This window comes from Nuphar pumila, chromosome 15 (assembly GCF_984573655.1).
Source record: "Nuphar pumila chromosome 15, dmNupPumi1.hap1.1, whole genome shotgun sequence".
NCBI lineage: Eukaryota > Viridiplantae > Streptophyta > Magnoliopsida > Nymphaeales > Nymphaeaceae > Nuphar > Nuphar pumila.
The window spans coordinates 25356546-25600775 of NC_143263.1; the positions used below are offsets into that span (position 1 = coordinate 25356546).

Below are 244230 nucleotides of genomic sequence, written 5' to 3' on the forward strand. Positions count from 1 at the left end.
TAACTTTTCAGGGCAATGTAGGCTTCTTGAATATCTGAAAGGAGCTCATGAAGGGCTTAGGTCCTTTGCGTAAGCTGAATCTACCACCATACATGTGTGCCGAGTGAGACTGCTAGGCCTTTTGAGAAAAATGTCAATTCTCTTCAATGCTCAATATGGATCCCCAAGACCTCCTTATATAGGTAGAGCTCGAGTTGAGTCATACTTATATGAAACCTCATCTAAAAAGTCAAAAGCTCATCTAGACTAAGACTCTTACTTAGCTAAGGACTTTTCATAAGAATAAACCCAATAAAAGACTTATAATTAGCCAAACTTAATTAATGCTAATTAACTTTTAGAACTAGAAGACATCTCATAGAACTCTCTAGCGTTATACACCCCCTAGGTGGAACCCACTCATTAATTGTCATGCCTTCTAGGCTTAAGATATGTCTGACTTCTCCTACTCTTGACTGAAACTTTGGATCTTTGACTTAACAAATATCGGCTACCACGTCATCAACCTGGGACCCACACTGTAACACCAATTTTATTTTTGGACTCTGTAATATTGTGTTATTTAATAAATACGAGCTTTTGCATGAGAATAGATGTTTAGTTTTGATGAGTATTGGTTCATCATGGAATTTGGATAGCTGGACTTGTATTGGTTTTATTTGGGAATGTTTTGTTCTAGGGCCTTATGTATTCTCTGACTTAGCTGAACATGATTTTGTCCCTGATCCCTTTTATCATATTTTGGTTTCCAAGCTTTGTTGTCATTCTTATGATATTTGTTGTTGCTAATAATGTTCACTTGATTTTTTTGGAAATCATTTTTCTTGAAGTTTCCCTCTTTACTCAATCTGGTCTTAATGATGATTTCTTTATAGAGATCCCTCTCGATCCTGATTTCAAATCATTCTGCTCTTTTTTAAAGCTCTTCAAAGTTGTTTGCTTGGAGGCTAAGCAAAGTTGTCGATAATGATTGTCAAAGCATTTCTTTTAGAGATTAGCTTGGACATCTTATTATACATGGTTCTTCATCAGTGGATAAACTCGGTTGTACTCTCATCATTCTTCTATTTTGTTTCACTGAGATGATTGATGGTTGGGAGTGCTTCTACGTTATATGTAAATTGATCTAGAAAGACGTTGATCAATTTCTTGAAGGTCTTTATCCTTTATAGATCCACAATTGAAAACCAAATATGTGCAGCACCATCTAATCTTCATCGGAATAGCCTAATCATCAATATATCATTTTTAAGCTAATTTGAGCACTCATTCACAAACATGGTCATGTGTGAATAGGGGTTCCCAATCCCATAAAAGTTGATGAACTTCTTAGGAGCTTCAGTTGGGTCTTCCTCCTCTTGGAGTAGAAAATCATGAGGGTCATATTTCTTATTTATGTCTTGGCTTTTGATTTATAGAGTTAGTTGTCTAACTCAATCCCTTACTTCAGCAATTTTTTATTTTGTGGATGTCTCCCCTTTTCATACTCTCTTTTCTTATGAATCTCTACTTTTTTGGCTCCTTATTCTACTAACTTATTATTCTTCTTAAAGACCTCTTTCCTTACATTTTCTTTTGCCTTGGGTATTTTCTTGGAGAAATGTTTCTCTTCTTATCTTTCAGGCCTTTCCTTGTGTTTAAGGATGATTTTTCTTCTAGGAATGTATTTTGGTTTAGATTATGAGGATGACCCTTCATACTTGGGCACTTTTCCCTTTCAAAATTATGGTTATTTTAAAATTCACAGCAGAAACATTATTTTGAAAATGGTTAAACATTCCGGTCGAGTTACAGTTAAGTATAAACATCTCTACCAAGCCATAAACAAATCTAAATCAATTATTCATGAGTCTAAATTTAAATGAAATAAACAAGTATAAAAGCCAAAGTCTCTCAGGGATCAATAATTGGTTCTCATGATACCTCTGCAGCTTATCGCAACTGCTCCTCAGCTCATTCTTTATCTGTAAATTATAAAAGTAGGGTATCAGACTCTCAATGGAGTCTCAGTAGGATACACATTAATGTTGCATGTATACACAACATTAAGCATACTTAAGCATGTATTCATAATATCATACAACACATAATAACATGTATTCAACTGAATCTCAACAACAGTTAATTTCAAGAAACACATTATCATAACATGTCACCATTAAATATCATATCAACACAAGCATGCTTTTAATAGAAACAGTAAAATAAACATAACTATACAAATATAAAGTTATCATGATTATCTAATTAATTGTTTATCTTGCTTACACCCCTGTTGATACTCACAGACTCACATCATCGCTTCAGCTGAGACAACTCAAGTGTTTATTATGCTTTGTATTTTAATAACCCGAATGACTAACTGAAGTCGATAATAAAAAAAAAGGTGGTTAACAACTGAGAGAAAACCCCTTATGGCTCAACACAAAGAAGATCGATCATATAACTCTTTAGAGATAAGAACATACCACCTTTTAAATCCTATGACAAACGACTAAGTGAGACCGTTTTCCCATAAAACAACAACAATATCCTAAAAGCTTGTATCTTCTACCCTCTTTAAGATAAACTTGGAATGCTAGATTCTGCGAATTTTGGTACTCTTTTAAGGTACCAAGAACTATCAAGTGTGGGATTATCTTTATTAAAGACATAGGTCAATAACATTTTCATAACACAGTCAACACCTCATGAGTATTTACAACTGAGTGGTCCTATGTGCTTGCATGTCACACACGAACATGCCTTACAACACAAGAATATCATTTGATCACATCCCCATAATAGTGCACACACAAGGCATATTCACATAAGCATATGCAACACATAAATTTGGGCTCTCAAGCACTGACCAGTTCCTTAAATCGTGAGCTCACACCAGAGTAGTCAATCATGCATAATGCAATTTATGTATCATAACATAAAATAATAACAATTAATCATCATGATGCATGCATATAAACTATATCACAATATACGCTGCATATTATACTCATGTAAGCACATAAACAGTCCATGCATTCATTTAATTATATAAATATTATTCAGTAAGTGCATAATCATAACATGAAATATCATAAAAATCATTCAAAATATATACACTAGTCTTTGACAATTAGTATGTTCATTTGGTTCAGTTTTAAAACCATGACTTGTCCAATTAGTCTTCTTTCGAGACTCGAACACATGTACCAAAAGAGTTTCAACCTGAAATTGTAGGGATTGAATTTTATCAATCGGTATAAATTTTGTTTTGGTCAAATTACAATGATGAAAATTTTAAAATTTAACGATATATAGATGAAAGGATGTGTTATATAAATATAGTTTCAAACCTTGCCTCATTTGGAGTTCAGAGCAAAAAAAATTAATTATTTTATTGAAACTAGTTTTTCTGCTTCTTGACTAACATATTTGGTTCCTCCTTTCGAAGAAGCATTGAGTTATCATCTTACAGAACCAAAAAAATTCTATCAAAATTACTGTAAATAGATAAATATGTTTATAAAAATCTCTCACCACGATCAAGTCCAAACTCTATTAGAGTTATAAATTGAAATTTATGGACTGCAGCCTGTTCAGGTTCTTGGACAGGCATGGCTGCATAAACTTTTAGATTTTTGAGACAAATTTCATGATATTTAACTCACAGACTGTAATAAATTTATGCACCAAATATTTATTAGAACTTTTTTAATATGTAATCTAAATAATCATAGTACAGATTAAGATAAATAAAATCGATAATATGTTAGATCAGAAATCCTATTTCGACTTTTGGAGACCACAACTTCTCATCTGAAACTCAAATGGAGCCAAAATTTCTCCTAGAACTTCATCTATAAGTTTGGGACATCACTATAAAATTTGAGAATTTTTTGCCAAACCGTTTGAGGTGCAATAAAGTTCTTGAAAAGTGTCTGAGACCTTAAAAATCAAGAAGTGTGTTTTTTTATAGAAAATCATGTATATTTCATATTTTTTATAAAATAAATCATATAAACATAAATTTTGTTATCTGATTCATCATAATACAATTAATAATAATTTATACATGCATCAAGATTACTTCATACTGTAACCAAATTAATCGAATACATGGAATCAAATCTGAAACACACAAGAAATCTTTTATTTCAAAAATAAACTCTCGTACACCAAAATAAAAATAAAAAAATAGAAATAAATTATGAATCGAATATAAATTATACACATGTATATCATATCCAACATGATGAAAATAACATGGGTTGATCATGAATAAATCAAATACATATCACAAATAGAAGCATATAAATCATCTTTTTTCGAAAATGGCTTTCATAAATCCTAATCTATACGATCTACATAATTTTATTTATGATATTTAATTTAGCCATCATAAGATCATGAATATGATTCAAATTACTTAATATATGCATATCAATATAAATCATAACAGCAAATAATATTTAAATCTAATTTTCTAAAGAAAAATCTAAAAACTCCAAAATTGATTCTTCATAATTAGTTTTTTTTTATTTTATTTTATTAAATACCATAAATATCAATTTCAACATGTTGGTCACATCAAATACACATCCAACAAAATTTGGAATTATAAACCATACTTTTTATGAATTATGAACAAAAAATAGGGTTTTTCCAAAATCATTTTTGATAAAAATCTATTTGAAAACCCATAGCCTTCTGTAATCATGGGATATCGGTCCAAACATGTGTTTATGACTGATATCATCCATAATACAAGTTTGAAAATTAAATTTGGCATGCATACGCATGCAAGCCAATGAAATCCTACCTCAAATCATATAGATCAAAAAATCATCGGATGATCAATATTGCTTCAGAGCTTCATCACCTTTGTATAGGAGCTCTAATAGTTACCAAAAACTAGACATCCTCTATAGGATTCGTGGGTTAGGGAAAAAGAATAGCGAGAGAAGATGAAAGTTTGAGAGAAGAGAGAAATTGAGAGTTTTAAGAAATAAGGAATAGAGGGGCGTGTAGGGGTTTATATAACCCTCACCCTTTCTACTATTCCATAAAATAGAGCTCTCTCTCTCCCCCCAAACCATGTGGGTGGGGAGAGAGTCTCATAATATTTAAAACTCTTTAGTATTTTAACTTTCTAACATATTTAAAACTCCTCATTTTTTTAAAATCCAATTAGGACTCCTATTTTGACTTTTTTCTTAAACTATTAACCAATTAACAATTAATTAAATTCTTTAAGAGTTAGAGAGGTGAGGACATCCTACCATATTCTCACCTTCTTATTTATTTAATTAATTAATTAGTTAATTGTCACATTGACAAATGGGTTATAAGTGGAACCCACAAGGGTGGCATCACATAGGGTCTAATCCTACTTGGGATTGGATCCAAATGTTATTAAATCAAATCCAAGTGGGTTGGATCCAATTTTATTAATTTATTTAAAAGTCCAAACCCAAAGGCTAATCCAATTCCACAATAGATCCAATGACTAGGGTTTAGATCCATATCCAAAATCCATAAGTTAAATCTAAATCTATATTAGATCCAAGCATTGGAGTTTAGATCCATATTTGACATGTTTAAAATTTATTATTTAATATATCTGAGATCCAATTACATATTTAATTAAATATAAGAACACATTAATTGAACATAAAAATACTTATTTATTCAATTAAAAATAGATAAAAATCATATATGTTATTGTTCTTCCCACCGAACACCGCAAGGACAAAGCTTTGCACGTGGGGTAGACCATGAAAGCTACCAAGGACGACCACCCCATACTTTAAGGACCTCAAGTTGAACATGTTTTTAGTTGTGTTAAGGTTGTTTTGTCCCATCAGTCTCTCACTATATTCTCCGCATCTCTTTATGCAACTCTTTGTAGCCTTACCTTAATTCTAGAGATCCCAAAATCACCAGACTTTAAAATTTCACCTAGCCTGACCCATGAGGAATCTAAGACTAAGATTCAGACCGAAGGTTCTTTGGTATGTCTTTAGTCTACTACTGAAATTTTATCATTTATTGAGTTCCATTCAGATAACTTAATTTTTTAGTTTAACCGGTTGGTACCCAAACCTAGTCGATCTTGCACAGTCCTGAATTTTTCATAACTTCAAAAATTCAGATCTCCCTGCTCCAATGGCCTTTAACACTGATTTTTTGACCAAATCTTTCCTAAGGTGTTTAGAGTCAACCCCTAAATTTTCAAAATTTTATGTTGCACCTGTTGGGAGAACCAAATTTTCTTCTTAAGTCTGTCTGAACCAAAACCCCATTCTTGTCTCCTATTTTTGAACCCATATCTCTCGAACCTAGTGGAATTAGGACCTAATTTTTTTCATGGGATCTTCCTCTACCCATCCATTTGAGAGTTATGATTTTCTTTTCGAAACCTAATTTTCTTTTCAGAACATGTTGAGACTCAACAAAATCCATTTTTATGTTAAGTCGATTTGGGCATCTTAACCATAGTTTGAGCCTAAGTCTCCTACCCAAGTTTGACCATGTTCTATTGATCCCCCGTGTTATGGATTGCTTGCCTCAATGGATGGATGGTGAAAGCTTCTTGCTTACGTTTCACATGCTTCTCCCCGTAGAAGAAAGATTGAAAAGTAATGCCTTCGATTGGTCAAAAGAAGTTGAACTCACTTTTAAGGAGCTCAAGCAAGTGATGTGTGAGGCCTTGGCACTCACCTTATCCGAAGTCTCCAAAGTCTTTTTTGTGGTGTTTGAAGTGTGTGACATCAGAAAGAGAGCCGAGTCAATACTGAAAGGCCACCCAATGTCTTTTGTAAACCTCATCAACTATGACAAAACTTTGCCAAATAACGTGAATGAATTAATTGTCTATGAGTTAGCACTAAGGAAATCAGATTCTTGTGGGAGGCACTACATGAGCTTTCAAGGTCTCATGGATAGGCGTGCCTCAACCCCGCCCCAACTAAATTGGGTTTGAATTTTATTACAAATCTCAATACGAGGAGATCCCAAAAATATGTGTGGATTATGCTTTGTTCCGATGCAAAGATGGATTCTCTACCGGGAGTTCAAATCTCAATGAAAACACCAACTTAAGTGCAGCAGGCTTGATTAAGACAATTCCCGCGTCTTCATTAAGTCCAACAGAATTCACACTAGTGCATTTCCTTGGGAGAGGAGTTGTCATTAGTTTGAAGATCAGAGTAGCACAGTGAAAGTAGAAGATCCAACTTCTGGTGTTTGGACTTGATCCATACACTATTTTTTATTCAGGTGGAAGCCAACAACACATCCACCATCAGCGAAGTGAGCTTTATTCTCTAGAAATTCATAGTAGCAAATAACTCGCATGTTGGAAGGATATGCAGGTGTAGTGTAGTGCTAAAGGTTGGAAGACAGTCAACCAAATAAGAAAAAAGGGTGCTTCATCCTTTGTGTTTAACTACCTCCTCGAAAAACAACTCTCAGAATTTTGCCTAAGTTCCGAATGAAATTCTCAAGGGAGAGAGAATATGATGTGGTTTCAATTTTTACAGGCTGAGTTCCCAATCCAAGAGAAGCAGACCCAATCTTGAGTGATCTCGATCCAGCTCCTAGGAACCACAAGAAGCAAAGAGATTCCCTGATGGTCAATCCAAATCCGTTGTCCGAGCTCCAATTAAAGTCATGCCACCTCCTTCATGTTGCCACATCAACATGTGAAACCACCTTTGGATGCCTCCTCTCTGGGGAGCATTGATTGCAAGTGAGACTCACATTGAGCATCCCCTCTAGAAGACTCCAAAGAGGCTTGTGGTTCCCCACCATTTGATGCCACCCTAGAAGTCTTTAAAGCCTCTTCATGAAACTCGTGTGACCCCTTGGGGTCTCTCCTTAATGGACCTTGAAAATCCCAAGTGGGTCATCGAGTTGGACCCTCTTTATGTTGTTTGGGGAGGGTTTTTTTAAGTTTAGACTTAGGTAGTTTAATATGCTTTGTTAGATGTAGATTATTTTTATTAGCCTTGTTATTTGTAATTACTTTTATTAGAGTTTCTTTGGCTTATAAAAGAGACTCATTTCTCTATTTTAATATCATATATATGAAATTGAATCAAGTTGTCTAACTCTTTCTCTCAAGAAATTGCCCCCCTCCTAAGGGATGACTCTCTCTCTCTCTCTCTCTCTCTCTCTCTCTCTCTCTTCATAACACAGTCAACACCTCATGAGTTTTTTACAACTGAGTGGTCCTATGTGCTTGCATGTCACACACGAACATGCGATTATTGTACAACACAAGCCATTGTTTTTTATATTTTTTTTAAAAAGCCTTTTTGAGAATAATAATTTCTTACCTAATGCATGTTCACCAACCAATAAACTACCAATAACCTATCGAAATTGCTTTTATAGGGTCTAATAAAACTTATACAAAATGAAAACAAACTTGTACTTTATTCAATAATCAATTTCCCTCCAACAAAAATAACAAAAGAGAGAGAGCAAAATCATTGAAATTTTATGATTTAAAAGTCATACTTTTCATCGAAAAAACAAGGTCCAAGGGATGAATGGTATCAAATCGACTATCATGAAACCATATACAAGGGTCAAATATAATGAAAAATTATAATAATGAGATCCCAAGGTGGGTATGGGGACGTGATTGTGTGTTGGGGCCAGTAACACCTTATAAGTGTTCTACCTTTAAGAGGGCTTGGCGGTGCTGATTGATTTGGTTTTGGTGGGAGATATGGAGGGAGCACAATAATCGTCTTTTCAATGACAAGAGGTTAGATGTTATGCTGCTCGTGCTGTTTGATCTAGCGATGTTATCTCTTGGTTAGGATCCTCTCTTCTGGGTTCCTTTTATCAGGTTAGATGTAAATTCTTTGTATCCATGACAATTTCTCTTCGTTATTTCCGAATATTGTTAACAATATTTTTTATGTTCTCTCTCTCAAATAAAAGATTCACATGAATTTTCTTGCATAATTAACATAATACCATGCCATCAAATTTTAGGAGTGTTGTAAGTTTAGCAGATAAGATTTATTTGTTCAAATTTAGTTATTTATAGCTACCAATGAGGATCCTTGATTTTGACGATTAATCACAATTTAGAAGTTTACCAATTAATCATGATATTGCTAAAATTATTGCTTGCCAAGGTTGATCGATTTGCAATAATTAATCATGTTTTGCAGAGTAGGACAATCTTTGGGTATTTGTCAAGGATGAGTTTGGCTGCGATGTGTTTGCCTACACATGTTGCCAAAATCAAGCAATGAAAAAAAAGGAAATGACAAATAAAATCGACATGATATAGTTTACATGAAAGCAAATTGATTGAGCCATAGTCATATTTACACATTAAAATTTCATATACTTATCTATTTGTGCTAAAAATGCAACTGTGCTATTGAAAATAGGCAAATGATTGTTTTTTTATACATTTCATGCATAAATAATAGGAAAAATTTCAAATTCCCCCCAAAGTTTCAATGTAATTCATGCGCACACGAAACATTTCAGAGTTTGCAAATGCCAACCAAAAGCTTTTTATTGTTTAATCAAATTACCCCAATCATAAGCTAACGTTGGGTTGTTCTTGGGTTAAACTTAACTCATATTTTGAAGTGACCATTTTACCCTTATAACTGATGAAATAAAATTACTAGTTTACCTTGCGTAAGTTTGTCAACAAATGTATTTAGTAAAAAGTTTATTGACTATAATGATATTTTAATAAACAAGAAAGAAGACACTAACCATTACACCATGAAAATCATTGTTGATTATTTTCAAAAAAATGTATATGGAGCTTAAATCCCAATAAGCTAATCAATTACTGGGCCCACTAATGGCACAATAGGGTCCATTTGGTTCCTCCATAGCTGACCCGATAAATATTCAAACCCAAATTAAATGCATTTTCTTAAAAACTAGGCCTTCTCATATGTCAAAACATACATGTAACATGGTCATTTTAAAAAAAATATAATTGAATTAATTAGAGGTAATTAAATTAAGGGTCATTTGATTAAGTCAGGTAAAAACTTTTGTGGACATTTGCAAACTCCGAAATGTTTGGTGTGCGCACGAATTAGGTCGAAATGTTTGGGGTATTTGAAAAATTTTCAAAAAATTATAACTGAATTAATTAAAAATAATTAAATTGGAGGTCATTTGATTAACCCAGATAAAAACTTTGGTGCAATTCATGCGTGAAGACCATCTCGGGTCAAGACCCGAACCCGATTCCTAAGCGCCAAACCCAAACGCATCCGCAACACGCACACTCCTCCCTGTATAAAGGCCACTTCGCTCCCGTTAATCCAATCAGATTGGTCCGCCTTCTCTTCCTTTCCCGCCTTCCACCTTCCCTTTTCAACCTACCAACCGCCTTCCTCCTCGCCCTCCCCAAGGGCCTCTCCTCGCTGAGATCTCACCGACCTCACCTCTCCTTCCTTCACTCGAAGAAGATTTCTGCCCCCTTCCATGTCTCCCTGCATCTGTGCCCTGACTTTTTCCTCTCCAACCAATGCCTCAGAGTCTCCGCCGCGTGAACTCTCTCTTCCGATTCCTCTCCGCCGCCTTCGTCGTCCACTCGGCAGGATGAGAAATCGAAAACCCTAGCCTCCTCCGCTCCTACTTTCCATCAGGCGATCCAACGGTTGCAGGTCGGCGAACCCAAAACCACAGCGACATTTAATCGAATCTCGTTTCTTGGATGTTTTTTTTTTCTTTTTTCTCCCGTCTAGGGTTCTCGCTTCTCGGTTTGGTTATCATCTACGTCTTCGTTGATTTATGTGTTCAGGGTTTCTTCTGATCGCAATGCCGTGTAACTACGCTGCTTGCTTTGTTAATTGATTTTCTTTTGTTGTTTCTTGATGGAATTAGGATTACCGAGCGTCGATTGGGTGTGCTATAATGCAATGTAGCAACACAGAGGTAGTCGACCTCTTCGAGCTTCTTTGAAATTGTTGTTGTCTTCTGTGTCTTGCCGTGTTTTTTTTTCACGCTTGTGCTGAACTTTGGGTTGCTGATCAGGTGGGAGCAGGAACCATGAATCCGTTGACGTTTCTGAGGGTTCTTGGACTGTAACCGTGGAATGTTGCGTAAGTTTAGTTCTGACAACTTGAAATAATTCACTTATTTTTTTCGTTCACGGATAGGGATGTTGCTAGTTGGTTAGGCTTTACCTAAAATTGATCACAAACTATGTTAATACTTTGCACTTTCGTATTCATCTATCGTATGTTGAGCACATGATTATTACGAGAGTGATGTTGATACCTCCTGTCTAAGTGCCTGCAAATTTCCCTTTCAGTACTGGAGTTTTCTTTTATGACCTTCAATTCTACTGATACAGACTCTAAAACCTTTTTCTGTTTTTTTTCTGCAATACTGTGACTGTCGTTTTTCTTTGTCAGCAATGATATCTGTCATGAGAACACTGGGAATTTTGAGGTGGCATCATCTGCTTATATTACTCTTCATCTGAATTTAGTTCACCAGGTCCATCACTAGGTTGCATGTTACTGTTTCGATCCTCCTTGATAAATATCCTTTAATCAAACCGGGAAGGGGAGTGTGGGATGTGGATAGTTCGCGTAAATGATAGATCTGTCATGTTTCTTCTTCTGCTTGACATGCCTGCTTGCAATGATTTTGTACTGAGGGGTATTTAAGCCTTTTGTCACGAGTGGATTGTATGTTTATATTTATTGATCATTTCTTCATTTAATTGCATGCAAATATGCAATGAAGCGTGTTGCTTTCCTTCTCTGGCCACTCGTATGTTTTGCCTGCTTTGCCTTTTTACAGATGTCAAAGGGTGCGGTTGACATAAAACTTTGAAATTAATAAAATAACAGAGTTGGCTACATGTTTCCCTGTCCTACCCATTCCCAATAAGCAAGGGGGCATGATTGCTTGTTTGTTTGTTGAATCTTGCCTTTGTTCGTAGATAGACCATTTGCAAGATTTCAACGTGTTGTCTTTTGTTTCCTTTTGAATTTGGGATTTCCTATGCATCTTCTATACTTTTTGCCCATTTCCTGCTGCTTTGGTTGTTTTTATCGCCTCTTTTTTTTCACTTTTTCAAAATCTTGTTGATTTTATTGTTAAATCATATATAATCTACATAATGATGGTGTATAACAAACACATTTAAGCATTCTGCACTGGAGGGTGACCATGGTAGGTTGTATGCTGACCATGATGAGTTGTTTTGGACTAGGAATGACACTTTGATGTGATTTCGGTTTCATAGGATGGAACTGTTCCATGCTACGTGGTAAACATTGTTTCTGTTCTAAATTTCCAATATTCTCAAGTTGAAGAGCTTATCTTCAAATTGTGAGGGAGTTCAATGACTATTGTGTACAATAAATAGCGAGGATAATGATGCCATACCTGGCCAGTGGCCACTAACTATGAAACTTATTTTGGTTCTTTGCTAACCATCCAGTCTGGCTTAAAAACACTGTTATTTCTTCTTTCTGTATATTGCTGGCGCAGAAATGGATTTCTAAATATTGGCTACTAATGAAGGTACAAAACTAATGAGTAGAAATCCCTTTTCTCTTCAAAAATTTCTGATTTTTTGTAGATCAAATGTTATTGATGTGATCTATATGGTTTATTTAGTTTGAATCATGTGATTATGACAAGTAATTAGGCTTTTAAAGGTGCCCAAAAATCAATGGCCCACAATGTGTCAAAATTTCATAACTCAAAAGATCACATTTTTACATCATAAAAGCACGACTTGATCCTTAGCAAACAAACCATGCTGAACACATCTGTGTGGTTAGATTGAGTTGATACAACTTGCACCTATGATTTCTAGCTCATTAGTTTCGTACCTTCATTAGTAGCGAATATTTACCCTATATATATGAATGTATGTTGTACGTATGTATGTGCTATTATCTTTTTCGTATTTGTCTGGATGCTAACCTCAGGCATTTTGACCATCTGAGTAAAAAGATGTCACGACTGGGCCTGGATCTCAGGATCCAGACCCAATCTGTTTTAGTTTTATTTAAACACATGCTCATTAAAGGCATGTTGTAATTTTCACACTTTATGTAAAGGGTATTTTTGTACCCTAATTACACTGTACCTGTATATAGTTAATGAAGCAAAACCGCAGACCCTAATTTGGGTTTTCTGCCGCCACTGACGCCTCTCTCCCTCTCTACTCCTCTTCCTCTTGTGATTGACGGTCGAATACCATTTCCTAACATGGTATCAGAGCGAGAGATCCTTCCTTGAAGATCGTTCTCCTGTGAACATTCAGTCCAACCTCTTTGTCCTCTTCTAAGGTATTTTTCTCTCGGTTCATATCGTTTCTTCTTCTCCTGTTTGTTTCTTCTCTCACTATTCTTTCTTTCATACTGCTGCATCTGATTTCACCCATACAATAATCTTACCTAACCACGCAATATCAAAATTCATGTTTGCGTGATTTCAAAGATTGAAATCACGTCAAACTCGTTCTTCCCTTTCTTCATATTGACATCAGAATTGAATCTGACCTGAACACGATCTCTGTTCTGCCTTGATTGATTAATATCACTCTATCTACCTCTCCACTTTGGAATTTTCCATTTTCGAAAGAAAACACGTTATTTTCATATTAACGTGTTTTCTTACTGATTGATATTTATTTTTCTTTAGAGCAGTTTTTCTTTACTCCATATTCTGTTTTTCTGCCTCGGGTCTGCTGGTTATTATTATAAAAAAAAGGCAGTCGAGTTTTCTGAAATTCAATTATCTGTTCTAAGTTTTTATTTTGTTTGCTCTAAAGTGACTTCTCTTTTCGGTCTCTTAATCCTTCTCGTTTTTCGCTTCCCATTGACTATGGATTCATTTTCTTTTTCGCAATCTGTACTTTTAACTTTCTCAGTCAGCTTGTGTCTGAGAAACTGAACTATGCCAACTTTTTAACCTGGAAGAGACAAATCATCCCATTCATAAGGAGTCAGGATCTTTCTGGACATCTGGATGACTCTGTTCCTGTTCCTCCAGAGTTCATATCACAAGAAGGCAAGAATGAGGAGGGTGACACTTCAGTTACTTTTGTTAGAAATCCAGAGTATGTATCCTGGATGAAGCGAGATCAGGCTTTGGTTGCCTACATCACTTTCACTCTGTCACAGGAGGTGCTTGTGGAAATCCCAGATGACTACTCAGCTATGCAGTTATCGCATCGTCCTCTTCAGACATATTCTCAAGTTTCTCAGGCTAGAATTTTATTTTTAAAGAAAGAGTTTCAAATGCTAAGGAATGACTCCATGACGGTAATAAAGTACTTAAACAAAATGAAAACTATCATGGATTAGTTGGCCATCGTGGGTTGCGCGGTCAGTGACAAAGCTATGGTACAATAGACTTTGAGCGGGCTGGGACCCGATTATCACATGATGGTTACTTCTTTGCTGTGTATGCCAGACTTACCTACTTTTGAAGACCTTCGTGCTAAGCTCTTACAGTATGAGATGACCTTGAAGGGATTCTCCGAAGGTACTCACAACCCTATTGGAGCACACGATGTTCTTGCCAGAGGAGTTACTTATGGTCGAGGATGTGACAGGCATGAATCTCGAAAAATGGGAGGTCAAGAGAAGAATGGACAAGGTGCCCGTGGAATATTACCTACTCCCAGTGTGCATCCTAATCTGCAAAGGTAAAGGACAATACCTACCTGCTTTCTTTGCAACAAAAGGGGGCACATCAAAGCAAATTGCTGGTATAACTCGCAAAATAGAGGAAAACAATTGGAGACAAGAAAGAGAACAAATACATTGAAGAATACTGGAGAAGTCAAAGAGTTGTTATTATCTGCCTTGGTTGAATTGAACATCAAACAAAATGATCAAGGTACTTGGTATGTTGATTCTGATGCAACCACTCATGTCAGAAGGTGTGTCTTCATGCAACAACCACAGGCTTTGAGGTTCAGGGGGAGTGTCAGAAGGTGTGCAAGTTGAAGAAGGCTATTTATGGCCTGAAGCAGAGCCCTCGGGCATGGTTTCACAAATTATTTGAGGTAATGTCAGGTTTTGGATTTGTCAGGTCAACTTCAGACCATTCCTTGTTTATCAAATAAACTAGTGCTGGAATTGTTGTTATGGTGGTATATGTCGATGACATCATATTGACAGGGAGCAGTGCCCAAGATATTTCTGCAACAAAGGATCATCTTCAGAAACATTTTGTTACTAAAGATCTTGGTTCCCTCCGATATTTTTTGGGTATCGAGGTTGCAAGAAACAAAGAGGGCCTAGTTTTGTCACAAAGAAAATATGTGTTGGATTTATTAAAAAAGTCTGGAATGCTAGGAGCGAAGCCAGCTAACATTCCGATGGATCCCAAAACTCATATGTTCGATGAGAAGTCTGAATATGTGGATAGTGCTAGTTTTAGATCCTTGCTGGGTAAGTTGTTATATGTGACTGTTACTAGACCTGATATTTCATTAGCTGTGACTAAAATCAGTCACTTCATGGATAAACCTACCAAAGTTCACTGTGATGCAACTATGATGGTTCTCGGGTACTTAAAGTCATCTCCTGGTAAATGACTGTTGTTTAAACAAAATTCCTTCTTGGACGTTGTTGCTTACACTGACGCAGATTATGCAGGGTCTATTGAAGATATAAAGTCAACAACTGGATTCTGTGTTTTTGTGGGAGAAAATCTCATTGCCTAGAGGAGTAAGAAACAAATTGTTGTAGCCAGGTCGAGTGCTGAATCGGAATATTGAGCTATGGCTCAGACCGCAGCTGAGATTATGTGGGTAAAATCAGTTTTGACCGACCTTCAGGTGAAAGTATCCCTACCTATGTTGATGGTGTGTGATAATAGGGCCGCTACATATATTGCCAACAACCCAGTTTTTCATGAAATGACTAAACATATTGAAGTTGACTGTCACTACGTACGTGACTTGGTTCAGACTGGTTATATTTGCACAGATCATGTATCTTCCAAAGATCAAGTAGCTGATGTCTTCACCAAGGCTCTCGTGAGGCCTAGTTTCTCTCATTGTTGTGACAAGTTGAGCATCATTGATATCTATGCTTCAGCTTGAGGGGGAGTGTTGAGACGTGCTTATAAGGGTCTTGTGGGTTTTCGTATTAATTTCTATTTGGTATGGATATTTCTGTAATTTGGTGCTCATGGTTAATCTCTATTTAAGAAGAGATTAACCCTAATATCATAGGAAGATTGTTTCTTCCTCTCTCTCTGCTTTGCTAGAAACCCTAGCTGACTGCAACAATAGGAGCGCTATACAATTATGGCATAAATCGACAAACTTACTCTTACGTGACAAGACAATAATAAGGCATTTATTATGCCATCTACAACAATCTAAAATGTGACATTATGAGTGACAAGATACGGTGTGCAATTACTTATGATCCCTAAAACTCTCTCAATCCAACAGATGTGGGTTTTGTTCATAGTTTAATTTTGGTGAGCGAATTGAACTCGATGTTTCATCTATAAGAATTGCTTTGATAATAGCTAGTATGATAAGAAATCATGTATTTTTAATTTGCGAACTAATCGGGTTCACTTGTCTCCAACAAGTACTTTGATGAAAAATAGGTGGTCTACTCAGTGGTTGGGTAAAATGATAAACGTACCCCTAAATAAATTTTTTTGGCGATGTTTACTTTGTGGTTAATTTAACCACAACGAAGGTGAAAGAGTGAATGATATGATGTGTTGTTCTGCAAGAACTATGTTGGTGAAGTATGTTGTTAGAGATTAATCGAAAGAAATGAGAGAAATAGGAGCGCTATAAAATTGTGGCTTAACAAGACAAACATACCCCTACGTGACAAGACAAAAATAAGGCATTTGTTATGCCATCTACACCGAGATAAAATCTGACATTGTGAGTGACAAGATATGATGTGCAATCACTTGGGATCCCTGAAACTCTCCCAACAAAACACACGCTGGTTTTGTGCATACTTTAATTTTGGTGAGCGAACCGAACTGGGTGTTTCATCTACAACAACTGCATTGATGTTTGCTATTATGAAAAAAAAGCATGCAAGAAGAGTTAAATTAGATTACTACACCGTAAAGGGGTAAAAAGATAAAACTACCCCTTAAATAGGAAATAATGTTGATATGTACTTGGTGTGATGTTTGAGAATTGCGAAAGTAAGAACGTCATAGTACGATGTTCAACAAGTACTATCGAGATGCCTACTTCTAGAGGTTAACCCACCATAATCGGAGAAATGTGAGAGCTACAGAGACCCGAGGTAAAAAGACAAACGTACCCCAATATGATAACAATGCATTTCTAATGTCATCTTCCCGAAGATGGAATATGAAAGTGTGAGTGACAAGGTACGATGTCCAATCAGTTGTAATGCTTGAGACTCTTAAGTGTATAATTGATGTGGGTTTCATTATACTCTAGTTTTAATTAGCCAAATAAAGGGGTCACTTGTCTCCAACAAGTAGTATCATGAAAATTAGCACGACTGCTCATTGCTAGGGTAAAACAACAAAATTACCCCTAATATAGAAAAATTTCGTGTCGTTTAAATGGTGGAGTATTCAACCTCAACTATGAAAGTGTAAAAGATACGATCTGTTGTTCTAGCACAAGTAGGTTTGTCTAGGATGTTATTAGACATTGATCGAAAGAAATGTGAGAAGTATGAGGGCTGTACAATTTTTGGGTAAAAAGACATACTTACCCCTACATCAAAAGACAATAACAAGGCATCTATTGCGCTACCTGCAACAAGATAAAATGTGAAATTATGACTGACAAGATACACTGTGCAATTATATTTATGATCCTTATAACTCTCTCAATACAGCACGTGGGTTTTCTGAAACTTCAATTTTGGTGAGTGAACTCGACTGGGTATCTAGCATCCAACACCTGCTTTCATCATATCTAGTATTGAAAGAAACCTTGCAAAGAAAGATAAGTAGAACTACTATACAACAAAGGTGTTAAAAGACAAAATTGCGTCTTGAATAGCAAACAATGTCGATCTGTACATGGCGCCATGTTTAAGAAGTTTTAAAATATGATCGAAATAGTAATGCTGTACAATTTTTGGGTAAAAAGACATACTTACCCCTACATCACAAGACAATAACAAGGCATCTATTGCGCTACCTGCAACAAGATAAAATGTGAAATTATGACTGACAAGATACAATGTGCAATTATATTTATGATCCTTATAACTCTCTCAATATAGCACGTGGGTTTTCTGAAACTTCAGTTTTGGTTAGCGAACTGGACTGGGTATCTAGTATCCAACACCTGCGTTCATCATATCTAGTATTAAAACAAACCATGCAAAAAAAGATAAGTAGAACTACTACACAACAAAGGTGTTAACAGACAAAACTGCGTCTTGAATAGCAAACAATGTCGGTCTCTACATGGTGCCATGTTTAAGAAGTTTTAAAATATGATCGAAATAGTACGGTGTTCAACAATTACTATTGGGATGTCTACTACTAGAAGCGCGGTAAGAAGATAACCCTGCCCCTATATGATAACAATGCATTTTTAATGCCATTTCCAGTAGATAGAATATGAAAGTATGAGTTTTAAGATACGATGTTCAGTGATTAATGTAATGCTTGACACTCTTAACTGCATAATTTATGTTGGCTTCAACATAGTCAAGTTTTAATTAGCGAACTAAATGGGTCACTTGTCTCCAACGAGTAGTATAATAAGAAATAGCATGACTACTCAATGCTGGGGTAAAATGACAAAATTATGCCTAAAATAGAAAATTTTGGTGATGTTTACATGGTGTTGTATTCAACCACAACTGTGAAAGTGTAAATCATATGATGTATTGTTTTGCAGCAAGTACGTTGGTCAAGTTTTTTGTTAGAGATTGATCGAAAGAAATGAAAGAAATAGGAGAGCTATACAATTGTGGGGTAAAAAAATAAACTTACCCCTACGTAACAAAACAATAGCAAGGATTCATTATGCCGTCTACAACAAGATAAAATGTGAAATCATGATTGACAATATACGATATGCAACGATACCTATGATCCTTGAAACTCTCTTAGTAAAACACGTGTGGGTTTCGTGCAAATTTCAAATTTGGTGGGCTAACTGACCTGTGTGTTTCGTCTACAATAACAACTTTGATCCTAGCTAGTATGAAAAGTAACCATGCGAAAAGACACTAGATAAGGGTAAACCCACTAATAAGGGTACGATGTTCAACAACAAGTACTATTGTGATGCCCACTATTAAAGGTAAACCCAACGTGATTTGAAAAATCTGAGAGCTACATGGAAGCGGGGTAAAAAGATGAACCTACCCTTTTATGATAACAACAGGGCATTCTTAATGTCATCTTCTACAAGATAGAATGTCAACACACTCTAGTTTTAATTAGCGTACTAAACAGGTTTACTTGTCTCCAACAAGTACTTTGATGAAAAATAGGTCGTCTACTCAATGGTGGGGTAAAATGATAAACCTACCCCTAAATAAATTTTTTTGGAGATGTTTACTTGGCGGTGTATTTAACCACAACAATGGTGAAAGAGTGAAGGGTACAATGTGTAGTTCTGCAAGCTGTTATTAGAGATTGATAGAAGGAAATGAGAAAAATAGGAGCGCTATACAATTTTGTCATAAATCGACAAACTTACTCTTACGTGACAAGACAATAATAAGGCATTTATTATGCCCTCTACAATAATCTAAAATGTGACATTATGAGTGACAAGATACGATGTGCAGTTACTTATCATACCTGAAACTCTCTCAATCCAACAGATGTGGGTTTTGTTCATAGTTTAATTTTGGTGAGCGAATTGAACTCGGTGTTTCATCTATAACTATTGCTTTGATAATAGCTAGTATGATAAGAAACAATGTAGTTTTAATTTGCGAACTAAACGGGTAGGTCGTCTACTTCGTGGTGGGGTAAAATGATAAACGTACCCTTAAATAAATTTTTTTGGAGATGTTTACTTTATGGTGTATTTAACTACAACAAAGGTGAAAGAGTGAATGATATGATGTGTTGTTCTGCAAGTGCTACGTTGGTGAAGTATGTTGTTGGAGATTGATCGAAAGAAATGAGAGAAATAGGAGCGCTATAAAATTGTGGCTTAACAAGACAAACATACCCCTACGTGACAAGACAAAAATAAGGCATTTGTTATGCCATCTACAACGAGATAAAATCTGACATTGTGAGTGACAAGATATGATGTGCAATCACTTGGGATCCATGAACTCTCTCAACAAAACACACGCGGGTTTTGTGCATACTTTAATTTTGGTGAGCGAACCGAACTGGGTGTTTAATCTACAACAACTGCATTGATGTTCGCTATTATGAAAAAAAAACATGCAAGAAGAGTTAAATTAGACTACTACACCGTAAAGGGGTAAAAAGATAAAACTACCCCTTAAATAGGAAATGATGTTGATATGTACTTGGTGTGATGTTTGAGAATTGCGAAAGTAAGAATGACATAGTACGATGTTCAGCTACAAGTACTATCGAGATGCTTACTTTTAGAGTTTTACCCACCGTAATCGGAGAAATGTGAGAGCTGCAGAGAAGTGAGGTAAAAAGTTAAACGTACCCAAATATGATAGCAATGCATTTCTAATGTCATCTTCCCGAAGATGGAATGTAAAAGTGTGAGTGACAAGGTACGATGTCCAATCACTTGTAATGCTTGGGACTCTTAAGTGTATAATTGATGTGGGTTTCATCCTATGTCACATGGGTGCGGGTGCGAGTGCGGGTGCGGCGCAATTTCAAAAATTTTGGACACGGGGACTCGGCTATATATATGTATATATATAAGACTCGATCAAAGTTGTGCCCATCAGGGGACAGGTTATGAGTTGTGAAGCTTGATTCAGGGTTTTTTTCCTTACAGGAGAGGTTTTTTTTCCTTAAATTTTGTAGCCCAGAATTTAAAAAAAAAAAATTCAAAAAATTGACCGAAATGACCCTGGGTGCGTTGACCGCACCCAAGTTCGGGTTGACCGAGTTCGAGCCGCACCTGTGTCGTGTGTGTCAACACGGGTGCATCGACCTTGGAGCCGAGTCCGTGTGACATAGGTTTCATCATACTCTAGTTTTAATTGGCCAAATTAACTGCGCATTGCTAGGGTAAAACAACAAAATTACCCCTAATATAAAAAAATTTAGTGTCGTTTAAATGGAGGAGTATTCAACCTCAACTGTGAAAGTGTAAAAGATACGATCTGTTGTTCTGCCACAAGTAGGTTTGTCGAGGCTGTTATTAGACATTGATCGAAAGAAATGAGAGAAGTATGAGGGCAGTGCAATTTTTGGGTAAAAAGAGATACTTAGCCCTACGTCACAAGACAATAACAAGTCATCTATTGCGCCACCTACAACAGGATGAAATGTGAAATTATGACTGACAAGATACGATGCACAATTATATTTATGATCCTGATAACTCTCTCAATACAACACGTGGGTTTTTTGAAACTTCAATTTTGGTGAGCGAACTGGACTGGGTATCTAGTATCCAACACCTGCTTTCATCATATCTAGTATTAAAAGAAACCATGCAAAAAAAGATAAGTAGAACTACTACACAACAAAGGTGTTAAAAGACAAAACTGCGTCTTGAATAGCAAACAATGTCGATCTCTACATGGTGCCATGTTTAAGAAGTTTTAAAATATGATCGAAATAGTACAGTGTTCAACAATTACTATTGGGATGTCTACTACTAGAAGCGCAGTAAGAAGATAACCCTACCCCTGTATGATAACAATGCATTTTTAATGCCATCTTCCAGTATATAGAATATGAAAGTATGAGTTTTAAGCTACGATGTTCAGTAATTAATGTAATGCTTGACACTCTTAACTGCATAATTTATGTTGGCTTCAACATAGTCAAGTTTTCTTAGCGAACTAAATGGGTCACTTGTCTCCAACAAGTAGTATAATGAGAAATAGCATGACTACTCAATGTTGGGGTAAAATGACAAAATTATGCCTAAAATAGAAAATTTTGGTGATGTTTACATGGTGTCGTATTCAACCACAACTGTGAAAGTGTAAAGCATATGATGTATTCTTTTGCAACAAGTACGTTGGTCAAGTTTTTTGTTAGAGATTGATCGAAAGAAATATGTGAGCTATACAATTGTGGGGTAAAAAAACAAACTTACTCCTACGTAACAAAACCATATCAAGGATTCATTATGCCATCTCCCCCAAGATAAAATGTGAAATTACGATTGACAATATAAGATATGCAACGGTACCTATGATCCTTTAAACTCTGTCAGTAAAACACGTGTGGGTTTCATGCAAATTTTAAATTTGGTGGGCTAACTGACCTGTGTGTTTCGTCTACAATAACAACTTTGATGATAGCTAGTATGAAAAGAAACCATGCGAAAAGAGACTAGATAAGGGTAAACCCACTAATATGGGTACGATGTCCAGCAACAAGTACTATTTTGATGCTCACTATTAAAGGTAAACCCAACGTGATTTGAAAAATTTGAGAGCAACGTGGAAGTGGGCTAAAAAGATGAACCTACCCTTATTTGGTAACAACAGGGCATTCTTAATGCCATCTTCTACACGATAGAATGTCAACGTGTGGGTGACAAGCTACGATGTTCAATTAGTTGTATTGCTTGACACTCTGAATTGTAGGATTTATGTGGGTTTCAACACACTCTAGTTTTAATTAGCGAACTAAACAGGTTCACTTGTCTCCAACAAGTACTTTGATGAAAAATAGGTCGTCTACTCAATGGTGGGGTAAAATGGCAAACCAAACCCTAAATAAATTTTTTTGGAGATGTTTACCTGGTGGTATATTTAACCACAACAAGGGTGACAGAGTGTTGGGTACAATGTTTTGTTCTGCAACGAGTTTGTTTGTGAAGTCTGTTATTTGAGATTGATAGAAGGAAATGAGAAAAATAGCAGCGCTATACAATTGTGGCGTAAATCGACAAACTTACTCTTACGTGACCAGACAATAATAAGGCATTTATTATGCCATCTACAACAATCTAAAATGTGACATTATGAGTGACAAGATACAATGTGCAATTACTTATGATCACTAAAACTCTCTTAATCCAACAGATGTGGGTTTTGTTCATAGTTTAATTTTGGTGAGCGAATTGAACTCGGTGTTTCGTCTATTACAGTTTCTTTCATAATAGCTAGTATGATAAGAAACCATGTAGTTTTAATTTGCGAACTAAACGGGTTCACTTGTATCCAACAAGTACTTTGGTTTTGTGCATACTTTAATTTTGGTGAGCGAACTGAACTAGGTGTTTCATCTACAACAATTGCATTGATGTTCGCTATTATGAAAAGAAAACAAGCAAGAAGAGTTAAATTAGAGTACTACACCGTAAAGGGGTATAAAGATAAAACTACCCCTTAAATTGGAAATAATGTTGATATGTAGTTGGTGTGTTGTTTGAGAATTGCGAAAGTAAGAACGACATAGTACGATATTCAACAACGAGTACTATCGAGATCCCTACTTCTAGAGGTTAACCCACCGTAATCGGAGAAATGTGAGAGCTACAGAGAAGCGAGGTAACAAAACAAACGTACCCGAATATGATAACAATGCATTTCTAATGTCATCTTCCCGAAGATGGAATATGAAAGTGTGAGGAGTGACAAGGTACGATGTCCAATCAGTTGTAATGCTTCAGACTCTTAAGTGTATAATTGATTTGGGTTTCATCATACTCTAGTTTTAATTAGCCAAATAAAGGGGTCACTAGTCTCCAACATGTAGTATCATGAAAATTAGCACGACTGCTCATTGCGAGGGTAAAACAACAAAATTACCCCTAATATAGAAAAATTTAGTGTCGTTTAAATGGTGGTGTATTCAACCTCAACTGTGAAAGTGTAAAAGATACGATCTGTTGTTCTGCCACAAGTAGGTTTGTCTAGGCTGTTATTAGACATTGATCGAAAGAAATGTGAGAAGTATGAGGGCTGTACAATTTTTGGGTAAAAAGACATACTTACCCTTATGTTACAAAACAATAACAAGGCATCTATTGCGCCACCTGCTACAAGATAAAATTTGAAATTATGACCGACAAGATACGATGTGCAGTTATATTTATGATCGTTATAACTCTCTCAATACAACACGTAGGTTTTCTAAAACTTCAGTTTTGGTGAGCGAACTGGACTGGGTATCTAGTATCCAACACCTGCGTTCATCATATCTAGTATTAAAAGAAACCATGCAAAAAAAGATAAGTAGAACTACTACACTACAAAGGTGTTAAAAGACAAAACTGCGTCTTGAATAGCAAACAATGTAGATCTCTACATGGTGCCATGTTTAAGAAGTTTTAAAATATGATCGAAATAGTATGGTGTTCAACAATTACTATTGGGATGTCTACTACTAGAAGCGCGGTAAAAAGATAACCCTACCCCTATATGATAACAATGCATTTTTAATGCCATCTTCCAGTAGATAGAATATGAAAGTATGAATTTTAAGCTACGATGTTCAGTAATTAATGTAATGCTTGACACTCTTAACTGCATAATTTATGTTGGATTCAACATAGTCAAGTTTTACTTAGCGAACTAAATGGGTCACTTGTCTCCAACAAATAGTATAATGAGAAATAGCATGACTACTCAATGCTGGGGTAAAATGACAAAATTATGCCTAAAATAAAAAAATTTGGTGATGTTTACATGGTGTCGTATTCAAGCACAATTGTGAAAGTGCAAAGCATATGATGTATTGTTTTGCAACAAGTACGTTGGTCAAGTTTTTTGTTAGAGAATGATCGAAAGAAATAAAAGAAATAGGAGAGCTATACAATTGTGGGGTAAAAAAACAAACTTACCCCTGCGTAACAAAACAATAGCTAGGATTCATTATGCCATCTACAACAAGATAAAATGTGAAATGATGATTGACATTATACGATATGCAGCGATACTTATGATCCTTGAAACTCTGTCAGTAAAACACGTGTGGGTTTCGTGCAAATTTCAAATTTGGTGGGCTAACTGACCCGTGTGTTTCGTCTACAATAACAACTTTGATCATAGCTAGTATGAAAAGAATCCATGCGAAAAGTGACTAGATAAGGTTAAACCCACTAATATGGGTACGATGTCTAGCAACAAGTACTGTTTTGATGCCCACTATTAAAGGTAAACCCAACGTGATTTGAAAAATTGGACATTCTATCTTGTAGAAGATGGCATTAAGAATGCCCTGTTGTTATCATTTAAGGGTAGGTTCGTCTTTTTATCCCGCTTCCATGTAGCTCTCATATTATTCAAATCACGTTGGGGTTACCTTTAATAGTGGGCATCAAAACAATACTTGTTGTTGGACATCGTACCCATGCTAGTGGGTTTACCCTTATCTAGTCTTTTATCGCATGGTTTCTTTTCATACTAGCTATGATCAAAGTTGTTATTGTAGACGAAACACACAGGTCAGTTAGCCCACCAAATTTAAAATTTTCACGAAACCCACACGTGTTTTACTGACAGAGCTTCAAGGATCATAAGTATCGTTGCATATCGTATATTGTCAATCATCATTTCATATTTTATCTTGTTGTAGATGGCATAATGAATCCTAGCTATTGTTTTGTTACGTAGGGGTAAGTTTGTTTTTTTACCCCACAATTGTATAGCTTTCATATTTCTTTCATTTCTTTCTATCAATCTCTGACAAAAAACTTGACCAACGTACTTGTTGCAAAACAATACGTTATATGCTTTACACTTTCACAGTTGTAGTTGAATACGACACCATGTAAACATCACCATAATTTTCTATTTTAGGCGTAATTTTGTTATTTTACCCCAGCATTGAGTAGTCATGCTATTTCTCATTATACTACTTGTTGAAGACAAGTGAACCATTTAGTTCGCTAATTAAAACTTGACTATGTTGAAGGCAACGTAAATTATGTTGTTAAGAGTGTCAGGCATTACATTTATCACTGAACATCGTATCTTAAAACTCATACTTTCATATTCTATCTACTGGAAGATGGCATTAAAAATGCATTGTTATCATATAGGGGTAGGGTTATCTTCTTACCGTGCTTCAAGTAGTAGACATCCCAATAGTAATTGTTGAATCGATCACATTTTAAAACTTCTTAAACATGGCAACATGTACAAATAGACATAGTTTGCTAACATTTTGAGTGACAAGATACAGTGTGCCATTACTTATGATCCCTGAAACTCTCGGAATCCAACAGATGTGGGTTTTGTTCATAGTTTAATTTCGGTGGGCGAATTGAACTCGGTGTTTCGTCTATTACAATTGCTTTCATAATAGCTATTATGATAAGAAACCATGTAGTTTTAATTTGCGAACTAAACGGGTTCACTTGTATCCAACAAGTACTTTGATGAAAAATAGGTCGTCCACTCAGTGCTTGGCTAAAATGATAAACGTACCCGTAAAATTTTTTTTTTAGATGTTTACTTTGTGGTGTATTTAACCATGACAAAGGTGAAATAGTGAATTATATGATGTATTGTTCTGCAACAACTACGTTGATGAAGTATGTTGTTAGAAATTGATCGAAAGAAATGAGAGAAATAGGAGCGCTATAAAATTGTGGCTTAAAAAGACAAACATACCCCTATGTGACAAGACAAAAACAAGGCATTTGTTATGCCATCTACGACGAGATAAAATCTGACATTGTGGGTGACAAGATATTATGTGCAATCACTTGGGATCCGTGAAACTCTCTCAACAAAACACACGTGGGTTTTGTGCATAGTTTAATTTTGGTGAGCGAACTGAACTAGGTGTTTCATCTACAACAATTGCATTGATGTTCGCTATTATGAAAAGAAAACATGCAAGAAGAGTTAAATTAGAGTACTACACCGTGAAGGCGTAAAAAGATAAAACTACCCCTTAAATAGGAAATTATGTTGATATGTACTTGGTGTGATGTTTGAGAATTGCGAAAGTAAGAACGACATAGTACGATATTCAACAACAAGTACTATCGAGATGCCTACTTCTAGAGGTTAACCCACTGTAATCGGAGAAATGGGAGAGCTACAGAGAAGAGAGGTAACAAAACAAACGTACCCCAATATGATAACAATGCATTTCTAATGTCATCTTCCCGAAGATGGAATATGAAAGTGTGAGGAGTGACAAGGTACGATGTCCAATCAGTTGTAATGCTTCAGACTCTTAAGTGTATAATTGATTTGGGTTTCATCATACTCTAGTTTTAATTAGCCAAATAAAGGGGTCACTGGTCTCCAACATGTAGTATCATGAAAATTAGCACGACTGCTCATTGCGAGGGTAAAACAACAAAATTACCCCTAATATAGAAAAATTTAGTGTCGTTTAAATGGTGGTGTATTCAACCTCAACTGTGAAAGTGTAAAAGACACGATCTGTTGTTCTGCCACAAGTAGGTTTGTCTAGGCTGTTATTAGAAATTGATCGAAAGAAATGTGAGAAGTATGAGGGCTGTACAATTTTTGGGTAAAAAGACATACTTACCCCTACGTTACAAGACAATAACAAGGCATCTATTGCGCCACCTGTTACAATATAAAATGTGATTATGACTGACAAGATACGATGTGCAACTATATTTATGATCCTTATAACTCTCTCAATACTGCAGGTGGGTTTTCTGAAACTTCAGTTTTGGTGAGCATCTAGTATCCAACACCTGCGTTCATCATATCTAGTATTAAAAGAAACCATGTAGAAAAAGATAAGTAGAACTACTACACAACAAAGGTGTTAAAAGACAAAACTGCGTCTTGAATAGCAAACAATGTCGATCTGTACATGGTGCCATGTTTAAGAAGTTTTAAAATATGATCGAACTAGTACGGTGTTCAACAATTACTATTGGGATGTCTACTACTAGTAGCGCGGTAAGAAGATAACCCTACCCCTATATGATAACAATGCATTTTTAATGCCATCTTCCAGTAGATAGAATATGAAAGTATGAGTTTTATGCTACGATGTTCAATAATTAATGTAATGCTTGACACTCTTAACTGCATAATTTATGTTGGCTTGAACATAGTCAAGTTTTATTTAGCGAACTAAATGGGTCACTTGTCTCCAACAAGTAGTATAATGAGAAATAGCATGACTACTCAATGCTGGGGTAAAATGACAAAATTATGCCTAAAATAGAAAATTTTGGTGATGTTATATGGTGTCGTATTCAACTGCAACTGTGAAAGTGTAAAGCATATGATGTATTGTTTTGCAACAAGTACGTTGGTCAAGTTTTTTGTTAGAGATTGATCGAAAGAAATAGGACAACTATACAATTGTGGGGTAAAAAAACAAACTTACCCCTACGTAACAAAACAATAGCTAGAATTCATTATGCCATCTACCACAAGATAAAATGTGAAATGATGATTGACAATATACGATATGCAACGATACTTATGATCCTTGAAACTCTGTCAGTAAAACACGTGTGGGTTTCGTGCAAATTTCAAATTTGGTGGGCTAATTGTGGGGTAAAAAAACAAACTTACCCCTACGTAGTTCAGTAATTAATGTAATGCTTGACACTCTTAACTGCATAATTTATGTTGGCTTCAACATAGTCAAGTTTTATTTAGCGAACTAAATGGGTCACTTGTCTCCAACAAGTAGTATAATGAGAAATAGCATGACTACTCAATGCTGGGATAAAATGACAAAATTATGCCTAAAATAGAAAATTTTGGTGATGTTTACATGGTGTCGTATTCAACTGCAACTGTGAAAGTGTAAAGCATATGATGTATTGTTTTGCAACAAGTACGTTGGTCAAGTTTTTTGTTAGAGATTGATCGAAAGAAATAGGACAACTATACAATTGTGGGGTAAAAAAACAAACTTACCCCTACGTAACAAAACAATAGCTAGAATTCATTATGCCATCTACCACAAGATAAAATGTGAAATGATGATTGACAATATACGATATACAACGATACTTATGATCCTTGAAACTCTGTCAGTAAAACACCTGTGTGTTTCGTCTACAATAGCAACTTTGATCATAGCTAGTATGAAAAGAAACCATGCGTAAAGAGACTAGATAAGGGTAAACCCACTAATATGGGTACAATGTCCAACAACAAGTACTGTTTTGATGTCCACTATTAAAGTTAAACCCAACGTGATTTAAAAAATATGAGAGCTACATGTAAGCTGGATAAAAAGACGAACCTACCCTTATATGATAACAACAGGGCATTCTTAATGCCATCTTCTACAAGATAGAATATCAAAGTGTGGGTGACAAGCTACGATGTTCAATTAGTTATATTGCTTGACACTCTGAATTGTATGATTTATGCGGGTTTCAACACACTCTTGTTTTAATTAGCGAACTAAATAGGTTCACTTGTCTCCAACAAGTACTTTGACGAAAAATAGGTCGTCTACTCAATGGTGGGGTAAAATGATAAACCTACCCCTAAATAAATTTTTTTGAGATGTTTACTTGGTGGTGTATTTAACCACAACAAGGGTGAAAGAGTGAAGGGTACAATGTGTTGTTCTACAACGAGTTTGTTTGAGAAGTCTGTTATTAGAGATTGATAGAATGAAATGGAAAAAATAGGAGCGCTATACAATTGTTGCGTAAATCGACAAACTTACTCTTACGTGACGAGACAATAATAAGACATTTATTATGCCATCTACAACAATCTAAAATGTGACATTATGAGTGACAAGATACAATGTGCAATTACTTATGATCCCTGAAACTCTCTGAATCCAACAGATGTGGGTTTTGTTTATAGTTTAATTTTGGTGAGCGAATTGAACTCGGTGTTTCGTCTATTACAATTGCTTTCATAATAGCTAGTATGATAAGAAACCTTGTAGTTTTAATTTGCGAACTAAACGGATTCACTTGTATCCAACAAGTACTTTGATGAAAAATAGGTCGTCTACTCAATGGTTGTGTAAAATGATAAACATACCCATAAATAATTTTTTTTGGAGATTTTGACTTTGTGGTGTATTTAACCACGACAAAGGTGAAAGAGTGAATGATATGATGCGTTGTTCTGCAACAACTACATTGGTGAAGTTTGTTGTTAGAGATTGATCGAAAGAAATGAGAAAAATAGGAGCGCTATAAAATTGCGGCTTAAAAAGACAAACATACCCCTATGTGACAAGACAAAAACAAGGCATTTGTTATGCCATCTACAACGAGATAAAATCTGACATTGTGGTTGACACCATATGATGTGCAATCACTTGGGATCCGTGAAACTCTCTCAACAAAACACACGTCGGTTTTGTGCATACTTTAATTTTGGTGAGCGAACTGAACTAGGTGTTTCATCTACAACAATTGCATTGATGTTCGCTATTGTGAAAAGAAAACAATGCAAGAAGAGTTAAATTAGAGTACTACACCGTAAAGGGGTAAAAAGATAAAACTACCCCTTAAATAGGAAATAATGTTGATATGTACTTGGTGTGATGTTTGAGAATTGCGAAAGTAAGAACGACATAGTACGATATTCAGCAACAAGTACTATCGAGATGCCTACTTCTAGAGGTTAACCCACCGTAATCGGAGAAATGGGAGAGCTACAGAGAAGAGAGGTAACAAAACAAACATACCTCAATATGATAACAATGCATTTCTAATGTCATCTTCCCGAAGATGGAATATGAAAGTGTGAGTGACAAGGTACGATGTCCAATCAGTTCTAATGCTTGAGACTCTTAAGTGTATAATTGTTGTGGGTTTCATCATACTCTAGTTTTAATTAGCCAAATAAAGGGGCACTTGTCTCCAACATGTAGTATCATGAAAATTAGGACGACTGCTCATTGCTAGGGTAAAACAACAAAATTATCCCTAATATAGAAAAATTTAGTGTCGTTTAAATGGTGGTGTATTCAACCTCAACTGTGAAAGTGTAAAAGATATGATCTGTTGTTCTGCCACAAGTAGGTTTGTCTAGGCTGTTATTCGACATTGATCGAAAGAAATGTGAGAAGTATGAGGGCTGTACAATTTTTGGGTAAAAAGACATACTTACCGCTACGTTACAAGACAATAACTAGGCATAGATAAAATGTGAAATTATGACTGACAAGATACGATGTGCACATATATTTATGATCCTTATAACTCTCAATACAACACGTGGGTTTTCTGAAACTTCAGTTTTGGTGAGCGAACTTTTCTGGGTATCTAGTTTCCAACACCTGCGTTCATCATATCTAGTATTTAAACAAACCATGCTAAAAAAGATAAGTAGAACTACTACACAACAAAGGTGTTAAAAGACAAAACTGCGTCTTGAATAGCAAACAATGTCGATCTGTACATGGTGCCATGTTTAAGAAGTTTTAAAATATGATCGAACTAGTACGGTGTTCAACAATTACTATTGGGATGTCTACTACTAGTAGCGCGGTAAGAAGATAACCCTACCCCTATATGATAACAATGCATTTTTAATGCCATCTTCCAGTAGATAGAATATGAAAGTATGAGTTTTATGCTACGATGTTCAATAATTAATGTAATGCTTGACACTCTTAACTGCATAATTTATGTTGGCTTGAACATAGTAAGTTTTATTTAGCGAACTAAATGGGTCACTTGTCTCCAACAAGTAGTATAATGAGAAATAGCATGACTACTCATTGCTAGGGTAAAATGACAAAATTACGCCTAAAATAGAAAATTTTGGTGATGTTTACATGGTGTCGTATTCAACCACAACTGTGAAAGTACGTTGGTCATGTTTTTTGTTAGAGATTGATCGGAAGAAATGAAAGAAATAGGAGAGCTATACAATTGTGGGGTAAAAAAACAAACTTACCCCTACGTAACAAAACTATAGCTATGATTTATTATGCCATCTACAACAAGATAAAATGGGAAATGATGATTGACAATATACGATATGCAACGATACTTATGATCCTAGAAACTCTGTTAGTAAAACACGTGTGGGTTTCGTGCAAATTTCAAATTTGGTGGGCTAACTGACCTGTGTGTTTCGTCTACAATAACAACTTTGATCATAGCTAGTATGAAAAGAAACCATGCGAAAAGATACTAGATAAGGGTAAACCCACTAATATGGGTACGAAGTCCAGCAACAAGTACTATTTTGATGCCCACTATTAAAGGTAAACCCAACGTGATTTGAAAAATTTGAGAGGTACATGGAAGCGGGATGAAAAGATGAACCTACCCTTAAATGATAACAACACGGCATTCTTAATGCCATCTTCTACAAGATAGAATGTCAACGTGTGGGTGACAAGCTACGATGTTCAATTAGTTATATTGCTTGACATTCTTAATTGTATGATTTTTGTGGGTTTCAACACACTCTAGTTTTAATTAGCGAACTAAACATGTTCACTTGTCTCCAACAAGTACTTTGATGAAAAATAGGTCGTCTACTCTATGGTAGGGTGAAATGGTAAATCTACCCCTAAATAATTTTTTTTGGAGATGTTTACCTGGTGGTGTATTTAACCACAACAGGGGTGAAAGAGTGAAGGGTACAATGTGTTGTTCTGCAACGAGTTTGTTTGTGAAGTCTGTTATTTGAGATTGATCGAAGGAAATGAGAAAAATAGGAGCGCTATACAATTGTGGCGTAAATCGACAAACTTACTCTTACGTGACAAGACAATAATAAGGCATTTATTATGCCATCTACAACAATCTAAGATGTGACATTATGAGTGACAAGATACAATGTGCAATTACTTATGATCCCTGAAACTCTCTGAATCCAACAGATGTGGGTTTTGTTCATAGTTTAATTTTGGTGAGCGAATTGAACTCGGTGTTTTGTCTATTACAATTGCTTTCATAATAGCTAGGATGCTAAGAAACCTTGTAGTTTTTATTTGCGAACTAAACGGGTTCACTTGTATCCAACAAGTACTTTGATGAAAAATAGGTCGTCTACTCAGTGGTTGGGTAAAATGATAAACATACCCATAAATATTTTTTTTGAGATGTTTACTTTGTGGTGTATTTAACCACGTCAAAGATGAAAGACTGAATGATATGATGTGTTGTTCTGCAACAACTATGTTGGTGAAGTATGTTGTTAGAGATTGATCGAAAGAAATGAGAGAAATAGGAGTGCTATAAAATTGTGGCTTAAAAAGACAAACATACCCCTATGTGACAAGACAAAAACAAGGCATTTGTTATGCCATCTACAACGAGATAAAATCTGACATGGTGGGTGACAAGATATGATGTGCAATCACTTGGGATCCCTGAAAGTCTCTCAACAAAACAAACGTGGGTTTTGTGCATACTTTAATTTTGGTGAGCGAACTGAACTAGGTGTTTCATCTACAACAATTGCATTGATGTTCGCTATTCTGAAAAGAAAACATGCAAGAAGAGTTAAATTAGAGTACTACACTGTAAAGGAGTAAGAAGATAAAACTACCCCTTATATAGGAAATAATGTCGATATGTACTTGGTGTGATGTTTGAGAATTGCGAAAGTAAGAACGACATAGTACGATATTCAGCAACGAGTACTATCGAGATCCCTACTTCTAGAGGTTAACCCACCGTAATCGGAGAAATGTGAGAGCTTCAGAGAAGCGATGTAACAAAACAAACGTACCCCAATATGATAACAATGCATTTCTAATGTCATCTTCCCGAAGATGGAATATGAAAGTGTGAGGAGTGACAAGGTACGATGTCCAATCAGTTGTAATGCTTCAGACTCTTAAGTGTATAATTGATTTGGGTTTCATCATACTCTAGTTTTAATTAGCCAAATAAAGGGGTCACTAGTCTCCAACATGTAGTATCATGAAAATTAGCACGACTGCTCATTGCGAGGGTAAAACAACAAAATTACCCTTAATATAGAAAAATTTAGTGTGGTTTAAATGGTGGTGTATTCAACCTCAACTGTGAAAGTGTAAAAGATACGATCTGTTGTTCTGCCACAAGTAGGTTTGTCTAGGCTGTTATTAGACATTGATCGAAAGAAATGTGAGAAGGGTTGTACAATTTTTGGGTAAAAAGACATACTTACCCCTACGTTACAAGACAATAACAAGGCATCTATTGCGCCACCTGCTACATTATAAAATGTGAAATTTTGACTTTCAAGATACGATGTACAAATATATTTATGATCCTTATAACTCTCTCAATACTGCACGTGGGTTTTCTGAAACTTCAGTTTTCGTGAGCGAATTGGAATGGGTATCTAGTATCCAACACCTGCGTTCATCATATCTAGTATTAAATGAAACCATGCAAAAAAAGATAAGTAGAACTACTACACAACAAAGGTGTTAAAAGACAAAATTGCGTCTTGAATAGCAAACAATGTCGATCTGTACATGATGCCATGTTTAAGATGTTTTAAAATATGATCGAAATAGTACAGTGTTCAACAATTACAATTGGGATTTCTACTACTAGAAGCGCGGTAATAAGATAACCCTACCCCTATATGATAACAATGCATTTTTAATGCCATCTTCTAGTAGATAGAATATGAAAGTATGAGTTTTAAGCTACGATGTTCAGTAATTAATGTAATGCTTGACACTCTTAACTGCATAATTTATGTTGCCTTCAACATAGTCAAGTTTTATTTAGCGAACTAAATGGGTCACTTGTCTCCAACAAGTAGTATAATGAGAAATAACATGACTACTCAATGCTGGGGTAAAATGACAAAATTACGCCTAAAATAGAAAATTTTGGTGATGTTTACATGATGTCGTATTCAACCGCAACTGTGAAAGTGTAAAGCATATGATGTATTGTTTTGCAACAAGTACGTTGGTCAAGTTTTTTGTTAGAGATTGATCGAAAGAAATAGGAGAGCTATACAATTGTTGGGTAAAAAAACAAACTTACCCCTACCTAACAAAACAATATTTTGGATTCATTATGCCATCTACAACAAGATAAAATGTCTAATGATGATTGACAATATACGATATGCAACGATACTTATGATCCTTGAAACTCTGTCAGTAAAACACGTGTGGGGTTCGTGCAAATTTCGAATTTGGTGGGCTAACTGACCTGTGTGTTTCGTCTACAATAGCAACTTTGATCATAGGTAGTATGAAAAGAAACCATGCGAAAAGAGACTAGATAAGGGTAAACCCACTAATATGGGTACAATGTCCAGCAACAAGTACTATTTTGATGCCCACTATTAAAGGTAAACCCAACATGATTTGAAAAATTTGAGAGCTACTTGGAAGCGGGATAAAAAGACGAACCTACCCTTGTATGATAACAACAGGGCATTATTAATGCCATCTTGTACAAGATAGAATGTCAACGTGTGGGTGACAAGCTACGATGTCCAATTAGTTATATTGCTTGACACTCTGAATTGTTTGATTTATGTGGGTTTCAACACACTCTTGTTTTAATTAGCGAACTAAACACGTTCACTTGTCTCCAACAAGTACTTTGATGAAAAATAGGTCGTCTACTCAATGGTGGGGTAAAATGATAAACCTACCAACAACAACAACAACAACAACAACAACTACGCCTTCATCCCAAAACAATTGGGGTCAGCGATATGAACCAAAAAGAAATTCATTTTGGGTCTTCCACATGAATCCTTTTCCTCCAATCATTTCTATCCAACGCCATGTCCTCGGTGAGGTTCAAAGCATTCATATCTCTTCGTTCCGAATCTTATCTTTTATTGTAGATAAACCTACCACTAAATAATTTTTTTTGGAGATTTTTACTTGGTTGTGTATTTAACCACAACAAGGGTGAAAGAGTGAAGGGTACAATGTGTTGTTCTGCAACGAGTTTGTTTGTGAAGTCTGTTATTTGAGATTGATAGAAGGAAATGAGAAAAATAGGAGCGCTATACAATTGTGGCGTAAATCGACAAACTTACTCTGACGTGACTAGACAATAATAAGGCATTTATTATGCCATCTACAACAATCTAAAATGTGACATTATGAGTGACAAGATACAATGTGCAATTATTTATGATCCCTGAAACTCTTTGAATCCAACAGATGTGGGTTTTGTTCATAGTTTAATTTTGGTGAGCGAATTGAATTTGATGTTTTGTCTATTACAATTGCTTTCATAATAGCTAGGATGATAAGAAACCTTGTAGTTTTAATTTGCGAACTAAACGGGTTCACTTGTATCCAACAAGTACTTTGATGAAAAATAGGTTGGGTAAAATCTTAAACATACCCATAAATATTTTTTTTGGACATGTTTACTTTGTGGTGTATTTAACCACGACAAAGGTGAAAGAGTGAATGATATGATGTGTTGTTCTGCAACAACTACGTTGGTGAAGTATGTTGTTAGAGATTGATCGAAAGAAATGAGAGAAATAGGAGTGCTATAAAATTGTGGCTTAAAAAGACAAACATACCCCTATGTGACAAGACAAAAACAAGGCATTTGTTATGCCATCTACAACGAGATAAAATCTGACATTGTGGGTGACAAGATATGATGTGCAATCACTTGGGATCCCTGAAACTCTCTCAACAAAACACACGTTGGTTTTGTGCATACTTTAATTTTGGTGAGCGAACTGAACTAGGTGTTTCATCTACAACAATTGCATTGATGTTCGCTATTATGAAAAGAAAACAAGCAAGAAGAGTTAAATTAGAGTACTACACCGTAAAGGGGTATAAAGATAAAACTACCCCTTAAATTGGAAATAATGTTGATATGTACTTGGTGTGTTGTTTGAGAATTGCGAAAGTAAGAACGACATAGTAGGATATTCAACAACAAGTACTATCGAGATGCCTACTTCTAGAGGTTAAGCCACCATAATCGGAGAAATGGGAGAGCTACAAAGAAGCGAGGTAACAAAACAAACGTACCCCAATATGATAACAATGCATTTCTAATGTCATCTTCCCGAAGATGGAATATGAAAGTGCGAGTGACAAGGTACGATGTCCAATCAGTTGTAATGCTTGAGACTCTTAAGTGTATAATTGATGTGGGTTTCATCATACTCTAGTTTTAATTAGGCAAATAAAGGTGTCACGAGTTTCCAACAAGTAGTATCATGAAAATTAGCACGACTGCTCATTGCCAGGGTAAAACAACAAAATTACCCCTAATAGAAAAAATTAGGGTCGTTTAAATGGTGGTGTATTCAACCTCTACTGTGAAAGTGTAAAAGATACGATTTGTTGTTCTGCCACAAGTAGGTTTGTCTAGGTTGTCATTAGACATTGATCGAAACAAATGTGAGAAGTATGAGGGCTGTACAATTTTTGGGTAAAAAGACATACTTACCCCTACATTACAAGACAATAACAAGGCATCTATTGCGCCACCTGCTACAAGTTAAAATGTGAAATTTTGACTTTCTAGATACGATGTGCAACTATATTTATGATCCTTATAACTCTCTCAATACTGCACGTGGGTTTTCTGAAACTTCAATTTTGGTGAGTGAACTGTATTGGGTGTCTAGTATTCAACACCTGCGTTCATCATATCTAGTATTAAAAGAAACCATGCAGAAAAAGATAAGTAGACCTACTACACAACAACGGTGTTAAAAGACAAAACTGCGTCTTGAATAGCAAACAATGTCGATCTGTACATGGTGCCATGTTTAAGAAGTTTTAAAATATGATCGAACTAGTACGGTGTTCAACAATTACTATTGGGATGTCTACTACTAGTAGCGCGGTAAGAAGATGACCCTACCCCTATATGATAACAATGCATTTTTAATGCCATCTTCCAGTAGATAGAATATGAAAGTATGAGTTTTATGCTACGATGTTCAGTAATTAATGTAATGCTTGACACTCTTAACTGCATAATTTATGTTGGCTTGAACATAGTCAATTTTTATTTAGCGAACTAAATGGGTCACTTGTCTCCAACAAGTAGTATAATGAGAAATAGCATGACTACTCAATGCTGGGGTAAAACGACAAAATTATGCCTAAAATAGAAAATTTTGGTGATGTTTACATGGTGTCGTATTCAACTGCAACTGTGAAAGTGTAAAGCATATGATGTATTGTTTTGCAACAAGTACGTTGGTCGTGTTTTTTGTTAGAGATTGATCGAAAGAAATATGAGAGCTATACAATTGTGGGGTAAAAAAACAAACTTACCCCTACGTAACAAAACAATATCAAGAATTCATTATGCCATCTACCACAAGATAAAATGTGAAATTACGATTGACAAAATAAGATATGCAACGGTACTTATGATCCTTTAAACTCTGTCAGTAAAACACGTGTGGGTTTCATGAAAATTTTAAATTTGGTGGGCTAACTGACCTGTGTGTTTCATCTACAATAACAACTTTGATGACAGCTAGTATGAAAAGAAACCATGCGAAAAGAGACTAGATAAGGGTAAACCCACTAATATGGGTACGATGTCCAGCAACAAGTACTATTTTGATGCTCACTATTAAAGGTAAACCCAACGTGATTTGAAAAATATGAGAGCAACGTGGAAGCGGGCTAAAAAGACGAACCTACCCTTATTTGGTGACAACAGGGCATTCTTAATGCCATCTTCTACACGATAGAATGTCAACGTGTGGGTGACAAGCTACGATGTTCAATTAGTTATATTGCTTGACACTCTGAATTGTAGGATTTATGTGGGTTTCAACACACTCTAATTTTTATTAGCGAACTAAACAGGTTCACTTGTCTCCAACAAGTACTTTGATGAAAAATAGGTCGTCTACTCAATGGTGGGGTAAAATGGCAAACCTACCCCTAAATAAATTTTTTTGGAGATGTTTCCCTGGTGGTGTATTTAACCACAACAAGGGTGAAAGAGTGAAGGGTACAATGTGTTGTACTGCAACGAGTTTATTTGTGAAGTCTGTTATTTGAGATTGATAGAAAGAAATGAGAAAAATAGCAGCGCTATACAATTGTGGCGTAAATCGACAAACTTACTCTTACGTGTCGAGACAATAATAAGGCATTTATTATGCCATCTACAACAATCTAAAATGTGACATTATGAGTGGCAAGATACATTGTGCAATTACTTATGATCCCTAAAACTCTCTGAATCCAACAGATTTGGGTTTTGTTCATAGTTTAATTTTGGTGAGCGAATTGAACTCGGTGTTTCGTCTTTTACAGTTTCTTTCATAATAGCTAGTATGATAAGAAACCATGTAGTTTTAATTTGCGAACTAAACGGGTTCACTTGTATCCAACAAGTACTTTGATGAAAAATAGGTCGTCTACTCAGTGGTTGGGTAAAATGATAAACGTACCCCTAAATAAATTTTTTTGGAGATGTTTACTTTGTGGTGTATTTAACCATGACAAAGGTGAAAGAGTGAATGATATGATGTGTTGTTCTGCAACAACTACATTGGTGAAGTATGTTGTTAGAGATTGATCGAAAGAAATTAGAAAAATAGGAGCGCTATAAAATTGTGGCTTAAAAAGACAAACATACCCTTATGCGACAAGACAAAAACAAGGCATTTGTTATGCCATCTACAACGAGATAAAATCTGACATTGTGGGTGACAAGATATGATGTGCAAGCACTTCGGATCCCTGAAACTCTCTCAACAAAACACACGTGGGTTTTGTGCATACTTTAATTTTGGTGAGCCAACTGAACTTGGTGTTTCATCTACAACAATTGCATTGATGTTCGCTTTTCTGAAAAGAAAACATGCAAGAAGAGTTAAATTAAAGTACTATACCGTAAAGGGGTAAAAATATAAAACTACCCCTTAAATTGGAAATAATGTTCATATGTACTTGGTGTGATGTTTGAGAATTGCGAAAGTAAGAACGACATAGTACGATATTCAGCAACAAGTACCATCGAGATGCCTACTTCTAGAGGTTAACCCACCGTAATCGGAGAAATGGGAGCTCTACAGAGAAGCGAGGTAACAAAACAAACGTACCCCAATATGATAACAATGCATTTCTAATGTCATCTTCCCGAAGATGGAATATGAAAGTGTGAGTGACAAGGTACGCTGTCCAATCAGTTGTAATGCCTTAGACTCTTAAGTGTATAATTGATGTGGGTTTCATCATACTCTAGTTTGAATTAGCCAAATAAAGGGGTCAATAGTCTCCAACAAGTCGTATGATGAAAATTAGCACGACTGCTCATTGCTAGGGTAAAACAACAAAATTACCCCTAATATAGAAAAATTTAGTGTCGTTTAAATGGGGTGTATTCACCCTCAACTGTGAAAGTGTAAAAGATACGATCTGTTGTTCTGCCACAAGTAGGTTTGTCTAGGCTGTTATTAGACATTGATCGAAAGAAATGTGAGAAGTATGAGGGCTGTACAATTTTTGGGTAAAAAGACATACTTACCCATACGTTACAAGACAACAACAAGGCATCTATTGCGCCACCTGCTACAAGATAAAATGTGAAATTTTGACTTTCAAGATACGATGTGCAACTATATTTATGATCCTTATAGCTCTCTCGATACTGCAGGTGGGTTTTATGAAACCTCAGTTTTGGTGAGCGAACTGTACTGGGTATCTAGTATCCAACACCTGCGTTCATCATATCTAGTATTAAATGAAACCATGCAAAAAAAGATAAGTAGAACTACTACACTCCTAAGGTGTTAAAAGACAAAACTGCGTCTTGAATAGCAAACAATGTCGATCTGTATATGATGCCATGTTTAAGAAGTTTTAAAATATGATCGAAATAGTACAGTGTTCAACAATTACAATTGGAATTTCTACTACTAGAAGCACGGTAATAAGATAACCCTACCCCTATATGATAACAATGCATTTTTAATGCCATCTTCTAGTAGATATAATATGAAAGTATGAGTTTTAAGCTACGATGTTCAGTATTTAATGTAATGCTTGACACTCTTAACTGCATAATTTATGTTGGCTTCAACATAGTCAAGTTTTATTTAGCGAACTAAATGGGTCACTTGTCTCCAACAAGTAGTATAATGAGAAATAGCATGACTACTCAATGCTGGGGTAAAATGACAAAATTATGCCTAAAATAGAAAATTTTGGTGATGTTTACATGGTGTCGTATTCAACTGCAACTGTGAAAGTGTAAAGCATTTGATGTATTGTTTTGCAACAAGTACGTTGGTCAAGTTTTTTGTTAGAGATTGATCGAAAGAAATATGAGAGCTATACAATTGTGGGGTAAAAAAACAAACTTACCCCTACGTAACAATACAATATCAAGGATTCATTATGCCATCTACCACAAGATAATATGTGAAATTACGATTGACAATATAAGATATGCAACGGTACTTGTGATCCTTTAAACTCTATCAGTAAAACACGTGTGGGTTTCGTGCAAATTTCAAATTTGGTGGGCTAGCTGACCTGTGTGTTTCGTCCACAATAACAACTTTGATCATAGCTGGTATGAAAAGAAACCATGCGAAAAGAGACTAGATAAGGGTAAACCCACTAATATGGGTACGATGTCCAACAACAAGTACTATTTTGATGCTCACTATTAAAGGTACACCCAACGTGATTTGAAAAATATGAGAGCTACGAGGAAGCGGGATAAAAAGACGAACCTACCCTTATTTGGTAACAATAGGGCATTCCTAATGCCATCTTCTACACGATAGAATGTCAACGTGTGGGTGACAAGCTACGATGTTCAATTAGTTGTATTGCTTGACACTCTGAATTGTAGGATTTATGTGGTTTCAACACACTCTAGTTTTAATTAGCGAACTAAACAGGTTCACTTGTCTCCAACAAGTACTTTGATGAAAAATAGGTCGTCTACTCAATGGTGGGGTAAAATGGCAAACCAAACCCTAAATAAATTTTTTTGGAGATGTTTACCTGGTGGTATATTTAACCACAACAAGGGTGACAGAGTGTTGGGTACAATGTTTTGTTCTGCAACGAGTTTGTTTGTGAAGTCTGTTATTTGAGATTGATAGAAGGAAATGAGAAAAATAGCAGCGCTATACAATTGTGGCGTAAATCGACAAACTTACTCTTACGTGACCAGACAATAATAAGGCATTTATTATGCCATCTACAACAATCTAAAATGTGACATTATGAGTGACAAGATACAATGTGCAATTACTTATGATCACTAAAACTCTCTTAATCCAACAGATGTGGGTTTTGTTCATAGTTTAATTTTGGTGAGCGAATTGAACTCGGTGTTTCGTCTATTACAGTTTCTTTCATAATAGCTAGTATGATAAGAAACCATGTAGTTTTAATTTGCGAACTAAACGGGTTCAATTGTATCCAACAAGTACTTTGAAGAAAAATAGGTCGACTACTCAGTGGTTGGGTAAAATGATAAACGTACCCCTAAATAAATTTTTTTGGAGATGTTTACTTTGTGGTGTATTTAACCATGACAAAGGTGAAAGAGTGAATGATATGATGTGTTGTTCTGCAACAACTACATTGGTGAAGTATGTTAGATATTGATCGAAAGAAATGAGAAAAATAGGAGAACTATAAAATTGTGGCTTAAAAAGACAAACATACCCCTATGTGACAAGACAAAAACAAGGCATTTGTTATGCCATCTACAACGAGATAACATCTGACATTGTGGGTGACAAGATATGATGTGCAATCACTTGGGATCCCTGAAACTCTCTCAACAAAACACAAGTGGATGTTTTGCATACTTTAATTTTGGTGAGCGAACAGAACTAGGTGTTTCATCTACAACAATTCCATTGATGTTCGCTAGTCTGAAATGTAAACCTGCAAGAAGAGTTAAATTAGAGTACTACACCGTAAAGGGGTATAAAGATAAAACTACCCCTTAAATTGGAAATAATGTTGATATGTACTTGGTGTGTTGTTTGAGAATTGCGAAAGTAAGAACGACATAGTACGATATTCAGCTACAAGTACTACCGAGATGCCTACTTCTAGAGGTTAACCCACCGTAATCGGAGAAATGGGAGAGCTACAAAGAAGCGAGGTAACAAAACAAACGTACCCCAATATCATAACAATGCATTTCTAATGTCATCTTCCCGAAGATGGAATATGAAAGTGCGAGTGACAAGGTATGATGTCCAATCAGTTGTAATGTTTGAGACTCTTAAGTGTATAATTGATGTGGGTTTCATCATACTCTAGTTTTAATTAGCCAAATATAGGGGTCACTAGTCTCCAACAAGTAGTATCATGAAAATTAGCACGACTGCTCATTGCCAGGGTAAAACAACAAAATTACCCCTAATAGAAAAATTTAGTGTCGTTTAAATGGTGGTGTATTCAACCTCAATTGTGAAAGTGTAAAAGATACGATCTGTTGTTCTGCCACAAGTATGTTTGTCTAGGCTGTTTTTAGACATTGATCGAAAGAAATGTGAGAAGTATGAGGGGTGTACAATTTTTGGGTAAAAAGACATACTTACCCCTACGTTACAAGACAATAACAAGGCATCTATTGCGCCACCTGCTACAAGATAAAATGTGAAATTTTGACTTTCAAGATACGATGTGCAAATATATTTATGATCCTTATAACTCTCTCAATACAGCACGTGGGTTTTCTGAAACTTCAGTTTTGGTGAGCGAACTGGACTGGGTATCTAGTAGCCAACACCTTCGTTCATCATATCTAGTATTAAAAGAAACCATCCAAAAAAAGATAAGTAGAACTACTACACAACAAAGGTGTTAAAAGACAAAACTGCGTCTTGAATAGCAAACAATGTCGATCCGTACATGGTGCCATGTTTAAGAAGTTTTAAAATATGATGATAACCCTACCCCTATATGATAACAATGCATTTTTAATGCCATCTTCCAGTAGATAGAATATGAAAGTATGAGTTTTAAGCTACGATGTTATGTAATTAATGTAATGCTTGACACTCTTAACTGCATAATTTATGTTGGCTTCAACACAGTCAAGTTTTATTTAGCGAACTAAATGGGTGACTACTCAATGTTGGGGTAAAATGACAAAATTACACCTAAAATACAAAATTTTAGTGATGTTTACATGGTGTCATATTCAACCACAACTGTGAAAGTGTAAAGTATATAATGTATTGTTTTGCAACCAGTACGTTGGTCAAGTTTTTTGTTAGAGATTGATCGGAAGAAATGAAAGAAATATGAGAGCTATACAATTGTTGGGTAAAAAAACAAACTTGCCCCTACGTAACAAAACAATAGCTAGGATTCATTATGCCATCTACAACAAGATAAAATGTGAAATGATGATTGACAATATACGATATGCAACAATACTTATGATCCTTGAAACTCTGTCAGTAAAACACGTGTGGGTTTCGTGCAAATTTCAAATTTGGTGGCCTAACTGACCTGTGTGTTTCGTCTAAAATAACAACTTTGATCATAGCTAGTATGAAAAGAAACCATGCGGAAAGAGACTAGATACGGGTAAACCCACTAATATGGGTACAATGTCCAGCAACAAGTACTATTTTGATGCCCACTATTAAAGGTAAACCCAACATGATTTAAAAAATTTGAGAGCTACATGGAAGCGGGGTAAAAAGACGAACCTTCGCTTGTATGATAACAACAGGGCATTCTTAATGCCATCTTCTATAAGATAGAATGTCAACGTGTGGGTGACAAGCTACGGTGTCCAATTAGTTATATTGTTTGACACTCTGAATTGTTTGATTTATGTGGGTTTCAACACACTCTTGTTTTAATCAGCGAACTAAACAGGTTCACTTGTCTCCAACAAGTACTTTGATGAAAAATAGGTCGTCTACTCAATGGTGGGGTAAAATGATAAACCTACCCCTAAATAAATTTTTTTGGAGATGTTTACTTGGTGGTGTATTTAACCACAACAAGGGTGAAAGAGTGAAGGGTACAATGTGTTGTTCTACAACGAGTTTGTTTGAGAAGTCTGTTATTAGAGGTTGATAGAATGAATTGGAAAAAATAGGAGCGCTATACAATTGTTGCGTAAATCGACAAACTTACTCTTACGTGACGAGACAATAATAAGGCATTTATTATGCCATCTACAACAATCTAAAATGTGACATTATGAGTGACAAGATACAATGTGCAATTACGTATGATCCCTAAAACTCTCTGAATACAACAGATGTGGGTTTTGTTCGTAGTTTAATTTTGGTGAGCGAATTGAACTCGGTCTTTCGTCTATTACAATTGCTTTCATAATAGCTAGTATGATAAAAAACCATGTAGTTTTAATTTGCGAACTAAACGGATTCACTTGTATCCAACAAGTACTTTGATGAAAAATAGGTCGTCTACTCAGTGGTTGGGTAAAATGATAAACATACCCATAAATATTTTTTTTTGAGATGTTTACTTTGTGGTGTATTTAACCACGTCAAAGATGCAAGAGTGAATGATATGATGTGTTGTTCTGCAACAACTACGTTGGTGAAGTATGTTGTTAGAGATTGATCGAAACAAATGAGAGAAATAGGAGCGCTATAAAATTGTGGCTTAAAAAGACAAACATACCCCTATGTTAGAATCCAAAAACAAGGCATTTTTATGCCATCTACAACGAGATAAAATCTGACATTGTGGGTGACAAGATATGATGTGCAATCAGTTGGGATCCCTGAAACTCTCTCAACAAAACACGAGGATTTTGTGCATACTTTAATTTTGGTGAAGGAACTGAACTAGGTGTTTCATCTACAACAATTGCATTGATGTTCGCTATTATGAAAAGAAAACATGCAAGAGTTAAATTAGTGTACTACACCGTAAATGGGTAAAAAGATAAAACTACCCCTTAAATTAAAAATAATGTTGATATGTACTTGGTGTGATATTTGAGAATTGCGAAAGTAAGGACGATATAGTACAATATTCAGCAACGGGTACTATCGAGATGCCTACTTCTAGAGGTTAACCCACCGTAATCTGAGCAATGGTAGAGCTACAGATAAGCGAGATAACAAAACAAACGTACCTCAATATGATAACAATGCATTTCTAATGTCATCTTCCCGAAGATGGAATATGAAAGTGTGAGTGACAAGGTACCATGTCCAATTAGTTGTAATGCTTGAGTCTCTTAAGTGTATAATTGATGTGGGTTTCATCATACTCTAGTTTTAATTAGCCAAATAAAGGGGTTAGTTGTCTCCAACAAGTAGTATCATGAAAATTAGCACGACTGCTCATTACTAGGGTAAAACAACAATATTACCCCTAAAATAGAAAATTTAGTGTCGTTTAAATGGTGGTGTATTCAACCTCAACTGTGAAAGTGTAAAAGATACGATCTGTTGTTCTGCCACAAGTAGGTTTGTCTACGCTGTTATTAGACACTGATCGAAAGAAATGTGAGAAGTATGTGGGCTGTACAATTTTTGGGTAGGTTTGTCTAGGTGTGTCTAGGCTGTTATTAGACCCTACGTTACATGACAATAACAAGGCATCTATTGCGCCACCTGCTACAAGATAAAATGTGAAATTATGACTGACAATTTACGATGTGCAAATATATTTATGATCCTTATAACTATCTCAATACAACACGTGGGTTTTCTGAAACTTCAGTTTTGGTGAGCGAACTGGAGTGGGTATCTAGTATCCAACACCTGCGTTCATCATATCTAGTATTAAAAGAAACCATGCAAAAAAAGATAAGTAGAACTACTACACAACAAAGGTGTTAAAAGACAAAACTGCGTCTTGAATAGCAAACAATGTCGATCTGTACATGGTGCCGTGTTTAGAAAGTTTTAAAATATGATCGAAATAGTACGGTGTTCAACAATTACTATTGGGATGTCTACTACTTGAAGCCCGGTAAGAAGATAACCCTACCCCTATATGATAACAATGCATTTTTAATGCCGTCTTCCAGTTGATAGAATATGAAAGTATGAGTTTTAAGATACGATATTTAGTGATTAATGTAATGCTTGACACTCTTAACAACATAATTTATGTTTTCTTCAACATAGTTAAGTTTTAATTAGCGAACTAAATGGGTCACTGGTCTCCAACAAGTAGTATAATGAGAAATAGTATGTCTACTCAATGCTGGGGTAAAATGACAAAATTACGCCTAAGATAGAAAATTTTGGTGATGTTTACATGGTGTCGTATTCAACCAGAACTGTGAAAGTGTAAAGCATATGATGTATTGTTTTGCAACAAGTACGTTGGTCGTGTTTTTTGTTAGAGATTGATCGGAAGAAATGAAAGAAATAGGAGTGCTATACAATTGTGGGGTAAAAAACAAACTTACCCCTACGTAACAAAACAATAGCTAGGATTCATTATGCCGTCTACAACAAGATAAAATGGGAAATGATGATTGACAATATATGATATGCAATGATACTTATGAACCTAGAAACTCTATCAGTAAAACACGTGTGGGTTTCGTGCAAATCTCAAATTTGGTGGGCTAACAGACCTGTGTGTTTCGTCTACAATAACAACTTTGATCATAGCTAGTATGAAAAGAAACCATGCGAAAAGAGACTAGATAGGGGTAAACCCACTAATATGGGTACGATGTCCAGCAACAAGTACTATTTTGATGCCCACTATTAATGGTAAACCCAACGTGATTTGAAAAATTTGAGAGCTACATGGAAGCGGGATAGAAAGATGAACCTACCCTTATATGATAACAACAGGGCATTCTTAATGCCATCTTCTACAAGATAGAATGTCAACGTGTGGGTGACAAGCTACGATGTTCAATTAGTTATATTGCTTGACACTCTGAATTGTATGATTTATGTGGGTTTCAACACACTCTAGTTTTAATTAGCGAACTAAACGGGTTAACTTGTCTCCAACAAGTACTTTGATGAAAAATAAGTCGTCTACTCAATGGTGGGGTAAAATGGTATACCTACCCCTAAATAAATTTTTTTGGAGATGTTTACTTGGTGGTGTATTTAACCACAACAAGGGTGAAAGAGTGAAGGGTACAATGTGTTGTTCTGCAATGAGTTTGTTTGTGAAGTCTGTTATTTGAGATTGATAGAAGGAAATGAGAAAAATAGGAGCGCTATACAATTGTGGCGTAAATCGACAAACTTACTCTTACATGACCAGACAATAATAAGGCATTTATTATGCCATCTACAACAATCTAAAATGTGACATTATGAGTGACAAGATACAATGTGCAATTACTTATGATCCCTGAAACTCTCTGAATCCAACAGATGTGGGTTTTGTTCATAGTTTAATTTGGGAGAGCGAATTGAACTCAGTGTTTTGTCTATTACAATTGCTTTCATAATAGCTAGGATGCTAAGAGACCTTGTAGTTTTAATTTGCGAACTAAACGGGTTTGCTTGTATCCAACAAGTACTTTGATGAAAAATAGGTCGTCTACTCAGTGGTTGGGTAAAATGATAAACATACCCATAAATAAATTTTTTTGGAGATTTTTACTTTGTGGTGTATTTAACCACGACAAAGGTGAAAGAGTGAATGATATGATGTGTTGTTCTGCAACAACTACGTTGGTGAAGTATGTTGTTAGAGATTGATCGAAAGAAATGAGAGAAATAGGAGCACTATAAAATTGTGGCTTAAAAAGACAAACATACCCCTATGTGACAAGACAAAAACAAGGCATTTGTTATGCCATCTACAACGAGATAACATCTGACATTGTGGGTGACAAGATATGATGTGCAATCACTTGGGATCCCTGACACTCTCTTAACAAAACACAAGTGGATGTTTTGCATACTTTAATTTTGGTGAGCGAACAGAACTAGGTGTTTCATCTACAACAATTCCATTGATGTTCGCTAGTCTGAAATGTAAACCTGCAAGAAGAGTTAAATTAGAGTACTACACCGTAAAGGGGTATAAAGATAAAACTACCCCTTAAATTGGAAATAATGTTGATATGTACTTGGTGTGTTGTTTGAGAATTGCGAAAGTAAGAACGACATAGTACGATATTCAGCTACAAGTACTACCGAGATGCCTACTTCTAGAGGTTAACCCACCGTAATCGGAGAAATGGGAGAGCTTCAAAGAAGCGAGGTAACAAAACAAACGTACCCCAATATCATAACAATGAATTTCTAATGTCATCTTCCCGAAGATGGAATATGAAAGTGCGAGTGACAAGGTATGATGTCCAATCAGTTGTAATGTTTGAGACTCTTAAGTGTATAATTGATGTGGGTTTCATCATACTCTAGTTTTAATTAGCCAAATATAGGGGTCACTAGTCTCCAACAAGTAGTATCATGAAAATTAGCACGACTGCTCATTGCCAGTGTAAACCAACAAAATTACCCCTAATAGAAAAATTTAGTGTCGTTTAAATGGTGGTGTATTCAACCTCAATTGTGAAAGTGTAAAAGATACGATCTGTTGTTCTGCCACAAGTATGTTTGTCTAGGCTGTTTTTAGACATTGATCGAAAGAAATGTGAGAAGTATGAGGGGTGTACAATTTTTGGGTAAAAAGACATACTTACCCCTACGTTACAAGACAATAACAAGGCATCTATTGCGCCACCTGCTACAAGATAAAATGTGAAATTTTGACTTTCAAGATACGATGTGCAAATATATTTATGATCCTTATAACTCTCTCGATACTGCAGGTGGGTTTTCCGAAACTTCAGTTTTGGTGAGCGAACTGTACTGGGTATCTAATATCCAACACCTGCGTTCATCATATCTAGTATTAAAAGAAACCATGCAAAAAAAGATAAGTAGAACTACTACACAACAAAGGTGTTAAAAGACAAAACTGCGTCTTGAATAGCAAACAATGTCGATCTGTACATGGTGCCGTGTTTAGAAAGTTTTAAAATATGATCGAAATAGTACGGTGTTCAACAATTACTATTGGGATGTCTACTACTAGAAGCGCGGTAATAAGATAACCCTACCCCTATATGATAACAATGCATTTTTAATGCCATCTTCTAGTAGATAGAATATGAAAGTATGAGTTTTAAGCTACGATGTTCAGTAATTAATGTAATGCTTGACACTCTTAACCACATAATTTATGTGGGCTTTAACATAGTCAAGTTTTATTTAGCGAACTAAATGGGTCACTTGTCTCCAACAAGTAGTATAATGAGAAATAACATGACTACTCAATGCTGGGGTAAAATGACAAAATTACGCCTAAATAGAAAATTTTGGTGATGTTTACATGGTGTCGTATTCAACCGCAACTGTGAAAGTGTAAAGCATATGATGTATTGTTTTGCAACAAGTACGTTGGTCAAGTTTTTTGTTAGAGATTGATCGAAAGAAATATGAGAGCTATACAATTGTGGGTTTTGTTCATTATCAAGAATTCAATGAGAGCTATACAAGTAGTATAATGAGAAATAACAAACTTACCCCTACGTAACAAAACAATATCAAGAATTCATTATGCCATCTACCACAAGATAAAATGTGAAATTACGATTGACAAAATAAGATATGCAACGGTACTTATGATCCTTTAAACTCTGTCAGTAAAACACGTATTGGTTTCGTGAAAATTTTAAATTTGGTGGGCTAACTGACCTGTGTGTTTCATCTACAATAACAACTTTGATGATAGCTAGTATGAAAAGAAACCATGCGAAAAGAGACTAGATAAGGGTAAACCCACTAATATGGGTACGATGTCCAGCAACAAGTACTATTTTGATGCTAACTATTAAAGGTAAACCCAACGTGATTTGAAAAATATCAGAGCAAGGTGGAAGCGGGCTAAAAATACGAACCTACCCTTATTTGGTAACAACAGGGCATTCTTAATGCCATCTTCTACACGATAGAATGTCAACGTGTGGGTGACAAGCTACGATGTTCAATTAGTTGTATTGCTTGACACTCTGAATTGTAGGATTTATGTGGGTTTCAACACACTCTAGTTTTTATTAGCGAACTAAACAGGTTCACTTGTCTCCAACAAGTACTTTGATGAAAAATAGGTCGTCTACTCAATGGTGGGGTGAAATGGCAAACCTACCCCTAAATAATTTTTTTTGGAGATGTTTACCTGGTGGTGTATTTAACCACAACAAGGGTGAAAGAGTGAAGGGTACAATGTGTTGTTCTGCAACGAGTTTGTTTATGAAGTCTGTTATTTGAGATTGATAGAAGGAAATGAGAAAAATAGCAACGCTATACAATTGTGGCGTAAATCGACAAACTTACTCTTACGTGACCAGACAATAATAAGGCATTTATTATGCCATCTACAACAATCTAAAATGTGACATTATGAGTGACAAGATACAATGTGCAATTACTTATGATCCCTGAAACTCTCTGAATTCAACAGATGTGGGTTTTGTTCATACTTTAATTTTGGTGAGCGAATTGAACTCAATGTTTCGTCTATTACAATTGCTTTCACAATAGCTAGTATGATAAGAAACCTTGTAGATTTAATTTGCGAACTAAACGGTGTGTTGTTCTGCAACAACTACGTTGGTGAAGTATGTTGTTAGAGATTGATCGAAAGAAATGAGAGAAATAGGAGCGCTATAAAATTGTGGCTTAAAAAGACAAACATACCCCTTTGTGACAAGACAAAAACAAGGCATTTGTTATGCCATCTACAACGAGATAAAATCTGACATTGTGGGTGACAAGATATAATGTGCAATCACTTGGGATCCCTGAAACTCTCTCAACAAAACACACGTGGATGTTGTGCATACTTTAATTTTGGTGAGCGAACTGAACTAAGTGTTTCATCTACAACAATTGCATTGATGTTCACTATTCTGAAATGAAAACCTGCAAGAAGAGTTAAATTAGAGTACTACACCGTAAAGGGGTAAAAAGATAAAACTACCCCTTAAATAGGAAATAATGTTGATATGTACTTGGTGTGATGTTTGAGAATTGCGAAAGTAAGAACGAGATAGTACGATATTCAGCAACAAGTACTATCGAGATGCCTACTTCTAGAGGTTAACCCACCGTAATCGGAGAAATGGGAGAGGTACAGAGAAGCGAGATAACAAAACAAACGTACCCCAATATGATAACAATGCATTTCTAATGTCATCTTCCCGAAGATGGAATATGAAAGTGCAAGTGCCAAGGTACGATGTCCAATCAGTTGTAATGCTTGAGACTCTTAAGTGTATAATTGATGTGGGTTTCATCATACTCTAGTTTTAATTATCCAAATAAAGGTGTCACTAGTCTCCAACATGTAGTATCATAAAAATTAGCACGACTGCTCATTGCTAGGGTAAACCAACAAAATTACCCCTAATATAGAAAAATTTAGTGTCGTTTAAATGGTGGTGTATTCAACCTCAATTGTGAAAGTGTAAAAGATACGATCTTTTGTTCTGCCACAAGTAGGTTTGTCTAGGTTGTTATTAGACATTGATCGAAAGAAATGTGAGAAGTATGAAGGCTGTACAATTTTTGGGTAAAAAGACATACTTACCCCTACGTTACAAGACAATAACAAGGCATCTATTGCGCCACCTGCTACAAGATAAAATGTGAAATTTTGACTTTCAAGATACGATGTGCAAATATATTTATGATCCTTATAACTCTCTTGATACTACAGGTGGGTTTTCTGAAACTTCAGTTTTGGTGAGCGAACTGTACTGGGTATCTAGTATCCAACACCTACGTTCATCATATCTAGTATTAAATGAAACCATGCAAAAAAAGATAAGTAGAACTACTACACTCCAAAGGTGTTAAAAGACAAAACTGCGTCTTGAATAGCAAACAATGTCGATCTGTACATGATGCCATGTTTAAGAAGTTTTAAAATATGATCGCCCACCAATGCTGGGGTAAAATATCATGACTACTCAATGCTGGGGTAAAATGACAAAATTACGCCTAAAATAGAAAATTTTAGTGATGTTTACATGGTGTCGTATTCAACCACAACTGTGAAAGTGTAAAGCATATAATGTATTGCTTTGCAACAAGTACGTTGGTCAAGTTTTTTGTTAGAGAATGATCGAAAGAAATGAAAGAAATAGGAGAGCTATACAATTGTTGGGTAAAGAAACAAACTTACCCCTACGTAACAAAACAATAGCTACGATTCATTATGCCATCTACAACAAGATAAAATGTGAAATGATGATTGACAATATACGATATGCAACGATACTTCTGATCCTTGAAGCTCTGTCAGTAAAACACGTGTGGGTTTTGTGCAAATTTCAAATTTGGTGGGCTAACTGACCTGTGTGTTTCGTCTACAATAACAACTTTGATCATAGCTAGTATGAAAAGAAACCATGTGAAAAGAGACTAGATAAGTGTAAACCCACTAATATGGGTACGATGTCCAACAACAAGTACTGTTTTGATGCCCACTATTAAAGTTAAACCCAACGTGATTTAAAAAATATGAGAGCTACATGTAAGCGGGATAAAAAGACGAACCTACCCTTATATGATAACAAGAGGGCATTCTTAATGCCATCTTCTACAAGATAGAATATCAACGTGTGGGTGACAAGCTACGATGTTCAATTAGTTATATTGCTTCACACTCTGAATTGTATGATTTATGCGGGTTTCAACACAGTCTTGTTTTAATTAGCGAACTAAACAGGTTCACTTGTCTCCAACAAGTACTTTGATGAAAAATAGGTCGTCTACTCAATGGTGGGGTAAAATGATAAACCTACCCCTAAATAAATTTTTTGGCGATGTTTACTTGGTGGTGTATTTAACCACAACAAGGGTGAAAGAGTGAAGGGTACAATGTGTTGTTCTACAACGAGTTTGTTTGAGAAGTCCGTTATTAGAGATTGATAGAATGAAATGGAAAAAATAGGAGCGCTATACAATTGTTGCGTAAATCGACAAACTTACTCTTACGTGACGAGACAATAATAAGGCATTTATTATGCCATCTACAACAATCTAAAATGTGACATTATGAGTGACAAGATACAATGTGCAATTACTTATGATCCCTGAAACTCTCTGAATCCAACAGATGTGTGTTTTGTTTATAGTTTAATTTTGGTGAGCGAATTGAACTCGGTGTTTCGTCTATTACAATTGCTTTCATAATAGCTAGTATGATAAGAAACCTTGTAGTTTTAATTTGCGAACTAAACGTATTCACTTGTATCCAACAAGTACTTTGATGAAAAATAGGTCGTCTACTCAGTGGTTGGGTAAAATGATATACATACCCATAAATAAATTTTTTTGGAGATTTTGACTTTGTGGTGTATTTAACCACAACAAAGGTGAAAGAGTGAATGATATGATGTGTTGTTCTGCAACAACTACGTTGGTGAAGTATGTTGTTAGAGATTGATCGAAATAAATGAGAGAAATAGGAGCGTTATAAAATTGTGGCTTAAAAAGACAAACATACCCCTATGTGACAAGACAAAAACAAGGCATTTGTTATGCCATCTACAACGAGATAAAATCTGATATTGTGGGTTACAAGATATGATGTGCAATCACTTGGGATCCCTGAAACTCTCTCTACAAAACACACGTGGGTTTTGTGCATACCATGGTTACCAGTTGAGGAAGCGGAAGCGGGAAGCGATACGGGAAGCCGGAAGCGATACGGGAAGCGGGAGCGGGAAGTGAGGCACTTTCAAAATTTTAGGAAGCGGGGAAGCGTGGGACCACTTAGGCGTGATTCGGGAAGTGTCTCGGAAGCGACCTAGGAAGCGTCTCGGAAGCGACCTAGGAAGCGTCTCGGAAGCGAGGGGGAAGCGAAAAAAATAAAAATAAAAAATAAAAAATACAAAAAATTTGAAAAAAACAAGGGAAGCGAGGGGGAAGCGTGGGGCAAGCGAGGGGGAAGCGTGATGGGAAGCGCGCTTCCCATTAACGGGAAGCGCGTCCCTCATTAAAGGGAAACGCGTCCCCCATTAAAGGGAAACACGCTTCCCAAAAAAGGGGGACGCTTCCACCCACGCTTCGGAAGCGCGACGTTCTGCGCTTCCAAAGCGCGCTTCGGGGATTTAGCTAGGCGCTTCCGGTAACCCTGGTGCATACTTTAATTTTGGTGAGCGAACTGAACTATGTATTGTTAAATTATGTAAATCAAACTTGTATTTTCGTATATATATTATATATATATAAGGTAATACATATACATATATTATATATATGTATATGTATTTACCTATTATATATATAAAATATATATATATTTCTATCTTAGTCTTAGGGGTAGTTTAGGCATTTTACACATTCATTTTCGTGAATATGTTTTGTATTTTTCCTTTTCTTTTTTTATTTTCTTTTTTCTTTTAATAAATGTCTTGTACCTACCTTGGGAGGGGCCCAAAACACTAGTCGTTGGACCCCTCCATCGGTCACATTTGTGACCGTTGGAGGGGCTCCAACGACTATGTGGAGCCCCTTCCAAGCCCTCTTAATGTCCTATAAATATGGGCACTCCCTCTTGTATTCTCTGAAGGGTGTTGGGGATTATTGCCCAACCTTTTATTGTTTATGAATCTTATGAGTGCATTTGCACATTTGTGATTTTGTGTTTTGTGCTTTTGTGCACAAGTGTTCCCAGTGTTCTTGGTGTGTGTATGTTCACACATTTGTTCTCAAAGATATCGTTGTATCGATTATAGTATCTTATTGGAGATACTTTTACAGGTGTTTCATCTACAACAATTGCATTGATGTTCGCTATTCTGAAATGAAAACCTGCAAGAAGAGTTAAATTAAAGTACTACACCGTAAAGGGGTAAAAAGATAAAACTACCCCTTAAATAGGAAATAATGTTGATATGTACTTGGTGTGATGTTTGAGAATTGCGAAAGTAAGAACGACATAGTACGATATGCAACAACAAGTACTATCGAGATGCCTACTTCTAGAGGTTAACCCACCGTAATCAGAGAAATGTGAGAGCTACAACGAAGCGAGGTAACAAAACAAATGTACCCCCATATGATAACAATGCATTTCTAATGTCATCTTCCCGAAGATGGAATATGAAAGTGTGAGTGACAAGGTACGATGTCCAATCAGTTGTAATACTTGAGACTCTTAAGTGTATAATTGATGTGGGTTTCATCATACTCTAGTTTTAATTAGCCAAATAAAAGGGTCACTAGTCTTCAACATGTAGTATCATGAAAATTAGCACGACTGCTCATTGCTAGGGTAAAACAACAAAATTACCCCTAATATAGAAAAATTTAGTGTCGTTTAAATGATGGTGTATTCAACCTCAACTGTGAAAGTGTAAAAGATACGATCTGTTGTTCTGCCACAAGTAGGTTTGTCTAGGTTGTTATTAGATATTGATCGAAAGAAATGTGAGAAGTATGAGGGCTGTACAATTTTTGGGTAAAAAGACATACTTACCCCTACATTACAAGACAATAACAAGGCATCTATTGCGCCACCTGCTACAAGATAAAATGTGAAATTTTGACTTTCAAGATACGATGTGCAAATATATTTATGATCCTTATAACTCTCTCAATACTGCACGTGGGTTTTCTGAAACTTCAGTTTTGGTGAGCGACCTAGACTGGGTATCTAGTATCCAACGCCAGCGTTCATCATATCTAGAATTAAATGAAACCATGCAAAAAAAGATAAGTAGAACTACTACACAACAAAGGTGATAAAAGACAAAATTGCGTCTTGAATAGCAAACAATGTCGATCTGTACATGGTGCCATGTTTAAGAAGTTTTAAAATATGATCGAAATAGTACGGTGTTGAACAATTACTAGTGGGATTTCTACTACTAGAAGCGCGGTAATAAGATAACCCTACCCCTATATGATAACAATGCATTTTTAATGCCATCTTCTAGTAGATAGAATATGAAAGTATGAGTTTTAAGCTACGATGTTCAGTAATTAATGTAATGCTTGACACTCTTAACTGCATAATTTATGTTGGCTTCAACATAGTCAAGTTTTATTTAGCGAACTAAATGGGTCACTTGTCTCCAACAAGTAGTATAATGAGAAATAACATGACTACTCAATGCTGGGGTAAAATGACAAAATTACGCCTAAAATAGAAAATTTTGGTGATGTTTACATGGTGTCGTATTCAACCGCAACTGTGAAAGTGTAAAGCATATGATGTATTGTTTTGCAACAAGTACGTTGGTCAAGTTTTTTGTTAGAGATTGATCGAAAGAAATATGAGAGCTATACAATTGTGGGGTAAAAAAACAAACTTACCTCTACGTAACAAAACAATAGCAAGGATTCATTATGCCATCTACCACAAGATAAAATGTGAAATTACGATTGACAATATATGATATGCAACAGTGCTTATGATCCTTTAAACTCTGTCAGTAACACACGTGTGGGTTTCGTGCAAATTTCAAATTTGGTGGGCTAGCTGACCTGTGTGTTTCGTCCACAATAACAACTTTGATCATAGCTAGTATGAAAAGAAACCATGCGAAAAGAGACTAGATAAGGGTAAACCCACTAATATGGGTACGATGTCGAGCAACAAGTACTATTTTGATGCTCACTATTAAAGGTAAACCCAACGTGATTTGAAAAATATGAGAGCTACGTGGAAGCAGGATAAAAAGACAAACCTACCCTTATTTGATAACAACAGGGCATTCTTAATGCCATCTTCTACAAGATAGCATGTCAACGTGTGGGTGACAAGCTACGATGTTCAATTAGTTATATTGCTTGACACTCTGAATTGTATGATTTATGTGGGTTTCAACACACTCTAGTTTTAATTAGCGAACTAAACAGGTTCACTTGTCTCCAACAAGTACTTTGATGAAAAATAGGTCGTCTACTCAATTGTGGGTTAAAATGGCAAATCTACCCCTAAATAAATTTTTTTGGAGATGTTTACCTGGTGGTGTATTTAACCACAACAAGGGTGAAAGTGTGTAGGGTACAATATGTTGTTGTGCAACGAGTTTGTTTGTGAAGTCTGTTATTTGAGATTGATAGAAGGAAATGAGAAAAATAGGAGCGCTATACAATTGTTGCATAAATCGACAAACTTACTCTTACGTTACGAGACAATAATAAGGCATTTATTATGCCATCTACAACAATCTAAAATGTGACATGAGTGACAAGATACAATGTGCAATTACTTATGATCCCTGAAACTCTCTGAATCCAACAGATGTGGGTTTTGTTCATAGTTTAATTTTTGTGAGCGAATTGAACTCGGTGTTTTGTCTATTACAGTTGCTTTCATAATAGCTAGTATGATAAGAAACCATGTAGTTTTAATTTGCGAACTAAACGGGTTCACTTGTGTCCCACAAGTACTTTGATGAAAAACGTACCCCTACATAAATTTTTTAGGAGATGTTTACTTTGTGGTGTATTTAACCATGACAAAGGTGAAAGACTGAATGATATGATGTGTTGTTCTGCAACAACTACATTGCTGAAGTATGTTGTTAGAAATTGATCGAAAGAAATGAGAGAAATAGGAGTGCTATAAAATTGTGGCTTAATAAGACAAACATACCCCTATGTGACAAGACAAAAACAAGGCATTTGTTATGCCATCTACAACGAGATAAAATTTGACATTGTGGGTGACAAGATATGATGTGCAATCACTTGGGATCCCTGAAACTCTCTCAACAAAACACACGTGGGTTTTGTGCATACTTTAATTTTGGTGAGCGAACTGAACTAGGTGTTTCATCTACAACAATTGCATTGATGTTCGCTATTATGAAAAGAAAACATGCAAGAAGAGTTAAATTAGAGTACTGCACCGTAAAGGGGTAAAAAGATAAAACTACCCCTTAAATAGCAAATAATGTTGATATGTACTTGGTGTGATGTTTGAGAATTGCGAAAGTAAGAACGACATAGTACGATATGCAGCAACAAGTACTATCGAGATGCCTACTTCTAGAGGTTAACCCACCGCAATCGGAGAAATGGGAGAGCTACAGAGAAGCGAGGTAACAAAACAAACGTACCCCAATATGATAACAATGCATTTCTAATGTCATCTTCCCGAAGATGGAATATGAAAGTGTGAGTGACAAGGTACGATGTCCAATCAGTTGTAATGCTTGAGACTCTTAAGTGTATAATTGATGTGGGTTTCATCATACTCTAGTTTTAATTAGCCAAATAAAGGGGTCACTAGTCTCCAACATGTAGTATCATGAAAATTAGCACGACTGCTCATTGCTAGGGTAAAACAACGAAATTACCCCTAATATAGAAAAATTTAGTGTCGCTTAAATGGTGGTGTATTCAACCTCAATTGTGAAAGTGTAAAAGATACGATCTGTTGTTCTACCACAAGTCGGTTTGTCTAGGCTGTTATTAGACACTGATAGAAAGAAATGTGAGAAGTATGAGGGTTGTACAATTTTTGGGTAAAAAGACATACTTTCCCCTACGTTACATGACAATAACAAGGTATCTATTGCGCCACCTGCTACAAGATAAATGTGAAATTATGACTGACAAGATACTATGTGCAAATATATTTGTGATCCTTATAACTCTCTAGATACAGCACGTGGGTTTTCTGAAACTTCAGTTTTGGTGAGCGAACTACACAACAAAGGTGTTAAAAGACAAAATTGCGTCTTGAATAGCAAGCAATGGCGATCTGTACATGGTGCCATGTTTAAGAAGTTTTCAAATATGATCGAAATAGTACGGTGTTCAACAATTGCTATTGGGATGTCTACTACTTGAAGCACGGTAAGAAGATAACCCTACCCCTATATGATAACAATGCATTTTTAATGCCACCTTCCAGTAGATAGAATATGAATGTATGAGTTTTAAGATACGATATTCAGTGATTAATGTAATGCTTGACACTCTTGACAACATAATTTATGTTGGCTTCAACATAGTCAAGTTTTAATTAGCGAACTAAATGGGTCACTTGTCTCCAACAAGTAGTATAATGAGAAATAGCATGACTACTCAATGTTGGGGTAAAATAACAAAATTACGCCTAAAATAAAAAATTTTGGTGATGTTTACATGGTGTCGTATTCAACCCCAATTGTGAAAGTGTAAAGCATATGATGTATTGTTTTGCAACAAGTACGTTGGTCAAGTTTTTTGTTAGAGATTGATCGAAAGAAATGAAAGAAATCGGAGAGCTATACAATTTTGGGGTAAAAAAACAAACTTACCCTACATAACAAAGTAATAGCTAGGATTCATTATGCCATCTACAACAAGATAAAATGTGAAATGATGATTGACAATATACGATATGCAACGATACTTATGATCCTTGAAACTCTGTCAGTAAAACACGTGTGGGTTTCGTGCGAATTTCAAATTTGGTTGGCTAACTGACCTGTGTGTTTCGTCTACAATAACAACTTTGATCATAGCTAGTATGAAAAGAAACCATACGAAAAGAGACTAGATATGGGTAAACCCACTAATATGGGTACGATGTCAAACAACAAGTACCGTTTTGATGCCCACTATTAAAGGTAAACCCAACGTGATTTGAAAAATATGAGAGCTACATGGATGTGGGATAAAAAGACGAACCTACCCTTATATGATAACAACAGGGCATTCTTAATGCCATCTTCTATAAGAGAGAATGTCAACGTGTGGGTGACAAGCTACGATGTTCAATTAGTTATATTGCTTGACACTTTGAATTGTATGATTTATGTGGGTTTCAACACACTCTAGTTTTAATTAGCGAACTAAACAGGTTCACTTGTCTCCAACAAGTACTTTGATGAAAAATAGGTCGTCTACTCAATGGTGGGGTAAAATGGTAAACCTACCCCTAAATAAATTTTTTTGGAGATGTTTACTTGGTGGTGTATTTAACCACAACAAGGGTGAAAGAGTGAACCGTACAATGTGTTGTTCTGTAACGAGTTTGTAACATCCACAAATTTCACACTAAAACTTAAAGAATAATGTGGATTTGGGCCTGGGATCCGTTATTGGATCCAAAAAGAAAAATGTGCATATTTGAGTATTTTAGTAATACTATATAAATAAATAAGTAATAATAATATTTTTTTTAAAAAACCATTGTTGGACTCAAGTGGATCCAACTCCTGGATCCACTGCTATTCACGCGACCCGTATCCAAACTGCAATCGGATCCGGCATCGCAGGTCGTGGGTCGGACCCGGATCCGACCCACACCCTGTTAAATTAAAAGAGGGGTTAATAGGGGGGCAACCCGATATGGGTTGCCCGATAAAAAAATTTTGAGAGGGGAAAACCCTCTCCCCTGTGATATCGGGTGTTAGGGTTCAGCCGAACCCTAACACATAAGGAGATGGGAGGTGGGGGAGCACACCGCAGCCGCCGGGAGGAGGAGGAGCTCCTTCCTTTTCGGGAGGCCACCCACCTACAAAGGAGGGACCCCGAACCCTCTTCCTCTCTCTCTCGCCATCCCCTTTCTCTCTCTTCTCTCTCTTCTCTCTCTAACCCTCGGATTCCCCTCCCCCGAGCTCGGGCCTGCTGTTTGAAGCCGTGTCAGGAGATGCAACCGATCTCTCTGGTGGCGGTGCTGTCCAGGCCAACCGACCCCTCTCGTAGCTGCCGCAACAACTTCACCGGAAAATGGTAGGGTTCCTGTAAAATTTTTGTTCAGGTCGAGCATAGATCGGGTGGGATGTGGGTTGTCCGAAACCCAGACTGTCGAGTTGTAAATGGGGAAAAATCTCCTGTTGGGGGTTGTCTGTCAATCCCAAACCGAAAACTCCAAATCAACGATTTGGGGTTTCGGATGCTTCTTTTCTTTTTTTGAATCATGATCTAATTCCTGTCCCAAAAAAAAAAATGGGGTTTGTCATTTATGGGTTATACATGTGTATGTCTCTTTGGGATTTCATGATTTAATTTGATCTAATGAAATTTGTGATTGAGTTGTATACACGTTCATCTGAAATTTCTTATTTATGTATATATATACCTGTAAATATATATACATTCATGTAAATGTTAGGATTTAGCATCGTATATAATCTTTGGGACTGCATGACTTGGCTGAGACTATATTCTCTTGAATTTAGTATTTATTTTGTGCAAATCTTTTGGACTGATTATGAAATTGTCTTTACCCAACTCGTGAGAGGCTGATCTAACTCGTGAGAGGATGATCTATGATTTACCTGCGGTTTTGGGTTGTAGGGACTGGGTGCCCACTAAAGAACTAAAACGGTAGATTGTGTACCTTGTGTATTGAAGTGGTGGTTAGTCGCATATTAAGCTCTTGCACTGTGGTGCTTTATGTTTTGGAAAATTTGCTGTAACAGAATTGAGGCATTATAGTAGACTGACACAGAGTCTGTGCACACATATGACCATGCTTGAGGGTTGTAAAGGTCTGGACTTTTGTTTTGCATATGATTAATCAATGTGAATGCATGTTTAACTCCTATGTTTTTAGTTGAATTACTTATGATAAACCAAGGTGCTGCCAATATTTGAGTCTTGTATCTGTCTAGTGATAACGATTGTTACCTAATTAATCAAAGTTGGTTGTATGTATTCCAGAGGGTGCAAAGACTAATCAGCTGTCTGTTATAATGGTCTCCCATGTTATATGAAGCTGCATGATTAATCAACTGCTAGATGCCTAGTTAGCTGCATGATATGATCATATTTGGTTCATATGAAACAACATATTAAACTGTTGCTCCATGTCGATTTAGTTGCATATTAGGTTGAGATTCAATCTAGTATTTAATTTCGTATTCACTTTATGTTTAAATGCTTAGTTAGTTGCATATTAAACTGCATAGTAACTTGTAAATTTAAATAGACGATTAGTTGTATATTAGGCTGCATGTAAATTTGGTGTTCACTCCATAGTAACTAGCAATTTAAATTGATGTTTAGCTGCATATTAAACTGCCTAATTTATGTGGGTCAACTACATATTCCTTCAAAGGGTTCCAATGATTCATTATGTGTACATCATCTAGAAGATTCAAATGGCCATTAAGATGTTTATTTTCCAATGTTCATAGGCTTGTTAAATTGTATATTTGCTGAAGTACTATTGCCTAACACTACATAATTGCTGAAAGTATCAAATGCCAAATAAGCTGTATATCTTGTGGAATGTTCGAATGAGAGGATGTTGGGAGAAATACATATATTACCAAATCTTTAGGACTATACTGCACGTTCAATAAAGTACACCAACTGTGTTTTTGCTTGTTGTCAGAGCTTTTATTACATGCCACCCTTCATAATACATGGAGGAGTTGTAGCAATTTGCTATTAAGGAATAAATAAATGATAATAAGAATGATAAATGAGGTTTTGATAACCGAACATATGGGTCAGGTTGTTGTGGACATATGGAGGTCTAGCTAGGGTATTGAGGGTCTTGAATAGGCCGTCGAAGTTATGATGTGAATCCACATGAAAATGAAAGTAAAATATTGTTGCTTGATTGGTTTAAAGGCACCAGAGCGCTTTGAGTGGGTTATGCAATCAATACGACAAAGGATGGGAACTGTCTATACACCTTGGTAAAATGACTAAGGTTGGGAATTCTACTGTTAGGATAGTAGAAGGAAGTTGGGGAAATGCCCTGTACTTCGGGAAATAAATTAAATGAAAAGCTTAACCCACTCAGTTTCGGGCTTACCTTGGAGAGGGTAGGTGGTACAAAACTCCGGGGACGTGTTTATCTGTTCGAGCTAAAGTGACTCGTTGGTTCCCAGTCCTCGGAGTTGGGGGACCCAGACTACCAATTGGTCCTAGGTGGTAGTTTTATGTACTTCTGCAAAAGTTAGGGATGCATCCTGTTTTGGTTTTGGCCTTTGGGAGTTTCTCTCGGTCACTGGCCGCTCCCTTGGGATTTCAGTCACAGTTAGAATGTTCGGGTTAATAAAACAACCTTGAATAATATACCCCCGAACGTTCTCTTCTGTGATGGTTGCCTTGGCCCGTGTGTACCCGCGGGATAAGAAAAGATAAACATTAACTAGAACAGTTAGGTATCACTGTGTTGGAGTCATTAAAGAGACAACTGTTTACTTTTTCATCATGCTTTATATTCGGTGCTTATGATAAAACAACATCCTAAACTGTGCATATATTAGTTAATTGAATTCATATTATGGATGTTATATAGATGTTATTCATGTGAGTGTAAGTTCTGCTTTAATTGCTTAATACCTTGTTTAATTGTTGTAGTTGAGTAAAATGCTTTTTGTGCTTAAGTATAACTGTTACATAATCTACCTTTCTATTCAGATATATGTCTATTATTGCTATTGCATCGAATTCCCTATGTGTTTATGTTTAGACTGAAATTCCAACACAACACCCACATCACACCTGACACATGATCTACTTGCAAGAATAATTACAGTTTTCCTACCTAGACGTGGTAGTCTAATTCCTATAATTTTTATCATTTTCAGGCTCAAAGTAGTCCAGGGGCGAAGCAGGATGAGGCGCTGACCATGACTGGATTTATTTGTTCCCTGGCGGTCCTAATTGCTTTTTGATTGAAATTTTTGTTTTAAGACTGATGATGTGATAAACTCTATTTGAATTCTATTATTATTGAAATAAAAAAATAATTGGCGTGGTTTGCTTTTACCTTCCTGTATCGTTTTGAAATGCTTAACCCTAGAATCATTTGTTGGTTTAAAAAGAAAAAAAAAATCCTGGAAAAATCTGGGTTAAAATTTTGGGGCGTTAAAGAGTTTGTTTGTGAAGTCTGTTATTTGAGATTGATAGAAGGAAATGAGAAAAATAGGAGCGCAATACAATTGTTGCGTAAATCGACAAACTTACTCTTACGTGACGAGACAATAATAAGGCATTTATTATGCCATTTACAACAATCTAAAATGTGACATTATGAGTGACAAGATACAATGTGCAATTACTTATGATCCCTGAAACTCTCTGAATCCAACAGATGTGGGTTTTGTTCATAGTTTAATTTTGGTGAGCGAATTGAACTCGGTGTTTCGTTTATTACAGTTTCTTTCATAATAGCTAGTATGGTAAGAAACCATGTAGTTTTAATTTGCGAACTAAACGGGTTCACTTGTATCCAACAAGTACTTTGATGAAAAATAGGTCGTCTACTCAGTGGTTGGGTAAAATGATAAACGTACCCCTAAATAAATTTTTTTGGAGATGTTGACTTTGTTGTGTATTTAACCACGACAAAGGTGAAAGAGTGAGTGATATGATGTGTTGTTCTGCAACACCTACGTTGGTGAAGTATGTTGTTAGAGATTGATCGCAAGAAATGAGAGAAATAGGATCGCTATAAAATTGTGGCTTAAAAAGACAAACATACCCCTATGTGACAAGTCAAAAACAAGGCATTTGTTATGCCATCTAGAACGAGATAAAATCTGACATTGTGGGTGACAATATATGATGTGCAATCACTTGGGATCCCTCAAACTCTCTCAACAAAACACACGTGCATTTTGTGCATACTTTAATTTTGGTGAGCGAACTGAACTAGGTGTTTTATCTACAACAATTGCATTGATGTTCGCAATTATGAAAAGAAAACATGCAAGAAGAGTTAAATTAGAGTACTACACCGTAAAGGGGTAAAAAGATAAAACTACGCCTTAAATAGGAAATAATGTTGATATGTACTTGGTGTGATGTTTGAGAATTGCGAAAGTAAGAACGACTGTACGATATTCAGCAACAAGTACTATCGAGATGCCTACTTCTAGAGGTTAACCCACCGTAATCGGAGAAATGGGAGAGCTACAGAGAAGCGAGGTAACAAAACAAACGTACCCCAATATGATAACAATGCAATTCTAATGTCATCTTCTCGAAGATGGAATATGAAAGTGTGAGTGACAGGCTACGATGTCCAATCAATTGTAATGCTTGAGACTCTTTAGTGTATAATTGTTGTGGGTTTCATCATACTCTAGTTTTAATTAGCCAAATAAAGGGGTCACTTGTCTCAAACCAGTAGTATCATGAAAATTAGCACGATTGCTCATTGCTAGGGTAAAACAACAAAATTACCCCTAATATAGAAAAATTTAGTGTCGTTTAAATGGTGGTGTATTCAACCTCAATTGTGGAAGTGTAAAAGATACGATCTGTTGTTCTGCAACAAGTAGGTTTGTCTAGTTTGTTATTAGACATTGATCGAAAGAAATGTGAGAAGTATGAGGGCTGTACAATTTTTGGGTAAAAAGACAATAACAAGGCATCTATCGCGCCACCTGCTACAAGATAAAATGTGAAATTATGACTTACAAGATACGATGTGCAATTATATTTATGATCCTTATAACTCTCTCAATACAGCACGTGGGTTTTCTGAAACTTCAGTTTTTGTGAGCGAACTGGACTGGGTATCTAGTATCCAACACCTACGTTCATCATATCTAGTATTAAAAGAAACCATGCAAAAAAGATAAGTAGAACTACTACACAACAAAGGTGTTAAAAGACAAAACTGCGTCTTGAATAGCAAACAATGGCGATCTGTACATGGTGCCATGTTTAATAAGTTTTAAAATATGATCGAAATAGTACGGTGTTCAACAATTATTATTGGGATGTCTACTACTAGAAGCGCGGTAAGAAGATAACCCTACCCTTATATGATAACAATGCATTTTTAATGCCATCTTCCAGTAGATAGAATATGAAAGTATGAGTTTTAAGCTACGATGTTCAGTAATTAATGTAATGCTTGACACTCTCAACTGCATAATTTATGTTGGCTTCAACATAGTCAAGTTTTATTTAGCGAACTAAATGGGTCACTTGTCTCCAACAAGTAGTATAATGAGAAATAACATGACTACTCAATGCTGGGGTAAAATGACAAAATTACGCCTAAAGTAGAAAATTTTAGTGATGTTTACATGGTGTCGTATTCAACCACAACTGTGAAAGTGTAAAGCATATGATGTATTGTTTTGCAATAAGTATGTTGGTCAAGTTTTTTGTTAGGGATTGATCGAAAGAAATGAAAGAAATAGGAGGTCTATACAATTGTGGGGTAAATTTTAGTGATGTTTACATGGTGTCCATATCTTTGATGTTCAATTCTTATTCCTTTCGCCATATTGGGGCATTTTTTTAAAAATTACATTTACACTTCAAAAAATTTCCTTGCCATCAAATTCCTATTCTTTTTCAGGATGAGGGACAATCCCAACATCATCCGTGAGAGAAATGATAGTACCTATGAGGGTTTTTCAAAATCGTAAAATTCTTAAAAATTTCTGCAAAATCTTCGTTATGATCACCAAAAGTTCAAAATTTTTGGTCCAATCTTTTTCAAAACCAACTAGTGTGTTGATCCTCCTTTTCAAAATCGGTTTCAAACCATTGTTTTCAAAGAATCAACCCTTAATGTTATCTCTCTTCGAAATCAACCCTCGTGTTGATTCTTCTTCAAAAGATCAGCTCTCGTGTTGATCATTCTTCAAAACCATCCTCACGGTTGATCGCCTTTTCCAAAAATGATTTTCTCGTGAACATTCTCATCTCACTTTAAAGATCACACGTGCAGGCAGGATCAAACAAACTCTTTTCCTCAATTTTTTTATCAATTTTTTTTATTCGTCAATCTTTATCAGTCTTATGAATTTTATTTACCTTTATCAATTTTATCAATTTTATTGATTCTTCATTAAATTTATCAATTTTTCTCGTCAATTCTTTTGTCAACTACCCTTTCAGGTTAAGGGATAAACCTGATGCCTCTTTTCCATGAGGTATTCCTTTCTCCTTTTCCCACTCAGGTTAAGGGATAAAAACTGAATCTTCCCGCTCAGGTTAAGGGATAAACCTGAACCTCGTCCTACGAGGTCCTTCTTCCTTCAGGATAAGAGATAATCCTGAAGTCTTCCATCGTCTTCCAAGTATCCTCAGTTTTTCCACCAAATTTTACCAGATCTGTGTCAATCTTTGTCAATTCTTTATTAATTCTTATTCTTTATCAATTTTATTAATTTTATTGATTCTTCATCAATTTTTTTTATCAATTCTTTTGATTTTTTATCAACCTTTTATCAATTTTGTCAAATTTGTCAATCCTATTCTTTTCCCATTCAGGATAACGGATAATCCTGAGACCACTCATAGGAGCAACAAATGCTACCAGTGAGAATTCTTTTACAAGACAATTTCTCATCAATTTCCTTGATTTTAATCTACATTTTTGTCAAATCTTTCATCAATTTTTATCTCTTTTCATCAATTCCTCTCAAATTTTATTCTTTCCCGTTCAGGATAAGGGGTTAATCCTGAAAATCAGACCACATACAATTAACTATGATGGTCTTCTTTATTGCGAGTCAAATAATTCAGTCCTCGAACTGGTCATTCTCAGAACTCTCAATCCTAGATCCGGTCCTCGCACTAGCAAGTTTCGACTCAGACTCTTTTCTTTTAAAAAAAAAAAACAACTCTCAGGTTGGTCCATCTTTTTAAGTATTCGAGTTCCGACTCAGACTCTTTTCCTTTTCAAAAACCCAACTCTTAGGTTGGTTCATCTTTCTTTTTAAATGTCCGAGTTTCGACTCAGACTTTTTCAAAAAATCCAATTGCCAGGTTGGACCTTCTTCCAAAATCCAGCCCTTCGGCTGAGCCCTTCCAAATTTCAAGCTTCAGGTTTATTCTCTTCAAAATTCCTTCTTTCCCCTTCGGGTTAAGGGATAAACCTGATGCCTCCTTCTAACGAAGTATTTCTTTCCTTCCTTCCCCGTTCAGGATAAGGGGTTAATCCTGAAAATCAGGCCACATACAGTTAACTATGATGGTCTATTTCAACCCACGAGTTGAACCCTCCCTTTTTAAATTATGATCTTTTCAAGAGTTCATAGGTTGAACCCCTATCAAACCACTGTGGCTCACCGGTTAAATCCCTTCTTGAACCAAAATTCCTTCTCAACCTCATTCGATCTTTAGGTTGAACTCCTACTGATCCGCGATCTTTAAGTTAAACTCTTACTGATCCGCAGTCCTTAGGTTGAACCCCTTTAGGACCATTCCTTCAGTCGATCTTTAGGTTGAACCCCTACTGATCCGCGATCTTTAGGTTGAACTCATACGGATTCGCAGTCCTTAGGTTGAACCCCTTCATGACCATTGCGGTTCTCAAGTTGAGTTCCTATTTGAACCAAGAATTCCTACTGATCTATGTTCTTTTACGGTTCTTAGGTTGAATTCCTATTGAACCAAATTCATTCTTCAAAAAAAAATTTAGTCTGCAGGATAAATTCTTACTGGTCAAAAATTCTTTTACAATTCTTAGGTCGAATTCCTATTAAATTAACTTCATTTTTCAAAAATTCAGTCTATAGGATGAATCCCTACAGATCCAATATTCTTTGCGGCTCTTAGGTTGAGTCCCTATTGAGCCAATGTTATTCTTAATAAAACCAATGTTTTCTTCCAAAATTCAACTAAAGGTCGTATCAAAATCTATATTGAGTGGTTATTTCACAAAAGATTCTCGAAAACTTTGCCGATTTGCTAAAAATGTGTTGATTCCAATATTTTACTGCACAAAAGAATCACCTTAGATTACCTATAGTATTCTTTTCAAAAGGGTGAAGCTTTTTGCGAAAAAGAGTAAAATTCAAATCTTCTCTCTCTTGATCAACCAAGAGGATGTAAGAAATATCTTTGGTATGATTAGCGAAAGAAATATTCAATGATGTTGAAAAGCCGAAAGCGAATCGATATTGATCATAGCTACGACGCATGTTTAAAGACGACTTTCTGATAATCAGGCGGTGGAAATATCCTGGATGATAAAAAGAATCCACTCAATCCATATCTCCTCATTCATTTAAGCTACAATCAAATATCCGCAAAGGGGATCTCTCAATTGTCGTCAAGTTGAAGGCGAATATGCGAGCTAGACCCCCGGGGCCAAAGAAGATTCGGATCATCTCCGAGATGAAGGAGTTTGTGACGGATCCTTCCAGGGAACGTTTAGATCACCGTCAAGATGAAGGCGACTGCGCTGAGCCTCCCGACAAACCCTAAAAGATATTTGATTGCTTCTATCATCAAGAGATCTTTTGACCAATGAGCCAATATCACCAGTATAATTCCTGAGAAAAAGAAGGATTGAAGCATCTCCAAGATAAAGGAGCTTGTGACGTACCCTTCCCCGAAGAAAAAAAAGAAAAGCCAGGACATCTCCAAAATGAAGGATGATGTAATAAACTTCTACCCAAAACCCAAGAAAGCTTCATGTCTCAAAAAGAGTGCCAGAAAGATCATTATGGGAAAAACCTTAGGATATCAAACTGCCAAAATTGCCAGAAATCATCTTTTCTTATGCGAAATCCTTTTATCAATGTCTTTTCACTACTTGTTTTTATGAAATTAATAGTATTTCTTATCTATTCATATCAAGGAAATGGATAGCTTCCTTGAAGAAATTCAACAGCTTTAAAATTTGAATCTGACTCTAGAATCCGGGGAGTTAACCTCGTTGGAGGAAATACTCTAGGTAAGAGAGGGAATATCTTTTCGCACATACGTGCACACTTTCAAGCATCTGAATCAACTACAATTTCATCTTATTGGCAAAATTTTCTGGTTATCCAAAAATGAAATAAACGCTCAATGTCCATTTTTGATGCAACCTACTGTTGTTTATATTTTTTTAAGGAGAGTTGCCTCGTTCTGGTGAGGTATTTCTCCCAAATCTCATCATGGTTTTCCCCATCAAGGAATCCATGATTTGTATATCCATTCAAATAAGAATTATACCTGAACCTCGTCTCACGAGGTATTTTTCAAAAATGTCCCATCATGGTTTTTCAAATATCTTCGTCCCATCCAGGTTAAGGGCTAAACCTGTGTCTTTTCAAAAATTCTTATCTTTGTCTCAGCCATGAGACTTCTTCAAAATCTCTCCTTTTTACGATTTTGGGATATTCCTCCCAAAGTCCCATCACAATTTCCTCATTTTCTTCTGTCAAAATTATTCTTGAGGATTTGGTTTCCTCCGAAAACCTTTCAGGATAAGGTATCAAACCTGAGAATAATGTTTAATGTAATGCTTGACACTCTTAACTGCATAATTTATGTTGGCTTCAACATAGTCAAGTTTTAATTAGCGAACTAAATGGGTCACTTGTCTCCAAGAAGTAGTATAATGAGAAATAGCATGACTACTCAATACTGGGGTAAAATGACAAAATTACGCCTAAAATAGAAAATTTTGGTGATGTTTACATGGTGTCGTATTCAACCACAACTGTGAAAGAGTAAAGCATATGATGTATTGTTTTGCAACAAGTACATTGGTCAAGTTTTTTGTTAGAGATTGATCGAAAGAAATGAAAGAAATAGGAGAGCTATACAATTGTGCGGTAAAAAAACAAACTTACCCCTACGTAACAAAACAATAGCTAGGATTCATTATGCCATCTACAACAAGATAAAATGTGAAATGATGATTGACAATATACGATATGCAACGATACTTATGATCTTTGAAACTCTGTCAGTAAAACACGTGTGGGTTTCGTGCAAATTTCAAATTTGGTGGGTTAACTAACCTGTGTGTTTCGTCTACAATAACAACTTTGATCATAGCTAGTATGAAAAGAAACGATGCGAAAAGAGACTAGATAAGGGTAAACCCACTAATATGGGTACGATGTTCAACAACAAGTACTATTTTGATGCTCACTATTAAAGGTAAACCCAACGTGATTTAAAAAATATGAGAGCTACATGGATGCGGGATAAAAAGACGAACCTACCCTTATATGATAACAACAGGGCATTCTTAATGCCATCTTCTACAAGATAGAATGTCCACGTTTGGGTGACAAAATACGATGTTCAATGAGTTATAATGCTTGACACTCTGAATTGTATGATTTATGTGGGTTTCAACACACTCTAGTTTTAATTATCGAACTAAACAGGTTCACTTGTCTCCAACGAGTACTTTGATGAAAAATAGGTCGTCTACTCAATGGTGGGGTAAAATGATAAACCTACCCCTAAATAAATTTTTTTGGAGATGTCTACTTGGTGGTGTATTTAACCACAACAAGGGTGAAAGCGTGAAGGGTACAATGTGTAGTTCTGCAACGAGTTTGTTTGTGAATTCTGTTATTAGAGATTGATAGAAGGAAATGAGAAAAATAGGAGCGCTATACAATTGTGGAGTAAATCGACAAACTTACTGTTACGTGACGAGACAATAATAAGGCATTTATTATGCCATCTACAACAATCTAAAATGTGACATTATGAGTGACAAGATACAATGTGCAATTACTTATGATCCCTAAAAGTCTCTCAATCCATCAGATGTGGTTTTTGTTCATAATTTAATTTTGGTGTGCGAATTGAACTCGGTGTTTCGTCTATTACAATTGCTTTGATAATAGCTGGTATGATAAGAAACCATGTAGTTTTAATTTGCGAACTAAACGGGTTCACTTGTCTCCAACAAGTACTTTGATGAAAAATAGGTGCTCTACTCAGTGGTGGGGTAAAATGATAAACGTACCCCTAAATAAATTTTTTTGGAGATGTTTACTTTGTGGTGTATTTAACCACAACATAGGTGAAAGAGTGAATGATATGATGTGTTGTTCTGCAACAACTACGTTGGTGAAGTATGTTCTTAGAGATTGATCGAAAGAAATGGGAGAAATGGGAGTGCTATAAAATTGTGGCTTAAAAAGACAAACATGCCCCTACGTGGCAAGACAAAAATAAGGCATTTGTTATGCCATCTACAACAAGATGAAATCTGACATTGTGGGTGACAAGATATGATGTGCAATTACTTGGGATCCCTGAAACTCTCTTAACAAAACACACGTGGGTTTTGTGCATACTTTAATTTTGGTGAGCGAACTGAACTGGGTGTTTCATCTACAACAACTGCATTTATGTTCGCTATTATTAAAAGAAAACATGCAAGAAGAGTTAAATTAGAGTACTACTATGTACCTGGTGTGATTTTTGAGAATTACGAAAGTAAGAACGACATAGTACATTGTTCAGCAACAAGTACTATCGAGATGCCTACTTCTAGTTTTGGAAATGTGTACTTGGTGTATTTAACCACAATAAGGGTGAATGTGTGAAGGATACATTGTGTAGTTCTTTGTTATTAGAAATTGATCGAAGTTAATTAGAGAAATAGTAGTGTTATACAATTGTGGCGTAAAAAAACAAACTTTCTCCTACGTGACAAGACAATAATAAGGTATTTATTCTGCCATCTATAACAGGATAAATTGTGACAATGTGGGTGTGGGTTTTGTGGATGCTTTAATTTTGGTGAGCGAACTGAAGTGGGTGTTTCATCTACAACAATTGCTTTTATCGTAGCTATTATGAAAAGAAAGCATGAATGAAGGGATAAATTAGAGTACTACACTATAAAGGGTTAAAAAGACAAAAGTGGCCCTTGAATAGGAAATATTGTCGATATGTTCTTGGTGTCGTGCTTAAGAAGTGTGAAAGTAAGAATGACCTAGTACGATGTTCAACAAGTACTATTCAGATGCCTACTTCTAGAGGTTAACCCACCGTAATCGAAGAAATGGGAGAGCTACATAGAAGCTGTGTATGGAGACAAACCCCAATATGATAACACTGCATTTTTTATGCCATCTTCTCGAAGATGGAATTTGAAACTGTTAGTGACAATATACGTTGTCCAATAAGTTATAATGCTTAAGACTCCTAACTGTATATTTTTTGTGGATTTCATTATACTCTAGTTTTAATTAGCGAACTAAATGGGTCACTTGTCTCCAACCAGTTGTATGATGAAAAAGTGCACAACTACTCATTGCTTGTTAAAACAACAAAATTACCCCTAAAATAGAAAAATTTGGTGACGTTTAAATGGTGTTGTATTCAATCTCAACTGCGAAAGTGTAAAAGATACGATCTGTTGTTTTGCCACAAGTACGTTTGTCTAGGCTGTTATTAAACATTGAACTATCGTGGTATAAAACTCATGAGTCATACTATGAAACTTTAGGAGAAGGTGATTGAGTATCGGTTGAGGAAGGTTGTCATGGTATTGGAGAATCAATTTGGTTTTATGCCTGAAAGATCAACTATGGAAGCTATACATCTTCTTAGACAACTTATTGAGAGATATAGAGAGAAGAAAGATTTGCATATGGTTTTTATTGATTTGGAGAAGGCATATGATAGAGTACCTAGGGATGTTCTTTGGTGGACAATGATGAAGAAAAGTGTTTCTCTTAAGTACATTAGTATAATTAAAGATATGTTCGAAGGAGTAGTAACCAATGTCCACACTTGTGGAAGGGCGACAACCAATTTTCCTATAACAGTTGGGTTACATCAAGGATCTGCTTCGAGCCCTTTCCTATTTGCTATAGTGATGGATGAGCTTACGAGATCAATTCAAGAAAATGTGTCGTGGTGTATGTTGTTTGCTGATGATATTGTTTTGATTGATGAGTCTAGAGTTGGGGTTAATGCTAAGTTAGAATTATAGAGACAGACATTGGAAGCAAGAGGTTTTAAGTTAAGTAAGAGTAAGACAGAATATATGGAATGTCGATTTAGTAAGCAACGAAGTAGTGATGGGAGTGTAGTGAAGCTTGGTGAGAAAGAAATACCGGTGGATGATTGTTTCAAATATTTGGGATCTATCATTCAAAAGTATGGATAAATCGATGGAGATATAATTCATAGGATAAAGGTTGGGTGGATGAAATGGAAAAGTGCAACTGGAGTGTTGTGCGATCGTAGAATGCCTAAAATGGAGCGACGATGATAATCATGAAAACAAATAATCTAAAAAAAAAAAGAGAACGGCACACGAACAAGAAACCCAGATTCGAAGGAGAAATCGGTATATAAACAAAAAGCCATGAATCAACAGGAAAATGAAAATCAAATGGATTACATAAAGGTATTGAATCTCATAACATAAATAGAACAAAAAATAAACAAATTATGAAACGGAGAGGTGTTGGAATCCGGGGATTCCTACTGATATTGGACATTGGAAGATCGAGGTTGCTACAAGCAGCACGATGCTACCAAGAGTGCTCCACTGGGATCATGAACAAAAAATTTAACAAGATATGAATTGCTAAAATGGTTAGTAATTCCAGACCTCAAGTTACATGAATATATAAAAGCATAACCGAATGCGATGCTAATAAAAAAAAAAACTGACACTATAAACTGCAAAAGGGCATTGAGTCTGAAAGTGATGGGAGATTTACTATGACAGATAATCAGATGGAAACATAAGCAGATATACGAAATAACAATGGGATTCCACTCACCTTACAGATGCTAACACGCTTTTATTGCACTACATGTTAAAAGGAAGATCCGGTCAGGTGTACGTATTTTAATTGACATCACTAATTTCATCTGGCAAAACATGTATACACCAAACATTATATCCGCCGATACATCCTTATCAAGGTGCCTCAACATCGTATTACCGAAAGGCATACAATTGATCAAAAGAAAAGATGGGGAATTATTAGTACAAAATGAAGTATTGGGGACAAAGTAGGTGTTTATCCCATGGTGAGGCATGAACTCAAATCGTAATAACCTTCAGGAAGAGCAAACTTACGTTATGCCTAATTGTAAACCTACACTATGGTAGGAGCTTGAGAAACACAAGAGCGTAAGTTTATGTTATGATGAAACATAAACCTACGCTGCAATGATTTAGATGCTATGGTAACCCATCTCAGGTCAAAAATTAATGGAAAACTGAAATAAAAGGGGAAACATAATCATATAAATAATTTGAACAAAGAGCACAATCATGACAGAACGTCTTTCTCAAAAAGCATGAATCTAACAACATCAGAATGGACGTTGCATTAACTGGTGGAAATTACCATTCCAGATTCCATTTATTAGCCTATCGTGAATTGATCTTCACAAGGGCTCAGTTTATACCAGGGATCAATGTCCAACTCTTGAGGTTTTTGTCTAAAGGATAATGCGATGGAGAGAAACAAATGAAACGTTGATGCTGAATCGGGAAAATGGATGAAAAATGACTAAAATGGAGCGATGATGATAATCATGAAAACAAATAATCTAAAAAAAAAAAGAGAACGTCACACGAACAGGAAACCTAGATTCAAAGGAGAAATCAGTATATAAATAAAAAGCCATGAATCAACAGGAAAATGAAAATCAAATGGATTACATAAAGGTATTGAATCTCATAACATAAATAGAACGAAAAATAAACAAATTATGAAACAGAGAGGTGTTGGAATCCTAGGATTCCTACTAATATTGCACATTGGAAGATCGAGGTTGCTACAAGCAACACGATGCTACCAAGCTATGTCACACGGACTCGGCTAGGAAGGCGCCGCACCCGAGTCGACACGCCCCGACACGGGTGCGAACACGGGTGCGGCTTCGGACTCGGCCTGGACTCGGTCAACGCCGAGTCGGACTCGGTCAACGAGTCGAGTCCGTCCACTTTTTGGACTCGGTCAACTTTGACCGAGTCCAAAATTGTCCATTTTTATGGCAAAAAAATTTATCTTTTTATAGATTTTTTAAAAAAATATATATATAGCATGAAAAAAGCTAATTATCATTTAATTCTCTCTCTCATAAGCCCCATAAAAAAATTATTCTTAAATATTATCATTTAATTCTCTCTCTCGATCTTAAAAGCTAATAAATTCTTATCCACGAGTACCAACACTTTTCATCCACCGAGTTCTCTCTCTTATAAAAGCTAATAAATTCTCATCCACGAGTACCAACACTTTTCATCCATCGAGATCATTTAATTCTCTCTCTTTTTCAAATCTAGCTTTGAAAAATTAAAAGCTTTTAATGCTTTTAATTAATGTTATAATTTTAGCAAAAGATGTTTAATGCATTTACCAGAGCATGCTTTTAGTTAATGCTTTTAATTAATACCTTGATGATGTTTTATTCCCATGGTAGCTAAGACTCAGCCGAGTCAATGATAAACTCAGCCAAGTTTGGTTCTAACCCAGTTATACTACTATTTTAACTCGGTTAGTTCAGGATCTAAGACAACTCGAAAGAGTCACGAGCCGAGTGTCCAAAATTTATATAGATATATGCACACACAGGATATATATATATATATTTTAAATATTTATATATATAGCCGAGTCCCCGTGTCCAAAATTTTTAAAATTGTGCCGCACCCGCACCCGCACCCATGTGACATGGCTACCAAGAGTGCTCTAATGGGATCATGAACAAAAAATTTAACAAGATCAGAAACAACAGAAAACAAGAAAAAGGGAAATAAAGAAGAAGAAAGAAAAGAAAAAAAAAAGATAAAGGGGAAAACAATGAAAGATAAACTTTACTTGTCAAATGAAGTGGAATGAAAAGGAAATAATCAGAGAAGAGAGCCAATGCTTACCGTGAACTGATCCAGATTGAGAGGTGAAAGGGGAATTCCTCTTGGATACTGCTATATTTGTATTCACCCGTGTCCCTCCTGAGTGACGATTGATCTTTTCTGCTTGTGGGAAAGACAGGGAAATAAGAGGAAGCTTCGGGGTTCTATTGAAATAAGGAGCCTTCCCTTCGTTCTGCGATGGAGACCTTCTATTGCTGAAGGAGAGGAGGGGATTCAGAGGATAGGAGAAGCCGATGCGTGAAGAAGCGAGTTGCTGAGGTGAAGAGGCGATGCTGATAGCTTCCTCGGCGTGCCCCTTTTGAAGAGGAAGAGGAAGAATCTGGAAGGGAGGAAGTTTGTTGGAGATGAACGAGAGAGGTAGAAGAGAGCTCGTGATCGGGAGAGGGAGAGCTCGATCGAGGGAGAGAAAAGTGAACGGCTTTCGTAACAGAAAGCCGTTGCTGTTTTTTACAAAATCGGTTGAAATTTTTAAAGTTTTTTCAAAAAGCTGGTTATTTTTATGAGTTTTTTTTTTCAGAAAAGGGAGTAGAACCCTAAAAATGCGAAGGAAATACAAAGGATGGGGTCTAAACGAGGTTTTTGCAAAAAAAAATATTTTTGAGATATGAGGATTTTCAAAATAAGGTTTTTGCGAAAAATACATGATTTATTTAAGAAAATGAACTTCAAAATGGATCTGGATCCAGGTTTTTTATAAAATATTGGGTTTGGATCTCGTATTGAGATTGGATCCAAATAAAGCATCCGAGAAAATCCAGAGAATTGATTTTTTTGATTTTTTAAACAATAAGAGATCCAGGATCAGAATTGGATCCAGATATCCGATTTGGATCCAAGATTGGGTCAGATAGGGAAATTGAATCTGGATTCCAGCGAATCCGAGAAATGAATGGAAATTTTGATTAAAAATTGACCCGATTATTCAGAAGTTATGTAATCATTTTTTTAGTTACTTTTATATGTTAATCTCATTTGTTTTAGAATAATCTCATATATTTTAACTTTTGTAGGTTAATCTCATATATTTTCCAGTTATTTCAGTTATATAATAAGTTTCTTAGTTTATTTTAACTTTTTTTGGTTAATCTCATATATTTTTCAATTATATAATCAGTTTTTAGTTACTTTTATATGTTAATCTCATATTTTTTAGTATTTATTTGAGATTTTCTATTTCTTATTGGTTGTTATTTCAACAATAAAGCATTCTTTTATTTATTTGTATTTTTAGATATTTTTTATAATTTTTTAAAAGTTTTAAAAAAAAAATTGAGGCTTACGCTTTACGCCTCGCCTCAGTTTTTGGCGGAGCGCCTCGCTACGCCTCATCGCTTTTCACAACACTGGTTTTAGTTGTTCTATGCATTGTAAAAATCAAATGTGATTTTATTGTTCTTAATTGCACTGTTCTATGTTACCACGGGTTGTGGTCCCGTGAAGAGCTTCACACGTGGATTTGCGAACTTGTATTATTAATTCTGTACATAAAATTTCAAATTAAAGAAGATGAATTAATAACAAGATAAAATAAATTAAAGAACAGTGTAATATACGTTTCTTTGATGTCTCTTCTATAATATGAGAATCTTGGACAATGCGGTTTTGGAGAATCTTGATAATACTAAAACTCTGTGTGCATTGTTGTGCCCCTGAACCCAATATTGAGGTTCTTCACCTGGCAATGGTTTTAGGTAGAACTGACCTTCGAGGGAACGTGGCGTAGGAACCACGACTGCAGGGCGTAAGTGCATCCTTCTACCAGAATGGTCTCCCCAAGAGCAAATCGAGCCAAGCCTCTGTAAAGAAAGGCTAATGCGGCCATGGAGAATGAATGTAACGCCCCGAAATTTAACCCAAATTCTTATGGATTTTTTTTTTTCAAGCGGAAACAACTAATAATTCTAGGGTTAAGCATTTCAGAACGATACAGGAAGGTAAAAGCAAACCACACCATTTATTTCCACTTCAATAATAATAAAATCCAACATCAGAGTTTTCACATTTAGTCTCAAAACAAAAATCTCAATCTGAAAGTAAGCAGAACCGCCAGGGAACAGATGGATCAAGTCTCGGTCAGCGCCTCATCCCGCATCGCTCATAGAACTACTCTTCTCCTGAAAATAATAGAAATTATAGGAATTAGACTACCACGTCTAAGTAGGAAAACTGTAATTATTCTTGCAAGTAGATCATGTGTCAGGTGTGATGTGGGTGTTGTGTTGGAATTTCAGTCTAAACATAAACACATAGGGAATTCGATGCAATAGCAATAATAGACATATATCTGAATAGAAAGGTAGATTATATAACAGTTTATACTTAAGCACAAAAAGCATTTTACTCAACTACAACAATTAAACAAGGTATTAAGCAATTAAAGCAGAACTTACACTAACATGAATAACATCTATATAACATCCATAATATGAATTCAATTAACTAATATATGCACAGTTTAGGATGTTGTTTTATCATAAGCACCGAATATACAGCATGATGAAAAAGTAAACAGTTGTCTCTTTAATGACTCCAACACAGTGATACCTAACTGTTCTAATTAATGTTTATCTTTTCTTATCCCGCGGGTACACACGGGCCAAGGCAACCATCACAGAAGAGAATGTCCGGGGGTATATTATTCAGGGTTGTATTATTTACCCGAACATTCTAACTGTGACTGAAATCCCAAGGGAGCGGCCAGTGACCGAGAGAAACTCCCAAAGGCCAAAACCAAAACAGGATGCATCCCTAACTTCTGCAGAAGAACATGGAACTACCACCTAGGACACAATTGGTAGTCCGGGTCCCCCGACTCTGAGGACTGGGACCAACGAGTCGCTTTACGCTCGAAACAAAACACGTCCCCAGAGTTTTGTACCACCTACCCTCTCCAAGGTAAGCCTTAAACTGAGTGGGTTACTCTTTTTATTTAAATTTATTTTCCGAAGCACAGGGCATTTCCCCAACTTCCTTCTACTACCATGGCAGTAGAATTCCCATCCTTAGTTTATTTACCCGGGTATAAAACCATCACCATCCTTTGTTATATTTATTGCATAACCCACCCAAAGTGCTCTGGTGCCTCTAAACCAGTCAAGCACGGATGTTAAAATTTATGTGGTTGTTAACCCTTTTTAACTTGAGTACCAAGGTAAAGCCTTCAAGTACCTGGCTTGGTGATTCACATGCCAGCCTTAAACCATAACAACCACACATAAATGAAAATCTATTCTTATTTATCAATCACTAACATGGTTTTCTTAAACTAAAAGAGTGGTTACAGCTCTCTTTGACTGGAATCGTCATTAACTTAGCTCGGCCCTTTATAAGGATCCATGGTGATAAAATTTACTAAAACAATAATTGGCACATTCACAAACCCACTATTGATAGTTCCTTTATAGGAACGTGAGATTTCTATGCATACTATTTACAACATGTAAAAGGGGAAATAGGCATCTCCTAAAGATCTCGAACTAATTACAATGGTCGAAACTAACATATGCAGTGTCTATAGCCAATATACCAAAACAATTCCTTTCGATATACATCACAAGACATGCCGCAAAGAATAGAGTCTGTAACTTATTCTACCTATTTCAGTTATACAACACATGAATTCAAAAATTAAAATCCAACATGAATCACTCAGCCATTCTACTATATCCCACAGATTAACTAAGTGAAGTACAGTACAGTGTGTTACACCGAAAATAAAGGAAAGAACCAAAAATTTATTTAGCCGCATGAACTAAACACCCCTATTCTTTTTTTTTGTTTTTTTGTTCAACCCTCATGCAGCATATACATCAAACAGTGGTTTCAGCCATTCTACTGCATTTTACAGGATTATTAAGTATTAAACATGTTGTATTATGCAGAACCAACAAAACAAAAGAACAACTACTGGACATATACAAGACTCAAACATGGGCAGCACCTGGTTTTATCATAAGTAATTCAAACTAAAAACACAGGCTTTAAAGATGCATTTACATTGATTAATCATATGAAAACAAATGTCCAGACCCTTATGGTATTCAAGCATGGTCATACGTGTACAGACTGTGTGCCAGTCTACCCGAATGCATCATTTCTGTTACTGAAATTTTTCCAGAACATAGTAAAAACCTAAAACTTCCTACCTGTTAATCCCGTTACACATAACCAAAAGAACTTGTAACAATTTAATAGAATACAAATGAACATTCAAATTTATCATACCAAGGGCGTGGCTAACCTCTTTATGTATATTTTCTTTTGTGAGAAAAAAAAAACAAAACTTAATTTCTCTTACCCAACTACAAACTGAATCATACTAAGGGAATAATTTACAACTTTTCCCTATTATAACCCATTCTGCCCCATTTCGACAGGTTACACATATTCAGACCATAATTTAGTTCAAAGAATAATCATGTAACAAGGATTTCCAGAATTTTTTTCTTTTTACTTTTCAGCATAATCGAAATTACATCATACAAATAAAAAAAAAACTATTTGCATAACACTGAATACAGGTTTCATAACAATGTAAAGATCTGAGAAGATAAACCCCAGATTCCCAGTTTAGATTTGGGCTTTTATTTATTTATTTATTTATTTATATATATTTTTTTTCAACAATCGAGATCTCCCAATTTAGTTGATTTGGGGTTAATCGGACCACCCTTCATACTTGATCCCAAACTCCCAAGAAACAATCAGGGAGATCTACTCACGGACATTGCGTTTGTAGAAATCCCCAACTGTCCCCACGCCACTCGTGATTTGGGGATGTTCTTTTCCCCACTCACTCACACCCCGAGCACGCGAGCTACCTACACAGAAAAAAAACAGTAACCTACCATTATCCGGCGAGGTTGTTGCGGCATCCACGAGAGGGTCGGTCGGCCTGGACAGCACCACCACCGGCGAGGTTGGCTCCTCACTGCAAGGCCTCGAGCTGCGGCTTGGGATGGAGGGAGCTTCGAGGTTTAGAAAGGTAGAAAAGGGTGAGGGACAGCGAGAGAGGCAGAAGGAAGAGGTCGGGGTCCCCCTTTGTAGGTGGGTGCCCCCCCCCCCCCGAAAAGGAAGGGAAGCACACCCTCCCGGCGGCTGCGGGGTGCTTCCCCACCTCCCATCATCTTAGGTGTTAGGGTTCGGCTGAACCCTAACACTCGTTATCGCAGGGGAGAGGGTTTCCCCTCAAAAGCCTTTTATCGGGCAACCCATATCGGGTTGCCCCCCTTTATTAACCCCTCTTTAATTTTTTTAACAGGGGGGGTGGATCGGGTCCGGGTCCGAACCACGACCCGAAATGCTGGACCCAAATTTGATTTGGGTCCGGGTCGCTTAAACAGCAGTGGACCCAAAGGGTGGATCCACTTGGGTCTGAACCGAGTATTTGAAGTATTTAATTTCTTTAAATATTTAATTATATAATATTACTAAAATATTCTAATATCCGAAATTTTCTTTTGGGTCCAATAACGGATCCTAGGCCCAAATCCACATAATTCTTAAGTTTTTAGTGTAAAATTTGTGGTTCTTACATCCTTTCCTCCTAAAAAAAAAATCGTCCTCGAAATTTACCTGTCGGTGTTTACTCGAACAGCTCGGGGTATTTTTCTCTCATATTAGCCTCTGGTTCCCACGTGCTTTCATCGATGCCATGGTGTTGCCATCTCACCTTGACGAGAGGAATGGTCTTTGATCTCAAGATTCGCTCACTTCGTTCCAATATCTCCACTGGTTTTTCTTCCATTGTTAGGTCTTCCCTTATATCTACGTCCTCATACTGGATGACATGTGACGGATCTTGAAGATATTTTCTTAACATAGATACATAGAATACGTTATGTATCTGAGCATACCGAGGAGGTAGGGCTATACGATAGGCCGTTTCTCCAATCCGTTCCAAAATCTCAAAAGGTCCGACATATCTGGGACTCAATTTTCCTTTCTTACCAAAACGAAACACACTTTTGGTGGGTGATACCTTTACAAAGACTCGATCCCCCACATCAAAAGTGAGCTCCCTGCGCCTTTGATCTGCATAACTCTTTTGTCGACTCTGGGCTGTGAGCAGTCTATCTCTTATCATTTTGATCTGTTGGGTATAATGTTGTAACACGATTGGTGATTCTACCGACCGTTCACCAATTTCATCCCAATACACAGGTGATTTACATGGTCTTCCATACAGAGCTTCGAAAGGAGCCATGCCGATACTCGCATGGTAACTGTTATTGTAAGCATATTCGGCTAAAATAACATGCTTGTCCCACTCCCCCTTCCAATCCAGCATACATGCTCGCAGCATATCTTCTAGTGTCTGGATAGTCCTCTCTGATTGTCCGTCAGTCTGGGGATGAAAAGCAGTACTCAGCTTCAGTTTTGTACCTAAGGCCTGTTGCAACTGACCCCAAAATCGCGAAGTAAATCGAGAATCTCGATCTGAGATAATAGAAACTAGTACTCCATGCAGTCGAACAACCTCTCTGATGTATAAGTCTGCTAAGCTCTCGAGGGATTGATTTATTCGTATGGGTAGAAAGTGAGCCGATTTGGTTAGTCGATCCACTATTACCCATATCGCGTCATGTTGTTTCCGTGTTTTGGGCAAACCCACCACGAAGTCTATGGTGATTTCTTCTCATTTCCACTGTGGAATCTCCATTTGCTCCATCATTCCACCAGGTTTCTGATGTTCTACCTTGACTTGCTGACAAGTCAAACACTTCGAGACATAACTTGCGACCTCACGCTTCATTCCATTCCACCAATACCCACGTTGTAAATCTTTAAACATTTTCGTGCCTCCTGGGTGTATGGTGTATTTGGACCTATGTGCTTCCCCCAATAGTTCTTCCTTCAACTTGGGATCACTAGGGACCCAAAGTCGCTTTTTTATCCAAATACTGCCATCTTCCTTGAGTGAGAAATGTGACTTCTCTTGTTGGGCTAGTGACTTCAATTTCTCATATTGGGAATCCTCTTTCTGACCTTCAATAATCTTTGTAAGGATCTCCGGATGAACAGATAAATTAGATAACTTGATACTTCCCACGACATCTGAAAACGGTTTCCAATCCATGAATTCCTTCACCAAATTCCACCCTTTTGTCAATAGACTGGACAAACTGCAACCAGCTTTGCGACTGAGAGAGTCAGCTACCACATTTGCCTTTCCTGGGTGATAGGAAATGGTAAAATCGTAATCCTTTATAAACTCCAACCATCGTCGTTGTCGCATGTTCAACTCTTTCTGGGAAAACTGGTACTTGAGACTTTTGTGAACAGTAAATACCTCGAATTGTTCCCCATACAGGTAATGTCGCCATATTTTCAACGCGAACACCACGGCTGCCAATTCGAGATCATGAGTTGGGTAGTTTCGTTCATGAGTCTTTAATTGGCGAGAGGCATAAGCTATTACCTTACCATTTTGCATTAAAACACATCCCAACCCAGTACCTGATGCGTCGGAGTAGACCACAAAACCACCATGACCTGAAGGTAAAGCCAACACTGGTGCAGTGGTAAGCTTCTTCTTTAAGATTTGGAAACTCTCCTCACACTTATCCGTCCATTCGAACTTGATTCCTTTCCTCAGGAGCTTGGTCATGGGCATAGCAATCCGTGAAAAGTCCTGAATGAATCTTCTATAATAGCCTGCTAATCCCAGAAAACTCCTGATATCACTGATATTCTTCGGTTGACCCCAATTTAATACAGCTTCAACCTTAGCCGGGTCTACAGCGACTCCGTCTCGCGATATGACATGACCCAAGAACATGACCTTCTCGAGCCAGAATTCGCACTTGGAGAATTTGGCGAACAACTGGTGTTCCTTGAGAGTCCCCAATACGATCCTCAAATGTTCACGATGTTGCTCTATGCTTTCTGAGTATATGAGTATATCATCAATAAAGACAATTACAAACGTATCCAAGTATGCTCTGAATACTCGATTCATCAAGTCCATGAATGCTGCGGGAGCATTTGTCAGTCCGAATGGCATAACTACGAACTCGTAGTGACCGTACCTTGTTCTAAAGGCTGTCTTAGGAATATCATCGTCCTTGATCCGAAGTTGGTGATAACCAGATCTAAGATCGATTTTTGAAAACACTTTAGCCTTTTGCAATTGGTCGAACAAGTCTTCAATACGAGGTAGGGGATACTTATTTTGACTGTTGCTTGATTCAACATCCGATAGTCTATACACAGCCTCATAGAACCATCTTTCTTTTTCACAAAAAGAACTGGTGCTCCCCATGGTGATACGCTCGGTCTAATGAAACCTTGCTCCATCAACTCCTGGAGTTGTTTCTTCAGCTCCCCCAACTCTACTGGGGCCATACGATAAGGCGCTTTCGAGATCGGTGTCGTCCCAGGCACCAACTCGATATGAAAATCCACCTCACGCGGTGGAGGTAGTCCAGGCAACTCATCCGGAAACACTTCCGGGAATTCACGAACCACTTCAAGTTCTTCTAATGGTGTGACTTTCGACTCGCAGGAGAATACATTTACTAGGAATGCTCGGCACCCCTGTCGCACATACTTCTGAACCTTTAATATCGATACAATTCGGCCCTTCACTGTAGGTCTAGAGAGTCGAAACTCAACCTTTGGCAATCCTGGTCGGGACGAAACCACTTTCCCTTGTCGACAGAGAACGTTGGCATAATGTTCATATAACCAATCCATCCCCAAAATGACATCATATTCAGTCATATCGAGCAAGATTAGGTCAGCAGGTAAGTTCTGTCCTTCAAGTACAATTATGACATCAGGGATGTAGTTTACACATATCGAATTATATCCTATCGGATTGTACACATATAATTCATGTTTCAGAGATTCAGTATGTGCACCAAGTAATTTTGCAAATTCTATGGATATGAACGAATGTGTGGCACCACAGTCAAATAGAACAAGTGCAGCACAGCCATTGACAAATACAGTACCTTGTACCAGATTTCCTTTCTCCAATTCTTCCGCAGTGGTGGCATATACTCGTCCCGGCACCCTCTTCTGTGCATTTTGCTGCGGTGTTTGCTGCGGCTGAGATGGTTGGTGTTGCTGTCCTCCCCTGGCATTACGTTTCTGCATATCCGCCATCTTCTTGTGGCACTGACGGGCATAGTGACCCATCTTTCCACAGTAAAGACATGCTCCTGTGTCTCTAGGGCAAGGTTGTCCATAGTGGGACCGGTTGCACTTCTGGCACACCCGATTTTGTCCTTGTTGTTGCGGAGAACGATTTCCACCGTTGTACTTTTGCTTCTTGTAAGGTGGCTGGTACTTCTTGCCACCGTGGTGCCGCGGCGAACCGGCTCCCCGTTTTCCCAGTGTGTCCTTTTGACTCTTCCTTGATCGCTCCCATTCTTCATTCAGCATAGTAGCCACTTCAATGGCTTGTGCGAGGGTGAACGGTAGATTTATCATCACTCGTGGTCGCAATCCGTCCTTGAGTCCGCGGACATACCTAGTTGCTCTGGCTTTATCATTCGCAAACAAATTTGGGCAATAACGCTCCAAGGTCCGAAATTTGGTAGTGTATTCCACCAAATTCATATTTCCTTGAGTAAGCTCCAAGAACTCCTGATGCTTCTGATCACGAGCGTACTGGGGGAAATATGTCTCGAGAAATGTTCGTTTGAAATCTTCCCATGGAATAGTATCCACTCCAGCAAAGTGGATGGTTCGGGTTATGTCCCACCATTTTTGTGCATCTTCCGTCAAGCGGTAGGTGCCGAAGTCCGTTTGCTTATCATCAGGAACAGACAGAACCCGAAAAGCTCGTTCTGTCTCGGCAATCCAACTCTCAGCTAATTCAGGATCAGCCTTGCCTGAGAAGGTAGGCGGGTTCAACTTCAAGAACTTCTCATAGGTGATTGTGTTCGTATTATGCCTTTCACTTATGGCTACGGCTAACTCCGCCTGATGGCGCATTTGAGTGTCCATGGTTTGAGCCAAGATTACCGAGAGTTTCCATCACGAAACCCCTTTGGTCCTGCCATTCGTTCGCCGTGCTCGAACTAGCTTGGGATCGACGATACATCTAATAATCATTTCAATACACACAGTTTTACTATCTTTGAATTGTAGTGTCCCTAAAATCATCACAAGTATATATCTAAACTTATATAAAAAACAATGCAATTATCAGGCCTAATAAAGTAAGAATGATAAAAATATACTCACAGAGCGATCTCAGGATGTGGCATGATCGTGATCCTTGATTTATTGTTCCCAGGCTCTGATACCATAACTGTAACGCCCCGAAATTTAACCCAAATTCTTAGGGTTTTTTTTTTTTCAAGCGGAAACAACTAATAATTCTCGGGTTAAGCATTTCAGAACGATACAGGAAGGTAAAAGCAAACCACACCATTTATTTCCACTTCAATAATAATAAAATCCAACATCAGAGTTTTCACATTTAGTCTCAAAACAAAAATCTCAATCTGAAAGTAAGCAGAACCGCCAGGGAACAGATGGATCAAGTCTCGGTCAGCGCCTCATCCCGCATCGCTCATAGAACTACTCTTCTCCTGAAAATAATATAAATTATAGGAATTAGACTACTACGTCTAAGTAGGAAAACTGTAATTATTCTTGCAAGTAGATCATGTGTCAGGTGTGATGTGGGTGTTGTGTTGGAATTTCAGTCTAAACATAAACACATAGGGAATTCGATGCAATAGCAATAATAGACATATATCTGAATAGAAAGGTAGATTATATAACAGTTTATCCTTAAGCACAAAAAGCATTTTACTCAACTACAACAATTAAACAAGGTATTAAGCAATTAAAGCAGAACTTACACTAACATGAATAACATCTATATAACATCCATAATATGAATTCAATTAACTAATATATGCACAGTTTAGGATGTTGTTTTATCATAAGCACCGAATATACAGCATGATGAAAAAGTAAACAGTTGTCTCTTTAATGACTCCAACACAGTGATACCTAACTGTTCTAATTAATGTTTATCTTTTCTTATCCCGCGGGTACACACGGGCCAAGGCAACCATCACAGAAGAGAATGTCCGGGGGTATATTATTCAGGGTTGTATTATTTACCCGAACATTCTAACTGTGACTGAAATCCCAAGGGAGCGGCCAGTGACCGAGAGAAACTCCCAAAGGCCAAAACCAAAACAGGATGCATCCCTAACTTCTGCAGAAGAACATGGAACTACCACCTAGGACACAATTGGTAGTCCGGGTCCCCCGACTCTGAGGACTGGGACCAACGAGTCGCTTTACGCTCGAAACAAAACACGTCCCCAGAGTTTTGTACCACCTACCCTCTCCAAGGTAAGCCTTAAACTGAGTGGGTTACTCTTTTTATTTAAATTTATTTTCCGAAGCACAGGGCATTTCCCCAACTTCCTTCTACTACCATGGCAGTAGAATTCCCATCCTTAGTTTATTTACCCGGGTATAAAACCATCACCATCCTTTGTTATATTTATTGCATAACCCACCCAAAGTGCTCTGGTGCCTCTAAACCAGTCAAGCACGGATGTTAAAATTTATGTGGTTGTTAACCCTTTTTAACTTGAGTACCAAGGTAAAGCCTTCAAGTACCTGGCTTGGTGATTCACATGCCAGCCTTAAACCATAACAACCACACATAAATGAAAATCTATTCTTATTTATCAATCACTAACATGGTTTTCTTAAACTAAAAGAGTGGTTACAGCTCTCTTTGACTGGAATCGTCATTAACTTAGCTCGGCCCTTTATAAGGATCCATGGTGATAAAATTTACTAAAACAATAATTGGCACATTCACAAACCCACTATTGATAGTTCCTTTATAGGAACGTGAGATTTCTATGCATACTATTTACAACATGTAAAAGGGGAAATAGGCATCTCCTAAAGATCTCGAACTAATTACAATGGTCGAAACTAACATATGCAGTGTCTATAGCCAATATACCAAAACAATTCCTTTCGATATACATCACAAGACATGCCGCAAAGAATAGAGTCTGTAACTTATTCTACCTATTTTAGTTATACAACACATGAATTCAAAAATTAAAATCCAACATGAATCACTCAGCCATTCTACTATATCCCACAGATTAACTAAGTGAAGTACAGTACAGTGTGTTACACCGAAAATAAAGGAAAGAACCAAAAATTTATTTAGCCGCATGAACTAAACACCCCTATTTTTTTTTTTTTTTTGTTCAACCCTCATGCAGCATATACATCAAACAGTGGTTTCAGCCATTCTACTGCATTTTACAGGATTATTAAGTATTAAACATGTTGTATTATGCAGAACCAACAAAACAAAAGAACAACTACTGGACTTGATTAATCATATGAAAACAAATGTCCAGACCCTTATGGTATTCAAGCATGTTCATACGTGTACAGACTGTGTGCCAGTCTACCCGAATGCATCATTTCTGTTACTGAAATTTTTCCAGAACATAGTAAAAACCTAAAACTTCCTACCTGTTAATCCCGTTACACATAACCAAAAGAACTTGTAACAATTTAATAGAATACAAATGAACATTCAAATTTATCATACCAAGGGCGTGGCTAACCTCTTTATGTATATTTTCTTTTGTGAGAAAAAAAAAACAAAACTTAATTTCTCTTACCCAACTACAAACTGAATCATACTAAGGGAATAATTTACAACTTTTCCCTATTATAACCCATTCTGCCCCATTTCGACAGGTTACACATATTCAGACCATAATTTAGTTCAAAGAATAATCATGTAACAAGGATTTCCAGAATTTTTTTCTTTTTACTTTTCAGCATAATCGAAATTACATCATACAAATAAAAAAAAACTATTTGCATAACACTGAATACAGGTTTCATAACAATGTAAAGATCTGAGAAGATAAACCCCAGATTCCCAGTTTAGATTTGGGCTTTTATTTATTTATTTATTTATATATATTTTTTTTCAACAATCGAGATCTCCCAATTTAGTTGATTTGGGGTTAATCGGACCACCCTTCATACTTGATCCCAAACTCCCAAGAAACAATCAGGGAGATCTACTCACGGACATTGCGTTTGTAGAAATCCCCAACTGTCCCCACGCCACTCGTGATTTGGGGATGTTCTTTTCCCCACTCACTCACACCCCGAGCACGCGAGCTACCTACACAGAAAAAAAACAGTAACCTACCAAATGATACTTGACATGCTTGGTGATATCCAAATGAAAACACAGAAAAAACGAACACAGTGATAAATATGGATAATGTATTATGTTATGAAAAATTCTGACAGAATAAACGCACCAATATGACATTTTACCTTGACCTATAGTTATCAGCAGTGGCACCATTCAGAGGGGAAACTCAATTTTTGAAATAGATATATGGATTGACTGCGACTGTTGCAAATCGATTGTCGACTTGAATCATTTCGAGACATCCCTCTCTTTAGCACTGTCATCAGTGCTCTTGGAATCCACACATGCAGTTGCTGTTTATCACGGCTTCCCTTAGGCAAGGCTATTTCATGATTGATGCCACTATCAGAATTTGTTCATTATGGATGCATTTGAATGGTTATGACAGAACACCATTTACGAGCTTTTGTCATGCACCAATTGTCGCTCATTGGAAGAATATCACCAGACCATTATAATGATCATCCCAAGGAATCGGTGTTGTTTTCCAGAAATCTAAGAGGGAAACTTGAAGAAATATGAGAAACCTCAATTTTCGCCCTTCAGGGAGTGATCTCCTGAGAGATATACTGTATGGAGTATAAAGTTTCATTTCCATCACAAATTGCTACTCATCTTAAATTATATGTGCTATCTACATCATAGGCTAAGTTGTAAACCCTGTGTTAGACATAAATCCATACATGGTAAAAAAAAAACAATCAAAATATGGTTCTGAAATCAATAACGTAAAACATCCCCTGATGCTTCAATCATGGATCAGGATAGCAGTAAACTTACAGTGGTAATAGGACATTAGTATGATCAGTGTTACCTAGCTCGTATGCCCTAGAGTTTAGACTCAAAGTCGTACCCTTGTCAAAAGTAACCTTAAATCCTAGAACACATTCTGGAACCTCTTCAAGGATAGCAGAATACAAACCGCAGGGTCTTTATTAGTAGTGGGTTGAATACATGCTATCAGGCCATCTCAACTGCAACTGATGCTTGCACAGTATAACAAAACATTCATGGGATATATTATTGGTTTGTCATGACAGTATCCATAAAGAGGTCGAACAAGTAGCCAATGAAACAGTGGTGAGTGAACCCAGTAAAAAAAAAAGTGAACGTTAAGGAGACTTATGACATTAACGTAAGGAAAAGGAGATGAATGGACAATGTGAGATGAAGGGGGAAAGAGGAACACCATGTGCACCCAATCAGGTAATGAACTGGGCACTGTCTGATTATGATCGAATATAAAGATTTTATCCCTCTTCGTTCATCAAACGCAATATAAGGATGATCCAGGAAATCGGGCCCATCCAATACCCTGGCCATTTGCTTCAAATGTTATTAACTGAGGAATCTGAAGAAAGGGTATGAATCTTTGTTGCCCAGATATTTGAAATTTGTCAGGAACAATATCGTGGGAAATATAAGTTTAACGAAACAATGAATCAAGGAATCCCAACAAAATCGAACATAGCAAAAAAAAAAAATTTGCAGAATCATAATGGGTGGATCAGCATACATATATACGACCATTGAGGTTCCACAATCAAAAGAAGGAAGGAATAGTAAAATAAAGCGAATGTTGGAATGACTGTGTTCCTTTGATTTAGCATGCAGGTGGGTCGGTACTGCTATATGCAGACCGGTCCCTACCTATTGTGCAGATAAAAAAAAAATAAATACAGAATAGCAAAGAAGGTCGAATCAGAAAATGCTGGAAAATGAAAAGAACAAAGTATTTGAAGAGAATAGGAGAGAGTAGGGTAGTTACTTTACCTGTTATTGCAAAATTTTGGGTGAAAGAGGAGCTCGGCTGCAAGGTTCCGTTCAAACCGAATAGAGAAGAAGGCCGGCCTGCTTCTTTCTGCTACAAAATTTTCTTTGCTCGATCAAGTGTGGGAAGAAGGAGAATGGTTGTCAATCCCGGATTCGACAGGGAAAACATCGATCGGATGGTGTCGAAACTGGATGTTGTTGATGGATTTGTAGAGAAATTCCGATGCCTTCCTGGAAGAAGAATCAATGGATGTTGGAGGAAATTGGCTTGTTGCTTCAAAGAAGACGGATGGGAAGGAGAACTCGATCACCGATGATGGTGGATTGTAATGGGTGTAGCTTAAAGAAGATGGGTTGTGATGGTTTTTGCAGAGAAACTCGGCCTTTGATCGATATTCACCAGGGAAGAAGTGGATGCTGATAAAGGAGATGGATGCCAGAGACAGGGAATGGATATTCGGAAGAAAAATGGATGATCCACCAAAGGAGATCGGGATATCTTCTTAAGGGGGGCGTGGAAGACTCGAGAGAGGAGGCCGTTAAGGATCGAAGGTTAAGGAGAGGGGAGGCTGTTGAAAGATCAACGGTGGTGCATTGAGAGAGAGCATGCGCGGGAAGAGTTTGTTGGATCTTTTGTGATATTTCCTAAAAGAGGCTCCCCTTAAAAAGAAATTTTTGGTAAAATAGTTGAAAATTGAGGTTTTCAGCAAGAAGCTTCTTAAAACCTTGAGAATCATTTGCTTTTCTTGTAATTTTTCCATTTTTTTTTTGGTTTTTTATATTATTTTTCATTTTTTTGTATTTTTAGAATAATCCTAAAGCTTTACGAGAAATTAAAGATTTAAAACTAATAATTTTTTTTTTGTGTTTTTGTAAAATATTTACGGAAGAGAATTTTTTTGAGAATTTTAAAGCCATTTTGAGAAAATTTCTTCAGAAATGGGTTTGGACCCGGTTTTTGAGGAAAATATGGATTTAAAGTCCTGGACTCGGATCCGAAATTAACTTTGAATATACCAATATGGAATTTAATTCAGAAAATCTGAAGAATGAGCTTTGAAACTGCTTTGATTTTCTCAGAGAACGGGGTTAGGGGCAAAAGGGTCATTTTACAAAACTTTGAAAAATTTGGGGTGTTCACACAACACAGCTGTTGTTTTGGTATACCAAGAAAGTGGTATCAGTGGATGTTGATTTCCAATGTTCTGATGGATGGTGTAGATTCTTGATATTGATGGAGGGCTAAGTATGAAATCCAGTATTAAAATACAAATTGTGTGCTAAGCTACAACTGAGGACCCACTTGACCTCAGAAAATTTTACCTGTTTGGAGTATCCACGGGTAACGGTAATAAAAAGAGGAACTTAAATTGTGTGTATTTAATAGGGACACGCATATGAAAAGAAAACTCAGATAAAAGATAATAATGTATTCATGCACGTGCATTGAAATCATGCGTGTTCTTGTTATGCATTAGATCATGCATATTTACTTGTTCTCTTGTGATATATGGGTGATTGCATGATATGTGCTTTCTAGTGCGTGATAACTATCTTTAATGCTTAATAGATATTCCGTATTGCTTAAATGATTATTTGAATTATGAATTTATTATCATTGAATCAATCTAAAATATTGTATAAATCTTATTTGTATTTTTTTTCCTTATTTGTTTTATTATAGGAATTTGTACACTGAATTCTTTTGATTCTGACACTCCTACTTTTGTGTTTTTATAGCCTCAGAGGCCTAGTGAGACGACTTGCTTTGCGAAGAGCTACGAGGGCTATGCGACTTCTTGATAGACTTTTCTTGGGACAATGTGACTCTTCTGTTTGCTTTATTTATATTTTATTTGTTTATGTTTCAGACTCTATATACTTTAATAAATAAAGTTGGTTTGTGTTGGAAGATAGGTATAAGATTCCTTGTGGTGGTGGTTGTGTTCAAACAATAAAAGGCCTCGGGTTTCTGTGATTGTTTCCGCACTTGAAAAAAAAATTGTCACTTTTTCTTGGGTATGAGTTGGGGTCGTTACAAGTTTGGTATCAGAGCACACCACAAAATCTTATATTTTACCATCTTTTATATACCAAAAAGAGACAGTAATTGAGCAGATACTTTTATAAAAGTATATGAATTTCTTATGTATATATTGTTTAATTCTTAATTTTTGCGATATGAATTGAGAAATTTTGATGTGCTTGTATAATTGTATTTATTGTAAGTGTACGGGATCAATCATAAGAGGGTAGGATCGATCAAGGTATAACTCTTTAAAAATTTTCATGTTTTAGATGTATCACCGCACTCGTGCGTTGACTTCTTCTGGTGTTCCCGTTGACTGACAGGAACAGAGAGACTTCATGCTGAACGCCTTCAACACTCTTACGGCGCCAGTGACGACTCACGTGTAGGCGTAGGTGACACATGTAGCTGTTTGTGTCCATCCAGCCGAGGTTGCTCTGAACCCCGGCACAGTCACTTACAAGAGGTTCTCGAAGTTGGATCCGCGAACTTTCGCAGGGAAGGCTGACCCAGAGGCAACTGTGCAATTACTTATGATCCCTGAAACTCTCTTAATACAACAAATGTGGGTTTTGTTCATAGTTTAATTTTGGTGAGCGAAGTGAACTCGGTGTTTCATCTATAACAATTGCCTTGATAATAGCTAGTATGAAAAGAAACCATGCAATATGGGATAAATTAGACTACTACACCATAAAGGGTTAAAAATACAAAACTACCCCTTAAATAGAAAATAATGCGATATTTACATGGTGTCGTGTTAAATTTGAAAGTAAGAACGACATAGTACGATGTTCAACAAGTACTATTGAGATGCCTACTTCTAGAGGTTAACCCGCCGTAATCGAAGAAATGAGAGAGCTACATAGAAGCTGCTGAAGAAGACAAACCTACCCCAATATGATAACAATGCATTTTTAATGCCATCTTCTCAAAGATGGAATATGAAACTGTTAGTGACAATATACGATGTCCAATCAGTTATAATGCTTAAGACTCTTAACTGTATAATTTTTGTGGGTTTCATCATACTCTAGTTTTAATTAGCGAATTAAATTGGTCACTTGTCTCCAATTGCACGACTACTCATTGCTAGGGTAAAACAACAAAATTACCCCTAAAATAGAAAATTTTGGTGACGTTTAAATGGTGTTGTATTCAACCTCAAATGTGAAAGTGTAGAAGATATGATCTGTTGTTTTGCCACGAGTACGTTTGTCTAGGCAGTTATTGGACATTAATCAAAAGAAATGAGAGAAGTATGAGCGCTATACAATTTATGTGTAAAAAGACAAACTTACCCCTACGTGACAAGGCAAAAACAAGGCATTTATTATTCCACCTGCAACAAGATAAAATGTGAAATTATGAGTGACAAGATACGATGTGCAATTATATTTATGATCTTTATGACTCTCAATGCAACACGTGGGTTTTGTGAAACTTCAATTGTGGTGAGTGAACTAGATTGGGTATCTAGTTTCCAACAACTGCTTTCATCATATCTAGTATTAAAAGAAACCATGCGAAAAAAGATAAATAGGACTACTACACAACAAAGGGGTAAAAAGGCAAAACTACGTCTTGAATAGGAAACGATGTCGATCTGTACATGGTGCCATGTTTAAGAAGTTTTAAAGTATGATTGACATAGTATGGTGTTCAACAATTACTATAGTGATGTCTACTACTAGAAGCGCAGTAAAAAGATAAACCTACCCCTATATGATAACAATGCATTTTTAATGCCATCTTCCAGAAGATGGATTATTAAAGTATGAGTTTCAAGATACGATGTTCATAAGTTATAATGATTGACACTCTTAATTGCATAATTTATGTTGGTTTTAACATACTCAAGTTTCAATTAGCGAACTATATGGGTCACTTGACTTCAACAAGTCGTATAATGAAAAATAGCACTACTCAATGCTAGCGTAAAATGACAAAATTACCCCTAAAATTAGAAAATTTTGGTGATGTTTACATGGTGTAATATTCAACCACAACTGTGAAAGTGTAAAGCATACGATGTATTGTTTTGCAACAAGTACGTTGGTCAAGGTTGTTATTAAATATTGATAGAAAGAAATAAAAGAAATAGTGAAATTATGATTAACAAGATACGATATGCAATGATACTTATGATCCTTGAAACTCTCTCAATAAAACACCTATGTGCCTTGTCTCCAATAACAACTATGATCCTATTTACTTTGAAGAGAAACCATGTGAAAAGTGATAAATAGGACTACTACGCAATGAAGGGGTAAAAAAACAAAACTACCCCTTGAATAGAAAATCATTTTGATGTGTACATGGTGTCATGTTTAAGAATTGTGAAAGTATGAATGACATAGTACGAAGTTCAACAAGTACTATTGTGATGCCAACTAATATAGAGGTAAACCCAACGTGATTAGAAAAATAGGAGTGCTACATCGAAGCAGGATAAAAAGACAAACCTATCCCTATATGATAACAACAGTGCGTTCTTAATGCCATCTTTTACAAGATGGAATGTCAACGTGTGGGTAACAGGATACAATGTTCAGTCAGTTATAATGCTTGACACTCTGAATTGTATGATTTATGTGGGTTTCAACAAACTCTAGTTTTAATTAGCGAACTAAAGGGGTTCACTTGTCTCCAACAAGTACTTTGATGAAAAATTGCTCGTGTACTTAGTGGTGCGGTGAAATGACAAAACTTGCCCTAAATAGAAACTTTTGGAGATGTTTATTTGGTGTATTTAACCACAACAAGGGTGAAATTGTGAAGGATACAATATGTTGTTCTGCAACAAGTATGTTGGTGAAGTATGCTATTAGAGATTGATCGAAGAAAATGAGGGAAATAGAAGCGTTGTACAATAGTTGCGTAAAAAGACAAACTTATAATAAGGCATTTATTATGCCATCTACAACAAGATAAAATGTGACATTACGAGTGATAAGATGCGATGTGCAATTACTTATGATCCTTGAAACTCTCTCAATACAACAAATGTGCGTTTTGTTCATAGTTTAATTTTGGGGAGCGAACTGAACTCGGTGTTTCGTCTGTAACAATTGCTTTGATAATAGATAGTATGAAAAGAAACCATGTAGTTTTAATTTGCGAACTAAACGGGTTCACTTGTCTCCAACAAGTACTTTGATGAAAAATAGCTCCTCTACTCAGTGGTGGGGTAAAATGATAAACCCACCCCTAAATAAAAATTTTTGGAGATGTTTACTTGGTGGTGTATTTAACCCTAGGAAGGGTGAAAGAGTAAAGGATATGACTTGCTTTGCAATAGGTACGTTGGTGAAGTATGTTGTTAAAGATTGGTCGAAAGAAATGAGAGAAATAGGACCGTTATAAAATTGTGGCATAAAAAGACAAACATACCCCTACGTGACAAGACAATAATAAGGCATTTATTATGCCATCTACAATGAGATAAAATGTGACATTGTGAGTGACAAGATACGATGTGCAATTACTTAGGATCCCTGAAACTCTCTCAACAAAACACACGTGGGTTTTGTGCATACTTTAATTTTGGTGAGCGAACTGAACATCGTGTTTCATCTACAACAACTGCTTTGATCATAGCTAGTATGAAAATAAACCATTCAATAAGGGATAAATTAGACTACTACACCTTAAAGGGCTAAAAAGACAAAACTACCCCTTGAATAGAAAATAATGTCGATATGTACATGGTGTTATGTTTAAGAAGTTTGAAAGTAAGAACGACATAGTACGACGTTCAACAACAAGTGCTATTGAGATGCCTACTTCTAGAGTTTAACCCACCGTAATCGAAAAAATGGGAGAGCTACACAGAAGCAGGGTAAAAAGACAATCATACCCCTATATGATAACAATGCATTTTTAATGCCATCTTTCCGGAGATGGAATATGAAAGTGTTGTAATGAAGTACTGTAAGTGATATCTCCAAGGGCAAACAAGGAAACACGCACATACACAAGTGGACACTAATGGGCAATATTACACCAAACCACAAAAGTGGCAAAACACACAAAAGAAGAGGAAAAATATACTCCACTCAAGAGAGGATTCAAAGAAGCATACATACAATAGGGGAAAACCCCTTTATTTATAGGCACAAGGAGAGGACCCTTGGAAGGGCTCCTAAGGGACGTTGGAGCCCTTCCAACGATCACAAATGTGACCGTTGGAGGCTCCAACGTCCCTTAAGCGGGGATTTTCCAAGGTAAAAGGAAAAAGGAAAAAGTTAAAAAGAAAGGAAAAACTAAAAGACTATTTTACCCCTAGTGGGTATTACAAAGGGAATGCATATATTTATATATGTAGATAGAGACATAGACATATATACGTAAAGTATATATATGTATGTGGCATAATCTCTATATATAAATATATATATATATAGCATATTTTAACACCCCCCTCAAACACACATGGAGATCACTGAGAGTTTGCTAAGAAGAAAGTAAAAACAAGGCGATGGCAATGCTTTGGTGAAGAAGTCCGCCAATTGGTATTCGGTAGGAACATATGAAAGTTGAATGGTGCCCCGTAGGAACTCATCACGAACATAATTGCAGTCTATCTCTATGTGCTTTGTTCGTTCATGAAAGGTGTGGTTGCTGACAATGTAAATAGAACTCTTGTTGTCACAACACAGCTTCGAAGGAGTTGAGAATGAGACGCCCATATCTTTAAGCAAACTTCTTAACCATACAATCTCAGTGGTGGTAGTGGCCATCGCACGATACTTTGCTTCGGTAGAAGAGAGATACTTTTTGTTGCTCCTTACGCCTCCAGGAAATAAGTCTCTCCAAGAAACACACAATAACCTGTTGTGGAAATACGATCATCGGGGTTAACCCCCCCCCCAATTAGAGTCGGTATAAACAAGTAAAGTAAGAGGTGAAGAGGAAGGTAAGAATAATCATTTAGTTACGGTGCTTTTCAAATATCTGATAATCCTCATGACTGCGGCCATGTGAATGGTAGAAAGTGCAGTCTGAAATTAGCTTGTACTATGAACCGCATGAGAAATATCGGGCCTGGTGATAGATAAGTATGTTAGTGACCTAATTAACTGACGATAAGGAGTGGGATCTGCTAAAGGAGTGCCATCACTGGCTCTCATCTTGGCATTGATCACTTCTGGAGTCTCCACCTTCTTGTCATCTGTTAGCCCAAACCGAGTAATGATATCGGAGGTAAGCTTCATTTGAGAGAGGACATACCCCTTGAGGGAGTATGCAACTTCAATTCCTAAAAAGTACCTTAGAAAACCAAAGTCAGACATATCAAAATTTTCTTTTAAAACATTTTTAATAAATTTAATACCCTTTTTATCATTACCTGTGATGATCATGTCATCCACATATAGTAACAAAATTGTTATGTATTTATCAGATTTTTTAACAAACAAAGCAGTATCAGTATAACAAGAAGAAAAACCATTATCGAGAACTACTTTGCTAAAGAGATCATACCAAGCTTTTGATGCTTGTTTAAGACCATAGAGTGCTTTGTTTAACTTTAGGATATTTCCTTGTTCAATTTCAAGACCTGACGGAGGATCCATAAAGACTTCTTCACATAGATTTTCATTTAAAAAAGCATTTTTAACATCAAGTTGATATATCGGTCATTGTTTAATAGAAGCTAAGGCAATTAAGGTTCGCACACTAGTCATTCTAGCTACTGGGGCAAATGTTTCTTCATAATCAATCTCATATTCTTGGGCGTAACCTTTTGCAACCAACCGAGTATCTTTCTAGAGATCCATCGCATTTGGTTTTCACTTTATAAACCTATCTACTACCCAATTGGCTTTTTTCCAAAGGGTTGGCGAATAATGCTCCAAGTTTGGACTTTGTTAAGAGCCTCTAATTCAATTTTCATAGCTTCAATCCAATGAGGATGATCTTTAGCTTCTTTAAATGAGGCAGGCTCATGATAAGAGTGTATCAACATAAGACAAGTCCTATAGTTAGGTGAAAAAGATTCATAAGACAAATTTTTGTGGTAGCCTACTATTACGAGAGGATCTCCTAAGTTGATTGTCTTCAACTGGTTCTTCTAAAGAGAAATCTTGAGAATATCTTTCGAGGGCAGATTGATGTTCATTTCCTATCCGCCGGGTATATACATTAATATCATTAAGGTTCATATTTCGAGAATCATCATCGTGTTGTGGCATATCATTATGATGTAAAATGCCATCACAAGAATTATCGCAAATAATTGCATCTTGGGATTTAGTTCTAGGAGCTAAGTTAAATAAGAAGGAATAATCAATGTCTTCTTTAGATGTGTGAATATCAAAACCATTTTGATTTTCAAGAAAGTTTACATTTCGTGACATATAGAGTTTATTGTTTTGTATATCATAGCACCTATAACCTTTTTTATTTTCACCATAGCCAATGAACACACATTCAAGAGCTTTTGGTGATAATTTGTCTTGTCCTTGAACAAACACAAAGCATTTACATCCAAAGATCCTTAGTCTATTAAAATCTGGAGTAATTTTGAATAATGTTTCAAATGGTGATACATTTTTTAAAGAAGTTGAGGGCATATGATTTATAAGATATATTGCGGTAAGAAGAGTTTCGGCTCAAAAAAATTTAGGAACATTTTTAGAGATAAAAAGTGTTGTGGTTTCAATTAAATGTCCATGTTTTCTTTCCGCAAGACCATTTTGTTGTGGAGTCTTAGGACAAGATCGTTGATGTAGGATTTCATTTAATTTGAGGTAATTTTGAAATTCTGTAGACATGTACTTACCTCCTGAATCGGATCTAAGTATGGCTATAGTTTTTTGAAATTGATTTTGAATGAGAACATAGAATTCTTTAAAATTAGTGAAGACATCAGATTTGTTTTTAATAATATATACCCATGAATATCTAGTAAAGCCATCAATAAAAACAACGTAGTAAGAGTATCCTCCTTTGGACATAACAGGTGTCGGTCCCCATACATCGGAATGCACAAGTTCAAAAGGTCTTTTTGACACAAAATTATTGTGCGAATACTGAAGCGAATGAATTTTTCCAAGAATACAATCATTGCATGTAAATGTATTTGTATTACAAAATTTTTCCAAGGAAAGAAATACAACTTGGAGATACTAGGATGTCCAAGTCTCTTGTGTCAAGTCTCAATATCTTTAGATTGAACATGATTACAAAAAGATTTGGATGGCAAAGACAAAAAATTCATATAATAAAGATCCCCTCTTCTATGGCCTTGCCCAATCCGCTTCCCAAACCGGAGATCCTGCACATAGCAATGGGTAGGTGAAAAAGAGACATTACATTCAAAATCGATAATTTGATAAACGAAAAAAAGATTTAGGTTAAGTTTTGGAATAATTCTTATTTTGAGAACAAAAAATTCTTTGTTTTGATCATAAGTTTTCTCAAGATTTCCAATGCCTTCAACATCTAAAGATGTTCCATCGACGGTGGAAACATATGATTTGAATTTATTGAGACTTGGTTTTGACAAAAGTGATGCATTCGGAGTCATATGCAAGGAGGCACCCGAGTCAAGAATCCAAGAGGTCATGCCTAGAAAGGACGAGATGGCGGCACCGAAAGTGGAAGGTGTAGAGGACGATGCATGTGAGTTCATCTTTATGAATTGTTGTAGAGTTTCGGTAAGATGAGCGATGGACTCCTTTATGTCTCTATCCTTTGAATCTTCATTGGTGTTTGGAGGAATTTCCCCAACGGAAACCACCTTCTTCTTGAACTTGGGGCAATCCGGACGAATATGGCCCGATTCAATACAATTATGACAAATAATTTTTCTTCCTCCACCACCATTGTATTTTGAGAAATAGGGTTGTTTATATGGTCTTACATTGTTGTTGGGTCTAGACACGTCATGAATTTCATCATCTCTTTTCAAGGCCAAATGTGTCTCTTCTTGACATAAATCGGCCAAAATGTCACTCAAAGGAGTAGAAGCCCTATGAAGGAGGGATCCTCTTAGTTGCTCAAATTCGGGACGAAGCCCATGAATAAATTGGAAAAATCTTTCTTTTTCCATTTGCTCTTGCCTCATGGAATAGCACTACCTTCCTATTGTGGTTCAAGAAAAATAAGTTCATCCCATGAAGAAGATAGGACACTATAATAGTCCCTAATACTCATATCATCTTGCTCGGTTTCTCTAACTTTTTCTTGTAGGAAGAAATGTCTAGCAATGTCTCTTTGAGTGTACATGCCTTTCATAAATAACCAAGCTTCATTGGCCTTCTTGAACTTTGCTAGATTTGCACAAATTTTTAATTCAACATTATTTATAAACCATGCTAAAATTTTAACATGCTCACTTTCCCAATCTTCCATTTTTAAAGAAAAGTCAAGAATAGCTTTCTCTTTTTCTTCTTCATTCAATGCTTTTTCCTCGTTGCTTTCAAACTTGGTTAATTTCAATTGTGGTTCCGCAATGGTTCCACACACATAACCCCGAAGTTTTTTACCTTTGAGATTATTTTCCATAGCGGCCGCCCACATACGATAATTGGTCCCATCTAATTTAAATGAGAGGTCGATTTTGGCATCCTTGTTGGTCATTTATAGAAAAAGAGTTTGAAAGTAAGACATAGGAGAGATATTACTTGACAAGAGAAGACCCGATGAAGCTTTAACAACCAATGCTCTGATACCATGTAATGAAGTGCCGGAAGTGATTTCTCCAAGGGCAAACAAGGAAGCACGCACATACACAAGTGGCCACTAATGGGCAATATTACACCAAACCACAAAAGTGGCAAAACACACAAAAGAAGAGGAAAATATATTTCACTCAAGAGAGGCTTCAAAGAAGCATACATACAATGGGGGAAAACCCCTTTATTTATAGGCCCAAGGAGAGGACCCTTGGAGGGGCTCCTAAGGGATGTTGAAGCCCTTCCAACGATTACAAATGTGACCGTTGGAGGCTCCAACGTCCCTTAAGGGGGGCTTTTCCAAGGAAAAAGGAAAAAGGAAAAAGGGAAAAAGAACAAAGGAAAAAGAAAAAGAAAGGAAAAAATAAAAGAATGTACATGTGGCGTGAAATAGTAAAATGACTATTTTACCCCTAGTGGGTATTACAAAGGGAATACATATATTTATATATGTAGATAGACACAGACATATATGCGTAAAGTATATATGTGTATGTGTCATAATCTATATATATATATATATATATATATATATAAATATATTTATATAGCATATTTTAACAAATGTGAGTGACAAGATACAATGTCCAATCAATTATAATGCTTGAGACTCTTAATTGTGTAATTTATATTGGTTTCATCATACTCTAAGTTTAATTAGTGAACTAAACAGGTCACTTGTCTCCAACAAGTAGTATGATGAAAAATAGCACGACTACTCATTGCTAGAGTAAAGCAACAAAAATACCCATAAAATAGAAAAATTTGGTGACTTTTAAATGGTGTTGTATTCAACCTCAACTGTGAAAATGTAAAAGATACGATTTGTTGTTCTACCACAAGTACGTTTGTCTAGGTTGTTATTAGACATTGATCGAAAGCAATAAGAGAAGTATGAGAGCTATACAATTTTGGGGTAAAAAGACAAATTTACCCCTACGTGACAAAACAATAACAAGGCATTTATTACGCCACCTGCAACAAGATAAAATGTGAAATTATGACTGACAAGATTTGATGTGCAATTATATTTATGATCCTTATCACTCTCTCAATACAGCATGTGGGTTTTCTGAAACTTCAGTTTTGGTGAGCGAATTGGACTGGGTATCTAGTATCCAACACCTGCTTTCATCATATCTAGTATTAAAAGAAACCATGTGAAACTTCAATTTTGGTGAGCGAACTGGACTGATTGTCTAGTCTTTGACAACTGCTTTCATCATATCTATTATTAAAAGAAACCGTGCGAAAAAAGATAAATTGGACTACTACACAACAAAAGGTAAAAAGACAAAACTACGTCTTAAATAGGAAACAATGTCGATCTGTACATGGTGCCATGTTTAAGAAGTTTTAAAGTATGATTGACATAGTACGATGTTCAACAAGTACTATTGTGATATATACTCCTAAAAGCCTGGTAAAAGGATTAGCCTACCCCTATATGATAACTATGCATTTTCAATGCCATCTTCCAGAAGATGGAATATAAAAGTATGAGTTTCAAGATACGATGTTCAGTGAGTTATAATGCTTGACACTCTTAACTGCATAATTTATGTTGGTTTGAACGTACTCGAGTTTTAATTAGCGAACTAAATGGGTCACTTGTCTCCAACAAGTAGTATAATGATAAATAGCATGACTACTCAATGTTGGGGGAAATGACAAAATTACCCGTAAAATAGAAAATTTTGGTGACATTTACCCCTACGTAACAAGACAATATCAAGGATTCATTATCCCGTCTACAACAATATAAAATGTTAAATTATGATTGACGAGATACGATATGCAATGATACTTATGATCCTTGAAACTCTCTCAATAAAACACGTGGGTTTTGTGCAAATTTCAAATTTGGTGAATAGAAAATGATGTCCATGTTTACATGGTGTCATGTTTGAGAATTGTGAAAGTATGAATGACATAGTACGATGTTCAACAAGAAGTACTATTGTGATGCGTACTAATAGAGGTAAACCCAATGTGATTAGAAAAATAGGAGTGCTACATGGAAGCAAGATAAAAAGACAAACCTACCCATATATGATAACAGCAGGGCATTCTTAATGCCATCTTCTATAAGATGGAATGTCAACATGTGAGTGATAACAGCAGGGTGTATATATATAATTTTTAACAGTTTTTAGTTAACACCATGTATATATCTGTGCATTTATGTATTTATATATATAATGTAGATAAAATTGTACTTGATTAGGGTTAACTGAATCTACTTTTGGATAGAAATCGACCTCAGTGTGGTTGACTTCACCTAACACAAAGGAAGTTGTGTCCATGTGTCGCACCCACCTGGGTGCGAGTGCGACACGGGTGTGGTGCCCTATTAGAAGAGTCTGTGTTACATAGCTTGGTGGTGTATTTAACCACAACAAGGGTGAAAGTGTGAAGGATATGATGTGTTGTTCTGCAACAGGTACGTTGGTGAAGTATGTTGTTAGAGATTGATCGAAAGAAATGAGAGAAATAGGAGTACTATAAAATTGTGGCTTAAAAAGAGAAACATACCCCTATGTGACAAGACAAAAACAAGGCATTTGTTATGCCATCTACACCGAGATAAAATCTGACATTGTGGGTGACAAGATATGATGTGCATTTAAAATAAAAGGTGGCATTTTTAATATATATCAAAATTTAAAAGTTAACTCCGCCTGTGTATAATTGTTTAGTTATACACTGTCGATCCCAAGCCCGGATAAAGGAGGAGGGTTGCGGTAGGCCAGTGACAGCCAGCATAAAAACTTAGTCATACCCTATGAATATGAACCAATATGAGAATTTCGTTGGGGCATTCCCTACTGAGCGACGCGCTGTACTCTATAGGCCCGGAGGCAGTGATAAATGGGCAAGGGTTGCTAGGTCGTCGCCCAGAAGCGACGCGTCACACCGGCGCTCGGGTGTGGTGTCAAATAGGCAAGGGTTCCCTCACTTTGTTGGACGGGTGGGGGTAAAAAAGTTAGTCTAAGACCATAAAATTAGGTTAGCCACTTGGAACATAGGGTCTTTAACTGGTAAGTTGGTATAGTTAGTAGATGTTATGTGTAGGAGAAAGATTGATATTTTATGTCTACAAGAGACCAAATGGGTAGGTGAGAAAGCAAAAGTGATAGAACCTTGGGGATATAAGATTTGGTATACAGGAATAAATAGGAATAGGAATGGAGTAGGGATTGTTATGAGTTGTGAGTTTATAGATAATGTAGTTGAGGTCTGTAGGAAGGGTGATAGGATTTTACTTATTAAATTAGTATTAGGTACGGATATTATTAATATTATTAGTGTTTATGCACCTCAAGTAGGTTTAGATGATTCCATTAAGCGTCAATTTTGGGAAGATTTAGATAGAGTAGTACAAGGGATATCTTATGGAGAAAAGCTTTTTATCGGCGGTGACCTAAATGGACATGTAGGCATTAGTAGGAATGGATTTGAGAGTATCCATGGAGGCTATGGTATAGGAGAAAGGATTTTAGATTTTGGTTTGTCCTATGATATGATCTTAGCGAACACTTGGTTTAGGCAAAAGGGCCGAAACTTGGGATTTCCAAACTCTACCCATAGGAAAGAAAACTATAGGTTGTCGATGGGTTTTTAAGGTTAAAACTAAAAGCGACGGATCCCTGGAAAGGTATAAAGCTCGCTTAGTTGCAAAAGGGTATGGGCAAGAGTATGGAATTGATTATGAAGAAACTTTTGCTCCTGTAGCCCGAATGGTTACAGTTAGATGTCTTATTACTATTGCATTTATTAAAAATTGGAACATTTTTCAAATGGATGTGAAAAATGCTTTTTTAAATGGTGATCTTAATGAAGAAGTGTATATGGATGCCCCACCAGGCATGAAGATTCCTAAAGATAAAGTTCTTCGTCTTCGAAAGGCCCTCTATGGTTTGAAACAGGCTCCTAAAGCCTGGTATGACAGATTTATCAGTGTAATGTTGGAAAATGGTTTCTCCTCATGTTATACTGACACTGCTCTATTTACTTGAAAATTTGATGCAGGGATTGTCATATTATTACTCTATGTTGATGACATGTTAATTACAGGTGATGATGTTCAAGGAGTCAAGGGTATTAAGTTCGTCTTGACTTCAAAATTTGAGATGTCAGACTTGGGTTTTCTGACATATTTTCTTGGAATTGAGGTTGCTTATTCACAACGTGGTTATTTTCTATCTCAGTCTAAACTTGCTTGTGAGATTATTGACAGATCGGGGATTTCTGATGACAAAGTATGCGAAACTCCTGAAGTTGTGGGAGCAAAAATGAAGATTGACGATGGTGTTCCCTTAACCGATCCTACCCCTTACAGGCAGTTGGTAGGTTCTTTAATGTATCTTAGTATTACTCGACCTGATTTGTCACATGCTATACACATCGCCAGTCAGTTTCAGCACGCTCCCACAACCGTTCATATGAGTGTTGTTCTTCGCATCATCAGATACTTGAAGGGCACAATAAATAAGGGAGTATTTCTATCTTCTTCTTCTGATTTAAAATTACTTGCTTATACTGACTCAGATTGGGGAGGTGACCCTAGTAACCGTCACTCCACCACTGGTTTTTGTGTTTTCTTAGGTGAATCTTTGATTTCATGGCGATGTAAAAAGCAACAGAAGGTCTCTTTGTCATCCACTGAAGCCGAATATTGAGCCGTGGCATCCACTACCATGGAAATTGTATGGATTCGACGCCTTTTAGAAGATATGGGAGTGCCTATCAGAGAACCAACAAAGCAGTGCTGTGACAACAAAAGTGCAATCTATATTGCCAAAAACCATACCTTTCACGAGCGAACAAAGCATACAGAGATGGACTGCCATTATGTCAGGGAAGAATACTTGAAGAAGGTCATTGATTTACCATACGTGACGTCTGAGTATCAACTTGCAGACTTCTTCACAAAAGCTCTTTGTTCGCCTAGATTTCATTTCCTTCTTGACAAACTTGCGGTTATCACACCGTAAGTTTGAGGGGGGGTGTTAAAATGTATACTCAAAAACATTATTGTAACTATAAATATATATACTTATATACATAGAGATACGTATACATATATTATATGTATACGTATCTCTATATATAAGTATATATATTTATATATTTTTCCTTTTTTCACTTTTTTCTCTTTTACCCAAAAAGGGTATTTCTGTCTTTTTACATTTTGCGCATATTCCATTTGAAATATGTTGTATTTTTCCCTTTTATTTTTTGTAATTCTTTTTTCTTTTATTTTTTCCTTTTTGCATAATCAAAAAGGTGCATTGGGGGTCTCCCCAATAGAGTCGTTAGGGGGGCCCCAACGATCACAATTGTGACCATTGGGAGCTCCCCAACGACTCCTTTGGGGAGCCCCCTCTTGCACCTCTTCTCTCTTGTATAAATAGGGGTGTTCTCCCTTGTTGTAGTACAAGCTTGAGAGTCTCAAGCATTTGCTTCCATTTTATGAAAAACATGCATTATTGCATGTTTATTATTTATACGTTTTTTGCGTATTTTGTTCAAGTGTTGTGTGAGTGCTTTCGTGCACTTCTTCTCTAAAGTATTTATGCTTGTATGTGTATTGTCTCTTCGTAGACAATTTCACACATTAAGCTTCAATTTTGGGAAGATTTAGATAGAGTAGTACAAGGGATATCTTATGGAGAAAAGCTTTTCATCGGCGGTGACCTAAATGGACATGTAGGCATTAGTAGGAATGGATTTGAGAGTATCCATGGAGGCTATGGTATAGGAGAAAGAAACGAAAGTGGAGAAAGGATTTTAGATTTTAGATTTTGGTTTATCCTATGATATGATCTTAGCGAACACTTGGTTTAGGAAGAGGGAGTCTCACCTAGTAACATTTAAAAGTGGGGTTAATACGAGTCAGATAGATTTTTTCCTACTTAGAAAGAGAGATAGGGGTTGTTGCATTGATTGTAAGGTTATACCGGGAGAAAGTGTAGCTACACAACATCGAGTCTTAATTTTAGATCTTAGAATTAGACAATGCCGCAAAAGGGACAGACATAGGATAGATCATAGAATTAAGTGGTGGGCACTGAAAGGAGCTAAACAAGGAATGTTTGTAGAACAGGTAGTTAAGGAAGTTGATTGGTGTCTCGAGGAGGATTCAGAATCAATGTGGAATAAGATAACGGGTAGCATGAGAAAGGTGGCTAAGGAGGTATTGGGTGAGTCGAAAGGTGGTGCATCGCTAGGTAAGGATGTAATGAGATATTGCGGAAATATAAAGAGTGCATACAAGCACATACAACAATGAAAAAGAGACAATATCACAAGTCCACGAAGGGACAATGCAAGCACAAGCCTTTAAGAAGGCAACAATATACAAAGCCTCTTATTGAAAAGAGAGAGAAGCTCTTAAGAATGAAAAATATACAAGGGGATCACCCCTATTTATACAAAAGGGAGAGGAGAGAAGAGGAGGCAAAATGCCTCAAAAGGGGAGCCCAAAAGGGGGCTCCCATGGAGTCGTTGGGAGCCCCCAACGGTCACATTTGTGACCGTTGGGGGCTCCAACGACTCTATGTTGGAGCCCCTTTTTGTTATTTAAAAAATACAAAAATTAAATGGAAAAATTAAAAAAGAAAAATACATTTAAATGAAAGCTGAAAATAGTTGTTTTCTAAAACAACTATGTGAAATTACAAAACTACCCCTATCGGGTATTTTGTAATATACAGAATATATATGTAATGCCCCAAAAATTTTAACCCAAATTTAAGAGGATTTTTTTTTTTAACAGCGAAAACAAAAAATAATATAGGGTTAAGCAGTTCGAGACATTACGGTGGAGAGAAAACCCAACACATTTATTTCATTTCAATATCAATGAAAATCATTAGAGTTTTAAATGATATGAACAATTAAAATTACATTAAACCCAAGCGATCTCTGGAACAATAAATCCAAAATTCTCGATCCGATGCCTCATCCCGCAGTCGCTCATAAACCCATTTCTTTACCTGAAAAATAGTAAATTGATTGGAATTAGACTACCACGTCTAAGTAGGAAAACTGTAACTTTTCTTGCAGGTATATCATGTGTCAAGTATGTGATGTGAGTGTAAAGTGTGAATCTTTAGCATATACCAAAGTACGTAAACGGATTATGCAATAGCAATAACAGACATACACCTAAGTAAGTAAGCACGTTATACAACAACTATAATTAAGCAGGTAAAACTGTTGTGCAACAACAATAACAGTAACATGCACAACTTTCAAGTAATGGTTACAATATGAATTCAATTACTTCATATTCACACATTTCAGGAATTGCATTTCATCACAATTACGTCGTATCCACACATTTCAGGATTTGCATTTCATCACAATTATTTCATATCCACACACTTCAGGATTTCGTTTTATAAAAAAACGCAAAATATAAAGCATGCTGAAAGAATATGCAAATGTCTCTTTAATTACTCCACTCACTGTGATACCTAACTGTTCTAAATAGTGATTATTTTATCTTATCCCGCGGGTACACGCGGGCCGAGGCAACCATCACAGAAGAGAACGTTCGGGGGTATATTATTCAAGGTCATTTTATTAACCCGAACATTCTAACTGAGACTGAAATCCCAAGGGAGCGGTCAGTGACCGAGAGAACCTCCCAAAGGCCAAAACAAAAACAGGATGCATCCCTAACTTCTGCAGAAGAACAAGGACCTACCACCTAGGACATATTGGTAGTCCGGGTCCCCCCCCAACTCCAAGGACTGGGGACCATCGAGTCACTTTAGCTCGAAACAGTAAAACACATGTCCCCGGAGTTTTGTACCACCTACCCTCTCCAAGGTAAGCCCGAATCTGAGTGGGTTAATCTTTTCATTTAGTTATGTTCCCGAAGTATGGGGCATTTCCCCAACTTCCTTCTACTATCATAGCAGTAGAATTCCCAACCTTAGTCATTTTACCAAGGGGTATAAGCCAGTCCCAATCCTTTGTCATATTGATTTCATAACCCACCCAAAGTGCTCCGGTGCCTTTAAACCAGTCAAGCCCGAATGCCCCAGTGCCTTTAAACCAGTCGGGCAACAATATTATATTTAAGTTTCTTATCAGTATTATGATCATTGTTCTAATTGCTTCGGTACCTTTAAACTGTAAAGTACCAAGACCCCGGTACCTTTAAACCAGTCGGTCGCACAACCTTTATGATTAAGTTTTCATCATTCTTTTTGCCATAACACAAAGGCTAATAGCCCAAATACCCGTATCGGGTATTAAACCCATGTTGCCCATTAGGCAGGGTTTTCTCCAAGTGTCTGCCTCGCGGAAAGGCACATGTCCATATGTCATTAAGTGCATCATCATATGTTTGGAACCAATATAACTTCATTCCTCAACACAGTTAACATGCTGCATACAAGCAATTCAAATCATACATTTTCTGACAAAAAGCAGTTTAAGCACGTGGTATTTCATGTAGATCAGTCACCACACTAGAGAAAAACGCGACTTAAAGAACTCTATAAAGTCTAACCCACAACAGGGTACCACACATTGAACCGCACATGTTTACATGAGAAAAATTGAATTGGCTAGAGAATAGAGAACCGTACATTTAAAGGAGGCAAGCATATCATAGCATCTCCTTAGTAAGCACACAAAGAAACAACATACATCAAATTAATAAGATCTACACATAAACAATTTGGCATAATATAGAGTGCAGCATATAAGTAGGATATCTTTTTGTTTTTCTTCAGGCTAACATAAGAAAAATTAAGTCCATCAGTATCATCAAACATACTTGCTAGTTTGCCAGCAGCATGAATTTAAAAAAAAAAAAGAATCAACTTACCTTTGCATACACATGGATCAATGTAGCTCCTACACATGACGTGTATATAAAGAGACAAATTATGAAGGCCCAGCAAACCAAATCCTTTGCAACAATGATATTAATCAAGAAAGCCAACCAAGTGCTACACAACTGTGATTATTACACAAATACACAGTAGCATAGGAATTTCCTAACCTTGCATAGGAAAATGGGGTCCTACAATATCGTGCTATTATGTAAAACATGATTGTTCAATACAGAATGCAGATCAAACATAGACTAACTTCGAAATTTGTTTTAACAAATATCTATTTCTAATGCAAGATTTAAACTATTCTTAAAGAAAGTAACTGAAATCTGATAACAGCAGAAATATATGAATATCCTTGACTCCATGAATTGGAGTAGCTTCTTACACAGGAATATTATCGACCAACAAGAACAACCGTCAATAAAAAGGAAACTAAAGACCAATCAAGGAAGTATGCGTATTACAGATTCTTTATGCGTATATATGTATATATATATATATATATTTTAAAGCAAATCAGAAATTACCAGTCGACATTATGTTTCATGAAGCTAATCAAGAAAACCTGCCTGATATAGTATCATTATATGCTTTTCTTTTCTTTTCTAAAAAGAATAGGTAAGACAAAAACCAAAATCTGCAGTTAACATTTCCTGCTAGCTATCTGAGGAATCGAGAATCTGATATAAGTTTACATAAGGTAAAAAGAACAAGTGCAGGCTCAAGAAATGGGATTTATCAAGAAAACTCCCAACCTTCCAAGAATGATTATTTCTATCAGTTTTGAGCTTAAGGAATCTTTTAACTTCAAATAATCAGTGCAACCAATAACTCAAATCATAAGTAACCAACAACTAAATGAATTAAATTTTGGACCTCTGTCCACTATGTTCTGCAGGTTCAGGGACCACCACCGGGAGGTAAGCTACATTACAAGAATGCATATAGGCCATACTGTATCTAATATGTTCCAAACAGATTTATTTATTTTTATTTACTATTTATTTTTCTGGAAATCTAACTTGGGGCGTGAGACTTCATACCCATAACTAAGTTTAAAATGACAGTGTTGTGATAGACCTAAACTGCATATCATAATATCAGAAAAGGATAACGATTCATGATGATGATCATGGCGAAGGAGAAAACAATGATAGTGGACTATACCAAAACGGGTAAGTAATTTTATCAAGAACACAAAAAAAAGAACAAAGAGAATCTTTGCTTATTCAACGCAAGACAGACCCCAGACCCTACAAACCATAGTCAATCCTACTGTCGAAAATCCTAATTTAAGGATTTCCCGACACCTCCACCCTCAAATCCCCCTTTTTCAACATCAATCGAAAACCCCCAAATCATGGATTTGGGGTTTCGGTTTAGGGTTGACAGAAACCCCCAAATTTGGGGATTTTCCTTTTGGGTTCACACGCACACACCCGAGCACATTCCATAGCCAAAAAAAAATCACAGCACCCTACCTGTTTCGGCGAGAGGGAGGAGGCTGCCGCGATTGGGAAGGTCGTCGGTGTCGATTGCTCCACCATCGCGCGAGAAATCGAGAGAGGAGCGAGAGACCGAGGGTAGGGGAAGACAACCAGGCTGCTGCTGCGAGAGGCGAGTCCGCCGACCTCGATTTCTCCATTGCCGAGCAAGGGTTCAAAAGGACAAGGAGACAAAGACTGTGGGAGGAGAAAGAAGAGGAGAGTGGGAGGAAGACCGAGAGAGGAAGAGCGCAGGGCCTCCCCTCGCCCATGCGTTATTTTAAGGGTGCGGGAGGTGCGGATTAGGAAACCCTAGCAGAGGGGGGGGGGGAAGGAGAGTGGCGCAGGGGAAGTTTTAAAAGAAAACCCCTGGCCATGCGAGTTTTAACCCTAACGGGTTGGCAGATCCGGGTCCGGGTCCAAGACCCGAGATCCAACCGTGTGTTGGATCGGTGTGTCTCAAACGATATGGATCCTCAACAGCTTTGCAGAGTGGATCCGAAGGTCGGATCCAAATAGATCCAACTCGAATCCACGCATTATATTTATTTTATATTATATATATATATATATTATTTGTTTATCTTTTTGTACAATTATATATATATACTATTATACATATATATACATGTGATTCCTTTGGGGATCCTCATTTGACTTATCCGGATCCATTCATGGATCTGAATCTCTTTCTTAAGTGTTAAAGTATTATGTTTTTTATTTTTTTGAATGTAACCCCAAATAAAAATTTTATTTGGGTGCAATGATGTTGTTATGGATCTCCCATAAACTACTATGGAGTCAAGATCCATCTTGTGCATGAAACCCTTTATGAAATCCAGAGTTTTCTTCACACCATGGATCCAAATTAAGATACTTGGATCCAGACAAAGCTAGTATGGATCCACACATAATTTCGATTGGATTCTACCCTATTTACCTCTTCAATGTCCAGGATCCGAATGTGGATCCAACCATCACCAGTGCTACTTCAGATCCCTCTAATATGTTATAGGTCCGATATAGAAATTCTTATTATTAAGAATTTGATTTACACTTCGTTGATCCGCTTCATTCATCCTGGATCTGATATCAAATATGATCCCGATAATGAGGATCCATTACCAAAAATCCAATCCATTATTAAATATTCATTTTAAGGTTCGTGGTCCGATATCTAAAATCCGAATGGAATATCGGAGTTCTAAACAGGATATTTGGGATCCAATATTGAAGATCCAAATAGGTTATCCAAGATCCAATTACGAATAAATAATTAAAACAATAAAATATTCTTGTATCACCTTAATGACTTAAAATCTAAGTTTATTTATCTGATAAAAATCGCGGGTATTACAATATATATATATATATATATTAGACACATTTTAACAAAGGATATATCATGGTGGAACGAGGATGTCTAATTAGCTATTAAGGTTAAAAGAGAGTGTTATAGAAATCTAAGTAAGAGTCGTGATAATGATAATTTAGAGAAGTATATGATAGCAAAAAAGAAAGCTAAAAAAGTAGTTCGAAACGCGAGGGATAAGGTATATTAGGAGGTTTATAACAAGTTGGATACCAAAGAGGGCAAGAAGGATATTTATAGGCTTGCAAAGATGAGAGATAGAAAATCGAAGGATCTGGGTATGGTTAGATGTATCAAAGATGAAACGGAAAGGGTTTTAGTCAAAGATGAGGAGATTAAGGAGAGATGGAAAGATTATTTTGATAAGCTATTTAATGGAAGTCATGCTCAGGATCTTGGAGACTTCTCCATTCCTTTTCATGAGATGAATCGTGACTTTATGTGCAAGATTCAAAAGAAAGAAATTGCAGAGGCTTTGAAGAAAATGAAATCAAGAAAGGCAGTTGGCCCAGATGGTATACCTATCGAGGCTTAGAAGTGCTTGGGAGAGAAAGGTTTAGAATGGTTGACAAATCTTTTTAACAAGATTTGGCGGACAAATAAGATGCCTAATGAGTGGAGGAAGAGTACTTTGGTGCCTCTATATAAGAATAAGAGTGATATACAAGATTGCACAAACTATCGTGGTATAAAACTCATGAGTCATACTATGAAACTTTTGGAGAGGGTGATTGAGTCTAGGTTGAGGAAGGTTGTAATCATAGGATAAAGGTTGGGTGGATGAATTGGAAAAGTGCAACTGGAGTGTTGTGCGATCATAGAATGCCATTGCGGTTGAAGAGAAAGTTTTATAGGACGACTATTAGGCCCGCTTTACTTTATGGTACCGAATGTTGGGCTGCCAAGAGACATCATATTCAAAAAATGAGTGTAGTTGAGATGCATATGCTTAGATGGATGTGTGGAAATACAATAAAAGATAAGATTCGGAACGAGGAGATACATAAGAATGTAGGCGTTGCACCCATTGAAAATAAGATGAGAGAGAATCGTTTACGGTGGTTTGGACATATTCTGCGAAGGCCTAATGATGCTCCAGTTAGAAGGATAGAGAAATGGGAAAATATATTAGTTAAAAGAGGTCGGGGTAGGCCTAGGAAGACTTGGATGGAGATGATAGGAAAGGATATGAATGCTTTGAACCTCACCGAGGACATGGCATTGTATAGAAATGATTGGAGGAGAAGGATTCATGTGGAAGACCCAGAATGATTTTCTTTTTTGGTTCATATCGCCGACCCCAACTGTTTTGGGATGAAGGCGTAGTTGTTGTTGTTGTATCAAAATTTAAAAGTTCTGAAAATAATGAAGATGGTAGTCTTTTTTAAGATGTAATTGCTTGTTCAAAAGCAGAGAACCTGTTATCGTATCATTCAGATATTTGTCTTATACTACAATTTTGCTTTTATTGAACTTTTTCATCATGACAAGCAGTCTGTATTACAAGGGTTATTTTTTCTTATAATTTATTTTTTTCTAATCTTAAATCAGGAAGACTGTGTCCAGCCCATAGTTACCAGGAATCAAAATGGATACGTGAAGCGATGCATGAAGCGGAAGGGGGGAAGCAAGTGTTAAAAAAAGTAGTACGAAGCGGGACGCGATATATGGTTGTGAAGTGATTATGCAAACACATGAAAAATGAAAAGGAAACACAAAAACAATATAAATTATGGGCAAAAGCAAATAAAAAATGAGATGAACACAAATATAAAACCATATGAAACCAACACATAAGCTTGTTAGAAAAAAATTATTATCTTTTAATATGAGAAAACTTATAAAGTTAGGGAGAGGTGAATGAGAAGTGACAAGAAGTGAGAAATGTTAAGGAAGCCAAAGGGAATTGATTTCAGAAACGAGATGGAAGTGAGCTTCCCACCAAAGTTTCCCCCCTTCCGAAGCTTCTGGTAACTATGGTCCTCCCTTAAATAAGGACTCCTTGAGAGAGTGAATGAAAAAGAATTGAAATGTCTTGAATGAGCCGTTCCAGCTTTTCTTATTTATGTCATATCTTCTCTCTGACAATAGTACCAAGTGATATTCAAGTTTCTAATACTTGCAAATATTGATTTATTTATTTATTTGGACATGGTCAACTTTGTGCCCACAACAAATTGGGGCATATCTGCGTTGTACAGGGGTATGTCAATGTTTGGTGCATCCCTATCACATAGGTGGGGATGTAAATCTTAATGAGCATGTTTCCATCAAGACCAATAGAATGTATCAATCAAATATGAAATCAAAAGATCTATCAACTGTCAAACTTGTGTTCTCTTTTTCTCTTTTTTCACCCATAGTTGGTGGGGAGGCATTTCTCACCATTTTCAAAGCATGACTTCTTCAAGGGTCCATCAATCACAATGATAAAAAATATAAGATCTGGACTTTACCATGGACTTCATGATGCATGGCTTTTGTGTGTCAACACGAGGCATTCTGTCAAAGAGGAAAAATCTGGCTGCTGATGAGGGAGGGTGTCCCTTCCTCCATGGTATTGTAGGTCTAATGATATCGTGACATTTTACTTTTACAATTCCAGGTTTCCTAAATAAGTCTGAGAATAGTGGTCTTTTAAGGTATGAAATGTATAAAATTATGGACTGAACAGCAGGGGAAATGTTGCTTACTTTCCATTGACCTATGGAATTCTGTCACATGCATTACTTGATAAAAATAGGTGAACAGTAAAACAAGTTGGAAAAATATAAAAAGTGCTATTCAAACAAACATTATTTAACTTTTTCACTCCATTAGTATTGCTTTTGTTTATTTTCATAGTATATGCATTCAAAGACGTACACAAGTGAATTTAGTGTTTGAAGCTTTTGAGAGAATATGACTGTTAAAAGTGGCTTATATGATGTACTTTTTATTTGGTCTACTTTTCCTGTCATATGCATGATTTAGTAGTGTTTTCAGGTAAATATGGAGCTTGTGGGTGATGGATATGAGGGTGATGCTCCTGATGCTCTTGTCAGCGAATTTGTGCACATTTGAATTCATTGCTTGTATCTGAGGTTTTCTGATACCTATGTGAACTTTTTCATAAACAACATATATATGCCAAAGAAATAAACTGCTTTTTTTTTGTTGATTTCTAGAATTATAGATGTAGTTATGAAATATAAATGTTATGTAAAAGGAAATGCACTGCTTATATATTATTCATTTTCAGAATTATCGATGTAGCTTTGGAACATAAACATTAAATAAGAGCAGCATGCTTGCTTTAATTTTGGTTGCATGCTATTAGGAGTGGCATAGTGCAAAGTTTTACAACTACAATGTTTCTTTTGTGGTCAGGTTAACATGAGTTGTATTAAAAGTTTTCCCTTTATTGCTAGTCACTATAACATGTAATTTTTAGCATTGTTTAAAACCCAGTGACTCATCACTCGGCTCATCCATGATTGACTCATGACTCGGCCGGGTCAAGCCGGTGACTTGGCTGGGTCATGTTAACTTTATATTTTATATAAAATTTGTAATATATGTATATATTACATATATCTTATAGTATATTATTAATATATTGTATGTAATATGCATTATATGTTATTTTATAATATGTTTAATGTATACTTTTATTAATATATAATCATTTTTTATGTATAATATAAGTATATTATGTTTCATATAATATATGTAATTATATACAATATATATATATGACTCGGTTGGATCATGAGCACTAGCCGAGTCATGCTAAAACTTGGCTGACTCGGCTGAGTTATGTTGATTTCCGGGTCATTCACTGGTTTGACTAAGTAACCGAGTCAAACCCAGTCAGCCGAGTCACTGGGTTGATGGCAAGTTTTTAAACCTTGATTTTTAGTGCTTTTTGTACATAAGAGGATGTCCAATCCAATATAACACGATCCACAATGGGAACCAGGTATTCAGTTGCCCAACTGCTGGTTCTTATCCTCTCCTTTTCTCTAATACTCAGATCATTCACCCATCTTTGATGGTATCAGACTCTGTAATATTATTAACATCTTGATACATAACTTCAAGTTGTACTTGATTGTTGTCTTACTATAATGCTGTCCTTATTCTTATTGTCTCTGTTTTTTTCTTATATATATACGTGTATACATTTTCATTACCTTGTTCCAAGTTATTGTTTAATTAACCTGTCTAATAATGCACCTTGGAATTTCTGATCTCAAAACTTCTGACTATAGCTAAAATCATCTTATTGAAAGATCTCAAGGATACTGAAGTTTTGCAAAGTACTCTTATGTGCTTAAGCTAATAATGGGTGAAATGATGCAAGACATAGGGCACTGAAGAACCACGTTCACAATTTTGACAAATAAATGTGGAATCATCTCACTTGTTCTTGGAAAACATAGTTGGTACACCCTTTTTCAATAGGTTAGTTTTTTATTTTATTCATTTGTGCTTATGCAAAATGCAGAGATTTTGAAGTTTGACATAATAATGATAATAATAATAACCGGAAAAGGAAAAGGAAGCAGATCAGGTCATGCTGAACATTTATTTGTCAGCATGACCATTATGAAACATCAGCATGACCTGACCTATCCTCTCTTAAGCAACCCAAACCTATATACCTAAATGTAGTCCCACTACCTATACTCGCCTTAGTAAGGGAAAGCCCCACGACCACCCTGCTTTATATGGCCCAACTCTGAAAACTACAGACACACCTGTGCGCCAGTGGGAAAGCCCCACGACCAAAATTTTATGACTCAACATTGTGATTTTTATGCATCTACAACTCAATGGCTGACTTTAAAGATTTTGCTGTGAAATATTTATTGGATTACATCTCTGCAGGCTGATTTCAGTTTTTAGTTTTTGAGTTTGTCATATCTAAGATCAAAGCGTACCCTTTGTGAAGGCTTTACTTGTTTATTCTTTTCGTTTGAGATTTGACATGAAGTATCAGGTTGAGGTTGATGTTTTATATCTTGTTTGTGGTTGACCAAATAATGTTGTGTATAACAATTATTGGGAGGAAATAATATGGAGTGTGATTCAGTAGAATTTATGCTTACTATTTAATGTAGAATCACCAATATGCAAGATTTCTTTTTTAGTTTTTAATTTCATACTTCCAATTTGTTTTGTTTTAATTGTTCTTGGTGCTTTAAAATTGGAAAGAAAAAATCTACTAATGACGTCAATTACTATCGGTTAGTGTCTTCTTTGTGGTTCACCAGATGATGCAGTGTATATTGTAAGGTTAGCCTTCTATTTTTTCATTTTTGCAAGGGTCGCTTCTTCATTTGGATTACAAGGTTAGGCTTGTTTAAGTTCTTGGATGCTTGTATTGATGGTATGTATATCCATGTATATGTGTGTGAATGTGTATTGATGGTATGTATATCTATCAACGAACCCATAACAATGACATTTCCAAACCAATCATGAAAGGAAAGGAATATCTACCAAAATAAAGTGTTACTAACAAGGCCACATTATCACTTCGCCACTGTAAAATTCTATAAATATAATGGACACGCATGAGTACGATAATAAAAAGATTCAAGTGACAATGGATCTAAAATTAGATATGCTGTCATGCTACCACTCTCAACATGTCTCCTAACGATGCAGTCCACTAGCATAAAGCACCATCACTAGACACAGGAAGCATCAGTTGAATCAAAGCACCAAGTTTACAACATTTCTCAAGTCTACAGGAAATATGACAATACTATTAACTGTTCTTTCTAGAAAGCATACAGCAACCAAGGACTCATGGATTAAAGAGATGATTCCCACACAACATTTCCATCCAAGGGGCTTGTAATTTGAATAATGGTCTCTCTCCAACTGGATAGGAACCTTATTTGTCGCTCCTCTTTGATGGTCATGAGCTGAAGTGTGGGGACTTAACCACACAAGATTACACTCATTGCATTCGTTGTGGCAGCTTGCTGGTGTTGAAACCAGTCTACTATCATCTTCCATCCAGTCACAGTCACCTTGCAGCCACGATTAAACATGTGCAACGTGATACAATACATAAAAGATACATCAAATATGAGTAGCCAATGTAGACATTGGAAATTAAGTTAGCCTCCATCATATTAACTTATCTCATACTATAGCAAATATAGCTGCTTTCATTTCTAATAACATTAGGGAGGCATCGATCTTAACATTTAGCAGAGCATGTAAATTGAAATTGCTCTTGGCTTACTGGTAAACTTCAATTGAAATTGTTAGATGTCATCCATATCTAAAAAGCATGCAGAACTCAATGGGAACTCGGAGAACAAAATTTAAATCAGCCTGTAGAGATCCAATAAATATTTCACAGCAAAATCTTTAAAAGCAGTCCTTGAGTTGAACATGCATAAAAATCCCCGTGCGCCAGTGGGGTTTGATCGGGTTTTCAACTCAATGCCTTCATAAACCCCGGTTGCCACACGGGCAGCTCTTGCGATATGTGACGAACTTTATTTGTCACCAGTGTGCCAAGTCGCACATGCTAAGAGAAAAATGCCTGTGACAGGTGGTATATAATGCTTTGATATATGTTTCATCTAACATGCTTGTTCACGTTTTGGTAGCCCAAATTTATGGCATTTCGATAATGGTTGAGGCCTTATCAACAGCAATCTCTATGAAACATGCTCTCTTTTTCTGAATGAAAATTTGTCATTTCCCTCAAAAAAACAAGTCTAAGCAGCATGCACACACAGACACACACATACACTTGCATGCACACACACACACACACTGCCTATAAGGAACTGCGCCAATTGTGTTCCCTATTGGGGGTGTTTTTCAATAAGATTCATAAAGATATTCACGCTGTCAAGACTAGGACGAAGAATATCATCCATCTCTAACATGTATAGGATTTGGCAGGACAATGGCATATGCTTACAACATTAACGAAACGACCCCATCTCACTTCAACAAGTAATGGCAGAGAAGTCGATATTAAGGTAGAGATCCAAATCCAGCCAATCCAGATGACCCAACCTCTTGGAGCATTCTAACGATAATGATGAGGTGCCTTCTAAAGATGACAAAGAAAAAAACCTAATTCATCAAAGGCAAGCTTATCAACCAGCTGAGGATAGATTCAAGAATCATTCAGCGCATCTAGTAACCTTTTCTATTATCAAATCCTATCCTACAAAAAGGGAAGATTGTGAAAAGGAAAAGGAAAAGGAATAATTCAATAAGAAAGATTTATATGGAATATCAACTAAGGAAACTAGATGTGTATATAATTGTACAAGGCAGGCTAGGTGAATAAGATAATAACCTAGTACTTGTTTCCATCGCAGATATAGGCATAGTAGCTGAACCATGTTAATACATGTTCGATTCCTTCACTCCTTTCTCTATTGTTTTAGTTGATGGTATGAGAGCCTCAATCATAAGGAATAACTCGTCATGTCTACCACATCGTCTTCAGCTGTGATGCCAAAGTTCTCATATCATGCAACTCTCAATGTTGCAAACTTTATTTTCATTAAATTATCTCATGTGAATTATTTGTTATGTTGTACCCAAGTTCTTCGTCTCATTGAGAAACATGACCTACATGATTTCATCAATGGGGAGACGCAAATGCCTAAGCAATTCATAATATCTATTGATGGTCTTCAGGTTAAAAATCCTTATTACACTGGATGATGAAAATCTGACAAGTTACTCTATGGATGGATCACAAGGACCTTATCAGAAGTCGTTGGATTTTCCATAGGACTTGACATTGCAGTCTAAGTTTGGGCCACATTGAAGAAGCTTTTGCTCTAGATTCTCAAGAGTGTGAGTGCATTTTATTACAAAAATTGCAAATCCATCACAACAATGGTAGATTGGATTTGATATATTCTAGGGTATACACTCTGAGTAGGTCTCTCTCTAAGATCATCCCAAACTTCTTTAGCAGATGTAGCATAAATTACGCTATTGGCAAAGTCTCTTGAAATAGGATTTAAAATCCAGGAAAGAATCATATGATTGCATCGTATCCACAATAGAGACTCAGATGATTAAGAATCTGGTTTAGGTATTGTACCATCTATGAAGCCGATTTTGTTCTTCGCACTCAACGCCATTGTCATTGCCGTGCTCCAAGTGGGGTAATTGTCTTCGTCGAGTAGTTGTGTGACCATGATTGAACTTGGACTATCCGAATGATGTAGATAGTATGGGCTCGCTGGATCCGAGTTGAAAGACATCATGGAGCTACCTGTAGAAGTGTTACTTGTAGCACTATTGGTTCCATTGTGTTCCGCCATCAATGATCACGATAGAAACCTGTAACCGAGTCTTCTCAATGAGCAATCAAACTGGGCTTTGATACCATGTGAAATAACCAACGAGGTTATCATATGTAGAGATGACAAGAGAGTTGCGATGAAAAAGTTCATTCTTTGTATTCTCAACACTCAATATATACACTCTGAAGATTACAAGATAAGCAACTCAGAAAAGGAAAGTTATAAAGACCAAAAATACAACAATTGAAAAGATTCGTCTAAGATATTCGATTGAGGATGATAGAGCCTTCCAGAAATAACTGCGATCCTGAAATCACGATGACAGTTGTGATCCATCCAAATTTTATGAGTAGCGATTTACACGGTGAGTGGAGGAGAGATGATCACGATTTGTTCTCATGTAACGATTTACTCTTTACACCACCTCCTTATATAACGATTTACACATTTTCCCTGTACGATTTACACTTTACATCACCTCCTCATGTAACAATTTACTCTTTACACCTTATGCGCTTAAATCTTAACACGACATCATATACATCATACATCAACCTGTGGTCATCAACGACGGCGACCCCACTCTGGCGAACAATTTCCCGCAGCTGAACATAGGGCACGATAGATCTGCTGGCCTGAGCCAGTCATACATCCAGGTTGCGCCTGCTGAAAGTAGGCGAACAATGTTATGCTGCTCGTGCTGTTTTGTCTAGCGATGTTATCTCTTGGTTAGGATCCTCTCTTCTGGGTTCCTTTTATCAGGTTAGATGTAAATTCTTTGTATCCATGACAATTTCTCTTCGTTATTTCCGAATATTGTTAACAATATTTTTTATGTTCTCTCTCTCAAATAAAAGATTCACATGAATTTTCTTGCATAATTAACATAATACCATGCCATCAAATTTTAGGAGTGTTGTAAGTTTAGCAGATAAGATTTATTTGTTCAAATTTAGTTATTTATAGCTACCAATGAGGATCCTTGATTTTGACGATTAATCACAATTTAGAAGTTTACCAATTAATCATGATATTGCTAAAATTATTGCTTGCCAAGGTTGATCGATTTGCAATAATTAATCATGTTTTGCAGAGTAGGACAATCTTTGGGTATTTGTCAAGGATGAGTTTGGTTGCTATGTGTTTGCCTACACATGTTGCCAAAATCAAGCAATGAAAAAAAAGGAAATGACAAATAAAATCAACATGATATAGTTTACATGAAAGCAAATTGATTGAACCATAGTCATATTTACACATTAAAATTTCATATACTTATCTATTTGTGCTAAAAATGCAACTGTGCTATTGAAAATAGGCAAATGATTGTTTTTTTATACATTTCATGCATAAATAATAGGAAAAATTTCAAATTCCCCCCAAAGTTTCAATGTAATTCATGCGCACACGAAACATTTCAGAGTTTGCAAATGCCAACCAAAAGCTTTTTATTGTTTAATCAAATTACCCCAATCATAAGCTAACGTTGGGTTGTTCTTGGGTTAAACTTAACTCATATTTTGAAGTGACCATTTTACCCTTATAACTGATGAAATAAAATTACTAGTTTACCTTGCGTAAGTTTGTCAACAAATGTATTTAGTAAAAAGTTTATTGACTATAATGATATTTTAATAAACAAGAAAGAAGACACTAACCATTACACCATGAAAATCATTGTTGATTATTTTAAAAAAAATGTATATGGAGCTTAAATCCCAATAAGCTAATCAATTACTGGGCCCACTAATGGCACAATAGGGTCCATTTGGTTCCTCCATAGCTGACCCGATAAATATTCAAACCCAAATTAAATGCATTTTCTTAAAAACTAGGCCTTCTCATATGTCAAAACATACATGTAACATGGTCATTTTAAAAAAAATATAATTGAATTAATTAGAGGTAATTAAATTAAGGGTCATTTGATTAAGTCAGGTAAAAACTTTTGTGGACATTTGCAAACTCCGAAATGTTTGGTGTGCGCACGAATTAGGTCGAAATGTTTGGGGGTATTTGAAAATTTTTCAAAAAATTATAACTGAATTAATTAAAAATAATTAAATTGGAGGTCATTTGATTAACCCAGATAAAAACTTTGGTGCAATTCATGCGTGAAGACCATCTCGGGTCAAGACCCGAACCCGATTCCTAAGCGCCAAACCCAAACGCATCCGCAACACGCACACTCCTCCCTGTATAAAGGCCACTTCGCTCCCGTTAATCCAATCAGATTGGTCCGCCTTCTCTTCCTTTCCCGCCTTCCACCTTCCCTTTTCAACCTACCAACCGCCTTCCTCCTCGCCCTCCCCAAGGGCCTCTCCTCGCTGAGATCTCACCGACCTCACCTCTCCTTCCTTCACTCGAAGAAGATTTCTGCCCCCTTCCATGTCTCCCTGCATCTGTGCCCTGACTTTTTCCTCTCCAACCAATGCCTCAGAGTCTCCGCCGCGTGAACTCTCTCTTCCGATTCCTCTCCGCCGCCTTCGTCGTCCACTCGGCAGGATGAGAAATCGAAAACCCTAGCCTCCTCCGCTCCTACTTTCCATCAGGCGATCCAACGGTTGCAGGTCGGCGAACCCAAAACCACAGCGACATTTAATCGAATCTCGTTTCTTGGATGTTTTTTTTTTCTTTTTTCTCCCGTCTAGGGTTCTCGCTTCTCGGTTTGGTTATCATCTACGTCTTCGTTGATTTATGTGTTCAGGGTTTCTTCTGATCGCAATGCCGTGTAACTACGCTGTTTGCTTTGTTAATTGATTTTCTTTTGTTGTTTCTTGATGGAATTAGGATTACCGAGCGTCGATTGGGTGTGCTATAATGCAATGTAGCAACACAGAGGTAGTCGACCTCTTCGAGGTTCTTTGAAATTGTTGTTGTCTTCTGTGTCTTGCCGTGTTTTTTTTTCACGCTTGTGCTGAACTTTGGGTTGCTGATCAGGTGGGAGCAGGAACCATGAATCCGTTGACGTTTCTGAGGGTTCTTGGACTGTAACCGTGGAATGTTGCGTAAGTTTAGTTCTGACGACTTGAAATCATTCACTTATTTTTTTCGTTCACGGATAGGGATGTTGCTAGTTGGTTAGGCTTTACCTGAAATTGATCACAAACTATGTTAATACTTTGCACTTTCGTATTCATCTATCGTATGTTGAGCACATGATTATTACGAGAGTGATGTTGATACCTCCTGTCTAAGTGCCTGCAAATTTCCCTTTCAGTACTGGAGTTTTCTTTTATGACCTTCAATTCTACTGATACAGACTCTAAAACCTTTTTCTGTTTTTTTTCTGCAATACTGTGACTGTCGTTTTTCTTTGTCAGCAATGATATCTGTCATGAGAACACTGGGAATTTTGAGGTGGCATCATCTGCTTATATTACTCTTCATCTGAATTTAGTTCACCAGGTCCATCACTAGGTTGCATGTTACTGTTTCGATCCTCCTTGATAAATATCCTTTAATCAAACCGGGAAGGGGAGTGTGGGATGTGGATAGTTCGCGTAAATGATAGATCTGTCATGTTTCTTCTTCTGCTTGACATGCCTGCTTGCAATGATTTTGTACTGAGGGGTATTTAAGCCTTTTGTCACGAGTGGATTGTATGTTTATATTTATTGATCATTTCTTCATTTAATTGCATGCAAATATGCAATGAAGCGTGTTGCTTTCCTTCTCTGGCCACTCGTATGTTTTGCCTGCTTTGCCTTTTTACAGATGTCAAAGGGTGCGGTTGACATAAAACTTTGAAATTAATAAAATAACAGAGTTGGCTACATGTTTCCCTGTCCTACCCATTCCCAATAAGCAAGGGGGCATGATTGCTTGTTTGTTTGTTGAATCTTGCCTTTGTCCGTAGATAGACCATTTGCAAGATTTCAACGTGTTGTCTTTTGTTTCCTTTTGAATTTGGGATTTCCTATGCATCTTCTATACTTTTTGCCCATTTCCTGCTGCTTTGGTTGTTTTTATCGCCTCTTTTTTTTCACTTTTTCAAAATCTTGTTGATTTTATTGTTAAATCATATATAATCTACATAATGATGGTGTATAACAAACACATTTAAGCATTCTGCACTGGAGGGTGACCATGGTAGGTTGTATGCTGACCATGATGAGTTGTTTTGGACTAGGAATGACACTTTGATGTGATTTCAGTTTCATAGGATGGAACTGTTCCATGCTACGTGGTAAACATTGTTTCTGTTCTAAATTTCCAATATTCTCAAGTTGAAGAGCTTATCTTCAAATTGTGAGGGAGTTCAATGACTATTGTGTACAATAAATAGCCAGGATAATGATGCCATACCTGGCCAGTGGCCACTAACTATGAAACTTATTTTGGTTCTTTGCTAACCATCCAGTCTGGCTTAAAAACACTGTTATTTCTTCTTTCTGTATATTGCTGGCGCAGAAATGGATTTCTAAATATTGGCTACTAATGAAGGTACAAAACTAATGAGTAGAAATCCCTTTTCTCTTCAAAAATTTCTGATTTTTTGTAGATCAAATGTTATTGATGTGATCTATATGGTTTATTTAGTTTGAATCATGTGATTATGACAAGTAATTAGGCTTTTAAAGGTGCCCAAAAATCAATGGCCCACAATGTGTCAAAATTTCATAACTCAAAAGATCACATTTTTACATCATAAAAGCACGACTTGATCCTTAGCAAACAAACCATGCTGAACACATCTGTGTGGTTAGATTGAGTTGATACAACTTGCACCTATGATTTCTAGCTCATTAGTTTCGTACCTTCATTAGTAGCGAATATTTACCCTATATATATGAATGTATGTTGTACGTATGTATGTGCTATTATCTTTTTCGTATTTGTCTGGATGCTAACCTCAGGCATTTTGACCATCTGAGTAAAAAGATGTCACGACTGGGCCTGGATCTCAGGATCCAGACCCAATCTGTTTTAGTTTTATATAAACACATGCTCATTAATGGCATGTTGTAATTTTCACACTTTATGTAAAGGGTATTTTTGTACCCTAATTACATTGTACCTGTATATAGTTAATGAAGCAAAACCGCAGACCCTAATTTGGGTTTTCTGCCGCCACCGACGCCTCTCTCCCTCTCTACTCCTCTTCCTCTTGTGATTGACGGTCGAATACCATTTCCTAACATGGTATCAGAGCGAGAGATCCTTCCTTGAAGATCGTTCTCCTGTGAACATTCAGTCCAACCTCTTTGTCCTCTTCTAAGGTATTTTTCTCTCGGTTCATATCGTTTCTTCTTCTCCTGTTTGTTTCTTCTCTCACTATTCTTTCTTTCATACTGCTGCATCTGATTTCACCCATACAATAATCTTACCTAACCACGCAATATCAAAATTCATGTTTGCGTGATTTCAAAGATTGAAATCACGTCAAACTTGTTCTTCCCTTTCTTCATATTGACATCAGAATTGAATCTGACCTGAACACGATCTCTGTTCTGCCTTGATTGATTAATATCACTCTATCTACCTCTCCACTTTGGAATTTTCCATTTTCGAAAGAAAACACGTTATTTTCATATTAACGTGTTTTCTTACTGATTGATATTTATTTTTCTTTAGAGCAGTTTTTCTTTACTCCATATTCTGTTTTTCTGCCTCGGGTCTGCAGGTTATTATTATAAAAAAAAGGCAGTCGAGTTTTCTGAAATTCAATTACATTGATGTTCGCTATTATGAAAAGAAAACATGCAAGAAGAGTTAAATTAGAGTACTACAGCGTAAACGGGTAAAAATATAAAACTACCCCTTAAATAGGAAATAATGTTGATATGTACTTGGTGTGATGTTTGAGAATTGCGAAAGTAAGAACGACATAGTACGATATTCAGCAACAAGTACTATCGAGATGCCTACTTCTAGAGGTTAACCCACCGTAATCGGAGAAATGGGAGAGCTACAGAGAAGAGAGGTAACAAAACAAACGTACCCCAATATGATAACAATGCATTTCTAATGTCATCTTCCCGAAGATGGAATATGAAAGTGTGAGTGACAAGGTACGATGTCCAATCAGTTGTAATGCTTGAGACTCTTAAGTGTATAATTGCTGTGGGTTTCATCATACTCTAGTTTTAATTAGCCAAATAAAGGGGCACTTGTCTCCAACATGTAGTATTATGAAAATTAGGACGACTGCTCATTGCTAGGGTAAAACAACAAAATTACCCCTAATATAGAAAAATTTAGTGTCGTTTAAATGGTGGTGTATTCAACCTCAACTGTGAAAGTGTAAAAGATACGATCTGTTGTTCTGCCACAAGTAGGTTTGTCTAGGCTGTTATTCGACATTGATCGAAAGAAATGTGAGAAGTATGAGGGCTGTACAATTTTTGGGTAAAAAGACATACTTACCCCTACGTTACAAGACAATAACTAGGCATCTATTGCGCCACTTGCTACAAGATAAAATGTGAAATTATGACTGACAAGATACGATGTGCAAATATATTTATGATCCTTATAACTCTCTCAATACAACACGTGGGTTTTCTGAAACTTCAGTTTTGGTGAGCGAACTGGACTGGGTATCTAGTTTCCAACACCTGCGTTCATCATATCTAGTATTAAAACAAACCATGCTAAAAAAGATAAGTAGAACTACTACACAACAAAGGTGTTAAAAGACAAAACTGCGTCTTGAATAGCAAACAATGTCGATCTCTACATGGTGCCATGTTTAAGAAGTTTTAAAATATGATCGAAATAGTACGGTGTTCAACAATTACTATTGAGATGTCTACTACTAGTAGCGCGGTAAGAACATAACCCTACCCCTATATGATAACAATGCATTTTTAATGCCATCTTCCAGTAGATAGAATATGAAAGTATGAGTTTTATGCTACGATGTTCAGTAATTAATGTAATGCTTGACACTCTTAACTGCATAATTTATGTTGGCTTGAACATAGTCAAGTTTTATTTAGCGAACTAAATGGGTCACTTGTCTCCAACAAGTAGTATAATGAGAAATAGCATGACTACTCAATGCTAGGGTATAATGACAAAATTACGCCTAAAATAGAAAATTTTGATGATGTTTACATGGTGTCGTATTCAACCACAACTGTGAAAGTGTAAAGCATATGATGTATTGTTTTGCAACAAGTACGTTGGTCATGTTTTTTGTTAGAGATTGATCGGAAGAAATGAAAGAAATAGGAGAGCTATACAATTGTGGGGTAAAAAAACAAACTTACCCCTACGTAACAAAACAATAGCTAGGATTCATTATGCCATCTACAATAAGATAAAATGGGAAATGATGATTGACAATATACGATATGCAACGATACTTATGATCCTAGAAACTCTGTTAGTAAAACACGTGTGGGTTTCGTGCAAATTTGAAATTTGGTGGGCTAACTGACCTGTGTGTTTCGTCTACAATAACAACTTTGATCATAGCTAGTATGAAAAGAAACCATGCGAAAAGAGACTAGATAAGTGTAAACCCACTAATATGGGTACGATGTCCAGCAACAAGTACTATTTTGATGCCCACTATTAAAGGTAAACCCAACGTGATTTGAAAAATTTGAGAGCTACATGGAAGCGGGATAAAAAGATGAACCTACCCTTATATGATAACAACACGACATTCTTAATGCCATCTTCTACAAGATAGAATGTCAACGTGTGGGTGACAAGCTGCGATGTTCAATTAGTTATATTGCTTGACATTCTGAATTGCATGATTTATGTGGGTTTCAACACACTCTAGTTTTAATTAGTGAACTAAACACGTTCACTTTTCTCCAACAAGTACTTTGATGAAAAATAGGTCGTCTACTCTATGGTGGGGTGAAATGGTAAATCTACCCATGAATAAAAATTTTTGGAGATGTTTACCTGGTGGTGTATTTAACCACAACAAGGGTGAAAGAGTGAAGGGTACAATGTGTTGTTCTGCAACGAGTTTGTTTGTGAAGTCTGTTATTTGAGATTGATAGAAGGAAATGAGAAAAATAGGAGCGCTATACAATTGTGGCGTAAATTGACAAACTTACTCTTACGTGACGAGACAATAATAAGGCATTTATTATGCCATCTACAACAATCTAAGATGTGACATTATGAGTGACAAGATACAACGTGCAATTACTTATGATCCCTGAAACTCTCTGAATCCAACAGATGTGGGTTTTGTTCATAGTTTAATTTTGGTGAGCGAATTGAACTAGGTGTTTTGTCTATTACAATTGCTTTCATAATAGCTAGGATGCTAAGAAACCTTGTAGTTTTAATTTGCGAACTAAACGGGTTCACTTGTATCCAACAAGTACTTTGATGAAAAATAGGTCGTCTACTCAGTGGTTGGGTAAAATGATAAACGTACCCCTAAATAAATTTTTTTGGAGATGTTTACTTTTTGGTGTATTTAACCATGACAAAGGTGAAAGAGTGAATGATATGATGTGTTGTTCTGCAACAACTACATTGGTGAAGTATGTTGTTTGAGATTGATCGAAAGAAATGAGAAAAATAGGAGCGCTATAAAATTGTGGCTTAAAAAGATAAACATACCCCTACGTGACAAGACAAAAACAAGGCATTTGTTATGCCATCTACAACGAGCTAATATCTGACATTGTGGGTGACAAGATATGCTGTTCAATCACTTGGGATCCGTGAAACTCTCTCAACAAAACACACGTCGGTTTTTTGCATACTTTAATTTTGGTGAGTGAACTGAACTAGGTGTTTCATCTACAACAATTGCATTGATGTTCGCAATTCTGAAAAGAAAACATGCAAGAAGAGTTAAATTAGAGTACTACACCGTAAACGTCTAAAAAGATAAAACTACCCCTTAAATTGGAAATAATGTTGATATGTACTTGGTGTGATGTTTGAGAATTTGAAAGTAAGAACGACATAGTACGATATTCAGCAACAAGTACTATCGAGATGCCTACTTCTAGAGGTTAACCCACCGTAATCGGAGAAATGGGAGAGCTACAAAGAAGCGAGGTAACAAAACAAACGTACCCCAATATGATAACCATGCATTTCTAATGTCATCTTCCCGAAGATGGAATATGAAAGTGTGAGTGACAAGGTACGATGTCCAATCAGTTGTAATGCTTGAGACTCTTAACTGTATAATTGATGTGGGTTTCATCATACTCTAGTTTTAGTTAGCCAAATAAAGGGGTCTCTAGTCTCCAACAAGTAGTATCCTGAAAATTAGCACGACTGCTCATTGCCAGGGTAAAACAACAAACTTACCCCTTATAGAAAAAATTTAGTGTCGTTTAAATGGTGGTGTATTCAACCTCGACTGTGAAAGTGTAAAAGATACGATCTGTTGTTCTGCCACAAGTAGGTTTGTCTAGGTTGTTATTAGACATTGATCGAAAGAAATGTGAGAAGTGTGAGGGCTGTACAATTTTTGGGTAAAAAGACATACTTACCCCTACATTACAAGACAATAACAAGGCATCTATTGTGTCACCTGCTACAAGATAAAATGTGAAATTTTGACTTTCAAGATACGATATGCAACTATATTTATGATCCTTATAACTCTCTCAATACTGCACGTGGGTTTTCTGAAACTTCAGTTTTGGTGAGCGAACTGTATTGGGTGTCTAGAATCCAACACCTGCGTTCATCATATCTAGTATTAAAAGAAACCATGCAGAAAAAGATAAGTAGAACTACTACACAACAAAGGTGTTAAAAGACAAAACTGCGTCTTGAATAGCAAACAATGTTGATCTGTACATGGTGCCATGTTTAAGAAGTTTTAAAATATGATCGAAATTGTATGGTGTTCAACAATTACTATTGGGATGTCTACTACTAGAAGCGCAGTAAGAAGATAACCCTACCCCTATATGATAACAATGCATTTTTAATGCCATCTTCGAGTAGATAGAATATGAAAGTATGAGTTTTAAGCTACGATGTTCAGTAATTAATATAATGCTTGACACTCTTAAGTGCATAATTTATGTTGCCTTCAACATAGTCAAGCCTTATTTAGCGAACTAAATGGGTCACTTGTCTCCAACAAGTAGTATAATGAGAAATAACATGACTACTCAATGCTGGGGTAAAATGACAAAATTATGCCTAAAATAGAAAATTTTGGTGATGTTTACATGGTGTTGTATTCAACTGCAACTGTGAAAGTGTAAAACATATGATGTATTGTTTTGCAACAAGTACGTTGGTCAAGTTTTTTATTAGAGATTGATCGAAAGAAATATGAGAGCTATACAATTGTGGGGTAAAAAAACAAACTTACCCCTACTTAACAAAACAATATCAAGAATTCATTATGCCATCTACCACAAGATAAAATGTGAAATTACGATTGACAAAATAAGATATGCAACGGTACTTATGATCCTTTAAACTCTGTCAGTAAAACACATGTGGGTTTCGTAAAAATTTTAAATTTGGTGGGCTAACTGACCTGTGTGTTTCGTCTACAATAACAACTTTGATGATAGCTAGTATGATAAGAAACCATGCGAAAAGAGACTAGATATGGGTAAACCCACTAATATGGGTACGATGTCCAGCAACAAGTACTATTTTGATGCTCACTATTAAAGGTAAACCCAACGTGATTTGAAAAATATGAGAGCAATGTGGAAGCAGGCTAAAAAGACGAACCTACCCTTATTTGGTAACAACAGGGCATTCTTAATGCCATCTTCTACACGATAGAATGTCAACGTGTGGGTGACAAGCTACGATGTTCAATTAGTTGTATTGCTTGACACTCTAAATTGTAGGATTTATGTGGGTTTCAACACACTCTAGTTTTTATTAGCAAACTAAACAGGTTCACTTGTCTCCAACAAGTACTTTGATGAAAAATAGGTCGTCTACTCAATGGTGGGGTAAAATGGCAAACCTACCCCTAAATTAATTTTTTTGGAGATGTTTCCCTGGTGGTGTATTTAACCACAACATGGGTGAAAGAGTGAAGGGTACAATGTGTTGTACTGCAACGAGTTTGTTTGTGAAGTCTGTTATTTGAGATTGATAGAAGGAAATGAGAAAAATAGCAGCGCTATACAATTGTGGCGTAAATCGACAAACTTACTCTTACGTGTCGAGACAATAATAAGGCATTTATTATGCCATCTACAACAATCTAAAATGTGACATTATGAGTGGCAAGATACAATGTGCAATTACTTATGATCCCTAAAACTCTCTGAATCCAACAGATGTGGGTTTTGTTCGTAGTTTAATTTTGGCGAGCGAATTGAACTCGGTGTTTCGTCTATTACGGTTTCTTTCATAATAGCTAGTATGATAAGAAACCATGTAGTTTTAATTTGCGAACTAAACGGGTTCACTTGTATCCAACAAGTACTTTGATGAAAAATAGGTCGTCTACTCAGTGGTTGGGTAAAATGATAAACGTACCCCTAAATAAAATTTTTTGGAGATGTTTACTTTGTGGTGTATTTAACCATGACAAAGGTGAAAGAGTGAATGATATGATGTGTTGTTCTGCAACAACTACATTGGTGAAGTATGTTGTTAGAGATTGATCTATAGAAATGAGAAAAATAGGAGCGCTATAAAATTGTGGCTTAAAAAGACAAACATACCCCTATGTGACAAGACAAAAACAAAGCATTTGTTATGCCATCTACAACGAGATAAAATTTGACATTGTGGGTGACAAGATATGATGTGCAATCACTTGGGATCCCTGAAACTCTCTCAACAAAACACACGTGGGTGTTGGGCATACTTTAATTTTGGTGAGCGAATTGAACTAGGTGTTTCATCTACAACAATTGCATTGATGTTCGCTATTATGAAAACAAAACATGCAAGAAGAGTTAAATTAGAGTACTACACCGTAAAGGGGTAAAAAGATAAAACTACCCCTTAAATTGGAAATAATATTGATATGTACTTGGTGTGATGTTTGAGAATTGCGAAAGTAAGAACGACATAGTACGATATTCAACAACAAGTACTATCGAGATGCCTACTTCTAGAGGTTAACCCACCGTAATCGGAGAAATGGGAGAGCTACAGAGAAGCGAGGTAACAAAACAAACGTACCCCAATATGATAACAATGCATTTCTAATATCATCTTCCCGAAGATGGAATATGAAAGTGTGAGTGACAAGGTACGCTGTCCTATCAGTTGTAATGCTTGAGACTCTTAAGTGTATAATTGATGTGGGTTTCATCATACTCTAGTTTTAATTAGCCAAATAAAGGGGTCACTAGTCTCCAACATGTAGTATCATGAAAATTAGCACGACAGCTCTTTACTAGGGTAAAACAACAAAATTACCCTTAATATAGAAAAATTTAGTGTCGTTTAAATGGTGGTGTATTCAACCTCAACTGTGAAAGTGTTAAAGATACGATCTGTTGTTCTGCCACAAGTAGGTTTGTCTAGGCTGTTATTAGACATTGATCGAAAGAAATGTGAGAAGCATGTGGGCTGTACAATTTTTGGGTAAAAAGACATAATTACCCCTACGTTACAAGACAATAACAAGGCATCTATTGCGCCACTTGCTACAAGATAAAATGTGAAATTTTGACTTTCAAGATACGATGTACAACTATATTTATGATCATTATAACTCTCTCAATACTGCAGGTGGGTTTTCTGAAACTTCAGTTTTGGTGAGCGAACTGTACTGGGTATCTAGTATCCAACACCTGCGTTCATCATCTCTAGTATTAAAAGAAACCATGCAGAAAAAGATAAGTAGAACTACTACACAACAAAGGTGTTAAAAGACAAAATTGCGTCTTGAATAGCAAACAATGTTGATCTGTACATGGTGCCATGTTTAAGAATTTTTAAAATATGATCGAAATAGTACGGTGTTCAACAATTACTATTGGGATGTCTACTACTAGAAGCGCGGTAAGAAGATAACCCTACCCCTATATGATAACAATGCATTTTTAATGCCATCTTCTTGTAGATAGAATATGAAAGTATGAGTTTTAAGCTACGATGTTCAATAATTAATGTAATGCTTGACACTCTTAACTGCATAATTTATTTTGGCTTCAACATAGTCAAGTTTTATTTAGCGAACTAAATGGGTCACTTGTCTCCAACAAGTCGTATAATGAGAAATAGCATGACTACTCAATGCTGGGGTAAAATGACAAAATTATGCCTAAAATAGAAAATTTTGGTGATGTTTACATGGTGTCGTATTCAACCGCAACTGTGAAAGTGTAAAGCATATGATGTATTGTTTTGCAACAAGTACGTTGGTCAAGTTTTTTGTTAGAGATTGATCGAAAGAAATATGAGAGCTATACAATTGTGGGGTAAAAAAACAAACTTACCCCTACGTAAAAAAACAATATCAAGGATTCATTATGCCATCTACCACAAGATAAAATGTGAAATTACGATTCACAATATAAGATATGCAACGGTACTTAGAATCCTTTAAACTCTGTCAGTAAAACACGTGTGGGTTTCGTGCAAATTTCTAATTTGGTGGGCTAATTGACCTGTGTGTTTCGTCTACAATAAGAACTTTGATCATAGCTGGTATGAAAAGAAACCATGCGAAAAGAGACTAGATATGGGTAAATCCACTAATATGGGTACGATGTCCAGCAACAAGTACTATTTTGATGCTCACTATTAAAGGTAAACCCAACGTGATTTGAAAAATTTGAGAGCTACGAGGAAGCGGGATAAAAAGACTAACCTACCCTTATTTGGTAACAATAGGGCATTCTTAATGCCATCTTCTACACGATAGAATGTCAACGTGTGGGTGACAAGCTACGATGTTCAATTCGTTGTATTGCTTGACAATCTGAATTGTAGGATTTATGTGGGTTTCAACACACTCTAGTTTTTATTAGCGAACTAAACAGGTTCACTTGTCTCCAACAAGTACTTTGATGAAAAATGGGTCGTCTACTCAATGGTGGGGTAAAATGGCAAACCTACCCCTAAATAAATTTTTTTGTAGATGTTTACTTGGTGGTGTATTTAACCACAACAAGGGTGAAAGAGTGATTTGTACAATGTGTTGTTTTGCAACGAGTTTGTTTGTGAAGTCTGTTATTTGAGATTGATAGAAGGAAATGATAAAAATAGCAGCGCTATACAATTGTGGCGTAAATCGACAAACTTACTCTTACGTGTCGAGACAATAATAAGGCATTTATTATGCCATCTACAACAATCTAAAATGTGACATTTTGAGTGACAAGATACAATGTGGAATTACTTATGATCTCTAAAACTCTCTGAATCCAACAGATGTGGGTTTTGTTCATAGTTTAATTTTGGTGAGCGAATTGAACTCGGAGTTTCGTCTATTACAGTTTTTTGATAATAGCTAGTATGATAAGAAACCATGTAGTTTTAATTTGCGAACTAAACGGGTTCACTTGTATCCAACAAGTACTTTGATGAAAAATAGGTCGTCTACTCAGTGGTTGGGTAAAATGATAAACGTACCCCTAAATAATTTTTTTTGGAGATGTTTACTTTGTGGTGTATTTAACCATGACAAAGGTGAAAGAGTGAATGATATGATGTGTTGTTCTGCAACAACTACATTGGTGAAGTATGTTGTTAGAGATTGATCGAAAGAAATGAGAAAAATAGGAGCACTATAAAATTGTTGCTTAAAAAGACAAACAAACCCCTATGTGACAAGACAAAAACAAGGCATTTGTTATGCCATCTACAACGAGATAAAATCTGACATTGTGGGTGACAAGATATGATGTGCAATCACTTGGGATCCCTGAAACTCTCTCAACAAAACACACGTGGGTTTTGTGCATACTTTAATTTTGGTGAGCGAACTGAACTAGGTGTTTCATCTACAACAATTGCATTGGTGTTCGCTATTATGAAAACAAAACATGCAAGAAGAGTTAAATTAGAGTACTACACCGTAAAGGGGTAAAAAGATAAAACTACCCCTTAAATTGGAAATAATATTGATATGTACTTGGTGTGATGTTTGAGAATTGCGAAAGTAAGAACGACATAGTACGATATTCAACAACAAGTACTATCGAGATGCCTACTTCTAGAGGTTAACCCACCGTAATCGGAGAAATGGGAGAGCTACAGAGAAGCGAGGTAACAAAACAAACGTACCCCAATATGATAACAATGCATTTCTAATATCATCTTCCCGAAGATGGAATATGAAAGTGTGAGTGACAAGGTACGCTGTCCTATCAGTTGTAATGCTTGAGACTCTTAAGTGTATAATTGATGTGGGTTTCATCATACTCTAGTTTGAATTAGACAAATAAAGGGGTCACTAGTCTCCAACATGTAGTATCATGAAAATTAGCACGACAGCTCTTTACTAGGGTAAAACAACAAAATTACCCTTAATATAGAAAAATTTAGTGTCGTTTAAATGGTGGTGTATTCACCCTCAACTGTGAAAGTGTAAAAGATACGATCTGTTGTTCTGCCACAAGTAGGTTTGTCTAGGCTGTTATTAGACATTGATCGAAAGAAATGTGAGAAGTATGAGGGCTGTACAATTTTTGGGTAAAAAGACATACTTACCCCTACGTTACAAGACAACAACAAGGCATCTATTGCGCCACCTGCTACAAGATAAAATGTGAAATTTTGACTTTCAAGATACGATGTGCAACTATATTTATGATCCTTATAACTCTCTCAATACTGCAGGTGGGTTTTCTGAAACTTCAGTTTTGGTGAACGAACTGTACTGGGTATCTAGTATCCAACACCTGCGTTCATCATATCTAGTAATAAAAGAAACCATGCTGAAAAAGATAAGTAGAACTACTACACAACAAAGGTGTTAAAAGACAAAACTTCGTCTTGAATAGCAAACAATGTCGATCTGTACATGGTGCCATGTTTAAGAAGTTTTAAAATATTATCGAAATAGTACGGTATTCAATAATTACGAGTGGGATGTCTACTACTAGAAGCGCGGTAAGAAGATAACCCTACCCCTATATGATAACAATGCATTTTTAATGCCATCTTCTAGTAGATAGAATATGAAGGTATGAGTTTTAAGCTACGATGTTCAGTAATTAATGTAATGCTTGACACTCTTTACTGCATAATTTATGTTGGCTTCAACATAGTCAAGTTTTATTTAGCGAACTAAATGGGTCACTTGTCTCCAACAAGTAGTATAATAAGAAATAACATGACTACTCAATGCTGGGGTAAAATGACAAAATTATGCCTAAAATAGAAAATTTTGGTGATGTTTACATGGTGTCGTATTCAACTGCAACTGTGAAAGTGTAAAGCATATGATGTATTGTTTTGCAACAAGTACGTTGGTCACGTTTTTTGTTAGAGATTGATCGAAAGAAATATGAGAGCTATACAATTGTGGGGTAAAAAAACAAACTTACCCCTACGTAACCAAACAATATCAAGGATTCATTATGCCATCTACCACAAGATAAAATGTGAAATTACGATTGACAATATGAGATATGCAACGGTACTTGTGATCCTTTAAACTCTGTCAGTAAAACACGTGTGGTTTTCGTGCAAATTTCAAATTTGGTGGGCTAATTGACCTGTGTGTTTCGTCTACAACAACAACTTTGATCATAGCTAGTATGAAAAGAAACCATGCGAAAAGAGACTAGATAAGGGTAAACCCACTAATATGGGTACAATGTCCCGCAACAAGTACTATTTTGATGCTGACTATTAAAGGTAAACCCGACGTGATTTGAAAAATATGAGAGCTACGAGGAAGCGGGATAAAAAGACGAACCTACACTTATTTGGTAACAATAGGGCATTCCTAATGCCATCTTCTACACGAAAGAATGTCAACGTGTGGGTGACAAGCTACGATGTTCAATTAGTTGTATTGCTTGACACTCTGAATTGTAGGATTTATGTGGGTTTCAACACACTCTAGTTTTAATTAGCGAACTAAACAGGTTCACTTGTCTCCAACAAGTACTTTGATGAAAAATAGGTCGTCTACTCAATGGTGGGGTAAAATGGCAAACCAACCCCTAAATAATTTTTTTTTGAGATGTTTACCTGGTGGTGTATTTAACCACTACAAGGGTGAAAGAGTGAAGGGTACAATGTTTTGTTCTGCAACGAGTTTGTTTGTGAAGTCTGTTATTTGAGATTGATAGAAGGAAATGAGAAAAATAGGAGCGCTATACAATTGTAGCGTAAATCGGCAAACTTTTGCTCCTGTAGCTCGTATGGTCACTATTCGATGTCTTATAACCGTTGCCTCTATCAACAAATGGAACATCTATCAAATGGATGTGAAAAATGCCTTTTTAAATGGCGATTTAAGCGAAGAAGTCTACATGGATGCTCCTCCTGGAATGGAGACTCCTAAGGGAAAGGTGCTTCGTCTTCAGAAAGCACTATATGGCCTAAAACAAGCTCCCAAGGCTTGGTATGATAGATTTAACTCTGTTATGATTGAGAATGGTTTTTCCTCTTGTTTTACTGACACTGCTCTATTTGTTAGAAAATCCAATGCAGGGATTGTAATTTTACTTCTGTATGTTGATGACATGCTCATCACCGGGAGTGATTCTAACGGGGTTAAAAGTATAAAATCTATCTTAAAAGATAAATTTGAAATGTCTGACTTGGGTTTTTTAACTTATTTTTTGGGAATTGAAGTGGCATACTCTCTTGGAGGATACTTCTTATCTCAAACTAGCTTGCTTCTGAGATCATTGACAGGTCAGGTATTACAGATGAGAAGCTTTGTGAAACTCCTGCGATTGTAGGAGCAAAGATGAAAATTGATGATGGAGTTCCCCTGTTGGATCCTACACCCTACAGACAGCTTGTAGGATCTCTGATGTATCTGAGTATTACCAGACCAGATATATCCCATGCAGTCCATACTGCAAGTCAGTTTCAGCATGTGCCTACATCCGTTCACATGAGTGCCATCTTATGGGTCGTAAGATACATAAAGGGTACTCTAAATAAGGGAGTTTTTCTGTCCTCTTCCTCTAACTTAAAATTGATTGCTTATACTGACTCAGATTGGGGAGGTGACCCAAATAACCGTCACTCCACCACTGGTTTTTATGTGTTCTTAGGAGACTCACTAATTTCATGGAGATGCAAGAAGCAACAAAAGGTGTCGCTCTCCTCAACTGAAGCTGAATATCGTGCCATGGCCACTACTACCATGGAGATTGTTTGGATTCACCAACTGCTAGAAGACATGGGGATCAAAATTGAAGGACCCACCAAGCTATGCTGCGACAACAAAAGTGCAATCTACATTGCAAAGAACCACACCTTTCATGAGCGGACAAAACACATCGAAATGGACTGTCACTATGTTCGTGAAGCATATCTCCGAGGAGTTATCGACCTTCCTTATGTCACGTCCGAATATCAGTTGGCAGATTTCTTTACTAAAGCCTTGTGCGCTCCGCGGTTCAACTTCCTTCTTGGCAAACTATCGGTCATCTTGCCCTAAGTTTGAGGGGGGGTGTTAAATTATGTAATCAAACTTGTAATTTCGTATATATATTTTATATATATAAGGTAATACATATACATATATATAATATATGTATATGTATTTACCAATTATATATATAAAATATATATAGTCATAGTAAGGGTAGTTTAGGAATTTTACACATATTCTTTTTCAAGAATATGTTTTTTTGTATTTTCTTTTTTCTTTTTCTTTTTGTATTTTTGTTTTTTGCATTTAATGCATTGTACATGCATTGGGAGGGGCCCAACCCACTAGTCGTTGGACCCCTCCAACAGTCACATTTGTGACCGTTGGAGGGGCTCCAACGACTATGTGGAGCCCCTCCCAAGGCCTCCTCCAAGCCCTATTTATATGGGCAGCTCCTCTTGTATTTCTTAAAAGGGATTTGGGATTATAGCCCAACCTCTTTAGTGTTTATGAAACTTATGGGTGCAAGTGCATATTTGTGATTCGGTGTGTTGTGTTTGTTGTGCACAAGTGTTCTTGGGTGTGTATGTTCACACATTTATTCTTAAGGTTGTTGTGTTATCGACTAAAGTATCTTGTTGAAGATACTTTTACAGTGCAATCACTTGGGATCCCTGAAACTCTCTTAACAAAAAACACGTGGGTTTTGTGCATACTTTAATTTTGGTGAGCGAATTGAACTATGTGTTTCATCTACAACAATTGCGTTGATGTTCGCTATTATGAAAAGAAAACATGCAAGAAGTGTTAAAATATACACTGCGTATGGATCTGGATCCAGATCCATACGCATGACATGTTAAATGAAACACATGTCAAATTAGCTTCATTAATATCATCTTTGTAATATCTCTGATATTACAAGGATCATTGTAAACCTGTATAGTTTATATATCCTAGGGTTTGCAGGTCGAGCCCCAGTTGGTATGCCGCCCCAGCCGATTGTGCATCTCTCTCTCTCTCTCTCTACTTTCCTGTGCATAAGCTGAACCATTCATACGAAATATGATATGGTATCAGAGCTCAGGGGTTGCAGAATCCTATTAGAGGCCGTGTTCAGCGAGATCTGAAGAAACAGGTTTATTTGGCTCCTCTTCCTTTTCTATTCTCCTTCACGGTAACAGGTTTGTCTCTTAACTCGTCTCTTATTCTCCTCTTTGAGTAATCCAATCTTTTTCTGCAACTCGTCCCTTATTCTCGATTCTTAACATGATATCCCATCGTTTGCTACTCATAAACAGGTTCGTTTGCAATTTTTTTATTATTCTTGTTCAACGACTGGCAGTCATCAACGACTGCAGCCATCAACGACTGCAGCCATCGACGACTGTCAGTCATCAGTCTTTGTTTTCCACTCTTAACGTCTGTCAGTGTTTATTCATTCTTTGGTTCTAGAATTTTTTTATGCACAATTTATAATCTCGATTGTCAGTCATCACTTGATTTCTTTTATTGCCTCTTTTTTTGGTGTCCCCTGTGCAACGCTTATAGTCAGATTGTAACAGTTTACAATCTCGATTCTGAATCTGCAAAAAAAAAAACGCTTGGGTTATTTTTAGATATTCGTAGCACAGGTACATGTCTTGTTGAAGTTCTCCTGATTAATTAAGTGATCTCAAACCTCTTTTTTTCTATCCATTCGTTTTGTTTGCTTATTTCTTGTCCCATTGATATGGATTACTCATCGTCATCCGGTCCCTCTGCAGATTTCTTGAGTCAGCTCGTTACAGAAAAACTTACTCATTCTAATTTTTTGACTTGGAAGAGGCAAATCCTCCCTTTTATACGGAGTCAGGATCTCGATGAACATCTGGATGGTTTAGTTCCTATACCACCACGACTTATTTTGCAGGAAACCAAGGATGAGAAGGGTGACACAATTACCATTTCTATTAAGAATCCAGAGTATACAGCTTGGAGGAAGCGAGATCAGTCTTTGGTTGCTTATATTACGTCAACACTCTCTCAAGAAGTGTTTGTTACTCTTTCAGATGATTGCACTGCGGCGGATCTGTGGAGTAAGCTGTCTCAGACATATTCTCAGATATCAGAAGCCAGAGTCATGTACTTAAAAAATGAATTTCAAAGTTTGAAGAAAGGCTCCATGACAGTCATGGAATACATAGGCCTCTTGAAGAGTATTACTGATCAATTAGCGGTTATTGGAAGTGCTATTGCAGATAAACATAAAGTTCAACAACTTCTCAATGGATTGGGTCCTGATTTTGACATGTTTACCACAACTTTATCATGCCTTCCTCACTTGCCCACTTTTGACGACCTTCAAGCGAAACTTCTCCAGCATGAGATGATTATGAAACAACGGGCAGAAGGAAATGAATCAGCTCGTCCTCATTCAGTTTTGGCCATGGACACTTCTGTAGGTTTTGGAAGAGGGAATGGAGGGCACCAAGGAGGCAGAGGTCGCTGACGTTTTGGGCACGGAGGACGTGGTATCTTGCCTACACCTAATATTTCAGGGGTTTTTAATACAGGGAATCAGAGAAGAATGTCAACTTGTTTCTTATGTAACAAAAGAGGACATGTAAAAGCTGATTGTTGGTTCAATCTACAGAATAGAGGTAAAATAAACAAAATTGAGAATAAATCAGCTACTACTGTGGACACAAAAGTGCCATCCTCTTCCACAGATGTGCAACAACTTTTGTTGTCAGCATTGTCACAGATGACGATCAAGCAAAATGAACAAGGCGAATGGTATGTTGATTCCGGTGCCGCCACACATGTTACGGGTAATGCAGGTAAGTTATCTCACTTATTGTCTTATTTTGAAAAAGGTAGTATAGTTACGGGAGATGGAACTTATCACTCCATTAGTCATACTGGCAATGCACATATCCCTATGTTCAAGTCCTCACTTCACTTGTCAAATGTCCTTCTTGCTCCTAGTATTAAAAAGAACATTGTTTCTGTAGCTAAACTTGTTGACGATATGAATTCTTCCGTCGAATTTACTCCCTCTTCTGTTTATGTTAAGGATTTACGAACGAAGGAGACGTTCGCTAAGGGAGAGCGACAAGGAAATATGTACGTCTTCAAGGAGATTCCTTCAGTGTCTTCGCCTTCGTCTTCAGTCCCAGTCCTCCAGTTGAAGTCGTCCAAGCATTCTTCAGTGTCTTCGCCTTCAGAGTCTTTGTTTTCCCCTTCATTGGAAGTTTTTAATTCATCTCATTGTAATAAGCCAGATATTTGGCATAGTCGTTTGGGACATTGTAGTCGGGGTTTCGTTGAAAATCTTGTATCTGATGGTCTCCTTCCAGAGTCTAGTTTATGTCCATTTTTTGATAATAATAATAAATGTTCTTCATGCGAACTGTGCAAAAGCCATGTTCTCCCTTTTCATATTATAAATAAAAGAGCTTCAAAGCCATTTGAGATTATTTGTTCCGATGTTTGGGGACCCACACCTATTCCTTCTCTTTCTGGCAGTCGTTACTATGTTATCTTTATTGATTCTTATTCCCGTTATACTTGGATATATTTCTTAAAACACAAGCATGAAGTTTTCCAAATATTTCGGGAATTCCATTCGATGGTCAAAACAAAGTTTGCTTGTGATATTGTGCATTTACAATGTGATGGTGGAGGAGAATATTCATCGAACGCGTTTATTGCCTTTCTTCGGGATAAAGGAATAAGTCGACAGGTTTCTTGTCCTCATACTCCTCAACAAAATGGGGTTGCGGAGAGGAAACACAGGCATATTGTCGAGAACGCGATGAGCATGTTACATGATAGCAATGTGCCCGTTAGTCTCTGGACAGAAGTTTTTCACACATCTGTTCATATCATAAATCGTCTTCCTATGGCAATTTTGGATCGAAAATCTCCCTATTATACTTTATTTGGGCAACATCCCACTTACGATGAGCTGCGTGTTTTTGGTTGTGTATGTTATGTACATATTGATTCATCTCTGCGAAATAAGTTTCAGGATAAGGCTGTCAAGTGCAGATTTGTTGGGTATGCAGATGAATACAAAGGTTATCGATGCTATGACCCTACTACAAAACGTATCAGGACCTCCAGAAATGTTGTCTTTGACGAACGAAATTTTGAGGTCAATGACTCTGCAACGTTGCCATCTCGAGAATTAGAAGTATATGATCCATGGATAAGCGCAGATCTTTTTGCTAATACAGGAGAAACATGTCAGACAAATTGTCCTTCCTTCGGCTTGAGTAGGGAGATACATGACCCACAGATGCATGTTGAATTATCACCACTTGAGTCTCCAGTTGAGCCACCCCCAGTAGAACGCTTCTCTGGACAGATATACACTAGACGGGACAAAAATACAGAGCCGAGGAATGTGGGCAGCATCGCCACTGATCCAGCTCAAAGGCCGTCACACATTAAGCATCCTATTCAACGATGGGTGAGTTATGAGACCTTCTCCCTTGATTTCCAGTTGTTTATGTCTCAGCTCACAAAACAGGATGAACCCACTTGTTTTAATCAAGCTCTTCAATCTCGTCATTGGACTGAAGCTATGAATGAAGAAATGGAAGCTCTTCATGACTGTCAGACTTGGGAAATAGTCCCTCGGCCAGAAGGAAAGAATGTAGTTGGCTCAAAATGGGTTTATAAAACAAAGTATAAGCCTGACGGAAGCATTGACAGATATAAGGCACGACTTGTTGCTCGAGGATTCACACAACAATATGGTGAAGACTACGATCAAACCTTTAGTCCGGTAGTCAAAATGGGTACTATTCGTGTCATCATATCCCTAGCAGTCGATCGAGGTTGGAGCTTTAGCCAGATGGATGTTAAAAATGCATTTTTGCATGGAACTTTAAAGGAAGAAGTGTATATGGAACAACCTCCTGGTTATGCCGAGAAGGATCCTACTGCCTGGGTGTGCAAACTAAGGAAATCTCTGTATGGGTTGAAACAGGCGTCCCGTTCCTGGTTTGAAAGTTTCTCTATGCAAATTCAGAGTTATGGTTTTAGAAGATGCTCTCTGGATCACTCACTCTTTATTTACCAAAAGGCAGACATTGTTATACTTCTTCTTATATATGTTGATGACATTGTGATCACTGGGAGTTCAGATAATCATGTGTAAGACGTGAAGCAGTTTTTAATGAAAACTTTCAAGATGAAAGATTTAGGGGAGTTGAGGTACTTTCTTGGTGTGGAAGTTGACAGACAACAAGACACATTGACACTCATGCAACAAAAATACACTCTTGACCTTCTGGAAAGAGCCAGGATGACGAATTGTAAACCAGTCAGTACTCCTAGTGTATTACATCAAAGGCTGAGCTCTGAAGATGGTCATCCTTGTGTCAACCCTACAACGTATAGAAGTCTCGTGGGGATGTTACAATACTTGACCTTTACCAGACCTGATATAGTTTATGCTGTAAATCAGGTATCCCAGTTTATGCATGCTCCAACGGAGGGTCATATGGAAGCTGTGAAGCGCATTCTACGCTATTTAAAAGGAACTATAGGAGACGGACTTGTTTATCGCAAGAACGATAATCTGCATAGAGGACATGAAATCATCACTTATACAGACGTAGATTTGGCAGAAGATCCAGATGAGCGACGATCTGTCTCTGGATATTGTGTATATATTGGACACAATTTAGTGTCCTGGAGCAGCAGAAAACAAAAGGCAGTGACACGATCGAGTACAGAGGCTGAATACAGATCGATGGCTGCAGGGACGACAGAAGTCTCATGGCTTAGACACTTATTGAGTGATCTTGGGGAGACAATTATTCGATCATTTCTTCTATGTGACAATCAAAGCGCAATCAACATTGCATGTAATCCTATTCAGCATAGCAGAACGAAGCACATTGAGATTGATCAACATTTTATACGGCAAAAAGTTGAGATGAAGGAGATAGAACTACGTCATGTTCGAACAGAAGATCAAGTGGCAGACCTGTTTACCAAGGGGTTAATTGGATGTCAATTTTGGCTATTGAAGAGCAAGTTGTACATGCTACAAAATCACGTACAACTTGAGGGAGGGTGTTAAAATATACATTGCGTATGGATCTGGATCCAGATCCATACGCATGACATGTTAAATGAAACACATGTCAAATTAGCTTCATTAATGGCATCTTTGTAATAACTCTGATATTACAAGGATCATTGTAAACCTGTATAGTTTATATATCCTAGGGTTTGGACGTCGAGCCCCAGTTGGTATGCCGCCCCAGCTGATTGTGCATCTCTCTCTTTCTCTCTCTCTCTCTCTCTACTTTCCTGTGCATAAGCTGAACCATTCATACGAAATCTGATAAGAGTTAAATTAGAGTACTACACCGTAAAGGGGTATAAAGATAAAACTACCCCTTAAATTGGAAATAATGTTGATATGTACTTGGTGTGTTGTTTGAGAATTGCAAAAGTAAGAACGACATAGTACGATATTCAACAACAAGTACTATCGAGATGCCTACTTCTAGAGGTTAACCCACCGTAATCGGAGAAATGGGAGAGCTACAAAGAAGCGAGGTAACAAAACAAACGTACCCCAATATGATAACAATGCATTTCTAATGTCATCTTCCCGAAGATGGAATATGAAAGTGCGAGTGACAAGGTACGATGTCCAATCAGTTGTAATGCTTGAGACTCTTAAGTGTATAATTGATGTGGGTTTCATCATACTCTAGTTTTAATTAGGCAAATAAAGGTGTCCCTAGTTTCCAACAAGTAGTATCATGAAAATTAGCACGACTGCTCATTGCCAGGGTAAAACAACAAAATTACCCCTAATAGAAAAATTTAGGGTCGTTTAAATGGTGGTGTATTTAACCTCAACTGTGAAAGTGTAAAAGATACGATCTGTTGTTCTGCCACAAGTAGGTTTTTCTAGGCTGTTAGTCGACATTGATCGAAAGAAATGTGAGAAGTATGAGGGCTGTACAATTTTTGGGTAAAAAGACATACTTACCCCTACGTTACAAGACAATAACAAGGCATCTATTGCGCCACCTGCTACAAGATAAAATGTGAAATTATGACTTACAAGATACGATGTGCAAATATATTTATGATCCTTATAACTCTCTCAATACAGCACGTGGGTTTTCTGAAACTTCAGGTTTGGTGAGCGAACTGGACTGGGTATCTAGTTTCCAACACCTGCGTTTAACATATCTAGTATTAAAAGAAACCATGCTAAAAAAGATAAGTAGAACTACTACACAACAAAGGTGTTAAAAGACAAAACTGCGTCTTGAATAGCAAACAATGTCGATCTCTACATGGTGTCATATTTTTCAGAAGTTTTAAAATATGATCAAAATAGTACGGTGTTCAACAATTACTATTGGGATGTCTACTACTTGAAGCTCGGTAAGAAGATAACCCTACCCCTATATGATAACAATGCATTTTTAATGTCGTCTTCATGAAAGTATGAACTTTATGCTACGATGTTCAGTAATTAATGTAATGCTTGACACTCTTAACTGCATAATTTATGTTGGCTTCAACATAGTCAAGTTTTATTTAGCGAACTAAATGGGTGACTGGTCTCCAACAAGTAGTATAATGAGAAATAGCATGTCTACTCAATGCTGGGGTAAAATGACAAAATTACGCCTAAAATAGAAAATTTTAGTGATGTTGACATGGTGTCGTATTCAACCACAACTGTGAAAGTGTAAAGCATATGATGTATTGTTTTGCAACAAGTACGTTGGTCATGTTTTTTGTTAGAGATTGATCGGAAGAAATGAAAGAAATAGGAGAGCTATACAATTGTGGGGTAAAAAAACAAACTTACCCCTACGTAACAAAACAATAGCTAGGATTCATTCTGCCATCTACAATAAGATAAAATGGGAACTGATGATTGACAATATACGATATGCAACGATACTTATGATCCTAGAAACTCTGTTAGTAAAACACGTGTGGGTTTCGTGCAAATTTGAAATTTGGTGGGCTAACTGACCTGTGTGTTTCGTCTACAATAACAACTTTGATCATAGCTAGTATGAAAAGAAACCATGCGAAAAGAGACTAGATAAGTGTAAACCCACTAATATGGGTACGATGTCCAGCAACAAGTACTATTTTGATGCCCACTATTAAAGGTAAACACAACGTGATTTAAAAAATTTGAGAGCTACATGGAAGCGGGATAAAAAGATGAACCTACCCTTATATGATAACAACCGGGCATTCTTAATGTCATCTTCTACAAGATAGAATGTCAACGTGTGGGTGACAAGCTACGATGTTCAATTAGTTATATTGCTTGACACTTTGAATTGTATGATTTATGTGGGTTTCAACACACTCTAGTTTTAATTAGCGAACTAAACAGGTTCACTTGTCTCCAACAAGTACTTTGATGAAAAATAGGTCGTCTACTCAATGGTGGGGTAAAATGGTAAACCTACCCCTAAATAAATTTTTTTGGAGATGTTTACTTGGTGGTGTATTTAACCACAACAAGGGTGAAAGAGTGAAGGGTACAATGTGTTGTTCTTCAACGAGTTTGTTTATGAAGTCTGTTATTTGAGATTGATAGAAGGAAATGAGAAAAATAGGAGCGCTATACAATTGTGGCGTAAATCGACAAACTTACTCTTACGTGACCAGACAATAATAAGGCATTTATTATGCCATCTACAACAATCTAAAATGTGACATTATGAGTGACAAGATACAATGTGCAATTACTTATGATCCCTGAAACTCTCTGAATCCAACAGATGTGGGTTTTGTTCATAGTTTAATTTTGGTGAGAGAATTGAACTCTGTGTTTCGTCTATTACAATTACTTTCATAATAGCTAGTATGTTAAGAAACCATGTAGTTTTAATTTGCGAACTAAACGGGTTCACTTGTATCCAATAAGTACTTTGATGAAAAATAGGTCATCTACTCAGTGGTTGGGTAAAATGATAAACGTACCCCTAAATAAATTTTTTTGGAGATGTTTACTTTGTGGTGTATTTAACCACGACAAAGGTTAAAGGGTGAATGATTTGATGTGTTGTTCTGCAACAACTACGTTGGTGAAGTATGTTGTTAGAGATTGATCGAAAGAAATGAGAGAAATAGGACCACTATAAAATCGTGGCTTACAAAGACAAACATACCTCTATGTGACAAGACAAAAACAAGGCATTTGTTATGCCATCTACAACAAGATAAAATATGACATTGTGGGTGACAAGATATGATGTGCAATCACTTGGAATCTGTGAAACTCTCTCAACAAAACACACGTGGGTTTTGTGCATACTTTAATTTTTGTGAGCGAACTGAACTAGGTGTTTCATCTACAACAATTGCATTGATGTTCACTATTATGAAAAGGAAACATGCTAGAAGAGTTAAATTAGAGTACTGCATCGTAAAGGGGTAAAAAGATAAAACTACCCCTTAAATAGGAAATAATGTTGATATGTACTTGGTGTGATGTTTGAGAATTGCGAAAGTAAGAACGACATAGTACGATATTCAACAAGTACTATCGAGATGCCTACTTCTAGAAGTTAACCCACCGTAATCGGAGAAATGGGAGAGCTACAGAGAAGAGAGGTAACAAAGCAAACGTACCCCAATATGATAACAATGCATTTCTAATGTCATCTTCCCGAAGATGGAATATGAAAGTGTGAGTGACAAGGTACGATGACCAATCAGTTGTAATGCTTGAGACTCATAAGTGTATAATTGATGTGGGTTTCATCATACTCTAGTTTTAATTAGCGAAATAAAGGGGCACTTGTCTCCAACATGTAGTATCATGAAAATTAGGACGACTGCTCATTGCTAGGGTAAAACAACAAAATTATCCCTAATTTAGAAAAATTTATTGTCGTTTAAATGGTGGTGTATTCAACCTCAACTGTGAAAGTGTAAAAGATACGATCTGTTGTTCTGCCACAAGTAGGTTTGTCTAGGCTGTTATTAGACATTGATCGAAAGAAATGTGAGAAGTATGAAGGCTGTACAATTTTTGGGTAAAAAGACATACTTACCCCTATGTTACAAGACAATAACAAGGCATCTATTGCGCCACCAGCTACAAGATAAAATGTGAATTTTTGACTTTCAAGATACGATGTGCAAATATATTTATGATCCTTATAACTCTCTCAATATTGCACGTGGGTTTTCTGAAACTTCAGTTTTGGTGAGCGAACTGGACTGAGTATCTAGTATCCAACACCTGAGTTCATCATATCTAGTATTTAATGAAACCATGCAAAAAAAGATAAGTAGAACTACTACACAACAAAGGTGTTAAAAGACAAAACTGCGTCTTGAATAGCAAACAATGTCGATCTGTACATGGTGCCATGTTTAAGAATTTTTAAAATATGATCGAAATAGTACGGTGTTCAACAATTACTATTGGGATTTCTACTACTAGAAGAGCGGTAATAAGATAACCCTACCCGTATATGATAACAATGCATTTTTAATGCCATCTTCTAGTAAATAGAATATGAAAGTATGAGTTTTAAGCTACGATGTTCAGTAATTAATGTAATGCCTGACACTCTTAACTGTATAATTTATGTTGGCTTCAACATAGTCAAGTTTTATTTAGCGAACTAAATGGGTCACTTGTCTCCAACAAGTAGTATAATGAGAAATAACATGACTACTCAATGCTGGGGTAAAATGACAGAATTACGCCTAAATAGAAAATTTTGGTGATGTTTACATGGTGTCGTATTGAACCGCAACTGTGAAAGTGTAAAGCATATGATGTATTGTTTTGCAACAAGTACGTTGGTCAAGTTTTTTGTTAGAGATTGATCAAAAGAAATATGAGAGCTATACAATTGTTGGGTAAAAAAACAAACTTACCTCTACGTAACAAAACAATAGCAAGGATTCATTATGCCATCTACCACAAGATAAAATGTGAAATTACTATTCACAATATATGATTTGCAACAATACTTATGATCCTTTAAATTCTGTCAGTAAAACACGTGTGGGTTTCGTGCAAATTTCAAATTTGGTGGGCTAGCTGACCTGTGTGTTTCGTCCACAATAACAACTTTGATCATAGCTAGTATGAAAAGAAACCATGCGAAAAGAGACTAGATAAGGGTAAAACCACTAATATGGGTAGGATGTCCAGCAACAAGAACTATTTTGATGCTCACTATTAAAGGTAAACCCAACGTGATTTGAAAAATATGAGCGGTACGTGGAAGCGGGATAAAAAGATGAACCTACCCTTATTTGATAACAACATGGCATTCTTAATACAATCTTCTACAAGATAGAATGTCAACGTGTGGGTGACAAGCACTGGCGGAGCCAGGGGTGGGCATGGGTGGGCGGTCGCCCACCCCAGAATTAAAATCCGGAATGTTTTTTTTCTTCTGACGATGTTAAAGAAAGAATATGCATCCATGTGTATTTTCTTTCGACGATGGTAGTGCTGATCTTTTCTCTTAATTTTTTTTACCTTATTGAATTGTGTAAAAACTGCAAAAGAGACGGGTTATTTGTTCGTGGGAGTTGGAGTTCTCTCTTGTGAATATTCAACAACGATCTGTGTGTTTTTCCCCCAGCTTCTTCTTTTGTAATTTGTTCTTTGTGAATCCGTGTAACCTACCTTTATGAGGAACCCGACTCCACTCATCCCTATATCATCCTCTGTGGTCATAACTCCCTCTGGGATCTCATTGGTACTAAGTTGTTTTGATCAATCTGGCCCTATCCATGGGTTCAACACTGTTGATTTAATAGAAACCAATCTTTTAATAGTGTTCTTTAACAAAAAAAAAACATGATTTTCAATTTGTTTTAACAGTGTTCTTTAACAAAAAAAACCATGTTTTTATTAATGGTTATTGATTTTTGAATCAGCAAAAAGTCTTGCACATAAGTCGGATTTTGTCTATTCAAATGCCGATCTTCACTAAATGGATGATGTAGATCACATACACAGGGTCCAATTTGATGAAAATAACTTGGATTGGTGAGGTCTTAATGACAGGAATGGCGATATGGATGACTGGAACCTAAATGTGGTTATGAGTGCCATGCAAAACACTATGTTTGCTTCACTAAATGAAGGAAAAGAGGGATTGAAAATGTCCTGGCCACGGGCAGGCTGATACCATGAAGGCCCTCAGAATGATGAAACCAGATGGTACCATTAATTTGATGGCCATCACCTTCTCCGGCTAGGGAGGCCGCTTTTAGAAGAGCATGTCAAATCTACCATGCACAACTAAAATTTCTTCTGACAATGGGTGGGCGAAAAATTTCTGGCTCCGCCACTGGTCCGAATAAATGGATCGTCCTTAAAGACCATAGCATTGTCCCCGAGACCCCCAAAGTCTGCCCACCCAACTAAAAACTTCTGGCTCCGCCACTGGTGACAAGCTATGATGTTCAATTAGTTATATTGCTTGACACTTTGAATTGTATGATTTATGTGGGTTTCAACACACTCTAGTTTTAATTAGCGAACTAAACAGGTTCACTTGTCTCCAACAAGTACTTTGATGAAAAATAGGTCGTCTACTCAATGGTGGGGTAAAATGGTAAACCTACCCCTAAATAAATTTTTTTGGAGATGTTTACCTGGTGGTGTATTTAACCACAACAAGGGTGAAAGAGTGAAGGGTACAATGTGTTGTTCTGCAACGAGTTTGTTTGTGAAGTCTGTTATTTGAGATTGATAGAAGGAAATGAGAAAAATAGGAGCGCTATACAATTGTAGCGTAAATCGACAAACTTACTCTTACGTGACGAGACAATAATAAGGCATTTATTATGCCATCTACAACAATCTAAGATGTGACATTATGAGTGACAAGATACAATGTGCAATTACTTATGATCCCTGAAACTCTCTGAATCCAACAGATGTGGGTTTTGTTCATAGTTTAATTTTGGTGAGCGAATTGAACTCGGTGTTTTGTCTATTACAATTGCTTTCATAATAGCTAGGATGCTAAGAAACCTTGTAGTTTTAATTTGCGAACTAAACGGGGTCACTTGTATCCAACAGGTACTTTGATGAAAAATAGGTTGGGTAAAATGGTAAACGTACCCCTAAATAAATTTTTTTGGAGATGTTTACTTTGTGGTGTATATAACCATGACAAAGGTGAAAGAGTGAATGATATGATGTGTTTTTCTGCAACAACTACATTGGTGAAGTATGTTGTTAGAGATTGATCGAAAGAAATGAGAAAAATAGGAGCGCTATAAAGTTGTGGCTTAAAAAGACAAACATACTCCTATGTGACAAAACAAAAACAAGGCATTTGTTATGCCATCTACAACGAGATAAAATCTGACATTGTGGGTGACAAGATATGATGTGCAATCACTTGGGATCCCTGAAACTCTCAACAAAACACACGTGGATGTTGTGCATACTTTAATTTTGGTGAGTAAACTGAACTAGGTGTTTCATCTACAACAATTGCATTGATGTTCGCTATTCTGAAATGAAAACCTGCAAGAAGAGTTAAATTAGAGTACTACACCGTAAATGGGTAAAAAGATAAAACTACCCCTTAAATAGGAAATAATGTTGATATGTACTTGGTGTGATGTTTGAGAATTGCGAAAGTAAGAACGAGATAGTACGATATTCAGCAACAAGTACTATCGAGATGCCTACTTCTAGAGGTTAACCCACCGTAATCGGAGAAATGGGAGAGCTACAGAGAAGCGAGATAACAAAACAAACGTACCCCAATATGATAACAATGCATTTCTAATGTCATCTTCCCGAGGATGGAATATGAAAGTGCGAGTGCCAAGGTACGATGTCCAATCAGTTGTAATGCTTGAGACTCTTAAGTGTATAATTGATGTGGGTTTCATCATACTCTAGTTTTAATTAGCCAAATAAAGGTGTCACTAGTCTCCAACATGTAGTATCATGAAAATTTGCACGACTGCTCATTGCTAGGGTAAACCAACAAAATTACCCCTAATATAGAAAAATTTAGTGTCGTTTAAATGGTGGTGTATTCAACCTCAACTGTGAAAGTGTAAAAGATACGATCTGTTGTTCTGCCACAAGTAGGTTTGTCTAGGCTGTTATTAGACATTGATCGAAAGAAATGTGAGAAGTATGAAGGCTGTACAATTTTGGGGTAAAAAGACATACTTACCCCTACGTTACAAGACAATAACAAGGCATCTATTGCGCCACCTGCTACAAGATAAAATGTGAAATTTTGACTTTCAAGATACGATGTGCAAATATATTTATGATCCTTATAACTCTCTCAATATTGCACGTGGGTTTTCTGGAACTTCAGTTTTGGTGAGCGAACTGGACTGGGTATCTAGTATCCAACACCTGAGTTCATCATATCTAGTATTAAATGAAACCATGCAAAAAAAGATAAGTAGAACTACTACATAACAAAGGTGTTAAAAGACAAAACTGCGTCTTGAATAGCAAACAATGTCGATCTGTACATAATGCCATGCTTAAGAAGTTTTAAAATATGATCGAAATAGTACGGTGTTCAACAATTACTATTGGGATTTCTACTACTAGAAGAGCGGTAATAAGATAACCCTACCCCTATATGATAACAATGCATTTTTAATGCCATCTTCTAGTAGATAGAATATGAAAGTATGAGTTTTAAGCTACGATGTTCAGTAATTAATGTAATGCTTGACACTCTTAACTGCATAATTTATGTTGGCTTCAACTTAGTCAAGTTTTATTTAGCGAACTAAATGGGTCACTTGTCTCCAACAAGTAGTATAATGAGAAATAACATGACTACTCAATGCTGGGGTAAAATGACAAAATTACGCCTAAATAGAAAATTTTGGTGATGTTTACATGGTGTCGTATTCAACCGCAACTGTGAAAGTGTAAAGCATATGATGTATTGTTTTGCAACAAGTACGTTGGTCAAGTTTTTTGTTAGAGATTGATCAAAAGAAATATGAGAGCTATACAATTGTTCGGTAAAAAAACAAACTTACCTCTACGTAACAAAACAATAGCAAGGATTCATTATGCCATCTACCACAAGATAAAATGTGAAATTACGATTCACAATATATGATATGCAACGGTACTTATGATCCTTTAAACTCTGTCAGTAAAACACGTGTGGGTTTCGTGCAAATTTCAAATTTGGTGGGCTATCTGACCTGTGTGTTTCGTCCACAATAACAACTTTGATCATAGCTAGTATGAAAAGAAACCATGCGAAAAGAGACTAGATAAGGGTAAAACCACTAATATGGGTAGGATGTCCAGCAACAAGAACTATTTTGATGCTCACTATTAAAGGTAAACCCAACGTGATTTGAAAAATATGAGCGCTAGGTGGAAGCGGGATAAAAAGATGAACCTACCCTTATTTGATAACAACATGGCATTCTTAATGCCATCTTCTACAAGATAGAATGTCAATGTGTGGGTGACAAGCTAAGATGTTCAATTAGTTATATTCCTTGACACTTTGAATTGTATGATTTATGTGGGTTTCAACACACTCTAGTTTTAATTAGCGAACTAAACAGGTTCACTTGTCTCCAACAAGTACTTTGATGAAAAATTGGTCGTCTACTCAATGGTGGGGTAAAATGGTAAACCTACCCCTAAATAAATTTTTTTGGAGATGTTTACCTGGTGGTGTATTTAACCACAACAAGGGTGAAAGAGTGAAGGGTACAATGTGTTGTTCTGCAACGAGTTTGTTTGTGAAGTCTGTTATTTGAGATTGATAGAAGGAAATGAGAAAAATAGGAGCGCTATACAATTGTGGCGTAAATCGACAAACTTACTCTTACGTGACGAGACAATAATAAGGCATTTATTATGCCATCTACAACAATCTAAGATGTTACATTATGAGTGACAAGATACAATGTGCAATTACTTATGATCCCTGAAACTCTCTGAATCCAACGGATGTGGGTTTTGTTCGTAGTTTAATTTTGCTGAGCGAATTGAACTCGGTGTTTTGTCTATTACAATTGCTTTCATAATAGCTAGGATGCTAAGAAACCTTGTAGTTTTAATTTGCGAACTAAACGGGGTCACTTGTATCCAACAAGTACTTTGATGAAAAATAGGTTGGGTAAAATGGTAAACTTACCCCTAAATAAATTTTTTTGGAGATGTTTACTTTGTGCTGTATTTAACCATGACAAAGGTGAAAGAGTGGATGCTATGATGTGTTGTTCTGCAACAACTATATTGGTGAAGTATGTTTTTAGAGATTGATCGAAAGAAATGAGAAAAATAGGAGCGCTATAAAATTGTGGCTTAAAAAGACAAACATACTCCTATGTGACAAGACAAAAACAAGGCATTTGTTATGCCATCTACAACGAGATAAAATCTGACATTGTGGGTGACAAGATATGATGTGCAATCACTTGGGATCCCTGAAACTCTCTCAACAAAACACACGTGGATGTTGTGCATACTTTAATTTTGGTGAGTGAACTGAACTAGGTGTTTCATCTACAACAATTGCATTGATGTTCGCTATTCTGAAATGAAAACCTGCAAGAAGAGTTAAATTAGAGTACTACACCGTAAAGGGGTAAAAAGATAAAACTACCCCTTAAATAGGAAATAATGTTGATATGTACTTGGTGTAATGTTTGAGAATTGCGAAAGTAAGAACGAGATAGTACGATATTCAACAACAAGTACTATCGAGATGCCTACTTCTAGAGGTTAACCCACCGTAATCGGAGAAATGGGAGAGCTACAGAGAAGCGAGATAACAAAACAAACGTACCCCAATATGATAACAATGCATTTCTAATGTCATCTTCCCGAAGATGGAATATGAAAGTTGGAGTGACAAGGTACGATGTCCAATCAGTTGTAATGCTTGAGACTCTTAAGTGTATAATTGATGTGGGTTTCATCATACTGTAGTTTTACTTAGCCAAATAAAGGTGTTACCAGTCTCCAACATGTAGTATCATGAAAATTAGCACGACTGCTCATTGCTAGGGTAAACCAACAAAATTACCCCTAATATAGAAAAATTTAGTGTCGTTTAAATGGTGGTGTATTCAACCTCAACTGTGAAAGTGTAAAAGATACGATCTGTTGTTCTGCCACAAGTAGGTTTGGCTAGGCTGTTATTAGACATTGATCGAAAGAAATGTGAGAAGTATGAGGGCTGTACAATTTTTGGGTAAAAAGACATACTTACCCCTACGTTACAAGACAATAACAAGGCATCTATTGCGCCACCAGCTACAAGATAAAATGTGAAATTTTGACTTTCAAGATACGATGTGCAAATATATTTATGATCCTTATAACTCTCTCAATATTGCACGTGGGTTTTCTGAAACTTCAGTTTTGGTGAGCGAACTGGACTGAGTATCTAGTATCCAACACCTGAGTTCATCATATCTAGTATTTAATGAAACCATGCAAAAAAAGATAAGTAGAACTACTACACAACAAAGGTGTTAAAAGACAAAACTGCGTCTTGAATAGCAAACAATGTCGATCTGTACATGGTGCCATGTTTAAGAAGTTTTAAAATATGATCGAAATAGTACGGTGTTCAACAATTACTATTGGGATTTCTACTACTAGAAGAGCGGTAATAAGATAACCCTACCCCTATATGATAACAATGCATTTTTAATGCCATCTTCTAGTAGATAGAATATGAAAGTATTTGTTTTAAGCTACGATGTTCAATAATTAATGTAATGCTTGACACTCTTAACTGCATAATTTATGTTGGCTTCAACATAGTCAAGTTTTATTTAGCGAACTAAATGGGTCACTTGTCTCGAACAAGTAGTATAATGAGAAATAACATGACTACTCAATGTTGAGGTAAAATGACAAAATTACGCCTAAATAGAAAATTTTGGTGATTTTTACATGGTGTCGTATTCAACCACAACTGTGAAAGTGTAAAGCATATGATGTATTGTTTTGCAACAAGTACGTTGGTCAAGTTTTTTGTTAGAGATTGATCAAAAGAAATATGAGAGCTATACAATTGTGGGGTAAAAAAACAAACTTACCTCTACGTAACAAAACAATAGCAAGGATTCATTATGCCATCTACCACAAGATAAAATGTGAAATTACGATTCACAATATATGATATGCCACGGTATTTATGATCTTTTAAACTCTGTCAGTAAAACACGTGTGGGTTTCGTGCAAATTTCAAATTTGGTGGGCTAGCTGACCTGAGTGTTTCGTCCACAATAACAACTTTGATCATAGCTAGTATGAAAAGAAACCATGCGAAAAGAGACTAGATAAGGGTAAAACCACTAATATGGGTAGGATGTCCAGCAACAAGAACTTTTTTGATGCTCACTATTAAAGGTAAACCCAACGTGATTTGAAAAATATGAGCGCTACGTGGAAGCGGGATAAAAAGATGAACCTACCCTTATTTGATAACAATATGGCATTCTTAATGCCATCTTCTACAAGGTAGAATGTCAACGTGTGGGTGACAAGCTACGATGTTCAATTAGTTATATTGCTTGACACTTTGAATTGTATGATTTATGTGGGTTTCAACACACTCTAGTTTTAATTAGCGAACTAAACAGGTTCACTTGTCTCCAACAAGTACTTTGATGAAAAATTGGTCGTCTACTCAATGGTGGGGTAAAATGGTAAACCTACCCCTAAATAAATTTTTTTGGAGATGTTTACCTGGTGGTGTATTTAACCACAACAAGGGTGAAAGAGTGAAGGGTACAATTTGTTGTTCTGCAACGAGTTTGTTTGTGAAGTCTGTTATTTGAGATTGATAGAAGGAAATGAGAAAATAGGAGCGCTATACAATTGTAGCGTAAATCGACAAACTTACTCTTACGTGACGAGACAATAATAAGGCATTTATTATGCCATCTACAACAATCTAAGCTGTGACATTATGAGTGACAAGATACAATGTGCAATTACTTATGATCCCTGAAACTCTCTGAATCCAACAGATGTGGGTTTTGTTCATAGTTTAATTTTAGTGAGCGAATTGAACTCGGTGTTTTGTCTATTACAATTGCTTTCATAATAGCTAGGATGCTAAGAAACCTTGTAGTTTTAATTTGCGAACTAAACGGGGTCACTTGTATCCAACAGGTACTTTGATGAAAAATAGGTTGGGTAAAATGGTAAACGTACCCCTAAATAAATTTTTTTGGAGATGTTTACTTTGTGGTGTATATAACCATGACAAAGGTGAAAGAGTGAATGATATGATGTGTTTTTCTGCAACAACTACATTGGTGAAGTATGTTGTTAGAGATTGATCGAAAGAAATGAGAAAAATAGGAGCGCTATAAAGTTGTGGCTTAAAAAGACAAACATACTCCTATGTGACAAAACAAAAACAAGGCATTTGTTATGCCATCTACAACGAGATAAAATCTGACATTGTGGGTGACAAGATATGATGTGCAATCACTTGGGATCCCTGAAACTCTCTCAACAAAACACACGTGGATGTTGTGCATACTTTAATTTTGGTGAGTGAACTGAACTAGGTGTTTCATCTACAACAATTGCATTGATGTTCGCTATTCTGAAATGAAAACCTGCAAGAAGAGTTAAATTAGAGTACTACACCGTAAATGGGTAAAAAGATAAAACTACCCCTTAAATAGGAAATAATGTTGATATGTACTTGGTGTGATGTTTGAGAATTGCGAAAGTAAGAACGAGATAGTACGATATTCAGCAACAAGTACTATCGAGATGCCTACTTCTAGAGGTTAACCCACCGTAATCGGAGAAATGGGAGAGCTACAGAGAAGCGAGATAACAAAACAAACGTACCCCAATATGATAACAATGCATTTCTAATGTCATCTTCCCGAGGATGGAATATGAAAGTGCGAGTGCCAAGGTACGATGTCCAATCAGTTGTAATGCTTGAGACTCTTAAGTGTATAATTGATGTGGGTTTCATCATACTCTAGTTTTAATTAGCCAAATAAAGGTGTCACTAGTCTCCAACATGTAGTATCATGAAAATTTGCACGACTGCTCATTGCTAGGGTAAACCAACAAAATTACCCCTAATATAGAAAAATTTAGTGTCGTTTAAATGGTGGTGTATTCAACCTCAACTGTGAAAGTGTAAAAGATACGATCTGTTGTTCTGCCACAAGTAGGTTTGTCTAGGCTGTTATTAGACATTGATCGAAAGAAATGTGAGAAGTATGAAGGCTGTACAATTTTTGGGTAAAAAGACATACTTACCCCTACGTTACAAGACAATAACAAGGCATCTATTGCGCCACCTGCTACAAGATAAAATGTGAAATTTTGGCTTTCAAGATACGATGTGCAAATATATTTATGATCCTTATAACTCTCTCAATATTGCACGTGGGTTTTCTGGAACTTCAGTTTTGGTGAGCGAACTGGACTGGGTATCTAGTATCCAACACCTGAGTTCATCATATCTAGTATTAAATGAAACCATGCAAAAAAAGATAAGTAGAACTACTACACAACAAAGGTGTTAAAAGACAAAACTGCGTCTTGAATAGCAAACAATGTCGATCTGTACATGGTGCCATGCTTAAGAAGTTTTAAAATATGATCGAAATAGTACGGTGTTCAACAATTACTATTGGGATTTCTACTACTAGAAGAGCGGTAATAAGATAACCCTACCCCTATATGATAACAATGCATTTTTAATGCCATCTTCTAGTGGATAGAATATGAAAGTATGAGTTTTAAGCTACGATGTTCAGTAATTAATGTAATGCTTGACAGTCTTAACTGCATAATTTATGTTGGCTTCAACATAGTCAAGTTTTATTTAGCGAACTAAATGGGTCACTTGTCTCCAACAAGTAGTATAATGAGAAATAGCATGACTACTCAATGCTGGGGTAAAATGACAAAATTACGCCTAAATAGAAAATTTTGGTGATGTTTACATGGTGTCGTATTCAACCGCAACTGTGAAAGTGTAAAGCATATGATGTATTGTTTTGCAACAAGTACGTTGGTCAAGTTTTTTGTTAGAGATTGATCAAAAGAAATATGAGAGCTATACAATTGTGGGGTAAAAAAACAAACTTACCTCTACGTAACAAAACAATAGCAAGGATTCATTATGCCATCTACCACAAGATAAAATGTGAAATTACGATTCACAATATATGATATGCAACGGTACTTATGATCCTTTAAACTCTGTCAGTAAAACACGTGTGGGTTTCGTGCATATTTCAAATTTGGTGGGCTAGCTGACCTGTGTGTTTCGTCCACAATAACAACTTTGATCATAGCTAGTATGAAAAGAAACCTTGCGAAAAGAGACTAGATAAGGGTAAAACCACTAATATGGGTAGGATGTCCAGCAACAAGAACTATTTTGATGCTCTCTATTACAGGTAAACCCAACGTGATTTGAAAAATATGAGCGCTAGGTGGAAGCGGGATAAAAAGATGAACCTACCCTTATTTGATAACAACATGGCATTCTTAATGCCATCTTCTACAAGATAGAATGTCAACGTGTGGGTGACAAGCTAAGATGTTCAATTAGTTATATTCCTTGGCACTTTGAATTGTATGATTTATGTGGGTTTCAACACACTCTAGTTTTAATTAGCGAACTAAACAGGTTCACTTGTCTCCAACAAGTACTTTGATGAAAAATTGGTCGTCTACTCAATGGTGGGGTAAAATGGTAAACCTACCCCTAAATAAATTTTTTTGGAGATGTTTACCTGGTGGTGTATTTAACCACAACAAGGGTGAAAGAGTGAAGGGTACAATGTGTTGTTCTGCAACGAGTTTGTTTGTGAAGTCTGTTATTTGAGATTGATAGAAGGAAATGAGAAAAATAGGAGCGCTATACAATTGTGGCGTAAATCGACAAACTTACTCTTACGTGACGAGACAATAATAAGGCATTTATTATGCCATCTACAACAATCTAAGATGTTACATTATGAGTGACAAGATACAATGTGCAATTACTTATGATCCCTGAAACTCTCTGAATCCAACAGATGTGGGTTTTGTTCGTAGTTTAATTTTGCTGAGCGAATTGAACTCGGTGTTTTGTCTATTACAATTGCTTTCATAATAGCTAGGATGCTAAGAAACCTTGTAGTTTTAATTTGCGAACTAAACGGGGTCACTTGTATCCAACAAGTACTTTGATGAAAAATAGGTTGGGTAAAATGGTAAACTTACCCCTAAATAACTTTTTTTGGAGATGTTTACTTTGTGCTGTATTTAACCATGACAAAGGTGAAAGAGTGGATGCTATGATGTGTTGTTCTGCAACAACTATATTGGTGAAGTATGTTTTTAGAGATTGATCGAAAGAAATGAGAAAAATAGGAGCGCTATAAAATTGTGGCTTAAAAAGACAAACATACTCCTATGTGACAAGACAAAAACAAGGCATTTGTTATGCCATCTACAACGAGATAAAATCTGACATTGTGGGTGACAAGATATGATGTGCAATCACTTGGGATCCCTGAAACTCTCTCAACAAAACACACGTGGATGTTGTGCATACTTTAATTTTGGTGAGTGAACTGAACTAGGTGTTTCATCTACAACAACTGCATTGATGTTCGCTATTCTGAAATGAAAACCTGCAAGAAGAGTTAAATTAGAGTACTACACCGTAAAGGGGTAAAAAGATAAAACTACCCCTTAAATAGGAAATAATGTTGATATGTACTTGGTGTAATGTTTGAGAATTGCGAAAGTAAGAACGAGATAGTACGATATTCAACAACAAGTACTATCGAGATGCCTACTTCTAGAGGTTAACCCACCGTAATCGGAGAAATGGGAGAGCTACAGAGAAGCGAGATAACAAAACAAACGTACCCCAATATGATAACAATGCATTTCTAATGTCATCTTCCCGAAGATGGAATATGAAAGTTGGAGTGACAAGGTACGATGTCCAATCAATTGTAATGCTTGAGACTCTTAAGTGTATAATTGATGTGGGTTTCATCATACTGTAGTTTTAGCCAAATAAAGGTGTTACCAGTCTCCAACATGTAGTATCATGAAAATTAGCACGACTGCTCATTGCTAGGGTAAACCAACAAAATTACCCCTAATATAGAAAAATTTAGTGTCGTTTAAATGGTGGTGTATTCAACCTCAACTGTGAAAGTGTAAAAGATACGATCTGTTGTTCTGCCACAAGTAGGTTTGTCTAGGTTGTTATTAGACATTGATCGAAAGAAATGTGAGAAGTATGAAGGCTGTACAATTTTTGGGTAAAAAGACATACTTACCCCTACGTTACAAGACAATAACAAGGCATCTATTGCGCCACCAGCTACAAGATAAAATGTGAAATTTTGACTTTCAAGATACGTTGTGCAAATATATTTATGATCCTTATAACTCTCTCAATATTGCACGTGGGTTTTCTGAAACTTCAGTTTTGGTGAGCGAACTGGACTAAGTATCTAGTATCCAACACCTGAGTTCATCATATCTAGTATTTAATGAAACCATGCAAAAAAAGATAAGTAGAACTACTACACAACAAAGGTGTTAAAAGACAAAACTGCGTCTTGAATAGCAAACAATGTCGATCTGTACATGGTGCCATGTTTAAGAAGTTTTAAAATATGATCGAAATAGTACGGTGTTCAACAATTACTATTGGGATTTCTACTACTAGAAGAGCGGTAATAAGATAACCCTACCCCTATATGATAACAATGCATTTTTAATGCCATCTTCTAGTAGATAGAATATGAAAGTATTTGTTTTAAGCTACGATGTTCAGTAATTAATGTAATGCTTGACACTCTTAACTGCATAATTTATGTTGGCTTCAACATAGTCAAGTTTTATTTAGCGAACTAAATGGGTCACTTGTCTCCAACAAGTAGTATAATGAGAAATAACATGACTACTCAATGCTGGGGTAAAATGACAAAATTACGCCTAAATAGAAAATTTTGGTGATGTTTACATGGTGTCGTATTCAACTACAACTGTGAAAGTGTAAAGCATATGATGTATTGTTTTGCAACAAGTACGTTGGTCAAGTTTTTTGTTAGAGATTGATCAAAAGAAATATGAGAGCTATACAATTGTGGGGTAAAAAAACAAACTTACCTCTACGTAACAAAACAATAGCAAGGATTCATTATGCCATCTACCAAAGATAAAATGTGAAATTACGATTCACAATATATGATATGCCACGGTATTTATGATCCTATAAACTCTGTCAGTAAAACACGTGTGGGTTTCGTGCAAATTTCAAATTTGGTGGGCTAGCTGACCTGAGTGTTTCGTCCACAATAACAACTTTGATCATAGCTAGTATGAAAAGAAACCATGCGAAAAAAGACTAGATAAGGGTAAAACCACTAATATGGGTAGATGTCCAGCAACAAGAACTTTTTTGATGCTCACTATTAAAGGTAAACCCAACGTGATTTGAAAAATATGAGCGCTACGTGGAAGCGGGATAAAAAGATGAACCTACCCTTATTTGATAACAACATGGCATTCTTAATGCCATCTTCTACAAGGTAGAATGTCAACGTGTGGGTGACAAGCTACGATGTTCAATTAGTTATATTGCTTGACACTTTGAATTGTATGATTTATGTGGGTTTCAACACACTCTAGTTTTAATTAGCGAACTAAACAGGTTCACTTGTCTCCAACAAGTACTTTGATGAAAAATTGGTCGTCTACTCAATGGTGGGGTAAAATGGTAAACCTACCCCTAAATAAATTTTTTTGGAGATGTTTACCTGGTGGTGTATTTAACCACAACAAGGGTGAAAGAGTGAAGGGTACAATTTGTTGTTCTGCAACGAGTTTGTTTGTGAAGTCTGTTATTTGAGATTGATAGAAGGAAATGAGAAAAATAGGAGCGCTATACAATTGTAGCGTAAATCGACAAACTTACTCTTACGTGACGAGACAATAATAAGGCATTTATTATGCCATCTACAACAATCTAAGCTGTGACATTATGAGTGACAAGATACAATGTGCAATTACTTATGATCCCTGAAACTCTCTGAATCCAACAGATGTGGGTTTTGTTCATAGTTTAATTTTAGTGAGCGAATTGAACTCAGTGTTTTGTCTATTACAATTGCTTTCATAATAGCTAGGATGCTAAGAAACCTTGTAGTTTTAATTTGCGAACTAAACGGGGTCACTTGTATCCAATAGGTACTTTGATGAAAAATAGGTTGGGTAAAATGGTAAACGTACCCCTAAATAAATTTTTTTGGAGATGTTTACTTTGTGGTGTATATAACCATGACAAAGGTGAAAGAGTGAATGATATGATGTGTTTTTCTGCAACAACTACATTGGTGAAGTATGTTAGAGATTGATCGAAAGAAATGAGAGAAATAGGAGCGCTATAAAATTGTGGCTTAAAAAGACAAACATACCCTTATGTTACAAGACAAAAACAAGGCATTTGTTATGCCTTCTACAACGAGATAAAATCTGACATTGTGGGTGACAAGATATGATGTGCAATCACTTGGGATCCCTGAAACTCTCTCAACAAAACACACGTGGATGTTGTGCATACTTTAATTTTGGTGAGCGAACTGAACTAGGTGTTTCATCTACAACAATTGATTGATGTTCGCAATTATGAAAAGAAAACATGCAAGAAGAGTTAAATTAGAGTACTACACCGTAAAGGGGTAAAAAGATAAAACTACCCCTTAAATAGGAAATAATGTTGATATGTACTTGGTGTGATGTTTGAGAATTGCGAAAGTAAGAACGAGATAGTACGATATTCAGCAACAAGTACTATCGAGATGCCTACTTCTAGAGGTTAACCCACCGTAATCGGAGAAATGGGAGAGCTACAGAGAAGCGAGATAACAAAACAAACGTACCCCAATATGATAACAATGCATTTCTAATGTCATCTTCCCGAAGATGGAATATGAAAGTTGGAGTGACAAGGTACGATGTCCAATCAGTTGTAATGCTTGAGACTCTTAAGTGTATAATTGATGTGGGTTTCATCATACTCTAGTTTTAGTTAGCCAAATAAAGGTGTCACTAGTCTCCAACATGTAGTATCATGAAAATTAGCACGACTGCTCATTGCTAGGGTAAACCAACAAAATTACCCCTAATATAGAAAAATTTAGTGTCGTTTAAATGGTGGTGTATTCAACCTCAACTGTGAAAGTGTAAAAGATACGATCTGTTGTTCTGCCACAAGTAGGTTTGTCTAGGCTGTTATTAGACATTGATCGAAAGAAATGTGAGAAGTATGAAGGCTGTACAATTTTTGGGTAAAAAGACATACTTACCCCTACGTTACAAGACAATAACAAGGCATCTATTGCGCCACCTGCTACAAGATAAAATGTGAAATTTTGACTTTCAAGATACGATGTGCAAATATATTTATGATCCTTATAACTCTCTCAATATTGCACGTGGGTTTTCTGGAACTTCAGTTTTGGTGAGCGAACTGGACTGGGTATCTAGTATCCAACACCTGAGTTCATCATATCTAGTATTAAATGAAACCATGCAAAAAAAGATAAGTAGAACTACTACACAACAAAGGTGTTAAACGACAAAACTGCGTCTTGAATAGCAAACAATGTCGATCTGTACATGGTGCCATGCTTAAGAAGTTTTAAAATATGATCGAAATAGTACGGTGTTCAACAATTACTATTGGGATTTCTAGTACTAGAAGAGCGGTAATAAGATAACCCTACCCCTATATGATAACAATGCATTTTTAATGCCATCTTCTAGTGGATAGAATATGAAAGTATGAGTTTTAAGCTACGATGTTCAGTAATTAATGTAATGCTTGACACTCTTAACTGCATAATTTATGTTGGCTTCAACATAGTCAAGTTTTATTTAGCGAACTAAATAGGTCACTTGTCTCCAACAAGTAGTATAATGAGAAATAACATGACTACTCAATGCTGGGGTAAAATGACAAAATTACGCCTAAATAGAAAATTTTGGTGATGTTTACATGGTGTCGTATTCAACCGCAACTGTGAAAGTGTAAAGCATATGATGTATTGTTTTGCAACAAGTACGTTGGTCAAGTTTTTTGTTAGAGATTGATCAAAAGAAATATGAGAGCTATACAATTGTGGGGTAAAAAAACAAACTTACCTCTACGTAACAAAACAATAGCAAGGATTCATTATGCCATCTACCACAAGATAAAATGTGAAATTACGATTCACAATATATGATATGCAACGGTACTTATGATCCTTTAAACTCTGTCAGTAAAACACGTGTGGGTTTCGTGCAAATTTCAAATTTGGTGGGCTAGCTGACCTGTGTGTTTCGTCCACAATAACAACTTTGATCATAGCTAGTATGAAAAGAAACCTTGCGAAAAGAGACTAGATAAGGGTAAAACCACTAATATGGGTAGGATGTCCAGCAACAAGAACTATTTTGATGCTCACTATTAAAGGTAAACCCAACGTGATTTGAAAAATATGAGCGCTAGGTGGAAGCGGGATAAAAAGATGAACCTACCCTTATTTGATAACAACATGGCATTCTTAATGCCATCTTCTACAAGATAGAATGTCAACGTGTGGGTGACAAGCTAAGATGTTCAATTAGTTATATTCCTTGACACTTTGAATTGTATGATTTATGTGGGTTTCAACACACTCTAGTTTTAATTAGCGAACTAAACAGGTTCACTTGTCTCCAACAAGTACTTTGATGAAAAATAGGTCTACTCAATGGTGGGGTAAAATGGTAAACCTACCCCTAAATAAATTTTTTTGGAGACGTTTACCTGGTGGTGTATTTAACCACAACAAGGGTGAAAGAGTGAAGGGTAAAATGTGTTGTTCTGCAACGAGTTTGTTTGTGAAGTCTGTTATTTGAGATTGATAGAAGGAAATGAGAAAAATAGGAGCGCTATACAATTGTAGCGTAAATCGACAAACTTACTCTTACGTGACGAGACCATAATAAGGCATTTATTATGCCATCTACAACAATCTAAGATGTGACATTATGAGTGACAAGATACAATGTGCAATTACTTATGATCCCTGAAACTCTTTGAATCCAACAGATGTGGGTTTTGTTCATAGTTTAATTTTGCTGTGCGAATTGAACTCGGTGTTTTGTCTATTACAATTGCTTTCATAATAGCTAGGATGCTAAGAAACCTTGTAGTTTTAATTTGCGAACTAAACGGGGTCACTTGTATCCAACAAGTACTTTGATGAAAAATAGGTTGGGTAAAATCTTAAACATACCCATAAAATTTTTTTTTGGAGATGTTTACTTTGTGCTGTATGTAACCACGACAAAGGTGAAAGAGTGAATGATATGATGTGTTGTTCTGCAACAACTACGTTATTGAAGTATGTTGTTAGAGATTGATCGAAAGAAATGAGAGAAATCGGGGTGCTATAAAATTGCGGCTTAAAAAGACAAACATACCCCTATGTGACAAGACAAAAACAAGGCATTTGTTATGCCATCTACAACGAGATAAAATCTGACATTGTGGGTGACAAGATATGATGTGCAATCACTTGGGATCCCTGAAACTCTCTCAACAAAACACACGTGGGTTTTGTGCATACTTTAATTTTGGTGAGCGAACTGAACTAGGTGTTTCATCTACAACAATTGCATTGATGTTCGCTATTATGAAAAGAAAACATGCAAGAAGAGTTAAATTAGAGTACTGCACCGTAAAGGGGTAAAAAGATAAAACTACCCCTTTAATAGGAAATAATGTTAATATGTACTTGGTGTGATGTTTGATAATTGCGAAAGTAAGAACGACATAGTACGATATGCAGCAACAAGTACTATCGAGATGCCTACTTCTAGAGGTTAACCCACCGTAATCGGAGAAATGGGAGAGCTACAAAGAAGCGAGGTAACAAAACAAACGTACCCCAATATGATAACAATGTATGTCTAATGTCATCTTCCCGAAGATGGAATATGAAAGTGTGAGTCACAAGGTACGATGTCCAATCAGTTGTAATGCTTGAGACTCTTAAGTGTATAATTGATGTGGGTTTCATCATACTCTAGTTTTAATTAGCCAAATAAAGGGGTCACTAGTCTCCAACAAGTAGTATCATGAAAATTAGCACGACTGCTCATTGCTAGGGTAAAACAACAAAATTACCCGTAATAGAAAAATTTAGTGTCGTTTAAATGGTGGTGTATTCAACCTCAATTGTGAAAGTGTAAAAGATACGATCTGTTGTTCTGCCACAAGTAGGTTTGTCTAGGCTGTTATTAGACATTGATCGAGACAAATGTGAGAAGTATGAGGGTTGTACAATTTTTGGATAAAAAGACATACTTACCCCTACATTACAAGACAATAACAAGGCATCTATTGCGCCACCTGCTACAAGATAAAATGTGAAATTTTGACTTTCAAGATACGATGTGCAAATATATTTATGATCCTTATAACTCTCTCAATACAACACGTGGGTTTTCTGAAACTTCAGTTTTGGTGAGCGAACTGTATTGGGTGTGTAGTATCCAACACCTGCGTTCATCATATCTAGTATTAAAAGAAACCATGCAGAAAAAGATAAGTAGAACTACTACACAACAAAGGTATTAAAAGACAAAACTGCGTCTTGAATAGCAAACAATGTTGATCTGTACATGGTGCCATGTTTAACAAGTTTTAAAATTTGATCGAAATAGTACGGTGTTCAACATTTACTATTGGGATGTCTACTACTAGAAGCGCAGTAAGAAGATAACCTTACCCCTATATGATAACAATGCATTTTTAATGCCATCTTCGAGTAGATAGAATATGAAAGTATGAGTTTTAAGCTACGATGTTCAGTAATTAATGTAATGCTTGACACTCTTAACTGCATAATTTATGTTGGCTTCAACATAGTCAAGTTTTATTTAGCGAACTAAATGGGTCACTTGTCTCCAACAAGTAGTATAATGAGAAATAGCATGACTACTCAATGCTGGGGTAAAATGACAAAATTATTCCTAAAATAGAAAATTTTGGTGATGTTTACATGGTGTCGTATTCAACTGCAACTGTGAAAGTGTAAAGCATATGATGTATTGTTTTGCAACAAGTACGTTGGTCAAGTTTTTTGTTAGAGATTGATCGAAAGAAATATGAGAGCTATACAATTGTGGGGTAAAAAAACAAATTACCTCTACGTAACAAAACAATAGCAAAGATTCATTATGCCATCTACCACAAGATAAAATGTGAAATTACGATTGACAATATATGATATGCAACGGTACTTATGATCCTAGAAACTCTGTCAGTAAAACACGTGTGGGTTTCGTGTAAATCTCAAATTTGGTGGGCTAACTAACCTGTGTGTTTCGTCTACAATAACAACTTTGATCATAGCTAGTATGAAAAGAAACCATGCGAAAAGAGACTAGATAGGGATAAACCCACTAATATGGGTACGATGTCCAGCAACAAGTACTATTTTGATGCCCACTATTAAAGGTAAACCGAACGTGATTTGAAAAATTTGAGAGCTACATGGAAGCGGGATAAAAAGATGAACCTACCCTTATATGATAACAACAGGGCATTCTTAATGCCATCTTCTACATGATAGAATGTCAGCATCTGGGTGACAAGCTACGATGTTCAATTAGTTATATTGCTTGACACTCTGAATTGTATGATTTATGTGGGTTTCAACACACTCTAGTTTTTATTAGCGAACTAAACAGGTTCACTTGTCTCCATCAAGTACTTTGATGAAAAATAGGTCGTCTACTCAATGGTGGGGTGAAATGGCAAACCTACCCCTAAATAAATTTTTTTGGAGATGTTTACCTGGTGGTGTATTTAACCACAACAAGGGTGAAAGAGTGAAGGGTACAATGTGTTGTTCTGCAACGAGTTTGTTTGTGAAGTCTGCTATTTGAGATTGATAGAAGGAAATGAGAAAAATAGCAACGCTATACAATTGTGGCGTAAATCGAAAAACTTACTCTTACGTGTCGAGACAATAATAAGGCATTTATTATGCCATCTACAACAATCTAAAATGTGACATTATGAGTGACAAGATACAATGTGCAATTACTTATGATCCCTAAAACTCTCTGAATCCAACATATGTGGGTTTTGTTCATAGTTTAATTTTGGTGAGCGAATTGAACTCGGTGTTTCGTCTATTACAGTTTCTTTCATAATTGCTAGTATGATAAGAAACCATGTAGTTTTAATTTGCGAACTAAACGGGTTCACTTGTATCCAACAAGTACCATGATGAAAAATAGGTCGTCTACTGAGTGGTTGGGTAAAATGATAAACGTACCCCTAAATAAATTTTTTTGGAGATGTTTACTTTGTGGTGTATTTAACCATGACAATGGTGAAAGAGTGAATGATATGATGTGTTGTTCTGCAACAACTACATTGGTGAAGTATGTGTTAGAGATTGATCGAAAGAAATGAGAAAAATAGGAGCGCTATAAAATTGTGGCTTAAAAAGACAAACATACCCCTATGTGACAAGACAAAAACAAGGCATTTGTTATGCCATCTACAACGAGATAAAATCTGACATTGTGGGTGACAAGATATGATGTGCAATCACTTGGGATCCCTGAAACTCTCTCAACAAAACACACGTTGGTTTTGTGCATACTTTAATTTTGGTGAGCGAACTGAACTAGGTGTTTCATCTACAACAATTGCATTGATGTTCGCTATTATGAAAAGAAAACATGCAAGAAGAGTTAAATTAGTGTACTACACCGTAAAGGGGTAAAAAGATAAAACTACCCCTTAAATTGGAAATAATGTTGATATATACTTGGTGTGATGTTTGAGAATTGCGAAAGTAAGAACGACATAGTACGATATTCTGCAACAAGTACTATCGAGATGCCTACTTGTAGAGGTTAACCCACCGTAATCGGAGAAATGGGAGAGCTACAAAGAAGCGAGGTAACAAAACAAATGTACCCCAGTATGATAACAATGCATTTCTAATGTCATCTTTCCGAAGATGGAATATGAAAGTGCGAGTGACAACGTACGATGTCCAATCAGTTGTAATGCTTGAGACTCTTAAGTGTATAATTGATGTGGGTTTCATCATACTCTAGTTTTAATTAGGCAAATATAGGTGTCACTAGTCTCCAACAAGTAGTATCCTGAAAATTAGCATGACTGCTCATTGCCAGGGGAAAACAACAAAATTACCCCTAATAGAAAAATTTAGTGTCGTTTAAATGGTGGTGTATTCAACCTCAACTGTGAAAGTGTAAAAGATACGATCTGTTGTTCTGCCACAAGTAGGTTTGTCTAGGCTGTTATTAGACATTGATCGAAAGAAATGTGAGAAGTGTGAGGGCTGTACAATTTTTGGCTAAAAAGATATACTTACCCCTACGTTACACGACAATAACAAGGCATCTATTGCGCCACCTGCTACAAGATAAAATGTGAAATTATGACTGACAAGATACGATGTGCAAATATATTTATGATCCTTATAACTCTCTCAATACAGCACGTGGGTTTTCTTAAACTTCAGTTTTGGTGAGCGAACTGGACTGGGTATCTAGTAGCCAACACCTTCGTTCGTCATATCTAGTATTAAAAGAAACCATGCAAAAAAAGATAAGTAGAACTACTACACAACAAAGGTGTTAAAAGACAAAACTGCGTCTTGAATAACAAACAATGTCGATCTGTACGTGGTGCCATGTTTAAGAAGTTTTAAAATATGATCGAAATAGTACGGTGTTCAACAATTACTATTGGTATGTCTACTACTAGAAGCACGGTAAGATGATAACCCTACCCCTATATGATAACTATGTATTTTTAATGCCATCTTCCAGTAGATAGAATATGAAAGTATGAGTTTCAAGCTACGATGTTCAGTAATTAATGTAATGCTTGGCAGTCTTAACTGCATAATTTATGTTGGCTTCAACATAGTCAAGTTTTATTTAGCGAACTAAATGGGTCACTTGTCTCCAACAAGTAGTATAATGAGAAATATCATGACTACTCAATGCTGGGGTAAAATGACAAAATTACGCCTAAAATGGAAAATTTTAGTGATGCTTACATGGTGTTGTATTCAACCACAACTGTGAAAGTGTAAAGCATATAATGTATTGCTTTGCAACAAGTACGTTGGTCAAGTTTTTTGTTAGAGATTAATCAAAAGAAATGAAAGAAATAGGAGAGCTATACAATTGTTGGGTAAAGAAACAAACTTACCTCTACGTCACAAAACAATAGCTACGATTCATTATGCGATCTACAACAAGATAAAATGTGAAATGATGATTGACAATATACGATATGCAACGATACTTCTGATCCTTGAAGCTCTGTCAGTAAAACACGTGTGGGTTTTGTGCCAATTTCAAATTTGGTGGGCTAACTGACCTGTGTGTTTCGTCTACAATAACAACTTTGATCATAGCTAGTATGAAAAGAAACCATGTGAAAAGAGACTAGATAAGTGTAAACCCACTAATATGGGTACGATGTCCAACAACAAGTACTGTTTTGATGCCCACTATTAAAGGTAAACCCAACATGATTTGAAAAATTTGAGAGCTACATGGAAGCGGGATAAAAAGATGAACCTACCCTTGTATGATAACAACAGGGCATTATTAATGCCATCTTCTACAAGATAGAATGTCAATGTGTGGGTGACAAGCTAAGATGTTCAATTAGTTATATTGCTTGACACTCTGAATTGTTTGATTTATGTGGGTTTCAACACACTCTAGTTTTAATTAGCGAACTAAACAGGTTCACTTGTCTCTAACAAGTACTTTGATGAAAAATAGGTCGTCTACTCAATGGTGGGGTAAAATGATAAACCTACCCCTAAACAAATGTTTTGGAGATGTTTACTTGGTGGTGTATTTAACCACAACAAGGGTGAAAGAGTGAAGGGTACAATGTGTTGTTCTACAACGAGTTTGTTTGAGAACTCTGTTATTAGAGATTGATAGAATGAAATGGAAAAAATAGGAGCGCTATACAATTGTTGCGTAAATCGACAAACTTACTCTTACGTGACGAGACAATAATAAGGCATTTATTATGCCATCTACAACAATCTAAAATGTGACATTATGAGTGACAAGATACAATGTGCAATTACTTATGATCCCTGAAACTCTCTGAATCCAACAGATGTGGGTTTTGTTTATAGTTTAATTTTGGTGAGCGAATTGAACTCGGTGTTTCGTCTATTACAATTGCTTTCATAATAGCTAGTATGATAAGAAACCTTGTAGTTTTAATTTGCGAACTAAACGGATTCACTTGTATCCAACAAGTACTTTGATGAAAAATAGGTCGTCTACTCAGTGGTTGGGTAAAATGATAAACATACCCATAAATAAATTTTTTTGGAGATTTTGACTTTGTGGTGTATTTAACCACGACAAAGGTGAAAGAGTGAATGATATGATGTGTTGTTCTGCAAGAACTACATTGGTAAAGTATGTTGTGTAAAAGTATCTTCAACAAGATACTTTAGCCGATGACGCAACAACCTTAAGAATAAATGTGTGAACATACACACCCAATAACACTTGTGCACAACAAACACAACACACCGAATCACAAATGTGCACTTGCACCCATAAGTTTCATAAACACTAAAGAGGTTGGGCTATAATCCCAAATCCCTTGAGAAATACAAGAGGAGCTGCCCATATATATAGGGCTTTGGAGGAGGCCTTGGGAGGGGCTCCACATAGTCGTTGGAGCCCCTTCCAACGGTCACAAATGTGACCGTTGGAGGGGTCCAACGACTAGTGGGTTGGGCCCCTCCCAATGCCTGTACAATGCATTAAATGCAAAAGCAAAAAATAAAGAAAGAAAAAGAAATAAGGAAAATACAAAAAAAAACATATTCTCGAAAAAGAATATGTGTAAAATTCCTAAACTACCCTTACTATGACTATATATATTTTATATATATAATTGGTAAATACATATACATATATTATATATATGTATATGTATTACCTTATATATATAAAATATATATACGAAATTACAAGTTTGATTACATAATTTAACACCCCCCCTCAAACTTAGGGCAAGATGACCGATAGTTTGCCAAGAAGGAAGTTGAACCGCAGAGCGCACAAGGCTTTAGTAAAGAAATCTGCCAACTGATATTCGGACGTGACATAAGGGAGATCGATAACTCCTCGGAGATATGCTTCACGAACATGGTGACAGTCCATTTCGATGTGTTTAGTCCGCTCATGAAAGGTGTCGTTCTTTGCAATGTAGATTACACTTTTGTTGTCGCAGCATAGCTTGGTGGGTCCTTCAATTTTGATCCCCATGTCTTCTAGCAGTTGGTGAATCCAAACAATCTCTATGGTAGTAGTGGCCATGGCACGATATTCAGCTTCAGTTGAGGAGAGCGACACCTTTTGTTGCTTTTTGCATCTCCATGAAATTAGTGAGTCTCCTAAGAACACACAAAAACCAGTGGTGGAGTGACGGTTATTTGGGTCACCTCCCCAATCTGAGTCAGTATAAGCAATCAATTTTAAGTTAGAGGAAGAGGACAGAAAAACTCCCTTATTTAGAGTACCCTTTATGTATCTTACGACCCGTAAGATGGCACTCATGTGAACGGATGTAGGCACATGCTGAAACTGACTTGCAGTATGGACTGCATGGGATATATCTGGTCTGGTAATACTCAGATACATCAGAGATCCTACAAGCTGTCTGTAGGGTGTAGGATCCAACAGGGGAACTCCATCATCAATTTTCATCTTTGCTCCTACAACCGCAGGAGTTTCACAAAGCTTCTCATCTGTAATACCTGACCTGTCAATGATCTCAGAAGCAAGCTTAGTTTGAGATAAGAAGTATCCTCTAAGAGAGTATGCCACTTCAATTCCCAAAAAATAAGTTAAAAAACCCAAGTCAGACATTTCAAATTTATCTTTTAAGATAGATTTTATATTTTTAACCCCGTTAGAATCACTCCCGGTGATGAGCATGTCATCAACATACAGAAGTAAAATTACAATCCCTGCATTGGATTTTCTAACAAATAGAGCAGTGTCAGTAAAACAAGAGGAAAAACCATTCTCAATCATAACAGAGTTAAATCTATCATACCAAGCCTTGGGAGCTTGTTTTAGGCCATATAGTGCTTTCTGAAGACGAAGCACCTTTCCCTTAGGAGTCTCCATTCCAGGAGGAGCATCCAGGTAGACTTCTTCGCTTAAATCGCCATTTAAAAAGGCATTTTTCACATCCATTTGATAGATGTTCCATTTGTTGATTGAGGCAACGGTTATAAGACATCGAACAGTGACCATACGAGCTACAGGAGCAAAAGTTTCTTCATAGTCAATACCATATTCTTGACTATATCTTTTTGCAACCAAGCGAGCTTTATACCTTTCAAGGGAGCCATCACTTTTAGTTTTTACTTTGAAAACCCATCTGCACCCTATTGTTTTCTTGCCTTTAGGAAGATTTTGGAATTCCGAGGTTTTGGCTCTTCTCAGAGCCTCAAGTTCATTGTCCATGGCATTAATCCATTCAGGGCATCTACGTGCTTCTTCAAAATTTCTAGGTTCTATATAAGAGTGGATGGCACTAAGGCAGACTCTATATCTTGGTGAGAAGGAGTCATAGGAAATGAACCTAGATGGAGGCCTTCTACTTCTCTCAGTTCTACGAGGGATCACTTCATTCTGAGAGGCACTGGGACTGGCATCATTATATCTGTCAAGAGCACTCGTAAATGTTTGCCTTTTCCTCAAAGATCCATGTTTACAACAAAACCATTTGAAATTGTCCATTCCGATGTATGGGGACCGGCTCCCGTAATGTCAAAAGGGGTTTTTTCATATTATGTGATCTTTGTGGATGACTATACTAGGTTTTGTTGGATCTATTTCCTTAAACATAAACATGAAGTTTTTTCAACCTTTAAAAGTTTTCACATGATGATTTCAAATCAATTCAATGGATGTTTAAAAATCTTTAGGTCTGACTCTGGAGGAGAATACCTCTCAAATGAATTTAAGAGTTATCTTGAAAATTTTGGAATTCTTCACCAAAAATCATGTCCGAAAACCCCTCAACAAAATGGGTTAGCCGAACGAAAGCACAGGCACATCATTGAAACCACTAGGACTTTGCTCATTTCTCAAAACATTCTAAAAAATCTTTGGGCTGAGGCAGCCCTTCCCTCTGTCTATCTCATAAACCGACTTCCATCGAAAAATTTAAACAAAATTTCTCCCTTTGAAAAACTGTATGATAAGGAACCTGATTATAGCAGGTTAAGGGTCTTTGGGTGTAAGTGTTTTGTTCTTACTGATAAGAATGACAAACTTTCTCCAAAAGCCATTCATTGTGCCTTTCTTGGCTATTCTGAAACCCAAAAGGGGTTTCGTTGTTATGATATCAAAAGTGATAAATTGTATGTTTCCAGAAACGTGAGTTTTTTGGAAAATGTTAGTGGATTTGAATGTTGTGACCCCCATAATGAAAATATGGATTATTCTTTTTTATTTGATTTATTGAATAAGGACGATGATACTAATGATAATGAGTCAGATCAAAGTAACCCAAATGAACTTGAAACCGAGGAAAACATCTCCTTGTCTCCTTCGTCACATCAACCTATTGAATTACCTAGAGACCCTATCACCTACTCTCATAGAGATCAAAACAACTTTACGAGTGCTCTTGACAGATATAATGATGCCAGTCCCAGTGCCTCTCAGAATGAAGTGATCCCTCGTAGAACTAAGAGAAGTAGAAGGCCTCCATCTAGGTTCATTTCCTATGACTCCTTCTCACCAAGATATAGAGTCTGCCTTAGTGCCATCCACTCTTATATAGAACCTAGAAATTTTGAAGAAGCACGTAGATGCCCTGAATGGATTAATGCCATGGACAATGAACTTGAGGCTCTGAGAAGAGCCAAAACCTGGGAATTCCAAAATCTTCCTAAAGGCAAGAAAACAATAGGGTGCAGATGGGTTTTCAAAGTAAAAACTAAAAGTGATGGCTCCCTTGAAAGGTATAAAGCTCGCTTGGTTGCAAAAGGATATAGTCAAGAATATGGTATTGACTATGAAGAAACTTTTGCTCCTGTAGCTCGTATGGTCACTATTCGATGTCTTATAACCGTTGCCTCTATCAACAAGTGGAACATCTATCAAATGGATGTTAAAAATGCTTTTTTAAATGATGATTTAAACGAAGAAGTTTATATGGATGCTCCACCTGGAATGAAGACTCCTAAGGGAAAAGTGTTTCGTCTTCAAAAAGCACTTTATGGTCTAAAACAAGCCCCCAAGGCCTGGTATGATAGGTTTAACTCTGTAATGTTCGAAAATGGATTTGTTTCTTGCTTTACTGACACTGCTCTATTTGTTAGAAAATCCAATGCAGGGATTGTGATTTTATTATTGTATGTTGATGACATGCTCATCACTGAGAGTGATTCTAACGGGGTTAAGAGTATAAAATCTATCTTGAAAGATAAATTTGAAATGTCTGACTTGGGTTTTCTAACTTATTTTTTGGGGATTGAAGTAGCATACTCTCCTAGAGGATATTTCTTATCTCAAACTAAGCTTGCTTCTGAGATAATTGACAGGTCAGATATTACAGATGAGAAGCTTTGTGAAACTCCTGCAGTAGTAGGGGCAAAAATGAAATTTGATGATGGGGTTCCTCTTTCGGATCCTACACCCTACAGACAGCTTGTAGGATATTTGATGTATCTGAGTATTACCAGACCAGATATATCCCATGCAGTCCATACTGCAAGTCAGTTTCAGCATGCGCCTACATCAGTTCACATGAGTGCCATCTTGCGAGTCGTAAGATACATAAAGGGTACTCTAAATAAGGGAGTTTTTCTGTCCTCTTCATTTGATTTAAAAGTAATTGCTTATACTGACTCTGATTGGGGAGGTGACCCAAATAACCGTCACTCCACCACTGGTTTTTGTGTGTTCTTAAGAGACTCACTAATTTCGTGGAGATGCAAGAAGCAACAAAATGTGTCGCTCTGCTCAACTGAAGCTGAATATCGTGCTATGACAACTACTACCATGGAGATTGTTTGGATTCATCAACTGCTAGAAGATATGGGGATCACAATAGAAGGGCCCACCAAGCTGTGTTGCGACAACAAGAGTACAATATACATTGTGAAAAATCACACCTTTCATGAGCGGACTAAACACATCGAGATGGACTGTCACTATGTTCGTGAAGCATATTTCCAAGGAGTCATTGATCTTCCTTATGTCACGTCCGAATATCAGTTGGCAGATTTCTTTACTAAAGCCTTGTGCGCTCCGCGGTTCAACTTCCTTCTTGGCAAACTATCGGTCATCTTGCCCTAAGTTTGAGGGGGGGTGTTAAATTATGTAAATCAAACTTGTATTTTCGTATATATATTTTATATATATAAGGTAATACATATACATATATTATATATATGTATATGTATTTACCTATTATATATATAAAATATATATATATATATTTCTATCTTTAGTCTTGGGGGTAGTTTAGGCATTTTACACATATTCATTTTCGTGAATATGTTTTGTATTTTTCCTTTTCCTTTTTTATTTTCTTTTTTCTTTTAATAAATGTCTTGTACCTACCTTGGGAGGGGCCCAACACACTAGTCGTTGGACCCCTCCAACGGTCACATTTGTGACCGATGGAGGGGCTCCAACGACTATGTGGAGCCCCTTCCAAGGCCTCTTAATGTCCTATAAATATGGGCACTCCCTCTTGTATTCTCTGAAGGGTGTTGGGGATTATTGCCCAACGTTTTATTGTTTATGAATCTTATGAGTGCATTTGTACATTTGTGATTTCGTGTTTTGTGCTTTTGTGGTGTGTGTATGTTCACACATTTGTTCTCAAAGATATCGTTGTATCTATTATAATATCTTATTGAAGATACTTTTACAGGTGTTTCATCTACAACAATTGCATTGATGTTCGCTATTATGAAAATAAAACATGCAAGAAGAGTTAAATTAGAGTACTACACCGTAAAGGGGTAAAAAGATAAAACTACCCCTTAAATAGGAAATAATGCTGATATGTACTTGGTGTGATGTTTGAGAATTGCGAAAGTAAGAACGACATAGTACGATATTCAGCAACGAGTACTATCGAGATGCCTACTTCTAGAGGTTAACCCACCGTAATCGGAGAAATGGGAGAGCTACAGAGATGCGAGGTAACAAAACAAACGTACCCCAATATGATAACAATGCATTTCTAATGTCATCTTCCCGAAGATGGAATATGAAAGTGCGAGTGACAAGGTACGATGTCCAATCAGTTGTAATGCTTCTGACTCTTAAGTGTATAATTGATGTGGGTTTCATCGTACTCTAGTTTTAATTAGCCAAATAAAGGGGTCACTAGTCTCCAACATGTAGTATCATGAAAATTAGCACGACTGCTCTTTGCTAGGGTAAAACAACAAAATTACCCCTAATATAGAAAAATTTAGTGTCGTTTAAATGGTGGTGTATTCAACCTCAACTGTGAAAGTGTAAAAGATACGATCTGTTGTTCTGCCACAAGTAGGTTTGTCTAGGCTGTTATTAGACATTGATCGAAAGAAATGTGAGAAGTATGAGGGCTGTACAATTTTTGGGTAAAAAGACATACTTACCCCTACATTACAAGACAATAACAAGGCATCTATTGCGCCACCAGCTACAAGATAAAATGTGAAATTTTGACTTTCAAGATACGATGTGCAAATATATTTATGATCCTTATAACTCTCTCAATATTGCACGTGGGTTTTCTGAAACTTCAGTTTTGGTGAGCGAACTGGACTGAGTATCTAGTATCCAACACCTGAGTTCATCATATCTAGTATTTAATGAAACCATGCAAAAAAAGATAAGTAGAACTACTACACAACAAAGGTGTTAAAAGACAAAACTGCGTCTTGAATAGCAAACAATGTCGATCTGTACATGGTGCCATGTTTAAGAAGTTTTAAAATATGATCGAAATAGTACGGTGCTCAACAATTACTATTGGGATTTCTACTACTAGAAGCGCGGTAATGGGATAACCCTACCCTTATATGATAACAATGCATTTTTAATGCCATCTTCTAGTAGATAGAATATGAAAGTATGAGTTTTAAGCTACGATGTTCAGTAATTAATGTAATGGTTGACACTCTTAACTGCATAATTTATGTTGGCTTCAACATAGTCAAGTTTTATTTAGTGAACTAAATGGGTCACTTGTCTCCAACAAGTAGTATAATGAGAATAACATGACTACTCAATGCTGGGGTAAAATGACAAAATTACGCCTAAAATAGAAAATTTTGGTGATGTTTATATGGTGTCGTATTCAACCGCAACTGTGAAAGTGTAAAGCATATGATGTATTGTTTTGCAACAAGTACGTTGGTCAAGTTTTTTGTTAGAGATTGATCGAAAGAAATATGAGAGCTATACAATTGTGGGGTAAAAAAACAAATTACCTCTACGTAACAAAACAATAGCAAGGATTCATTATGCCATCTACCACAAGATAAAATGTGAAATTACGATTGACAATATATGATATGCAACGGTACTTATGATCCTAGAAACTCTGTCAGTAAAACACGTGTGGGTTTCGTGTAAATCTCAAATTTGGTGGGCTAACTAACCTGTGTGTTTCGTCTACAATAACAACTTTGATTATAGCTAGTATGAAAAGAAACCATGCGAAAAGAGACTAGATAGGGATAAACCCACTAATATGGGTACGATGTCCAGCAACAAGTACTATTTTGATGCCCACTATTAAAGGTAAACCGAACGTGATTTGAAAAATTTGAGAGCTACATGGAAGCGGGATAAAAAGATGAACCTACCCTTATATGATAACAACAGGGCATTCTTAATGCCATCTTCTACATGATAGAATGTCAGCATCTGGGTGACAAGCTACGATGTTCAATTAGTTATATTGCTTGACACTCTGAATTGTATGATTTATGTGGGTTTCAACACACTCTAGTTTTAATTAGCGAACTAAACAGGTTCACTTGTCTCCAACTAGTACTTTGATGAAAAATAGGTCGTCTACTCAATGGTGGGGTAAAATGGAAAACCTAACCCTAAATAATTTTTTTTGGAGATGACTTGGTGGTGTATTTAACCACAACAAGGGTGAAAGATTGAAGGGTACAATGTGCTGTTCTGCAACGAGTTTGTTTGTGAAGTCTGTTATTTGAGATTGATAGAAGGAAATGAGAAAAATAGGAGCGCTATACAATTGTGGCGTAAATCGACAAACTTACTCTTACGTGACGAGACAATAATAAGGCATTTATTATGCCATCTACAACAATCTAAAATGTGACATTATGAGTGACAAGATACAATGTGCAATTACTTATGATCCCTGAAACTCTCTGAATCCAACAGATGTGGGTTTTGTTCATAGTTTTATTTTGGTGAGCGAATTGAACTCGGTGTTTCGTCTACAGTTGCTTTCATAATAGCTAGGATGCTAAGAAATCTTGTAGTTTTAATTTGCGAACTAAACGGGTTCACTTGTATCCAACAAGTGCTTTTATGAAAAATAGGTCGTCTACTCAGTGCTTGGGTAAAATGATAAACATACCCATAAATATTTTTTTTGGAGATGTTTAATTTGTGGTGTATTTAACCACGACAAAGGTGAAAGAGTGAGTGATATGATGTGTTGTTCTGCAACAACTACGTTGGTGAAGTATGTTGTTAGAGATTGATCGAAAGAAATGAGAGAAATAGGAGTGCTATAAAATTGTGGCTTAAAAAGACAAACATATCCCTATGTGACAAGACAAAAACAATGCATTTGTTATTTCATCTACAACGAGATAAAATCTGACATTGTGGGTGACAAGATATGATGTGCAATCACTTGGGATCCCTGAAACTCTCTCAACAAAACACACGTGGGTTTTGTGCATACTTTAATTTTGGTGAGCGAACTGAACTAGGTGTTTCATCTACAACAATTGCATTGATGATCGCTATTATGAAAAGAAAACATGCAAGAAGAGTTAAATTAGAGTACTGCACCGTAAAGGGGTAAAAAGATAAAACTACCCCTTAAATAGGAAATAATGTTGATATGTACTTGGTGTGTTGTTTGCGAATTGCGAAAGTAAGAACGACATAGTACGATATGCCACAACAAGTACTATCGAGATGCCTACTTCTAGAGGTTAACCCACCGTAATCGGAGAAATGGGAGAGCTACAGAGATGCGAGGTAACAAAACAAACGTACCCCAATATGATAACAATGCATTTCTAATGTCATCTTCCCGAAGATGGAATATGAAAGTGCGAGTGACAAGGTACGATGTCCAATCAGTTGTAATGCTTCTGACTCTTAAGTGTATAATTGATGTGGGTTTCATCGTACTCTAGTTTTAATTAGCCAAATAAAGGGGTCACTAGTCTCCAACAAGTAGTATCATGAAAATTAGCACGACTGCTCATTGACAGGGTAAAACAACAAAATTACCCTTAATAGAAAAATTTAGTGTCGTTTAAATGGTGGTGTATTCAACCTCAACTGTGAAAGTGTAGAAGATACGATATGTTGTTCTGCCACAACTAGGTTTGTCTTGGCTGTTATTAGACACTGATCAAAAGAAATGAGAGAAGTATGAGGGCTGTACAATTTTTGGGTAAAAAGACATACTTACCCCTACGTTACATGACAATAACAAGGCATCTATTGCGCCACCTGCTACAAGATAAAATGTGAAATTATGACTGACCAGTTACGATGTGCAAATATATTTATGATCCTTATAACTCTCTCAATATTGCACGTGGGTTTTCTGAAACTTCAGTTTTGGTGAGCGAACTGGACTGGGTATTTAGTAGCCAACACCTGCGTTCATCATATCTCGTATTAAAAGAAACCATGCAAAAAAAGATAAGTAGAACTACTACACAACAAAGATGTTAAAAGACAAAACTGCGTCTTGAATAGCAAACAATGGCCATCTGTACATGGTGTCATGTTTAAGAAGTTTTAAAATATGATCGAAATAGTACGGTGTTCAACAATTATTATTGGGATGTCTACTACTTGAAGCACGGTAAGATAACCCTACCCCTATATGATAACAATGCATTTTTAATGCCATCTTCCAGTAGATAGAATATGAAAGTACGAGTTTTAAGATACGATATTCAGTGATTAATGTAATGCTTGACACTCTTAACAACATAATTTGTGTTGGCTTCAACATAGTCAAGTTTTAATTAGCGAACTAAATGGGTCACTTGTCTCCAACAAGTAGTATATTGAGAAATAACATGACTACTCAATGTTGAGGTAAAATAACAAAATGAGGCCTAAAATAGAAAATTTTAGTGATGTTTACATGGTGTCGTATTCAACCACAACTCTGAAAGTGTAAAGCATATGATGTATTGTTTTGCAACAAGTTCGTTGGTCATGTTTTTTGTTAGAGATTGATCGGAAGAAATGAAAGAAATAGGAGAGCTATACAATTGTGGGGTAAAAAACAAACTTACCCCTACGTAACAAAACAATAGCTAGGATTCATTATGCCATCTACAGCAAGATAAAATGGGAAATGATGATTGACAATATACGATATGCAACGATACTTATGATCCTAGAAACTCTGTCAGTAAAACACGTGTGGGTTTCGTGCAAATCTCAAATTTGGTGGGCTAACTAACCTGTGTGTTTCGTCTACAATAACAACTTTGATCATGGCTAGTATGAAAAGAAACCATGCGAAAAGAGACTAGATAGGGATAAACCCACTAATATGGGTACGATGTCCAGCAACAAGTACTATTTTGATGCCCACTATTAAAGGTAAACCGAACGTGATTTGAAAAATTTGAGAGCTACATGGAAGCGGGATAAAAAGATGAACCTACCCTTATATGATAACAACAGGGCATTCTTAATGCCATCTTCTACATGATAGAATGTCAACGTCTGGGTGACAAGCTACGATGTTCAATTAGTTATATTGCTTGACACTCTGAATTGTATGATTTATGTGGGTTTCAACACACTCTAGTTTTAATTAGCGAACTAAACAGGTTCACTTGTCTCCAACAAGTACTTTGATGAAAAATAGGTCGTCTACTCAATGGTGGGGTAAAATGGTAACCTACCCCTAAATAAATTTTTTTGGAGATGTTTACTTGGTGGTGTATTTAACCACAACAAGGGTGAAAGAGTGAAGGGTACAATGTGTTGTTCTGCAACGAGTTTGTTTGTGAAGTCTTTTATTTGAGATTGATAGAAGGAAATGAGAAAAATAGGAGCGCTATACAATTGTGGCGTAAATCGACAAACTTACTCTTACGTGACGAGACAATAATAAAGCATTTATTATGCCATCTACAACAATCTAAAATGTGACATTATGAGTGACAAGATACAATGTGCAATTACTTATGATCCCTGAAACTCTCTGTAATAATCGCAAATTTTATACAATTACCTAGAAAATTTGTGTATATACACATTTTTTTTTAAACATGATTTGGGCCTAGGATCCGTTACCCGAATCCAAAAAGAAAAAAATATGGGTGTAATAGCAAATAAACTGGTCGAATCCATCATTGGACCCAAGTGGATCCAACCCATGGATCCACTATTGTTCACACGACTCAGATCCACATTTTTTTATTCCCCGGATCCAAATCGCTTCCGGGTCCACCGTCGCGGGTCGCGGTTCGGACCCGGACCCGGCCCATACCTTGTAAAAAAAAAGATACAAGGGCTGCCCGATAAAAATAAAGGGGGAAACCCCCCGATAGGTCGCTGGTTAGGGTTCTTTTGAACCCTAACATTTGGAAATGGGAAGGGGGGGGGGAGGAAGCCGAAGCCGCCGGGCTTCCTTCCTTTTTGGAAGGTCACCCACCTACAAAGGGGGACCCGAACCTCTCTCTCTCTGTTCTATTCTCTCTCTCACTCTTTTCTACCTTTCTAAAACTCGAAGCTCTCTCCAATCCCAAGCCGCATGTCGAGGCCTTGCAGTGAGGAGCCAACCTCGCCGGTGGTGGTGCTGTCCAGGCCGACCGACCCCTCTAGTGGATGCCGCAACAACCTCGCCGGAAAATGGTAGGGTTTCTCTAAATTTTCTTCAGGTCGATCATGGATAGGGCGGGGTGTGGATTGTTCAAAACCCAAATGGGTCGACTTGCAAGGGGGAGAGAAAATCTCCAATGTTGGGGTTGTCTGTCACCCCAAACCGAAAACCCCAAATTTTTAATTTGGGGGTTTCAGATTTCTGTTTCTAGGGATCGAGCATGTAAGGGGGGGGGGGGTTCGGATTATTAAAAAAAAAAAACATATAATAAAATAGTTAAAAATAAAGAGGGAACTGTTTTCTTTTTTTCTTTTAACCGATTGGGTGTTTGTTGATGATTCATTCCTCATTCTCGGATTAGTGAACTAGTATGAAATTTAGATGTTAAATCTATATCCTTTTCAATCGAAAACCCTAGTTTGAATTGTGTTTTTCTTGACCTTGGTATTGAAAGCCCTAACTAAGAGTCTGTGTGTTTTTTTTTATCCTTTCAAGCCTGAAATGTGCATGACCGTTTCAAATTATGTCTGATGTTGTATGAATCATCACTAAAATTGTTTTGGGATACTTAAAAGATGAATATATCATACCTTCAAATAATCGTTTATTTATGTTTATCAATTCGGTGTTATGACCGTGTGCACCTGATATACTTAGGGGTGGTGATTGCCCCTACGATTTAACCTGTGAAAGAACTTAATAGATAGTTATTTTCGTTTTTTTTTGGGGTTCAGCTGAGTTATCTTGATCATACCATAGGTTCGGAATGAATGTCTAGTTGTTGTTTTATTTCTGTATAACACAACATGCTGTTTGATATTTAACAATACTGTAAAATGCAGTAGAATGGCTGAAACCATTGTTTGATGTATATGCTGTATGGTGGCTGAACTGAAACAAAAAAAAATATGTGTTTAGTTCATGCTGCTGAATGAATTCTGGTTCCTTCTTTTATTTTCTGTGTAACCCAGCGTGTTGTGCATCACTTAGTTAACTTGTGGGATACAGTAGAATGGTTGAGTGGTTCTTGTTGGATTTTAGAATTTCAATATGCTAGCTGAATAATACCTGGTTGTCACTTCTCTTGTGCACGAAATTTCTGTGTTTGTATTACTGTAATAGGCTGAATGGGTTTACAGTCTTTATGATTTTTGGCTTAGATTCCACATAAAACTGCAAGTTCTCTTACATTCCAACTTCCGCCTTAGAGTAGCAGTTGTACACCAATGATAGTTTTAAAGTCTTAAGACAATTCCTTGATCTCTCCATGTAGAAAATGAGTGAGACATATCAAAGAAATGTTATGTATTGACATTGTATATTGCCCGTGTTCAGAGTATGTGAATTTCTTTTCCTTGGAGCATTCTGAATTGAAAGGAAATAATCTAGTGGTAACCTAAATGGGCAAATGATTAAGTAAGTCATGGTTATCCCTTTCTACTAGGGGTTTGGTTGGGAAACCTTGCTCAATGGGCGATATGGGTTAGATACCTAATGAAGGTACGTGGTTTGATTCAATTATTTTGGTAAGAAAATTAAAGTATTAACTCTTGTGCTTGACTGGTTTAAAGGCACCGGAGCACCCTGAGTGAGTTTATGAAAACAACATGGAAAATGATGGGGTTGATTCATACACTGGGATAAAATGACTAAGGTTGGAAATCTACGACTGTGGTAGTAGCAGGTTTGGGGAAAAATGCTCCTACACCCTGAAAGGTTAACTAAATGAAAAGATTTACTCACTCAGATTCGGGCTTACCTTGGAGAGGGTAAGTGGTACAAAACTCCGGGGACATAATTTTAGTTTCGAGCTAAAGTGACTCGTTGGTCCCAGTCCTTGGAGTTGGGGGACCCGGACTACCAATATGTCCTAGGTGGTAGTTCCATGTTCTTCTGTAGAAGTTAAGGATGCATCCTGGTTTGGTTTTGGCCTTTGGGAGTTTCTCTCGGTCACTGGCCGCTCCCTTGGGATTTCAGTCACAGTTAGAAGGTTCGGGTTAATAAAACAACCTTGAATAATATACCCCCGAACGTTCTCTTCTGTGATGGTTGCCTTGGCCCGTGTGTACCCGCAGGATAAGAAAAGATAAACATTAACTAGAACAGTTAGGTATCGAATTCCCTATGTGTTTATGTTTAGACTGAAATTCCAACACAACACCCACATCACACCTGACACATGATCTACTTGCAAGAATAATTACAGTTTTCCTACTTAGACGTGGTAGTCTAATTCCTATAATTTTATCATTTTCAGGCTCAGCGTAGTTCAGGGGCGAAGCAGGATGAGGCGCTGACCATGGCTGGATTTATTTGTTCCCTCGCGGTCCTAATTGCTTTTTGATTGAAATTTTTCTTTTGAGACTGATGATGTGATAAACTCCCTTTGAATTCTATTATTATTGAAGAAAAAAAAAATATAAATGGCGTGGTTTGCTTTTACCTTCCTGTATCGTTCTGAAATGCTTAACCCTAGAATCATTTGTTGGTTTAAAAAAAAAAAATCCTGGAGAATCTGGGTTAAAATTTTGGGGCGTTACAGTTATGGTATCAGAGCTTGGGAACAATAAATCAAAGTTCACGGTCATGCCACATCCTGAGATCGCTCGATGAGTATATTTTATTTATTTTACTTTAGTAGTCATGATGATTGCATTGTTTCACCTATATAAGTATAAATATATACCTGTAATGATTTTTGAAACACTATAATGCAAAGATAGTAAAACTGTGTGTATTGAAATGGTTATTAGATGTACCGTCGATCCCAAGCTAGTTCGAGCACGGCAAATGAATGGCAGGACCAAAGGGGTTTCGTGATGGAAACTCTTGGTAATCTGGCTCAAACCATGGACACCCAAATGCGCCACCAGGCAGAGTTAGCTGCAGCCATAAGTGAAAGGCATAATACGAGCACAATCACGTATGAGAAATTTTTGAAGTTAAACCCGCCTACCTTCTCAGGTAAGGCCGATCCTGAACTAGCCGAGAGTTGGATTGCAGAGACAGAACGAGCTTTTCGTGTTCTGTCTGTTCCCGAGGATAAGCAAACGGACTTCGGCACTTACCGCTTGACGGAAGATGCACAGAAATAGTGGGACACAACCCGAACCATCCACTTTGCCGGAGAGGATACTATTCCATGGGAAGAATTCAAGCGGACATTTCTAGAGACATATTTCCCCCAGTACGCTCGTGATCAGAAGCATCAGGAGTTCTTGGAGCTTACTCAAGGAAATATGAATTTGGTGAAATACACTACCAAATTTCGGACCTTGGAGCGTTATTGCCCAAATCTGTTCGCGAATGATAAAGCCAGAGCAACTAGGTATGTGCGCGGACTCAAGGACGGATTGCGACCACGAGTGATGATAAATCTGCCATCCACCCTCGCACAAGCCATTGAAGTGGCTACTATGCTGAATGAAGAATGGGAGAGATCAAGGAAGACTCAAAAGGACACACCGGGGAAACGGGGAGCCGGTCCGCCGCAACACCACAGTGGCAAGAAGTACCAGCCACCTTATAAGAAGCAAAAGTACAATGGTGGAAATCGTCCTCCGCAGCAACAAGGACAAAATCGGGTGTGCCAGAAGTGCAACCGGTCCCACTACGGACAACCTTGCCCTAGAGACACAGGAGCATGTCTCTACTGTGGAAAGATGGGTCATTATGCCCGTCAGTGCCACAAGAAGATGGCGGATATGCAGAAACGTAATGCCGGGGGAGGACAACAACATCAATCATCTCAGCCGCAACAAACACCACAGCAAAATGCACAGAAGAGGGTGCCGGGACGAGTATATGCCACCACTGCGGAAGAGTTGGAGAAAGGAAATCTGGTACAAGGTACTGTATTTGTCAATGGTTGTGCTGCACTTGTTCTATTTGACTGTGGTGCTACACATTCGTTCATATCCGTAGAATTTGCAAAATTACTTGGTGCACATATTGAATCTCTGAAACATGAATTATATGTGTACAATCCGATAGGATATAATTCGATATGTGTAAACTACATCCCTGATGTCATAATTGTACTTGAAGGGCAGAACTTACCTGCTGACCTAATCTTGCTCGATATGACTGAATATGATGTCATTTTGGGGATGGATTGGTTATATGAAAATTATGCCAACGTTCGCTGTCGCCAAGGGAAAGTGGTTTTGTCCCGACCAGGATTGCCAAAGGTTGAGTTTCGGCTCTCGATACCTATAGTAAAGGGCCGAATTGTATCAGTATTAAAGGCCCAGAAGTATATGCGACAGGGGTGCCGAGCATTCCTAGTAAATGTATTCTCCTGCGAGTCGAACGTCACACCTTTAGAAGAACTTGAAGTGGTTCGTGAATTCCCAAAAGTGTTTCCGGATGAGTTGCCTGGACTACCTCCACAGCGTGAGGTGGATTTTCATATCGAGTTGGTGCCTGGGACGGCACCAATCTCGAAAGCACCTTATCGTATGGCTCCAGTAGAGTTGGAGGAGCTGAAGAAACAACTCCAAGAGTTGATGGAACAAGGTTTCATTAGACCAAGCGTGTCACCATGGGGAGCACCAGTTCTGTTTGTAAAGAAGAAAGATGGTTCTATGAGGTTGTGTATAGACTATCGGATGTTGAATCTAGCAACAGTCAAAAATAAGTATCCCCTACCTCGTATTGAAGACTTGTTCGACCAATTGCAAAAGGCTAAAGTGTTTTCAAAAATCGATCTTAGATCTGGTTATCACCAACTTCGGATCAAGGACGATGATATTCCCAAGACAGCCTTTAGAACAAGGTACGGTCACTACGAATTTGTAGTTATGCCATTCGGACTGACAAATGCTCCCGCAACATTCATGGACTTGATGAATCGAGTATTCAGAGCATACTTGGATACGTTTGTAATTGTCTTTATTGATGATATACTCATATACTCAGAAAGCATAGAACAACATCGTGAACATTTGAGGATCGTATTGGGGACTCTCAAGGAACACCAGTTGTTCGCCAAATTCTCCAAGTGCGAATTCTGGCTCGAGAAGGTCATGTTCTTGGGTCATGTCATATCTCGAGACGGAGTCGCTGTAGACCCGGCTAAGGTTGAAGCTGTATTAAATTGGGGTCAACCGAAGAATATCAGCGATATCAGGAGTTTTCTAGGATTAGCAGGCTATTATAGAAGATTCATTCAGGACTTTTCACAGATTGCTATGCCCATGACCAAGCTCCTGAGGAAAGGAATCAAGTTCGAATGGACAGATAAGTGCGAGGAGAGTTTCCAAATCTTAAAGAAGAAGCTTACCACCGCACCAGTGTTGGCTTTACCTTCAGGTCATGGTGGTTTTGTGGTCTACTCCGACGCATCAGGTACTGGGTTGGGATGTGTTTTAATGCAAAATGGTAAGGTGATAGCATATGCCTCTCGCCAATTAAAGATTCATGAACGAAACTACCCAACTCATGATCTCGAATTGGCAACTGTGGTGTTCGCGTTGAAAATATGGCGACATTACCTGTATGGGGAACAATTCGAGGTATTTACTGATCACAAAAGTCTCAAGTACCTGTTTCCCCAGAAAGAGTTGAACATGCGACAACGACGATGGTTGGAGTTAAAAAGGATTACGATTTCACCATTTCCTATCACCCAGGAAAGGCAAATGTGGTAGCTGACTCCCTCAGCCGCAAAGCCGGTTGCAGTTTGTCTAGTCTATTGACAAAAGAGTGGAATTTAGTGGAGGAATTCATGGATTGGAAACTGTTTTCAGATGTCGTGGGGAGTATCAAGTTATCTAATTTATCTGCTCATCCGGAGATCCTTACAAAGATTATTGAAGGTCAGAAAGAGGATCCCCAATATGAGAAATTGAAGTCCCTAGCCCAACAAGGGAAGTCACATTTCTCACTCAAGGAAGATGGCAGTATTTGGATGAAAAAGCGACTTTGGGTCCCTAGTGATCCCAAGTTGAAGGAAGAACTATTGGGGGAAGCACATAGGTCCAAATACACCATACACCCAGGAGGCACGAAAATGTTTAAAGATTTACAACGTGGGTATTGGTGGAATGGAATGAAGCGTGAGGTCGCAAGTTATGTCTCGAAGTGTTTGACTTGTCAGCAAGTCAAGGTAGAACATCAGAAACCTAGTGGAATGATGCAGCAAATGGAGATTCCACAGTGGAAATGGGAAGAAATCACCATGGACTTCGTGGTGGGTTTGCCCAAAACACGGAAACAACATGACGCTATATGGGTAATAGTGGATCGACTAACCAAATCGGCTCACTTTCTACCCATACGAATAAATCAATCCCTCGAGAGCTTAGCAGACTTATACATCAGAGAGGTTGTTCGACTGCATGGAGTACCAGTTTCTATTATATCAGATCGAGATCCTCGATTTACTTCTCGGTTTTGGGGTCAGTTGCAACAGGCCTTGGGTACGAAACTGAAGCTGAGTACCGCTTTTCATCCTCAGACTGACGGACAATCAGAGAGGACTATCCAGACACTAGAAGATATGCTGCGAGCATGTATGCTGGATTGGAAAGGTGAGTGGGACAAGCATGTTGTTTTAGCCGAATATGCCTACAATAATAGTTACCATGCGAGTATCGGCATGGCTCCTTTTGAAGCCCTGTATGGAAGACCATGTAGATCACCTGTGTATTGGGACGAAATTGGAGAACGGTCGATAGAATCACCAATCGTGTTACAACATTACACCCAACAGATAAAGATGATAAGAGATAGACTGCTCACAGCCCAGAGTCGACAAAAGAGTTATGCAGATCAAAGGCACAGGGAGCTCACTTTTGATGTGGGGGATCGAGTCTTTGTGAAGGTATCACCCACCAAAAGTGTGTTTCGTTTTGGTAAGAAAGGAAAATTGAGTCCCAGATATGTCGGACCTTTTGAGATTTTGGAACGGATTGGAAAAACGGCCTATCGTATAGCCCTACCTCCTCAGTATGCTCAGATACATAACGTATTCCATGTATCTATGTTAAGAAAATATCTTCAAGATCCGTCACATGTCATCCAATATGAGGACGTAGATATAAGGGAAGACCTAACAATGGAAGAAAAACCAGTGGAGATACTGGAACGTAGTGAGCGAGTCTTGAAATCAAAGACCATTCCTCTCGTTAAGGTGAGATGGCAACACCATGGCATCAATGAAAGCACGTGGGAACCAGAGGCTAATATGCGAGAAAAATACCCCAAGCTGTTCGAGTAAGCACCTACAGGTAAAATTTCGAGGTCCAAATTCTTTTTAGGAGGAAAGGATGTAATAATCGCAAATTTTATACAATTACCTAGAAAATTTGTGTATATACACATTTTTTTTAACATGATTTGGGCCTAGGATCTGTTACCCGAATCCAAAAAGAAAAAAATATGGGTGTAATAGCAAATAAACTGGTTGAATCCATCATTGGACCCAAGTGGATCCAACCCATGGATCCACTATTGTTCACACGACTCAGATCCACATTTTTTTATTCCCCGGATCCAAATCGCTACCGGGTCCACCGTCGCGGGTCGCGGTTCGGACCCGGACCCGGCCCACACCCTGTAAAAAAAAAGATACAAGGGCTGCCCGATAAAAATAAAGGGGGAAACCCCCCGATAGGTCGCTGGTTAGGGTTCTTTTGAACCCTAACATTTGGAAATGGGAAGGGGGGGGGGGGAGGAAGCCGAAGCCGCCGGGCTTCCTTCCTTTTTGGAAGGTCACCCACCTACAAAGGGGGACCCGAACCTCTCTCTCTCTCTGTTCTATTCTCTCTCTCACTCTTTTCTACCTTTCTAAAACTCGAAGCTCCCTCCAATCCCAAGCCGCAGCTCGAGGCCTTGCAGTGAGGAGCCAACCTCGCCGGTGGTGGTGCTGTCCAGGCCGACCGACCCCTCTAGTGGATGCCGCAACAACCTCGCCGGAAAATGGTAGGGTTTCTCTAAATTTTCTTCAGGTCGATCATGGATAGGGCGGGGTGTGGATTGTTCAAAACCCAAATGGGTCGACTTGCAAGGGGGAGAGAAAATCTCCAATGTTGGGGTTGTCTGTCACCCCAAACCGAAAACCCCAAATTTTTAATTTGGGGGTTTCGGATTTCTGTTTCTAGGGATCGAGCATGTAAGGGGGGGGTTCAGATTATTAAAAAAAAACATATAATAAAATAGATAAAAATAAAGAGGGAACTGTTTTCTTTTTTTCTTTTAACCGATTGGGTGTTTGTTGATTATTCATTCCTCATTCTCGAATTAGTGAACTAGTATGAAATTTAGATGTTAAATCTATATCCTTTTCAATCGAAAACCCTAGTTCGAATTGTGTTTTTCTTGACCTTGGTATTGAAAGCCCTAACTAAGAGTCTGTGTGTTTTTTTTTTATCCTTTCAAGCCTGAAATGTGCATGACCGTTTCAAATTATGTCTGATGTTGTATGAATCATCACTAAAATTGTTTTGGGATACTTAAAAGATGAATATATCATACCTTCAAATAATCGTTTATTTATGTTTATCAATTCGGTGTTATGACCGTGTGCACCTGATATACTTAGGGGTGGTGATTGCCCCTACGATTTAACCTGTGGAAGAACTTAATAGATAGTTACTTTCGTTTTTTTGGGGGGTTCAGCTGAGTTATCTTGATCATACCATAGGTTCGGAATGAATGTCTAGTTGTTTTTTATTTTTGTATAACACAACATGCTGTTTGATATTTAACAATACTGTAAAATGCAGTAGAATGGCTGAAACCATTGTTTGATGTATATGCTGTATGGTGGCTGAACTGAAACAAAAAAAAAAATATGTGTTTAGTTCATGCTGCTGAATGAATTCTGGTTCCTTCTTTTATTTTCTGTGTAACCCAGCGTGTTGTGCATCACTTAGTTAACTTGTGGGATACAGTAGAATGGCTGAGTGGTTCATGTTGGATTTTAGAATTTCAATATGCTAGCTGAATAATACCTAGTTGTCACTTCTCTTGTGCACGAAATTTCTGTGTTTGTATTACTGTAATAGGCTGAATGGGTTTACAGTCTTTATGATTTTTGGCTTAGATTCCACATAAAACTACAAGTTCTCTTACATTCCAACTTCCGCCTTAGAGTAGCAGTTGTACACCAATGATAGTTTTAAAGTCTTAAGACAGTTCCTTGATCTCTCCATGTAGAAAATGAGTGAGACATATCAAAGAAATGTTATGTATTGACATTGTATATTGCCCGTGTTTAGAGTATGTGAATTTCTTTTCCTTGGAGCATTCTGAATTGAAAGGAAATAATCTAGTGGTAACCTAAATGGGCAAATGATTAAGTAAGTCATGGTTATCCCTTTCTACTAGGGGTTTGGTTGGGAAACCTTGCTCAATGGGCGATATGGGTTAGATACCTAATGAAGGTATGTGGTTTGATTCAATTATTTTGGTAAGAAAATTAAAGTATTAACTCTTGTGTTTGACTGGTTTAAAGGCACCGGAGCACCCTGAGTGAGTTTATGAAAACAACATGGAAAATGATGGGGTTGATTCATACACTGGGATAAAATGACTAAGGTTGGAAATCTACGACTGTGGTAGTAGCAGGTTTGGGGAAAAATGCTCCTACACCCTGAAAGGTTAACTAAATGAAAAGATTTACTCACTCAGATTCGGGCTTACCTTGGAGAGGGTAAGTGGTACAAAACTCCGGGGACATAATTTTAGTTTCGAGCTAAAGTGACTCGTTGGTCCCAGTCCTTGGAGTTGGGGGACCCGGACTACCAATATGTCCTAGGTGGTAGTTCCATGTTCTTCTGTAGAAGTTAAGGATGCATCCTGGTTTGGTTTTGGCCTTTGGGAGTTTCTCTCGGTCACTGGCCGCTCCCTTGGGATTTCAGTCACAGTTAGAAGGTTCGGGTTAATAAAACAACCTTGAATAATATACCCCCGAACGTTCTCTTCTGTGATGGTTGCCTTGGCCCGTGTGTACCCGCGGGATAAGAAAAGATAAACATTAACTAGAACAGTTAGGTATCACGGTGTTGGAGTCATTAAAGAGACAACTGTTTACTTTTTCATCATGCTGTATATTCGGTGCTTATGATAAAACAACATCCTAAACTGTGCATATATTAGTTAATTGGATTCATATTATGGATGTTATATAGATGTTATTCATGTTAGCATAAGTTCTGTTTTAATTGCTTAATACCTTGTTTAATTGTTGTAGATGAGAAAAATACTTTTTCTGCTTAAGTATAAACTGTTACATAATCTCCCATTTATTCAGGTATATGTCTATTATTGCTATTGCATCGAATTCCCTATGTGTTTATGTTTAGACTGAAATTCCAACACAACACCCACATCACACCTGACACATGATCTACTTGCAAGAATAATTACAGTTTTCCTACTTAGACGTGGTAGTCTGATTCCTATAATTTTATCATTTTCAGGCTCAGAGTAGTTCAGGGGCGAAGCAGGATGAGGCGCTGACCATGGCTGGATTTATTTGTTCCCTGGCGGTCCTAATTGCTTTTTGATTGAAATTTTTGTTTTGAGAATGATGATGTGATAAACTCCCTTTGAATTCTATTATTATTGAAATATATATATATATATATATATATATATATATATATATATATATATATATATATATATATATGGCGTGGTTTGCTTTTACCTTCCTGTATCGTTCTGAAATGCTTAACCCTAAAATCATTTGTTGGTTTAAAAAAACAAAATCCTGGAAAATCTGGGTTAAAATTTTGGGGCGTTACACTCTCTGAATCCAACAGATGTGGGTTTTGTTCATAGTTTTATTTTGGTGAGCGAATTGAACTCGGTGTTTCGTCTATTACAGTTGCTTTCATAATAGCTAGTATGCTAAGAAACCATGTAGTTTTAATTTGCGAACTAAACGGGTTCACTTGTATCCAACAAGTACTTTGATGAAAAATAGGTCGTCTACTCAGTGGTTGGGTAAAATGATAAACGTACCCCTAAATAAATTTTTTTGGAGATGTTTACTTTGTGGTGTATTTAACCACGACAAAGGTGAAAGAGTGAATGATATGATGTGTTGTTCTACAACTACATTGGTGAAGTATGTTGTTAGAGATTGATCGAAAGAGATGAGAGAAATAGGAGCGCTATAAAATTGTGGCTTAAAAAGACAAACATACCCGTATGTGACAAGACAAAAACAAGGCATTTGTTATGCCATCTACAACGAGATAAGATCTGACATTGTGGGTGACAAGATATGATGTGCAATCACTTGGCATCCCTGAAACTCTCTCAACAAAACACACGTGGGTTTCGTGCATACTTTAATTTTTGTGAGCGAACTGAACTAGGTGTTTCATCTACAACAATTGCATTGATGTTCGCTATTATGAAAAGAAAACATGCAAGAAGAGTTAAATTAGAGTACTGCACCGTAAAGGGGTAAAAAGATAAAACTACCCCATAAATAGCAAATAATGTTGATATGTACTTGGTGTGATGTTTTAGAATTGCGAAAGTAAGAACGACATAGTTCGATATGCAGCAACAAGTACTATCGAGATGCCTACTTCTAGATGTTAACCCACCGTAATCGGAGAAATGGAAGAGCTACAGAGAAGCGATGTAACAAAACAAATGTACCCCAATATGATAACAATGCATTTCTAATGTCATCTTCCCGAAGATGGAATATGAAAGTATGAGTGACAAGGTACGATGTCCAATCAATTGTAATGCTTGAGACTCTTAAGTGTATAATTGATGTGGGTTTCATCATACTCTAGTTTTAATTAGTCAAATAAAGGGGTCACTTGTCTCCAACATGTAGTATCATGAAAATTAGCACGACTGCTCTTTGCTAGGGTAAAACAACGAAATTACCCCTAATATAGAAAAATTTAGTGTCGCTTAAATGGTGGTGTATTCAACCTCAAATGTGAAAGTGTAAAAGATACGATCTGTTGTTCTGCCACAAGTCGGTTATCTAGGCTGTTATTAGATACTGATCGAAAGAAATGTGAGAAGTATGACGGATGCTACATGACAATAACAAGGCATCTATTGCGCCACCTGCTACAAGATAAATGTGAAATTATGACTGACAAGATACGATGTGCAAATATATTTGTGACCCTTATAACTCTCTCAATACAGCACGTGGGTTTTCTGAAACTTCAGGTTTGGTGCGCGAACTCCACTGAGTATCTAGTATCCAACACCTGCGTTCATCATATCTAGTATTAAAAGAAACCTTGCAAAGAAAAAAAAGTAGAACTACTACACAACAAAGGTGTTAAAAGACAAAACTGTGTCTTGAATAGCAAACAATGGCGATCTGTACATGGTGCCATGTTTAAGAAGTTTTAAAATATGATCGAAATAGTACGGTGTTCAACAATTATTATTGGGATGTCTACTACTAGAAGCGCGGTAAGAAGATAACCCTACCCCTATATGATAACAATGCATTTTTAATGCCATCTTCCAGTAGATAGAATATGAAAGTATGAGTTTTAAGATACGATATTCAGTGATTAATGTAATGCTTGACACTCTTGACAACATAATTTATGTTGGCTTCAACATAGTCAAGTTTTAATTAGCGAACTAAATGGGTCACTTGTCTCCAACAAGTAGTATAATGAGAAATAGCATGACTACTCAATGTTGGGGTAAAATAACAAAATTACGCCTAAAATAGAAAATTTTGGTGATGTTATTCAACCCCAATTGTGAAAGTGTAAAGCATATGATGTATTGTTTTGCAACAAGTACGTTGGTTAAGTTTTTTGTTAGAGATTGATCGAAAAAAATGAAAAAAATCGGAGAGCTATACAATTGTGAGGTAAAAAAACAAACTTACCCCTACGTAACAAAGCAATAGCTAGGATTCATTATGCCATCTACAACAAGATAAAATGCGAAATGATGATTGACAATATACGATATGCAACGATACTTATGATCCTTGAAACTCTGTCAGTAAAACACGTGTGGGTTTCGTGCGAATTTCAAATTTGGTGGGCTAACTGACCTGTGTGTTTCGTCTACAATAACAACTTTGATCATAGCTAGTATGTAAAGAAACCATACGAAAATAGACTAGATATGGGTAAACCCACTAATATGGGTACGATGTCAAACAACAAGTACAGTTTTGATGCCCACTATTAAAGGTAAACCCAACGTGATTTGAAAAATATGAGAGCTACATGGAAGCGGGATAAAAAGATGAACCTACCCTTATATGATAACAACAGGGCATTCTTAATGCCATCTTCTATAAGCGGGAATGTCAACGTGTGGGTGACAAGCTACGATGTTCAATTAGTTATATTGCCTGACACTTTGAATTGTATGATTTATGTGGGTTTCAACACACTCTAGTTTTAATTAGCGAACTAAACAGGTTCACTTGTCTCCAACAAGTACTTTGATGAAAAATAGGTCGTCTACTCAATGGTGGGGTAAAATGGTAAACCTACCCCTAAATAAAATTTTTTGGAGGTGTTTACTTGGTGGTGTATTTAACCACAACAAGGGTGAAAGAGTGAACCGTACAATGTGTTGTTGTGCAACGAGTTTGTTTGTGAAGTCTGTTATTTGAGATTGATAGAAGGAAATGAGAAAAATAAGAGCGCTATACAATTGTGGCGTAAATCGACAAACTTACTCTTACGTGACGAGACAATAATAAGGCATTTATTATGCCATTTACAACAATCTAAAATGTGACATTATGAGTGACAAGATACATTGTGCAATTACTTATGATCCCTGAAACTCTCTGAATCCAACAAATGTGGGTTTTGTTCATAGTTTAATTTTGGTGAGCGAATTGAACTCGATGTTTTGTCTATTACAATTGCTTTCATAATAGCTAGGATGCTAAGAAACCTTGTAGTTTTAATTTGCGAACTAAACGGGTTCACTTGTATCCAACAAGTACTTTGATGAAAAATAGGTCGTCGTCTACTCAGTGGTTGGGTAAAATGATAAACGTACCCCTAAATAATTTTTTTTGGAGATGTTGACTTTGTGGTGTATTTAACCACGACAAAGGTGAAAGAGTGAATGATATGATGTGTTGTTCTGCAACAACTACGTTGGTGAAGTATGTTGTTAGAGATTGATCGAAAGATATGAGAGAAATAGGATCGCTATAAAATTGTGGCTTAAAATGGCAAACATACCCCTATGTGACAAGTCAAAACCAAGGCATTTGTTATGCCATCTACAACGAGATAAAATCTGACATTGTGGGTGACAAGATATGATGTGCAATCACTTGGGATCCCTCAAACTCTCTCAACAAAACACACGTGGATTTTGTGCATACTTTAATTTTGGTGAGCGAACTGAACTAGGTGTTTTATCTACAACAATTGCATTGATGTTCGCAATTATGAAAAGAAAACATGCAAGAAGAGTTAAATTAGAGTACTACACCGTAAAGGGGTAAAAAGATAAAACTACCCCTTAAATAGGAAATAATGTTGATATGTACTTGGTGTGATGTTTGAGAATTGCGAAAGTAAGAACGACTGTACGATATTCAGCAACAAGTACTATCGAGATGCCTACTTCTAGAGGTTAACCCACCGTAATCGGAGAAATGGGAGAGCTACAGAGAAGCGAGGTAACAAAACAAACGTACCCCAATATGATAACAATGCAATTCTAATGTCATCTTCTCGAAGATGGAATATGAAAGTGTGAGTGACAGGCTATGATGTCCAATCAATTGTAATGCTTGAGACTCTTTAGTGTATAATTGATGTGGGTTTCATCATACTCTAGTTTTAATTAGCCAAATAAAGGGGTCACTTGTCTCAAACAAGTAGTATCATGAAAATTAGCACGACTGCTCATTGCTAGGGTAAAACAACAAAATTACCCCTAATATAGAAAAATTTAGTGTCATTTAAATGGTGGTGTATTCAACCTCAATTGTGGAAGTGTAAAAGATACGATCTGTTGTTCTGCAACAAGTAGGTTTGTCGAGTTTGCTATTAGACATTGATCGAAAGAAATGTGAGAAGTATGAGGGCTGTACAATTTTTGGGTAAAAAGACAATAACAAGGCATCTATTGCGCCACCTGCTACAAGATAAAATGTGAAATTATGACTGACAAGATACGATGTGCAATTATATTTATGATCCTTATAACTCTCTCAATACAGCAGGTGGGTTTTCTGAAACTTCAATTTTTGTGAGCGAACTGGACTGGGTATCTAGTATCCAACACCTGCGTTCATCATATCTAGTATTAAAAGAAAGCATGCAAAAAAAGATAAGTAGAACTACTACACAACAAAGGTGTTAAAAGACAAAACTGCGTCTTGAATAGCAAACAATGGCGATCTGTACATGGTGCCATGTTTAAGAAGTTTTAAAATATGATCGAAATAGTACGGTGTTCAACAATTATTATTGGGATGTCTACTACTAGAAGCGCGGTAAGAAGATAACCCTACTCCTATATGATAACAATGCATTTTTAATGCCATCTTCCAGTAGATAGAATATGAAAGTATGAGTTTTAAGCTACGATGTTCAGTAATTAATGTAATGCTTGACACTCTCAACTGCATAATTTATGTTGGCTTCAACGTAGTCAAGTTTTATTTAGCGAACTAAATGGGTCACTTGTCTCCTACAAGTAGTATAATGAGAAATAGCATGACTACTCAATACTGGGGTAAAATGACAAAATTATGCCTAAAGTAGAAAATTTTAGTGATGTTTACATGGTGTCGTATTCAACCACAACTGTGAAAGTGTAAAGCATATGATGTATTGTTTTGCAACAAGTACGTTGGTCAAGTTTTTTGTTAGAGATTAATCGAAAGAAATGAAAGAAATAGGAGAGCTATACAATTGTGGGGTAAATTTTAGTGATGTTTACATGGTGTCCATATCTTTGATGTTCAATTCTTATTCTTTTCGCCATATTGGGGCATTTTTTTAAAAATTACATTTATACTTCAAAAAATTTCCTTGCCATCAAATTCCTATTCTTTTTCAGGATGAGGGACAATCCCAACATCATCCGTGAGAGAAATGATAGTACCTATGAGGGTTTTTCAAAATCCTAAAATATTTAAAAATTTCTGCAAAATCTTCGTCATGATCACCAAAAGTTCAAAATTTTTGGTCCAATCTTTTTCAAAACCAACTAGTGTGTTGATCCTCCTTTTCAAAATCGGTTTCAAACCATTGTTTTCAAAGAATCAACCCTCATGTTGATCTCTCTTCAAAATCAACCATCGTGTTGATTCTTCTTCAAAAGATCAGCTCTCGTGTTGATCATTCTTCAAAACCATCCTCACGGTTGATCCCCTTTTCCAAAAATGATTTTCTCGTGAACATTCTCATCTCACTTTAAAGATCCCACGTGCAGGCAGGATCAAACAAACTCTTTTCCTTAATTTTTTTATCAATTTTTTTTATTCGTCAATCTTTATCAGTCTTATCAATTTTATTTACCTTTATCAATTTTATCAATTTTATTGATTCTTCATTAAATTTATCAATTTTTCTCGTCAATTTTTTTGTCAACTACCCTTTCAGGTTAAGGGATAAACCTGATGCCTCTTTTCCATGAGGTATTCCTTTCTCCTTTTCCCACTCAGGTTAAGGGATAAAACCTGAATCTTTCCGCTCAGGTTAAGGGATAAACCTGAACCTCGTCCTACGAGGTCCTTCTTCCTTCAGGATAAGGGATAATCCTGAAGTCTTCCATCGTCTTCCAAGTATCCTCAGTTTTTCCACCAAATTTTACCAATTTTTACCAGATCTGTGTCAATCTTTGTCAATTCTTTATTAATTCTTATTCTTTATCAATTTTATTAATTTTATTAATTCTTCATCAATTTTTTTTATCAATTCTTTTGATTCTTTATCAACCTTTTATCAATTTGGTCAAATTTGTCAATCCTATTCTTTTCCCATTCAGGATAAGGGATAATCCTGAGACCACTCATAGGAGCAACAAATGCTACCTGTGTGAATTCTTTTACAAGACAATTTCTCATCAATTTCCTTGATTGTAATCTACATTTTTGTCAAATCTTTCATCAATTTCTATCTCTTTTCATCAATTCCTCTCAAATTTTATTCTTTCCCGTTCAGGATAAGGGGTTAATCCTGAAAATCAGACCACATACAATTAACTATGATGGTCTTCTTTATTGCGAGTCAAATAATTCAGTCTTCGAACTGGTCATTCTCAGAACTCTCAATCCTAGATCCGGTCCTCGCACTAGCAAGTTTCGACTCAGACTTTTTTCTTTTAAAAAAAAAAACCAACTCTCAGGTTGGTCCATCTTTTTAAGTATCCGAGTTCCGACTCAGACTCTTTTCCTTTTCAAAAACCCAACTCTTAGGTTGGTTCATCTTTCTTTTTAAATGTCCGAGTTCCGACTCAGACTTTTTCAAAAAACCCAATTACCAGGTTGGACCTTCTTCCAAAATCCAGCCCTTCGGCTGAGCCCTTCCAAATTTCAAGCTTCAGGTTTATTCTCTTCAAAATTCCTTCTTTCCCCTTCGGGTTAAGGGATAAACCTAATGCCTCCTTCTAACGAAGTATTTCTTTCCTTCCTTCCCCGTTCAGGATAAGGGGTTAATCCTGAAAATCAGGCCACATACAGTTAACTATGATGGTCTATTTCAACCCACGAGTTGAACCCTCCCTTTTTAAATTATGATCTTTTCAAGAGTTCATAGGTTGAACCCCTGTCAAACCACTGTGGCTCACCGGTTAAATCCCTTCTTGAACCAAAATTCCTTCTCAACCTCATTTGATCTTTAGGTTGAACTCCTACTGATCCGCGATCTTTAAGTTAAACTCTTACTGATCCGCAGTCCTTAGGTTGAACCCCTTTAGGACCATTCCTTGAGTCGATCTTTAGGTTGAACTCCTACGGATTCGCAGTCCTTAGGTTGAACCCCTTTAGGACCTTTCCTTCAGTCGATCTTTAGGTTGAACCCCTACTGATCCGCGAACTATAGGTTGAACCCCTACTGATCTGCGATCTTTAGGTTGAACTCCTACTGATCCGCAGTTCTTAGGTTGAACCCCTTTAGGACCCTTTCCTTCAATCAATCTTTAGGTTGAACCCCTACTGATCCGGGATCTTTAGGTTGAACTCCTACGGATCCGCAGTCCTTAGGTTGAACCCCTTTAGGACCCTTTCCTTCAGTCGATCTTTAGGTTAAACCCCCACTGATCCGCGATCTTTAGGTTGAACTCCTACTGATCCGTAGTCCTTAGGATTGAACCCCTTTAGGACCATTCCTTCAGTCGATCTTTAGGTTGAACCCCTACTGATCCGCGATCTTTAGTTTGAACTCCTACTGATCCGCAGTCCTTAGGTCGAACCCCTTTAGGACCATTCCTTCGGTCGATCTTTAGGTTGAACTCCTACTGATCAGTGATCTTTAGGTTGAACTCCTACTGATTCGCAGTCCTCATTATTGAACCCCTTTAGGACCAATTTTCCTTCAACAAGTCGATCTTTAGGTTGAATTCCTACTGATCAAGGCCCTTAGGTTGAACTCCTTTTGGACCAATTTTCTTTCAAAAAGTCGATCTTTAGGTCAAACTCCTTCTAAACCCATCTCATTTTTCAAAAAATCCATCTGTAGGTTAAATTTCTACTGATCTATATTCTTTTGAGGTTCTTAGGTTGAATTCCTATTGAACCAAATTCATTCTTCAAAAATCCAATCCGTAGGTTGAATTCCTACTGATCTATATTCTTTTGCGGTTCTTAGGTTGAATTCCTATTGAACCAAATTCATTCTTCAACATTTCAATCTGTAGGTTCTTAGGTTGAATTCCTATTGAACCAAATTCATTCTTAAAAAAAAAAATAATTTGTAGGTTGAATTCCTTCTGATCTATATTCTTTTGCGGTTCTTAGGTTGAATTCCTATTGAACCAAATTCATTCTTCAACATTTTAATATGTAGGTTCTTAGGTTGAATTCCTAGCGAACCAAATTCATTCTTAAAAAAAAAAATTTGTAGGTTGAATTCCTACTGATCTATATTCTTTTGCGGTTCTCAGGTTGAATTCCTATTTAACCAAATTCATTCTTCAACATTTCAATCTGTAGGATGAATCCCTACTGATCCAATATTCTTTTGTGGTTCTTAGGTTGAATTCCTATTGAACCAAATTCATTTTTTTCAAAAATTCAATCTGTAGGATTCCTACCGATCTATCTGTCTTTTACGGTTCTTAGGTTGAATTCCTATCGAACCAAGTTCATTTCTTCAAAAATCTAATTTGTAGGTTGAATTCCTACCGATCCATATTCTTTTACGGTTCTTAGGTTGAATTCCTATCGAACCAAATTCATTTTTCAAAAAGTAAATCTTTAGGTTGAATTCCTACTGATCTATATTCTTTGGCGGTGCTTAGGTTGAATTCCTATTAAACCAGAATTCATTTTTCAAAATTTCAATCTGTAGGTTGAATTCCTACCGATCAAATATTCTTTTGCGGTTCTCAAGTTGAGTTCCTATTTGAACCAACTTCATTTTCTCAAAAAAAAAAATCAATCTGTAGGTTGAATTCCTACTGATCTATGTTCTTTTGCGGTTCTTAGGTTGAATTCCTATTGAACCAAATTCATTCTTCAAAAAAAAATTTAGTCTGCAGGATAAATTCTTACTAGTCAAAAATTCTTTTACAATTCTTAGGTCGAATTCCTATTAAATTAACTTCATTTTTCAAAAATTCAGTCTGTAGGATGAATCCCTACGGATCCAATATTCTTTGTAGCTCTTAGGTTGAGTCCCTATTGAGGCAATGTTATTCTTAATAAAACCAATGTTTTCTTTCAAAATTCCGCTAAAGGTCGTATCAAAATCTATATTGAGTGGTTATTTCACAAAGGATTCTCGAAAACTTTGCCGATTTGCTAAAAATGTGTTGATTCCAATATTTTACTGCACAAAAGAATCACCTCAGATTACCTATAGTATTCTTTTCAAAAGGGTGAAGCTTTTTTGCGAAAAAGAGTAAAATTCAAATCTTCTCTCTCTTGATCAACCAAGAGGATGTAAGAAATATCTTTGGTATGATTAGCGAAAGAAATATTCAATGATGTTGAAAAGCCGGAAGCGAATCGATATTGATCATAGCCACGACGCATGTTTAAAGACGACTTTCTGACAATCAGGCGGTGGAAATATCCTGAGTGATAAAAAGAATCCACTCAATCCATATCTCCTCATTCATTTAAGCTACAATCAAATATCCGCAAAGAGGATCTCTCAATTGTCGTCAAGTTGAAGGCGAATATGCGAGCTAGACCCCCGGGGCCAAAGAAGATTCAGATCATCTCCGAGATGGAGTTTGTGACGGATCCTTCCAGGGAACGTTTAGATCACCGTCAAGATGAAGGCGACTGCGCTGAGCCTCCCGACAAACCCTAAAAGATATTTGATTGCTGCTATCATCAAGAGATCTTTTGACCAATGAGCCAATATCACCAGTATAATTCCTGAGAAAAAGAAGGATTGAAGCATCTCCAAGATAAAGGAGCTTGTGACGTACCCTTCCCCGAAGAAAAAAAGAAAAGCCAGGACATCTCCAAAATGAAGGATGATGTAATAAACTTCTACCCAAAACCCAAGAAAGCTCCATGTCTCAAAGAGTGCCAGAAAGATCATTATGGGAAAAACCTCAGGATATCAAACTGCCAAAATTGCCAGAAATCATCTTTTCTTATGCGAAATCCTTTTATCAATGTCTTTTCACTACTTCTTTTATGAAATTAAGAGTATTTCTTCTCTATTCATATCAAGGAAATTGATAGCTTCCTTGAATAAATTCAACAACTTTAAAATTTGAATCTGACTCTAGAATCCGGGGAGTTAACCTCGTTGGAGGAAATACTCTGGGTAAGAGAGGGAATATCTTTTCGCACATACGTGCACACTTTCAAGCATCTGAATCAACTACAATTTCATCTTATTGGCAAAATTTTCTGGTTATCCAAAAATAAAATAAACGCTCAATATCCATTTTTGATGCAACCTACTGTTGTTTATATTTTTTTAAGGAGAGTTGCCTCGTTCTGGTGAGGTATTTCTCCCAAATCCCATCATGGTTTTCCCCATCAAGGAATCCATGCTTTGTATATCCATTCAAATAAGAATTATACCTGAACCTCGTCTCACGAGGTATTTTTCAAAAATGTCCCATCATGGTTTTTCAAATATCTTCGTCCCATCCAGGTTAAGGGCTAAACCTGTGTCTTTTCAAAAATTCTTATCTTTGTCTCAACCATGAGACTTCTTCAAAATCTCTCCTTTTTATGATTTCGAGATATTCCTCCCAAAGTCCCATCACAATTTCCTCATTTTCTTCTGTCAAAATTATATTTGAGGATTTGGTTTCCTTCAAAAACCTTTCAGGATAAGGTATCAAAGCTGAGAATAATGTTTTACAAAAATAATTTTTCCACACCCAGTTCAGACCTTTTGACTGAGGCAGTTTTAAGAAAAATTTGACGTGTCTTCTTTGCCGCTAAGCTCGGCTTACAACCGGCTTAGCAGCAAAGAGGGGCATCTGTGAACACCCCAAATTTTCTTAAAAATTCAAAAATTTCCTTTTTCCTCCTAGGTCCCTTTCTTTGAATAAATCGGGTCAATTTTTAATCAACATTTTCATTCATTTCTCGGATTCACTGGAATCCAGATTCAATTTCTCTATCTGACCCAATTTCTGATCCAAATCGGATATCTGGATCCAATTCTGATCCCGGATCTCTTATTTTTCAAAAAAAAAAAATCAATTTCTTTGTATTTTCTCAGAGGTTTTCTCAATTCAGGGTTCAATCTCAATTCAAAATCCGAATTTCAATGTTTTCTCAAAATATCGGATCCAGACCCATTTATGAAACCCATTTCTGAAATTAAACCAAGTATTCTTTTACAAAACATCCTTTTCGTAAAAAAAAAAACTGGAATTTCAAAAATAAATATCCTCTCAAATCACATCTGGATCCTCTTATACTTTTAAAATTTCCCTTCAAAAGCGTAAAAAGAAAAAGTTTAAACCTCTTCTTGAAATCCTTATTATAAAACCCCCTGTTGAGAAAACTTTATAAAAGAAACCATCTTTTTGAAAATTCAGAAAATCAATGGAGCCGTTTTGAAACATTTCTAACGGCTTCCGGTTATAAAAGCACTCGCAGGGGTCGATCAAAACTCATCGTCTTCACCCCTCCACCTTTCTGGCTCTTCCCGATCTTTTCCTCCTTCTTTACGATTGCCTCTCCACCCGATTGACCATCTCTCCCCTTTTCTCTCAATACCCTTTCCTTCAGCAATAGAAGGTCTCATCGCAGTGGAAGAGAAGGTCCCTTGTCCATCCTTTAGAATTTCAGTAGAACACCGAAGGCTTCTCTCCTCTCGTAGGATTCCAGCAGAATCACGGTAAGGGACTCTCCTCTTCCTTCTTCGACTTTCTGCAAATGTTTTCATATAGTGTTATTCTGCCTCGGATCTTCTTTTTTTCTTTCTCCTATTTCTTTGTTTGTTTTGTTTTCCATTTTTTTCTTCTTCATTTCTTTTCTCTTTCTTTTAAAGCATCAAGGGTAAGATCGATCTGCATATAGCAGAATCGATCTACCTATTGCTACAACAATGGAACGTTTGATTCCAACATTAGTTTTACTTTTTTTTTTATTTTAAATACTTTGAAGTTTGGTCGGTTTGGCATTTCCTTATAGTCAGATCCCCTTTTCTGTTCTTATTTCAATTTTCTTTTGATTTCCAGTTTATTCTGGTCGTAGGTTTACACTCAATTTCTTGTTTTGACATCAGTCGATGATCGCTCTCTTTCTTTTTATTTTTTTATTTTTATATATCCTACGAATTATCGTCTTTCTTCCTGAATCATTTGCTGATTTCGGTGGTTATATGTATTTAAATTCCTGTCTGTGTTAATTTTTTTTTGTTCTTCAATTCCTCGCCTACTCCTTGATCGCTTTTGAGTGATTTCTCATTTTACTTTGTTATCTTTTTTATTTGCGATTACTTGTCCGTATCTGAATTCCCAATCTATACCATTATTTCTTCTTTTCATTATATCCACTCTGTTCGTGAGTCATGATGCCCTCCCCCCCCCCATCCTGTACCGGCGTTCAGATTGTGGGATCTTGTGCAATCGTTGTTTACAGATCTCAACAACCTGCACAACCCCCCTTTCTTTTTCTTAATTATCTTCTTCTTTTGATAAACAGTCCTCGATTGGTATATGTCTGAATCGGGATGTGTATCCATGAGAAAATCAGAGAGACAGTTGGGCAGTATTGTTCGGTACCATAGTGGATCTCCTGTTATGCATTAGCTGCTGGAATTTTCATAATCTTGAGTTGATCCCATCGTCAAGTCAAATCCTGGTAGAGTGACAAAATGGCTTCTGCCGATCGATCGTTGTGCATACACTCGAACCACCAGACATTCTAGATCATGTATGTCGAAGATCCTCGATTTCATCCTGCAACCCAAGCAATCCGTGTATTGATTTGCATGTGCTCCTGAAGATTTGAAGCTTGGCAACGGTGGTTGTGTTCCAATGAGCTTCTAAGAGTCGTGAAGAACCCACATATAAAGTCTACTGAAGGCCTTTCAGCCAATATTGTCATGGCCCAATGGTAGTGATGGCGTTAATGTTCTGAATTCTAAGCATTGTGATGCTAGAATTCTAGAAGATGATCTTGTCGATCAAGTGAATGCCCTGAACCTACAAGGCTGCAGGAGACCGCTGGAATTATTGGTTCTAGATAACCCCTTTCTCTATGAGGAGCAGGCATCAGATAACTACTGATTTGTTTCCTTCCCTATGGGATTCTGTTCCCAGAATCCTCTCTCTACCAACTACAGTTTTCCATTGTTTCCCTTGAGAGGTCATTAACCCTTCAATCTCCCTTTCCTTTTGATGTTTACCTGTATTGGACAGATTGCGAATTCCACTATGAATTGTCTTAAAGTTGTTTTGTTATTTCCATTTCATGTTACATAATGTTTTACATTAGCCTTTCAGTTTTTATGCCCAGTCCCATTTCCTTACTGTCTTGCACATCATACCTTACCCTGTTACTTTGCTGTATCGTTAACTCTTTGTCTCTTTGATGCACCTTCAGTGTCCCATTTTGCATGTATCAATAGGTTGCATCATCTTTATCTGAATGTTATTGCTCTCTTACCATAGTTTTCCTTTTTTTTATCTGTTAGCATTTACATCATCACATTAAAATATCGTTCAGCATAGCCAACCTTGATCACTGTTCATCTATGTATTTGTGGTTAGTTTAGCTCAAAAGCCTTTTGGTGATGATTTGATAATCTAGAATGAAATAAATCAGTTTTGGTCATAATGCTTTCGATCTTGCTATTTTCTGTTAAAACCATAACAACCACCCTGTATAATGCCACTGTGGTGGTTGGGTCAGGTGTTGGTAGAATATTTAGTAACTTTCATGGGCTCAATGGAGGGATACCCCTTTTCTCAGCAAGTAGTAAAGGGGATAAATCTGTGAAGATCCTCAAATCCTGATCCAAACTGGTAATATACTTTTTAGGGGTGTTGGTTCTCGTCAAACATCTGGAGATATACTCTTTGCTTCCTCAATGTTCAAGATAGTTTTCCATACTACCTGGCTCGTATGAAGTACATGACCTTGCTGGAACTCAAACATTTTCGTTCCAGGGAATTGAAACTATCCCTGATTATGCAGTATCTCACCCCTACCCCATCTCCTTCACACTTTGCAGCAACTGCCCTACTCCATCTGTGTACTATCACTATTACATCACTAATATATCCTCTGCACATTCCAGCCACCACCTCTTCACAGAATAAACTTCCATTCCACTGCATACAGCCCACGTGTACAACACATCACTTCCTGCTGTATCTGCTACTATGCTTCATTACATCTCGCATTGCCATACTTGTCTGCTGTATCTACATATTTACATTTGTTTGCTGCATACTTTCTTCAGAACTTCACAACACTCCACTATATAACATGCCCACTTTGTTGGATATCACTCTTACCAGCTGCCAATCACCAACACCTTTCATTTCACTGCCTTCGCCACCTGCACCTTCAGCTCCATCCTATTCCGCATCACACCATGACCACTTCCATTCACCCTCACTGCTGCAATACCCTTGCTATGTCACTCATAACACCTTTCACAGCATATAGGTATGCTTAGCCCCAACTTTCATCCTTTCTTACTTGCATTCCTCTCCCGTATGCTATTACAGTCATTACCTCATACTCACTCATCCCCTGCACTTACCTACTGTAGCATATGTAGTCATGCCAACACCACATCTTACACTTCCAGCTATCACCTGCATCTTCAGCATGTTGTCACATCACTATAACACTGGTACCCGACACCTGCATGTTATTCATTATCTTATAGTTCATATTGCATATAGGTTCAACCCTGCTTAGGCATTGAACATCATATCTCTATTGCATATGCATTGCTATTTGACCCAGCCTTAGCATAGACAGTTTCCTCTTCAGTGGTGTAGTCTTCAATACTTTTACATATGTGGTGTATTGTTCTGCAACAACTATGTTGGTGAAGTATGTTGTTAGAGATTGATCGAAAGAAATGAGAGAAATAGGAGTGCTATAAAATTGTGGCTTAAAAAGACAAACCTACCAATATGTGACAAGACAAAAACAAGGCATTTGTTATGCCATCTACAACGAGATAAAATCTGACACTGTGGGTGACAAGCTATGATGTGCAATCACTTGGGATCCCTGAAACTCTCTCAACAAAACACACGTGGGTTTTGTACATACTTTAATGTTGGTGAGCGAACTGAACTAGGTGTTTCATCTACAACAATTGCATTGATGTTCGCTATTATGAAAAGAAAACATGCAAGAAGAGTTAAATTAGAGTACTACACCGTAAAGGGGTAAAAAGATAAAACTACCCCTTAAATAGGAAATAATGTTGATATGTACTTGGTCTGATGTCTGAGAATTGCGAAAGTATGAACGACATAGTACGATGTTCAGCAACAAGTACTGTAACGACCCCAACTCCTACCTTTGAAAAATGCGGAAATTATTTATTTTTTTTTTCTAAGAGTTGCGGAAAACTTCCCAGAGACCTGGGGTCCCTACAGTTCCAATTTCAGTTGGATAACCACACACCACAAACGAAGTTGCAATTATCATCCATATCAACCAACTAAAACTCTTTTATTAATGAGTAATAAAATTTCAAAGACAAAGTTTTCTTCAACTGAAAGTAAAGTAACAATTGCAGAATTTAAAAGAATTGAAAGACAAAAGAAAGAGCCACAATATCCTCTACTGAAGCTGACAAGTCCAAGTATAACTCATCCATCCCCAGATGCATGTCCAACTTCACTGTTCACCATTTCCTGTGAAAAACCAACAAAGTAGGGTGTCAGAACCGAAATTCTGAGCACAGCTACTTCTAAAGAAACCAGATGAGAGGAAGAACATGGATAAGATTTCATGCAGTGATTTGAGGGAGTGCAGATATAAAATTTTCAACATCTAAATTTTCATAACTACCAATGATTTCATTTACTCACCAATCAATAACAGTAAACAGTGTCATATATCAACAACTAAATAACCAACCTTTCAGCATGATTTCACGAAGTAAAGCGTATGCTACCACCAAATGATGTCATGTTATCAAGAATGATTCAAACATGCATGATCTAATGCATAACAGAAAAATGCATGATTATGTGCAATGCATGATTTCTTCTGTTATCTTTCATTTAAGTTTCATCTTTCCATATGCATGCCCTATTAGATGCACACATCTTTAAGTTCCTCTTTTTAATTACCGTGGCTCGCGGATACACCAAACGGGTACAAACCCCGAGGTCAAGTAGGTTTCCAAGGTAGCTTAACACACAATTTGTATTTTATTACTGGGTTCCAACTTAGCCCTCGACCGATATCAGGAAACAACACCATCCATCGGAACATTAGACCTCCACATCTAATGTCGGGGACACAAGGGACACCCCACGCCCACAAGTGCCACTTCCTTGGTACCATAAACTCACAGCTGTGACTAACACACCACTCCCGGGTAAAGTGGCGGGTTCTCCCTAAAACCGTGGCTAGGAGAAGAACCTCAATATCGGGTTCAGGGGCAACAACGCACACAGAGTTTTTGTATCCTCACAGTCTCCCCAAGACCGGATAACTGAGATTCTCATACTCCAGATGAGATATCCCAGAATGTATATTACACTGTTCTTATTCATTATCTTTATTTAAAGTTCTTTCTTTAAGTTTGCCACACATATGCAAAAGTAAAGTGAAAACCCCGCATCCTCCCTTGCAGGGACCCATTCGGGACTCCAGCCCGTATAAACCACTAGAACAGTGTAGTAAAGTGCCAAACCATCTAATGTGGTTTCCGTGATGCAGTTAAAAACATATATAAAAGCAAACCCAACCGATGGCTCTCCAGGCCGATGATGGTCCAATTTGGCCATCGATGCATTGTATGCAAAAACCATAACTTGCAATGTATGCAATTACACCAACATAATTCCAAATGCACATTCATTTATACCATTTTAACAATGTACATGAGCTTTCGCAGTCATAAGCATGTGTAACCATTCATGTGTAAGTGCTTTCATGTAATCACTTAACACACATGCATTCATCCATAGTTTCATGAGGATATTTATGTATGCCAATAGACTTCGATCCCATATATGCACATGCACTTTAAACCAAATCATTCATGCATGATAATTAAACATGTCCCATAATGTGGATACATAAAACCTTTCATTCATAGCATGAGTTATTACCCACACACAAGCATATAAACCGGATTTAGAAATTTATATGTCAGGGCTGCACGCATTCACCTCATATATGCACCTCCACCAAACAAACTTTGCAATCATATTAATAGTACAAGACATTCAAGGGAAGCTATATCAAATATTCATAAGTAGGGAAAAGTAAACGATCTGGTGTAACCTAATACAAAAATCCAATAGTCAATGTTATTTTAATCACGTGAAGTCACTTCCTACTGTTTCAAGAAAGTTAGAGCTTGTGGAAGCAATTTATGATGGTGCAATAAAAATCAATATGGCAAAGGCAGGTCATACTGTTGCAATACAGCTAAACTATGTCAAATCAAAGGTTAACAGGGTACGCTAGTATGATAGGGTAGGAAAGTCAGAATTTCACCGAGTATACGATTTCTAGTAACTGTTCAACATACACTAAGGTATTCAATTGACATAAATTGTTCAGCACATACTAGTGTAGTCCAGTAACACTAACTGATATTCATTTTAACAACTATACTCCTAAAATCACTAAATTTTGAACCTAACACTACACCTGATTAAGTTACAGGTGACCATTGAGAAATTGAGAGTTCACAAACCATTGAGAAATTGCATAAATTAGGAGTACAAGTTCAATTGTGCAGATTCCATGTTTTTCATATTAAACCTATATTTGGCGTATATGTACATTAGAGCTCTTTGTGCTATGAAACTCGAATGTGAAACCTGCACCAAGCAACAAGGGACTAGTGTCGTTCATACTGTCTTGCACCAGCCTGGGGCATGACCAGGATTCCCCTTCTTTTTTTTTTTTTTTGAAGAAATCAAGTTACAGGCCAGCTCCCAGCTGACTGGGTCAGCTGGGCCTGCTATGGCCCGGTTCACAAGGTGCACAGCACAATTTTTTTCTTTAAAAATCATAGCTCGGTCATAGAATGAGTTTGGTCTTGTACTCGACTGAAAGAAACTTCTTGGATTCTTGAGTACTCCACAGAAACTGAATACATTCAATGTATTTTAACACCACAATTTCTCAGTTTATAATTAAGCTTAATCTATATTTACTGCTGCTAATAACTATGCTGCAGCACTGTAGTTTTTAACATGTATGCCAACTGCCAAAACAAATCTTAAGTAATTTATATTGATTCTACCAAGAACGATATCCATAAACAGAATTTACATGTATCATGCCTCAATTCCAAATCAAGAGTCTACTAAATACCCTAAAGTTTCAATTTACCATAACAGGTAGATTCTAAACTAACTGTCTTTAAATTTTTATATAAAAATGACAGTGAACATATCTACTGAACTTCAGCAGCATCACATAAGTAAGCAAAATAAATCTTTCTATAAGGGAAACAGCCTAACGTAGTCAATGTACTGAGCTAGTACAATTATTTCCAGAATCCTGTAATTTCATCTATTATTCTTCATCTCCCAGAAAATAGATTACAAAAGTTATATTTCACCGCACAAGACTTTAACTTAATTACACCAATCTCACTAATATCATGTATAAAATGACAGAAAATCAACAATGCAGATCGATTATCATAAGGATGGTCAACCAAAACAAAAAGATAAACCTTCATTCCCCATCCAATCGCTCAGGGTGACCAAAACAGGGAAAGCCCCTGTTTCACGATTTCAAGGTATATGTCCCCATCAGAAATCCATAAGCTCTCTTAGTAAAAAAATCCAAAGGCAAATACATTAACCGAGGTCTTAACCCCTTTAACATACATCAACCCCCCCCCCCCCCCCCTTCTACCAGGAAAACTAAAATCCCCAAATCAGAAACCCTTAACCGAAAATATTAAACCCCCAACAAATCAACTAGGGTTCCGAAATAGGGTTGACCGAACCCCAAATCCTCAGAATAACTCCGGCATTACTAGACCCTCCCCTCAAATCACTACCCGAAATCGAACTCAGGTTCGATCCTTCACCCAAGATCGCTAGAAGTACCGTACCTTTCTCCGATGACTTTTCTGGCGATCAGAGACAGTCGTGGCGGGAGCACCGGGCTGGCTGGAGTCGCCCCCACTGCTGTCGTGACAGGGATGCTCGAGGAGGGCTGATGGCTGCTGGTTGCTCGTCGGCGACCTTCTTTCTTCCGGCGTGTGCGCACCGAGCGAGTGAGAGAGACGGGGAAAGATGGGGGACTGAGTGGAGAGAGAGAGGCGAGGGATGGGAAACCCTAACTCCCCATCCTCCCTTTTATTAGCCCCCCTCAAGCCGTGATGGGGGGGAGGTCGGTTACGCCCTGCGTAACCCCACTCCTGCCCCCCTTCCTTTTCTGTTACAACGTATCGGGCAACCCTTATCGGGTTGCCCTTCTCTCTTAAAAGGGCTATCATAGAGTGGGGCTCGGGTCCCAACCCGGGACCCGCAACCCGGCCCCAAAACAATATGGATCCCAATGGATCCACTGTGGATCCCAATGGATCCACTGTGGATCCTCGGATAAACTTTTAAAAACTTAAAAATTTTATTTATTTTAAACCTCACTTTAAACATAAAAATTTTAATCCCCAAAATATGGATCCGCAAGTTGGATCCAAGTGGATCCAACTGTGGATCCTCGAATTTGCTTAATATATATACTTATATATAGGTATATTTCTAATTTATTACTAATTATTTTAGTATAACGCAAACATTTTAAGCGTAAATACCCCTTTATGGGTCCTAGATCCGAAATATGGATTTAGGCCCAATTTGAATTAATTTGAAATATTTTCAAATAAGAAATCTCGGGTTTTACATCTCTACCCCCTTAAAAGAATTTTGTCCGCGAAATTAGCACGTACCAAATAAAAGAGGATAGTGTTGACGCATATCCGCCTCAGGCTCCCAAGTGCATTCATCTAGCCCATGATGCTGCCAACGCACCTTTACGAATGGAATCGTCCTACTGCGCAGTACCCTTTCCTGGCGTTCCACAATCTCTATCGGCTTCTCGTCCGTTGTTAAGTCAGGTTGTACCTCGATCGCCTCATAGTGAATTTCGTGTGAGGGGTCAGGCACGTACTTTTTCAACATCGAGACATGAAAAACATCGTGAATCTGCGAAAACTGAGGAGGAAGGGCTACTCGATACGCAGTCTCTCCGACACGTCCAAGGACTTCGAAGGGTCCAACATACCTAGGACTCAACTTGCCTTTCTTCCCAAACCGGAAGATACTTTTCGTAGGCGAGATTCGAACAAACACGTGATCGCCTACCTCAAAACTGAGCTCTCTACGCCGCTGATCGGCATAACTCTTTTGCCTACTTTGAGCTGCAATCAACCTTTGCCGAATTAAACGTACCTGATCCGCATAGTGCTGGACGATTTCTGGAGACTCTACTGCTCTTACTCCAACCTCATCCCAACAAACCGGAGATCTACACGGTCGGCCATACAGTGCTTCATACGGGGCCATACCAATACTAGCATGAAAGCTATTGTTATAAGAAAACTCTGCAAGCTCCACATGTTTGTCCCAATCACCGGCCCAATCCAAAGCGCACGCTCTCAACATGTCCTCGAGCGTCTGAATCGTTCGCTCTGACTGCCCGTCTGTCTGCGGATGGAAAGCAGTACTAAACTTCAAGGTAGTGCCAAGGGCTTTCTGAAGCTGGCGCCAAAATCGAGATGTGAACCTCGGATCCCAATCTGACACTATCGAACGAGGCACTCCGTGAAGCCTAACAATCTCTTCTACGTAGAGATCGGCCAAACTCTCCAAGCTTTGACTGATCCTGATCGGAAGAAAATGAGCACTCTTTGTCAATCGATCCACAATCACCCATATGGCATCTCGTTGTCGTCGGGTCTTAGGCAGCCCTACGATGAAGTCCATTGAGATATCATCCCACTTCCATTCTGGAATCTCAAGAGGCTGCAAAAGTCCACCCGGTCTCTGGTGTTCAATCTTCACTTGTTGGCAAGTAAGACACCGAGATACGAACTCCGCGATGTCCCGTTTCATCCCATTCCACCAGTACGTCCTCTGAAGATCTTTGAACATCTTGGTGGAACCAGGGTGAACGGAATACTTTGACTTGTGAGCTTCACTCATCAGCTCTTCCCGTAACGCTTTTGGAACCCACCATCGGTCCCCGAACATAATGGTTCCGCCCTCCTCCCGGCGAAACTGCGCTTCTGGCTTCTGAGCACTTTCGCACAACTTTTCAAAGTCCGGATCTTCTGATTGGAGTTCCTCAATTCGATCTATGATCTCTGGTCGGGCCTGCATCCTGGCACAAAGGATGCGTTCGGAGTCGTCAGAAAAAGGTTGCCATTGTACGAACTCCTCGACTAGATTCCAACTGCGTCCAATTAAGCTAGCTGCTGTGATTGACGCCTTTCTACTAAGCGCATCAGCCACCGCATTCGCCTTACCCGGATGGTAAGCGATGGAGAAGTCGTAATCCTTTAGGAATTCCAACCACCTACGTTGCCTCAAATTCAGGTCCCTCTGGGTGAAGATATACTTGAGGCTCTTGTGGTCAGACATGACCTCAAACGTTTCTCCATAAAGGTAGTGGCGCCAAATCTTCAGCGCGTACACTATTGCCGCTAACTCCAAGTCGTGTGTGGGATAATTCTTCTCATGCACCTTTAGCTGTCGGGAAGCGTATGCTATGACCTTTCCATGTTGCATAAGGACACAACCCAGTCCGGTCCCTGACGCATCACTATATACCACAAAACCACCCGCCCCGGAAGGCAATGTCAACACCGGCGCCGTGGTCAACCGTTTTTTGAACTCTTGGAAACTGTCTTCGCAGCGAGAGGACCATTCGAACTTCACTCTTTTCTGCAACAACCGAGTCATCGGAGCCGCTATACGCGAGAAATCTTGAATAAATCGACGATAATAACCCGCCAATCCCAAGAAACTCCTAATGTCTGTCACCGTCTTCGGTTGTTCCCATGACAAAACGGCTTCCACCTTTGCTGGATCAACCTCTACACCTCTCTCGGATATCACGTGACCAAGAAACATCACCCTATCGATCCAAAACTCACACTTTGAGAATTTAGCATAAAGTTGATGTTCTCTCAGTGTCTGCAGCACAAGTCGCAAATGCTCTCGGTGATCTTCCACACTCTCCGAATATATCAGAATGTCATCTATGAACACGATGACAAAAGAATCCAGCCACAACCTAAAAACCCGGTTCATCAGATCCATAAATGCCGCAGGGGCATTTGTAAGTCCAAATGACATCACTAGAAATTCATAATGCCCATATCTGGACCTGAACGCTGTCTTAGGAATATCTTCGGTTTTAATCCTCAGCTGATGATATCCTGAACGAAGATCGATTTTCGAGAACACCTTGGCCCTTCTCAACTGATCAAACAAATCATCGATCCTAGGCAAAGGATATTTGTTCTTCACCGTCACTTGATTCAACATGCGGTAGTCAATACAAAGTCGCATTGAACCATCTTTCTTCTTAACAAAGAGGACCGGGGCACCCCAAGGGGATACACTCGGTCTAATAAATCCTTTGTCAAGAAGCTCCTGCAACTGCTTTTTCAGTTCCCTTAACTCAGCAGGTGCCATGCGATACGGAGCGCGTGAAACTGGTGCTGTACCAGGCACTAGCTCGATCGAGAACTCAATTTCTCGATGCGGGGGAAAACCCGGCAAATCCTCAGGAAAAACATCCGGGAATTCGCGGACAACATCTAACTGCTCCAATGATGGCGCCTTACTGTCTTGAGCAGAAACACTGGCCAAGAATACCATGCAACCCTTCTTGTGGTACTTGGAGACCTTCAAAGCTGACACGATCTTCACCCCATCGGTTGGTCTCGTCGAAGGGCACAACAATGCCGATAACTTGGGGTGCTCCAAGATTACCTTTCTGCCTCGACACTGGAGGGTCGCATTATGCTTGGACAACCAGTCCATGCCCAAGATGACATCATAGAATGTCATATCCATAATGACCAAATCGGCCGACAACTCATGGCCTTCTATCACCACGCCTATGGACGGAAAATACTTCCCGCAGGAAGAGGATGCACCCATAGGTGACATCACATCAAGAGCCCTTTCGAGGCTAGATGGAACCAAATCAAGCAACTTTGCAAACGAAGAGGAAATAAAGCTGTGTGTTGCACCCGAATCAAACATAACACGTGCAAAGTGTTCAGCGACTAAGAATATACCTTCGATCAGATCAGCCTGATCATCCTGGGAGGTTGCTGTCGCTGCGTAGACCCGTCCATTGGTCTTTCTCTGACCCTGCTGTTGTTGAGGCCTCTGCTGCTGTGGTTGTTGCGGTTGTCCACCCGGAACCGCAGGCTTGTTCGGACAGAAGGGGGCAATATGCCCTGGCTGTTGGCACTGGTAGCATACCCCCTTAAACGATGGGCAAAAACCTAATGGATGATTCTTGCCACATCTACGACATGCCGGTTGGGCCTTCCCCTGTTGCCTCCGCGGCTGAGGTCGGCCCTGTTGCGCGCCCTGCTGTCGCCCGTCCCAGGTCCGCTGCTTCTTCCCGTTCTGCACTCCCCCTCCTGCCGGAGGATTCTTCCTGGTCCCGCCTGAAGAACCTCCTCCGCTGCCACCCTTCTTCTGAAAACCACCTTTGGATCGTTCCCAATCCTCGGTCAGTACGGTGGCCGACTCGATCACCTCGGCCAGGGTAGAAGGACGACCCCCGAGCACACGAGTCCTTAACCCGTCTTTCAGTCCACGCACGAATCTAGCCGCCCTTGCCTTCTCATTCTTGAAGAGGTTTGGGCTATACTTCTCAAGACTCCGGAACTTAGTAGTGTATTCCACTAGACTCATGGTCCCCTGAGTCAGATCGAGGAACCTTTGTTGCATCTGCTCCTCGGCGTAAGGGGGAAAGTAGGCGTCCAGAAACTCCTCCCTGAACGTCTCCCAAGGAATCTCATCCCAATCAGCAAATTTCACCCTTCGCAGGGTGTCCCACCAGTTCATGGCATCGCCCTTTAAGCGGTACGTGCCAAAGGGTGTCTTTCTCTCCTCAGGGACAAGTAAGACGTCAAACACCCGCTCAATCTCCTCGACCCATCTCTCGGCAGCCTCCGGGTCTGCCTTTCTTGAAAAGGAAGGCGGGTCCAACTTCAGAAACCTCTCGAACGAAACGCCACCTGCATTGGGAACGATGTTGACCGGAGGGTCACGAGTCGCTGCCTGTGCAGCCTGTGCTGCTTGGGCCGTTTGTGCAGCTTGTGCCGCCATAGTCTCTGTCAGGGTATGGATGGTCTCCATCATGAAATCTCTTTCCTCCTGCCAGTTCGTGGGAGCAGCAGTAGAAGACGAAGCGCCTCTACGGGTATAGTGCGACATCTACAATGCACCACCTTTTCAAATTAGACTATTATGGACACTACCCCTTTAGGGTTGATCATGAACAGTATTCGTTCCCGAATCACATCAGATTTTTAATTCACACCAAAGAACATTAACTTTTAAGTAACATAATCACACAAGACTTATATAAAGTAAGCAAAAGTATTAAGCAACATACAAGTGAAGAAGACTGCTCTGGAGGACGAGTCACACTTGTCGATGCTTCAGGACAGGACTCATATACCAAAAATAAAAATTTAATACTCCAAGATGATAAAATTGCAAGTCTTTGTGGTGGCTCTGATACCAAACCTGTAACGACCCCAACTCCTACCTTTGAAAAATGCGGAAATTATTTATTTTTTTTTTCTAAGAGTTACGGAAAACTTCCCAGAGACCTGGGGTCCCTACAGTTCTAATTTCAGTTGGATAACCACACACCACAAACGAAGTTGCAATTATCATCCATATCAACCAACTAAAACTCTTTTATTAATGAGTAATAAAATTTCAAAGACAAAGTTTTCTTCAACTGAAAGTAAAGTAACAATTGCAGAATTTAAAAGAATTGAAAGACAAAAGAAAGAGCCACAATATCCTCTACTGAAGCTGACAAGTCCAAGTATAACTCATCCATCCCCAGATGCATGTCCAACTTCACTGTTCACCATTTCCTGTGAAAAACCAACAAAGTAGGGTGTCAGAACCGAAATTCTGAGCACAGCTACTTCTAAAGAAACCAGATGAGAGGAAGAACATGGATAAGATTTCATGCAGTGATTTGAGGGAGTGCAGATATAAAATTTTCAACATCTAAATTTTCATAACTACCAATGATTTCATTTACTCACCAATCAATAACAGTAAACAGTGTCATATATCAACAACTAAATAACCAACCTTTCAGCATGATTTCACGAAGTAAAGCATATGCTACCACCAAATGATGTCATGTTATCAAGAATGATTCAAACATGCATGATCTAATGCATAACAGAAAAATGCATGATTATGTGCAATGCATGATTTCTTCTGTTATCTTTCATTTAAGTTTCATCTTTCCATATGCATGCCCTATTAGATGCACACATCTTTAAGTTCCTCTTTTTAATTACCGTGGCTCGCGGATACACCAAACGGGTACAAACCCCGAGGTCAAGTAGGTTTCCAAGGTAGCTTAACACACAATTTGTATTTTATTACTGGGTTCCAACTTAGCCCTCGACCGATATCAGGAAACAACACCATCCATCGGAACATTAGACCTCCACATCTAATGTCGGGGACACAAGGGACACCCCACGCCCACAAGTGCCACTTCCTTGGTACCATAAACTCACAGCTGTGACTAACACACCACTCCCGGGTAAAGTGGCGGGTTCTCCCTAAAACCGTGGCTAGGAGAAGAACCTCAATATCGGGTTCAGGGGCAACAACGCACACAGAGTTTTTGTATCCTCACAGTCTCCCCAAGACCGGATAACTGAGATTCTCATACTCCAGATGAGATATCCCAGAATGTATATTACACTGTTCTTATTCATTATCTTTATTTAAAGTTCTTTCTTTAAGTTTGCCACACATATGCAAAAGTAAAGTGAAAACCCCGCATCCTCCCTTGCAGGGACCCATTCGGGACTCCAGCCCGTATAAACCACTAGAACAGTGTAGTAAAGTGCCAAACCATCTAATGTGGTTTCCGTGATGCAGTTAAAAACATAAATAAAAGCAAACCCAACCGATGGCTCTCCAGGCCGATGATGGTCCAATTTGGCCATCGATGCATTGTATGCAAAAACCATAACTTGCAATGTATGCAATTACACCAACATAATTCCAAATGCACATTCATTTATACCATTTTAACAATGTACATGAGCTTTCGCAGTCATAAGCATGTGTAACCATTCATGTGTAAGTGCTTTCATGTAATCACTTAACACACATGCATTCATCCATAGTTTCATGAGGATATTTATGTATGCCAATAGACTTCGATCCCATATATGCACATGCACTTTAAACCAAATCATTCATGCATGATAATTAAACATGTCCCATAATGTGGATACATAAAACCTTTCATTCATAGCATGAGTTATTACCCACACACAAGCATATAAACCGGATTTAGAAATTTATATGTCAGGGCTGCACGCATTCACCTCATATATGCACCTCCACCAAACAAACTTTGCAATCATATTAATAGTACAAGACATTCAAGGGAAGCTATATCAAATATTCATAAGTAGGGAAAAGTAAACGATCTGGTGTAACCTAATACAAAAATCCAATAGTCAATGTTATTTTAATCACGTGAAGTCACTTCCTACTGTTTCAAGAAAGTTAGAGCTTGTGGAAGCAATTTATGATGGTGCAATAAAAATCAATATGGCAAAGGCAGGTCATACTGTTGCAATACAGCTAAACTATGTCAAATCAAAGGTTAACAGGGTACGCTAGTATGATAGGGTAGGAAAGTCAGAATTTCACCGAGTATACGATTTCTAGTAACTGTTCAACATACACTAAGGTATTCAATTGACATAAATTGTTCAGCACATACTACTGTAGTCCAGTAACACTAACTGATATTCATTTTAACAACTATACTCCTAAAATCACTAAATTTTGAACCTAACACTACACCTGATTAAGTTACAGGTGACCATTGAGAAATTGAGAGTTCACAAACCATTGAGAAATTGCATAAATTAGGAGTACAAGTTCAATTGTGCAGATTCCATGTTTTTCATATTAAACCTATATTTGGCGTATATGTACATTAGAGCTCTTTGTGCTATGAAACTCGAATGTGAAACCTGCACCAAGCAACAAGGGACTAGTGTCGTTCATACTGTCTTGCACCAGCCTGGGGCATGGCCAGGATTCCCCTTCTTTTTTTTTTTTTTTGAAGAAATCAAGTTACAGGCCAGCTCCCAGCTGACTGGGTCAGCTGGCCTGCTATGGCCCGGTTCACAAGGTGCACAACACAATTTTTTTCTTTAAAAATCATAGCTCGGTCATAGAATGAGTTTGGTCTTGTACTCGACTGAAAGAAACTTCTTGGATTCTTGAGTACTCCACAGAAACTGAATGCATTCAATGTATTTTAACACCACAATTTCTCAGTTTATAATTAAGCTTAATCTATATTTACTGCTGCTAATAACTATGCTGCAACACTGTAGGTTTTAACATGTATGCCAACTGCCAAAACAAATCTTAAGTAATTTATATTGATTCTACCAAGAACGATATCCATAAACAGAATTTACATGTATCATGCCTCAATTCCAAATCAAGAGTCTACTAAATACCCTAAAGTTTCAATTTACCATAACAGGTAGATTCTAAACTAACTGTCTTTAAATTTTTATATAAAAATGACAGTGAACATAGCTACTGTACTTCAGCAGCATCACATAAGTAAGCAAAATAAATCTTTCTATAAGGGAAACAGCCTAACGTAGTCAATGTACTGAGCTAGTACAATTATTTCCAGAATCCTGTAATTTCATCTATTATTCTTCATCTCCCAGAAAATAGATTACAAAAGTTATATTTCACCGCACAAGACTTTAACTTAATTACACCAATCTCACTAATATCATGTATAAAATGACAAAAAATCAACAATGCAGATCGATTATCATAAGGATGGTCAACCAAAACAAAAAGATAAACCTTCATTCCCCATCCAATCGCTCAGGGTGACCAAAACAGGGAAAGCCCCTGTTTCACGATTTCAAGGTATATGTCCCCATCAGAAATCCATAAGCTCTCTTAGTAAAAAAATCCAAAGGCAAATACATTAACCGAGGTCTTAACCCCTTTAACATACATCAAACCCCCCCCCCCCACTTCTACCAGGAAAACTAAAATCCCCAAATCAGAAACCCTTAACCGAAAATATTAAACCCCCAACAAATCAACTAGGGTTCCGAAATAGGGTTGACCGAACCCCAAATCCTCAGAATAACTCCGGCATTACTAGACCCTCCCCTCAAATCACTACCCGAAATCGAACTCAGGTTCGATCCTTCACCCAAGATCGCTAGAAGTATCGTACCTTTCTCCGATGACTTTTCCGGCGATCAGAGACAGTCGTGGCGGGAGCACCGGGCTGGCTGGAGTCGCCCCCACTGCTGTCGTGACAGGGATGCTCGAGGAGGGCTGATGGCTGCTGGTTGCTCGTCGGCGACCTTCTTTCTTCCGGCGTGTGCGCACCGAGCGAGTGAGAGAGACGGGGAAAGATGGGGGACTGAGTGGAGAGAGAGAGGCGAGGGATGGGAAACCCTAACTCCCCATCCTCCCTTTTATTAGCCCCCCTCAAGCCGTGATGGGGGGGGGGGGAGGTCGGTTACGCCCTGCGTAACCCCCCTCCTGCCCCCCTTCCTTTTCTGTTACAACGTATCGGGCAACCCTTATCGGGTTGCCCTTCTCTCTTAAAAGGGCTATCATAGAGTGGGGCTCGGGTCCGAACCCGGGACCCGCAACCCGGCCCCAAAACAATATGGATCCACAAGTGGATCCCAATGGATCCACTGTGGATCCTCGGATAAACTTTTAAAAACTTAAAAATTTTATTTATTTTAAACCTCACTTTAAACATAAAAATTTTAATCCCCAAAATATGGATCCGCAAGTTGGATCCAAGTGGATCCTCGAATTTGCTTAATATATATACATATATATAGGTATATTTCTAATTTATTACTAATTATTTTAGTATAACGCAAACATTTTAAGCGTAAATACCCCTTTATGGGTCCTAGATCCGAAATATGGATTTAGGCCCAATTTGAATTAATTTGAAATATTTTCAAATAAGAAATCTCGGGTTTATTTTCATAGTATATGCATTCAAAGACGTACACAAGTGAATTTAGTGTTTGAAGCTTTTGAGAGAATATGACTTTGTTAAAAGTGGCTTATATGATGTACTTTTTATTTGGTCTACTTTTCCTGTCATATGCATGATTTAGTAGTGTTTTCAGGTAAATATGGAGCTTGTGGGTGATGGATATGAGGGTGATGCTCCTGATGCTCTTGTCAGCGAATTTGTGCACATTTGAATTCATTGCTTGTATCTGAGGTTTTCTGATACCTATGTGAACTTTTTCATAAACAACATATATATGCCAAAGAAATAAACTGCTTTTTTTTTGTTGATTTCTAGAATTATAGATGTAGTTATGAAATATAAATGTTATGTAAAAGGAAATGCACTGCTTATATATTATTCATTTTCAGAATTATCGATGTAGCTTTGGAACATAAACATTAAATAAGAGCAGCATGCTTGCTTTAATTTTGGTTGCATGCTATTAGGAGTGGCATAGTGCAAAGTTTTACAACTACAATGTTTCTTTTGTGGTCAGGTTAACATGAGTTGTATTAAAAGTTTTCCCTTTATTGCTAGTCACTATAACATGTAATTTTTAGCATTGTTTAAAACCCAGTGACTCATCACTCGGCTCATCCATGATTGACTCATGACTCGGCCGGGTCAAGCCGGTGACTTGGCTGGGTCATGTTAACTTTATATTTTATATAAAATTTGTAATATATGTATATATTACATATATCTTATAGTATATTATTAATATATTGTATGTAATATGCATTATATGTTATTTTATAATATGTTTAATGTATACTTTTATTAATATATAATCATTTTTTATGTATAATATAAGTATATTATGTTTCATATAATATATGTAATTATATACAATATATATATATGACTCGGTTGGATCATGAGCACTAGCCGAGTCATGCTAAAACTTGGCTGACTCGGCTGAGTTATGTTGATTTCCGGGTCATTCACTGGTTTGACTAAGTAACAGAGTCAAACCCAGTCAGCCGAGTCACTGGGTTGATGGCAAGTTTTTAAACCTTGATTTTTAGTGCTTTTTGTACATAAGAGGATGTCCAATCCAATATAACACGATCCACAATGGGAACCAGGTATTCAGTTGCCCAACTGCTGGTTCTTATCCTCTCCTTTTCTCTAATACTCAGATCATTCACCCATCTTTGATGGTATCAGACTCTGTAATATTATTAACATCTTGATACATAACTTCAAGTTGTACTTGATTGTTGTCTTACTATAATGCTGTCCTTATTCTTATTGTCTCTGTTTTTTTCTTATATATATACGTGTATACATTTTCATTACCTTGTTCCAAGTTATTGTTTAATTAACCTGTCTAATAATGCACCTTGGAATTTCTGATCTCAAAACTTCTGACTATAGCTAAAATCATCTTATTGAAAGATCTCAAGGATACTGAAGTTTTGCAAAGTACTCTTATGTGCTTAAGCTAATAATGGGTGAAATGATGCAAGACATAGGGCACTGAAGAACCACGTTCACAATTTTGACAAATAAATGTGGAATCATCTCACTTGTTCTTGGAAAACATAGTTGGTACACCCTTTTTCAATAGGTTAGTTTTTTATTTTATTCATTTGTGCTTATGCAAAATGCAGAGATTTTGAAGTTTGACATAATAATGATAATAATAATAACCGGAAAAGGAAAAGGAAGCAGATCAGGTCATGCTGAACATTTATTTGTCAGCATGACCATTATGAAACATCAGCATGACCTGACCTATCCTCTCTTAAGCAACCCAGACCTATATACCTAAATGTAGTCCCACTACCTATACTCGCCTTAGTAAGGGAAAGCCCCACGACCACCCTGCTTTATATGGCCCAACTCTGAAAACTACAGACACACCTGTGCGCCAGTGGGAAAGCCCCACGACCAAAATTTTATGACTCAACATTGTGATTTTTATGCATCTACAACTCAATGGCTGACTTTAAAGATTTTGCTGTGAAATATTTATTGGATTACATCTCTGCAGGCTGATTTCAGTTTTTAGTTTTTGAGTTTGTCATATCTAAGATCAAAGCGTACCCTTTGTGAAGGCTTTACTTGTTTATTCTTTTCGTTTGAGATTTGACATGAAGTATCAGGTTGAGGTTGATGTTTTATATCTTGTTTGTGGTTGACCAAATAATGTTGTGTATAACAATTATTGGGAGGAAATAATATGGAGTGTGATTCAGTAGAATTTATGCTTACTATTTAATGTAGAATCACCAATATGCAAGATTTCTTTTTTAGTTTTTAATTTCATACTTCCAATTTGTTTTGTTTTAATTGTTCTTGGTGCTTTAAAATTGGAAAGAAAAAATCTACTAATGACGTCAATTACTATCGGTTAGTGTCTTCTTTGTGGTTCACCAGATGATGCAGTGTATATTGTAAGGTTAGCCTTCTATTTTTTCATTTTTGCAAGGGTCGCTTCTTCATTTGGATTACAAGGTTAGGCTTGTTTAAGTTCTTGGATGCTTGTATTGATGGTATGTATATCCATGTATATGTGTGTGAATGTGTATTGATGGTATGTATATCTATCAACGAACCCATAACAATGACATTTCCAAACCAATCATGAAAGGAAAGGAATATCTACCAAAATAAAGTGTTACTAACAAGGCCACATTATCACTTCGCCACTGTAAAATTCTATAAATATAATGGACACGCATGAGTACGATAATAAAAAGATTCAAGTGACAATGGATCTAAAATTAGATATGCTGTCATGCTACCACTCTCAACATGTCTCCTAACGATGCAGTCCACTAGCATAAAGCACCATCACTAGACACAGGAAGCATCAGTTGAATCAAAGCACCAAGTTTACAACATTTCTCAAGTCTACAGGAAATATGACAATACTATTAACTGTTCTTTCTAGAAAGCATACAGCAACCAAGGACTCATGGATTAAAGAGATGATTCCCACACAACATTTCCATCCAAGGGGCTTGTAATTTGAATAATGGTCTCTCTCCAACTGGATAGGAACCTTATTTGTCGCTCCTCTTTGATGGTCATGAGCTGAAGTGTGGGGACTTAACCACACAAGATTACACTCATTGCATTCGTTGTGGCAGCTTGCTGGTGTTGAAACCAGTCTACTATCATCTTCCATCCAGTCACAGTCACCTTGCAGCCACGATTAAACATGTGCAACGTGATACAATACATAAAAGATACATCAAATATGAGTAGCCAATGTAGACATTGGAAATTAAGTTAGCCTCCATCATATTAACTTATCTCATACTATAGCAAATATAGCTGCTTTCATTTCTAATAACATTAGGGAGGCATCGATCTTAACATTTAGCAGAGCATGTAAATTGAAATTGCTCTTGGCTTACTGGTAAACTTCAATTGAAATTGTTAGATGTCATCCATATCTAAAAAGCATGCAGAACTCAATGGGAACTCGGAGAACAAAATTTAAATCAGCCTGTAGAGATCCAATAAATATTTCACAGCAAAATCTTTAAAATCAGTCCTTGAGTTGAACATGCATAAAAATCATAATGTTGAGTCATAAAATTTTGGTATATTGTGTGTTGTTTTGTAAGCCCTTGAGAATCTTTCTTACTTCCTAGTCTCCTGATTTAAAACCTGTTTTTTTTGCCTAGCAAACCATGTAGATCAGGTCTGTACTTTTTTCTTTTAACCAAGCGATCATCTGATAGGACCCTATGTAATAAAAATAAGGCATGGCCCAATGTGCACACACACGGAGATAGAGGTAATATTGTCTCTCATTAATCGACCATGGCTAGGGGTGTCCAAACCTGACACGACCCGCCAAATCGCCTCTTAGGCGGGTTCGGGTTGGGCTTAAACTAACCCATTTAATAAATGGGTTGACCCGCCTAACCCGTTTATTAAACGGGTCGGGTTCGTGTTAGGGATATGTCAACCCGCCTGACCCGTTCAATAAACGGGTTAGGCGGGCGGGTCAACCCGACCCAACCCGTTTATTAAACGGGTTGGTGGGTCGTGTCGGGTTACCCGTTTAATAAACGGGTCGGGTTCGGGTTGAGGTATGCTGACCCGCCAACCCGTCGGGTCGACCCGCCAACCCGACCCGATTGCCACCCCTAACCATGGCTGAGGCGAGCTTGCCTCCAGGGCCTGAGGTTGTCTCAAGCCAGGCCTCGATTGAGCCTGGATGAGGCGTGGGCTCACCTCAGCCCATGAGCCTGAGGCAAGCCAGCTTCAGGAAAGCTCGGGCTCATGGCTGTCTCAAGCCAGGCCTCATTGAGCCTGGATGAGGCGTGGTTTCACCTCAGACTATGAGCCTGAGGCAAACCGGCCTCAGGGAGGGTCGGGCCAGCCTGCCCTAGACCTGATGAGAGAGAGAGAGTGAGAGTGAGAGAGAGAGAGAGAGAGAGAGAGAGTGCTGGATAGAGGGAATCCAGTGTGTGGGGGTTTCAGCATGCGTGAAGAGCTTTCAGCAAGGCTCGGCGGTGCATGGAGGGGCTCTAGCGACCAATAGGGAGACGGAAGGAAAGGAGAGATGGGAGGGTCGTGCGAAAAAGAGGGAAAGGGTATGGTTAAAATCTTATTTAAATAGGATGCATTCCGGCAGTTGGATCTAAATTAGATAGAACGGTTGGGCATTTACAAATCTCTCTCTCTCTCTCTCTCTCTCTCTCTCTCTCTCTCTCTCTCTCTCTCTATATCTATCTATATATATATATATATATATATATGTGTGTGTGTGTGTGTGTGAGTAATGGGTCAGTGCTAAACTTATTTGGTGCTAAACCATGTTCTAAATGGGGTTTTCAGCTTCTACCTGCTTTTTACACGTTTTGGGCCGTATAAATGTGTTGGGCATGGTCGATTTACTAAGAATCCATACCTGGATCATGTGTTTTCGATAAAAAAAAATGATGTTTGGAGCCTTGAAATTTTACAAAGATTTTGGACAGTTGATTTTTTGAACTTTATAAAAATCCATCCATGTGTTGGAATAAAACCCTTCAAGAACTGATCCCTATAAAATCAACTACATAGATCACATTTGTACCATCAAAATTTAAAAATAAAATGAAAAAACCTCAAAAAACCTATTTAACATGCAGTTTAGCACCAAATAGGTTTAGCACCAACACTTAACAAATATTTTTTTAGAAAATAAGCTTGGGTTCGGCTAGCTCATGAGCTGATCACGAGCAGGGTTGTCGTTAATGTACCAGCCCTAATAGTTTCTCATAATTAATCATCCATTGCAAACAGGATAATCATTATCATCAAGGACAAACCAAATTTGTATTGAGCATGTGCTTTTGCGCTTCATGTCATGGCAATGGATTTCATTAAAATGGGTGTCAGGTAGGTGCTAAATATATTAGCACGACCATTTTTCGTGTTTGCTTTTTTTATTTTTAAATATACAGGTGTGGTTCTATATCTCGACTGGGAAGAGTGGAGATGGCCTTCATCCTCTACTCTTTTCATGAAGTAGCCAATCCCTGGAATCAAACCAGCATTTTCAGGCTGACTAGCCTAACACTTTACTGTTGCACTAAGCAATGCTTTTCCGGCGGAAGCAGATCAGGTGATGCTGAACATGAGCGTTTTTGCTCATGCTGACATGGTGGCCATCCGATTTGCATTTTAAAAAGCTCAAAAGTCAACAAAACCACTTGGCATTCATCCAAATTGCGAGAAAAAATGCTCATGTTCAGCATGACCTGATATGCTTCCTTTTCCGGCTAGTATATAGGGCGGGCAGCCGGGTGATTTTAAGAGAAAAAAGCTGCTACACTACCTATCCTCTCTTAAGCAACCCAGACCAACATTCCTAAATGTAGTCACATTACCTATACTCGCCTTAGTAAGGGAAAGCCCCACGACCACCCTGCTTTATATGGCCCAACTCTGAAAACTACAGACACACCTGTGCGCCTGTGGGGTTTGATCGGGTTTTCAACTCAATGCCTTCATAAACCCCGGTTGCCACACGGGCAGCTCTTGCGATGTGTGACAAACTTTATTTGTCACCAGTAGGGGTGGCAATCAGGTCGGGTTGGCGGGTTGGCGGGCCAGCATACCTCAACCCGAACCCGACCCGTTTATTAAACGGGTCGGCTGTGGCAAACACTAACCCAACCCATTTAATAAACGGGTAACCCGACATGACCCGCCAACCCGTTTAATAAATGGGTTGGGTCGGGAAAACGGGTTGGAGGGTAGCGGGCGGGTTAGTGGGTCGGGTTGGTGGACGGGTTGGCGGGTCGGTGGGTTGACCCGCCCGCCTAACCCGTTTATTAAACGGGTCAGACGGGTTGGCATACCCCCAACCCGAACTCGACCCGTTTAATAAACGGGTTAGTCGGGTCGACCCGTTTATTAAACGGGTTGGCTTAAGCCCAACCCGAACCCGCCTAAGAGGCGGGTTGGCGGGTCGGGTCAGGTTTTGCCACCCCTAGTCACCAGTGTGCCAAGTTGCACGTGCTAAGAGAAAAATGCCCGTGACAGGTGGTATATAATTCTTTGATATATGTTTCATCTAACAAGCTCGTTCGCGTTTTGGTAGCCCAAATTTATTTCGATAATGGTTGAGGCCTTATCAACAGCAATCTCTATGAAACATGCTCTCTTTTTCTGAATGAAAATTTGTCATTTCCCTCAAAAAAACAAGTCTAAGCAGCATGCATACACAGCATACACAGACACACGCATACACTTGCATGCACGCATGCACACACACACACACACTGCCTATAAGGAACTGCGCCAATTGTGTTCCCTATTGGGGGTGTTTTTCAATAAGATTCATAAAGATATTCACGCTGTCAAGACTAGGACGAAGAATATCATCCATCTCTAACATGTGTAGGATTTGGCAGGACAATGGCATATGCTTACAACATTAACGAAACGACCCCATCTCACTTCTACAAGTAATGGCAGAGAAGTCGCTATTAAGGTAGTGATCCAAATCCAGCCAATCCAGATGACCCAACCTCTTGGAGCATTCTAACGATAATGATGAGGTGCCTTCTAAAGATGACAAAGAAAAAACCTAATTCATCAAAGGCAAGCTTATCAACCAGCTGAGGATAGATTCAAGAATCATTCAGCGCATCCAGTAACCTTTTCTATCATCAAATCCTATCCTACAAAAGGGGAAGATTGTGAAAATGAAAAGGAATAATTCAATAAGAAAGATTTATATAGAATATCAATTAAGGAAACTAGATGTGTATATAATTGTACAAGGCAGGCTAGGTGAATAAGATAATAACCTAGTACTTGTTTCCATCGCGGATATAGGCATAGTAGCTGAACCATGTTGATACATGTTCGATTCCTTCACTCCTTTCTCTATTGTTTTAGTTGATGGTATACGAGCCTCAATCATAAGGAATAACTCATCATGTCTACCACATCGTCTTCAGCCGTGATGCCAAAGTTCTCATATCATGCAACTCTCAATGTTGCAAACTTTATTTTGATTAAATTATCCCATGTGAATTATTTGTTATGTTGTACCCAAGTTCTTCCTCTCATTGTGAAACATGACCTACATGATTTCATCAATGGGGAGACGCAAATGCCTAAGCAATTCATAATATCTATTGATGGTCTTCAGGTTAAAAATCCTTATTACACTGGATGATGAAAATTTGACAAGTTACTCTATGGATGGATCACAAGGACCTTATCAGAAGTCGTTGGATTTTCCATAGGACTTGACATTGCAGTCTAAGTTTGGGCCACACTGAAGAAGCTTTTGCTCTAGATTCTCAAGAGTGTGAGTGCATTTTATTACAAAAATTGCAAATCCATCACAATAGAAACCAATCTAGCAGTGAATACATCAATGCCTTCAAAGGCACATGTGATGAGCTCGCTTTCATTGAAAAGTTGATAAATGATCAAACCAAAGTGTTCGCCTTACTTAATGGCCTCCAATAGGAGTACGAGGCATTTGTGACTACAATGCTCAAACCGCCCATTCTCACTTTTCCAATCAAAATGTTGCATTTGTCACACAACATTAAGGAAAGACCAACTATTAGAGAGCTGGACATCAAAATCAATTCATATCCAAAGGTTGTGGGTTTACCCTGGTGGGACAACAATCATTCAAGTAGAATTAGTCATACAAATCTAGTGCAAATCAAAGTCCCAATTAATAGATTGCCAACTACAAGCAGAACATCAAAAAATCAAGACAAAGGGACAATTGTCAAATTCGTTTTAAACCTAATCATACTGCTCTCAAATGTTATCACAAGTTCAACTAGATATATCAGGCATTTGCAGCTATGACAGTTTTCAATAATCAAGATCATATTTGGTTTTCTGACCCTGGAGCTAGTTCACATATGACAACTAAATCATGAAAACTTCAGAAACTGATTAAATATTTTGGTCTTGAGAAGATAATAATAGGGAATGGAGAAAGGTTGAAAATACCACATATTTGTTCTACTACTTTAGATCTTGAGGAGAATAAATTAAATCCAAATAACGTTTTAGTTGTTTCAAAGATCAAGCAAAATCTTATTTTAGTCAATTGACATTGGACCAGCCCCTAACTTTTGAGTTCTTCAATGAACATTTTATGATAAAGAACGGAGAGACCAAGATAGGCATAGCATTAGGGCATGGGTGCAGAGATCTTTATGTTCTCAAGCTTTGGACAAAGAAAGCTTTATTTTTTGCAAGGCAACGTACAATTAATAATGAGGTTTGGCACCAACGCTTGGGACACCCAAATATGAGTATCATGAACCATTTGATTAAAAATAAATTTATTAGCAATAGTGGTCGTGGGAATAAGCATATTTGCTCTAGTTGTGTATGGAAAAATTGTCAAAACTGCCCTTTGATAGATAATTCTATATGTGTCGAGCCTTTTGAAAAGATTTAGTGTGATCTTTGGGGTCCGACACCTGAACCATTGGTACATGACTTCAAATATTATATGATTCTTGTAGACGATTGCACTAGATTCGTCTAGTTTTATCCCTTAAGGCACAAATCTGATTTTAAGCATTGCTTTTATGAGTTTCATAAAATGGTCATGAACTATTTCCAAAAGCACATCAAGGTTTTTCGATCAGATGGTTGAGGTGAGTTCACATGTAACTCATTTCAAAAGTAATTAGAGATCATACATTCATCAAAGTCTTTCTTGTCCCTGAACTCTCGAGCAAAACAACCAGGGGGAGAGGAAACATCATAGTATAACTGAACTTGGCCTATCTATAATTTTTCATGCTTGCCTTCCCAACAAGTATTGGGTTGAAACCTATTAAACAACTGTTTGGTTGCTTAATAGGTTGTTGAGTACGGTTTTAAACATGATTTCACCATTCTTTTCTAAGAGTTCTTGGGTCAAGATTCTTTCCATGGTCGCGTAATTATAAGAAATATAAGTTTGAACCAAAAGCCTTACCATGCATTTTTGTGGGATATAGCGAGTGTCACAAGGGTTATAGGTGTTTGCATATTGAATCCAGACATGTTAACATATAATTTTTTAAAAGAATGTCCTTCCTTTTCGAGAAAACATTCTAGGTGAAATAGATAACAATAAAGTTGCTACTTTTTTGAACTAGATTTTCTGTCACAATGAGAAAGAAGATAATAGGCTGAATCAAATTAGTCATTCAGAACCTACTTATGAAAGTGATCATCAAAATCAAATTGTTGATCTCAATGAACAACTAAAAATAGGTGCACGGCAGGTGCACATTCAAAATTAATAACTTTAAGTTTAAGATAAACCTACTTCAAACCAACATGAAGTCAATGAACTTACTCAAGTAGGTTAGCTGAACCAACATGAAGTCACCTCTAATAATATTTCAAATATACACAGCATGGTCACCTGATGCAATCATGGCATCATCAAGCCTAACCCAAAGTACTTTTTGGCTCAACGTGATGCCCCCACAAGAACCCAAGTGTGTTAAACAAGCATTGAATCACCCTGGGTGGTATAATGCTATGAAAAAAGAAATGAATGCACTATATAAGACTAACATGTGGGAATTAGTGCCTAGGCCACCCAATGTCAATGCTGGGTGTAAATGGGCTTTTAAAGCTAAGTTGAAAGTTAATAAGACTTTAGAGACACTCAAAAGTCAGTTAGTTTCTAAGGGGTTCATTCAACTTCTCGAAGTAGATTTTTTTGAAACCTTCTTCTCCGTCATAAAACCTACAACCATATTTATCATGCTATCCATCGCTTTTGCCAATAGGTGGGACATTGGGCAGTTAAGTATTAAAAATGCTTACCATTATGGGTTCTTGGGGGAACCAGTATTTATGGAGAAACCTCCAAAGTTCCAAGATCCCATTAAACCACATTATGTGTGTAAGCTTGCCCATGCATTATATAGTCTCAACGGTTTGCTCGAACCTGGTTTGATAGGTTTACTATCTTCTTACTCACCATGGGGTTCTATTGTAGTGTTGCAGGCTCTTTTTTATTTATTTGTCAAGGAACTAAGGGATTGTATTTTTTGCTTTTATACGTGGATGAGATCATCATTATAGGAAGAAATATCATCTTGTTTCATGAGATTATAAAAAAAACTACATCAAGAATTTTTTATAAAGGATCTTGGATTTATTTATTATTTTTTTGGCGTTTAAGTCCAATGTTTCAACAAAGGTTCATTTTTAAATAAAAAAATGTATGCTTATGATATATTGGATCGGGCTAAAATGATAGATTGTCAACCCATTGCCACTCCCATGGTAGACAAACCTCAACCTCCTCAAAATGATAAACCATTTGAAGACATCAAATCCTATCAAAGTATCATTGGGAGCTTGTAGTATTTAACTTTCACTAGACTAGGCATGTCCTTTAGCATCAATTATGTATGCCAACACATGCACACACCAACAAAGTTTCATTTTAAGCTTGTTAAAAGGATATTGAGGTATATCAAGGGAACAATAGAGTATGAAATCTGATTATTGCACAAAAATCCACTTGTATTGTATGGGTTCTCTGGCGGCGACTGAGTAGGTTTTCCCATCACTCAACGATCCACTACAAGGTGCTTCATCTATTTTGGAGGCAACTTCATCTCATGAAGTGCAAAAAAGCAACCAATAATGGCTTGATCAAGCACGAAAGTGGAATATCAGTTATTGACATCAACTACTGCGAAAAACACCCGGATCACTTACATTGTACGAGATCTTGAAAAATTGTCTGCATAGGCTCCTACCATATTTTGTGATAACATGTCTGCCTTAGACATGATCATCAATCCAATTTTTTCATTCAGTCCAAACATATTGAGATCGAATATCACTTTGTTTGAGAAAAAGCAGTTAAAAGTCATCTCATCACTTGGTTTGTCCCTTCCAATCTACAAGTAGCATATTTATCACAATTTTCAAACCCTAAGGCCCAAGCTTGAACCTTTTTTTAGCACCCTAGCTAAGTTTGAAGGAGGGTGTTAAGGCAAAGATCCAACCGATCCAGATGACCCAACCTCTGGATCAATCTAACGATAATGATGAGGTGCCTTTTAAAAATAACAAAGGTCAAATTCATGATAAGGCAGGCTTATTAATCTGATGAGGATAAATCAAAGAATCATTCAGTGCATCTGGTAACCTCTTCTATCGTCAAATCCTATCCTACAAAAGAGGAAGGTTGTGAAAATAAAAAGGAAAAATTCAATAAGAAAGATTTATGTAGAATATCAACAACTGAGGAAACTAGACGTGTAGATAAAGGCAAGCTTGGTGAATAAGATAATAAGCCAGTACTTGTTTCCATCGTGGATATAGGCATAGTAGCTGAACCACGTTAATTGTTCCATTTCTTCCCTCCTTTCTCTACTGTTTTAGTTGAGTGGCCTGTGGTTGAATGGGGTTTTTGCTTTGATTAAAGCAACATCAAGTTTAGTACTTACACAAGAAGCAACCTATGAAAATATTAAGGGGAACAACTAAGAAGTGAAGAGCAATATGGAAGGGTTATGATTCCAACCGCAGCACACTTATTCCAAGGGGCATAGCATCATGAGCAACCAGCCTTTGATTTCTTTAGCAGATTGACTGCTCGTGATGTTATATCAATTCACTGAGCTCCAGTGTGCTACAAACGAGCTTCATCTCATTGAAATCCTCCACGAATAGCTGGCGCCCAAAAATCAACTCCATTCTCACTACCAACATGTAGGGTGCATGACACAGGCACAAGACACAAACCTCTACTCCTTAGGTCTTTCTTCGGCTCATCCTTCACCTTCTGTTAGATACAAAAACAAAAACCTTCAATCCACTATATATGTGTATGTAGAAAATACGAGGAGAACTATCAACAAATTTGTCTGACAACGAAAACAACCTCAACATGAACATTGCACGTGCACACTCACACGCGTGGAAAAACACACACACTGCCCATGTATGTGCGTGTGTGTGGCAATAAAAATTGCCACGGTGGTGTATTGCAAAGGGGCAGCCTTTTGTTGAAAAGAACCAAAGGTTCCTAAAGGGCATCATTGAGCAGGAAAGGTGGAAATGCAGTACTCCTGTTTATTTTTTCTTTTCTCGGCCATGGAGCGGTGGCAGTTGTGCTTTTCTTCTCCATGATAAAATATACGCAACAAGAATTAGGGCTCAGAGGTTGTTTTGTACCTGTTCTGATGTGGCTCTCCTCTTCAAGCTCGATTCGTTCAGCAACTGTGAGAAAACAAAAACTGACTGAGTTGACACTGGGTGACCTCTCTCTCTCTCTCTCTCTCTCTCTCTCTCTCTCTCTCTCCCTCTCTCTCTCTCTCTCTCTCTCTCTATATATATATATATATATATATATATTGGCAATCATGCTTTTCAATTTTAACAGAACAATTAAAGGCTGTAAAGGGTAACTTTTGAATGCATTATAAGAGAAAGTGGTGCAATAAAGTAACAATATTTACACTTGGAAACCCTAGCTCGTCTTTGATGTGGTCATGGATCCAATAAAGCTCACCTGACCTGGGTCTTCTGGGAATATGCAACCTCCTCTCTCACCTTGTACCTGACACACAAAAAATTAATTTGTTGTTATTTCCATCTCTCTCTCTCTCATGGCAGTTTGGTTGTTCTAACTTACAGACTGTATCGAATTGCCTGAGGCATTACCCACGTACGGTGAACTCAGAAACTGCAAGCACAAGGAGAATATTTAAGCTTGACTGTGCTAACTTTAAGAACTAAAGATGACCATAAAAATTATCACTTTTAGTGCGTGCGCTTTTGAACGAGTGCGTGTGTGATTGATATTCTTGGTTTGTTTGTAAATGAAAGGAAGCATCACCTCAATTTGAGCCTGAAGGAATCTTATGTACCCATTAGCTTCTAGCAATACAGACGCAGTGTCAGTCTGCAAAAGAAACCGCCTATCTTTTATAATATCCCAACAACAGCATAGGTTAAAAAGAGAACCGATGAAAGAGAAAAATAAAAGTAAACAACAACGTTATTGTTTTTATTATCATTATTATTTGCTGAAATCCTTTTTTCTTATTGGTTAATCTAGCTTGGGGATAAGCTTTCCACCAGGCCCCTCAGTTGTGCAACTTCTGCCAATCTACCTTACTAGTCCAACCACCAAAAAGAGAAATTGTAAGCGTTTGATTTATACCTTTCCAAAGGGAGAAACAAGTTGGTGTAGTGCTGCTATTCTATCACCCAATTTCTCCTTTCTAACCTACAAAATGTAAAAGGCGCCATATTTCTAGTATTACTCTTCTGAAAAAACTGAAAAATTCTCCCATCGATCAGTCGAAAATCCTAACCTTGAATTGCGGCTGCCCCAGACCAGTGGCCTGAATCCTAGCTTTCTTTAGTGCTTCACCTGTTGCTAAGCTATTGCACTAATTGAAAAACGATAACCAAATAAAAAATGAGGTCAGTTATAAAGCAAGTTGCTGCATGTTACCACTGGTTGAGATGATTCTTTCTTATTAAGTTTTTTTTTTCTGAATAGCTAGATACTTTCTTATTGAGTTGCCAAGATATGTCTCTCTACACTCTTCTCTTTTGTTGAGATTACATATTGTCATTTACATGAATTTTAAAGGAGCATAGTTATTAATATTCTTGTAGCAAAAAGAGCTCTTTTTTATGTATATCAAGCAGTTCATATAATTTGCTATAAGATTTTTTTTTAATTGAATCTAGACATATCGAAACTGGCCTGGTTTTTCTTCAATTTACAACAAAATAAAACTTGACCTTACCCAAAAGATTTTTTCACATGTATAATGGAACCATGGCCAAAAAACTAACATATAACATTTTTAGATTATATGCAAGTAGTTTCTTATATTATTCTTTTCTTTATTTCTGAGATTGCTAATGTAGAACTATGTAAGCATAAAATTCAAATTTTCATTATTTTTTTAATGAAATTTTTTCAGCAATGAATAGCCACCAAAAACATGGTTTTTTGTCTTGTCAAAATCTATAAGTTTAGTTTTAATCCTCTAAACCTAGAATCTGGGAATCAATCTCTCTCTTTGTTTTTCCTTTTTGTTTAAATGGTAACGAAAGATTTAGTTATTACGTACCTCTGCCGAACGGTGTGCTGGGTGATGTTGTTTATCTGGCCTGCCACTGGAGAAATCAAGAATATTACTGCAATAGCTGGTAATACAAGAACTAGGCGAGGAGACAACAGGATGGTTAATCTGTGGCCATGTGGATCTTGTTTGAAATTCTTCGTTGCGATGGTGTTGATGATGGGAGTAAAGGTAAGCATGATCAAGCTGCTCCTGCTTCACTTCCGCCATGTGCGTGCTGGACGAGGGGATCAGCATCTGATCTTCCCAAATCTCCAGTTTCTTCACATGATTATTTCCGTAGCAACTCTTCTCATCTTCACCAACCAAACCCCCACTGAAAAACCCACGAAAGATTTTCATTAGAGAAAACCGAAAATCTAAACCCAAAAATAAAACCACCTTGTAGCCATAAATTTAAAACAAAAAAAGGAAAGTAATTCACTTCCAAAATAAAAAAGGATTTTAGCTAAAGCAGACGCAATTCAAGTCATAAAAAACAAGAAAGTCAAACCCATGAGAGAGAGAGGTTTACAGGAGCAATTGGCTCCAAGAGTCTGGAAAATCTTGGTTTTCATTCCATGATGAGTTAAGAATAAAGGAGGATGGGTGGATGGTCATGGAGGAGGAGGAAGGCTGGGCAGGCAGAAACAAAGGAGTTGTTGGAGCGGGAGCTCGGACGCTGTTGGGGTCCCACCAGCTAGTGGGTTTACCGGCCATCATCTGTTGCACCGGCGAGGTCTGCAACATCCCACGGTTCATGCTGTAAGAGAAATTTCCGGCCGGTGGTCTGAATCTGCGTTGGTGTTATTGGTGGTTTCTCTTTCTTCCTTTTTTTTCCTGCTGCTCTTTTGGATGGATGGGATCGATGAGGCTGAAGGCTCCCTCAACTGTGTGCAGCGGAGATGGGCCCAATTAAGAACTCTGTTGTTATTATTATTGTTTTGTGCTTTAAATTTTCTATGTTTTCTTCTCTCTCCTTTCTGCTTTTGCTTTATCATAAAGTGTGGCAGAAAAGGTGGTGACAGTGTTCCCAGATCAAAAGCAAGATTTGAGTTCCTAATCAAGCTCAGTATTAGGGTTAGATTTGCCATTAGGTACTTGAGCCTTTCACTGGTTTAACTCGGAACGGGTCAAGTTTAAGACTCGGGATACAAAACCAAGTCCATTTTTTTTCTTTTGGCAACCGTACGTACATGTTGGTTTCGGGACAGGACTCCGCTACCAAGAGTGTAGTCTTGATGGGCTTCGTTTAAGACTTTACATGAGTTTCATATTGACACTAATGTTCTTTTTGAGAGCCTTTAATCGGAGGCGTGTTGCCGTTTCCCCAATGCTGTCTGCTGTTTGGAGGAATGGTACTACCAAAACACTGATGCATTGAGAACGGAATTGACATTCCCAACACCACGTTTTAAAACCATCCAGAAGAGGATGTTTTTGACAACTCCATCCTCAATATCACATTTTTGGCAACACATGAAAATGACGTTTGCTTCCCAATGCAAGGCACTCAACTAAAGCCGAATGCCTGTCGTCACTATCAGTTAAACAATGAATGCACCTGGCCAGGTCTAATTTAGTAACTTAAGTGGAATGAATGCAGCCCGTAGGGGGCTTTGCCCATCTGGCATAAGTAACTCTTGAACATCACCAAGTTGACCGAACGTCACTAGCTTGAAACCTACTAGTGTGTGTCCTTTCTCATGATTCGGAAGCTCAGTGTACCCCATCATGGGTAAGGAGGTGCTGGGACTTATTCAGATGAACTCGGTAGGTCTAACTGGTATACCACTGGGCGGGTGGGCACTTCCTTGAGTGACTTGTAAGTCCAACCAGTATATTCTACGTACGGTCTCATCCCAAGCCATGTAGGGTCTTCAGATTCTATAATGGAAGGTCTATCATGGAACTACAGAGCTGTAAATTATATGAA

General features: G+C 37.2%; 1 protein-coding gene and 3 long non-coding RNA genes across 6 annotated transcripts; 2 read left to right on the forward strand and 2 right to left on the reverse strand.

Annotated features, from left to right (window-relative positions):
- Positions 1-10316: 10316 nt before the first annotated feature.
- Positions 10317-118057, forward strand: LOC149814867 (uncharacterized). Its single transcript, XR_016427890.1, has 4 exons — positions 10317-10649; positions 10870-10920; positions 11020-11087; positions 117745-118057. It is a non-coding gene; the product is annotated as an uncharacterized LOC149814867 (long non-coding RNA).
- Positions 109904-113662, reverse strand: LOC149814868 (uncharacterized). Its single transcript, XR_016427940.1, has 2 exons — positions 113385-113662; positions 109904-110040 (listed from the first exon to the last, which is right to left on the reverse strand). It is a non-coding gene; the product is annotated as an uncharacterized LOC149814868 (long non-coding RNA).
- A 7230-nt stretch (positions 118058-125287) lies between the features above and the next one.
- LOC149814869 (uncharacterized) lies at positions 125288-228158 on the forward strand. The gene is made up of 4 exons (XR_016427898.1): positions 125288-125620; positions 125841-125891; positions 125991-126058; positions 227846-228158. It is a non-coding gene; the product is annotated as an uncharacterized LOC149814869 (long non-coding RNA).
- Positions 228159-239601: 11443 nt separating this feature from the next.
- LOC149814870 (transcription factor bHLH68-like) lies at positions 239602-243183 on the reverse strand. Of its 3 annotated transcripts, none has more exons than XM_089989136.1 (9): positions 242830-243183; positions 242304-242631; positions 241530-241607; positions 241376-241441; positions 241049-241114; positions 240845-240895; positions 240722-240769; positions 240385-240429; positions 239602-239992 (listed from the first exon to the last, which is right to left on the reverse strand). In XM_089989136.1, the coding sequence occupies exons 1-9, from the start codon at positions 243054-243056 to the stop codon at positions 239858-239860; spliced, it is 1044 nt and encodes a 347-aa protein (XP_089845262.1). In that variant the 5' UTR covers positions 243057-243183; the 3' UTR covers positions 239602-239857. The 3 variants fall into 3 exon arrangements, 2 of the variants coding, with proteins under 2 accessions (XP_089845262.1, XP_089845263.1); XM_089989137.1 differs by having other exon boundaries at positions 239872-239992; positions 240727-240769; XR_016427933.1 differs by having other exon boundaries at positions 239937-239992; positions 240669-240769.
- Positions 243184-244230: the final 1047 nt, after the last annotated feature.

Bases quoted from the DNA above. Each gene is read 5' to 3' on its own strand.
- LOC149814870 (XM_089989136.1), bottom strand. From the start codon at position 243,056: ATGAACCGTGGGATGTTGCAGACCTCGCCGGTGCAACAGATGATGGCC. The intron at 241,115-241,375 runs GTATAAATCAAA...TTTCTTTTGCAG, and splicing joins TTGTTTCTCCCTTTGGAAAG to ACTGACACTGCGTCTGTATT. The intron at 239,993-240,384 runs GTACAAAACAAC...TGTATCTAACAG, and splicing joins GGAGAGCCACATCAGAACAG to AAGGTGAAGGATGAGCCGAA.